This window comes from Oncorhynchus masou, chromosome 33, assembly GCF_036934945.1.
Source record: "Oncorhynchus masou masou isolate Uvic2021 chromosome 33, UVic_Omas_1.1, whole genome shotgun sequence".
Taxonomy (NCBI): Eukaryota; Metazoa; Chordata; class Actinopteri; order Salmoniformes; family Salmonidae; genus Oncorhynchus; species Oncorhynchus masou.
This window is the reverse complement of record NC_088244.1, coordinates 29786171-30074528: the sequence shown is the minus strand read 5'-3', so window position 1 is coordinate 30074528 and position 288358 is coordinate 29786171. Positions and strand designations below refer to the sequence as shown.

Sequence of the window (288358 nt, the reverse complement as noted above, 5' to 3'; positions counted from 1 at the left end):
ATAAAAGTCAACAAGGTGCACCAGGCACACAGTTAGTGTCATGCCCTTACCTTAGTTATCTGACAAGGGTGGGTTGTGTAGTTTTTGTATTGTCTAGGTTTTTTTTGTATGTTTATGGGGTTAACCTAGTCTAGGTGTTTTTATGTCTGGTTGCCTAGATTGGTTCTCTATCAGAGGCAGCTGTTTATCGTTGTCTCTGATTGGGGACCATATTTAGGTAGCCATAATCCTTGGATAGTTTGTGGGTTGTTATTCTATGTTTAGTTGCCTGTTTGCACTAGTCATAAAGCTTCACTGTTAGTTTTTGTATAGTTTTGTTCAGTGTTCATACTTTTCATTAAAAAAGTTATGTACGCTTATAACGCTGCGCCTTGGTCTCATCATTATGAGGACCGTGACAGTTAGAGAACATTTAAAACTCTACAGAGCAATAACAGTGAACTCAACATAGCAGGACATTTAAATGTACCCTTGTACAAACAATTGTTTTTATTGAACCATATTATTATCATAATTACTGTAACATGAATAGTCTCATACATGGAGACTGTTCATAGTTCTCGATTTCATTTTACTTTCACCATTCTGTGCAATTCAAAGATTATTTTCGATTTTTGAACCCATCATCAATCAATAAAATGTATCAGCCGATGTCAGAAAGTGCTAATCAGAAACCCAGCCTAAAATCATAAACAGCAAGAAATGCAGATGTAGAAGCACGGTGGTTCGGAAATACTCCCTGGAAAGGCAGGAACCAAGGAAGAAACCTAGAGAGGAACCAGGCTCTGACGGGTGGCCAGTATTCTTCTGGCTGTGCCGGGTTGAGATTATAACAGTACATGGCCAAGGTGTTCAAACATTCATAGTTGACCAGCAGGGTCAAATAATAATAATCACAGTGGTTGCAAAGGGTGCAGCAGGTCAGAAGTGAATGTCTTTTTTTTACCCTTTTTTTTACCCTGGGGTCCTGTGTGGCTCAGTCGGTAGAGCATGGCGCTTGCAACGCCAAGCGTCGTGGGTTCGATTCCCGCTGGGACCACCCATATGTAAAAGTAGTGGCCCCAGCCGACTTGTAAGTCGCTTTGGACAAAAGCGTCTGCTAAATGGGATATATTATTATTATTATTATTACCCCTTTTTCTCCCCAATTTCGTGGTATCCAATTGTAGCTATTGTATCCAATAGTAGCTACTATCTTGTCTCATCGCTACAACTCCCGTACGGGCTCGGGAGAGACGAAGGTTGAAAGCTACTATCTTGTCACCATTACACAAACCAACCAGCCGCACTGCTTCTTAACACAGCGCACATCCAACCCGGAAGCCAGCCGCACCAATGTGCCGGAGGAAACACCGTGTACCTGGCAAACTTGGATAGCGCTCACTGCACCCGTCCCGCCACAGGAGTCGCTGGTGGGCGATGAGACAAGGACATCCCTACCGACCAAGCCCTCCCTAACCCGGACGACACTAGGCCAATTGTGCGTCGCCCCACGGACCTCCCGGTCGCGGCCGGTTACGACAGAGCCTGGGCGCGAATCCAGAGTCTCTGATGGCACAGCTGGCACTGCAGTACACCCGGGAGGCCAGAAGTGAATGTCAGTTGGATTTTCATTCAGAGTTAGAGCATTCAGAGTTAGAGACAGCAGGTGCGGTAGAGAGAGAGTCGATAACAGCAGATCCGTGACAAGGTAGCACGTCCGGTGAACTGGTCAGAGTTCCATAGCCGCAGGCAGAACAGTTGAAACTGGAGCAGCAGCACGACCAGGTGGACTGGGGACAGCAAGGAGTCATCAGGCCAGGTAGTCCTGAGGCATGGTCCCACTATTTATATATAAATATATATACAGTATATATAAACTCAGCAAAAAAATAAATGTCCCCTCATTGTCAACTGCATTTATTTTAACGTGTAAATATTTGTATGGACAAAGGATTCAACAACTGAGACATAAACTGAACAAGTTCCACAGAAATAAATGTAATAATGTGTCTCTGAACAAAGGGGGGGGGGGGTCAACATCAAAACTAACAGTCACCAGCTGCATTAAGTACTGCAGTGCATCTCCTTCTCATGGACTGCACCAGATTTGCCAGTTCTTGCTGTGAGATGTTACCCCACTCTTCCACCAAGGCACCTGCAAGTTCCCGGACATTTCTGGGGGAATGGCCCTAGCCCTCACCCCCGATCCAACAGGTCCCAGACGTGCTCAATGGGATTGAGATCCGGGCTCTTTGCTGGCCATGGCAGAACACTGACATTCCTGTCATTCCCGCACAGAACGAGCAGTATGGCTGGTGGCATTGTCATGCTGGAGGGTCATGTCAGGATGAGCCTGCAGGAAGGGTACCACATGAGGGAGGAGGATGTCTTCCCTGTAACGCACAGTGTTGAGATTGCCTGCAATGTCAACAAGCTCAGTCTGATGATGCTGTGACACACCGCCCCAGACCATGACGGACCCTCCACCTCCAAATCGATCCCGCTCCAGAGTATAGGCCTCTTTGTAATGCTCATTCCTTTGACAATAAATGCGAATCCGACCATCACCCCTGGTGAGACAAAGCCGCAACTCGTCAGTGGAGAGCACTTTTTTGCCAGTCCTGTCTGGTCCAGCAGCGGTGGGTTTGTGCCCATAGGTGACGTTGTTGCCGGTGATGTCTGGTGAGGAGCTGCCTTACAACAGCCCTACAAGCCCTCTGTCCAGCCTCTCTCAGCCTATTGCGGACAGTCTGAGCACTGATGGAGGGATTGTGCGTTCCTGGTGTAGCTTGGGCAGTTCTTGTTGCCATCCTGTACCTGTCCCACAGGTATGATGTTCGGATGTACCGATCCTGTGCAGGTGTTGTTACACGTGGTCTGCCACTGCGAGGACGATCAGCTGTCCATCCTGTCTCCCTGTAGCGCTGTCTTAGGCACCTCACAGTATGGACGTTGCAATATATTGCCCTGGCCCTAAGGCACGTTCACACAGATAAGTAGGGACCCTGAGAATCTTTCTTTTGCTGTTTTTCAGAGTCAGTAGAAAGGCCTCTTTAGTGTCCTAAGTTTTCCTAACTGTGACCTTAATTGCCTACCGTCTTTAACAACCGTTCCACAGGTGCGTGTTCATTAATTGTTTATGGTCATAGAACAAGTATGGGAAACAGTGTTTAAACCCTTTACAATGAAGATCTGTGAAGTTATTTGGATTTTTACGAATTATCTTTGAAAGACAGGGTCCTGAAAAAGGGACGTTTCTTTTTTTGCTGAGTTGATATATATATACACTACCTTTCAAAGGTTTTGGGTCACTTAGAAATGTCCTTGTTTTTGAAAGAAATTCAATTTTTTGTCCAGTAAATTGATCAGAAATACAGTGTAGACATTGTTAATGTTGTAAATGACTATTGTAGCTGGAAACGGCTGATTTTTAATGGAATATCTACACAGGCGTACAGAGGCCCATTATCAGCAACCATCACTCCTGTGTTTCTATGACACTTTGTGTTAGGTAATCCAAGTTTATAATTTTAAAAGGCTAATTGATCCTTAGAAAACCATTTTGCAATTATGTTAGCACAGCTGAAAACTGTTGTCCTGATTAAATAAGCAATAAAACTGACCTTCTTTAGACTAGTTGAGTATCTGGAGCATCAGCATTTGTGGGTTCGATTACAGGCACAAAATGGCCAGAAACAAAATCTTTAGTCTGAAACTCGTCACTCTATTCTTGTTCTGAGAAATGAAGGCTATTCCATGTGAGAAACTGCCAAGAAACTGAAGATCTCGTACAACGCTGTGCACTACTCCCTTCACAAAACAGCGTAAACTTGCTGATCACACAACACGTTAGAGACATGCAAAGCAGTGCACCAAAAGATGAAGTGTGGGAATGGATGGCTGGCAGGGTGCAAACTCAATCAAAAAGGTCTGTGGAAATACAACCTGAGATGTGTAGCGCCAAATGCGCTTTTACCCTACTTGGTGACACCTATCCACTCTTTGGGAGATATTGGTGTGGACAAGATAGTTTATTGTTTTGTGGGCAAATGGTGGAATCCTGCTGTGCGAAAAGAGGCTGAGACTGTCGTGGCGAATTGCAACATTTGCATGGAAAACAACACCAAGGGACGAGTTAAAGTACAGCCATGACGAGCGCCTGCCCCACCGTTACCCTTCAGACATCTACAGCTTGACGACATCACGCTGCCCAAATATAAAGGACAAGAAGATGTGCTGGTTGTTGTTGATCATTTCTCACGATGGGTTAAAGCCTACCCTACTAAGAAACGAACAGCTCAACATGGGGGGCCAAAATGGGAAGGTCCTTATCGGAAGGTCCTTATCAAGTTTTGCTCTTAACAAGGTCAGAACTGAATGTCCAGGAAAAAGCACGATGGATACATGTCACTCATTGCAAAGTTGTCCATTTTCATGACAAATCGGAGGCTGGAGAATAAAGAACTGACTGATTAGCAGTCAGGGGCCAATCTCGGGTGAAGAAACATAGTAAGATGATCAGAACCTGATAAGCTTCTATGTTGTACACCGCAGTCATCATATTAGGGATATCTAGGTGAAATGTCCAACTTTTTCCTGAAAATCCAGACATGCTTGCTTCGGGAAATCTATGTGAAATGTCAATTTCTCTTGAAACCAGGACATGTTACTTTTAATTTTTGTTTCCTTAGTTACAGGTTATGAGATTCTATCATCTGAAGTTGCAGCAATATCCATTGACCCAAGGACTGTACATGAAACGATACAAGATCACCAGTGATGTGTTCATTAGAGAAATCCTTATCAACCAGTGGAAAGGAGGAATAATTTCTCACTACCGGCAGACTGTCAGAACATAATTTCTAATAGTTATCTATGTGGGACTGATACCGGTGTGGAAGAGCTGGTCACTTTTAAAGGACTCTGTGAATGATTACCTTGTCAATAAGCTTGAATATTATTGTCTTGCAGATACATTTTTGTGAGTTTCCTCCTAATACAAGATGTGCTAGGAATCGTAACATCATCATCACACCTGTTAGCACTTATTTCCTATAACTTGAAATCTATTTCTTATTGCAACAGCAAGTTAAATATGTCCTTTGTGTTTCAGTCCGGGACTCATAGCTACATGTGACAAGTTCTCATTGGTTCAAATTGTCTATACATTGAGCCTGAAATTGGATACTTGTTATCTGGCCATTGGCCCAATTTTATTGCCAGGAATTCGAATTGGTCAACCAAAGGCTAGGGTTGGGGGTATAAAACTGCATCCTGTCTCTTTGTTCTGTGGGAAGAATCACTGAAGACAGTGAAAAATGACCATCTACTTCCCAGCATAACAACTATGACCTATTTCTCTCCCCCTGATTTGCTTTGAGGTCTGTGTTATTGAAGAATAACATCAACTGTTAACAACATGTATTGATCACATATTTACTAACGCTGCAGAAATCTGCTCTACAGCAGTGTCCACATCCATCGGATGTAGTCATCATAATATAGTAGCCATATGTAGGAAAACCAAAGTTCCAAAGGCTGGGCCTAATATAATGTGTAAGAAATCATACACAAGGTATTGTAGTGATTCCTATGTTGAAGATGTAAAGAGTACTTATTGGTCTGTTGTGTGTAATGAGGAGGTCCAGTTACTAACAAGGATGCACCCATTAAGAAAATGACTGTCAAAACTGTTAAATAGCTCTGGATTGATTAAGAATGTGAAACATAATGAATGGTAAATAAGTCTGGCTGCACAACTGATTGTGAAACATATTGCAAATGGAGAAATCTTGTGACTAAACAAAAAGTAGAAAAACTGTACTATGAAACAAATATACATTATATAAAGAATGAGAGTAAAAAGCTTTGGAGCACCTTAAATTAAATTAAATGTTGGGCAAAAAGGTCAACTCTGCTCCAACCTTCATTCAATCCGATGGCTCATTCATCACAAAACTCACTGATATTGCCAACTACTTTAATGATTTTTTTAATTGGCAAGATTAGCAAACTTATGCTTGACGTGCCAACAACAAACTCTGAACCTACACGACCATTCATAACTGACCACATTAGGAAAGACAAGCATTGTCATTAAGAATTCCGTAAAGGGAGTGTGGAAGAGGTGAAAAAAGTATCGTTGTCTATCAACAAGCCAGCTGGGTCTGACAACTTGCATGGAAAATTACTGAGGATATTAGCAGACTATATTGCCATCTTTTCAATCTATACCTACAGGAAGGTGTGTGCTCTCAGGCCTGGAGGGAAGCAAAAGTAAATCCGCTACCCAAGAATAGCAAAGCACCCTTTACTGGCTCAAACAGCCAACTAATCAAACTGCTACAAACCCTTAGTAAACTTTGGGGTAAAATCATGTTTGATCAGATACAATGCTAAATTAACAACTGGTTTTCAACATTCAACACTTACACAAATGGCTGATGATTGGTTGAAGGAAATTGACTATAAGAAGCTTGTGGGAGCTGTTTTGTTAGTCTTCAGCGCAGCTTTTGACATTATCGATCATAGTCTGCTGCTGGAAAAACGTATGTGCTATGGCTTTACATCCACTGCTATATCTGCTATAAGCCTATGTGTCTTTGTATGCCGATGACTTGACATTATACCCGTCAGCTACCACAGCAAGTGAAATCACTGCAACACTTAACAAAGAGCTGCTGTTAGTTTTAGAATGGGTGCAGGTAATAAGCTAATACTAAACATTTCAAAAATGAAAAGCATTGGGACAAACCATTCACTTAACCCTACACCTCAACCAAATATTATAAGGAATAATGTGGAAATTTAGCAAGATGAGGAGACTAAAGTGCTTCGTATAACCCTGGATTGTAAAACTGTCATGGTCAAAATATATTGATGCAATATGCTGAGGTCAGTTTGTAATAATGCGCTGTTCTGCTTTCTTGACATTTCTATCAACAACAGTCCTACAGGCCCTAGTTTTGTCACACCTGGACTACTGCCCAGGCATATGGTCAAGTGACACAAAGAGGGACATAGGCAAATTACAGTTGGCCCAGGACAAAGCAGCACGGCTGGCCCTTAAATGTACACGTCAATCTCTCCTGGCTCAAAGTAGAGGAGAGACTGATTGCATCACTACTGGTCACTACTGGTCTTTTGACATGTTGAAAGCACTGAGATGTCTGTTCAAACAACTAGCACACAGCTAGCACACCAATGCGTACCACACAAGACATGCCACCAGGGGTCTCTTCACTGTCAGCAAGTCCAGAACAGACTCCGTGAAAAGCACAGTACTACACAGAGCCATGATAACAGTGGTTCTTCCTTTCAAGGTTTTGACCTTATGCCTCGACCGTTTTTGGTAGATGGCGGCAGATTCTGGTAAATTGCGTCATTCTGGCAACAATGGCTGACACCAAAATAATGTGCCATAGAATTCTACAGCACCCCGCAAGCTGTGCTGCAGTACGCCACAACTTTTAAAGGAAGAACCACTGTACATGAAACTCTATTTCACATCAAGTAACACATGCAAGCAGTAAAATCAGATTTAAAAAACAGATGGAACAACGTGGACTGTGAGTACACACACACACATACACATGCTAGCACACACACTCTACACACAAGTACACTGTGGTATTGTTGTATGGTGATATTGTACATTTGGATACGTAGTGGTGTAGTAATGTTATTTTATGTACTGTTTAATTTGTTTTTTTTGTTTTTTTTTGTGTGATATGCCAACAGCTAAATGGGGATCCCTATTAAAATAAACAAATATCAAAAGAATGTTGATGCCTTGTAATTTTTATGTTCATCATTGCGCAAATTGTTTCGACAACTTAGACCCTGCTCTATTGCTCTGATGGGATCATTTGTGGGCAGATGGAGGAAACAAATTATCTATGTGAAATTGTTTGTTTAATGAATCATTCTGTGATTATCAAACTTGAAATATAAAAAATAAGCAAAATGACTCATCATTGAGGGATTACTGTCCTAACAATTGTGGAAATAATGAAAGGTGAACATCAAATACATAGGGAAACTACTGCCAGTCAAGGCCAGGGAATTAGGAGAGTAATGGCCACACCGTGTAGAAAATAGCTAGCTGAGGATTTTGGGGGAATACTAGCAATGTATTTAAAGCAGTTCTTTAAAGTGGGTGATTGTGGAAAGACAGAGTTTAAGAGCGGGTTAAACACCTGATTCTAAACATATTATAAACACAGCCAATTAACTGTACACAGTTAATTTTTTTCATGTCTACCGTTTAGTTTAAGACTTTCATTGGTAGAAAATGTTTGAGTGAAACAAATTAACGAAACAAATAAACTTTTTCTCTGACCAAATGCATGCTGTTTTTCTTTGCGGTGACATCACACATCAATATTGCACAGCATTTGCGTGTGAAGACCAAGCAACCTATAAATCCTAGGATGTATTTTATGGTGAGCATGGTGGAGGAAGTCAGTAGATGACGCAACACAATGTGGCAGAATTCCAGGGACCATCACCATTTAGGTGGCATTTGCAGAGTGATATGCCAAGCACTGAATTAATGGGTCTTGCACCTTCAGCAGATTGTGACCAGGTTTATTAATGTGGAAATGTGAAGGGTTTGCATTAAAAAAAGAATGTGAAAAAAGTTTGTCAAACAACATATATAGACGTCATTAAATAAATGGAGCTAATCAGAAACCCTAAAAGCAAATGAGCTGTAAAAAAGACGTAATATTACTGCTAATATTCATCAGAGACAGGTAAATGACGGCGAGCCTAGAGATTTTAATGCATGTTAATGCAGCGGTGTCTGTAAGGGTCCACTCCGGTCCAGGCTGGAATACAGAGTTATTAACACTTTGATATATTCACTTAATTAGGTTTTAAGTTGTGTTGTAGAATGACCTCTGTGGCTAAAGGAATAATGTCATCATGGATAAAGATTTTTCAAGACAACGAGTAATACAATTATTTAATTGTACATGTACATTACAGACTTTGTTAGTGCACACATTCATACAGATGGTTTATATGTGTTTGTGTTTGATACATATTTCCAATTTCAATTTTCATGGCAACAAAAATATTTAGCAATTCAATATAGTTTTTCACTGGCAGCCCTAAACATCAGTATACCAGCGTTATTAAAACTTCTAATGCTTTTGTGGGTACCCTGATTTGTTATGGGAGGAGTGTCCAGCAACCTTATGCTTCACACTCTGTTTGAACCTTGTAAAACAGTGTGATATCATCTTATCTCCTCTGGCCCAACAAAGGTTATCTCTAATGGAGTACTGTGTAGTCTGACGTTATTACCAGCAAGGTCCACTGTGTGGAGTAGGAACACCAGCAGTTAATTTTGCATCAGGACAAATCAGATACTTTACACACAGCAGGGAAAGGGTGGTTGGTGTCAGAGGACACTGGTGGGAGGAGCTATAGGAGGACGGGCTCATTGTAACGGCTGGAATGGAATCAACGGAAAGGTATCAAAACATCAAACATATGGAAACCACATGTTTGACTCCATTCTGTTTATTCCATTCCAGCCATTACTATGAGCTCTTCCTCCTATAGCTCTCCCCACAAGCCTCCTGGTGTGGAGTTTACTGCAAGTAAAGGGATGTGATGATAAGATGAGGCTCCAGATTTTGATGCCAAAGGTAGGGGCGGAGAAAGGGGAAGGAGATGGAGATGGAGAAGGGGAAGAGGAAGGAGATGGGGATGGAGAAGACATAGGGGAAGAGTAAGGAGATGGGGATGGGAAGACGACGGGGAAGAGGAAGGAGATGGGGATGGGAAGACGACGGGGAAGAGTAAGGAGATGGGGATGGGAAGACGACGGGGAAGAGGAAGGAGATGGGGATGGGAAGACGATGGGGAAGAGGAAGGAGATGGGGATGGGAAGACGACGGGGAAGAGGAAGGAGATGGGTATGGAGAAGACAGAGGGGAAGAGGAAGGAGATGGGGATGGGAAGACGATGGGGAAGAGGAAGGAGATGGGGATGGAGAAGACAGAGGGGAGGAGGAAGGAGATGGGGATGGGAAGACGATGGGGAAGAGGAAGGAGATGGGGATGGGAAGACGACGGGGAAGAGGAAGGAGATGGGGATGGGAAGACATAGGGGAAGAGGAAGGAGATGGGGATGGGAAGACGACGGGGAAGAGGAAGGAGATGGGGATGGGAGGACGATGGGGAAGAGGAAGGAGATGGGGATGGAGAAGACAGAGGGGAAGAGGAAGGAGATGGGGATGGAGAAGACAGAGGGGAAGCGGCAGGAGATGGGGATGGAGAAGACAGAGGGGAAGAGGAAGGAGATGGGGATGGGAAGACGACGGGGAAGAGGAAGGAGATGGGGACGGAGAAGACGACGGGGGAGAGGAAGGAGATGGTATGGGAAGACAATGGGGGAGAGGAAGGAGATGGGGATGGGAAGACAACGGGGAAGAGGAAGGAGATGGGGATGGAGAAGACGACGGGGGAGAGGAAGGAGATGGGGATGGGAAGACGATGGGGGAGAGGAAGGAGATGGGGATGGGAAGACGACGGGGAAGAGGAAGGAGATGGGGATGGGAAGACGACGGGGAAGAGGAAGGAGATGGGGATGGGAAGACAATGGGGGAGAGGAAGGAGATGGGGATGGGAAGACAACGGGGAAGAGGAAGGAGATGGGGATGGAGAAGACGGAGGGGAAGAGGAAGGAGATGGGGATGGAGAAGACGACGGGGGAGAGGATGGGGATGGGAAGACAACGGGGAAGAGGAAGGAGATGGGGATGAAGAAGACGGAGGGGAAGAGGAAGGAGCTGGGGATAGGAAGACAACGGGGAAGAGGAAAGAGATGGGGATGGAGAAGACGATGGGGAAGAGGAAGGAGATGGGGATGGGAAGACGACGGGGGAGAGGAAGGAGATGGGGATGGGAAGACAACGGGGAAGAGGAAGGAGATGGGGATGGAGAAGACGACGGGGAAGAGGAAGGAGATGGGGATGGAGAAGACGGAGGGGAAGAGGAAGGAGAAGAGGGGAAACGTAAGAGGAATGGGAAGATGAAGGTTAAGGGGAAGTGGAAGGGGATAGGGGAGGGGAAGAGGAGCACACTTATGCAATTACAAAGCAATGAATAAATGACCAAGTACATATTAATGTTGTTATTACAGTCTCACCAAGCATGTATAGGATAAGCCCCATGTGTTACCAGATGTATGTTTACATTCCTCAACATGTATTACATGGACTTCGATAATTAGATCATTTGTATGGCAATAATCATTCATACTGGACCTCCATTAAAAATGAATATCATGTATAAATGTGATGTGTGATTGTATACGTCTAAGGATATGTGTTGGACATTATCAACATGATTATGTGCATAGCCAAGCAGGCTGCTCCACTCCCAACGCCTCAGCAGGTAAATCTGCACCATCAACGAGCAGATGGTTTATGCTTGGTAGGAAAAAATGGCATGAAATAAATATACAACATTTTTATCTGAGCCGTTGTAATGTCATTGAGGAGAAGGCCAGGGAGGCTGCATTGTTGGGCTTGGCCAGAAGAATGAAAAGCCCCCTTATTCATCCTGTCTTATTGCGCCGTGCAGCAGCTGGGTCACAACAGGCTCGCTTAATAAGGGCTATGATATACCTCCGCAAGTTTATTGACAGGGTCTTGGATGCTTGCTCCATGAGGGAGACCGTTACTCAGTGGAAAAGAAGTCTTGGTCTAACACCAAAAGACAAATTCACTGCATCTTATTAAAGGGATATAGGGAGGACCGAACCTTAAATATTATATTGAAATACAAATTAAATTCACATGATTCTCCTGTTGTCACTGATGAGGAAAAACAGTATACTCTTATGTTAGAGAACATTCCCTAATTTTCCCACCATCAAAACCTGTTTGAAAATGTGTCTTATTTGCTCTATGTCATACCTGAAGATAATACCTACTTCAAAACTAATATGTATAATATATGTGATTTAGCAGACGCTTTTATGCAAAGCAAAGTTATGGTAAATTAAAAAAATTGTATGGGTGGTCCCAGGAATCGTTCCCACAATCCTGGCGTCGCAAGTGCCATGCTTTAATTGGACCACGAAAAGTATCCACTAAACAGCTTGCTTCAGTCTTTATCCTTGACTGGGTCTTTAGCCCTGTGGGTTAAGCAAGTGGCTGCATCTCTTGCTGCATTTTCTTTAGCCCCAGGTGGAGCTCCTCTTGTGTGTTGTCATTCACTGTGTTTGATGTTGTAAAGGCAACGTGTGGTGGAGAACGTCTACCTTTTCATCTCGCCCGGAGGCTGTGGGACAGAATATCCACCACGCAATGCCCCCGACGGAAGAGCCGTGCTGCACAGTTAGATATCTAGTCTCCCTCTCTGGTTCAGGGTGATCACAGCTAGCCTCCCAGAATTGCTAAGTGCCTCCCACAATCCACAACAAAGTGCACAATAAACTGATTTCCAGAATATTATTTCACTTTCAACAGAATCAAAGATAATGCTGTACTTCAAAGGCCAAGTCAGATGTACAGTGCATTTGGAAAGTATTCAGACCCCTTCCCTTTTTCCACATTTTTAATGTTAAAGCCTTATTCTAAAATGGATTGAAAAAACATTCCCTCATAAATCTACACACAATACCCCATAATGACAAAGCAGAAACGGGTTTTTAGAAATTATTATAAAGGTATTTCATTTTTTTAAATACATTTGCAAGCATTTCTCTTTGTTATTATGGGGTATTGTGTGTAGATAGATGTTTTAAATTGTATTTAATACATGAATACATTTTTTTAAAGGCTGTAACCTAACAAAATGTGGAAAAAGTGAAGGGGTCTGAATACTTTCTGAATACACTAAGTGCCATTGTTGAGGGACTTCCTGTTGCTTACATTTGTTGTCAAACATGCATTCATACTGATTGGGTATACTGGAACAAATACAACATTTGTTTGAAAATATGTATAGTTGATTGCATCTCACTGCTTTCAGGATATACAAAACACCTTGCAGCACATAGTAGTATCCAGCTTTTGATAGCTGACTAAGTACAAAATATGCACTGTTCTGTTGGTTCATCTGACTAATTCCTCCAACCATGGAAGTTGATTACTACAACTTTTAGAGCTATGATGAGCTCACAATGCTGGTCTGCAAAGAGACACCATTCACACAAATGTTATGTGAGTAGTATATAATAATACCTAATAATTGATACCTGATACCAAATTCAAAACGGCTCTTACTGTTTTGCAAAATTGTAATTACAGTGTGTGGTGATCTGTTGCTCTGTTGTGTTTAACTGTACCTGCCCATTGAGCATCTGTCCTGTTCGATGAGTATCAGCGTCTTTTCTCTCTCTCTCTCTCTCTCTTAAAAACTCAGTTCTAGAAGACCCCTGTGATCTCGGGACTCAGCGCCAGTCCAAATAAGCCATAAATCTCTGCAACCCTGCCTCATAAATCGCCCGGCTCTTCAAGGCTGTCAGCTTTGAGACTGCTTTTACAATCCGTTCCATTTCATTTAGCTCTTGCTAGAGGCACTTTAATCGTATCCTGTCCCTGTCGGCTAGCTGTGATTCATTTACTCTCATCATCCCCTGAGTCAGTGGCGTTAGTCTAGAGATGTTTGGGATAGAGGCTGTGGGGCATCTGATAATGTGGACATCAGATTTTTAGATACTTTCCTTTTCTTTTCAGTAATAATTCTGTTTTGTTGTGCATAGAAGTATTGTGTTGATGACTGAACAGCTGGCCTACTCCTTCTGCAATAATTGTTCAATTCATTGATGTTTCTGGTAATGCTTATAATAAAATAGTGGAAGGCCTAGTGTCAATCTGTGCCGCGGAAGGTCTGCACTATAGCACAATTGAAATTTAAAGGCAATATTCCCATGTTCGCGGAGACTGCATTCACGGTAAACGCTGCATATATCAGCTCAATCAGAAATGATCTTTCAATTTCATTTACTCTATAACACAGATCTTCCGCACTCTGAATTGAATCCAGCTCTAAATTCCTCCATGGAGTTTGCTTTCTAGGGTATCCCAGAAACTGGATTATGGATTTTGATTGAATGGGACCCTGTGTCTCAATATACTCAATATATTATTTTACTATGGGCTCGATTCAATGCGTATTTCCAAAGTTAAGTGCTATAGCGCGATTACATTTAAAGGCAATGTTCCCGCGTTCGTGGAGACTGCATTCACGGTAAACACTTCATATGTCGGCTCAATCGGAAATGACCTTTCAATTTCAAGCGCGCTATAGAGCTGAACTTTGGCAATACGGATAGAATCAAGCCCTATGTCTAAACATACTGAAGTTCCCCCACACCAACACGCCCAAGTATAAAGGATTCTGGGTTGGTAATTGCTCTTTTTTGGGGAGTTGGCTGTTATTACTGCTGTGTCTTTCTGAGAGATACGACAGTACCATCAACTGCTTATTGACAGCTTGTCTCCTGCAGTTTAGGAAGCATCAGAAGATTATAATTTCTCCATCTTTCCTTTAACTCCTGCTGCTAAAGATTGCCTGAAGACAGGCTTAATATTTACAGATGACTTTGGTAAACAGGGAGATAATTATTTTAGAGGCCTTCCTGTCAGTCAAATCATGTCTCCCAGAAATTCAAACAAAAGAATGGATCATTCTGAAAGCACTGACGCTATGGAGCCACCCCCTAGTGATAAATGTCACATTTTGGTGATCTTTTTTTGGTAATGCTTGTGATAGAATAATTGAATGGCAAATTCCTTCCTGGAGGTTGCTGAGATGTGTGCTAATGTTTAGGGAGTTTTAAGTAGTAATTAATCCAATCTATCATGGTGAAAGGCAGCCTGCCATTACAGATTCCATGGGGGAATGTGACAAGATTAAAAGAAACAAAGCTGGAAAAAAACAACATAGGCTGTACATGAAGACATGTAAACATGCAAAATTAACATTCGCCATTAAATTGCCACCTGGTAGATGAAATATCTGAGGGTTTAATGGCTTCGATTAAATGTCTGTCAGACACTCCACAAATACTGTATGTACTATACTAACAAATCTACAACAAAGATGTATATTCAAAAAAGGAACCTCTAATAGTAGAGCAATTTGACAGAAAAGAAGCAATCAGAAAATGCTGAATTCCATTGATGGACAGTGCACATTTAAAACAGTGCCTGTAGCTCGCCAGTGAGGACAGGAAATAGATTTCCTTCCTCCTCTTCATCTGAATTACTCACCTGTCTGTGAAGGGATCAGAGCAAACCTGAGAGGTAATTGTCGATGAGTACACATCTGGCAGACAAGACAGGCTTAGATATTGCACATTAAGAACTCCTCCATGTAATACAGGACAGTCTAATGGGCTGTGCACATCATCCTACTTGGCAGCTCACAGTAGTGCAGGAAGACAGGGTGGCAGCATTTTTAGTGGTCCATATTAAACAATGCCATAATCCAGTCATTTCTTCCTGTTGGTATTTCCACCGGCCTGTCCCTAGGGAGATATTGGGGGTATCCCCTTCAGAGCACATCAAGTGACTGGGATTCCCTTTAGATACATTAAAAATCAACCATGACCACCCATAATCGCAGAAACCTCAAACACACCGCAGTGACCAAAGCCAATACCACCATGATATTATAGCACCTTTCTCCCACTGACAAGTTGCATAACAGCAGATTTTTTCTGGTTCTTTCATTATAACAGACCATGCAGGTCACCTGAGTAGTAATCAGTTCCAGTGTTTTACGAGCCCTGCATGTCACTCTCCGCTCCATGCTGAGTGTTGGATGGCAAAGGTGTAACGATCTTCTTCATCTGATGAGGAGTATGAAAGATCGGACCAAAATGCAGCGTGGTAAGTGTCCATTTTAATGACATATAACTGAACACTGAATACAAAATAACCAAAGTGAAACAATGAAAATCGAAACAGTTCTGTATGGTGAAACACAGACACAGAAAACAACTACCCACAAACCATAGTGGGAAAACAGACTGCCTAAGTATCGTTCTCAATCAGAGACAACGATTTACAGCTGCCTCTGATTGGGAACCATACCAGGCCAAACATAGAACTATAACACATAGAACAAAAACATAGAATGCCCACCCCAACTCACGCCCTGACCAAACTAAAATAGAGACCTAAGAAAGGAACTAAGGTCAGGACGTGACAAAAGGTGCCATAACAAAACTTATCTCCAGCAAATTCAGATTACATTCAGTTACATTTGCGTTCCCTCTATATTTCTTCCTAAAGCTACGAAAAAACTAAAGCTACTTCTTTATTAATGGGAAAGAAATGTTTATGTAATTACCACACACATTACTAAGTGATCAGTTAAGTGCTCAAACAAATTAGAATACCACATATTAAGGGTTGTTTTGGCGGTGTCGGACGTGGAACTGTGTCAGAGCTGTCAAATCAACAAGCGGCTCCCGGAACATTGCCATTGGCTGCACGGAGTCACATCAGCAAAAGCCCCATGCAGCCTTGTTTACACATTTGAACACTGGAATGTGAGATGTAATCTACACCTCGATTAGGCTGTTAGAAATCCTCATCATTTAATTTCATGATTTTCAATTTGAGTGTCATTACTTCTATATAGCCTAAACTTTCCCATTCTGAACGTCGTGTCAATGATCACATTAGCCATCGCTAACCAATTTGATAGCTCTAACACATTTACACCTCCGACACAGCCAAAACACCAGCTATGTGGGTGTCGGCTATTGCAGGTTAACGCTTGATCTGATTGAATCTAGGCCTAAATGCATTTTAAGTGCTTTACAGGATATCTTTATTAGTTGAGATTATGATTATACAGTGCATTCGGAAAGTATTCAGACCCCTTGACTTTTTCACATTTTGTTACATTACAGCCTTCTTCTAAAAATGATTCAAATGTTTTTTTCCCCCTCATCAATCTACACACAATACCCCATAACTAAACAAAACAGGTTTTTGCTAATTTATAAAATATAAAAAACAGAAATATAATTTACATACAGTAACTATTCAGACCCTTTACTTAGTACTTTGTTGAAGCACATTTGGCAGCAATTACAGCCTCAAGTCTTCTTGGGTATGATGGTACAAGCTTAGCACACCTGTATTTGGGGAGTTTCTCCCATTCTTCTCTGCAGATCCTCTCCAGCTCTGTCAGGTTGGATGGGGAGCGTTGCTGCACAGCTATTTTCAGGTCTCTCCAGAGATGTTGGATTGGGTTCAAGTCCGGGCTCTGGCTTGGCCACTTAAGGACATTCAGAGACTTGTCCTGAAGCCACTCCTGCATTGTCTTGGCTGTGTGCTTAGGGTCGTTGTCCTGTTAGAAGGTGAACCTTCGCCCCAGTCTTAGGTCCTGAGCAGGTTTTCATCAAGGAACTCTCTGTACTTTGCGCTACTCATCTTTCCCTCGATCCTGACTAGTCTCCCAGTCCCTGCTGCTGAAAAACATCCACGCAGCACAATCTTAGTTTCATCAGACCAGGGAATCTTGTTTCTCATGGTTTGAGCGTCTTTAGGTGCCTTTTTTGGCAAACTCCAATCGGACTGTCATGTGCCTTTTACTGAGGAGTAGCTTCCGTCTAGCCAATCTACCATAAAGGCCTGATTGGTGGAGTGCTGCAGAGATGGTTGTCCTTCTGGAAGGTTCTCCCATCTCCACAGAGGAACTCTAGAGCTCTGTCAGAGTGACCCTTGTGTTCTTGGTCATCTCCCTGACCAAGGCCCTTCTCCCCTGATTGCTCTGGGAAGAGTCGTGGAGGTTCCAAACCTCTTCCATTTAAGAATGATTGAAGCCACTGTGTTCTTGGGGACCTTCAATGCTGCAGACATTTTTTGGCACCCTTCCCCAGATATGTGCCTCGACACAATCCTGTCTCGGAGCTCGAGGGACAATTCCTTCAACTTCACGGTTTGATTGTTGCTCTGACATGCACTGTTAACTGTGGGACCTTATGTAGACAGGTGTGTGTCTTTAAAAATCATGTCCTATCAATTGAATTTACCACAGGTGGACTCCTATCAAGTTGTAGAAACAACTCAAGGATGATCAATGGAAAAAGAATGCACCTGAACTTAATGAGGCTCATAGCAACGAGTCTGAATACTTATATAAATAAGGTATTTCTGTGTTTTATTTTTTAATACATGTGCAAAAATGTTTTTAAAAAACTGTTTTGGCTTTGTCATTATGGGGTATTGTGTGAAGATTGCTGAGTATTTTTTTTATTTAATCCATTTTAGAATAAGTAACTTGAAAAAAGTGGAAAAAGCCAAGGGGTCAGAATACTTTCCGAAGGCACTGTATGTGGAAATGGAACCACTGGCCTATTGTGTCTATTGCAGTTGGTGTGGTGCATTGTAGACAACCAAATTAAAGGTTTTTGTAGCGGGCACCTTTTATGTGGTATTCCATTACCTTTAATTCAATTCATCCTGTTTTGCAATGATGAAGAGAAAGAAGAACTGGATGTCAGAAGGTGAATTCACCAATTTGTAAGTCGCTCTGGATAAGAGCGTCTGCTAAATGACTTAAATGTAAATGTAAATGTAAAGAAGCCCCAGAATCTGGCTACCATTGGACCGTTGCAAGATTAACCTTTTACTGCAGTGGGCTAAATCAGGGTCACAGAGTGATTATTGGTAGTCTTAAGTAAATCTATTTGAAACAAAAGTCTACACCTCACACAGATGGTTATGTGCTTAGAAAAAGAAGATGTATTCAATTTTGAATACATCTGTATTCAATTTTGAGTTTGAATCCCAATATTATACTTTATATACATACATTACAGCAGAAGACTGAAATAAAACAAAGCTGTTTGACATACAAGTCGGAAGTTTACATACACCTTAGCCAAATACATTTAACCTCAGTTTTTCACTATTCCTGACATTTAATCCCAGTAAATAGTCCCTGTCTTTGGTCATTTAGGATCACCACTCTATTTTAAGAATGTGAAATGTCAGAATAATAGTAGAGCGAATGATTTATTTCAGCTTTTATTTCTTTCATCACATTCCCAGTGGGTCAGAAGTTTACATACACTCAATTAGTCCTTGGTAGCGTTGCCTTCAAATTGTTTAACTTGGGTCAAACATTTCGGGTAGCCTTCCAAACGCTTCCCACAGTAAGTTGGGTATATTTTGGCCCATTCCTCCTGACAGAGCTGGTGTAACTGAGTCAGCGTTGTAGGCCTCCGTGCTCGCACACATTGTTTCAGTTCTGCCCACAGATTTTCTATAGGATTGAGGTAAGGCTTTGTGATGGCCACTCCAATACCTTGACTTTGTTGTCCTTAAGCCATTTTGCCACAACTTTGAAAGTATGCTTGGGGTCATTGTCTAATTGGAAGACCAATTTGCGACCAAGCTTTAACTTCCTGGCTGATGTCTTGAAATGTTGCTTAAATATATCCACATAATTTTCCTTCCTCATGATGCCATCTATTTTGTGAAGTGCACCAGTCCCTCCTGCAGCAAAGCCCCTCCACAACATGATGCTGCCACCCCGTGCTTCACGGTTGGGATGGTGTTCTTCGGCTTGCGAGCCTCACCCTTTTCCTCGAAACATAACAATGGTCATTATGGCCAAACAGTTCTAATTTTGTTTCATCAGACCAGAGGACATTTCTTCAAAAGGTATGATCTTTGTGCCCATGTACAGTTGCAAACCGTAGTCTGGCTTGTTTATGGCGGTTTTGGAGCAGTGGCTTCTTCCTTGCTGAGAGGCCTTTCAGGTTATGTCGATATAGGACTCATTTTACTGTGGATATAGATACTTTTGTACCTGTTTCCTCCAGCATCTTCACAAGGTCCTTTGCTGTTGTTTTGGGATTGATTTGCACTTTTCACACCAAAGTATGTTCATCTCTAGGAGACAGAACGCGTCTCCTTCCTGAACGGTGTGATGGCTGCATGTTTCCATGGTGTTTATACTTGTGTACTATTGTTTGTACAGATGAACGTGGTACCTTCAGGCGTTTGGGAATTGCTCCCAAGGATGAACCAGACTTGTTGAGGTCTACAATTTTTATTCCGAGGTCTTCGCTGATTTCTTTTGCTTTTCCCATGATGTCAAGCAAAGAGGCACTGAGTTTGAACATAGGCCTACATCCACAGGTCCACAGGTACACCTCCAACTGACTCAAATTATGTCAATTATAATTTCAGAAGCTTCTAACGCTTGACATCATTTTCTGGAATTGTCCAAGCTGTTTAAAGGCACAGTCAACTTAGTATATGTAAACTTCTGACCCACTGGAATTGTGAAACAGTGAATTATATGTGAAATAATCTGTCTGTAAACAATTGTTGGAAAAATTACTTGCGTCATGCACAAAGTAGATGTCCTAACCAATTTGCCAAAACTATAGTTTGTTAAAAGAAATTAGTGGAGTGGTTGAAAATGAGTTTTAATGACTCCAACCTAAGTGTATGTAAACTTCCAACTTCAACTGTACACTACATGACCAAAAGTATGTATGTGGACACCTGCTAGTTAACATCTTATTTCAAAATCATGGCAGTATTTTTTTTAATACTCTAACAGCCTCCACTATTCTGGGAAGACTTTCCACTGCAGCAGGGAATTTCTTCCATTCAGCCACAAGAGCATTAGTGAGGTTGGGCACTGATGTTGGGAGATTAAGCCTGGCTCAGATTTGGCGTTCCAATTCATCCCTAAGGTGTTTGATGAGGTTGAGGGCAGGGCTATGTGCAGGCTAGTCAAGTTCTTCCACATCAATCTCGACAAACCATTTCTGTATGGACCTCGCTTTGTGCACAGGGACATTGTCATCCTGAAACAGGAAAGAGCCTTCCCCAAACAGTTGCCACAAAGTTGGAAGCACAGAATCATCTAGAATGTCATTGTATTCTGTAGCGTTACGATTTTCCTTCACTGGGACTAAGGGGCCTATCCCGATCCATGAAAAACAGCCCCAGACCATTATTCCTTCTCCACCAAACTTTACAGATGGCACTATGCATTCAGGCAAGTAGCGTTCTCCTGGTATCCGCCAAACCCAGATTCGTCCATCGGACGGTGAAGCGTGAATCATCACTCCAGAGAATGTGTTTCCGCTGTTCCAGTGTCCAATAGCGGTGAGCTTTACACCACTCCAACTAATGCTTGGCATTGCGCATGGTGATCTTAGGCATGTGTGCGGCTGCTCGGCTATGGAAACCCATTTCATGAAGCTCCGAAACTAACAGTTATTGTGCCGTTCTTGCTCCTAGACATTTTCACTTCACATTTACAGCACTTACAGTTGACTGGGACAATTCTAGTAAGGCAGAAATTTGATGAACTGACTCGTTAGAAAGGTAGCCATGTTGAAAGTCACTAAGCTCTTCAGCAAGGCCATTATACTGCCAATGTTTGTCTATGGAGATCGCATGGCTGTGTGCTCAATTTTATACACCTGTGGGCAACGGTTATGTCTGAAATAACAGAATCCACTAATGAGGACAAAGAGGGCGCTTTTGGTCGTTGGCTGCATGAAAGGGCTGCACTTGTTACAGATTAAATGTGGAATACTAAAGGTCTCATTCATTCATTCATTGCACTCCCACTTAGCTCTCTCACTAACACCCCATCCCCATATGCCATCACCAAGTTCATACAGGGGTTAGAAAATTGTGCCACCAAGGAGTCCGGTCAGTAATGAAAATGCTGGAATGGAGCTTTTTCTCCCTGTGCTCAAATTCCATCTATACAGACATGGTGCTTCAGAAGCTCAAGGGAACCCTCTTGGCTTCTTTTTTAAGGTCAGCCACAGAAAGTAACTCAGTCACTGGCACACAAACATAAACTTCTACCCCGATAAAGTAGGCACGATATACCCAGCTGCTCTCCGATAGGGTATTGTAAAAGGGTCCAGCATGTGAGTACATGTACTTTCCATGTCCCCTCAGTAACACCCGTTATGCGTAACATGGATCAGAGGCCTGGTACATATTGTACATGTCTAAACCCTGCTCTGTCCTTTTACCCTGCAGACATTTTCCATTTTTGCTGTCTGCCCTCCCCTGGCTGCCACTCAGAGTTCATGCTGTCGTTTGCACAATAACGTAGGTCAAGTGGAAAGCAAAGACTAGACACAGCGACAGGTGGGCTTCCACACCATTTACAGACAATATGATCTGACACATACCAAAGCATAGGTTCACCAAATCAGTCAGACTCAATCTGAAATACTGTATCTCAAGAAAGCATCTAAATGTGTTTACTCACACCTGAGCAATAGCCATAATAGTATATGTTGTACCCCACACATTTAGGGTACAGCGGAAGTTTTGAGATCCAACAGAAGCAAATGAAGACAGATCCCTAAAGCTGACAACAATAGATGCGCTGTAACACAGGCGATTCACATCAGTGTAAAACATGTCAGAGGAGGGGAAGGCCAATGCCTGTGTACTCAGTGTAGAGTGATCTAGATGGCTGATCTCAGCGGTTCTGCTTTGGCTGCAGTCAGATGCCAAATAGCAACTGGGGAATAATTTCCTGGTTGAACACATATTATTCTAATGAATATGTCAGCCAGGCTCACACAGGGCAGAGGGTATACAGGGAGGTAAAGCTTTTCAAGGCACAAGATATACATGCCCACTCTTTGACTGGAAGGAGAGCGAGTGCACAAGTTCAATAGGCTTTTTTTAGTTTCCTTTTATTTGTTTTCTTTTGTGTGTATTTAATGATGGCCTGTATAGGTCTGGAAAAAAACGGCAGTTATTGTCTCTTCTTTTTTTACTCTGCATGTTGCTCTGTCTATTCTCATGGATGTTTCCTCATTCAGAGGAAATTTTATAATTTTGTGCTGCAGGAGCTGTATCTACTAAGCTCTCTTCCAGGACAATGTGGACCAACCGTACTTCCAATGCAACAATTGTTTACTCACAGAGGCCTGTAGAGAAGAAGCAAACAGATTAAGGACTTGCCCAATCTATTGGGGAAAGCAGTACCTTCTCGTTCTCTACTCCGCAGGCTGGGAGCAATTCCGATGTGTTGAGAGTATCACCACCATGTTAACAGTCATGACTGAACGGCCAATGCCTCCCAGGGACCCCTCCCAGAAGAAGTCTCCCACTTCCCTGGAAAATGAAGCAGGACCGTCGCTTCTGATGGATTCAGTGGATGATACTGTCACCATTTTTGCTGCCCAAACATGGAAGCACGTCACCCACCGTGAAGTGGCCTGTGGCGAGTGGTGCTTCTTAAGAGGTGGGAAGCCCGCCTTAAATCCATTTGTGGAACAGCTTCGCCCTCCTGGCTTCGGAGGTTTTCAGCGCTATTGTCCCCTATCCTGACACCATCCCTGTCAGGATTTGGCCAGGGTTGTTCCGGGTCCTGACAGAAACACAGAGCCTTCTGTCAGGACCCGGTTTCAAACCTGGGTCTCCGGAGTGAGAAACAGTCACTTAACCAACTGAGCCACGAATAGTCAGCAGAACCCAGAAGATGAGGCAGACACAGCAGTACTTAAGACGGTGTATTTAATAAAGTAAAAAGGAGAAGTCCTTAAATACAAAAATGGCAAATCCAAAAGGTGGTAGGAATAGCACAAAAAAGCCTCAAGAGACACTCAGAAACAAAAACAGAATTCCACAAGAGCATCGACAGGAAAACACAGAACACTAGGGCTGGGTGCTAACATACAAACACAGAGCACAGAACTGAGGGAAACTAAGGGTTTAAATACAATCAGGGAAAAAAAGGTACAGGTGCAAATAATAATGGGGAACAAGGGAAAAAACATAAGGTCAAAAAGCACAATGGGGGCATCTAGTGACCAAAACCCGGAACAACCCTGGCCAAATCCTGACAATCCCAGGAGGATTCTGCCTTGGACCCGGATCACCAGACCTCAAAAGTGTGTCTGACGCATCGGCTCCTCCTCTGTTATCTCACCAGTCGTTATAATCGGCAGCTCTATGGTGAGAAACATCTTGGTTCCCGGGGCAAAAAACCTATCATGGTGCTTGTGTAACGGACATTTTATGCCCGAATACGGGGGCTGTCGCTGTTGTTATCCATATGGGATCTAATGTCATTAGGATGGCTTGCTCAGAACATCTGAAACTGGACTTTATAGAACTGATTGGAACTCTGATAAACGTCCAATTATTTCAGGCCCAGTGCCACCACTGAGTTGTAGCAGCGAAAGATTCATTAGGTCGCTGCCACTACTGTATCTCTGTTGGAGTTAATTTTGTGGATAACTTCGACAGCTTTTGGAAACAGAAGATGTTCTACAGACAGGATGGGTTCCATCCAAATCATCTTGGTGTCAGGACCCTTTCATTGCATTTTAAGTTTGCTCTCAGACATTGACTTATCAACACCCAAAGACCCGCTCAGGTAATTACAACCATAAGTTATCCCTATGCCAGTCTGCTGTTCACATGCAGACTGGGATGTTCCTGTTCCCAAGAAAGCTAAGGTAACTGAGCTAAACGACTATCGCCCCGTAGCACTCCCTTCCTTCATCATGAAGTGTTTTGGAGACGAGTCAAGGACCATATCACCTCCACCCTACCTGACACCCTAGACCCACTCCAATTTGCTTACCGCCCCAATAGGTCCAGAGACGACGCAATCGCAATCACACTACCCAAACCCATCTGGACAAGAGGAATACCTATGTAAGAATGCTGTTCATCGATTACAGCTCAGCATATAACACCATAGTACCCTCCAAACTCGCCATTAAGCTCAAGACCCTGGGTCTCGACCCCGCCCTGTGCAACTGGGTCCTGGACTTTCTGACGGGCCGCCCCCAGGTGGTGAAGGTAGAAAATCTCCACCCCGCTTATCCTCAACACTGGGGCCCCACAAGGGTGCGTTCTCAGCCTTCTCCTGTACTCCCTGTTCAACCATGACTGCGTGGCCATGCATGCCTCCAACTCAATCATCAAGTTTGCAGACGACACTACAGTGGTAGGCTTGATTACCAACAACGACGAGACGGCCTACAGGGAGGAGATGAGGGCCCTCAGAGTGTGGTGTCAGGAAAAATACCTCACGACAACCTCAACAAAACAAAGAAGATGATCGTGGACTTCAGGAAACAGCAGAGGGAGCACCCCCCTATCCACATCGACAGGGCAGTAGTGGAGAAGATGGAAAGTTTTAAGTTCCTCGGCGTACACATCACGGACAAACTGAAATGGTCCACCCGCACAGACAGTGTGGTGAAGAAGGCACAACAGCGCCTCTTCAACCTCAGGAGGCTGAAGAAATGTTGCTTGTCACCGAAAACACTCACAAACTTTTACAGATGCACCATTGAGAGCATCCTGTTTGGCTGTATCATCGATTTGGTACGGAAACTGCTCCTCCGTAAGGCTCTTCAGAGGGTAGTGAGGTCTGCACAACGCATCACCGGAGGCAAACTAGCTTCCCTCCAGGACACCTACACCACCCAATGTCACAGGAAGGCCAAAAAGATCACCAAGGACAACAACCACCCGAGCCACTGCCTGTTCACCCCGCTATCATCCAGAAGGCGAGATCAGTACAGGTGCATCAACGCTGGGACCGAGAGACTGAAAAACAGCTTCTATCTCAAGGCCATCAGACTGCTAAAGAGCCATCACTAACATTGAGTGGCTGCTGCCAACACACTGATTCAAATCTCTAGCCACTTTAATAATGAAAAATTGGATGTAATAACTGTATCACCAGTCACTTTAAACAATGCCACTTTATATCATGTTTACATTCCCTACATTACTCATCTCATATGTATATACTGTACTCTATACCATCTACTGCATCTTGCCTATGCCGTTCGGGCATCACTCATCCATATATTTATATGTACATATTCTTATTCATTCCTTTACACTTGTGTGTATAAGGTAGTTGTTGTGAAATTGTTAAATTACTTGTTAGATATTACTGCAGTCAGAACTAGAAGCACAAGCATTTCGCTACACTCGCATTAACATCTGCTAACCATGTGTATGTGACCAATAAAATGTAATTTTATTTGCATTATCATCATACTGCAGGCCCGCAACAAGTGACCATGATTGCCTCTAGTTTAAATCCACATCATTGCTCGATGCGATGGCTCAATGGTATAGTTAAGTTAATACAGGCAATGAGTGGAGAACAGGAGGGCTTCTTAAAGAAAAACTAACAGGTCTGTGAGAGCCGGAATTCTTACTGGTTGGTAGATGATCAAATACTTATGTCATGCAATAAAATGCAAATTAATTACTTAAAAATCATACAATGTGATTTTCTGGATTTTTGTTTTAGATTCCGTCTCTCACAGTTGAAGTGTACATATGATAAAAAATACAGACCTCTACATGCTTTGTAAGTAGGAAAACCTGCAAAATCGGTATTTTATCAAAAACTTGTTCTCCCGACTGTAATTCCTTCTCGCATCTACACTCTCTCTTCCTCTTACCTTTTCACTTCGCTTGTGGACTTCAGTGAACAATACAACAGCTGCCTGTGACCAGATGAAAAAAACTTTCCATGCTAAACTTTCATACCATAACAGCTAACCGCTACACACAGCCTATATCATTTTCACCATATTAACATCTTAGTAAACATAACTATTAGAACTAGCATGTTGGTAAACCCGCTACAATCATGCAGTACAGTGTACAGCAAGAAGTTTAGCAGTTACACTGTCGGGCCCCGGGGCAATAAATTAATACAACCAAAAGTTTACCTAGACTTGGAAGAGTTCCAGTGTTGGATAGCCAGCTAGCTAACATAGCATCCCTCTCTGTTTGAACTGGGTGTTTGAGTAGGCTAAACTAGCTAGCTGCATTTTCTAGCTGAGTAAGTGAAAGTGAAAGTAAAAATAAATATACTTCAAAATATAGCTAGCTCTGTCTCTCTCGCTCTCTCTCTCTCGCTTCTAATTAATTTTGGAAGATATTACTTTGTTCAAAACTGTTCAACTATTGTTTTCTCTCTATTTGAGTCAACTACTCACCACTGTCTCACCACTGTCACACCCTGCCTGACCCTGAGCCTGCCTGCCGTCCTGTACCTTGGCCTCTACTCTGGATTATTGACCACTGCCTGCCTTGACCAGTCGTTTACCTGCCCCTGTTGTTACAATAAACATTGTTACTTCACACAGTCTGCACTTGGGTCTTACCTTGATTCCTGATAGTATGAACTGGCCATGACTGACCCAGCAGACTTGGACCACCTCCGCAACGACATCTACTCCTAAGGAGCCACCATTGGTAGGCACAAGGAGTTGCTTCACGGTCTAATGGAAGGGTTCCAGGCCATGGACGAACGTCACGACCTAGCCTTGGACGCATTGCGGGAACAATTCCGTGGGTTGCCTACTAGGCACCCTACCATGACGGTAACCTCCCAGCCCCTCTTTAAACCGGCTGGTAGCAGCGCTGTCACCCCGGTTTCCCGGGAACCCCACTTACCTCCCCCAGAGCGCTACGATGGAGATTCTAGAACCTGCCGGGGCTTTCTCTCCCAGTGCTCCCTCATTTTCGAGCTGCAGCCTTCTTCGTTCCCCTTGGACTGCTCGAAGATAGCGTACATTATTACGCTGATGTCCGGGAGGGCACTCGCCTGGGCCATGGCTGTATGGGAGCAACAATCCGCGGTCTGCCTCAGTCTGGAGGTACTTGTGGCAGAGGTGAGAAAAGTTTGAGGCTCCGGTGTCCAGGAGAAAGGCTGCCTTCCAGTTCTCTGCTGCCAATGACTGGAACGAATTGCAAAAATCACTGAAGCTGGAGACTCATATCTCCCTCACTAACTTTAAGCACCAGCTGTCAGAGCAGCTCACAGATCTCTGCACCTGTACATAGCCCATCTGTTATTAGCCCATCCAATTACCTCATCCCCATACTGTTATTTTATTTTTTTATTTTTTTTGCTACTTTGCACCCCAGTATCTCTACTTGCACATTCATCTTCTGCACATCTATCACTCCAGTATCTAATTGCTAAATTGTCATTATTTCACCACTATGGCCTATTTATTGCCTTACCTCCCTAATCTTTCTTCATTTGCACACACTTTTTTATAGACTTTGCTATTGTGTTATTGACTGAACGTTTGTTTATCCCATGTTTAACTCTGTGTTTGTGTTGCACTGCTTTGCTTAATCTTGGCCAGGTCGCAGTTGGAAATGATAACTTGTTCTCATCTAGCCTACCTGGTTAAATAAAGGTGAAATAAAATAAGGCCCTTACATATACAGTGGGGCAAAAAAGTATTTAGTCAGCCACCAATTGTGCAAGTTCTCCCACTTAAAAATATGAGAGAGGCCTGTAATTTTCATCATAGGTATTATTTCCCTGTTTAACTCTTTTGCAGATAATCATGTGGCGTACAAAAAATTAAGGGTGAAAGAACGATGTAATCCTTTGTTTTTACGAAATTACAGGCTAGACAGACTGATTCTGATTGTCAGTCCAGATATTTGAGAAACAGATGTCTATCCCTGGTTAAAAAAGCTAAATTAACATATTTCTTGAATTGTGCATCGAAGAGTGGTGGTAATCCAACATACCTCTGGAGAGCCTTCTGATGTATACCTCTTTCAGACTTATGGAATGTGGCTCCTTGAAAGCGCCTTGGCTATGGCATGTTGGTTTGTTTGAAAGGGTACACTACGGGTTTTTAAATTCCGCCACGAAACCTTCTCTGAAAGCGCCCCTGAACGGACATTTAACTTGTCTGTAAAGGAATGCCACAGGATACCAATCAGCAACGTTTATTGCGCTGCTCTAACGTCTTAACAGCACTATCAACAAGGCAGGGCCTACAGGCTCTAGTTTTGTCACACTTTGACTACTGTTCAGTCGTGTGTTCAGGTGCCACAAGAGGGACTTGGGAAAATTGCTATTGGCTCAGAACAGGGCAGCACAGCTGGCCCTTGGATGTACAGAGAGAGCAAACATTAATAATATGCATGTCAATCTCTCCTGGCTCAAGGTAGAGGAGAAATTGACTTCATCACTACTTGTATTTGTGAGAGGTATTGACATGTTGAAAACACAGAGCTGTCTGTTTAAACGACTAGCACACAGCTCAGACACCCATGCATACCCCACAAGACAAGCCACCAGAGGTCTCTTCACCGTCCCCAAGTCCAGAACAGACTATGGGAGGTGCACAGTACTACATAGAGCCATTACTACTTGGAACTCTATTCCACATCAGCTGATGCAAGAAGTAGAATCAGATTTTAAAAATAGATAAACATACACCTTATGCGGGGACTGGGAAGCAACAGAAACATAGGCACAGACATGCGTTACACACCAATGATAACATACCCACTATGATAACATACCCACTATAAACACACTTACACATGTATTCTGTGTCGTAGATATGTGGTAGTGGATTAAGGGCCTGAGGGCACACACTTAGTGTGTTGTGAATTCTGTAATGAATGTATTGTAATGTTTTTATAATTGTATAACTGCCTTAATTTTGCAGGACCCCAGGAATAGTAGCTGTTGCCTTGGCAGCAGATAAATACAAATACAAGTACCGAACATTCTATGTCAGAGCCTAATTCCACTGTCTGAAAAAGGAACAGAAGCTTCTGATGCATCACTTTTTTTAATTGTCTGAAAGGTTATCAATTGCAAGGTTATCAAATGTGATCAATTATTCTTGCAAGTGGTTTGAAAAGGATCTTTCAGACAGGACTGACAGTGTTAAGTCTAGTTTCTTGAACATTGCAAAAGGTGTACCACAGGGGTCTGTATTGAGACCTGTTCTCTTTACTATTTTTATAAAAAATATTGGTCTATCTGTTAAAGCTTGTAATATTCATCTGTACGCTGATGACACTGTTATGTACACCATTGCCCCAATTGTTAACCAGGTTATGTTAGAGCTGCAATCTGACCTTACTACTGTACAGAACGCTTTGCTTGGTTTAAAATGTGTACTTAATGCGGGCAAGACTAAATTCATGTTGTTCTCTAGTTCTCTCCAGAATGTTTCAGATGGACTACATATTTATTCATTGGATGGTTCTCACATCGATCGGGTTGCCGCATACAAATATCTGGGCATTTGGATTGACAAAGAATTCATGTTTCAAAAACATACGGATGAGCTAGTTAAAAAGCTAATATTTAAAGTGGGCTTTTTTTATAGATAGATCTTGCTTCTCCCTAAATAGCAGAAGCAGATTGTACAGTCAGCTTTCGTGACAGTTCTTGATTATGGTGACACCATTTACCAGATTGCTGCAACCATTACTCTTAAACCTTTGGATGCCGTCTACCATAGCGCCATTTGGTTTATCACTGCTGACAGTTTTTATACTCACCACTGCAACTTGTATCAAAAGGTTGGCTGCTCCTCGTTAAAGTCCTGTAGATCAATTCATTACTCCCTTTTTGTTACAAAGTCTTACCACGCTTCCAACTTATCTAACCTCGTTACTAACGTATAGAAGAATGAGCTACCAAACCCGCTGCAGGATTGGTTAACACTTGAGGTCCCTCTGATCTCGACCAATTTAGGTAAACCCTCCTTTAGTTTTAGTGGCCCCCATTGTTGGAATAACCTACAAAATTCCTTGCATCTTGATTCCCTGGTGCTGCTAGGGCAGTTTAGTATTCTAGTGTTGAATTAATTCATTGAGGAGTGCAGTTGTTTCCATTGATTGTAGTGGTTTATTTGTTGAAATTGTGGTGTTGAGGTTGTGACTTGTGGTTATTTTTATTCTTGTGTTTAATTATAATGTAAATTGTTCTTCCTGTTGTGACAAAATATTTGTGCTGTGTGGGTAAAATCAATGGAGATGCCAAGCCAGAAACAAAAGCCATATTTACATTTACATTTACATTTAAGTCATTTAGCAGACGCTCTTATCCAGAGCGACTTACAAATTGGTGAATTCACCTTCTGACATCCAGTGGAACAGCCACTTTACAATAGTGCATCTAAATCATTAAGGGGGGGTGGTGAGAAGGATTACTTATCCTATCCTAGGTATTCCTTGAAGAGGTGGGGTTTCAGGTGTCTCCGGAAGGTGGTGATTGACTCCGCTGTCCTGGCCGTCGTGAGGGAGTTTGTTCCACCATTGGGGGGCCAGAGCAGCGAACAGTTTTGACTGGGCTGAGCGGGAACTGTACTTCCTCAATGGTAGGGAGGCGAGCAGGCCAGAGGTGGATGAACGCAGTGCCCTTGCTTGGGTGTAGGGCCTGATCAGAGCCTGGAGGTACTGCGGTGCCGTTCCCCTCACAGCTCCGTAGGCAAGCACCATGGTCTTGTAGCGGATGCGAGCTTCAACTGGAAGCCAGTGGAGAGAGCGGAGGAGCGGGGTGACGTGAGAGAACTTGGGAAGGTTGAACACCAGACGGGCTGCGGCGTTCTGGATGAGTTGTAGGGGTTTAATGGCACAGTCAGGGAGCCCAGCCAACAGCGAGTTGCAGTAATCCAGACGGGAGATGACAAGTGCCTGGATTAGGACCTGCGCCGCTTCCTGTGTGAGGCAGGGTCGTACTCTGCGGATGTTGTAGAGCATGAACCTACAGGAACGGGCCAACGCCATGATGTTGGTTGAGAACGACAGGGTGTTGTCCAGGATCACGCCAAGGTTCTTAGCGCTCTGGGAGGAGGACACAATGGAGTTGTCAACCGTGATGGCGAGATCATGGAACGGGCAGTCCTTCCCCGGGAGGAAGAGCAGCTCCGTCTTGCCGAGGTTCAGCTTGAGGTGGTGATCCGTCATCCACACTGATATGTCTGCCAGACATGCAGAGATGCGATTCGCCACCTGGTCATCAGAAGGGGGAAAGGAGAAGATTAATTGTGTGTCGTCTGCATAGCAATGATAGGAGAGACCATGTGAGGTTATGACAGAGCCAAGTGACTTGGTGTATAGCGAGAATAGGAGAGGGCCTAGAACAGAGCCCTGGGGGACACCAGTGGTGAGAGCGCGTGGCGAGGAGACAGATTCTCGCCACGCCACCTGGTAGGAGCGACCTGTCAGGTAGGACGCAATCCAAGCGTGGGCCGCGCCGGAGATGCCCAACTCGGAGAGGGTGGAGAGGAGGATCTGATGGTTCACAGTATCGAAGGCAGCCGATAGGTCTAGAAGGATGAGAGCAGAGGAGAGAGAGTTAGCTTTAGCAGTGCGGAGCGCCTCCGTGATGCAGAGAAGAGCAGTCTCAGTTGAATGACTAGTCTTGAAACCTGACTGATTTGGATCAAGAAGGTCATTCTGAGAGAGATAGCGGGAGAGCTGGCCAAGGACGGCACGTTCAAGAGTTTTGGAGAGAAAAGAAAGAAGGGATACTGGTCTGTAGTTGTTGACATCGGAGGGATCGAGTGTAGGTTTTTTCAGAAGGGGTGCAACTCTCGCTCTCTTGAAGACGGAAGGGACGTAGCCAGCGGTCAGGGATGAGTTGATGAGCGAGGTGAGGTAAGGGAGAAGGTCCCCGGAAATGGTCTGGAGAAGAGAGGAGGGGATAGGGTCGAGCGGGCAGGTTGTTGGGCGGCCGGCCGTCACAAGAAGCGAGATTTCATCTGGAGAGAGAGGGGAGAAAGAGGTCAGAGCACAGGGTAGGGCAGTGTGAGCAGAACCAGCGGTGTCGTTTGACTTAGCAAACGAGGATCGGATGTCGTCGACCTTCTTTTCAAAATGGTTGACGAAGTCATCTGCAGAGAGGGAGGAGGGGGGGAGGGGGAGGAGGATTCAGGAGGGAGGAGAAGGTGGCAAAGAGCTTCCTAGGGTTAGAGGCAGATGCTTGGAATTTAGAGTGGTAGAAAGTGGCTTTAGCAGCAGAGACAGAGGAGGAAAATGTAGAGAGGAGGGAGTGAAAGGATGCCAGGTCCGCAGGGAGGCGGTTTTCCTCCATTTCCGCTCGGCTGCCCGGAGCTCTGTTCTGTGAGCTCGCAATGAGTCATCGAGCCACGGAGCGGGATGGGAGGACCGAGCCGGCCTGGAGGATAGGGGACATAGAGAGTCAAAGGATGCAGAAAGGGAAGAGAGGAGGGTTGAGGAGGCAGAATCAGGAGAAAGGTTGGAGAAGGTATGAGCAGAGGGAAGAGATGATAGGATGGAAGAGGAAAGAGTAGCGGGGGAGAGAGAGCGAAGGTTGGGACGGCGCGATACCATCCGAGTAGGGGCAGTGTGGGAAGTGTTGGATGAGAGCGAGAGGGAAAAGGATACAAGGTAGTGGTCGGAGACTTGGAGGGGAGTTGCAGTGAGGTTAGTGGAAGAACAGCATCTAGTAAAGATGAGGTCGAGCGTATTGCCTGCCTTGTGAGTAGGGGGAAGGTGAGAGGGTGAGGTCAAAAGAGGAGAGGAGTGGAAAGAAGGAGGCAGAGAGGAATGAGTCAAAGGTAGACGTGGGGAGGTTAAAGTCGCCCAGGACTGTGAGAGGTGAGCCGTCCTCAGGAAAGGAGCTTATCAAGGCATCAAGCTCATTGATGAACTCTCCGAGGGAACCTGGAGGGCGATAAATGATAAGGATGTTAAGCTTGAAAGGGCTGGTAACTGTGACAGCATGGAATTCAAAGGAGGCGATAGATAGATGGGTAAGGGGAGAGAGAGAGAATGACCACTTGGGAGAGATGAGGATCCCGGTGCCACCACCCCGCTGACCAGAAGCTCTCGGGGTGTGCGAGAACACGTGGGCGGACGAAGAGAGAGCAGTAGGAGTAGCAGTGTTATCTGTGGTGATCCATGTTTCCGTCAGTGCCAGGAAGTCGAGGGACTGGAGGGAGGCATAGGCTGAGATGAACTCTGCCTTGTTGGCCGCAGATCGGCAGTTCCAGAGGCTACCGGAGACCAGGAACTCCACGTGGGTCGTGCGCGCTGGGACCACCAGATTAGGGTGGCCGCGGCCACGCGGTGTGGAGCGTTTGTATGGTCTGTGCAGAGAGGAGAGAACAGGGATAGATAGACACATAGTTAACAGGGTACAGAAGAGGCTACGCTAATGCAAAGGAGATTGGAATGACAAGTGGACTACACGTCTCGAATGTTCAGAAAGTTAAGCTTACGTAGCAAGAATCTTATTGACTAAAATGATTGAAATGATACAGTACTGCTGGAGTAGGCTAGCTGGTAGTGGCTGCGATGTTGACACTACACTAATCAAGTCGTTCCGTCGAGTGTAATAGTTTCTACAGTGCTGCTATTCGGGGGCTAGCTGGCTAGCTAGCAGGTTAATTGTGTTACGTTACTTTAAAAGAACGACAATAGCTGGCTAGCTAACCTAGAAAATCGCTCTAGGCTACACAATTGTCTTAGATGCGAAGACGGCTATGTAGCTAGCTAGCTACGATCAAACAAAACAAACCGTTGTACTGTAATAGTTACTACAGTGCTGCTATTCGGGGGCTAGCTGGCTAGCTACGTTAAAAGAACGACAATAGCTGGCCAGCTAACCTAGAAAATCGCTCTAGGCTACACAATTGTCTTAGAACAAAGACGGCTGTGTAGCTAGCTAGCTACGATCAAACAAAACAAACCGTTGTACTGTAATAGTTACTACAGTGCTGCTATTCGGGGGCTAGCTGGCTAGCTACGTTAGAAGAACGACAATAGCTGGCCAGCTAACCTAGAAAATCGCTCTAGACTACACAATTGTCTTAGATACAAAGACGGCTATGTAGCTGGCTAGCTACGATCAAACAAATCAAACCGTTGTACTGTAATGAAGTGAAATGAAAATGTGATACTACCTGTGGAGCGACGCGGAATGTTGACCGGGTAGTTGGAGTTCAATTCGGTAGAGGTTGGCTAGCTGTTGGCTAGCTAGCTAGCAGCATTTCCTACGTTAAGGACGACAAATAGCTGGCTAGCTAACCTCGGTAAATTAAGATAATCACTCTAAGTCTACACACTCTAAACTGCACAATTATCTTGGATACGAAGACAGCGAAGACAACTATGTAGCTAGCTGACACTACGCTAATCGAGTCGTTCAGTTGAGTGTAATAGTTTCTACAGTGCTAGTGGACAGTGGATGTTAGCTAGCTGCTTAGCTAGCTGCTGGGCAGATACGTTAGGACGACGAAATACGATAATTATGCAATTGTCGTTGATACAAAGACGGCTATGTAGCTGGCTAAGAAGAAATTGCTAAGATTAGACAAATCAAACCGTTGTACTATAACGAAATGTAATGAAAAGTTATACTACCTGCGGACCGAAGTGTAGATGCGACCGCTCGCTCCAACCATATTACAACATGTGTGCTCTGATTATCGAGCTGTTTGCTCTATAACCTGTTAGTTCATCCTGTATGCCTTACAACTGTGATGTATGCCTAAGGCCGAGACAATAAGAAGACACAGAATAAATTCAACCACACCTTTGTTTCATCACAAAACCAGAGAGCAACAAATCACCTATGCTTAGTCTAAAACAGTGACAACTAAAAGATACCAAAAACAATTTAGTCCAATCAACGTAAGCTAAATATGATGTCGCTGTCCATGGTTCTGCTTTGTGTGTGTGTGTGTGTGTGTGTGTGTGTGTGTGTGTGTGTGTGTACAAGTATAAAAAACATGTTGACCCACCTTACTTGTAGAGAAAAACCAATGCCGTCCTCCTCTTTCAAGTTGCCTAAACGGTCTACGACTCTGTCATACAGTACACACTTTTATTTAGTGTTGTCCTAGGCTACCTGGCTAAAATGTTTGCTTGCTAGTCTAACTTCCTTTCATGACCAGCCTTAGCGAGTTAACCTTCTATGTCTAGATACATATTGAACTTCCATCCTCTCTGGCCAGGGGCACAACAATGTATGGATTAATGGTTGGATCAGAATCGCCATTATAATCATTGGCCAGTATGGAAAATTAAGTAAAACCACAAGTCCAAATCCCTATCTCCATCCATAGCTAATTTAGGAAAGGGACAACAAGATGCGACAATTCAAGTTGTTTCTATTGATGACATTTCTCTGTGATAGGAGTGAAGCCAAATCCAAAATGGATTCGGCCCACCCAGTGTAGCTGATTGGCTATTATTTTATACTTTATTTTTATCAAGGAAGGCCACATGCTCGCTGGCTTCCCTTCCATTCAATACTATGGGCGGCAACAATGTCATACTCTTTATGACCAGACCGCATCAGACAGACGGCCTGCTCGTAAAGAGACAGAGGGGCGCTGTTTCACTAGCTCGGATGCTTTCTCCGGTGAGATACATTCAGCCTCTTACGAATTGAAGGAAAATAATGAAAACACAGAGTGACGAAAGATAAATTACTCAGGGCACAACTGGGACTGAGACCCTTCTCTCAACTGGGCTATCCCTGAATAAATAAAAGTTAATAAAAAAGCTGTCACATATTGGCATTGTATAGCTGTTTCCAAATACAAACACTGCATAACCAAACCAAGTCAAATCAAATGGATTGTTTTCCTTTTCCGCCATACAGATTTTTTGTTCCACACTGATCTTTTCATTTGTTTGAAATGAAACAGGCCAATTTTTGCTGATGAAATTTCAGGCCCTACCTGGGTCCCGGTGGTAAGTAAATTATTGCCCATAAAGACAAATGGCGAGCCATGGCAGCAGATGTTGAGCAGAGGAACAGAAAAGGTTTATTGGCTGTTTATTGGAGAGAGAGAGTGAGAGAGACAGAGAGAGAAAGAGAGAGAGAGAATGAAAGCAAGAAAGAGAAGGTGAAAGTAAGAGAGAAAGAAAAAGGATAATGAAAGAAGGTGAGAGAGAGCAGAACAGTTTGGGGGGGGGACTTATGGAAGGCGCCTCATTTAAGCTTCATTTAGAAGCAGTAGTTCAATTCAATAGCAGATCCCCCCCCCCCCCAGTCTCCCACAAATTGCTTCATACCACTGTTTAAGACTGCCACACCATAAAGCCATCAATGGGGGGAATCCATCGATTCTGAAGCAGCACTTCACGCCAGAAAATAAATTGCATTTAATGCTATGCTGTTAAGACAAAATAGTTTAACTCCAGAAGAGGGGGGAATGGTGATGGCCACAGAGTATAAGGACAGCAACTGGTACAGTAGAGACATAAACAAAAGATGCAAGGAATTTCATGTTCGCCAAGGTGACTTGTTTGAGATAATTGGAGAAGTGATCAGCAAACAAATTGCAATTACTGATAGCAAGTCTATCAACCAAGTGCTAGCCCAGTGGGTGGATAGTACTAAAAACCTTTTTTTCCAGTTAGGATGTGCTTGTGGTGCTCATACAGAATGACTATATGCATTATGGCGGCTCTAACCTTAGAGATAGACATAGATTGAAATGCTGAACAATTCCACTGCAAACAGGCTCATTTTGGTGTTGGGTATTCATCCACCTCTCCTCTCTTCTGCTGCCATCTGAACTGACTTCCACAAAAAAACATTTGTATTACTTGTATTACATTTGTATTACTCATACATTTTTTGGGACATTCACAGTGAATGTACGATTGAAATCAAGCCCATCTCAATAGCTGAGAACAGAACAGAAACAGACAAACACACAGCTCTCAAGATAGGGACCTATAGTAGAGAGATGGGTATGATTTAAGACCTCCAAAGTGGGAATTCCGGCCATGGAAGTACATTTTTCGTCCAACTATAAAGGATGGATGTGTCTGTGAAGGAGGTCCTATTGGTTTTTGGTGTTATGGTATTCATGGTCCACAAAATGTACTATACACCAGAATCTACCGGCCATACAATCTGCTGAACCCACTTTTTCTCTGGCCTGTTTGTCAGCAGAATTATTTCAGTACTGGGTAGTCTTTTCTTTTTTATTTCTATCAGCAAAATTCTTGTTCAACCTCCTTTTATTACCTCTCTGTCCAACCAACACCAGCCAATACCCTCTCGGTTATCAAAACACACCAGACACACCTAATCAAATCCCCATATATCTATTACTAGAATTCCATGGTTTTGTAATCAGAGCAAAAACCATAAGAATAGTGGATTTCTTCATTTTCATTGGCCACCTCTCAACCTCTGACCTATGGTATTGACCAGGAGCTGAAACCATGAGGTTTCCCTGCTGTGGCTACACCTATGCAGACACCTTCAAGATGAAGGAGCGACCAGCACCTTCTTGCAGTGATCCTAGAGCTCAGAGCAGCCTCATTAATATAGATAGGGTTTTTATAGGAATGGCTGTTGGGCTAAATTATTCAGAGCGTTCAGAGAGACATATGGGCCGTCTCCTCCAGTAGCACAGCCAAGTGAACACATAAATAGTACGCCGAGGTGGCTGGGGCAGAGAGAGAGGGACAGACAGAGGGACAGGAATAGGGATAGGGACAGGGACAGGGTGTTTATTTATTTATTTTTAATTTACCTTTATTTAACTAGGCAAGTCAGTTAAGAACAAATTCTTATTTTCAATGACGGCCTAGGAACAGTGGGTTAACTGCCTTGTTCAAGCTCGAGGATTCGATCTTGCAACCTTCCAGTTACTAGTCAACACTAGGCTACCTGCCAAGTAGAGAAGCTCCTGCCTGTGCGTGAAGAGTGATAACATGGAGTCTGGACAGCCAACATCACTGCAGTAAGGGCATCACTGAGCTAACAGTTACCACCTCGCTCCCGACTCCGAAACACACACGTACACATGCATGCACACACTAATGTTTTACTCAAACTCCTTTACTTTCCTATATTATGTACCTAAACATTTCATCATTTTCTGATTGGGTTTTCTTGTATAATATTTAAGTCTCCAATGATAATGTCAATGGGGAGTTCTGTATGGAAACGCAACCATAACAAAGTTTGAAGCTATCCACACTGAGAGTTAGTTAGTAAAAGTTCCTTTTTAGACACATCAGATGATCATTGAAATGTTTGATGTAATTTCAACCCTGAAAGACAGTGTAGGGGCTCTTGATTTCCTTTCTGAACAGCTCATACTGTTCTGTATGCTACTCTTCTTTCTAAAGAGGGGACCTGGAGCTTAGGCCAGGGAATATATATCTCTCATATAGCTACTGTATCAGCTCTCATTATGCTGCTTTGTGGTTTGTTAAGTTTATTTGAGGTCCAGAAATGGCTGTTACATAATGAATTTCTGCCTGGGTGATTTAAATTGCTTGTAGTAGGGATGTGCCCGCTTGAATTTCAATCATTGAATTCCGGTTCAGTGGAAATGTTCCTGTCTCTGAATAGTTGATGGACTGCATTCATAACTACAGGGCATGTAAGACATAATCAAGACTGTGTGAAAGGTATCCAATATTATATGTCTCATTATACACCAGTGGACAGAGAAGGAACATTAAAGTCATCATTTTTAGATGACACTATACTAAATATATTCGTCACCATATAATTGTTTAAAACACACTGTTTTTCAATGAATGTCTACCGTAGCCTCATCAGCACTCTTTAGGGTAGCACCATGGTGTAGCCAGAGGACAACTAACTACTGTCCTCTTCTGCGTACATCGACTTCAATACAAAGCCTAGGAGGCTCATGGTTCTCACCCCCTTCCATAGACTTAAACAGTAATTATGAAAACTTTCATAGGACGTCCTCCAACCTATCACAGCTCTTGCAACATGAACTGACATGTTGTCCACCCAATCAAAGGATCAGAGAATGAATCTAGTAGTGAAAGCCTATGCTACAGCTAGTTAACATTGCAGTGCATAAAATCTGAGCTGTGTTGGAATACTCATACCAACCACACTATTTGTGACATAAATTGAGTATATAGTATGCTTATTGGTCATAGTATGGATATAGTTAGTATGCCCAGATGTCATTCTACATTCTCCAAAATACAAATTATACAAATAGTGGACACTATTTCCATGCTTTTAGGGCCTATAAAGCAATTCTTCAGAAAATGGACATGGCTTCACAAAATGGGCGTGGCTTCACATCCTTTTTTAAGAAAATGGTGGAAAATATGAAGCTGAAGTCCTACGAGAGCAGATACAAATTCATTGCTTTAATTAAATTTAGACAAATGTAAAGAAAATGTTGAGCAATGTAATAAAGTAATGGCTTTTCAAGTAAGTTAACTTACACGTTATGTTGGCTGACAATTTGTTAGCTATGCTATCCTTACGAACCACATAGCATATCATTACAGCAGTATGTACCGGTATGTTAGTTAGCATATAGTTAATAGCTAGCGTTAGGTAGCTATCTAACTAACTACCCAACGTTTATTGACTTGATTATTCCTGTCATTCTTAGCTTAGCTAAATGGTTTAGTCGTTGTGCGTTCTCAATGGATATTCGGGAGCTTTCGTAAATTCACTCTGGCTACTGTAGCTACTCCGTTTTTAGGGAACTCTAGTCTGAGTGTACCAGAGCGCAGAATAACTGATGAATTTACGAACACTCAACACCCATTGAACATGGTCGGTGTCAGTAAACATTGGCAAAAACGTGTAATTAAATTGTTGCCAGCAGAACAGTTAGTCATCAACGCTCTGGATAACATGAAAACTGCCTAACCAGCTCTTGCTAGGGTGAGTAAAATGGTCAGAGTGAGTTGTTCACTCATTTGTGTCTGGAAGTAGCTAGCAAGCTAGCCAACGTTAGCCAGTTATCTTGGCTGCTTGACTGCCGCAGTGAGGCCAGAACTCTTACCAGAGCGTCCAGTGTGCGCTCTGAACGTCAGAGAGCGAAATGCTTTGAATTTACTGGCACTCCAGATAAAATTTAAGAACACACCTGAAGTCATAAAAAGTCTAACTAGTAATTTGTTATGCTAACAAGCTAGCAAGAGGTTGCATAGCAACAGCATCAACTTCCGGTAGACAGGCAAAGCTCTAGTACGCTCATATGAAAGGATACCGTTTGATTACAGTATACTAAAATGAACTAATAGTATATTGTATGTAGTATAAACGCATTAAATATGTAGTATACAATATGTTAGTGTGGGTATTCGAAAACAGCTGGGGTGAGTAGTTGACTCAAAGAGAGAGAAAGACAATCGTTGAAGCAAGAGCTAGCTATATTTCATAGTATACAGTGGGGCAAAAAAGTATTTAGTCAGCCACCAATTGTGCAAGTTCTCCCACTTAAAAAGATGAGAGAGGCCTGTAATTTTCATCATAGGTACACTTCAACTATGACAGACAAAATGAGAAAAAAAATCCTGAAAATCACATTGTAGGATTTTTAATGAATTTATTTGCAAATTATGGTGGAAAATAAGTATTTGGTCAATAACAAAAGTTTATCTCAATACTTTGTTATATACCCTTTGTTGGCAATGACAGAGGTCAAACGTTTTCTGTAAGTCTTCACAAGGTTTTCACACATTGTTGCTGGTATTTTGGCCCATTCCTCCATACAGATCTCTGCTAGAGCAGTGATGTTTTGGGGCTGTTGCTGGGCAACACAGACTTTCAACTCCCTCCAAAGATTTTCTATGGGGTTGAGATCTGGAGACTGGCTAGGCCACTCCAGGACATTGGAATGGTTCTTACGAAGCCACTCCTTCGTATCCCGGGCGGTGTGTTTGGGATCATTGTCATGCTGAAAGACCCAGCCAATGCCCTTGCTGATGGAAGGAGGTTTTTACTCAAAATCTCATGATACATGTCCCCATTCATTCTTTCCTTTACACGGATCAGTCATCCTGGTCCCTTTGCAGAAAAACAGCCCCAAAGCATGATGTTTCCAACCCCATGCTTCACAGTAGGTATGGTGTTCTTTGGATGCAACTCAGCAATCTTTGTCCTCCAAACACGGCGAGTTGAGTTTTTACCAAAAAGTTATATTTTGGTTTCATCTGACCATATGACATTCTCCCAATCTTCTTCTGGATCATCCAAATGCTCTCTAGCAAACTTCAGACGGGCCTGGACATGTACTGGCTTAAGCAGGGGGACACGTCTGGCACTGCAGGATTTGAGTCTCTGGCGGCGTAGTGTGTTACTGATGGTAGGCTTTGTTACTTTGGTCCCAGCTCTCTCAGGTCATTCACTAGGTCCCCCCGTGTGGTTCTAGGATTTTTGCTCACCGTTCTTGTGATTATTTTGACCCCACGGGATCTTGCGTGGAGCCCCAGATCGAGGGAGATTATCAGTGGTCTTGTATGTCTTCCATTTCCTAATAATTTCTCCCACAGTTGATTTCTTCAAACCAAGCTGCCTACCTATTGCAGATTCAGTCTTCCCAGCCTGGTGCAGGTCTACAATTTCGTTTCTGGTGTCCTTTGACAGCTCTTTGGTCTTAGCCATAGTGGAGTTTGGAGTGTGACTGTTTGAGGTTGTGGACAGGTGTATTTTATACTGTTAACAAGTTCAAACAGGTGCCATTAATACAGGTAACGAGTGGAGGACAGAGGAGCCTCTTAAAGAAGAAGTTACAGGTCTGTGAGAGCCAGAAATCTTGCTTGTTTGTAGGTGACCAAATACTTCCACCATAATTTGCAAATAAATTCATTAAAAACCCACAATGTGATTTTCTGAATTTTTCCCCCCTCATTTTTTCTGTCATAGTTGAAGTGTACCTATGATGAAAATTACAGGCCTCTCTCATCTTTTTAAGTGGGAGAACTTGCACAATTGGTGGCTGACGAAATACTTTTTTGCCCCACTGTATATATTTTTTAAACTTTCACTTTCACTTACTTAGCTAGTTTAGCCTACTCAAACACCCGGTTCAAACAGAGAGGGATGCTATGTTAGCTAGCTGGCTATCCAACACTGGAACCCTTCCAAGTGAATGTAAGCTTTTGTTTTTATTACCGGGGCCTGCCTGTGTAACTGCTAAACTGCTTGCTGTACACTGTACTGCCTGATTGTAGCGGGTTTACTAACGCGCTAGTTCTAGTAGCAATGTTGACTAAGGCGTTAATATGGTGAAAACGATTTAGGCTGTGTGTAGCGGTTAGCTGAAAGTTTGACTTGGAAAAGTTTTTTCGCCTGGTCACAGGCAGCTATTGTTCACTGAAGTCCACAAGCGAAGGGAAAAGGTGAGGGGAAGAGAGAGTGTAGATTTGAGAAGGAATTATATATACAATGGGCAAAATGATCATGTGGTTTATATGTGGCTGCTAGTTCTGTTGTTGTGTTAGATCAGGAGTGTATTCATTCAGCCGCTTCTGTTGAAAAACATTTCTTAAACAGAAGCAAACGTAACAAAATGGGGATGTAACTTTTACTGTTGAAAAGCGATATCCCAATTATAAATACAATAAAGTTCACACACTAAATGGTCAAATAATATGTTAAGCATAATAATATAATATGTTTTTTAGACACTGCAAATTTCAAGGAGTAGGGCATCGAAAAGTTGGTCTGACGTGTTTCTTTGATGTCATCGCCACTCCCCATGATTGAGGAACAGCAATAGAGAACAAAAGAGGAAAGGACCACTTATCTGGACCAACTATTAAGATGTTCCTTTTGTTAAGTAAATCAGGTGTTAAATGAGGTGTAAAGGAGACTGGAGTGCCACTCTAATTATGTTTATTTCAATTTGGAATAAAATTTGTTAAGAAATTGAATATCATCGGCGTCAACTTTCCTGACAAAAATGGGATGTGTCATCATTGGCTTCCTAGTTATTTCAAATTCCTTTATAAATGTAATCATGTTTCATCAACATGGCTAGTTGGTTAAATTAGCTATTTGAATAAAAAAATGTTGACAACTCAGTCCAATATCAAACTAAATGGAATGTTAATTTGACTTTTGAGTCTTTTCAGGGTGGGGTGACTTTACTGGACTTAAAACGATTCAAGTTGTGCTGGCAGAGAACAAAGACTAAATAACTCTATGACTGACAGCACCAGACATGTAATCCCACTTTGAGTTCCATAAAGTCTCAGTCCTCATCGCCAGAATTTCTTTCTGTTACCTTTCTATAAGGGAAAACTAAAAAAGAGAAACACACTTATCAGGAGATATGTTAATGAACACTTTTTTTGTTCTGTGTGTAATAAGAAAGAGGATTATCCTGAAATGATTTAAGTCTGTGATTGCTCCAATACGCGCTTTGTTATGGGCCAGGGCCACACAGGAAGGTTGACTGTCCCTGCAGCTAGGATGTAGTTAGAATTAATTGTTTTGCCCAAAGTGGATTTGTCTGTTTCTGTATTTATAACTTTCTCTAGTTTTGTGTTTCCTACTTATGTTGCCAGAGGTCATTTAATGTATCTAAAACGGTTTCACATTGTACAATGCTTTAAAACAGTGGTGTTAAGTTTCACATATCTTAGTACTTTGTACTTACAAAAAAAGGTGTACCTGCACTATGTTTAGCATACCCTGCAGTACACAGGGACAAAGAATAGATTACATTCATAATAAAAATCTGTCTGTCCTTTCATTTCTAAATGCAGCACCTTTCATGTTTTTATGGTCTACATACCCAGTGTCTTACATATCTTGAAATGTTCCAGACACAGTAAAGCTAGTAGCAGAATGTCTCTATCACTTTATTATTCTCCTCCTTTGTACATGCAGGCTGTTCTCCAGACACCAGGTGAACTGAATCCTGTAAAGTCATGTCCACCTGGAGGTCAAAGGTCATCCGTGACTATAGGGAAGTCAACGAACACCTCTTAGGACCAATCCTGTTTCAGGAACATCATTAGCCTCTCAAGGTTACTTCCCCCGCTTTTATTCCTTTGAACCGTCATGGTGACATAGGTATCCTTTCAATGTTATTCATAAATATGATGATATTGTGAGCACTTTCTACGGCAGAGGCATAGTTGATACTGTAAACTATTGATAACATATGCGTTTCACATTTCTCAGACAGCACCATACTGTAAAACGTCTGTTTGTGAATGAACTTGTATGCCTCGTCATCTCATGCAGACCAAATGGGTCAATCTCTCTTGAATTGTCAACTATGAAGTGCATGTAAAGTCACTTGTCCAGCGTACTGCGTTTTATGTAAAGAGAAAGGTAGAAAAGGAGGGAAATGGTTTGATTCATTGAGTTTATAATCCTATTGACAAAATACAGTGAGTGTACAAAACAATAAGAACTACATCCTAATATTGAGTTGCACCCCCTTTCACGGTCAGAACAGCCTCAATTCATCAAGGTATGGACTCTACAAGGTGTCGAAAGCGTTCCGCAGGGATGCTGGCCCATATTGACTGCATGTACTTTGGGTGGTGGACCATTCTTGATACACATGGGAAACTGTAGAGCGTGAAAAACCTAGAAGTGTTACAGTTCATGACACACTCAAACCGATGTGCCTGGCACCGACTACCATACCCCGTTCAAAGGCACTTAAATCTTGTTTTACCCATTCACCCTCTGAATGGCACACATACAAGCCATGTCTCAATTGTATCAAGGCTTAAAAATCCTTCTTTAACCTGTCTCCACCCTTCATCTACACTGATTGAAATGACATCAATAAGGGCTCATAGCTTTCACCTGGATTCACCTGCTCAGTCTTTTTTATTTTTTCATTTCAACCTCTATTTAACCAGGTTCACCAGCTGAGAACAAGTTCTCATTTACAACTGCGACCTAGCCAAGATAAAGCAAAGCAGTGCAACAAAAAACAACACAGAGTTACACATGGAATAAACAAAAGTACAGTCAACAACAATAGAAAAATATATAAACAGTGTGTGCAAATGGAGTAAGGAGGTAAGGCAATAAATAGGCCATAGAAGCGAAGTAATTACAAACGAACTATGTCATGGAAAGAGCAGGTGTTCCTAATGTTTTGTAAACTCAGTGCACATGGTACCATCGCTATCTACATGAATATCATACAAAGTGGGAGAATAGCCCGCCACAATTTTCAGCCAGTATGTTTATACTGTACATAGGTCTAATTCTGTTATTATTGCTCACTGTGTAGAGCTTTGCCATTCTCCCTTGTTTACCAGATTATACGCACATCTACAGCCCATGATAGTTGCTTGGTAGCAAGGGCGACAGAAGTTGCACAGCACAGAGGGAGACATACCTGGACAGGATAAGGATTAAATGGACAGGAAACACACAAAGCTGTAGAGATAAGAGAAATACCCGATCCTATCAGTTCAACACACACAACCTCCCTGTCACTTTGGTTACACATTCCTTCAAGTTCCAGAACACAAAATGGCCACCACAGTAATTCAATATAATGTGTTCATGAAACAATTACTGGGTTATTGAAATGGGTGTGTTGGCCATAACATGAATAAGAACTCCAAGACAAGCTGCCCATTGCATTCAGCCAAGCTATACAACTTATCAGGTGCTCTATTGTCTCCATTCAAGCTGAGAAATGATAGATATTCAATGTTTTTCACCATATCACTCTAGGAAAGGCAGAATATGTGAGGTTTTGTCGACCGGATATAAGTCCCACAGAAGTAAACTAATAGCGACAGGAAGCTGAAGTAAACGAAATATCTGAAATATCTGTGATGAGTAGTGGTCTACTGTGGGTGCATTGGAGCAGACCTCGGATGACTATAGTTTTAACTATGCTTATGTGGAAATAACCATTTTTAACTCAGAACAATGTTAAACTTTGTGGAAATAGTTACTTTGAATAGTTAAAAAAATATATATACTTTTTATAACTATTTAAATAAAGATCTCAGAAAGTGAGTACTTTCAAAACTATTTGAATACAGATTTCAGAAAGTACTTACTTTCTCAGGAAGTGACTACTTGTAACGGCTTTCTTGGTGTGAAGGAGAGTCGGACCAAAATGTGGCGTGGCTATTGAGATTCACGTTTTAATAAAACAACTAAAACACAAACACTACAAAACAAGAAACGTAACACGAAAACCGAAACAGCCTATACTGGTGCAAAGTAACACAGAGACAGAAACAAGGACAATCACCCACGACACACTCAAAGAATATGGCTGCCTAAATATGGTTCCCAATAAGAGACAACGATAAACACCTGCCTCTGATTGAGAACCACTTCAGACAGCCATAGACTTTGCTAGCAAACCCCACTAAGCCACAATCCCAATACCTATGAAAAACCCCAAGACAAAACTCACCACATACCAAAACCCATGTCACACCCTGGCCTGACCAAATAAATAAAGAAAACACAAAATACTAAGACCAGGGCATGACAGAACCCTCCCCCCCAAGGTGCGGACTCCCGGCCGCACACCAAAACCCATAGGGGAGGGTCCGGGTGGGCTTCTGTCCACGGTGGCGGCTCCAGCGCGGGACGTGGACCCCACTCCAACAAAGTCTTAGTCCATCTTAATCGCGTCCTTAGATAGGCGACCCTCGCCGCCGACCTTGGCCTAGTAGCCCTCACCAAGGACCCCACTGGACTGAGGGGCATCTCGGGACTGAGGGGCAGCTCGGGACTGAGGGGTAGCTCAGGACTGAGGGGTAGCTCGGGACTGAGGGGTAGCTCGGGACTGAGGGGTAGCTCGGGACTGAGGGGTAGCTCGGGACTGAGAGGAAGCTCAGCACTGAGAGGAAGCTCAGGCAGGTAGTTGGCTCTGGCAGATCCTGGCTGGCTGGCGGATCTGGAAGAGTCTGGCTGACTGGCGGATCCTGGCTGACTGGCGCGTCTGGAAGATCCTGGCTGACTGGCGGATCCTGGCAGATTGACGGCTCTGGCTGCTCCATGCTGACTGGCAACTCTGGCTGCTCCATGCTGACTGACGGCTCTGGCTGCTCCATGCTGACTGACGGCTCTGGCTGCTCCATGCTGACTGACGGCTCTGGCTGCTCCATGCTGACTGACGGCTCTGGCTGCTCCATGCTGACTGACGGCTCTGGCGGCTCCATGCAGACTGACGGCTCTGGCGGCTTCATGCAGACTGGCAGCTCTGGCGGCTTCATGCAGACTGACAGCTCTGGCAGCTCCTTGCAGACTGGCAGCTCCTTGCAGACTGGCAGCTCTGGCTGCTCCTTGCAGACTGGCAGCGCTGAACAGGCGGGAGACACCGGCAGCGCTGTAGAGGAGGAAGGCTCTGGCAGCGCTAAACAGGCGGGAGACTCCGGCAGCGCTGTAGAGGCGGAAGGCTTTGGCAGCGCTGAAGAGGAGGAAGGCTCTGGCAGCGCTAAACAGGCGGGAGACTCCGGCAGCGCTGGAGAGGAGGAAGGCTCTGGCATCGCTAAACAGGCGGGAGACTCCGGCAGCGCTGGGGAGGAGGAAGGCTCTGGCAGCGCTGGACAGGCGAAACGCACTGAAGGCCTGGTGCATGGTGCTGGCGGTACTGGGCCGAGAACACGCACAGGAAGCCTGGTGCGGGGAGGGCTGGTGTGTGGAGGTGGCACAGGATGGGCTGGACCGTGAAGGCGTACTGGAGATCTTTAGAGCAGGGCTGGCACGGGACATGCAAGGTTAGGGAGGTGCACAGGAGGCCTGGTGCGTGAGGCTGGCACAATCTTCACCAGCCGACTAACACGCACCTTAGGACGAGTATGGAGCGCTGACCCAGGTGCCATCAAATCCCCGACACGCTCCGTCGGGCGAATTCCATGCCTAAAGCACCAACACAGCAATTCCCTCATAACTCTCTCCTCCAATTTCCCCATTAACTCCTTCACAGTCTCTGCTTCGGTCACCTCCAACACCGGCTCTGGTTCTGGTCTCCTCCTTGGCTCCTCACGATAAACAGGGGGAGTTGGCTCAGGTCTGACTCCTGACTCTGCCACACTCTCCCTGCGCCCCCTCCCCAATAAATATTTGGGGCAGACTCTCGGGCTTCCTTCCACGACGCCGTGCTTGTTTCTCCAACTCCATTCTCCTGTAACCCTCTTCGCACTGCTCCAGCGAATCCCAGGTGGGCTCCGGCACTCTCCCTGGGTCGACCGCCCACCTGTCTATTTCCTCCCAAGTCGTATACTCCAGACTTCGTAGCTCCTGCTGCCGCTGCCTGTCACCATGCCGCTTGGTCCTGTTGTGGTGGGTTCTTCCGAAGAGGAGAGGCGAAAAGGATCAGAGGACCAATATGCGGCGTGGTAAGTGTCCATGGTTCTTTTTAATACGTAAAGGTACACATGAACAACTGACTACAAAAACAAGAAATGTGGAAAAAAAAACAGTCCTATCTGGTGCAGACACAGAGACAGGAACAATCACCCACAAACACACAGTGAAACCCAGGCTACCTAAGTATGATTCTCAATCAGAGACAACTAATGACACCTGCCTCTGATTGAGAACCATACTAGGCCGAAACATAGAAATACCCAAATCATAGAAAAACAAACAGACTGCCCACCCCAACTCATGCCCTGACCATACTAAATAAAGACAAAACAAAGGAAATAAAGGTCAGAACGTGACACTACTTTTCAGAAACTATTGGATTGGCTGCCTTCAACTTACGGTTGGGCTGTATCTTGAACTGCATGTTGAAGACACACCACATTACCAAAAGTAAGTGGGCACCTGCTCATCAAACATCTCATTCCAAAATCATGTGTATTAATATGGAGTTGGTGTCCCTTTTGTTGCTCCTCCACTCAGCCTCCACTCTTCTGGTAAGGCTTTCCACGAGATGTTGGAACATTGCTGAAGGGACTTGCTTCCATTCAGCCAAAAGAGCATTAGTGAGGTCGGGCACTGATGTTGGGTGATTAGGCCTGGCTCGCAGTCAGAGTTCCAATTCATCCCAAAGGTAATTGGTGGGGTTGAGGTCAGGGCTCTGTGCAGACCAGTCAAGTTCTTCCACACCGATCTCAACAAATAATTTCTGTATGGACCTCGCATTGCGCATTGGGACATTGTCATGCTGAAACAGGAAAGGGCCTTCCACAAACTACTGCCACAAAGTTGGAAGCACAGAATCATCTAGAATGTCATTGTATGCTGTAGCGTTAAGATTTCCCTTCACTGGAACTAGAGGGCCTAGCCTGAACCATGGAAAACAGTCCAAGACCATTATTCCTCCTCCACCAAACTTTACAGTTGGCACTATGCATTCGGTCAGGTAGTGTTCTCCTGGCATCCGCCAAATCCACATTTGTCCTTTGAACTGCCAGATGGTGAAGCTTGATTCATCATTCCAGAGAACACGTTACTGACGCTTGGCATTGCCCATGGTGATCTTAGGCTTTTGTGCGGCTGCTTGGCAATGGAAACCCATTTCATGAAGCTACCGACGAACAGTTCTTGTGCTGACGTTGATTCCAGAGACATTTTGGAATTCAGTAGTGAGTGTTGCAACTGAGGACAGTCGATTTTTTTCGCACCAGACACTTCGCGGCTGAACTGTTATTTGCTCCTAGACGTTGCCACTTCGCAATAACAGCACTTACAGTTGAGTCTGGCAGCTCTAGCAGGGCATAAATTAGATGATCTGACTTGTTGGAAAGGTGGTATGGATCTGCTATTTTCTTTACTTTAGAACCGGACCCCCAACAGAAGCTAGCCAACTAACTAGCTACCCAAACGACAAAATACATGCTGTCTGGTACATTTGAAAACGGGATTCATCTGTGAAGAGCACACTTCTCCAGCATGCCAGTGGCCATCGAAGGTGAGCAGATGAGCTTCCCTAAGACGGTTTCTGACAGTTTGTGCATAACTTCTTCAGTTGTGCAAACCCACAGTTTCATCAACTGTCAGGATGGTTGGTCTCAGACGATCCCACAGGTGAAGGAGCCAGATGTGGAGGTCCTGGGCTGGCGTGGTTACACGTTCTGCCAAATTCTCTAAAATGACATTGGAGGCGGCTTATGGTAGAAAAATTAACATTCAATTATCTGGCAACAGCACATTCCTGCTGTCTGCATGATAATCTGTGGCATTGTGTTGTGTGACAAAACTGCACATTTTAGAGTGGCCTTTTATTGTCCCCTGCACAAGGGGCACCTGTGTAATGATCCTGCTGTTTAATCACCTTCTTGATATGGCACACCTGTTAGGTGGATGGATTATCTTCGCAAAAGAGAAATGCTCACTAACAGGGATATTAACATATTTGTTCAGAGCGATAAGCTTTACGTGCGAATGGAAAATGTCTGGGATCTTATATTTCAGCTAATGAAACATGGGACCAAAACGTTACCTGTTGCGTTTATATTTTTGTTTGGTGTAAGATGAATAGGGACTGTTCCTAATTCCACTTAAGTAATAACTCCATTATCATACCATTATAAAGCAATTTCCAAAATCATATGTATCAACAATAGGATTGTAATAATTTGTAATAATCACAAAGTTACCACACATGTATAAGAACTTAATGTCAAGTGTGTGTGTGAGTGATGGCATGTGTGCTAAGGTGCAGAGAGTCAGTGCAGGTGGTCAGTCCAGTTCAAGTGTTCAGCAGTCTGATGGCTTGTAGATATAAACTGTCTATGAGCCTGTTGGCATCAGACCTCAGGCTCCATTACCATATGGGAGTGAACAGCTTGTGGCTGGGGTGTGTGGGGTCCTTGATGATGCTGCCGGCATTCCTCAGGCACTGTTTCCAGTAGATGTTGTTGGTGGGTGCACGGTCTCAGTGATGTAATGTACCTAAGACCCGCTGGAGGGTCGTGGACGGAGCAATTCCCATACCAGGCAGAGGTGCAACCGGTCAGGACGCTCTCGATTGTGCAGTGCTAGTATTTGGAGAGGACGTCTTACGGAGTAGAGAGCTGTTGCGCACTCTTGACAAGCATGGTGGTGTGATTATTTTTTAGATTATTCAAAGTAGCCACCCTTTGCCTTGATGACAGCTTTGCACACGCTTGGCATTCTCTCAACCAGCTTCATGAGGTAGTCACCTGGAATGCATTTCAATTGACAGGTGTGCCTTGTTAAATGTTAATTTGTGGAATTAATGTGTTTGAGCCAATCAGTCCTGTTGTGACAAGCTAAGGGTGGTATACAGAAGATAGCCATATTTGTTGAAAGAACAAGCAAAAACAGCTCAAATAAGAAACAGAAACGACAGTCCATCATTACGTTAAGACATGGTCAGTCAATCCGGGAAAATTTCAAGAACTTTGAAGGTTTCTTCAAGTGCAGTCGTAAAAACCATCAAGCGCTATGATGAAACTGGCTCTCACGAGGACTGCCTCTGGAAAGTAAGATACATAGTTACCGCTGCTGCAGAGAATAAGTTCATTAGAGTTAACTGCACCTCAGAAATTGCAGCCCAAATAAATGCTTCACAGAGTTCAAGTAACAGACACATCTCAACATCAACTGTTCAGAAGAGACTGTGTGAATCAGCCTTTTGTGGTCAAATTGCTGCAAAGAAACCACTACTAAAGGACACCAATAATAAGAAGAGACTTGCTTGGACAAAAAAACATGAGCAATGGACATTAGACCGTTAGAAAACTGTTCTTTGGTCTGATGAGTCCAAATTTGAGATTTTTGGTTCCAACCGCCGTGTCTTTGTGAAACGCAAAGTAGATGAGCGGATGTTGTCCGCATGTGCAGTTCCCACCGTGAAGCATGGAGGAGGAGGTGTGATGGTGTGGGGGGTGTTTTGCTGGTGACACTGTCTGTGATTAATTTAGAATTCAATGCACACTTAACTAGCATGGCTACCACAGCATTCTGCAGCGATACGCCATCCCATCTGGTTTGCCCTTAGTGGGACTATCATTTGTTTTTCAACAAGATAATGACCCAACACACCTCCAGGCTGTGTAAGGGCTATTTGACCAGGAAGGAGAGTGATGGTAGTGCTGCATCAGATGACCTGGCCTCCACAATCACCCAAACTCAAACCAATTGAGATGGTTTAGGATGAGTTGGAGTGAAGGAAAAGCAGCCAACAAGTGCTCAACATATGTGGGAACTCCTTCAAGATTGTTGGAAAATAATTCCAGGTGAAGCTGGTTGAAGGAATGCCAAGAGTGTGCAAAGCTGTCATCAAGGCAAAGGGTGGCTACTTTGAAGAATCTATCATCTAAAATATATTTTGATTTGTTTAACACTTTTTTGGTTACTACATGATTCCATATGTGTTATTTCATAGTTTTGATGTCTTCACTATTATTCTACAATGCAGAAAATAGTAAAAATAAAGAAAAACCCTTGAGTAGGTGTGTCCAATATTTTGACTGGTACTGTATATATGCCCAGCCTTTGATGGTATGAGACCTAAGACAATTGTCTCTAGTGTCTAACGGTAAGTCCGTCAGTGCCTGTAGCCCGTCTTTTCAGCTTAACTTGAAGGCCCCCTTTTCCTTCCTCTTCATTGTCACCGGTGTTGCCTTTGGTCAGCAGCATCAGGTTAGCCTGCTGTGCAGGGAGCAAATGTAGTATTCCAGATCTGGGAGACTGAGAGCTTCCAATTCATGATCCAGAGGTGTTTGATGGCCATGGGAAATTATTGCACAAACATTCTGAGCAAAAAAGTTAATTAACCTAAGAACAGTAAAAAATAGCAAAGTTGAGCATGAACATGCAAGACACATTCCCTCCTCAGCGCTGCTATCTCAACCATCTCTTACCAGGTTACCTTATGTCTCATTCCTTATGAAAATATATTTGTTAGTCATTTTGAAGCTGCAAAGGTTTTGTACTCTAATATTGAAGTGATTCCATGTACTTCTTGTATTTAATTCTAGGCTATAAGATTAATATCTGAAAGCCTTCCAAACCATGTGCTTTTGATCATATATTTTGATTATTTCAACTAGCGGTATTTTTTGGTTCTTCATCAAATGTTTGGCAGCGATTAAAACCTCTTTGGGGCAGGTTGGATGGTAGCGTCCCACCTGGTCAACATCCGGTGAAATTGCAGAGCGCGAAATTCAAAATACAAAACTAGTAATATTAAACTTTCATGAAAATACAAGTGTTATACACCATTCTTTAGCTTAGCATCTTGGTAATCAAACCGCTTTGTCCGATTTACAAAAGGCTTTATGGCGAAAGCATAGTATTTGATCGTCTGAGGACAGCGCCTCGCCCACTTCCTGCATTAACATACATTCATAACTTGTACAGGTGTCACAAAACTCAAAAATAGCGATAGAAAAAAACATCAACAAAAAAACAAGCATTAAACCATTTCTAAAGACTGTTGAGATCTAGTGGAAGCCATAGGAACTGCAATCTGGGTCCTAATTATTAGACTTTCCCATAGAAAAGCATTGAAAAGTCCAATGACCTCCAAAAAAAAAATCTTGGATGGATTATCCTCGGGGTTTCACCTGCCAAATCAGTTCTGTTATACCCACAGACAATATTCTAACAGTTTTAGAAACTTCAGAGTGTTGTCTATCCAATGTTACCAATTATATGCATATCCTAGCTTCAGTCATTCAAACTTCCGAATACTGCCCCCTACCCCGAAAAAGTTACATATTTTTTTGTTTTCAAAAATGTGCATACAGTATATTCAAATACTTCCAAATATGATTTGGTTTTCTGAGACCTGTATTTAAATATCAAAGAAAATAATTACCTTTTAAATTAAACTCTATATAAGCTATATTTATCTACCTCGAGTATTTGAAAAGTTGGTATTTTCAAATAAACTACAAAACACAACTATTTTCTGCCAACACTCTGCATTGGAGACATTCTCTTTTTGGGAAATATTTAATCAACGCAAAAGTTAATTTGATTTCCTTTATGCTTCTCACCGTCTTCCCTGGAGCCCCATGTGTTAGCTGCTCAAGTGTTATATACATTTATGACAGCACCACCAGATATGTTGGAGAATGCAGGCATTTTCTATTGGAGAATTTTGAAATTAGTGATTAACAACTGAGCTATTTTCATAGTAATTCCAATTCTTCTGATGTTTCATATATTTCTGTTTTTTCCCCCTCAGATATGGAGACCCACCAGAAGACCAATGATACAGTCTATTCATTGATCACTCTGAAGACACATTTAGAGGCTGAAACATATTTGCTATGGACAGGTGTTTTTGCCAGAGCTGCCTTTCATCGGCGCCATCACATAACCCTGACAGCTTTTATGGATGGAATTACGTCTTCCCACTTCTTGTTAGGCTGGGGAATCTACAGTATTGATCTGTAGCCGATCTGGTCTAAGATTAAGGGTTTAATTCAACACCCTTTGTTCTTATCCTTTATCTTTCAGTTCTCTGTATATGTGAAACATTGTGTTGTCACTCATGATGCGTGATGGTGTCTGATTTGTATTCATGTTGTACTATACAGTAGCAGTTGTACTGTGGTCAAAAGAGCACGACTAAGAATGCTTAGCATTCACCATGTAGCAAAGCCCCAGCACTGGCTTGGCCTTGAGGAGCTCTACAGTCTTTCAGTAAATACACCTCAATCCCTTCCACTTTTTCATTTTCTATCTCTGGCAGATGGTAACATCCATTCATCTTTCTAGCAATCCCCCTGACAACATTTCCCTTGGCAGACCACATGGCTTTTATGATTCAACAGTGGAAATGACGATGTGCAATATTATGAGCGTTGCCAGTATCAGTATGTTGCAAAGGCTCAGTTTTGGCCCTAGGCCATGCAAATGCCTGGATGGGATATGCTGTCTGATTTGAATGTGGAAATTCACCTTCACTTATCCCCCAAGTGGCATTTTAGACATGCAGTAGTTAGAATTCCCTATCTGTTCCTTTAATACCAACAAGGATTCACCATGTAAAAGAGATTCATTACTTTTTGTCATGTGAAAATGTATACAATATAGCTTCAGATATATTTTATGTCGATGTTAGATAGGTTTAGGTCTGCGCCTCGTGTTTCGATACATGACAAAACAACACAACAGATGAAAACTACAACATGTGTTTCTTACTGACAGATACAGCATGTGGTATACTGTATGTCATCACTCTCAGTTATAGAATAACACTTGCCTTAGCTGTTCTTTGACACTGAAGAGTGAGCACTGTCAGTGTCAATGTCTCCAGGCTATTATTTTCCTTAGCTTTTATGTAAAAAAATAAATATTTTTTTTAATCGCCTTACATTTTGTGATCTGCATATGTAAACTACTATTTATGGATTGGAACAGGATACAGTTCAGCTGAACAAGACTGGGTAGCTGAACTCTCTTACACTTAGTGCAAATTTATCTTGGTCTCACAAGTAAGTATCAAGAATAATTAGGCAATGAAAACAATGGTATGAAATAACAGAGCTGGTGCAATGGATCTTGTTATTCTCCTGCCATTTTTACTAACATCATTAATCACCATCCCCGCTCGCAAGATCCTTCACTTCAGAATTTTCCACTTAGACTTGTTTTTCTGTAACAATTCATTTTTTTTGTGTGGGGTAATGGGGGTTGTGGGAAAGTAGAGATCCTTCTCTCCACTCAAAGAACACTTTTGGAATTTGAATCAATTTTCAGGGATCTACAGTATGTCACATTTGACCAAGTTGTCTATAATAGAAGTGACATCCCTTTAAACTGAAAAAAAAACAAGGCTGGGGTTTTAATGGCGGACTGTGTTGGGCTACAGTAGGAGGTTAGCATTCCTGAACGCTGCAGGGGTGGTGCTAGTGCAAGCTTGTTGCCCCCTCGCCTGTGTATTGTCTTCACTACAGTACTGTACAGTATGTCCTGCAGATAGAGAATACTAATGATGATTGGTTCCATCTGGCTCAAGTAAAAAGCTCTCCCCACATCTCCAGGGCTCTATATCTCTATCTCTTGGACTCCAAGAGTACTATGATTTCCCCAGCGATAAGGTTATCAATAACATGTCATATTCTGACCTTAACAATAAAAAAAGCAACAGTTTAGTTTTTTTGCAAAACAGTATTTTATTAGAAATATCTTGTATAAAAATTGACATGCTCTACACATTTTCATGTTTTCTATAGATAATTCATAAATATCCAGGCACTGTATTTTTTCTGTTTTGTTTTTGTTCTTTTTTAATAGGTCAGTACATAAAGCAGACATGATCAATCCATTTTTAATAACGTACATTAACTTGCCATTCAGCACTTACACACTCTATTTTGCAACACGGACATAGTGTTGGAAAAAATGAGATGAATTGGAGGCTTAAAGCAGTAAATCATCATATTCACAAACACAAAACAATCAGACAACACTATCTTTAAACAATGAAAAATACAAACATTTTATTTTGCTGCAACATCTGGGATCTTTGTTGAAGCAGAGAGCTGAGAATCATAAATTAACAGAGGGGGTTGTCCTCTCTCCAATCTTATTTATTTTATTTTTTTACAGTAGTTTTCGTTCTGGAGCTTATTGGATCATTTCTCCAATGGCTATTCACATCATGATATGAATGGCTGTGACACAGCATCTTGCCAATCTATTTCTTACTATATTAAGTGACTGGCTTTGATACTAGAACATTAACGCCGAGTACATTTCCAGAAATGGAATGATGAAATTAGACTAAAAACACAGTATGACTAACAACATTGGATCCAGGACACAATACAGAAGGAGATGAGAGCTGTTGTTTGTTGTTATTTCTACGCAGTGGTTTCCTCTGTTGACCTGGCAGGGGTAGGCTTACTCTTAAAGCTAATGAGTAACATGAAAGCAACAAGCGCTTTTACTGAAATCACAGGTGCCTGGAAAATGATTCAATAACATAACGAAGGATGGTGAACACTGCTGATGTTCCAAAGAGTGTGTTTTGTACCATTACCTAACATGCCAACAAGTGCCTATATGTTATGTTGGACATTTCTGGTACAGATTCCAAATTCTTCACATGTTGAGATGGAACTTCAGAAATTCTAATGGAACAAGGCCATGAAATGATAATGATCTTCTTACATGTAAAGATGCCAGGTTGGATGCAGTGAAGCATTGCCCTTCAGCTGTCTATTTAAAAAAAAAAAAATTTAACCTTTATTTTACTAGGCAAGTCAGTTAAGAACAAATTCTTATTTTCAATGATGGCCTAGGAACAGTGGGTTAACTGCCTGTTCAGGGGCAGAACGACAGATTTTGTACCTTGTCAGCTCGGGGATTTGAACTTGCAACCTTTCGGTTACTAGTCCAATGCTCTAACCACTAGGCTACACTGCCGCTCTAACCACTAGGCTACACTGCCTATGGGCTGTAGTGTCGAGGCTTTATTTCACAGAGAAATAGGATGTGGAGTACATACAATGCTTTTACTTGTTAGCTAATTCTTATGGCTGTTTCTCATATTTTTTCTCTTCCGTTCATCTGCAACAAAGTATCACATGTGTAATAGTCCACAATGATAACGCCACTCGGACTGCTGAACCGCAATCCTCTCACATGTTGCATTCCATAGATTTTGACAACACAGCACGGTACATATTATGCTCCCACAGGCATGCTCTAGGACTGCACACAAGGACCATAAAGATGGTGTCAGATATGGTATAGCCATCATCTGGGAAAACCCACTGATATATTTATGTACTGTCCACGATGGTAAGGAATCATTTACTGGATCCATGCTGTAACAATGAATATTCCGATGTTGGAAAGTTGCATATTTGTTTTCTCTGTTTCACTACTATGACCTTCATTAAAATGATGACAACATAACGTAAATGCTACAGAGCCTGAGGGTTAATATTCTGTTTTTTGGGGGCTTGAATGCAGACAAACCCACAGCAATAACATGCTTTTTCATCTGCTTATAAATACTTCTTTTGACAGATTTGTCTTATTGACAAATTAGATGTTGTGTTCAGCCTTTCACCCTCATTGGAAAGGACAGAGAAGAAGGGGAAGCAAATAATTGCACATTACCACTGGTAGAGAGAGATACAACACCGCTGCACACAGAGAGAAAACTCAATTCACTACAGAACAGGGTGTTTGTCAGGGAGTTAGCCAGGGAGTTCATCAGCTTCAGACAAAACACCAGAAGAGAAAAGCTGTTCTATAAACTCCAGAAGGAAAACACTGACTTAATTTGGAAATGTGACTGTTTGATGTCTCTGTGACATGTCACAAAGGGGATGGGGAGACATCACTGTCATATCTGCCTGAAACCTGCACCTCCCCGCCCCACTAGGAGCCTCCCCACTGCTTTTGTTTGGCATTTAATATCCTTGCATTGACTGGTCCTCTTGAAAATAGTGACATCCGTTCAATAAGTTGAATGATTATTCTCCTTTCTCCCCATGTCCCACTGCTTTTGCATCTTGGTGCTCCAGTTCTGGTGTTCGTTCATTCCACACGCAGGTCGTAGCTTCTGAACCGGGTCTCCACTGTCTGTTTCTTAGATGGCATGGTTACTGTAGCTGATGTATGTCTGCTTGGAGGCCAATGCTGTGAATAGGGTCATGAGAGAGGAAGAGAAAGAAAAGAGAGAAAGGAAAAGATGTGGATGAAGATGTTGGCAATTCATTAAAGGCTAATTTCACCATCTGTGAGGGGCTCATCTTCCAGTCCATTAAGGTGATTGCTTGCACAGGTTCTATTTATGCATGACTTTATCAGACCCAAGTGTCACCAGGGAGTACAGGTGGAACCAACAGTGAAATAGGGTAATTGATATGAATAGCAAGCAGTGAGTAAAATGTTCATGTTTTGTGGTTAGTATTAAAATTAAAATAATGATTTCACTTCCTGAGAAATGTGTTGCCAACTGTAAATTGCACATAAATGCAGATTTCCTTGATCTGATGCAAAGTCATCAGAGCAGGGTACAGATGTGACTGCGGCTAGTAACACAACTAATATTGGATTCCTTATCAGGATGCTGTTGTAACATGTCTCCACATGGATATATATATAGTCCTGGAATTGACTATAAAATACAAATTGTAACCATTAATTGCAACTTCACCTATAAGTGAAGACTATTTCATGGTAAAGTACCCTTTGCAGCTATTAGTTAGTTTAACAAACAGTATACAGTAGTATGTCATGTAATAGTACTCATTCAAATGCAAGGCTCCGTAATTCCATGCAGATCTCTCTGCACCAATGAAAGCATGCAACGGCACCATGTCAGTAGACATAACACCATTGAAGAAAAGCATAGAGCTTTCGGATTGGCTTTGGTGTCACAGCCATGAACAGACAATCCAGGGGAGACGGCTTTAGGGCATAACAGCCATCAGTGGACTGAGAGACCAGTGCTGGCAGTGTCCTAACATGCTGTGACCCAACATTACCATATGTCTCTACCTGCCATACACACACACACACATTTATGTATGTGTGTACGTATGGTGTGTCCTCTCTAAATATCACCGTCATCAGCTTGCTCGTTCTGCAGTGTAATCGCCACACAAATCTGACAATCTTGTCCACAACAGCATTCACTGATTGGGTGAGTCAGAGCGGATAAATCTGAGCGCCGACTGCTGACAGCTTGGGTGGTTGGAGGGCAACGGTACTGGAGGGAAGGGATGTATAGTGGGGGGGGGGGGGGCATACCCTCCATTCCACCCAGAACCTCTCCCAGAGCAGCACTGATAAATGAGCCTTATTTAAATATTTATGCGCTCCGAGGCCAAGATAAAAAATAGATGGTCCAGAAAGAATTGGAGCTGGCAGATCCATCTGTCTTTGCCCTCCTACCCCTCTTATTGTTGTTTTACAGCAATTACAGAACATTCCTCAGTTTGTCAACATGGGAAACAAATTACAGGGGACGCGCGGCTATCACTTGTCCCCCCGCATTCAGCCCAGAGTGGTGTCATCTCCCCGCATCGGCTGCCATCAGGCTGTTACCACGCTCTCAGGCCATTTGCAGTACAACACGCCAACATTGTCTACCGACATCAACGTCTGTGTGTCAAGGGTGTGTATGTGAGCATGAGAACTGTCTGACACAATCGAAGGTGCTATAGCTGTGGGTGAGTTTTAGTGCAAACATAGCTTAGGCAGGCATAGGATCCAACTGAACATTAGCACAAAGTAAATGGGGTAAAACGTGGTCAGTGATAGAAGCAAGTTGATAGAGGCTCTCCATCCGTTACCTGTGTGTCTAAAGTCTCTCACAGGGATCCCCTCCCTCATCACAGTCTGACACACAAGCACAAAGAGCAGCTGTTATTAGGCCAGAGGGGTCATAGTATAGGTGTCAAACTGTGAAGTTAGGGAAGCATCTCTCATGGGGGCTAAAATCATTTTTTCCATTTCCATTGTCTCCTTGTAGCATTCTCTGTGACAATCCCCATATTGAAAGTTTACATAAACACAAACATGACACATGGCCACATCTCCTGCTTCCTACACATTCAGAGAAAGTGCAACTGGATATTTCAAATAGCACTATAATCAAGAATTCCAAACATGTTCACAACATTGTCTTTGGTTCTCCAAAGGTGATTGGAATATTTACTGATGATGCATTAGATACAGGGAAACATCATTCTGCATGGATGAATGAGTGTGACTATCCATAAATCTAATTATTTCCCCATGATTTGCAATACATGTTTTTACAATTATGGCATTTGCTCATTCCGCCCACGGCAGCTGTGTTACTGTCGGATGGAGCTGAAGTGCTGGAGCAATAATCCTGACTGCTATTGCACCAATGAAATGGCTGGAGGCTGGAGAGCTAATACACCTGGCCAGCTCTACAGTATGATGCCTGAATATGAAGCCTTTCCTATCGATCCACATCACCCCGTTCTGCTCTTTATGTCCTGCTTGCAGACAGTACCACGTTTTAGAGCATCAGCCAACGCTTAATGCCACACGGGTTGGCAGGGGAAAAATGCCCTTCCAATTCCCTGCATCCTGAAAATAACACCAGCTAATTTCCCAAAGCTGTTGAGGTGTAAAATAACAATGAAATCAATTAAGTTTACATAAAAGCGAGGATTGTTTTTCATTTTTATAGCCCAATAATTTCCCCTCGAAATTGCTCAATGACTTTAAGGCATAAACTCAAGGACAGAGTGCTGTAATAACTAAACATGTGTCCTTATTTCTTCTCTCCTCCCTGATCTCTATTCCCCTCATGCTCCATCCCTAACCCAAGGCCCTTGGTGCTAACCTTGTGTCTCCAGGCTTTCACACAGCTCAGACTTGGCCTCTCCATTGGGCCGGAGGCCGCCCTTAGTGGGGAACTTGTTGGACATGGTGGCCGCGGTGACCACAGCCTTGAGGCTGCGCTTGCGCTTGGGCACGTTCTGCTCCGGGTGGAAGAGGACCACGTAGACCTTGGGCATGTAGAGCATCCCCAGAGACACAGAGGCACTCAGGCTCACGGAAATGGTCAGAGTCGTGGTCTGGATGTACATCTGTGGAGGGAGATGGAAAAGAAAAAGAGAAACATTGTTTTAAGGTAAGACAGAAATGATCCAGTTTCAGGGATTAACACGAGGGTAGCCTACTCAAGATATAGTTCCCCACGACAGCATTGACCTTTGGCTTTGTGAGAGTACATTCTAGTACTAGTTATACATTGTTTATGCAAGACTACAACAAAAACAACTCTACTTAGACATGTACGAGTGCACTTAAGTATCCTAGTAGAAATTCCAGTAATATCAAATCCCCACCATCAGATGTGATAACACACATGGAGTGGACACATGCAAACTGTTCTGTTTTCAAGTGCTCTTTGCATGATTCATCAACTCCTGTTTGTGTTTTTATTGGTGTGTTTATTTGTTTGTTTATGATATGTGACTAATGGAGGAGGCCTCGCAATGAATGACTGTACTACAGATGTCTTGCCCTCGGTCCCGGGCTGCTGTAGAGGGGTTTGATTCGACTCAGTGTAAAGACAGCTGTGACTCACAGCTGTGCACAGAAACATGGCTACATGCAAGGATCAAGGAGAGCCATCTTGAGAACATCAATACAATGCCTAAGAGTGTGCCTGAGAGTGATTTTTTTCATATAAATTATATAATATTCTCAATGGAATTAAATGATCATATAGGTCAGATTTTTTATTTATTTTTATTTATTTCGTCTTTATTTAACCAGGTAGGCAAGTTGAGAACAAGTTCTCATTTACAATTGCGACCTGGCCAAGATAAAGCAAAGCAGTTCGACACATATAACAACACAGAGTTACACATGGAATAAAACAAACATACAGTCAATAATACAGTAGAAACAAGTCTATATACGATGTGAGTAAATGAGGTGAGATAAGGGAGGGAAAGGCAAAAAAAGGCCATGGTGGCAAAGTAAATACAATATAGCAAGTAAAACACTGGAATGGTAGATTTGCAGTGGACGAATGTGCAAAGTAGAAATAAAAATAATGGGGTGCAAAGGAGCAAAATAAATAAAATAAAATAAATACAGTAGGGAAAGAGGTAGTTGTTTGGGCTAAATTATAGATGCGCTATGTACAGGTGCAGTAATCTGTGAGTTGCTCTGCCAGCTGGTGCTTAAAGCTAGTGAGGGAGATGAGTTTCCAGTTTCAGATATTTTTGCAGTTCGTTCCAGTCATTGGCAGCAGAGAACTGGAAGGAGAGGTGGCCAAAGAAAGAATTGGTTTTAGGGGTGACCAGAGAGATATACCTGCTGGAGCGTGTGCTACAGGTGGGTGATGCTATGGTGACCAGCGAGCTGAGATAAGGGGGGACTTTACCTAGCAGGGTCTTGTAGATGACCTGGAGCCAGTGGGTTTGGCGACAAGTATGAAGCGAGGGCCAGCCAACGAGAGCGTACAGGTCACAATGGTGGGTAGTATATGGGGCTTTGGTGACAAAACGGATGGCACTGTAATAGACTGCATCCAATTTGTTGAGTAGGGTATTGGAGGCTATTTTCTAAATGACATCGCCGAAGTTGAGGATTGGTAGGATGGCCAGTTTTACAAGGGTATGTTTGGCAGCATGAGTGAAGGATGCATTGTTGCGAAACAGGAAGCAAATTCTAGATTTAACTTTGGATTGGAGATGTTTGATGTGGGTCTGGAAGGAGAGTTTACAGTCTAACCAGACACCTAGGTATTTGCAGTTGTCCACGTATTCTAAGTCAGAGCCGTCCTGAGTAGTGATGTTGGACAGGCGGGCAGGTGCAGGCAGCGATCGGAGCATGCATTTAGTTTTACTTGCATTTAAGAGCAATTGGAGGCCACGGAAGGAGAGTTGTATGGCATTGAAGCTTGCCTGGAGGGTTGTTAACACAGTGTCCAAAGAAGGGCCAGAAGTATACAGAATTGTGTCGTATGCGTAGAGGTGGATCAGAGACTCACCAGCAGCAAGAGAGACATCATTGATGTATAGAGAGAAGAGAGTCGGTCCAAGAATTGAACCCTGTGGCATCCCGATAGAGACTGCCAGAGGTCCGGACAACAGACCCTCCGATTTGACACACTGAACTCGATCAGAGAAGTAGTTGGTGAACCAGGCGAGGCAATCATTTGAGAAACCAAGGCTGTCGAGTCTGCCGATGAGGATGTGGTGATTGACAGAGTCGAAAGCCTTGGCCAGATCAATGAATACGGCTGCACAGTAATGTTTCTTATCGATGGTGGTTAAGATATCGTTTAGAACCTTTAGCGTGGTTGAGATGCACCCATGACCAGCTCTGAAACCAGATTGAGATTCAGTGTTTCCTATCTTCAGTGCAGTGGGCAGCTGGGAGGAGGTGTTCTTATTCTCCATGGACTTTACAGTGTCCCAGAACTTTTTTGAGTTAGTGTTGCAGGAAGCAAATTTCTGCTTGAAAAGGCTAGCCTTGGCTTTTCTAACTGCCTGTGTATATTGGTTTCTAGCTTCCCTGAAAAGCTGCATATCACGGGGGATGTTCAATGCTAATGCAGAACGCCAAAGGACGCTTTTGTGTCGGTTAAGGGCAGTCAGGTCTGGGGAGAACCAAGGGCTATATCAGTTCCTGGTTCTAAATTTCTTGAATGGGGCATGCTTATTTAAGATGGTTAGGAAGGCATTTAAAAAAAACAGGCATACTCTACTGACGGGATGAGATCAATATCCTTCCAGGATACCCCGGTCAGGTCGATTAGAAAGGCCTGTTTGCTGAAGTGTTTCAGGGAGTGTTTGACAGTGATGAGTGGAGGTCGTTTGACCGCTGACCCATTACGGATGCAGGCAATGAGGCAGTGATCACAGAGATCTTGGTTTAAGACCGCAGAGGTGTATTTAGAGGGCAAGTTGGTTAGGATGATATCTATGAGGGTGCCCGTGTTTACGGCTTTGGGGAGGTACCTGGTAGGTTCATTGATAATCTTTGTGAGATTGAGGGCATCAAGCTTAGATTGTATGGCTGGGGTGTTAAGCATGTTCCAGTTTAGGTCGCCTAGCAGCACGAGCTCTGAAGATAGATGGGGGGCAATCAGTTCACATATGTTGTCCAGAGCACAGCTGGGGGCAGAGGGTGGTCAATAGCAGGCGGCAATGGTGAGCGACTTGTTTTTAGAGAGGCGGATTATTAAAAGTAGAAGTTCGAATTGTTTGGGTACAGACCTGGATAGTAGGACAGAACTCTGCTGGCTATCTTTGCAGTAGATTGCAACATGCATGAAACCAAGGCTATTACGGTTACAGAAGTCATCAAAAGAGAGCGCCTGGGGAATAGGTGTGGAGCTAGGCACTGCAGGGCCTGGATTCAACTCTACATCACCAGAGGAAAAGAGAAGGAGGGTACGGCTAAAAGCAATGAGAATTGGTCGTCTAGAACGTCTGGAACAGAGAGTAAAAGGAGGTTTCTGGGGGCGATGAAATAGTTTCAAGGTATAATGTACAGACAAAGGTATGGTAGGATGTGAATACAGTGGAGGTAAACCTAGGTATTGAGTGATGATGAGAGAGATATTGTCTCTAGAAACATCATTGAAACTAGGAGATGTCATCGCATGTGTGGGTGGTGGAACTAATAGGTTGGATAAGGTATAGTGAGCAGGACTATAGGCTCTACAGTGAAATAAGCCAATAAACACTAACCAGAACAGCAATGGACAAGGCATATTGACATTAAGGAGAGGCATGCTTAGTAGAGTAATCAAAAGGGTCCAGTGAGTAGTGAGGTTGGTTGGGGTCACGGCATTTCAGACAACTCGCCGGGCCATCGGTAGCAAGCTAGCATAGGATGGAGGTCTGTTTTTGGCCACCTCGTGCGTTTCCGTCGGTAGGATTAGTGGGGTTCCGTGTGGTAGAGGGGATGAATCCAATTCGCAAAAAAATAGATATAGTTATAGAGGCCCAAGAAAAAAAAAGAAAAAAATTGTCTGATAGATCTATTCAGATAGCAGCCGATAAGACAGCTAACAATAAACGGACCGCAGAAGGGCGTTCAGGTAATGTCGCTACGGAGGAGCCAGCTGGATAACTCCCTCGGGCAGATAACGTCGGTAGTCCAGTTGTCAAGGCCCGGTGGGGCTCCGCGTTGGCAGTAAAACGGGTCCGGATAGGTGATTGTAGCCCAGGAGTGGCTGATGGAACTCTTCAGCTGGCTAGCTCCGGAATAATTGATGTTTGCTCTGGGTTCAACGTAAGCCGATAGTCACATGGATAGAAACTAGCTAGCTGCGAGATCCAGGTGTAAATGTCCAGAGCTTGTGGTTGAAATCCGGGGACATGAAGAGAAAATAGGTCCGGTAATATCCGGTCCGAGTCACGCCGTAGAAAACTGGCAAAAGATTTTTGACCTAAAGGATAGCTGATGACCACAAATCGTGGTTAGCTGAATACTAACGAATTAGCCAGTAAAGAAGCTAACTAGCTTCTGGCTAGCTTCTGGCTAGCTTCTGGCTAGCTTCTGGCTAGCTTCTATGGAGGATTTCAGATTTGAGGTAAATAATACTTTTTTTAAATATAAATTGGTGAGGTGTGTTTGAGGAGAGTGTTTTGAAGTTGGGTTTATGGAAAATAAAATGTTTTATATATATATATATATATATATATATATATATATATATATATATATAAAGGTATGCAAAGAAAGTTAGATCATATAGGTCATCTGGTTGCATTGTTAGACTGTACGGCTGATTCAGTATGGTAGTAGAAATCAACATCATCAATAAAAAAGCACTGTGTCCGTAAAAAATAAAGATGATAATATGTTGAAGATTGTGATCAGATAAATGTACTCTCTGTGGTGAACATATATCACGGCTATCCTTTTACAAAACAAAAAGTATTTTTTCAGTTAACAACTCTTTATTTGGAACATAATTCCATCTCCCTTTGGGATAGGGTTGCTGAGCTATTCCGAGACTGATGAAAGAAGTGAGAAGGGTGTAAATTGGAAACACAGCTCCCAGCCACCTCCCTAACATATTTGCCTGAGGTGGAGACTGACATTACATTTGCAGACATCATGAGTGACTGAGCAGTATGGCAACAGGGAATAACCCGACAGGTCCTCTGTCATGAGAATGTCAACAGCTATAACTAATCTAACAATAGTTATAGTGGTGCTTTGGCACCTCTAACTTCAGTCAGCCAATAATATAAATTTAAAGAGGTTGTGCTGCCTGCCATATGTCCCAAAGACTCAACAAAATAAAATAATGTATTACTGAATCATAACATGTTCTGTATGCAGTATATGAAGCCCCTAAAGAAATGTTGGTTGAGAAGAAAGGATGCCTGAACAAAGTAAGAGCGATAGGGGGACTGAGGGGGAGTATGTAATCTCCTGAGAAGATTACACACGTCCCTGAGTGAGCCCGGCACAATATTGCTGCCTCTCCGGAGTACAGGGTGGAGTACCTCTGTGAGGGGGGCCAGGACCCCTGTCCCCGTCCATCGGCCTCATCCAGATAGATTCGCCTTGACAAACTGATACGATCGCCAATGTGCCTCATGCCACAGCAGGAAAACGGTGCTCGATAGACAGACTCCAGCATGCAAAGCCATTATTTCTGTTCTAGGAGCAGAAAAACCTTTCTCTCCGAAGTGATTAGGCATCAAATCTGTGCTCCCTCCAGCCAGCTGCTATTTCAGCCACTGCCTTTCATTCCAGAGTTTGAGGTGCTAAAGGTAACTACATTCACATCGTAGTATAGGTTTAAATTACCAAAATATGAGCACCCTATTATCCTTAAGAAATACCTTTGAAACAAAAGCCTTATCGTTTAAGATGATCAAATGATGCATATTTGTATGGAATTGCCAGACCTGGTTGGAGTTGGGGCTGCAGCACTTGGATTGCAGGGTTGGATCAATCAAACATAATGGACTGTCTCCAGCCGTGCCTCGTGTTAACTGCCTGCACCTGACTGCAGCTACAGTACCATCCAAATGGTCCTATCCCTGGCCCAGTGCATGCTGGCGCCTTTGTCAGTGGAAGGCAGACATTGCCAGGGACCGTTAAGTGAGATGGGGGCAGCCTCATGAAACAGGTCCTCGGTTCGAGCAGCCATGATTACACTCCTGCACATCCACAGTCCTACCTCTAACTTCTCTGCATTATCCCACGTGCCAGAAATGTATCTGGGTTCCTAATATCACGCAGCGTCTCCAAACAGATGAAAACATCAGAACATTAATGTATTAATAAGATTAGCTGCATCCAGGAATGGTTATTTCTGCATTATTTTAGTTCTGTATTCCCATTGGCTGAGGTTTGTTAATTGCAGCAAAAATGCTCGAGATGTTAGTCATTACTTATTGTCGTTTGCAATGGTTGGAAGCCAGCATAAGCTTCCTTTGAAGTAAGACCAGATAAGAGATATATTTAAGGCTGTTTTGTGCTTTAAATGAGCATGTGTCATCTGCTTCCACAGTACAGTACAGAACATACTGTATTACACCTCTTTCCATTTTTGCTGCAGTGCTTCCCTATTTATAAAACTTTGAAGAAACCATTGGATAGACCTTAAAGATGTTTTTATTAATTTATTTAAAGAATACATTATGCAAACCTTATATTTGCTCTTTAAGCTTTATGTCATGTGTATGGCCATAGCAATGTAAACCCATGCTCTCCATTGTCTCTACATAGAAGTTAAACATCCCAGATTGGCAGAGCATGGCATATCGTCATGCATGATTAGCACTGTCCTGACAACCCTGCCAATCAGCTGCATTGTCCTCCTTATCAAACACAGAGGAGAGATTGGTGCTGTGCCACCCTCCTTTCAACCAGGAGACAATGACACAATTAACAGAGCCCTATCGCTACCTGCCAGTCTACTGCTGCCACCCACAATCTCCTAGGCTGACTCTACTCCTGCTGCCAGTCAAGCAGGAGCAGGGGCGAACTGGTCATCTAGCATTTTGTGCAAATGCCAGATGGGCTGGTCCATTTTTAGCCCAGTGGACCTGTCCAATCTTTTTTTTTTGCCCAAAATGTTAATGGGTTGGTGTGGGAGCCTCAAGGGGAAAAAACAAAGGGCTGGTATGGGGGCCTCAAGGGAAAAAAGGACCGGTGTGGGGGCCTCAAGGGGAAAAAAAGACCGGTGTGGGGGCCTATGGTGTGGGGGCCTCGAGGGGGAAAAAAATTAACAAGAGCCTTCTTATGTAACAAGACTCCTTCCATTTGATTGCAAGGTGATTCAATTAGAGCTTATTGTTCACATGATTCAGAACTTATCTTTATAACAAAAACATCCACAGCAGGGGATCCAAAAGATATTTGCTATTTTTTTCTGTAGTTTTTACTCTTGAGTTCCCGGAGAGTTTGGCACTTCATATCCTCAAAAGATTGCCTTAAAATGTTAAAGTGAAGCAATGTATCCCTAATGTACATTGTACACACTAACCACAACTAATAAAAGGCAGGCTAGCATTTTTCCTAGTTAAATAACAAATAAAAATAAATAAAAATGTGCATCTCGTTCTGGAGGCAGCTCTGCTGAGTGGTCACTAGCTGGCACAGCCACAAAATCATAAAATCTGATTTTAAACCTAACTCTAACCACACTGCTTAACCTAATGCCTAACCCTAACTTTAAATTAAGACCAAAAATAAAAAGAATACAGCAAATTTGGACTTTGCGGATGGCCTATCTAGCGGATATCCCTCAGTTCTGCTTCCAGGGCAATATTCATGACAATAAATGTCAACCTGCCAATATAATACAAACATGCTGCCAGTGCTAACTTCTGTGGGTGTACAAGATTGCAGGTCTCACTCTGATGAATCACATGTCTTATGCTCAGCCAAACTGTCCCCCCGGGGTGTATATGTTAACATGATTGTATGCTTTTCTTTGAAAATAACAGCAATTACCATGCAGCTCTCACCATCGTAAAGATGGCCACGGTTTGCTTTGTATTACCAAATGACCTTCCTAAACAGCTTACCTCAGTAATTGGACTATTACTGTAGGGACATTCAATGGCTGCTTTGTTTCCTACAGCGATAGTCCTCAATAGAGACAGTACATTTATGATACCCAACAGAGACCGAATAAAAAATATGAGCTTGCGCACACCAAGAGAAAATGATTGTATGTACAGTCGTGGACAAAAGTTTTGGAAATGACAAATATTAATTTTCACAAAGTCTGCCGCCTCAGTTTGTAAGATCACAATTTGCATATACTCCAAGATGTTATAAAGAGTGATCAGATGAATTGCAATTAACTGCAAAGTCCCTCTTTGCCATGTAAATTAACTGAATCCCCCAAAAACATTTCCACTGCATTTCAGCCCTGCCACAAAAAGAATGATTCTCTCATTAACACAGGTGTGAGTGTTAATGAGAACAAGGCTGGAGATCACTCTGTCATGCTGATTGAGTTCGAATAACAGACTGGAAGCTTCAAAAGGAGGGTGGTGCTTAGAATCATTGTTCTTCCTCTATCAACCATGATCACCTGCAAGGAAACACGTGCCATCATCATTGTTTTGCACAAAAAGGGCTTCACAGGCATGGATATTGCTGCCAGTAAGATTGCACCTAAATCAACCATTTATTGGATCATCAAGTACTTCAAGGAGAGCGGTTCAATTGTTGTGAAGAAGGCTTCAGGGCGCCCAGGAAAGTCCAGAAAGTGCCAGGACCATCTCCTAAAGTTGATTCATCTGTGGGATAGGGGCACCACCAGTGCAGAGCTTGCTCAGGGATGGCAGCAGGCAGGTGTGAGTGCATCTGCACGCACAGTGAGGCAAAGACTTTTGGAGGATGGCCTGGTGTCAAGAAGGGCAGCAAAGAAGCCACTTCTCTCCAGGAAAAACATCAGGGACAGACTGATATTCTGCAAAAGGTACAGGGATTGGACTGCTGAGGACTAGGGTAAAGTCATTTTCTCTGATGAATCCCCTTTCCGATTGTTTGGGGCATCCGGAAAAAAGCTTGTCCGGAGAAGACAAGGTGAACGCTACCATCAGTCCTGTGTCATGCCAACAGTAAAGCATCCTGAGACCATTCATGTATGGGGTTGCTTCTCAGCCAAGGGAGTGGGCTCACTCACAATTTTGCCTAAGAGCACAGGCATGAATAAAGAATGGTACCAACACATCCTCCGAGAGCAACTTCTCCCAACCATCCAGGAACAGTTTGGTGACGAACAATGCCTTTTCCAGCATGATGGAGCACCTTACCATAAGGCAAAAGTGATAACTAAGTGGCACGGGGAACAAAACATCGACATTTTGAGTCTATGGCCAGGAAACTCCCCAGACCTTAATCCAATTGAGAACTTGTGGTCAATCCTCAAGAGGCGGTTGGACAAACAACACCCCACAAATTCTGACAAACTCCAAGCATTGTTTATGCAAGAATGGGCTGCCATCTGTCAGGATGTGGCCCAGAAGTTAATTGACAGCATACCAGGGCAGATGGCAGAGGTCTTGAAAAAGAAGGGTCAACACTGCAAATATTGACTCTTTGCATCAACTTCATGTAATTATCAATAAAAGCCTTTGACACTTATGAAATGCTTGTAATTATACTTCAGTATTCCATAGTAACATCTGACAAAAATATCTAAAGACACTGAAGCAGCAAACTTTGCAAAAATTAACATTTGTGTAATTCTCAAAACTTTTGGCCACGACTGTAGAGGTGCTGACTAACGGCGAATAAACTATAAACTATTTTAAAAAAATACATAGGCACAGGGATCCCAAACGTTGGTGATTTACCCAATAAATGACTGGGAGTTTATATATAGAGTGGGCGACTCTTTATTTTTAGAACCCAATGGAGAGCGAAATTAAATTGTACACATTATGCATAATATCAAAACCTATGAATGTGTATTATTTTTCGAGACACGGGGGTTGTAGACCAGTTTTGCTCTGTTCTAGGAGGATCACATGCTTTTTCGCCCTTTCTGTGATTAGCTTCAATGGCATTTGCTCTTGGACAGATTTCATAAATCCTCGGCATACACGAGTGAATTTAATGTGCTTGTCATCGTGGTGCTCGCTACTTACTTACAAACTAGTTTTACAAGCTAGTTCAATCGGCCAACATTGGAAAATTCCTCAAAACAGGATAGTATAAGTAATGGCTGTCAAGGATAACTAAATAATTTCATAAATTATTGTTTTAAACAATTTTGCTATCATAATATAAGTCAAGTTCATCAACAAAACATTTAAAATTGGATGATTATGAATGAATAGGTAATGCATTTAAAAGCATCATAACCAAGAGTAAAATTGTTAAAGTAAACATTCACCTTTTCTGTTGAGTGTGAAGTCCCAAAGAAGATGGGTATGAAAGCTAGCCAGACGATACAGGTGGTGTACATGGTGAAGCCGATGGGCTTGGCCTCATTGAAGGTCTCTGGCACCCCCCGGGTCTTGATGGCATACACTGTACAGGTGACCATGAGCAGCATGCTGAAGCCAAGCAGGCAGATCAGTGAAAGGTCTGAGATGTCACATTTGAGCACGCCACGGGACATGTCCGGGTTGGACGTGCGCTGGTCCTCATAGTCGATGATAGCCTGAGATGGGTCCACACCGAACCAGATGCACACCCCCAGGAGCTGCACTGAGATCAGGCTGAAGGTGATAACCAGCTGGGAGGCTGGGGAGATGAACCTGGGGGCGCTCACTGACATCTTGCCCTGCTCAAAGATGCGATAGATACGGTTGGTCTTGGTGAGCAGCGCTGCATAGCTAATACTCATTCCCAGACCTAGGAAGATCCGTCGGAGGGAACAGATTCCAACGTCAGGCGCTGAGATCATGAGGAAAGTGGTGGCGTAGCACAGGAAGATGCCCGTCAACAGCACATAGCTGAGTTCGCGCCCTGACGCCTTCACAATGGGGGTGTCATTGTAGCGGATGAAGGTGCCCACCACAAACATGGTGGCCATGATGCCCAGCACAGCGATGAGGACGGGGATGACGGCCCAGGGGGAGCTCCACTCCAGCTTGATGATCGGGATGGCCTCACAGGCGGTGTGGTTCTCGTTGGGCCGCAGGTCAAAGCGGCACATCTTACAGCTGTAGGTGTCGGCCTGGTACTGGTAGCCATCACAGCGCTCACAGTGCCAACAGCAGGGGACACCCTTCACTGTTTTCTTCCTCTCCCCAGGATGACAGGGCTGACTGCAGATAGACTGGGGTACCTGCCATGTTCCACCAGGCCACAGCATCTCCTTAGTCTGGTGGAGAGAAGGGGAAGGAGTGGAGGAGTTATCTCTCTGTCTGTGACTGTTAGTGTAATTTATGAAAGCATATTTTCCTTGAATATGCCTAATGAAATTTGATTAAACTTAGATTAACATTTGCACTTATCGAAAAATTATATCACGTAAATAATACAGTCATTAACCCTTTAACTGGCACCCCAAAAATATTTATTAAAAATATAAATAATTGTTTGCAAGACTTAAACCAGCCGGTTGAGCTACCCAATTAGAGTAAACACATTTTGCATTGGAATTTGCATCGACTTTTTAAATCATCTAAAAAATTATACATGAATTTACATTGCTTCATTTACTTAAAATGGAAGATAGGCCTAGTTAAATGAGAACTGATATCAAATATTAATAAAATATGATACATTTGTTTGTCAAATGCATGTAAATGAATGCATTTACAGTTTATATGCTTAGATTACCAGTAGATTTACATGTCCTGAATAATATTGTGAAACATATTGAAGATAAGAGCCAGAGAGGGAATACTGATATGGATTTGAAAGGATTTTTGTATTTGCACAGATAAAAAATTCCCATAACAATATTTCTCCATTGTCCATTATCACTAGCTTTGCCTTAATAGCATTCCTTTAATGGGTAACTCAGCCGCCTGGTAGAGCATATTTTTCAAGATTTACTAAAATTGTAAAACAACAACATATTAGTAATTATATAATTCTGAAATGATGCAGTTTTAGGGGTCAACAACATTTTAAAACGTTGTCATTTCCCATTTGATGCACAATTGGTAAAACATTTTTGGGGGTAATGAGGTTTGGTTTTGCTCACGTTCACTTCCTGGTTTTCAACAGTCTTTGAATACGTGTTTAAAAATATGTGGGAATCTGATAATGGCATACTAAATTACAGTGGTTGAGATGATAAAATATGCCAAACAAAAATCATATGTTTATTTTCATTTAAAATTGATTGCCAAAATGATCTCATACAAAAACTGAAAAATTGCTTGTTTTTTTATTGGTCTCGTTTTCCCATATAAACAAAAAAAATACTTATTTTCACAATTGGGTGTGAAATGTCTGTCCTTGGCCAAATGCCCAGCCAACACTTCCTGTCCCTTCAAAATAAGGGAAAGGGAAAAGGGGATACTTAGTCAGTTGTACAACTGAATGCATTCAACTGAAATGTGTTTTCCGCATTTAACCCAACCCCTCTGAATCAGAGAGGTGGGGCTGCCTTAATTGACATATACGTCATCGGCGCCCAGGGAACAGTGGGTTAACTACCTTGCACAGGGGCAGAACGACAGAATAGTTCACCCTTCTAACTGAATTATATTCATCTGCTATCTATAATGGAACAACATTTTTAACACAACATGTATGTAAAGTGTTGGTCCCATGTTTCATGAGCTGAAATAAAAGATGTCAGAAATTTTCCATGCCCACAAAAAGCTTATTTTTCTCAATTTTTTGCACAGATTTGTTTACATCCCTGTTGGTGAGCATTTCTCCTTTGCCAACATAATACATCCACATGGCAGGTGTGGCATATCGATAAGCTGATTAAACAGCATGACCATTACACAGGTGCACATTGTGCTGGGGACAATAAAAGGCCACCCTAAAATGTGCAGTTTTGTCACACAGCACAATGCCACAGATGTCTCAAGATTTGAGGAAGCATGCAATTGGCATGCTGATTGCAGGAATGTCGACCAGAGCTGCTGCCAGAGAATTTAATGTTAATTTCTCTACCATAAGCCGCTCCAACGTTGATTTATAGAATTTGGCAGTATGTCCAAATAGACTAAAAACCACATGTAACCACACCAGCCCAGGACCTCCACATCCGGCTTTATCACCTGCGGAATCGTCTGAGACCAGCCATACAGACAGCTAATGAAACTGAGGAGTATTTCTGTCTCTAATAAATCCCTTTTGTAGGGACAAAACTCATCCTGATTGGCTTGGCCTGGCTCCCCAGTGGGTGGGCCTGGCTCCCAAGTGGGTGGGCCTATGCCCTCCTAGACCCATCCATGGCTGCGTCCCTGCCCAGTCATATGAAATCCATAGATCAGGGCCTGATTAATTAATTTCAATTGACTGATTTCCTTATATGAACTGTAACTCAGTAAAATCTTGAAATTGTTGCATGTTGTGTTTATATTTTTGTTCGGTATATTAAGAAATCTATTACGGCATCTATTAATTGCAAGATAAATTGATATTTCTCCATTTCTATTTTAGATTTAAGATTATAAGATAGTCACAAAAATGATAGTATTTATTGACCCATTAATGACTAGCTGAAGAGCTGTCACTTCAGAATGGGGGGTGCTGTAGCTCTGCTGGTGTTGCTGTTCTGTCAGTCGAGGGCATGAGCTCAGGAAAGGAGGAGAGTGGAGGGGTCAGAGAATGACATCATTCAACAGAGTGACAATGACGAGGTAGAGAGCAGGGTGAGCAATTCAGATTAAGAGACAAAGGCCTGAGGAAACAGAGACGACCCACAACTGACTGGCAAGGCCACCACACACACACCTGCAGTAGACTCCTCTCCCCCGCTCCCTTCCCCTCCCTGCCATGTACCTAATCATACTTATACATGAATTATATATACCCATTGATTCTTAAAGAATACAACTTATAAATGCCTTATGAGCTTAGTTCAACTGTCATACCCCATCAGAACCTCAACTAAAAGCCTGTTTTACACCAATGTTTGTAAAGAATGTAAATGTAAACAAACACTCAAAACATGGTTAAAACTATAAGGGTCAGTCCTTGCATCCATACCTCTGTCTATGAATTTGAGAGTGATAACATTTCTACAGGCCCATACCTAAGCTTTTTACAAAAAATAATCAAGTTAGCTACAGATCTTAATTTGATACTGTTTGCTAAAGCAGGAAACCAACAGGAAATCCACCTCAAGTTGTTAATTCAGGACAGTTATCCTGCAACAGGATATTTAAATTAAGATCCTACATCTGTACTGCAAGTGTGTGTGTGGTGGCCTGACCAGCCTTTGGCTCTTAATCTGAATCGCTCACCCCGTTCTCTACCTCGTCATTGTCACTCTGTTGAATGATGTCATTCTCTGACCCCTCCACTCTCCTCCTTTCCTGAGCTCATGCCCTCGACAGACAGAACAGCAACACCAGCAGAGCTACAGCACCCCCCATTCTGAAGTGACAGCTCTTCAGCTAGTCATTAATGGGTCAATATGTAGTCTACTATGTTCAGATTACCAATGGTTAACTAGGGATCTAGGATATATCAGTAAGCTAACCATTTACATTAACAGCAGTTCATTAATACAACGATACTTTTTGTTACTATTTTATCATCTTAAAACTAAAATAGAAATGGAGAAATATCACAATCTTGGTATTAATATATGAATTAATAGCTATTAATATATAACTTAATAGATATTTAATTGAATATAATTAATATAATTAATTTAGGGTAAACTCCTATTTTGAAAGGACAAGGAAGTGTTGGCTGTGCATTAGGCCAATGACTGGCATTCAGGAATACAATTGGCCAAAATGTAGATGACCCACTCGGTTGAGCTGCCTGTTAAAGTTAACACAAATCACATAGTGTGGCCGCAACCATCTTGTTTATGTTGTTGCATATTATAAAGGAATATTACATATGCATGAGGGCACAATTCAATTAACTTTTAGTGGATTAGAATAAATCCAAACACAAGGGGGTGGGATGAAAGACATCTGTTTTTAAGGACCATTTAAAAAAAACACCATCTAACAAGACGACTACACCAATATGGAGTTGGTCCCCCCTTTGCTGCTATAACAGCCTCCACTTTTCTGGGAAGGATTTCCACTAGATGTTGGAACATTGCTGCCGGGGATTTGCTTCCATTCAGCCACAAGTGCATTAGTGAGGTTGTGCATTGATGTTGGGTGATTTGGCCTGGCTCACAGTCAGTGTTCCAATTCATCCCAAAGGTAATTGATGGGGTTGAGGTCAGAGCTCTGTGCAGGCCAGTCAAGTTCTTCCACAACGATCTCAACAAACCATTTCTGCAAAGAATCGTCTAGAATGTCATTGTATACAGCAAAGTTAAGGTTTCACTTCACTGGCACTAAGGGGCCTTGCCCAAACCATGAAAAATAGTTCCAAACCATTATTCCTCCACCACTAAACGTTACAGTTGGCACTATGCATTGGGGCAGGTAGCGTTCTCTCCTGGCATCCACCAAGATTCATCCGTCGGACTGCCAGATGGTGAAGTTTGATTCATCACTCAAGAAAACATGTTTCCACTGCTCCAGAGTCCAATGGTGGCAAGCTTTACACCACACCAGCCGATGCTTAGCATTGTGCATGGTGATCTTAGGCTTGTGTGCAGCTGCTCAGCCATGGAATCCCATTTCATGAAGCTCCCAACAAACGGTTTTTGTGCTGACGTTGCCTCCAGAAGGAGTTTGGAACTCGGTAGAGAGTGTAGCAACCGAGGACAGATGATTGTTAAGCGATTCAGCAATCGGCGGTCCCATTCTGTGAGCTTGTGTGGCCTACCACTTCGAGGCTGAGCCGTTGTTGCCCCTAGATGTTTCCACTTTACTATAACAGCACTTACAGTTGACCGGGGCAGCTCTAGCAGGGCAGAAATTTGACAAACCGACTTGTTGGAAAGGTGGTATCCTATGACGGTGCCAGGTTGAAAGTCACTGAGCTCTTAAGAAATGCCATTCTACTGCCAATGTTGGCTATGGAGGTTGCATGGCCGTGTGATCGATTTTACACCCCTGTTAGCAACGGGTGTGGCTGAAATAGCAGAATCCACTCATTTGAAGGGGTGTCCACATACTTTTGCATATAGTGTAACTCAGCAGGAAACTACATATTGTATCGGTCCTCTTCTCAGCCACATAAGCCTTGCTTAAAAGGCACTTTCCACCTAATTAGGTAGAACAAGCAAATGTTGTAATATGGTAAGGCTTACATAATGACCTTGTCCTTTTGCCATTATTTTGTTTATTATCATATGTTTTGGATGCCTGCAGGTTACCTGGCCTGGTTCAGAATCTGAATCAGCTAAGTAAACAGTCTCTGAATGGCAACATGGTTGTTAGCATGTTGCACAACAGCTAGGGGGGGGGGGATCTATGAAAATGATAAAACTGGATTGGGTGTGCAACAGTAACCCCACAGCCGGCCCCTGATATCTACTGCCCTATTGTGATATAGATAAATCCCAGGTCCTGAATGACTTTGATGGTAAAGCAACCCAACTCAAGGCAAGGTGCATGGACTGCTATGGATACAGTCATGAATAATGCATTCATTCCATGGTTTAATAAGACATGTTTTTAGCCAGTGCATATTTTTTCACCTAAAAATATGATGTACTGTATAAACCTTCACAGACTCTATTTCTAACTGCATATGTTATTTACTTGGATTCACATGACTGAATGTATCAATGCAATAAACAAGTGGAAGTCACAATGAGAGAAATGGTTATACTTCTAAATGGAGCTGGTCTGCCCAGTGGCCGATGATCTTGTATTCTGTGGTGTTGTGTTTCATCTGGTACTGATAGATCTCATAGCGACCAGGGGCATCTCCGTTCACATTGAAGATCACTGGAGTGCCCGCAATTCCTGCAGAAAAAAAAATCCACATTCTTTGTACACAATATGAAACTATAACAACCTTGGTATGAACATCCACATGTACAGTATAGTTACTAAACATTTCATCAGAATCACTGGAGGGTAGAGGGTCATTTCATTATCTGAAATGATGTAATAAAGTATTTGTTAATTCATAAAAGCTGTAGTACGAAAATATTTTCTTGGTCTTTTTTTCCATCATACGCTATATGTGAATAGCGTTACATGAGGTCTAAGCTGTTGGGGTATGGGTTCTCCACCATACTGTTATAAATGAGGGGAGTAAAATGGATGCTGACAGCCATGTGGGACTTCTCCCCTGGGTGTCGGACCACAGCTCATGTCTGTGCCCAATCGCATATCATTTCACTATCTTTTATTCTGCCTGTTGTTTTGTTACACATTGCCCCCAAAGTCCCCTCAGAGCGTTGTCTAATGACAGCATGCCCCCCCCCCCACACCTCTTCCTCTCTGTGTGTTCCTGCCTGGTCCTGGACCTGAGCAGGCTCACAAACCCCTCACTGTGTCAAATGAGGGATGTGGGGATCCTGTGATTTTCTGTTGGGAGCCGAGTAGAGCACCACAGCCAGCTGCCCCATAGAGAATGTGGCTGTGGATAGATGCGGATAAAGAGAGAAGGCCTAGAGAGGATCTCTTTCTTTCTCTTTCATTCTCCCTCTCCTCCCCACATCACATCCCTTTAAAATATGGTTGCAGCTCACTTTGGTGGCACTTGACATCACACACTTCAAAGCAATACACATAGGTGTGCTTGCAAGTCAGGTCTCAGATCTCAGCTGTGAAGGTTAGTGGATAAGAAAGCTTAGATTTTAAAAGGAGATTCGAAATACAAGATGGTTCATTTTAGTGCTGACTTCCTGTTTAAATGTAATATGGGCCTAGGATTGATAGTGGATGTTTTTTGTGTGCTTCAGAACATCATATAAATATCCCTTATGGGGAACATCAGTCAAACATTTTCTCTGTAGCTAAGCATATTATCTCATCTATAGGGAATGAGTTCTCATAGAAGAGTTGGTCATCCCCCTTTCAGAGATACCCGCACATTGAACACATCCAGTTTATAATCATGTTTCATGATCGCCAAGAATGTGACCTGTACATTCGCTGTGATCCACCTCACTATCTACTTAAGTCAAAAGGTATCCATCTCTCTATAGCTAAAGAGAATAGCTTCTAAGGGGCAATGTCCACAAGTGAAAAGGTGTCACCCATGAAGAGCAGATCAAAAGGCCAATATTCTCAGTATGCAAACTTAAGTTGTTATATGTGGTGAGTTATGAGAATGCCTTGCTGCCTCCACTGTACACATTTTTCATGAAAAGAAAACTACTCTAATTGTATTCATATACAAGTCACTTTCATTTCGTTTTGATGAAGTACTGTGTGAGTCATTGAAAATATATGAATTAGAAAGGTTTATCTAGTGCCAGTAAAAATTGGCAACCTTGAGATAGACTGGCATTGGCACACTTTACCTCTTCAAGAGGCTTCCATGGGCAAGACTACCAAAACTTTTAGGGAGTCAAGTTTCTATATAATTTTATTGCTCTACTGTAGTTTTGTCAAAGTCTTCTCTTATTGAATGTGTGAAAACTGGCATCAAATGATCAAATGGTTGAATTCTGAGGCAATAGTCTATAGCAGGGGTACTCAGCTCTTACCCTATGAGGTCCAGAGCATGCTGTTTTTTTGTTCGACCTGATAATTAATTGCACACACCTGGTGTCCCAGGTCTAAATCTGTCCCTGTTCAGAGGTGAACAATGAAGAAATGCAGTGGCAATGGCTTCGAGGTACAGAGTTGAGTTTGAGGGGTCTATAGGGTCTACAGCCTTGTAAAATACTGTCCAGTCAGCTGAAACACGTTTTGTTTTAAACACTGTTCATTCTTAAGAACCAATGATGTTAACCCTACTATTGACTGACTCTTTGAAAGTAATTAGAAGTATAACAAGTCTGTTAACTACAACTATGTAATATTAGAATAATTTGAGTTGCCTACATTATGTAAATATGACATACATTGTACTGAATAATAAGGTTAGATGTAAAAATAGTATCCATAAATACATCTCATGATGATGGTTGAGTGTCTTGTGGATTTGTTTTTATATACTCTACATACTGGTACTGTATGTGATATACATATTCAAGGTTTTTCAAGGGGTTATTCTTCCATGAGTCTGACTCTGAACATTAAAAAAAGTAATTTCAGAACAGCTGCTGAAAACCCGTAAGGTAAGGGCTGTACTGTATGCACAGTGGTTTACCCTAAGGTCTCAAGTGACCTGCATTCAAACCACAAATCCATAATCATATCTGGGGTTCAATCACAGAGAAAAACACACTTAAAGTAAATCGAGCACATGTAGAACAACAAACAAACACATATATATATAACAGTGGCTGAGGGGGGGTGTTTTGTGGAGTTGTTACATATATATATGATTATACTGTATCTGTAACAACCCCCTCCCCCCCAAGTAAAGGTCATTGTTGTGGTGTTTCCCGGTGAATGACGAAATACAATGAATATTTACATAATCTACACAAGGTATTAACAAAATGAACAGACTCTCAAAATACAGGTTTGAATCTAAATCAAAAACCTAAGCCTCAATCAGGCCTACCTTGCCAAACCAAAAATAGCAAGTTGGGATATACCAGGCAATGGGCAGCCTCCCCACACAGCTCACATACCAGAGCTAGAAGATAATTCCCCAGTTCACAGGTTGAAGAAACAGGTACTGCATCTTTATACCTGCGGCCCTATGGACCATACCATTAACCATGGAGCACTTTACCCAAATACGACATATTAAATCATGTAACAGACAGCTTCATCATACCCACATGTACATTTTCCATTTAAATAAACATCTAAAACATTCCTGCTTATCCTCAAAGCGGAAATACTTTCCATTAATGAATACACATTTAACAGCATAAGTTCTGCAGGCCAGCAGGAGGCAAAAAATATTACTTATGGAGCCGTGCACCCGCCCATTACACACAGACATGAGACAAGAGATGTAGTTCCCGAAATACGCAGACTTCAGACACAGGACACGTTACAGTAAGGAAATAAACAAACATATTTCTCGTCAGTGTAGCAAGTGTTCATGTGTACCTGAACATCGCATCCAGCTTGGAGGATTGCAAAAATTGTCAATTTCTGCATTTAAATAGGAAACTGAAATGCGTCACAATGCAACTCAACCAAACATTTCCCTGACACATAACTAATCGTGCCTTGCGCACAGTAAGTACCCATGATACTGGCAAAAGAACAACAGTATATACCTTTAGAATACATGAATGACTAGATATATGGGGAAATATGAACACACTAAACCATTTCTAAGGGGAATTAAATAACGCACTCTCATGACGAGAGCTACTGAGTCAGCTTCGTCAGAGGAAGTCCTTTTCTATAGGGAGTGCTACTGCTAGGTTGGAAAAGGTGGTAGGGGTAGGCTGGATGTCAAAAGAGGAGTAAAGGGAGATTCATTTAGAGTCTATTGACGAACCTGGCTTGACGAAGGCTGCCCTGTTCTCTTATATTTTGCAGATAAACAAGTCCCTTCAAAGGTAAATTAGGTAGATAAAGTTAAGTCAGTGAGACTGATTGATTTAAATGAGACTGCGTGATTCATATTTTGTGACTACTGATGCGCCCTCTCCTTCAGTGTTGAACTAAGCATGTAACTGTGTTGACAGTCATTGATCTACGAGTCATTTGGCAGGCTGAACAACCCCAGCGAAGATCAGTAGCCTACTCACTGTGCCCAGCAACACGAGGTAGGCGGCCTGTTTCTGCTCTCAGTCGCATGTCAGAATTAGACAATCATCCATGTTTCTCAAATTTGCCCCAAAGATCAAATTTGAATGTGTATAAGGTGAAGTTTAGGCATTAGCTCCACATTTTTAAGGTTAGAGTTAAGTTCAGGCATGAACTTTGAATTCTTAAAGGGATACCTTGGGATTTTGGCAAAGAAGCCCTTTATCTACTTCCCTAGAGTCAGATGAACTTGTGGATACCATTTGCATGACTCTGTGTTCAGTATGGAGGAAGTTAGGGGTCGTTTCCCCGAAGTACCCCTGATAAAGAAATGTGCCCGCACTACAGACGGCTATATCGTTCCGCTAAAACTGTGCAAATCTGTCATCAAGGCAAAGGGTGGATATTTTGAAAACTCTCAAATATAAAATATGTTTTGATTTGTTTAACACTTTTTCAGTTACTACCATATGTGTTACTTCATAAATGTGATGTCTTCATTATTATTCTACAATGTAGAAAATTGTAAAAAATAAAGAAAAACCCTTGAATGAGTAGGTGTGTATAAACATTTGACTGGTACAGTAGATACAGTGCATTCAGAAAATATTCAGACCCCTTGACTTTGGTACGTTACAGCCTTATTCTGAAATGGATTACATTAATTTATATTCTTCATCAATTTACACACAATACCCCATAATAAGACATTTTTGCAAATATATTAAAAATAAAAAACTTAAATACCTTAGTTACATAAGTATTCAGACCCTTTTCTAAGAGATTCGAAATTGAGCTCAGGTGCATCCTGTTTCCATTGATCATCCTTAAGATGTTTCTGCAAATTGATTAGAATCCACCTGTGGTAAATTAATTTGATTGGACATGATTTGGAAACACACCTGTCTATATAAGGTCCCACATGTGACAGTGCATGTCAGAGCAAAAACCAAGCCATGAGGACAAAGGAATTGTCTGTAGAGCTCCGAGACAGGATTGTGTCGAGGCACAGATCTGGGGAAGGATACCAAAAAATTTCTGCAGCATTGAAAGTCCCCTAGAACACAGTGGTCTCCATCATTCTTAAATGGAAGAAGCTTGGAACCACCAAGAATCTTTCTAGAGCTGGCCGTCCGGCCAAACTGAGCAATCGGGTGAGAAGGGCCTGATGATGGTCACTTTGACAGAGCTCCAGAGTTCCGCTGTGGAGATAGGAGAACATTCCAGAAGGACAACCATCTCTGCAGCACTCCACCAATCAGGCCTTTATGGTAGAGTGGTCAGAAGGAAGCCACTGCTCAGTAAAAGGCGCATAACAGTCTGCTTGGAGTTTGCCAAAAGGCACCTAAAGGACTCTCAGACCATGAGAAACAAGATTCTCTGGTCTGATGAATCCAAGACTGTACACTTTGGCCTAAATGCCAGGTGTCACATCTGGAGGAAACCTGGCACTATCCCTACGGGGAAGCATGGTGGTGGCAGCATCATGCTGTAGGAATCTTTTTCAGCAGCAAGGACTGGGAGACTAGTCAGGATCGTGGGAAAGATTAACCGAGCAAAGTAAAGAGACTTCCTTGATGAAAACCTGCTCCCGAACACTCAGGACCTCAGACTAGGGAGAAAGGTTCACCTTCCAACAGGACAACGACCCTAAGCACACAACCAAGACAACGCAGGAGTGGCTTCAGGACAAGTCTCTGAATGTCCTTGAGTGGCCTAGCCAGAGCCCGGACTTGAACCCGATCGAACATCTCTGAAGAGACCTGAAAATAGCTGCGCAACGACGCTCCCCATCTAACCTGACAGAGCTTGTGAGCATCTGCAGAGAAGAATTGGAGAAACCGCCCAAATACAGATGTGCCAAGCATGTAGCATCATACCCAAGAATACTCCAGGCTGTAATCGCTGCCAAAGGTGCTTCAACAAAGTACATGGAGTAAATGGTCTGAATACTGATGTAAATGTGATATTTCAGTTGTTGTATATTTTTTTTAAACTTGCTAACATTTCTAAAAACCTGTTTTGCTTTGTCATTATGGGGTATTGTGTGTGAATTGATGAGGAAAAAAAGTGATTTTCATTTTTTTTTAATAAGGCTGGAACGTAACAAAATGTGGAAAAAGTCAAGGGGTGTGAATACTTTCCGAATGCACTGTACGTATTGAACCATCTTGTAAGGGAATAATGCACATCCCTAGTTGGTATGCCTACTCATTATGCACTCTATCTTTGTCTCTTTTTGTGCAGAACATTATAAGCAGTGCATCAGAGCCCTATGATAAGCCAGCTCTCCCATTATGCAGTTCAGCTTTTCTATTCTGCCCCTACAGCTCTCCCTTCCATTCTTCAACTGGATTGTGCCTTCCTCTAGGATCACACCACACCTCCATCCAAACAGGGCATTCATTACCATATAATTAGCTCTAAGAGAGGGTCTGAGTAGTCTGTGGGTGTCAGGATGCCCGTGTTGCATTAAGCCTGATTGCCTGAACTGTGTCACTCTGACATTCTGCTCACATATAATTAGCAGCACCTTATTAGAACAGATGAAAGTGACATCAGACAGAGACCATACTCTAAAGTAGCCTAGCAGTCCAATGAGTCACAGTCACACGGTTGGTTATTAGGCAATCTGAGTTTGTCCTTCCTTGAAATTTCAACACGGATGAAGACTGGAGTTGCGGTTGTCACTTTGAGGTTTATAAAATGAGTATGACAGTGTTGGCGCCATTTTCTTTCAGAAAATGCAGCAATAATTAGCATTGCAACTTTTACAATTGACCTTTAATGGATCTACAAACTAATACTAACCAAGCTTTACATAGTTGTGTCTGACTGTAATCAAATGTCCACTTTCTCTTTTTTACCTTACACCACAACTGTAAGGTCTTTTTCTTTAAACATGTTCCATTAAAGCAGCCCACTTGTATGTTTTCCCCACGTTTACTGCAGTATACTACAGTGTAGTGTACCCCCACTTCAAATGCTTCTCTGGCAACAGAGGTTCCATAAAAATGCAGATGGGTACTCTGAACTGAGTAACAGTAAGCTTGTAATAATCGGTTTGTACACAAGCACTGCAGTCTGCTTTTGCTTTCATGTTTTCTTAACTGATTATTTAGGGAAGGCATTTTTCATGCTGCTCTCTGGTAGACTGGGGTATTTCAGTTGGCTGTAGAACCACGTTGTTTCTTTCATTACAGTTTGTTTTCAAAATAATTACACTCGTAAGACACGTCATTCAAGGAAATGTGGTGGGAAGAACAAAGCTGGCGTTTCAAAGTCTGTTTCAATTGATAAAGCGGCTTTACAAATGTATAGTGTAAGGCTTTGTCTTACAGACAAGAGATGTAGGAAATGCTGATGCCTTTGCTAATGTGTTAATTTGTATAGTGTTTGTTTGTGTTTCTGCATCCTTGCATATGTTCACGGGTGTTTGCTATTTGCATTACAAAGACAAACCTGTAAAGTTGACGTTGCGAATGAACTTGAGCAACATGGTTCCATTGATGGTTTCCATTTTAGAGCAGAGGCCCACTTTCCCTGGACAGAGCTCCTTATGCATGTTGTGTAACGCGTGAGCCATGGCGTAAACTGCATCAACCACAAACTGGACCTTCCCCTCCTGCTCATAAGACGAGTCCTTCCCGATCCGCTCGTGGTCTAAAGGGACACCAAAATAAAAGCCACTGTTAAATTCAATCATTATACAGTAGCATAACCCTCATGTAATAATATCTAGTTGAAAGACAATAAACACACTTCTGTATTACAGTGAATATATCCCGTTGTCTGGTGTAATTATAGTTCCCTTAGACTAAAAATATACATGTCTAACAAAAAAATTTAGGCTAGGCTCCTTTGATATAGATTGAAAACATGACTGACCAACAGGTCTTGTTCATCTGCTATGTTCTACTATTCATCAGAGGTTTGTTAGTCAAGGCAAGAGTATGTGTTGGAGGAGTGGAGGATGACTGGAAGACAGAGCAAGACAGGCTTAATCATTCTTTAGTATTAATGCAATGAGTTAGGACAGGTGTATATTAATCATAGCCGAGGTTGTTTCAATGCTTTGGAAATGTATTAATCACCAAGTAAGGTTTCAATTAACATCCTGGTCCTGCAATTAGCTGCTGCCTTGTCAGTGCGTTGGCATGGAGAGAGTGACAGTGGGACACTCCACTGGCCTTTAATCAGCTGGTCTTAGCTATTATTACAGCAGGAAAAAGAGAAGGAAAAATCATAACCACCAGCCAAGGTGGGGACATTGGGTCTGACTGCTCTATATAAGTGAGTTGTGATTCCGTACAGAGGCATGACTAGAGTCTAGACTATATTATCAGTACGCTAGACCAGAGGTTTTAGCCATTGAGAGGAGTCTGATTAGAAATATATTGGATGGAAAATGGTGAAAAATGCACAACATTTTTCTTGAAACTTCCAACATAGAAATGCTATCAAAAATAATTTACTGAAACTTGTTACAAATGATGGAGTCATCCATGATTCACCAAATTATATTTTGAAAGAGGAAGCAAAATATTTAAGCATTTGTTTTCTTTTCAGTCTCCTCCATTTCCACTGTATAACTGTAAGGATTTTTTCCTAATAATAATAATACATGTAAAATTAACACAATTACAGAAAGACCTGTGTGAACGTCAACTTACAGAAGATGAACCTTTTGAGGCAAATAAATATTTTCAGTCTGGAAAAAAACAGGGCTTGATGGTATACCAGTAGAGGTATATCAGACCTTTTTTGATATACTCAAAGATCCATTATTAGCATGTTTTAATTACTCCTAAAAAATGATACTTTTAGGTACTCAACAAGAAGGTCTGATTTCATTACTTCTAAAACAGGACCCAGGTGGTAAGTATAAAGATCCAATCAATAAAAAAAACTGGGGGCCTCTTACACTTCAATGTTGTGATGCGAAAATCCTGGTGAAACACAGGCCTGGTCCTCATCGCAGATTTTGAAAAGATGTTTGATAAAGTACGACTAGAATATATACATAAATGTCTGGGTTACTTTAATTTTGGTGAATCTCTTATACAATGGGTTAAAGTTATGTACAGGAACCCCAGATGTAAAATAGATGTAAAATAGTAAATAATGATTACTTCTCAGAGCTTTTATGAGGAGTAAAACAAGGCTGTCCGTTGTCTCTATCGATTTATTACGGCCATTGAAATGCTAGCTATTAAAATTAGATCGAACAAGAACATCAAGGGGTTCGAAAACCAGGGAATAAAAACAATGTGTCAATGTATGCCGATGTCGCAAGTTTTTTCTTAAGTCCGCAATCTGATTCCCTGCACAGTCTCATTGAAGATCTTGATCACTTTTCTTGCCTCACTGGACTAAAACCTAATTATGACTAGTGTGTCATGTTATGTATTGGATTGCTAAAAGACAGTGTTTACACTAGTTTACCAATAAAATAGGTGGATGGTGAAGTAGACATACATGGTGTTCACATCTCAAAAAATATAAATGAATTTACCAGAATCAATTTCAATAGAAAGTTAGCAAAAATAGATACGATTCTGCAACCATCGAGAGGTAAATCACAATGATTAACTTCTGCGTCCTATCAGTTTACTTACTTAATAATGGCACTGCCTACTCCAAACAACTCATTTTTTAAATCACATGAGCAAACAAAATGTCATTTTATTTGGAATGCTAAGCCAGACAAAATGAATGAGTGAATATGAGTTTATATGGGAGGGGGGGGGGGCTAAAATGATTCAATATTAAAGCCTTAAACATCTCAATAAAAGCTTCACTCATACATAAATTATACTTAAACCCAAAATGGTTCTCCAGTAGATTATTAAGAAAGGCTCATCCTTTGGTCAAAAATGGCCCTTTTTGCCTTTATATAGATTACAACTTCTCATTTCCAACTAATTGAAAATTACATTTTGTTTAAAGTATCGCCTTTCTTAAACAAGCTATGCAAAGCTGTTTACAATTTCAGTTTTATTCTCCAGAAAATATAGAACAAATATTAATACAAATGTTATGGTCAAACTCAAATATACTGATAAATAAAAAATTTAAAAAGTTATTTGTATTATATTTATTAATGACATTATGAATATGAATATAAACAGTGGAGTTATGTCACATGTGAAGCTATCGAAAATATATGGGAATATCTGCTCAATCCAAAGTTATAACCAACAGATTGCAGCAATGCCACAAAAGTGGAGGAGAGTGGAAAAGGGAGAAGTCAGGGAACTTGTTTGCCTGCCATATATTAAAGATACAATTGGATGAAAGGAATTGGCATAAATAGACAAATATACCAGTTTCATTTGAGGACAAAAATATAGACAGCTGCGCCATACAGGTTGCAAAATAAACGGGAAGAGATTTTCGATGAAACATGAAACATGGTGTTACGAACTGGTACAAAAAAACACTTGATTCTAAACTTCAAGTTTTTAAATTAACATGAATATACAACATTTTTGCCACCAACAGAATGCTATACAGTGGCAAGAAAAAGTATGTGAACCCTTTGGAATTACGTGGTTTTCTGCATAAACTGGTAATCAAATGTGATCTGATCTTTATCTAAGTCACAACAATAGACAAACATAGTGTGCTTAAACTAATAACACAGAAATTATTGTATTTTTCTTTTCTGTATTGAACACATCATTTAAACATTCACAGTGTAGGTTGGAAAAAGTATGTGAACCCCTGGGCTAATGACTTCTCCAAAAGCTAATTGGAGTCAGGAGTCAGCTAACCTGGAGTCCAATCAATGAGACGAGATTGGAGATGTTGGTTAGAGCTGCCTTGCCCTATAAAAAACTCACAAAATGTGAGATTGCTATTCACAAGAAGCATTGCCTGATGTGAACCATGCCTCAAACAAAAGAGATCTCAGAAGACCTACGATTAAGAATTGTTCACTTGCATAAAGATGGGAAGGGTTACATAAATATCTCTAAAAGCCTTGATGTTCATCAGTCCATGGTAAGGCAAACTGTCTATAAATGGAGAAATTTCAGCACTGTTGCTACTTTACCTAGGAGTGGCCATCCTGCAAAGATGACTGCAAGAGCACAGCACATAATGCTCAATGAGCTTAAGAAGAATCCTAGAGTGTCATCTAAAGATTTACAAAAATCTCTGGAACACGCTAACATCTCTGTTGATGAGTCTACGATACGTAAAACACTAAACAAGAATAGTGTTCATGGGAGGACACCATGGAAGAAGCCGCTGCTGTCCAAAAAAAGCATTGCTGCAAGTCTAAAGTTTGCAAAAGTGCACCTGGATGTTCCACAGCGCAACTGACAAAATAATCTGTGGACAGATGAAACTACAGTTGAGTTGTTTGGAAGGAAAAAGGCACAGCACAGCACACCAACATCAAAACCTCATCCCAACTGTAAAGTATGGTGGAGGGAGCATCATGGTTTGGGGCTGCTTTGCTGCCTCAGGGCCTGGACAGCTTGCTATCATCGACAGAAAAATGAATTTCCAAGTTTATCAAAACATTTTGCAGGAGAATGTTAGACTATCTGTCCACGAATTGAAGCTCAACAGAAGTTGGGTGATGCAACAGGACAACGACACAAAACACAGAAGTAAATCAACAACAGAATGGCTTCAACAGAAGAAAATACAACTTCTGGAGTGGCCCAGTCAGAGTCTTCCGGAGTGGCCCAGTCACTGACCTCCACCCGATGGAGATGCTGTGGCATGACCTCAAGAGAGCAGTTCACACCAGATATCCAAAGAATATTGCTGAACTGAAATAGTGTTGTAAAGAGGAATGGTCGAAAAAATCCTCCTGACCGTTTTGCAGGTCTGATCCGCAACTACAGAAAACGTTTGGGTCAGGTTATTGCTGCCAAAAGGAGTGTCAACCAGTTATTTAATCCAAGGGATCACATACGTTTTCCACCCTGCACTGCGAATGTTTACACGGTGTGTTCAATAAAGACATGAATACATATCATGTTTGTGTGTTAGTTTAAGCAGACTGTGTTTGTTTATTGTTGTGACCAAGATGAAGTTCAGATCAAATTTTATGACCAATTCATGCAGAAATCCAGGTATTTCCAAAGGGTTCACATACTTTTTCTTGCCACTGTATATGGGGCATACAACAATCTCAGCTCTGTATATTTTGCTGCGAAGAGACAGAATCACTAGATCATATATTCTGGTATTGCCCCTACGTAGGCTTGTTTCTGGTCACAGGTTCAGGATTTTTTTAAATGTTTTAAATCACAACATTCACCTAAAATAGCAGGGTTGGGAAAATTGGAAAGGCACAGTCAGTCAACAAATAACACTCGAAAGAAAGGTTTTTATCTTTAGCTCACAATCTGTGGATACTATTTGATTACAAAATGTACAGTTGAAGTCAGAGGTTTACATACACCTTAGCCAAATACATTTAAATTCAGTTTTTCCCAATTCCTGACATTTAATCCTAGTAAAAATTCCCTGTTTTTAGGTCAGTTAGGATCACCACTTAATTTTAAGAATGTGAAATGTCAGAATAATAGTAGAGAGAATATATTTCAGCTTGTATTTCTTTCATCACATTCCCAGTGGGTCAGACGTTTACATACACTCAATTAGTATTTGGTAGCATTGCCTTTAAATTGCCTAACTTGGGTCAAACTTTTCAGGTAGCCTTCCATAAGCTTCCCACAATAAGTTGGGTGAATTTTGGCCCATTCATCCTGACAGAGCTGGTGTAACTGAGTCAGGTGTGTAGGCCTCCATGCTCGCACACACTTTCAGTTCTGCCCACAAATTTTCTATAGGATTGAGGTCAGGGTGATGGCCACTCCAATACCTTATCTTTGCTGTCCTTATGCCATTTTGCCACAACTTTGGAAGTATGCTTGTGGTCATTGTCCATTTGGAAGACCCATTTGCGACCAAGCTTTAACATCCTGACTGATGTCTTGAGATGTTGCTTCAATATATCCACATACTTTTCCTTCCTCATGAAGCCATCTATTTTGTGAAGTGCACCAGTCCAACCTGCATCAAAGCACCCTGACAACATGATGCTGCCACCCCCATGCTTCACGGTTGGGATGGGGTTCTTCGGTATGCAAGACTCCCCCTTTTTCCTCCAAATATAACGATGGTGATTATGGCCAAACAGTTCTATTTTTGTTTCATCAGACCAGAGGACATTTCTCCAAAAAGTACAATTTGTGTCCCCATGTGCTGTTGCAAACCGTAGTCAGTTTTTTTATGACGGTTTTGGAGCAGTGGCTTCTTCCTTGCTGAGAGGCCTTACAGGGTATGTCGATATAGGACTCGTTTTACTGTGGATATAGATACTTCTGTACCAGTTTCCTCCAGCATTTTCACAAGGTCCTTTGCTGCTGTTCTGGGATTGATTTGCACTTTTCACATCAAAGTACGTTCATCTCTAGGAGACAGAACGTGTCTCCTTCCTGAGCGGTATGACGGCTGCGTGGTCCCATGGTGTTTATACTTGCGTACTATTGTTTGTACAGATGAACGTGGTACCTTCAGGCATTTAGAAATTGCTCCCAGACTTGTGGATGTCTACATTTTTTTCTGAGGTCTTGGCTGATTTCTTTTAATTTTCCCATGATGTCATGCAAAGAAGCACAGAGTTTGAAGATAGGCATTGAAATACATCCACAGGTACACCTGCAATTTACTCAAATTATGTCAATTAGCTTATCAGAAACTTCTAAAACCATGACATAATGTTCTGTAGTTTTCCAAGCTGTTTAAAGGCACAGTCAACTTAGTGTACGTAAACTTCTGACCCACTGGAATTGTGATACAGTGAATTATAAGTTAAATAATCTGTCTGTAAACAATTGTTGGAAAAATGACTTGTGTCATGCACAAAGTAGATGTCCTAACCGACTTGTCAAAACAATAGTTTGTTAAAAAGACATTTGTGGAGTGGTTGAAAAACAAGTTTTAATGACTCCAACATAAGTGTATGTAAACTTCTGACTTCAACTGTATGTAAAACATCACAGCACAATTGAAAAAATATATGGCACATGGAATCCAAACGAGGGTGGTCTATGGTGATAGGTGGGATGGGCTGAGTGGCGGGATGAAAGAGCTTATGTTTGGTGTATTATTGCTATGTGATTGCTTTATTTAAAAGTACCATGTATGCAAAATGTATATGCAAACATGTACAGTTCTAGTAAAAAGTTGACAACTACTCATTCAAGAATTTCTTTCTTTATATTATTTTCTACATTGTAGAATAGAAGTGAAGACATCAAAACTATGAAATAACACATGGAATCATGTACAGTGGGGGAAAAAAGGTATTTCGTCAGCCACCAATTGTGCAAGTTCTCCCACTTAAAAAGATGAGAGAGGCCTGTAATTTTCATCATAGGTACACTTCAACTAAGACAGACAAAATGAGAAGAAAACAATCCAGAAAATCACATTGCAGGATTTATTAATGAATTTATTTGCAAATTATGGTGGAAAATAAGTATTTGGTCACCTAAAAACAAGCAAGATTTCTTTAAGAGGCTCCTCTGTCCTCCACTCATTACCTGTATTAATGGCACCTGTTTGAACCTGTTTGAACTTGTTATCAGTATAAAACACACCTGTCCACAACCTCAAACAGTCACACTCCAAACTCCACTATGGCCAAGAGCAAAGAGCTGTCAAAGGACACCAGAAACAAAGTTGTAGACCTGCACCAGGCTGGGAAGACTGAATCTGCAATAGGTAAGCAGCTTGGTTTGAAGAAATCAACTGTGGGAGCAATAATTAGGAAATTGAAGACATCCAAGACCACTGATAATCTCCCTCAATCTGGGGCTCCACGCAAGATCTCACCCCGTGGGGTCAAGCTGATCACAAGAACGGTGAGCAAAAATCCCAGAACCACACGGGGGGACCGAGTGAATGACCTGCAGAGAGCTGGGACCAAAGTAACAAAGCCTACCATCAGTAACACACTACACCGCCAGGGACTCAAATCCTGCAGTGCCAGACGTGTCCCCCTGCATAAGCCAGTATATGTCCAGGCCCGTCTGAAGTTTGCTAGAGAGCATTTGGATGATCCAGAAGAAGATTGGGAGAATGTCATATGGTCAGATGAAACCAAAATATAACATTTTGGTAAAAACTCAACTTGTCGTGTTTGGAGGACAAAGAATGCTGAGTTGCATCCAAAGAACACCATACCTACTGTGAAGCATGGGGGTGGAAACGTCATGCTTTGGGGCTGTTTTCTGCAAAGGGACCAGGACGACTGATCCGTGTAAAGGAAAGAATGAATGGGGCCATGTATCGTGAGATTTTGAGTGAAAACCTGTGTTTTGTCCATTGCTCGTGTTTCTTGGCCCAAGCAAGTCTTTTCTTATTGGTATTCTTTAGGAGTGGTTTCTTTGCATCAATTTGACAATGAAGGCCTGATTCTGTGATGTGGTAAGGTTGGTCCTGGTGCAGAAAAGAGACCAGACGAGGAATCAGTGGTTAAGGATAAACATAATACTTTACTGAGAAACAGTAGCTGCAGGATCACAGGACGCTTGAAAACCCAACAACCACTAAGTCTCAAACACTCACTCAGGAAACAACCACACATGGTAAACAATTCCAGCTTCAACAAAGGACCACAGAAAACACACCTCTTTCAACAGGGACAAAATCATGAAATAATAAGACACACCTGAGTCCAATAAAAGTCTCTAGGGCGGTCTGTGCCACCCTCTGGTGCCAGGAGGAACCAACGACAGATTCACACAGTCTCCTCTGAACAGTTGATGTTGAGATGTGTCTGTTACTTGAACTCTGTGAAGCATTTATTTGGGCTGCAATTTCAGAGGCTGGTAACTCTAATGAACATGTCCTCTGCAGCAGGGGTAACTCTGGGTCTTCCTTTCCTGTGGCGGTCCTCATGAGAGCCTGTCTCATCATAGCGCTTGATGGTTTTTGCAACTGCACTTGAAAAAACGTTCAAAGTTCTTGAAATGTTCCGCATTGACTGACCTTCATGTCTTAAAGTAATGACGGACTGTTGTTTCGCTTTGCTTATTTGAGCTGTTATTGCCATAATATGGACTTGGTCTTTTACCAAATAGGGCTATCTTCTGTATACCAACCCTACCTTGTCACAATACAACTTATTGGCTCAAACGCATTACAAAAATTAACAAGGCACACCTGTTAATTGAAATGCATTCCAGACAACCTCAAAGCTGGTTGAGAGAATAAAAAATAAAAAAAAATGAATTTTGTGAAACCTAATGATAGAAACTAAGGAAGGACATAAGCTTATAACTGTTCACTCGGGTCTGGTAAAATAGTCAACAACAAAAAAAATCTCCTTTTGTTGATGTAGCCATCACTAGCCTTACATTAATGATTGGCCCAGCGTCATCCGGTTTATGGTTTGGCGGGGGTAGGCCATCATTGTAAATAAGAATTTGTTCTTATTTAACTGACTTGCCTAGTTAAATAAAATAAAATACATTTAAAAAATGAACAGATAGTTACTCTTTTTGGCCTACTGCTAAAACAGAACATGTCTACAAAGGCAAGGACATCAGTGGATCAGAAGTCACATTCAGACTAACACCACTAAACAGGAGCCACATCTGGCTCTTGTATCTGTAATTATTATTTCAATATTAAAAAGTGTTTTTACCTGCCTGGGGATCGAATTATGCCATCTATAAGACATGCTGAACACATTTTAACAGGATTGAAACCATTATCAGAGGGATGCAATGAGTTGAGTCATACAGCTAATATGAATACTGTCACAGCACACATTTTAATAAATGTCAGTGAAGATCATTAAAAGTAGCATTCTTGCCCCGTAAAATCATTAGCGGAGAACCAGAGTTTGGAGGAACTAGCGAGGGGAGTAGGATATGGGCAACGTGTAAAGGCACTGACAGCTGATCCTTAAGGTACTGTAACAGATCCCATCTGCCACTCTTTTATCCTGCATGATCAATTTCTCATCATGCGATTCAAGTAAAATCAACAGGATCTATGTCCTCTGAGACAGTACAAACACTCCTAGTCAATTTAAGGATTTTGTCAGAGATTCTCATTGCTTGATGTTTATTGCTCGTGGAATTAAATGAGTAGACTGGATAACCTCTCTGAATCATGCTTGAGATAAAGTGGAAGATTGGGGGAGTAAATATACAGTACTATTTTTCACAGACTTTCTACTCACATGTACCCATGGCCATGCCTCTGTAAGTATGTGAAAGTACATGTATTGTACATTCATACTGTCATATTCAGACTATATCAAATCCCTCCTTGCCAGTGATACAGGGGGAGGCAACATTTGAAATAATCAGTCTAGTTCTCTCATGTCCATTTGGAAAGTGGACTCTGTGCCAGAAGCAGGACGTCATCCCTGATGAATGGGAGGGACCCTGTCACATATTACTCTTGCATTCGGTAAGTAAGGACTCTACTGCCCAGTGTTGACGGCTGTAATAAAAATCAACAGCCAGTGCCATCTAGGGGAAGGCATCTCTGCCCACTACTCCCCTTTTCCTCTCCCTTCAGACCCATGCTCCAGTTCCAGCTCCAGGTCTAACTCTCTCCTCTCACTTGGTCTCGTATTGCCTAACCCACTGGTTCCCCAAATGTAAACAAGACAGAATGTATAATAGGATGAAGGAAAACAGGATGGAGTAATTGATAAAGTTGCTCAGTGTTTTGTTTTCTCTATGCCTCTTGAAAGGTCTACATGGCCATTTCTTATCTAAACAGAAGTGCTTAATGTTAACAAATGCTGGCTGTGAACAGATATCATTTTTTATTTTTTATTCTCGCTGCTGCTATATGCAGTCTGAATCTGTATTTGCCCAGGCTTGGAGAAGCAATTTAACATCTCTGACAAGACTTTGAATGCTTGAATAAAACATGTCCAGCTATGGTCCTGTACTTGTTTGCCACTGGTATACCAATCATAAGAGAACACACACGCATACACACAAACCCACACATAACTACCTCGGTTGTGGTAAATATTTCCGCATTAATGGGACGAATAACTTTAAATCCCAGGATGAGGAGGCTCTGATCACTGAACAGGGTTTTGCTGCTCATCTGCGGCAATAAATGATATTCCCCAAAGGTTTTGCATATTAAGTCCTTTATTTGTTTTTCCTTCGCCGAAGAGAGAGCTCACATAACACTCAAAATGGATTGCAGATGAGTTGAGTATCATAGAAGTTTTGGACTGCTAGCATCATATCCACTGCCGACAATGGTCCTATACCAGCTTGTCCAGAGTGGTTGTGGGTGCCTGCTAGCTGCTGCTCAAAATTAAACAATATATTTTTCACTGATCATGAAGTCACATCTATTATGTATTTTCTTGTATCAAACAAAGCATTATGTACAGCTTTACAATAATTTCACCTGGATTAATACAACGTTGATACTCTCTTGGCTGCATATAAAATACAGCACTTCAAAGAAATTAACAATGTGTGCTAGATTGGGAAGGTTTGAACAGGTTTAGACAATCTGCTCTCCTCGTAGTGGACTGACATTTATTGGATGATAAAGGAAGAAAAGAAGAAGGCAGTGACTGAATACTAGGTTTGACATGCTGCCTGGCAGACTGGAGACTGCCTGCTCTGAAATCTTTGTGTCTTTGTATTGTTAATCCAGGGACAGCATCAACGTGGGCCTTGACAGTTTGAAAGAAAAAGAGGAGTCAGAAGAGGCCAGGTGATGTGTTCTGTCTGAGCATACAGATGTAGGATCTTAATTTGAGCCAGTTTGCTACAGCAAGAAAATATTCCTGCAGAAACAGGAAATGTGATTTAATATATGGATTATAATTAATGGACTTTTTCGGTTGGTGGAAATTACAAACTTCAGAAGCATTTTAAAATATTTTAAAAGTTTTAAATTGCATTCAGGAGTTCTACTGCAACTGGTTGATGAAATTAAGATTCTACATTTGTACACACATAATTCCACTGAATGAAGCCTGATGTATTTTGATACATGATTCATTTTCTCTGAGACAGGCTATAAATATATAGGGGTTCCTAATGTTTTGTACACTCGGTGTGTATGTATATATATATATATAGACACTCCAGATACTCAACTAGTCTAAAGACATTTTATTGCTTTTTTCATCAGTACCACAGTTTTCAGCTGTGCTAAAATAATTGCAAAAGGGTTTTCTAATGATCAATTAGCCTTTTAAAATGCTAAACTTGGATTAGCTAACAAAATGTGCCATTGTAACATAGGAGTGATGGTTGCCGATAATGGGCCTCTGTACACCTATGTAGATATTCCATAAAAAATCTGCCGTTTTCTGCTACAATTGTCATTTACAACATTAACAATGTCTACACTGTATTTCTGATCAATTTGATGTTATTTTAATGGACAAAAAATTAGTTTTTCTTTAAAAAACAAGAACATTTCTCAGTGACCCCAAACTTTTGAACAGTAGTATATATATATATATATATATATATATATATATATATATATATATATATATATATATATATATACACAGCAAAATAAATAAACACAGCAAAATAAATAAACACAGCAAATATACAGTGCCTTGCGAAAGTATTCGGCCCCCTTGAACTTTGCGACCTTTTGCCACATTTCAGGCTTCAAACATAAAGATATAAAACTGTATTTTTTTGTGAAGAATCAACAACAATTGGGACACAATCATGAAGTGGAATGACATTTATTGGATATTTCAAACTTTTTTAACAAATCAAAAACTGAAAAATTGGGCGTGCAAAATTATTCAGCCCCTTTACTTTCAGTGCAGCAAACTCTCTCCAGAAGTTCAGTGAGGATCTCTGAATGATCCAATGGTGACCTAAATGACTAACGATGATAAATACAATCCACCTGTGTGTAATCAAGTCTCCGTATAAATGCACCTGCACTGTGATAGTCTCAGAGGTCCGTTAAAAGCGCAGAGAGCATCATAAAGAACAAGGAACACACCAGGCAGGTCCGAGATACTGTTGTGAAGAAGTTTAAAGCCGGATTTGGATACAAAAAGATTTCCCAAGCTTTAAACATCCCAAGGAGCACTGTGCAAGCGATAATATTGAAATGGAAGGAGTATCAGACCACTGCAAATCTACCAAGAACTGGCCGTCCCTCTAAACTTTCAGCTCATACAAGGAGAAGACTGATCAGAGATGCAGCCAAGAGGCCCATGATCACTCTGGATGAACTGCAGAGATCTACAGCTGAGGTTGGAGACTCTGTCCATAGGACAACAATCAGTCATATATTGCACAAATCTGGCCTTTATGGAAGAGTGGCAAGAAGAAAGCCATTTCTTAAAGATATCCATAAAAAGTGTTGTTTAAAGTTTGCCACAAGCCACCTGGGAGACACACCAAACATGTGGAAGAAGGTGCTCTGGTCAGATGAAACCAAAATTGAACTTTTTGGCAACAATGCAAAACGTTATGTTTGGCGTAAAAGCAACACAGCTCATCACCCATCCCCACTGTCAAACATGGTAGTGGCAGCATCATGGTTTGGGCCTGCTTTTCTTCAGCAGGGACAGGGAAGATGGTTAAAATTGATGGGAAGATGGATGGAGCCAAATACAGGACCATTCTGGAAGAAAACCTGATGTTCCTTGTTCTTCATGATGCTCTCTGTGCTTTTAACGGACCTCTGAGACTATCACAGTGCAGGTGCATTTATACGGAGACTTGATTACACACAGGTGGATTGTATTTATCATCGTTAGTCATTTAGGTCACCATTGGATCATTCAGAGATCCTCACTGAACTTCTGGACAGAGTTTGCTGCACTGAAAGTAAAGGGGCTGAATAATTTTGCACGCCCAATTTTTCAGTTTTTGATTTGTTAAAAAAGTTTGAAATATCCAATAAATGTCGTTCCACTTCATGATTGTGTCCCACCCGTTGTTGATTCTTCACAAAAAAATACAGTTTTATATCTTTATGTTTGAAGCCTGAAATGTGGCAAAAGGTCGCAAAAGTTTGCAAAGTTCAATGGGGCCGAATACTTTCGCACGGCACTGTACCTGCTGGAGCGTGTGCTACAGGTGGGAGATGCTATGGTGACCAGCGAGCTGAGATAAGGGGGGACTTTACCTAGCAGGGTCTTGTAGATGACATGGAGCCAGTGGGTTTGGTGACCAGTATGAAGCGAGGGCCAGCCAACGAGAGCGTACATGTCACAATGGTGGGTAGTATATGGGGCTTTGGTGACAAAACAGATTGCACTGTGATAGACTGCATCCAATTTGTTGAGTAGGGTATTGGAGGCTATTTTGTAAATGACATCGCCAAAGTCGAGGATTGGTAGGATGGTCAGTTTTACAAGGGTATGTTTGGCAGCATGAGTGAAGGATGCTTTGTTGCGAAATAGGAAGCCAATTCTAGATTTAACTTTGGATTGGAGATGTTTGATGTGGGTCTGGAAGGAGAGTTTACAGTCTAACCAGACACCTAAGTATTTGTAGTTGTCCAGGTATTCTAAGTCAGAGCCGTCCAGAGTAGTGATGTTGGACAGGCGGGTAGGTGCAGGTAGCGATCGGTTGAAGAGCATGCATTTAGTTTTACTTGCATTTAAGAGCAATTGAAGGCCACGGAAGGAGAGTTGTAGGGCATTGAAGCTTGCCTGGAGGGTTGTTAACACAGTGTCCAAAGAAGGGCCAGAAGTATACAGAATGGTGTCGTCTGCGTAGAGGTGGATCAGAGACTCACCAGCAGCAAGAGCGACCTCATTGATGTATACTGTACTCTGGAGGGTGATTGATTTGGAAGTGCAGGGTCCGTCATGGTCTGGGGCGGTGTGTCACAGCATCATTGGACTGAGCCTGTTGTCATTGCAGGCAATCTCAACGCTATGCATTACAGGGAAAACATCCTCCCCCCTCATGTGGTACCCTTCCTGCAGGCTCATCCTGACATGACCCTCCAGCATGACAATGCCACCAGACATACTGCTCGTTCTGTGCGGGATTTTCTGCAAGACAGGAATGTCAGTGTTCTGCCATGGCCAGCAAAGAGCCCAGATCTCAATCCCATTGAACATGTCTGGGACCTGTTGGATCGGTGGGTGAGGGCTAGGGCCATTCCCCCCATAAATGTCCGGCAACTTGCAGGTGCCTTGGTGGAAGAGTGGGGTAACATCTCACGGCAAGAACTAGCAAATCTGGTGAGGTCCATGAGGAGATGCACTGTAGTACTTAAAATGCAGCTGGTGGCCACACCAGATACTGACTGTTGCTTTGGATCCCCCCTTCCCCTTTGTTCAGGGACACATTATTCCGTTTCTGTTAGTCACATGTCTGTGGAACTTGTTCAGTTTATGTCTCAGTTGTTGAATCTTGTTATGGTCATACAAATATTTACACATGTTAAGTTTGCTGAAAATAAACGCAGTTGACAGTGAGAGGACGTTTCTTTTTTTGCTGAGTTTATATATAGTTTACTACGTATGTAGTGCCAATACCCTTTCTTATCTAAATAAATACACTGGATTTATAATGTTTTGCACATTGAAATAATTCAGCAGCGAGAGAGAGGAGGGTCCTGACCCTATTGTTTACAATACAGTGGTAGCAAATGAAAAGCTTATCCAGCTATGAAGCATATTTTCTGTCTCAGACTGTTTCACTGGAGGTATTAATCCTGTTATGGGCTCTTGACAGTAAGATACTGTATGCAATGAATGTTTTTGAGGATTCCTCTGGTGTAACTTCTTAAAATGTATTGAGCTAATTGGAAGTCAAAGGCCATTTTAAATAAGCAGTGCTAGTTGGAAGTGTCTTTAGTAAAAAAAAAGGGTTAGGATGTATCCCTATGCCAAGTTTCAAAACACAACTATACAATTCTAATTAGACTGTTGACTGTCTTTGATAAATGCTGATTCCACTGAAGCGAAGGCAGAAACCTACTGTACTGATGTGTTCTCCCTGTAAACCCAACAGCTTATGGCCATTGCCTTCTGATGTGGTTTTATGCTGTATGTTTGTCAGTAATCATTGGTGGTATACTTTTTACCCCAAGAGAGAGTTTGTTTGTAATTGCTTCTTTAGACTCTAAATGACTGTTTTTTTGTCCCAGAAGGAGAACTATATTGTTGCGTGTTTAAACGCTGAAATGGTGTAAAGACGCAGCAGGCAATAAATCCAACCGTCAGAACCCCAAACCATTCACCCACCACATAATTTCATGGGGAATATTACATTTTCAAAAGTAGAGCTAAATCAAGTGTCTATGAGTGACATCAGTTGTGCATATGGCAGTCGGGAGTCACTCTGCTCTTTCCCCCCCAAGTAGGTTTGGAACCTTGCACTTGATTGAACATGAAAGGCTGAACATCAAGTGAACTGGTGCCACCATTGCACTGACTTTGATGTGGAAGGCTGTCATATAGCAGGGTGCTTCTTTCCAATATATCATTAAGAAGAATTGGCCTCATCTCCCTTAAGCTCAAAACAGACAGACTACAGTGCATGTCATCCTCGCTAAGAAATACATTTTCAGTCACGTTAGGAAACTGTTGCGAGCAATGTCGTGGGCTTGTTCAGTTATTATGCCATAGTGGTTACAAGTAGAATGACTGAACTGCTGACTCCACATTCAATCTTGAGGCCCTTTGTTATCAAGTCTGGTTTTTTCGTCTGAATTATTCAGACAAAAAATAAATAACTAGAAATAAATACTTGCACGTGTTGTGAATGAATTTATTTATTTCTCTCTGCCTGTTTTTTTTTAAAACTTTTGCAAGGCATCATTGCAGCAATATCAATTTAGCCAATGCACCAGAGCTACACTTCACTCTCGCCATTCAAACTTCCCCACCAGTTCATTGCCAACACTTGAGCCTATTTTTTAGCCATTCAGCAAGCAAGAGGATTGATTGATGCTTCTCTCCCCTAATAGGCCTAGACCAAAAAATTGCTCGAAATAATAATATGCTCGTTCAAAACTTAGAGAAAGGGGGAAGAGATAAGCCAGTGGAGAAATGAGCGGGGATGCGTAAATTGCGCAAAAAGGGAACAGTGAAGACAGAGAAGTGTAAGTTTTCAACCTGGTCTCATAGACTAGACATAACATAGTAAATGTAAATCCATGAATCACTAATTAGTATGATATGTTACGTTTGCTATGGTTACATAAGACCGATGGTTATTTAAGGCAAAAACAAAAGTAGAGTGGTTGGTCGGGTTGGATGGGTGAGCGCATAATGCAAACATCTAGCTACACAAAGAATGCAAGTTCAAATCTAATAATGGACAATTTTAGCATTATAGCTAAAAATTGGGCCACCATTGTTCCTGTTCCCAATAATGACTACCACCCCGTAGCACTCATTTCCGTCATCATGAAGTGCTTTGAGAGACTAGTCAAGGACCATATCACCTTCACCCTACCTGACACCCTAGACCCATTGCAATTTGCTTACCGCCCGAATAGGTCCACAGACAACGCAATCGCAATAACACTGCACACTGCCCTAACCCATCTGGACAAGAGAAATACCTATGTAAGAATGCTGTTCATCGACTACAGCTCAGCATTTAACACCATAGTACCCTCCAAACTTGTCATTAAGCTCGAGACCCTGGGTCTCGACCCCGCCCTATGCAACTGGGTCCTGGACTTCCTGCCCCCAGGTGGTGAGGGTAGGTAACAACATCTCCACCCCGCTGATCCTCAACACTGGGGCCCCACAAGGTTGCGTTCTCAGCCCTCCCCTGTACTCCCTGTTTACCCACGACTGCGTGGCCATGCACACCTCCAACTCAATCATAAAGTTTGCAGACGACATTACAGTTGTAGGCTTGATTACCAACAACGGCGAGACGGCCTACAAGGAGGAGGTGAGTGCCCTAGGAGTGTGGTGTCAGGAAAATAACCTCACACTGAATGTCAACAAAACAAAGGAGATGATCGTGGACTTCAGGAAACAGCAGAGGGAGCACCCCCTATCCACATAGACGGGACAGTAGTGGAGAGGGTGGAAAGATCCTCGGCGTACACATCACGGAAAAACTGAAATGGTCCACACAGCGCAACAGCGCAGCACCTCTTCAACCTCAGGAGGCTGAAGAAATTTGACTTGTCACCAAAAACACTCACAAACATTTACAGATGCACAATCGAGAGGATCCTGTCAGGCTGTATCACCGCCTGGTAAGGTAACTGCTCCGCCCACAACCGTAAGGCTCTCCAGAGGGTAGTGAGGTCTGCACAACAAATCACCGGGGGCAAACTACCTGCCCTCCAGGACACCTACACCACCCGATGTCACAGTAAGGCCAAAAAGATCATCAAGGACAACAACCACCCGAGCCACTACCTGTTCACCCCGCTATCATCCAGAAGGCGAGGTCAGTACAGGTGCATCAAAGCGGGGACCGAGAGACTGAAAAACAGCTTCTTTCTCAAGACCATCAGATTGTTAAACAGCCATCACCAACATTGAGTAGCTGCTGCCAACATTGGCGTAGTAAATGTATCACTATCCACTTTAAACAATGCCACTTTATATAATGTTTACATACCCTACATTACTCATCTCATATGTATATACTATACCATCTACTGCATCTTGACTATGCCGTTCGGCCATCAATCATTCATATATTTTTATGTACATATTCTTATTCATTCCTTTACACTTGTGTGTATAAGGTAGTTGTTGTGAAATTGTTAGTTTAGATGACTTGTTAGATATTACTGCATGGTTGGAACAAGAAGCACAAGCATTTCGCTACACTCGCATTAACATCTGCTAACCCGGTGTATGTGACAAATAAAAATTTGATTCGATTTTTAGACAACCCTAAAAGACAGACAAATAAATATCTGCCAGATTTTTACCCTTATCAATAAGTGGTTGCACAAATGTTTTTTTTTATTTAATCCATTTTAGAATAAGGCTGTAATGTAACAACATGTGGAAAAAGTCAAAGGGTCTGAATACTTTCCAAAGGCACTGTAGATTAAGCACTCAGTCAGAGTAAAATGTTGTGTCAACATAACCACCCATTGCTTCACTAAAATTGATAAACGGCTGATCATTAGGCAGGTGGCATGCATGTGGTTCTATTTTCTAATGGTTGTCAATTTAATCTTCATGCTTATCACAGCTGCCTCTATCTCCTCCTTAAAACTTTCCTTGTCAATTTATATGATAGGTTACATTGATTAAGCATAATCCTATAATGGAGACTAGATTTTGATATCCTAGAGAAAGGATTTGAAGCTGAGGCAAGGTTTATTATGTTGTTGGGAAAGTTAATGCTTATGTGTGTGAGTGAGATGCGTCTTTGATTGATGGGTCGTTTTAGGTGGGTGGGTGTGTGTGCATGTAAGTTGTAAGTAGCCTTGCACGAGCGAGCCGGATCCGACTCATGTTTCCGTAGCGTGATGCAGTCGCATCAGGTCCCATTTTTACAGTCTTTGGTATGACTCGGCCAGGGATTGAACTCACAACCTTCCAATCTCAGGGCGGACACTAACCACAAAGCCACTGAGTTGTCATGTTCACTATTTCTCTATGTCCATTCAGAAAGTGTCCTAAAATAGGCCTGTCTGGATTTCATCTCTTTAATCAGATAGAAAGAAAGCTGTAGGCAGTAAGCGTCACCGTCAGTATACTGTATGTGCGTATGGACACAGAAAACTCTCTCAATGCCTGTTTTTTTATCCTGAGGAAGGGTTTCTATTCAATCATATGGTGAATAATGATGAGTGAGAAAGTTAAAAACGCCCAAAAATCATACCCCCAAGACATTATAACCTCTCACCATTATAATAACAGGGGAGTTTAGCATTTATTTCAGGGTGGGGGTGTGATATTTGTGAGTCTGTAACTTTCTGACTCATCATTATTCCCGATTCATTCAGGACTATCCACAATCATGGTAGCATCCACATTCATGTAGATGTCACGATCGTCTAAGGTGGAAACAGCGGACCAAAGCGCAGCGTGGTGAGCGTACATACTTCTTTATTATAAGATGTCGCCAACAAAACAATAAACATCAAAACGAAAACGTGAAGCCAACGTAGTGCTCACAGGCAACTATACATGAACAACTACCCACAAATACAGGTGGGAAAAAGGCTACCCAAGTATGGTTCTCAAATAGAGACAACGATAGACAGCTGCCTCTGATTGAGAACCACACCCGGCCAAACACACAGAAATACAAATGATAGAAAAAGGGAGCATGCCCACCCAAATTACACCCTGACCAAACCAGAATAGAGACATATAAAGCTCTCTACGGTCAGGGTGTGACAGTAGAACTGTTTAGAAACATATTCTATTCTTATTTACAATAACATAAACTCCAAAATGTCATAACACATTATTTACCATTCATTTCTATTGGGCACAAAATCATCTGAAACACAACCACAACAAAGTAAATGCATCCATCAAATTGGTAGACTCACAAGCTTGATGTAGTCATTGCGTGCGATGAATATGGAGAAATACTGTCACGCCCTGACCTTAGAGATCCTTTTTATTTTCTATGTTTGGTTAGGTCAGCTGTCTATCGTTGTCTCTGATTGGGGATCACATATAAGATGTCATTTTGTTTTGGGGTTTTGTGGGATCTTGTTTTATATTTAGTTTCTGTACCTGACAGAACTGTGCGCTTTCGTTTTCACTTTTGTTATTTTGTTTGAGTGTTTTTTGAAAATAAAAATCATGAACACTTTCCATGCTGCGCTTTAGTCCACTCCTTTCGACGAGAGCTGTTACAGAAGATCCCACCACCAAGCAGCGTGGCCAGGAGGAGCAGGTATCCTGAGCCTGGGAGAAAAGGGAGTGGAGGACATCCTGGACCTGCGAGGATGTAATGGCAGGGGACAAGACCCTGCCATGGAAGCAGGCGGAGGTAGCGAGTAAGGAACGGCGACGATACGAGGAGTTAAGACAACGACGGAAGCCTGAGAGACCGCTCCCAAAATCTTTTTGGGGGGGGGGGCACACAGGGAGATTGGCGGAGTCAGGGTTTAGACCTGAGCCAACTCCCCGTGCTTACCCTTAACGGGGAGTGTGTGACCAGTCAGGCACCGTGTTATGCTGTGAAGTGCGCATTCACAGCCCGGTGCGCTCTGTTCCAGCTTCCCGCAGTTGCCGTGCGAGAGTGGGCATTTAGCCAGGACGGATTGTGCCGGCTCAGGGCTCCTGGTCTCCAGTGCGCCTCCACGGCTCAGTATATCCTGCGCCAGCTCTATGCACTATGCCTCCAGTGCACCTTCATAGCCCAGTGCTAGCTCTCCACACTCACCGAGCTAAAGTGGGTATCCAGCCAGGACGTGTTGTGGCAGCTCCATGTACCAGGCTTCCAATACGTCTCCTCAGTCCGGTGAGACCTGTTCCGGCTCCACATTTGAATCCTCCAGTGGAAATCCATGGCCCGGAGCCTCCAGTGACGATCCATGGCAAGAAGCCTCCAGTGACGATCCATGGCACGAAGCCTCCAGTGACGATCCATGGCACGGAGCCTCCAGTGATGATCCATGGCACGGAGCCTGCAGTGACGATCCATGGCACGGAGCCTCCAGTGACGATCCATGGTCCGGAGCCTGCAGCGATGATCCATGTTCCGGAGCCTCCAGCAACGGTTCCTGGTCCAGAGCCTGTACCTGACCGAACTGTGCGTTTTCGTTTTCACTTTTGTTATTTTGTTTGAGTGTTTTTTGAAAATAAAAATCATGAACACTTTCTACGCTGCGCTTTGGTCCACTCCCTTTGACGAGAGCCGTTACAAATACTTAACTTTTTACTACTAAGTGAATTTGTGAATACTTTTGCTCACCTAAAATGGGGGGACTATGAACAAAAGGTGCTGTAATTTCTAAACAGTTCACCCAATATGGATGGATATACCCTCAAATGAAAGCTGACAGCCTGCACTTTAACCTCATAGTCATTGTTTGATTTAAAATACAAAATGTTTGAAGTACACAGCCAAAAGAAGAATAAATGCTTCACTGTCCCAATAATTACAGAGGGCACTGTAGCAGTAGATGTAAAGCCATAACACATACTTTTTTCCAGCAGCAGATTATAATAAATCATGTCAAAAGCTGCACTGAGGTCTAACAAAACAGCTCCCACCAAATTCTTATTATACATTTATTTCAGCCAATCATCAGTCATTTGTGTAAGTGTGAAGTGATGAGTGACCTTCCCTATAAGCATGTTGAAATTCAGTTGTTAATTTGTTTACTGTGAAATAGCATTTTATCTGGTCAAATATAATTTTTCCCAAAAGTTTACTAAGGGTTGGTAGCAGCCTGATTGGTCAGCTGTTTGTGCCAGTAAAGGGTGCTTTGCTATTTTGGGTAGCGGAATGACTTTTGCATCCCTTCAGGCCCGAGGGCACACTTTCCTGTAAGCTTGGACCAAAGAGATGGCGAAGTGGCCATATAGTCCACTATCATCCTCAGTAATTTTCCATCCAAGTTGTCAGACCCTGCTGGCTTGTCATTGCTGGTAGACAGAAATTTACAGAAATTCACTTTACAAAATTCTAAATTACAATGCTTGTCTTTCATAATTTGGTCAGTTATGAATGGATGTGTAGGATCAGAGTTTGTTGTGCCTAAATCTGCTAATCTTGCCAATTAATAAAAGTATTAAAGTACAGTGGGGCAAAAAAAGTATTTAGTCAGCCACCAATTGTGCAAGTTCTCCCAATTAAAAAGATTAGAGAGGCCTGTAACTTTCATCATAGGTACACTTCAACTATGACAGACAAAATTTGAAAAAAAAAAATCCAGAAAAATCAGGAGTGGCTTCGTAAGAAGCATTTCAAGGTCCTGGAGTGGCCTAGCCAGTCTCCAGATCTCAACCCCATAGAAAATCTTTGGAGGGAGTTGAAAGTCCGTGTTGCCCAGCAACAGCCCCAAAACATCACTGCTCTAGAGGAGATCTGCATGGAGGAATGGGACAAAATACCAGCAACAGTGTGTGAAAACCTTGTGAAGACTTACAGAACACATTTGACCTCTGTCATTGCCAACAAAGGGTATATAACAAAGTATTGAGATAAACGTTTGTTATTGACCAAATAGTTATTTTCCACCATAATTTGCAAATAAATTCATCAAAAAATCCTACAATGTGATTTTGTATATTTTTTCTTCTCATTTTGTCTGTCATAGTTGAAGTGTACCTATGATGGAAATCACAGGCCTTCCTCATCTTTTTAAGTGGGATAACTTGCACAATTGGTGGCTGACTAAATACTTTTTTGCCCCACTGTAGTTGGCAATATCAGTGGGTTTTGTGATGAATGAGCCATCTGAATCAATGAAGGATGAAACCGAGATCGCCTTTTTGCCCAAAAAGTAATTCAAGGTGAGCCAAACTTTTCTTACTATCATTCCTTATATCATTTATCTTTGTTTCATTGTGCAGTTTCTTGTACTTTTCTTTTTGTCACATGATTTCTGAATTTACAGCACGTTTGACGATCAGCTGTGCAGCTAGACTAATTTGCCATTATTTTTGCCTCGTCTCTTTCAACCATAACATTTTTTCATTCTTCATCAATCCACAGGGATTTAACAGTTTTTACAGTCATTTTCTTAATCGATGCATGCTTATTAGTACCTTGAATAAGCAATTTCATAAATGCATCAAGTGTAGCATCTGGGTGGTCCTCATTACACACAACAGACCAGCAAGTATTCTTTACATCTTCAACATAGGATTCACTACAAAACCTTGTGTATGATCTCTTATACATTATATAGGCCTAGCCTTTCGAGCTTTAGTTTTCCTAGATATGGCTACTATATTATGATCACTAGAGCAGATTTCTGCATCATTTGTAAAGATGTGATCACTACATGAGGATGATTTAAATCCTGTGATATTTGTAACTATCCTGGTTGCAGGCACTGGTTACAGTTTGAAGCTTTTTCTTGAGTGGACAGCTTGATGAGAGCCAGTCAATATTTTTTTGTCACCCAGAAAATATTCCTCTCTGTTGATATCACATACGTTATCAAGCATTTCACACATATTCTTTCCAGATACTCACTGTAAGCACTTGGTGGTCTACAGCAACTTCCCACTAGTATATGCTTTAGATGACTCAGGTGAATAGCATTAGACATGCTTTAAGTTGTACAGGAATAAGACTGAATATAAAACAGCTACACCTCCACCATTGACATTTCTGTCTCTTCTGTAGAAGTTATAACAATATACTGCTCACACTGTTTTGCACATTATTGGCATTCTCTCAACCAGCTTCACCTGGATTGTTTTTCTAGCACACTGAGCACTTGTTGGCTGCTTTTCCTTCACTCTGCGGTCCAAATCATCCCAAACCATCTCACTTGGGTTGAGGTTGGGTGATTGTGGAGGCCGGGTCATTTGATGCAGCACTCATCACTCTCCTTGGTCAAATAGCCCTTACTGTACACCGCTTGAAGGTGTATTTTGTGTCATTGTCCTGTTGTAAAACAAATGATAGTCTCACTAAGCACAAACCAGATGGGATGGAGTAACGCTGCAGAATGCTGTGGTAGCCATGCTGGTTAAGTGTGCCTTCCAAATAAATCACAGAGTGTCACCAGCAAAGCACCCCCACACCATCACACCTCCTGCTCCATGCTTCACGGTGGGAACCACACATGCAGAGATCATCCGTTCACCTACTCTGCATCTCACAAAGACACAGCAGTTGGAACAAGAAATCTCAAATTTGGACTAATCAGACCAAAGGACAGATTTTCACCGGTCTAATGTCCATTGCTTGTGTTTCTTGGCCAAAGCAAGTCTCTTCCTATTTTGTGTGTCCTTCCTTCGACCAGGAAGGCCTGATTCACACAGTCTCCTCTGAACAGTTGATGTTGAGATGTGTCTGTTACTTAAACTCTGTGAATCATTTTTTGGGGTTGCAATCTGAAGTGCAGTTAACTGTAATTAACTTATCCTCTGTAGTAGAGGTAAATCTGGGTCTTCCTTTCCTGTGGCGGTCCTCATGAGAGCCAGTTTCATCATAGTGCTTGATGGTTTTTACCACTGCACTTGAAGTTCCATAATGACTGACCATCATGTCTTAAAGTAATGATGGGCTGTCATTTCTCTTTGCTTATTTGGGCTGTTTTTGCCATAATATGGACTTGGTCTTTTACCAAATAGTGCTATCTTCTGTATACCACCCCTACCTTGTCACAACGCAACTGATTGGCTCAAATGCACAATATTTAACAAGGCACACCTGTTAATTGCAATGCATTCCAATCGTGTACAAGTGACTCATGAAGCTGGTGAGAGAATGCCAAGAGTGTGCAAAGCCTTCATCAAGGCAAAGGGTGGCTATTTTGAAGATTCTTAAATACATTTTGTTTTATTTAACACTTTTTTGGTTACTACATGATTCCATACAGTACGTGTTATTTCATAGTTTGATGTCTTCACTATTATTCTACAAACTTGATTGGTACTGTATGTTAATGTTGCCTATTTGTTGTGCTTTTCTAGGTTGCTTGATTGTTTTCATTGATTTACTGGGAGGCTTATCAGAGGTAGACATGACAGTGATATTTTTAATCGAGCAGATAGTGCAGGGTGAATTGCTCACAGTGGGTTTCCTACTAGGGCAAACAGTCTCAATGCTAACAGTATAACTCAGGTTCATAGACACAATTGACAAATGTTGTAAGTCAAGGGACACAGAGACGCACCAAACGTTGCTCGATTATGGAAGGCAACCTTGACTTCAGGCGGCCTTTAAGTTTCAGCGAGAACATGGCCTCAGCCAGTCGTGCAGATAACTTTCCTCATCCTCCTTCTTCTGCCGGCCTTGATGACTCATGTTGATTGGGAAGGTGAGCAACAGAGTGAGTCAGTCATTCAGTCAGTCATGTTTGCTTGATTCCTCAGTGCACCCAGACAGGAAGCCTCACCTTAGACTGAAGTCAGCGACAAGCATCGCACCTGATGGAGCTGTAAATTCCCTAGTTGCGGAGCCCTGGGTGTTACAGGCACATTAATTACCGAAAAGGTTGTTTTTATCAAAGAAATGCCACAGGCTGATAAAGGTGACACACTAGCTGAATGAACAAACTGTGACAAAATTCTGTGCTCAAATTGGAGTAATGATAAATCTGTAAAATACAGCCATTCAAGGTTTTGAAGAATCAAAATGGAACAGCAAAGTCGTACTAAACACGTCACAGCACTGACTGGATCTCAACAGAGAATGGCTGCATTGAACATGTGTGCCAATGACACAATATTCTGCACAATAAATGCCAAGGGTCCATGATTTCACAGAGCAATCCAATATATGAGTACTCCCATTGACAGTTGAGCATGATTAATTATTGTCCATGCAGAGATAATCTTACGAAATCTCATGCCACACCACTGTGCAGATGTATTTGCTCACGGAGGAGAAGTTTGTTTGTCTCCAATTTGTGCCCCTTTTCACATACTGTATCAGGAGATCAGCCATAGCAGAGTATGTGTTAATTCCTTTAGGTTTGCATGTATTATGTTGACTCTGTGGTTATGTTCACTAGAAAGGACAGGATTGTGTAATGGACTCTATCTGGTCCTGTATCTGAGCTCAACTTACAATTCGGTCACATTATTTGAAACCTCGCAGAGAAAACAAACTTTGACCAATGTTGGATATAGTCAATGAATATACTCACAATGCTCCTGCAAATGCCAGACAGAGCAAAATTATACTTTTAATGGATCAGGACGTATATTTTGTCTGTCCTGTAATCCTGTAGAAGAGGAGGACATTTAATTTTTAAAGTTAAAACTACAATTGTGTTATTTATTGAAATGTTTACACGTACTGCTCTCATAGAAATAGCATTGGCACTAGGGTTGAATATTTTCCTGCTACTTTACAAATGTTCCATCCTGAGAACAATTTCTGTATTCGTAATTTTAAAGCATATAAGGCACATACAGTTGTAGTCGGAAGTTTACATACACCTTAGCCAAATACATTTAAACTCAGTTTTTCACAATTCCTGACATTTAATCTTAGTAAAAATTCACTTTCTTAGGTCAGTTAGGATCAACACTTTATTTTAAGAATGTGAAATGTCAGAATAATAGTAGAGAGAATGATTTATTTCAGCTTTTATTTCTTTCATCACATTCCCAGTGGGTCTGAAGTTCACAAACACTCAATTTGTATTTGGTAGCATTGCCTTTAAATTGTTTAACTTGAGTCAAACTTTTCTGGTCGCCTTCCACAAGCATCCCACAATATGTTGGGTGAATTTTGGCCCATTCCTCCTGACATCTGGTGTAACTGAGTCAGGTTTGTAGGCCTCCTTGCTTGCACACAATTCTTCAGTTCTGCCCACACATTTTCTATAGGATTGAGGTCAGGGCTTTGTGATGGCCACTCCAATACCTTGACCTTGTTGTCCTTAAGCCATTTTGCCCCAACTTTGGAAGTATGCTTGGGGTCATTGTCCATTTGGATGACCCATTTGCGACCACTTCCTGACTGCTGTCTTGAGATGTTGCTACAATATATCCACATAATTGTCCTTCCTCATGAAGCCATCTATTTTGTGAAGTGCACCAATCCCTCCTGCAGCAAAACACCCACACAACATGATGCTGCCAACCCCGTGCTTCACGGTCGGTATGGTGTTTTTAATTTAACTAGGCAAGTCAGTTAAGAACAAATACTTAACAAGGCCTAGGAACAGTGCCCCTTGTTCAGGGGCAGAACGAAAGATTTTTACCTTGTCAGCTCAGGGATTCGATCTGGCAACCTTTCGGTTACTGGCCCAACGTTCTAACCACTAGGCTACTTGCCGCTGTTCTTCGGCTTGCAAGCCTCCCCCTTTTTCCTCCAAACATAACAATGGTCATTATGGCCAAACAGTTATATTTGTTTCATCAGACCAGAGGACATTTCTCCAGAAAGTACAGTCTTTGTCCCCATGTGCAGTTGCAAACCGTAGTCTGGCTTTTTCATGGCGGTTTTGGAGCAGTGGCTTCTTCCTTGCTGAGCGGCCTTTCAGGTTATGTCGATATAGGACTCGTTTTACTGTGGATATAGATACTTTTGCACCTGTTTCCTCCAGCAGCTTCACAAGGTCCTTTGCTGTTGTTCTGGGATTGATTTGAACTTTTCGCACCAAAGTACATTCATCTCTTGTCTCCTTCCTAAGCGGTATAACGGCTGCGTGGTCCTATAGTGCTTATACTTGTGTACTATTGTTTGTACAGATGAATGTGGTACCTTCAGGTCTTTGGAAAATGCTCCCAAGGATGAACCAGACTTGGAGGTCTACAATTGTTTTTCTGAATTCTTGGCTTTCTTTTGATTTTTCCCATGATATCAAGCAAAGAGGCATTGAGTTTGATGGTTGGCCATGAAATACATCTACAGGTACAACCCTTAATTGACTAAAATGTTGTCAATTAGCCTATCAGAAGCTTCTAAAGCCGTGACATCATTTTTGGGAATATTCCAAGCTGTTTGAAGGCACACAGTCAACTGAGTGTATGTGAACTTCTGACCCACTGGAATTGTGATACAGTGAAATAATCTGTCTATAAACAATTTTTGGAAAGATTACTTGTCATGCACAAAGTAGATGTCCTAACCGACTTGTCAAAACAATAGTTTGTTAAAAAGACATTGAAAAACAAGAGGAATGGGCCAAAATCAACCCAACTTATTGTGGGAAGCTTTTGGAAGGCTTCCCAAAACATTTGACCCAAATTAGACTATTTAAAGGCAATGCTACCAAATACTAATTGAGTGTATGTAAACGTCTGACGCACTGGGAATGTGATGAAAGAAATAAAATCTGAAATAAATAATTCTCTACTATTATTCTGACATTTCACATTCTTAAAATAAAGTGGTAATCCTAACTGACCTAATTTTTACTCTGATTTAAATGTCACAATGTGAAAAACTGCGTTTAAATGTATTTGGCTAAGGTATGTAAACTTCTGACTTTAACTGTATACGTACATATTCTTATTCCATCCCTTTAGATTGGTGTATATCTGGTAGTTGTTGTGTAATTGTTAGATTACTGGTTAGATATTACTGTACTGGTGTTAATTAACATCTGCATTAACATCTTCTAACCATGTATATCTGCTGACCAATAACATTTGATTTATTTGATGTGTTATTTCATAGTGTTGATGTCTTCACTGTTATTCTACAATGTAGAAAATAGTATAAATAAAGAAAAATCCTTGAATGAGTTGGTGTGTCCAAAATGCTAACTGCTCCTGTATATACACTACCATTCAAAAGTTTGGGGTCACTTAGAAATGTCCTTGTTTTTTAAAGAAAAGCACATTTTTTTCTCCATTAAAATAACATCAAATTGATCAGAAATACAGTGTAGACATTGTTCATGTTGTAAATGACTATTGTAGCTGGAAACGGATATTGGTTATAGGAATATCTACATAGGCGTACAGAGGCCCATTATCAGCAACAATCACTCCTGTGTTCCAATGGCACATTGTGTTAGCTAATCCAAGTTTAGAATTTTAAAAGGCTAATTGATAATTAGATAACCATTTTGCAATTATGTTAGCACAGCTGAAAACTGTTGTCCTGATTAAAGAAAACTGGCCTTCAGACTCGTTGAGCATCAGCATTTATTTATCCTGGGAAAAGGGAGTGAGTTTGGGAGGTAAATCTAGGTAAATCTCGGTAGCCCAGTTCCCACTATTCCACCCTAATTGTCACTAAGAGCGTTCTCAAGTTGCTGTAGACCTCCTTATTTCTGACTGTAGGAGTCTTGGCAAGTAATTGCCTGTGATTTTTCAAATCAGCTTAATCATCAACGAGCAATTTCCTCTAAGATAGTTGAATGACTCCAGTCCAGCTAGTATAGGTTGATGGAGAGGCACTAGCTCTCGCTGGCCTATATCAATGTGTGGAATTAAAGTACTTAGTGGCTTGGCTTATGACCTGGCTGCCATCCACTATTGAATGGGTTTCGTCGCCATCTGGCCATGGACACATTGAGCAATAGAGGGACCTACAGGTTAAGGTGGTTGTCACCTACAATGTAAGTTAAGTACAAGCAAGGAGATTTGGACTGAGACCAGTAGTTGGATCTGAATTATATATCCAGACTCTGGGACCGAGGTCTTTCAGTCTGGAGCCACCATCCTAATAGATGAGAAAAGATACTAAAAAAGGTACTAAAACCCAGCAAGTACCGACAGCTGACATGTAAGTGGTTGATGTATGTGACTTAAAATAACCATTATTTTGTTTTGCTGTTCATTCCACATACAATCCACAATCCACAAACACAAAACCCTAAACTTCTGAGGGGGTACACTTGGGTATCAGTCCCCATAACCACCGGTCCCTGGGGTTTCTTATGAAATTAAATGTAGTGCTTTAGAGTCCCAGGTTCCTCAGTTAAATATTTACAGTAACATCAGCAGTTGGCCAATAGCAGCAGGTGATTTGTAAATGCACTGTATATACAAAAGTATATGGATACCTCTTCAAATTAGTGGATTCGGCTATTTCAGCCACACCCATTGCTGACAGGTGTATAAAGTCAGGCATACAACCATGCAATCTCCATATACAAACATTTGCAGTAGAATGGCCTTACTGAAGAGCTCAGTGACTTTCAATGTGGCACCATCATAAGATGCCTCCCTTCCAACAAGTCAGTTCGTAAAATGTCTTCCCTGATAGAGCTGCCCCGGTCAACTGTAAGTGCTATTATTGTGTAGTGGAAACATTTGGGAGCAATAACGGCTCAGCCCCGAAGTGGTAGGCCACACAAGCTCACAGAACGGGACCGCCGAGTGCTGAAGCCCCATAGCCCGTAAAAATCGTCTATCCTCAGTTGCAACACTCACTACGGAGATTCAAACTGCCTCTGGAAGCAACGTCAGCACGATAACGGTTTGTCGGGAGCTTCATGAAATGGGTTTCCATAGACGAGCAGCTGCACAAAAGCCTAAGATCACCATGCGCAATGCCAAGCATTGGCTGGAGTGGTGTAAAGATCGCTGCCATTGGACTCTGGAGCAGTGGAAACACGTTCTCTGGAGTGATGAATCAAGCTTCACCATCTGGCAGTTCAACGGACTAATCTGGGTTTGGTGGATCCCAGGAGAACTCTAACTGCCCCAATGCATAGTGCCAACTGTAAAGTTTGGTGGAGGAGCAATAATGGTTTGGGGCTGTCTTTTAATGTTTGGGCATAATTCCAGTGAAGGGAGATCTTAACGCTACAGCATACAATGACATTCTAGACGTTTCTGTGCTTACAACTCTGTGGCAACAGTTTGGGGATGACCCTTCATGTTTCAGCATGACAATGCCCCTGTGCACAAAGCGAGGCCCATGCAGAAATTGTTTGTCGAGATCGGTGTGGAAGAACTTGACTGGCTTGCACAGAGCCCTACCTTCAACCCCATTGAACACCTTTAGGATGAATTGGAAAGCCGACTGCAAGCCAGGCCTAATCGCCCAACATCAGTGCCCGACCTCACTAATGTTCTTGTGGATGAAAAGAAGCAAGTCCCCGCAGCAATGTTCCAACATCTAGTGAAAAGCCTTCCCAGAGGAGTGGAGGCTGTTATAGCAGCAATGGGGGGGACCAACTCCTTCTTAATGCCCATGATTTTGGAATGAGATGTCCGATGAGCAGGTGTCCACATACTTTGGGTCCTGTAGTGTATCTCTGTAGCAGAGACAGATCACAGGAGAATACTCCTCTCTCCCTCAAATTTGATTATTTGGCAAACTCTCATTTAGGATGTTAATTCAAATCATGTTGTATATGAGAGAAAATCAATAATTTTACAGAGGGCCAGACAATCATACCGTAAAACCACCCCTGAAATATAATATAGTGAATGGTATGGAGAGAGAGAAAAAGAAAGAGAAAGAGAGAAAAAGGAAATGAAAGAGAGAGAAAGAGAATAGATAGTGGTTGTGGAGGATCTGAGTAGAGTGGATATACTGTAACTCTTTCCTGTACGAAATTACAGTGCTCCTGGGGACACTCACTGCAGAAAAAAATAACTGCTGCAATTTAGCTCAAGAGCCGCCACCATGACAACTGATGAAAGAAACCAGTGTACACAAAGAGAATACTATCCTCTCTCTTGAAACTTAGGAGGCTAGTCTGTTTGACAGCATCTATAAGGCATTGGTATGTGCAGAGACCTTACAGTTAAGTCTTGGCTTAATTGACTAATGTTTTGCTAATACTAATGCACTGTCATTATTTTTGCATTCTCCTGGATTTCTTCAGGCCCCGTGTGACATTTTGGAGCCAAGATTGTAAATCTCATTCTTGCGTTGGATTATGAATAATAAAATATTGCATAATTGTCAAGCTCCTCAACATTTTGCTGAATGAGCTAAAATAAACAAAGAGTTCACATGTGTTCTATTCCTTTATACAATTTAGAAAACGAACCACCATTCATTTGATTTGTAAATTAGATCCTCACATGGCAATGCTGAATGTGGTATGTTGTGGTTCTAGGAGTATGCTATATACAGTAATGTCAGTTTTCACATAAATGGACCCGAGGATTTTCAGAAGCGTTGGGGCAACACACTGCTTTGGCACCAAAGGGTGTTATCAAAATTATGTTTTGCTTGGCTGATACCATGACAGGAGGACATTGGCTTGTACCGGGGGCCCCCAAGTTTACCAATGACTAATATACTGCACTTGAGGCTGCTCTATTATCAGCTAATGACATGGTTAAGGTTGACATTTACATTTTTGTCATTTAGCAGACACTCATATAAAATCAAATCAAATGTTATTGGTCACATACACATGGTTATCAGATGATATTGCGAGTGCAGTGAAATGCTTGTGCTTCTAGTTCCGACAGTGCAGCAATATCTAACATGTAATCTAACCATTTCACAACAACTACCTAATACACACAAATCTAAGTGAAGGAATGTAATAAGAATATATACATACATATATGGGTGAGCAATGACAGAGCGGCAGAGCGGCATAGACAAGATGCATCCACCGGGACTTCCAGGAGCAGTAGGGTTAAGTGCCTTGTTCAAGGGCACATTGACAGATTTTTCGCCTAGGGTCACGACTTCCGCTTCCGCCGACGACCTTCTAGCCACCGCCGATCCATTTTTTTATGTTCCATTTGTTTTGTCTTGTTTTCACACACACCTGGTTTCAATTCCCTAATTACATGTTGTATATTTTCCCTCTGTTCCCCCACATCCTTGTCGGGAATTGTTTATTGTAAGTACTTGTGCTATGTGTTACTGGTGCGCTACAGGTTTAGTACCCATGTGTTGGTTGTTTTGTATGCCGTTAGTTTTATATATTAAACTGCTCCGTTTTTTCACCAAGTTCTGCTCTCCCGCATTTGACTTCCCTGCCACCAGTTACGCACCCCTTACACCTAGTCGGCTTTGAGGATTCAAACCAGAAACCTTTCAGTTACTGGCCCAACACTCTTGACCTTGAGGCCAGTGGTTCCCAAACTGAGGGTCGAGTCCCACTTGTGGCTCGCGGCAGGGGTCAAAGTGGGTTGCGTGATGACATTGCAAAAAGGAAAATACATAGAAAAACGCTTTCAGCTAAAACCAAATAGAAAGTATGTAGAAAAGATAGTGGACCTACTGTATATATTGTTCAATAATAGCCTAAAATCGTTGAGAATTTACAATCAAAGCTAGACAATCAGGCCCGCATTGATTTTGATATAATGTTTAATCATAAGAACACAGCATTTAGCCATGTCAAAATGCATAGGATTGTAGAACATTTGCTTAAAAGCAAACTAAATAAATCTCGGCTCTATGGCAAAATGTCTAGAATTGCAGGAAATTGGCTATAAAACAGCAAGATTTTATTTTAGCTCCATGGCAGGATGTGTGGAATTGCAGATTAGCTTTGAAACTGCAACATTTTTGCTCTGCTACAAAGATATATATTTTTTTAACTTGTCTTTGGTCTTCATATTTTTTGTCACCACTCAACCCTTACGGTGGGGTTGAGACTCAAAAGACACCTTAATTCATGGGTCACAAAGCAAAACAGTTTGCCCTATGCTGCCTGCCGCCATTTCCATGGGAAAATATCGTAAGGGTGTTTTCTTGAGTGGGTGGCAGGATCATATTTACAGCTAATTTAGTGCATTAAGTTAATGTCTTTCATCAGGTTGTCAAGTGTAACACAAGCTCGACAGTACACCCCGCCTTATGCATTAAATAAAGTACATATGTTTCTCAGCCACTCTCTTCGGATCCCCTTTGATCACCAAGAACTGAACCTGTAAAAAAGTCGGCCGTGACAAATCTTCGTTTCTAATACACAGTCTTCGCTGCAAATAGTTCTCGGCCCCTGATGTATAGAGTTGTGACATCATGACGTCATGCAACTGTTGCGAGGAAACCCATCGGTTCCCAAAAGTATCGTAGCAAGCTGATGAAAGCAAAAGACTAACGCGTAGGAAGGAGTCAACTATCAAAGCTTCACAATCCAACCAATCCCAGAATCAGTCCTGTCTAGACTGACTAGAACCCTGCAGATTGTGTTGTCTGTACAGGGAAATGAAAGACAGTCAGGCTTGGAGTACCTACTGATTTGAATGACCTGGGAGCTTGTCTCCAATATACTGATTGGATTTGCTATTGATTGTGTTTTCAACTTGTGTAATAGCCCAGTTTTGGTGATTGCTATTGTACTGCAGTGCAGATTGAACTTGGCGACGTAGAGTAATGGGCACATTTAATCATGTTTAACGGAACAAGAGGATCCTACCATTTACATTGCATTTACCTAAAATGTACATCTCATACTACGGTAACCTACATCTCTGTAAATGCATAAGGCTGTTGGAGAAGGGTAATACGTTTACATTCAAGTACAAACAAATGCCAAGATCTGTAATAAAACCAATCTATTTTGTTGACATTGCACTTTCAAAACACATTCAACATTCCTCTAGTTACTTAAGTGCAATATAGTGAGAATTATTCTATTCTGCTTAATTGATAAAATTTGAATAACCAAAGTTCCTGGCAAAGTTCGGATCTTGCCACAGGAAGTATGTACACTATACACCTGCAACCTGGGCGTACATTTTGGGCTCCATGTTTCTCACCAAAATAACCATAGTATTTCAAATAGATGGAATGGCACATCAACCAAAACATGTTCAGAATACTAAAACTAACGATTGTATCTGTGAGGTCATAAACAGAATGTGTGTAGGAGTAGGCTATGGTAAACAAGGACATCCTATTCTTACTTGTGCACTTTTTGATGCCGGATCCTTTCTTCAGAGCGTGTCGACTGAGTTTGCACTGGAAGTTGTTTTCCCAGAACTCTGCAAACCAAATATTTCTTCTGTTGTTGTCCAAAGTTCTGCTGATGAAGTAGCGATCAAACCCTAGAGAGATCAATGAGAGGCACAGTTACATTTGAAATACTGCAGCGATGTGCATTGGATTTTCTGACGGTGACATGACTTTATCAACTCTTTTTTCCAACACAACCTCCGCATTGTACTTTCATCTCACTGGTGTTCTTATCCTGTTGTTGTTTACAGTGTGTGGCTGTTTAATATGGAAACATCACGCTGTATTAGACTACATTGTCATAGACAACAGAAAATAGATAGAAATGTAATCCTCACTTGACCAGTACTACCTGCCGTTGTGTGGCATTTAGAACAATGAGGAATAAAGGACATTATATAGTGTGTATAACATCAATACCTCGGATAGGCTGCCGTTTAGGTAGGATCGTGACAGCCCCTTCAGCCATCTCCTCCTGGTTCAGGATGGGGGAGATCTTAGACCCCCAGCTGTCTGACCCCACCCATATAAAATGTCCTGTCTGGTTAGCCTTCTTAGCTGCTTGAAGAATCCGCCTATAAGAAGGGAAAAGAGAGAACACAATACAATTCTTGCCCCTTATATTCATAATTCACCTATTCAAGGGCCTTGATGATTAGACCAGTACCAACAGTGTGTTGGTACTGGACATGAACAAAAGCCTAACTGCACACCCCGTGGGTCCCCAGAACCAGCACAACACACACACAACACACACAAGAACACCGTTGGAACACTACCACCCTCCCTGCCTGTGACAGAGGCCATCCTGTGGAGTTTTCATGGTGCAGGCTAACAAACACCCATCCCAGCCTGCCAGTGCTGCCACATTACTCCAAGGTTGGTCCCTCCCTGGTAATAGAGCTAATTAAGAAGCAACCATGATGAGCCAGCCGGCGTTCCCTGCTGTTCCACCAGGATCTGTATTAATTATTCATTCTGCTGCCACTAGGACCACAGTACTCATATCAAATTGCATTTGTCACCTGCGCAGAATACAACAGGTGCAGACTCTACTGTGAAATGCTTACTTACGAGCCCTTTCCCAACAATGCAGAGTTAATAAGACAAATTCGCAAAAAAATAAAAATAAATATGAGACTATATAGAAGGAGTACCAGTACAGAGTCAATGTGCAGAGGTACGAGGTAGTTGAGGTAATTGAGGTAATATGTACATGTAGGTAGGGGTAAAAGTGGCAATCAGGATATATTAGACGTAGTACTAGAAACACAGTCGCTACAACAGCCAGGTACAATAACAATACAGTGTTCCCCTGAGTCACCCTGCTATCCTTATTCCTCACCACTCAAAGAATGAAGAGACTGAGAGTAATGCATGTTTGAGTAATATTGACCTTTATCCTACCTCTCACTGAATAAACATGGTTATTCTGAGCCCCAACATTCCCATATGGCTGTACAGGAGACAATAATGTCCATAACAAAACCTACAGTACACTATGAAAATGTTGTCATATGCTCCTTTTTTGCCTCACTTGAGAATGGTTCTTTGTGCGGGTCCATTGCAACTTGTACCATCCAAAATAAGATAGAACATAATTCCTGGAGGTAAGGAGAAGGGAGGGAGCCTGTTTTGTCAATTGCAAACCCCCCTTAAGGTCGTTTACAGGACAATCTAGTTCATCACATAAACACCAGGTGTTCTCATCATGAAATCACTCAATTACTGAAGGTCTATGTTTAGGACAAAATGCATGATGGCATTAACATCCTTCTCCTGTGAATGAGGCCACTCTTGCTCAAGCATCTTAACATAGCCTGAGTGCTGAAAACTCTTAATTGTAGTTTTTTTTTATTAAGTGGCTGCACACTTACATTGACTGGTTTCAAGGGTAGAGCAGGCATACTGGGCTGAAATCCCCCTGGCTTTGTGTAATTACTGTATATCCACACTATTACCCATTATCAAGCTTGGATTAAGTCAATGAGCACTGGGACGTCTGCCCTGGTCATCCACCATCTACGGCTTCCTCAAATCACTGCCTATATCCTTTAAGAAGAATATATACCTGACTAATGCCGACTGCTCCTCCTCTATATGGTAATTATAGGTTAATGCTATGTATAACTCTTTCCCACAGATTTGTACTGTTGAGCAAAAACAATAGGACAGGGTAAAGAAAGGGAAAAGTTATTTAATGGTACCTTTGGTTACTGTAATATATTGCCTTTGGATACTTCTCACATTGGTTTATACTGTATGTGTTACTTGACTCAGCAACCCAATTTTATTTTAATCCTATTACCTCATAGAACCTCAAAATCCCTGCATTTGGTGTATTGCCTCTGAGGGCAGATGGATATTATACAATATGCATTCTACTCACCAAGCTCTTGGAATAAGTTAACATTATTTATTATATATGTGAGTACAAATTACATTTTAAAGTCATTGCTATATTCTTGAAATCAAATTGGCAATAAATTGTGTAGGGTTTTGGCTCTTGCTCTCTCTCTCTCTTCTTATGCACCTCTCAACAAAAGTCCTGTGTTCATATTTACATACCATAAGCCACTGCAGTGTTGTATTGTGAAATTATTATGATTCTATGTGTGTATCAAATGACAGACAGATGGCAAATGTTGCATTATGTCAATTTGGAGGACAAACCCATACATTAGGCTATATATGTACTGTATATTCTATGCTTGTGTTAGTACTAGGTCGTGTTGGAATGTGCTGTAGAACATAATGGTTAGCTGCAACACTTGCACCTACACACATCACCAACACATCACCAACTGCCCCCCCATGCCAACTGATCAAGATGCTCCTCAGTCATCCTAGAGGGAATTAAACAATATGCAGCAGATTGGAAATAGCTGTAATCTAGAAATATATACAACAGATGAGAAGAACATATTATGATCAGAATGCTACATATAGTTAGATTGTATGTATTTAATGTAAACTGGCACAGATCCATTACACTGTGGACACCAAATGAAAAGAAAGCTGTTATAGCTTACAGTAAAAAGCTAACTGAATTTGTGTTATGCTATCTGTGGAGGACAACATACACATTTACAGCCATTTACACCAATGGGTAAACATTATGAATGTTGTGTCATTAAACAGAAACTGAGATGGATTGAGTTACTTTGTTGCAATCATTTAGTTATTTTAATCTTTTTTTCATTCCTGTAACAGTCAACTGAACTTACCGAATGTCATCTTCGTTGGCAAAGAGAATGACAACCCGGGCGTTGGGGTTCTCTGACAGTCTACGGATTACCTTGTCAAACTCTCCAAGCTTAGGTTCCCGTGGTATCTTCACTGACTGAGAGATGCACACACCTCCTGCAAACAAAACCGAGGAAAAACATGTTAGAACAATTGTTTTTTGTTGTTGTTGTTTTTTAAGGGAAATGGGGATACCTAGTTAGTTGTACAGCTGAATGCATTGAGCTGAAATGTGTCTTCTGCATTTAACCCAACCCCTCTGAATCAGAGAGGTGCGGAGTGCTGCCTTAACAGACATCCGCGTCGTCGGCGCCCGGAGAACAGTGGGTTAACTGCCTTGCTCAGGGGCAGAACAACACATTTTTACCTTGTCAGCTCGGGGATGGGATCCAACAACCGTTCGGTTACTGGCCCAACGCTCCTACCCCCCTACCCCCCAGGCTACCTGCCACCCCTATTATATTGTTAGGAATTGAAAACTGGTCAAGGTGTGGAGAAATGCTGGATGCAAGAGATAAACTTCTATATTTAAGAGTTTTATGAAACAAAAATGTGCACAGGGAGACCAAAATGAGACTTCTGCAAGGTTAATAATAAACTGCCAGGGGGACCTAAATGCCTTCCTTATGTTTGTTGTTTCTTCCTTCCATGCATAATTCAAAAACATTAAATCAAGGCTGAAATCAGGGGGTTGAATAAACTATACATTTGACATCCATGGACGATTGTACAGCTAAGGGGACCAGATACCAATTACTAAGAATTGCTTTACGGTAAACTCTGACCTTAGAGACCAAATTCCAATAGGGAATAATCATCAAAATAGTGTTCTTAACAATAGACTGGGGAAAATAGACATGAACAAAAGCTGAACAGCTGATCTGTCTTGGGGCTCCCTCCAAACAGTTTAAAATCTGTACCTGGGGACATTTATTTAAATAGACATTTATCTTTCTAAAGAGTGTGCCATCTCTGATGCAGCTTGGAGCATTGGTATAGAACACCTGTCAGGAATCAGCAATAACTACATTGGTAAAACCAGCAAAGGGCATCTGCATTTAGATACAGTAAACCTCTATCTAAATTCAGGTTCTCCCCAAGCTAGTCTGGCATATCATTCTTAGAATCACCCTCTTTCTTATTTCTCCGTTTCAACTGAAAGTAGGCCAAAGCCAAGGAGAATTTGTTTCGCTCTCTCCTGAACCAACAACAATAATCCTAATCATGTCTTCGGGACATTTTATGGATGTCTGGATGCAAGATTAAAATTGTGCAGGTGTAATATTTCACAGCAGGAGGAATGCAAGGTATTAAAACATATTTTCATGCACCACAAGGGGAAGATCTAAGACACGAAAACCCATCCATTCAGTTTATAGGGCTGCCAATGAGACTGGGTAAATTGTGTAGCAATTCTGAGCGAACCTATACCCAAAATGAAATGGTGAGCACTGGATACATTTTGTGAATAGTTGCAATTTAGTTTTAAAAAATTAACCTTATTTTACCAGGCAGGTCAATTAAGAACACATTCTCTACATGTATTATTGTTTAACTTTTAGCATTGTTAGGCTTTTGTTTAGTTATAAAAGACACATGCCTTCCTTACTGGGAAAGCATCATTTAATTGATATGCAGCTCCAACTTCATACTTTCTGACACAGTAAGCATTATTTATATTGTGTACTGTATAAATCCAAATGCCTCAAGGAATTTCACTTACTCATAGAACTATTAAGTGGGCCTTCAGAAGCATTTAAAAACTGACTGTTGTCGCAAATAAATGAATAGTGATCTGATCAAAACTCCAAAACAGCCCACCCATACAGCACACATGTTATGGAAACCAGTGCTATTTCATCTAAATACAAATCAGTCAAACCCATGTAACCTAATTCCATACTGATCATTCCTAATCTGGCGTGTTAGACTAGATACATGTAACCGGTGTGAAATGGCTAGCTAGTTAGCTGTACATGCTAGTAGCGTTTCTATCAGTGACGTTACTCGCTCTGAGAACTTGAAGTAGTTAATTCCCTTGCTCTGCAAGAGCCTCAGCTTTTGTGGAGCAATAGGTAACTAAGCTTTGTGGGTGACTGTTGTTGTGTTCAGAGGGTCCCTGGATCCAGCCCAGGTTGAGGTGAGGAGATTGACGGAAGCAATACTGTTACACACACCCAATACACTTACAAGTCCCCAAAGAGAGCAGCAAACCTTGCCTTGCCTTGAGGCATTGGTATCCAGCAGCAGAAAGAAAGTGAGCGAGCTCCAGCATACGTCCATTGGATACCAAACAAGCCAAGGCTTTCTAATTCCCCGAGAAACATTTCAGGAGAATTGTTTTGTCGTCCTGCCAAAATGCCACAGCGTCTATGTGCATGCTAATGAACTCGCCTCTCTTGACTCATACAAAGCCGGCCCGCTGTATCATCAATGCAAGAATAATACCCTCTGGTTCAGTGAATGGCTGCCAGGGCCTCACAATGGATCAGAAAACAAAGCTGCGCCCCAGCTCTGACTAATAGGTTGGGAAAGTGAAGGTAAGAAAAAACCAAGTAGTGGGGGACAACAATGGCAGTGATGACAGGCTAGCTCATAGGTGCAAAGGGCCACTTCCAGTTGATGGCATGCACCAGTCCTTAGTCAATGGCATGCAATGGATGTTCTTTTACTCCCACATACTGTATAGTACAAGTAGTTGATTTTTCTTTGATTTTGCAGTATTGCTAAACCACTGCATTTGTATCACTATTTGTTTCCCTGGTGAATGTTCTAATCTTGCTGGTCATGCACGTGACAACAAATAGGCCTAGATGAAGCATCTGGCGCTGGCAGTACTCTGCCCATGCAGTCACTGGGCTGGATCATTTAGTTTTCTTCTCTGGAAAAATGGAGACTTATTCCTACTCATAATGTGGTTCATGTCTGTTTCTTGCATGGCCAGCCATCGTCATATTGACAGATCCACAATTCCACAATTCTTTCCTACACCATCCACATTAGATTGAAAGCCATTTGTGGGTTTACATCTACAGCATATTCTTACTTGAGACAGGAAATTAGGGAGTGTTTTATAGACTACCGACAATCACCATTCAGGGCCCCACTCTATGCAGTCTCCCATCCCACTTTCTTGTTGTCCATCTCCAAACCTACTCTGTTCCACCCTGTAAACTTTTTCCAACTAATTAAACCCAGTCTAAACTAATTCTCCTGGTAGGTTTGTCTATCCATCTTGCTGTCTCATTCTATATACATTACGTAGCCAGTAGACTCATGGGAAATTTTACTTCAGCAAGATCTAGAGGAATGCTATAGCACCTCTCCTTGTCATTACTGGAGACTCTATCCATCTTAAGAGTGTCTTTGCCTCACTGGTGTCTCAGTCCCAGGGTCCCTAACCATATGCTCTGTGGAGGAGATAGAGAGTTATCCCTTCTCTCCGCTCCCTCTTCACTTCACTGCTACTTTTCTGTGGCCTAGCCTCTAAGAGGGGAGCAAGGGGAGGGAGATAGAGAGATAGAAAGTGAAAGCAGTCGAGGTCCACTATAAAGATCTAATAGATCTGCAAAAAAATAAATGTAAGTCCTTTCTGCAACTTTCTGTATTTCACCAAAAAATGGTTGATCCGTTTATGGATGTAATGGAATTTAAACAAAGTTTGGAATTTACGCAGTCTGAGGTGGAGAAGCACCATTCAACACCATGTCTGAGGATTTTGCATTTTCCAAAAAACACTTGACAAGCGCTCTTCCAAAGGAGACTATCTCAAAAACCAATCTAGGTGCAATAACATTTTAATCGATGGAATTGAGGACGTAAAGACTGAGACTTTGCATGTCAAGGCAAGAAACCCCTGGAAGATCAACTCAAACAGGACCCGAATGTAACGTTGTGCGCTGAGAGTCGGGATGCAAGTTCAGGGAGTGAATAAATTTAATAAAGGAACGGAAATGAATACAAAACAAGAAACACAAACAACGCACAGACATGAAGCTGGAACAGAAATAACAATGCCTGGGGAAGGAACCAAAGGGAGTGACATATATAGGGAAGGTAATCAAGGAGGTGATGGAGTCCAGGTGAGAGTCATGAGGCGCTGGTGCGCGTGACGATGGTGACAGGTGTGTGGGATAATGAGCAGCCTGATGACCTAGAGGCCAGGGAGGGAGCACACATGACACCTAAACTCATCGAGATAGAGAGGGCGCATAGGAATGGAACTTTATTCCCCGATGGACGGCCCAGATCTATAAATGGTGAAACTGCTCAGGTTCAAAGACAAGGAGGATATTCTCAGAAGAGCCAAATGCCTGTAGGGAACCAAAATCTTCATCAATGAAGACTTCTCAAAAAAGGTATGCCTCAAAAGAAAGGAACTGTTGCCACGAATAATTGAACAATGAAAAAAAGGCAACATCTCATACCTGAAGTATGATTAGCTGTATGTTCCCCCCACCCCCTCTCTTGCCTATTGCAAGTGACTCTGCTATAGTCAACTGATTTGACACACACACAAACACATTCACACACATATTTATTCTACTTTGTTCATGTGTTTCACCTAACCTTATGACCAAAAACACACATCGCTCTAAATGTCTGTTCTAAATGTCTCTGATGTCTTCAGTGGTGTTATGTGGACTGTGTCAATGTGCATTCCATAAGAAGTGCACCCCTATTGATAAATCTTTTAAAACCAGATTCAAATGAACCCAAATGTAATGCTGTATTGGACATGTTAGGCTTGCAGTTCTATTTTTCTGTTCCACTCTGGATGGTTGTGACTGTGTATCTCAGTTGGGCACGATATCAACCCTGACAACATGGTCTTCAAGCCATTAGATATTAATAAAGAGAACTATAAATATAATGATTGTTTTAATCCAGATTCAAATGACCTCACTTGTGATTACTATAATGTTAAGCAATTTAACAACCTGTATATCAGTGTATCTAATTACAAGGTAAGCTTATTTTCTACCTTTTCATTTGAATGTTCGCATTCGTCATAAAAATCATCACCACCCTGTTCATTTTCTGTCTTCTCTCAATTGTCCATTGTTGCCCTGTCAGAAACATGTTTGACTGAAGAGACAAGCATGCTTTATGACATGACTCCTTATAATACTGTTCACCTCTGTAGAACATCCAGAGTGGGAGGAAGAGTATCCATTTTTGTTCATAAATGTTTTCAATTCTTTGTAATAGAGGACCTCGCACTTACATCTGTTAACATTGATGTTGAATCTCTTTTCATCGAAATTCCCTCCTGTTAATTTTTTGGTGGTAAAAAACTGGTAATTGGATGCATCTATCGGCCACTGAATTCTGACAGCTTCAAATCCAAGTTTGAAACTAGCAAAAATGTGTTTTCTATTGGGTGATTACAACATAAACGTATTTAAAAGTGAGGACCAGTCACTGACATGACTTTTGAATACTTTAAACTACAGCTATCTGTATCCCCTCATCTATAAGCCTACAAGACTGACCAGTTCATCAATATCTTTTACAAATTATTTGAATAATGTGGCTAATACAGGAATACTTTATACTGATATTTATTCTCCTTGGAACAGATGGAAATTATTAGTAGCATTACAAGTATATATATATATTTTAAAGTAATTGTGAGCGCTTTAGGATGTTGATTAATGATATTTAATGGGGACATTTTTATAATCAGGCCAATGTGGAGTCTGCTTACCAGACTTTTCTCACATCTTTCAATTCTGTATTTCACCACTGCTTTCCCTTAGTAAAATGGTGTAAGAGAGCAGCAGAAGGGTTCTGGAAACCTTGGTTAACAACCGGTTTCCTCAGTTAATAAAAACAAGTTGTATAAAAAGTGTATTCCTTAATTCCTCTCCTCTGAATTCTGCAAATTCCAAAAAGTATAAGAACACATTCACCTTATCCATTTTTTTTATTTGACTTTTTATTTATTTTACTAACAAATTCCAAGAATCCTTAAATAAAGTCAACTTGGAAAAACATCAATCAAAAGGCATCTACAGCTATTCTATCACGCCCTCTGTCACGCCCTGGCCATAGAGGCTTTTTATTCTCTATTTATTATCCCCTGGGTACTTATACCTGTGTTTTCTGTTGTCTGTTGCCAATTCGTCTAGTTTCTTCAAGTCTACCAGCGGATGTCCCTGACTCTGCTTTTTCCTCGCCCTCCTGATCTTTTCCTGAACCTGCCTGCCGTCCTTTACCTTTGCCTCAACTCTGGATTATCGACCCCTGCCTGCCTTAACCTGACGTTTGCCTGCCCCTGTTTCTGTAATAAACATTGTTACTTCAACACAGTCTGCATTTGGGTCTTCCCTGAAACATGATAGAAATTCCTTGGATTACATTAAGGGACATTTCCCTTCTCTGCTTCAGTTTGATCCCACCGATGTACTGTAATGGAGGTGATAGAGGTAATTGGTAACTTAAATATATCAGCAGTAGGTCATGATGAGACTGGTGCCTCTTTGGTGAAATCAGTGTCTTCCTTGATAACTGAGCCTCTAACGTACAGTCCCAGTCAAACGTTTGGACAAATCTACTTATTCAAGGGTTTTTCGATAGTTTAACTATTTTCTAAATTGTAGAATAATAGTGAAGATGTCAAAACTATGAAATAACACATATGGAATCATGTAGTAACCAAAAATCAAAATATATTTTACATTTGAGATTCTTCAAAGTAGCCAGCCTTTGCCTTGATGACACCTTTGCACACTCTTGGTATTCTCTCAACCAGCTGCACCTGAAATGCTTTTCCAACAGTCTTGAAGGAGTTTCCACATATGCTGAGCACTTGTTGGGTGCTTTTCCTTCACTCTTCTGTCCAACCCTTCCCAAACCATCTCAATTGGGTTGAGATTGGGTGATTGTGGAGGCCAGGTCATCTGATGCAGCACTCCATCACTCTCTTTCTTGGTCAAATAGCTCTTACACAGCATGGAGGTGTGTATAGGCTGCAGAAAAACAAATGATGGTCCCACCAAGCAAAAAGCAGATGGGATAGCATATAGCTGCAGAATGCTGTGGTAGCCATGCTGGTTAAGTGTGCCTGGAATTCTAAATAAATCACAGACCGTGTCACCAGCAAAGCACTCCCACACCTCCTTCTCTATGCTTCACAGTGGGAACCACACATGCAGAGATCATCTGTTCACCTACCCTGTGTCTCAGAAAGACACAGCGGTTGGAACCAAAAATCTCAAATTTGGACTCATCAGACCAAAGGACAGATTTCCACCGGTCTAATGTATGTTGCTCGTGTTTTCTTCAACCAAGCAAGTCTCTTCTTCTTATAGGTGTCCTTTAGTACTGGTTTCTTTGCACTAATTCGACCATGAAGGCCTGATTCATGCAGTCTCCTCTGAACAGTTGATATTGAGATGTGTCTGTTACCTGAACTCTGAGAAGCATTTATTTGGGCTGCAATTTATGAGGATGTTAACTCCAATGAACTTATCCTCTGCAGCAGAGGTAACTCTGGCTCTTCCTTTCCTGTGGCGGCCCTCATAAAGAGACAGTTTCATCATAGTGCTTGATGGTTTTTCCGACTGCACCTGAAGAAACTTTCAGAGTTCTTGAAATTTTCCAGATTGACTGACATTCATGTTTTAAAGTAACGATGGACTGTCATTTCTCTTTGCTTATTTCAGCTGTTCTTGCCATAATATGGACTTGGTCTTTCACCAAATAGGGCTATCTTCTGTATACCACCCGTACCTTGTCACAACACAACTGATTGGCTCAAACACATTAAGAAGGAAAGACACCTGTTAATTGAATTGCATTCCAGGTGACTACCTCATGAAGCTGGTTGAGAGAATGCCAAGAGTGTGCAAAGCTGTCAAAGGGTGTCTAGTTTGAAGAATATCAAATATAAAATAACACTTTTTTGGTTATTACATGATTCCATGTGTTATTTCATAGTTTTGATGTCTTCACTATTATTCTGCAATATAGAAAATAGTAAAAATAAAGAAAAACCCTGGAATTATTACGTGTGTCCAAACTTTTGACTGGTACTGTATATCTTCACCAAAGCTATGAAAACTGGTATTGTGCATAAAGATTAGAAAATGTCAAAATTATCCCCCTCTATAAAGATGGGCATCAAAGATATTTTACAAATTATCGCCCAATATCTGTACTACCATGTTTTTCTAAAATCCTTGGAAAAAATGGTGTATAAAAGAATGTTGAAACATTTAAATCAACACTATATTTTGTAAGCGTACATATATGGTTTTCGTAAAAATTACTCCACAGGCTCTTTTGCAACTTGTGGATAAAATATTTTCAGCCCTGAACAACAATGAATATGCTCTTGGCATATTTTTAGATTTATCCAAAGTGTTTTACACGGTTTATTTTAATTTTATTTAACCTTCAATCATGAAATACTACTTTATTTATAAATTGCATTATTGCAGTTTTCATGATTATCCATATAATTGCCTTGATAGTTATGTTTATGACAGAGAACAATTTGTTTATGCAAATATGGGTGCATCTACCAGGCCAAGATATGCCACAGGGTTTGATAATTGGACCTTTGGTATTCCTAATCTATATCAATGACCTTGCTGCTGTGTCTTTTACCATACTTCTTTGCTGATGATACCAATTAGATGTTATCACTAAATAATTTTGATTCACTAATTAATGAAGCCAACTCAGGCATGGCCAAATTTTATGAATGGTTCCAGATAAACAACTTATCTTTAAATGTACAAAAATCCAACTTCATTGTATTCACTATTAAGAATAAGAAATATTGCAGAAAATAAAAAGAGCTAACTCCCAATGCTCACGGCAAGGAGCGTGTTACTGGTCAGGCACCGTGTTATGCGGTAAAGCGCACGGTGTCACCAGTGCGCTTGCACAGCCTGGCGCACTCGGAGCCAACTCTCCGCAAGTGCCACGCTAGAGTGGGCATCCAGCCAGGGCAAATTGTGCCAGCTCAGCGCTCTTGGTCGCCGGTGCGCCTTTTCGGCCCAGGGTTTCCTGCGCCGGCTCTGCGCTCTGTGTCTCCGGTGCGCTGTGACAGCTCAGTGCGTCATGTGCCTGCGCTCCGCACGTGCCGGGCTAAAGTGGGCATTCAGCCACGAGGAGTGGTGCAAGTTCTAAGCACCAGATCTCCAGTGCTCCCCCACAGCCTGGTTCGACATGTGCCTGAGCTCTGGAGGTGTCGGGCTAAAGTGGGCATTCAGCCTGGAAGAGTGGTGCCAAGGATAAGCACCAGATCTCTAGTGTTCCTGCAACGACGGTCTCCAGTCCGGAGCCTCCAGCGACGGTCTCCAGTCCGGAGCCTCCAGCGACGGTCTCCAGTCCGGAGCCTCCAGCGACGGTCTCCAGTCCGGAGCCTCCAGCGACGGTCGCCAGTCCGACGCCTGCAGCGAGGGTCGCCAGTCCGACGCCTGCAGCGAGGGTCGCCAGTCCGAGGCCTGCAGCGAGGGTCGCCAGTCCGGGGCCTGCAGCGAGGGTCTCCAGTCCGGGGCCTGCAGCGAGGGTCGCCAGTCCGGGGCCTGCAGCGAGGGTCGCCAGTCCGGGGCCTGCAGCGAGGGTCGCCAGTCCGGGGCCTTCAGCGAGGGTCTCCAGTCCGGGGCCTGCAGCGAGGGTCTCCAGTCCGTGGCCTGCAGCGAGGGTCCCCAGTCCGGGGCCTGCAGCGAGGGTCTCCAGTCCGTGGCCTCCAGCGAGGGTCTCCAGTCCGGGGCCTCCAGCGAGGGTCTCCAGTCCGGGGCCTGCAGCGAGGGTCCCCAGTCCGGGGCCTGCAGCGAGGGTCCCCAGTCCGGGGCCTGCAGCGAGGGTCTCCAGTCCGGGGCCTGCAGCGAGGGTCCCCAGTCCGGGGCCTGCAACGAGGGTCCCCAGTCCGAGGCCTGCAGCGAGGGTCTCCAGTCCGGGGCCTGCAGCGAGGGTCCCCACACCAGAGGCGCCACCAAATTGGGGAGAGCCAGAGGTGGAGCGGGGTCTGAGTCCAGCACCAGAGCCGCCACAATGATAGATGCCCACCCGGACCCTCCCGTATAGTTTGCGGCCGGAGTCTGAACCTTTTTGGGGGGGGGGTACTGTCACGCCCTGACCGTAGAGATCTTTTTTATTCTCTGTTTGGTTGGTCAGGGTGTGACTTGGGTGGGCAGCTTGTTTTGACACCTTAATTTTGTGGGATGTTTTTGTACAGCTCTGTGTAGCCTACCGAATGTTACGTTCGTCATCCTTTTGTTGTTTTTAGGAGTTCATTTTTAATAAAGATAAAATATACGCCTACCACGCTGCACCTTGGTCCGATCATTTCGACGAGCGTAACAACTACTCAGTAATCTCCTCCATATAGCCTAACTCTCACACACTCACACCCACGTTTAAAAAAAACAAATATTTAGTTTGCGATAACTGATCAATTAATTCATACATTTATAATTAGTAGGTTTTGTTATGTTTTTATTTATTTTGTACTTAGGTATTGTTTTTGTGTGGTGTGGTTTTGATATAATTATGCCCTTGTGCTTCCAACCACGGCTGCACACCGTTTAAAAAAATGTGGGTCCTCTAATGGGTCTGTGGCACAAAACTCCGTAACGTATCACTGCCACAAAAAAAAATCACTGCTAGCATGCCTGCTTCATCAGCTATCATATTGCAATCATATTACAATGCATTACCAATCTCTGTACAATTGTAGGAATATAATATGTATTCATTGTTCTGCAGGTATTCTTATTATTTCCTCATTGCAGAGATGTTTGGAAGGGGGAGTTAAGTTTTGAACTGCGAAAACAAATCCAGCACAGACTGTTATGCCTTTTTATCGATCTAATTATGATCGTTCCCTCGTTATGCATCTGCTATTATAGTTATGCAAGGTAATAATCCAACGGTAATGACTACCTTCCAGGAACCTGCTTCTCCACAAAATGCATTTCTAGATTAATTTTAGCTGCAGGACAGGTTTTAATTAGGAAAATTCTCCTTCTTTCCCCTCTTCTATGATGAAATCCCCCACATTGCAGACCAATCATTTAGATTCACTGTCATATGGTATGAACATGTAGACTGAAAGACAGATAGATAGTCAAGCAATTAATAAAAACACAGTGAATGTTGCAACCACCCTAGCATGGAAATACTTTTCTTAATCTCTGAGGAGATTCATATAAATAATGATCTGTTGCTTAGAATAAATGCTTTGAATCTTGCCCTGAGAACTAGTATAAAAGATCGTTTTAATTTGAATCACATGGATGGTTCAGCTATTGAATGGGAAGAAGTAAATGACCACAATTTCACCTCAACAACTTGCCATTTGTTTTTATTTATCCATATGCCAAAGCCATTTCTCAGAAGTCCCCTATCATCCTCTTTAGAACTGAGAAATGTACAAAATCCAAAAGGACACCTATGTGTACAGTATGCCCTCCCCAGATAGTAAGGGAAGGTGTGCTTGTATTATAAGGAATGGCAGACACTAGAGGACTTGTCAGACAGTATAGGGTTTACTTAGTTTCCTCAGTGTGCATGCTAATATGAGGCTGCAGCTCTGGAATGAATCGTGGTAGAGGCGTGGGTTCACCGCCACTGTGGGAGAATGTAGTAGTTTGTGTTGTGCCCACAGGCCTGCTTGTCAAACACTTTTAGGGCCCATGGGGAGTCACACGAATATCCTGCCTTTCTTCTCTTACTCTGGTGCTGCTGATCATGTACTTCCTAGTTAATACTGCTCCAGTTACACAATAATATTTATGTTGATGCATGATGACATGGCTGACAACTTTGAGAATTTGCTCTTACAGTCACTGTGTGCTGTGTGCAGCTGTGTGTAGTGTGCAGTGTGTCTAACAAGGCAGATGTTTAATAAACACAGACAACGCAGACTGTACACTTGAAAGGGGGAAGGTACACTAGAGTCTATAAGAAGAGGGAGCAGGGAGGTATACTAACAGGAGAGGAGGGAGTAGCTAGGAGAACAGGGGGAATACAGAGAGAGCAGTGAGGCAGCACACACCTTCTAGGTACAAGAGAAAACAGAGGGGAGTATTAGAGCACTCTGTTATGCCTGGGATATTTACATTTGGAAACAGAGAGAAACGGGATTTGGAACTAGCGCAGGCAGACATGAAAAGCTATGAAGTGAAAATAGGTTATGTGCCTTAGCAGCCTCGTTGCTAGCTGAGTACATCAACACAGTAAACAAGTGCATACAACACATATACCAGTGGATGCTCCTCAGAGGAGGAAGGGGAGGACCATCCTCCACAGTGAATTTCATAAAATGTTTAATTGTAAGAAATTTAAAATGGTATCACTTTTAGATACAACTATACTAAATATAATCACATCACCAAATAACTGATTAAAACACACTATTTTACAAAGAAGGTCTACGGCACCCTCAACAGTACTCTGTAGGGTAGTACCATGCTGTAGCCGGACGACAGCTAGCTTCCGTCCTCCTCTGGGTACATTGACTTCAATGCAACACCTCGGAGGCTCATGGGTCTCACCCCTTCCATAGATTTACACAGTAATTATAACAACTTCCGGAGGACGTTCTCCAGCCTATCAGAGCTCTTGCAGCATGAACTGACATGTTGTCCACCCAATCAAAGGATCACAGAATACAGTGGGGAGAACAAGTATTTGATACACTGCCGATTTTGCAGGTTTTCCTACTTACAAAATCCAGAAAATCACATTGTATGATTAAGTAATTAATTTGCACTTTATTGCATGACATAAGTATTTGATCACCTACCAACCAGTAAGAATTCCAGCTCCCACAGACCTGTTAGTTTTTCTTTAAGAAGCCCTCCTGTTCTCCACTCATTACCTGTATTAATAACTGCACCTGTTTGAACTCGTTACCTGTATAAAAGACACCTGTCCACACACTCAATCAAACAGACTCCAACCTCTCCACAATGGCCAAGACCAGAGAGCTGTGTAAGGACATCTGGGATAAAATTGTAGACTTGCACAAGGCTGGGATGGGCTACAGGATAATAGGCAAGCAGCTTGGTGAGAAGGCAATAACTGTTGGCGCAATTATTAGAAAATGTAAGAAGTTCAAGATGACGGTCAATCACCCTTGGTCTGGGGCTCCATGCAAGATCTCACCTCGTGGGGCATCAATGATCATGAGGAAGGTGAGGGATCAGCCCAGAACTACACGGCAGGACCTGGTCAATGACCTGAAGAAAGCTGGGACCACAGTCTCAAAGAAAACCATTAGTAACACACTACGCTGTCATGGATTAAAATTCTGCAGCGCACGCAAGGTTCCCCTGCTCAAGCCAGTGCATGTCCAGGCCCGTCTGAAGTTTGCCAATGACCATCTGGATGATCCAGAGGAGGATTGGGAGAAGGTCATGTGGTCATGTGTGAGACAAAAATAGAGCTTTTTGGTCTAAACTCCACTCACCGTGTTTGGAGGAAGAAGAAGGATGAGTACAACCCCAAAGAACACCATCCCAACCGTAAAGCATTGAAGATGGGCTGTGGCTGGGTCTTCCAGCACGACAACGGCCTGAAACACACAGCCAGGGCAACTAAGGAGTGGCTCCATAAGAAGCATCTCAAGGTCCTGGAGTGACCTAGCCAGTCTCCAGACCTGAACCCAATAGAACATCTTTGGAGGGAGCTGAAAGTCCGTATTGCCCAGCGACAGACCCGAAACCTGAAAGATCTGGAGAAGGTCTGTACTGAGGAGTGGGCCAGAATCCCTGCTGCAGTGTGTGCAAACCTGGTCAAGAACTACAGAAAACGTATGATCTCTGCAATTGTAAACAAAGGTTTCTGTTCCAAATATTAAGTTCTGCTTTTCTGATGTATCAAATACTTAATTAATTAAATAAAATGCAAATTAATTACTAAAAATCATACAATGTGATTTTCTGCATTTTTGTTTTAGATTCCGTCTCGCACAGTTGAAGTGTACCTATGATAAAAATTACAGACCTCTACATGCTTTGTAAGTAGGAAAACCTGCAAAATCGGCAGTGTATCAAATACTTGTTCTCCCCACTGTATATCTAGTACTGAAAGCATATGTTACACCTAGTTAGCACTGCAGTGTCTAAAATGTGGTGAGTAGTGGACTCAAAGAGAGTGAAAGAAAATAGTTTAACAGTTTTGAACAAACTATTTTCTTTCAGAATGAAGGAGAAGCAAGAGAGAAATGGAGAGCAAATAGCTAGCAAATGCAGTTAGCTAGTTTAGCCTACTGAAACACCCTGCTCAGAAGGATGCTATGTTAGCTAGCTGGCTATGCCATTCCAACAAAACACTGGAACTCCTCCAAGTCAAGGAAAGCTTTTGGTAATACTAATTTATTGCCACCAGGGCTAACTGTACACTAACATTATTGCATGATTGTAGCGGGTTTACTAGCACGTTAATTCTATTAGCTATGTTGACTATAACGTTACTTTATCTATGGTGACAACGTTGTAGGCTGTGTGCAGCGGTTTGGCTTGGACATTGTTTTTCCGCCTGGTCACATATATCTGATCTGTTGTGCATTGCAGTCCACGAGCAAAGAGAAGAGATGAGAGGAGGAGAGCGGAGGACGAGAGAAAGAATACAACGTGGCTGCTATGAAAGTGAACAGTGTTTACGCGTGATCAGCTGTGTATTCATTTTGCCGATTCTGTTTAAAAACGTTTAACGGAAGCAAACGGATCAAAACGGAGATAAACGTACCTACATTTGTCCAATAGAAACTGTTGTACTAATGATTACACCCTATATCAACTAGATGCAGGCAAGAGTGTACAAGATGGTATTGAATGTCACTGTCTGTTCATGTGTCACCTCTCGACCTGTGTGCACCTACGTTGTAAACGTTCATTCATAGGATAGGTTGTAGCAACCACATGACGGGTATAGCGAAAATCATGTAGTAGCCTAAACCTGTTGCTGTTACATAGGTCGGCGCACAATTGGCCCAGCGTCGTCCGGGTTTGGCCGGTTTAGGCCGTCATTGTAAATAAGAATTTGTTCTTAACTGACTTGCCTTGTTAAATAAAGGTGAAATACATTTTTTTAAATACATTGAACTGGGTGAATGGAATATGAATGAGACACATCCAATAATCTGTAATAGAAATAAAGCCATGCTCATTAAAAAAACTTGTCCTCATCTTAAACAGCACTGACCGCCACTGTCATATACCTGTACATGTTTCCAACAGAGGCAGCTGTGACTTTGTTTGGACTTCAGGTCATTTGAAAATACAGACATGTTCTTATCTTCCTTCATGACCACGTGGGCAAAGGTATGTCACAGTAGGTTCAGTGTTGGACTGAGGATCCCATCCTATGAAGGACTGTTTTTAAGTCAATAAGTTGCACAACATATAACATCAATTATTTCCCCAATTGTATCTCCTGTGTGTGAATGACTTCCCAAATATACAGCCTTCATTTAAGTAATTACATCAAAATAAGCGCACTAAATTGCACACACAAAGGACAGGCATATTAATACCCATATTAATATCTGAATGTAAAACTATGCTTCTCCCTTTAGAAGGAAGCGGTAATCGACGATCTAATGTTTTGACATTGAATGCACCATTTACTGCAAAAGACCATATTTAGGTAGCCATTTCTTACCTTCCATGCCATATTAACAGGGGTGATGTGTTGTCCCTCTGGTTTGTATTCTTGCCTGAAGAGTTTGGTATTTTCATCAAGTGAACTCTTGAACCAAGCTCTTTCAAATGAAAGTGTTGCCCAAAGCTCCTAGAAGGTTCCATTGAAAGTGAAATGGAATGAAGGAGCTGAGTGCAAAAGTTCATTCAAATTTTGAACTAGGTAGTAACTAAGTAGTATATTCCCAAGCCCCCCTCATGCTTGGTACTAGCTGGCTATGAGACTGGGTACTGTTGTTGGCCAACTCAGACGGTAATGATGGTGCACAGACATGTGACTGTGGAATTGGATCAGATATAAAATAATATTAACACTACAAGAAAAACACAGAAAGAATAAGGAGAGGTTCAGAAAAACACAGAAATATCCTGGACGACAGAGAACTCGTCCTCTGCATGCAGTATAAAGCATCTACATGACCAGGAGGGGTCATTGAGAATGACTAAACATCCTTTGGTCAGGGGACGTGTTCCTGCTGGTGGTCTCTTAAGCCATGTCGCCAGACTGCTGGGCTGAGAAGCCTCTTTCGCTTGTCCCATCCACCAAATACAAACTTTAGGCACGACAACACCCTGACACCATGTGTGCATTTATATCATGATATTATCTCTGTCTGACTGAAATTAAATGAATACTGGTTCATTCTTGAGGATATTACCCTTTTTTTAAATTGCAAACCCAAATCTACCTGCCTGTAGCTCAGGACCTGAAGCAAGGATATGCATATTCCTGATACCATTTGAAAGGAAACAATTTGAAGTTTGTGGAAATGTGAAATTAAAGTAGGAGAATATAACACATTAGATCTGGTAAAAGATAATACAAACATCATCTTTGAAATGTAAGAGAAAGGCCATACTTTCAGATAGGAGTCTAGTTGTAATTTAGATTTGGACCTCCAGATGGTAGCAGTGTGTGTGCAACGTTTCAGACTGAATCAGTGAAGAATTACATTACTGCACAATATTTTGTATCAAGTCTGCCAGGACTTTGCCCAAATGTGCCGAATTGGTCAATTGATACATGTTCAAGTACATAACTATAAGGAACACACAACAATGCTATGGTAATAAAAAATGCAAGTTCACACACTCCCAGGAATGTCATAAATGATGTATCATTAGCTTACACACTAACTTTCACACATCTAGATGGCCGGACAGGGTGGGTGGGGAGCCAGAGACAGCCCCATGGTCAAACTGTAGACCCCAGTTCCTACATTTGAACATAATGTTTGATTTTATCAAACAAAACTATGCTGCATTTTATCTCTGGGACCCTCAGGATGACAAATCAGAGCAAGATTACTGAAGTACATGATTTACCTTCAGGAGGTGAATATATCAAACCAGTTGCCATGATAACATTTTTATTGTGCACTCCTCAAACAATAGCTTGGTATTGTTTCACTGTAATAGCTACTGTTAATTGACCACTTCAGATTGATTAACAATCATTTAACCTTAATAATGCCCATATAAGAAATGTCCCGGAAAGTTGGCTGTTGTATACAACGTCATTCTAGTCACATTAGCACACATTATCAACAACCGTCCCAGTTTAGGGACACCCAAAGAGGTTTTAAACCTCTTGAGGATAGGGGAGACGCTAGCATCTCAAGTGGCCAATTTCTAGGGGAAATGCAGAGTGCCAGATTCAAATAAAATGCTATAATATTCAAACTTTCATTAAATCACACATGTAAGATACTCAATTAAAGCTACTCTCGTTGTGAATCCAGCCAACATTTCAGATTTTAAAAATGCTTTTCGGCGAAAGCATATGAAGCTATTATCTGATAGCCTGCAGCCATCCTCACCAGCAGTAAACAATGGAGCTAGCGTAGCAGGCGCTACACAAAACGCTGAAATAAAATATAAAATATGCAATAAACATCACAATTGGTCCTTTTGTACGATTAATTCCGTCCATATATATCGAAAATGTCCATTTATAAAGCCCGTTTGATCCATAAAAAAACAGCTTAGAAAAATGCAACGTCACTACAAAATATTTCAAAAGTTGCCTATAAACTTTGCCAAAATATTTCAAACTACTTTTGTAATACAACGTTGGGTATTTTAAACGTTAATGCTAACCTGTTTAAAGGTCTTACATTGGCTATGGAGAGCGTGATCACACAGTCGTCCATAACAGCTGGTGCTCTAACGCATGGTTCAGTGTTGCTTGCCTCTAAGCGAGCATAGAAGGCATTGTGGTCAACTGGTAGGCTTGCATCACTGGGAAGCTCACGGCTGGGTTTCTCTTTGTAATCCATGATAGTTTTCAAGCCCTGCCACATCCGATGAGCGTCAGAGCCGGTATAGTAGGATTTGATCTCCGAGGGTGTTAAATAAGGTTTTCTGGACATAACGAAAGGTGTAATGCAGGGTCCAATTCTGGGTCCTGTACTTTTTACTGTTTGCATAAAAAATATTGCCTTGTCTGTAAAAAATAAATTGCCTGCACTTATATGCCGATGATACTGTTCTGTATGCCATTGCCCCTACGGTTAACCAGGCTCTATCTTCAGTCTGCCTTCTTTGTATTACAGAAAAACTTTGTTGACCTGAAATGATTATTGAATGCAGGTAAAATGAGTATATGTTGTCTCTAGAGTGCATCAAAATAATGGTGATGATTTAAACATACAGTATGAACTTTAGATTTTGTCCATATTGATCGTGTCCCTGCTTACAAATATCTGGGCGTCTGCATAAATAAAAAGCATATTGATGAGTTAGTTAAGCTCAGAATAAAAATGGGCTTTATCTATAAAAAAAAATAGGTCATGCCTTTCGCTAAATAGTAAAAAGCAGATTACTTAGTCAAAGTTCCTATCGGTCCTAGACTCTGGCAGCATCATCTATGTGAACGCTGCTGCCACTTCATCAAAGCCATTAGATGCATTAGATTCATCATAGCACTGCGCTTTATTACTGGCAAGAGTGGTAGCACTCATCACTGCATTCTCTCCCAGAAAGTTGGTTGGCCCTTTTAAATGTCACGTAGGTTGACAAAAACTCCCACTGTAGCTAACTAACATCATTACTAAACTTTAGATGTATGAGTACGACACCCAGTCTCAGGGATGGTTGACTCTAGAAATTCCTTTGGTCTCTACTGAGTTAACTAAAAGCTGATTTACCTTTCTTGCACAACCAAGATTGTGGAACAATCTTCAAAATGTTCTTAAATTGGATGTTTTGGTGCCTCTTGGGCAATTCAGAAAGCTGATTGAGGACCTTATTACTGTCACATCCACTCCTGCTTCCCCGCTTCGGCGCTCGACGTTACCAGTCTACTAACCACCGGTCCTGGCCGCTTTAAGCAGACCTGGCAACCATCAGTACGCCCACCTGCGTCTCATCATCAGTCACACCTGGACTCCATTATTCCCTTGATTACTTACCCTTTTTATAGCACTCTTTTGTTATCAGTCATTGGGTAGTATTGTTTGTCTCCATGTCAGACGCGTTGCTTGGTTTGTATTGCGCCATGTTCATTATTATTAAACTAACTGCATCTCGGTCTTGAAACCCTGTGTCTACGTTACAATTACTGATTAACGTGTTTATTTTTCATCACTGTTCTTCTTTCTGCTAGCATTTTGCATTTATATTTGATGTGTGTATTTTCTGTAACTTCTGAATTCCAGGGCTCATCTGTAAGAGACATTGGTCTCAGTATGACTCCCTGATAAAATAAAGGTAAAACATTTTTTTAGAGCCAATTAGCTAAGGGAAGTTTAAAACATGCTTTGTTCTGTAACTAAATAGAGACGATAAATGATGACAGTGTGATATTTGATCAACAAGATCTCCGCTCAGACAGCGGTGGTGGGCTAGAATTACTTTTGTGTATATTAAAGTAGCTATTGTTACAGAAACTAATACTGTAATACTCAGGGTTGGGTAGGTTACTTTCTAAGTGTAATATGTTAGTTACTAATTACCTGTCCAAAATAGTAATCGGTAATGTAACTTTTGTATCACCCAAACGCAGTAATGTAATCAGATTACTTTGTTACTTTTGGATTACTTTCCCCTGAAAGGGATAATCCACTCAAAAACTTCTGCTATTTATGTAATTAGTCCGCTAATGATACAGTCCCAAAATGTTTTGCATATCAGCAGTCAAGCTTTCAAGATATTGGACTTTCAAAAACCAAATTGTCACTGGCCACATCATCATGATGATACAAAATGCACGATGCATTTGCATCATGATGTGGCCAGTGACACTTTTTTGTGAGAGAGTAGTTAGTTGCAAGAGCATGAGTTTATATAAGTATGTACATCTCCTGTGTTAGTGTGTGGCTGTGTCTCATCACTGCCTGTGATATACATGGATGTCATCCTTCAAAGGAAACTGTTGTGAAATGAGACAAAGTGTGATTGTGATGAGGAGGAAGATGAATTCAACTAAAAAGGTTCAACTAAAAAAGGTTCAACCAATTCAACTAAAAAGGTCATTTAGTGCAGTGGGCATCGCTCAATCAAACATAAGCCTTTTCAGAGGTGGAATTGAAATGGACGCTCAGCAGTGACTTTTTATTGTTTGCATGAGTCGTGACCAATGCATTATGCATGGTATTTCCTATCATTAATCAAGCCAATTACCCCAAAAATCTGCTTATTATGGAAACATTTATAAAATGACAAATCAAAAGGCAAATAGAATCATTACCTGTAGAGGTAAAGAAATACAGATCTACAGAGAGCTGGAAAACATGTGAGAGAGAAGAAGGGACAATGGAATATGCTACGAAAGCAATTTTAAGTGTTCAGTTAAGTAAATTATTAAGAATAGAACTGCAATATCCACTCATTAAAATTGCAGTTGGAAATACAGGAATCCTTAATTAGATGACGAATCAGATGTTTCATTCATGAATGACCTTATCCCCTGCCTCACTACAATAGGCAGCCAAGAACACGTACTCCATCATGCCTTAAGCTTCAAATGCCTAATGTCTAGAAAAGGACCTGACTCTGTTCCATGTTGATGAGGAAAGTGCTGTCCTCAACCGATTTGTTATCAAAGGACGACAAGATGAAACAAAATCCCAGGGAATGGTTTCTCCATCTTGCTGTGTAGTCTTATGTAATGGCTCCTAATGTACTCTCTAGTGAGGCTCTCTCTCTATGTTGATAGTCGGCAAGATCCTGCTGGCAATAAGAGGACTTACGCTTGGATAAAAGGGGATATCGTTGCAACTGTGTGGAAACACATGTCATTTGTTGTTTTTTGCTTACAGGATTTATGACGTAAACCTAGATGTATTGCATATTGTGCAGAGGACATCTTATCCCTTTGCATTAGGCTGCAATCAATATGATCATTCAAATGATTGTACAAGGTGTTGGAAAAATGATGAAAAATGTGTTCATGTTGAATAATGAATCCGTTTAGTTGCATGATGTAAGAATTCGACACATCTAACTATTTTGTGGCTTGTGCTATGATAAAGCCTTGTACTATTTATTGTATGTTATTGGCCAGATACATTAAATTATGATTGGACAATAATTCCACAAACCACAGTAGCTAATATACAAAGTGTTTAAGCAAAACCATTAGCTGCCATAGTCAACAATTATCTAGTGAAGCATGTATGTAACAATATTGATGATATAAGTAATCGACCATGAAGAGCGTGCATGAGAACACAACTAGGTTGAGCTGTATACTGTTAGTTATAAGCTGGCCTTCTAGATGATGGATCAACTGTATGCAGTGGTGAGGGTGTGTTGACAGTTTCCAAAGCTTTCGAAAACAAAACTGCAACAGGGCCAGTAAGCCATCCATCAGTCACCTTGATTTCATCTGTAAGCAGTCTTTAATTCCCATGGGGAAATGGACCCAGACTCTCTATTTATCCCTGGCACATGGCAGTGAGTGACAGAACATGTTATTCTGCTCATATCAGTCTCCCCAGTAGGTCACCAAGAAAGTGCAGTCCCACCCTCTCTAAGTCCGAATCAGGGCTGGTAAGCAGTCAACTGACAATCCCACATACCATTATCACATGTGAAATGTAAAATTGCAAGTAACATCTGAATAACTTACTGTATGTGAAAAAAATGACTGCATTGTGATGATTACACAAATTAGTAAATACAGCATTTTCTAACCATACATGGAAATAAATCATAGCATTCAAACAGGTTTTTGTTTCCTCTGATACTTAACATCAAATATTCGATTCGAAACCTAATGTAATCTGGAAAGCACAAATCCATGTATCATTATGCCCATTTTGAGCCTCCTTGCATGTATGTCTGAGGCCTCTGCAAAGAACGACTTAACACAGGGGAATTTACGGACTGTGCTCTGTTCCCTGGACTTTAATACATTAAAAGGTACATGACAGCAGGGTCTAGGGCAAGCCTACATTTGAATTAAAAATGACTAAATTACATTTTCTTACTTGGGCTAAATGATTTATAAGTAGGAGAATAGCACAGTCCTGTAGGGTGATGAAATAACTCACCTGACAGCCCTGGGAGTCTCAGTTCACCCCCCTGGGAAAGCCCTCAGAGCACAGCTTTATTATAAAATGAAAAAACGGCTAAACCACTATGCCTTCGAGTGTAACAACATTTGCTGCTTCTGTTCGTAGGCCAATCCAGACATTAACACTTCTGCCCAGGAATGTAATAGGGTAACCAGCAGGCCTTGACGCCACTTGGCATGACTGTCTGGTCATTAGATCCCAGCTACTTTCAAAATGTGCTCCACGTTGCACTTGACAGGACTAGCACTTGACAGGTTGATGGGTAAAACATTCAGCAGAGACTCAGTGGCCTTAACCAACCTCATCTTTGCTTATGTTTGGTCTGCTCCTGTTGCAAATACAATGGAACAACGTTCTCCCAACTATATTTGGGTCAATATCAAATCAAATTGTATTTTTCACATGCGCAGAATACAACAGGTGTAGACCTTACAGTGAAATGCTTACTTAAAAGCCCTTAACCAACAAATAGGCTAGGCAATGCAAATAGTCTGGGTAGCCATTTGATTAGCTGTTCAGGAGTCTTATGGCTTGGGGGTAGAAGCTGTTTAGAAGCCTCTCTGAATTTTGGCCAAATTAAAAGCATTTTACTATTGATCTTGAACAGGTGATTTGATAGGAAATAACTAATGCTTTGTGCTACAGATGTCAAATCTTAATTTCATCACCCTGTTGCAGGAAACTTTCATGAAATGAAGGACGTTTTAAACATTAGAGTAGTGTATTTGAGGTTAAAAAAATAATTTCAGACCTGATTTTCTCTTCGGAAAAATGTAGCAACCCCTACAAAAATGTCTGTTAAATATATAATACACATAATAATTCACATTTCCTGTTGCTGCAGGATTATTTTCCAGCTGTAGCAAACTGGCTCAAATTAAGATCCTACATCTGTAGCTGTCATGATCTTCTTCTCTTCTAATTACTTCCTCAGTACCACAACCAGCGGTGTTTTCATTATGATGAATTCAAAACAGAGTGATTCTGGGCAAAGTCCACTGGTGACTGTGACTACTACCTGAATTTAACCCAGAATTAGCCTAAAAAAACCAGATATACAATTCCTGCCGGACCCTTAAGCCAGTCAGTGTCAGGTATGAGATGAGAGAAATCTGTAATGCAGTCAAGACCCTTCAGTCCCACTTATCTTCAACACAAGGAGCATTTGAAAATAGAATCAGTTGATAAACCCGGCATAAGTTGCAGGAATGCTCTACTATGTTTTTAATCAACATCTTTGAAGAAATATGCTGCCCCAAGATGCAATATTAACATTTTTGTAAGAAAAGCCATTCTACAATATTGCATCATGAACTGAGTTCTGACTTGAAGAGAGAGAAATAGCAATTTGACAATCTCTTACAATACATAAATGTGAAAATCCCTCAGGTCACAATGACCGGGAAGAACATTATACCTGTGTTTATGGTAAAAATGTTATATCAAATAGGATACTAAGTAAGAATGAAAATGTAAATAGTTCACTAATTACTAAAGTACGTGGAAGTGTGAAAGAGAGGAACAATTCAAACAAGAATACTTATTTGAGATGACTTTTAAAAGCCTTAAAATGTTTCCATTTACTACTATGACTAATAGACTAAACCACAACTTAAAACACTCTGCCAGCTACAATGATGGAGTACATGTCACGTCCTGACCTTAGAGATCCTTTTATACTCTATGTTGGTTAGGTCAGGGTGTGACTAGGGTGGGTACTCTAGTTTTTGCATTTCTATGTTCTATGGTTCCCAATCAGAGGCAGCTGTCTATCGTTGTCTCTGATTGGGGATCATATTTAGGCAGCCTTTTTCCACCTGTTTTGTGTGGGATCTTGTTTTGTTGCTGTTGAGCCCTACAAGGCTGTAATTTTGTTGGTTTTCGCTTTCTTGTTTTGTTGCTGGTCATCATTAATATGATTAACCTAACCCACGCTGCATCTTGGCCCGACCATTCTTACAACGACGAGGGTGACAGTACAGGTCAAAACTGATGACCTGGTTTACAAAAATAAACTTCTCCACCCGCAAGAAATGTACAGTATATGCTCTGGTCAAATATCATACGCATCTATTGAATAAAATAGTGCTTTCATATAAATATTCTGTACATCAAGGTTTAAAATACAAAAATAAAATGCACTTTACTTTTCCCCCCCGTACGAGCTCTGACCTTGCTGATAGCTACTTTATTGGGGAAAACTGCACACAATAACTGTGATATGTGGTTGTCCCACCTAGCTACACTGTATATACAAAACTATGTGGACACCCCTTCAAATTAGTGGATTCAGCTATTTCAGCCACACCCATTGCTGACAGTTGGATAAAATCGAGCACACAGCCATGCAATTTCCATAGTCAAACATTGGCAGTACAATGGCCTTACTGAAGAGCTCAGAGACTTTAAACGTAGCACCGTCATAGGATGCCACCTTTCCAACAAGTCAATTAGTCAAATTTCTGCCCTGCTAGAGATGTCCCAGTCAATGGCAAGTGCTGTTATTGTGAAGTGGAAACATCTATGAGCAACAATGGCTCAGACACGAAGTAGTAGACCACACAAACTCACAGAAAGGGACTGCTGAGTGCTGAAGCTCGTAACAGATAAAAATCGTCTGTCCTCAGTTGCAACACTCACTACCGAGTTCCAAACTGCCTCTGGAAGCAACGTCAGCACAAGAACTGTTCGTCAGGAGCTTCATGAAATGGGTTTCCATGGACGAACAGCTGCACACAAGCCTAAGGTCTCCATGCACAATGCCAAGCATCAGCTGGAGTGGTGTAAGGCTCGCCACCATTGGAGTCTGGAGCAGTGGAAACACATTCTCTGGAGTGATGAATCACGCTTCAATATCTGGCAGTCCGATGGACAAATCTGGGTTTGGCGGATGCCAGGGGAACGCTACCTGCCCCAATGCATAGTGCCAACTGTAAAGTTTGGTGGATGAGGAATAATGGTTTGAGGCTGTTTTTCATGGTTCAGACTAATCCCCTTAGTTCCAGTGAAGGGAAATCTTAACGCTACAGCATAGAAGGACATTCTAGACCATTATGTCCCTCGAACTTTGTGGCAACAGTTTGAGGAAGGCCCTTTCCTGCTTCAGCATGACAATGCCCAATGCACAGGTCGATACAGAAATGGTTTGTCGAGATCGGTGTGGAAGAACTTGGCTGGCCTGCACAGAGCCCTGACCTAAACCCCATCGAACAACTTTAGGATGAATTGGAATGCTGACTGCAAGCCAGGCCTAAACGCCCAACATCAGTGCTCAACCCCACTAATCCACTTGTGGCTGAATGGAAGCAAGTCCACACAGCAATGTTCCAACACCTCATGGAAAGCCTTCCCAGAAGAGTAGAGGATGTTATAGCAGCAAATGGGGCAACTCCATATTAATACCCATGATTTTGGAATAAGATGTTCGACGGTGTCACGTTCTAACCTTAGTTCTTTTATTATGTATTTGTTTTAGTTTGGTCAGGGTGTGAATTGGGTGGGTTGTCTATGTTCCTTTTTCTCTGTTTTGGGATTTCTGTGTTTGGCCTCGTATGGTTCTCAATCAGAGGCAGCTGTTTATCGTTGTCCCTGATTGAGAACCATATTTAGGTAGCCTGGTTTCACTTTTGAGTTGTGGGTGATTATTTTCCGTGTTAGTGTTTGTTACCACACGGGACCGTTTCGTTTGTTTCACTTTGTTATTTCTGTAGTGTTCAGTTTGTCTTATTAAAATGGACACTTACCACGCTGCAAATTGGCCCGACCTCTCTTACTCCTCATCAGAGAAAGACGACGAACGTTACAGACGGGCCGTTGTTCACATAGTTTTGGTCATGTAGCGTCTCTTAAGATGAATGCACAAACTGTAAGTCGCTCAAGATAAGATGGCTAAAATGTAAACGTAGTACTTCAGGGTGATGATACAACGGAAACAACTTTATTAAAATACTCTGACATTGTTTCGTGATTGGCCAATCGAAGCTCACTATAGTTTCCAGCCCCTACTGGATTGGCTATTGATACCTAGCACTACCTAGCTTGCTTGATACATTAGATTGCTAGCACCAACACGAGGGCAAAGCAATCCTGGCAATCCGAATTTAGGCATTAAAATGATCTCGGCCATTAGAGTTGACTAGCACATTTCCCAGAATCCTCTCTGCTTTACCTGGAGCCTCAAGGCACCGGAGGGCCTGTGTATGAATAATGCAAAGCAGGGAGAGGCTTGGTGCTGCATAGGAAAAGATGCCAGAAAGAGAAAGGGGTTAGCCCTGGCAGATTAAATTCTACTGATGTCTCTTTTAACACTCTGAAGCCCTGTTAAACTAGACTGTTCCCAAATCTGTCTGTGCTGTTGCCCATCCCTTCCTTAAAGAATACAATGTTGAGACCCTTCTTTCTTTTTGTGTTAAATCTACTGTTCCTACTGTAACTGTTAATCTAAACGAACTATACATTTACAGGCATTCATTAAGGACAGTAAAAGGGTGAAAAAGGGCAGTAATGCATACACATGCAATAATACGTTTACCAAATGATAATGTACAATGATTTGCTGGCTAATTAGTTAATTTCATGCTAATAATGACTTATTAACCATGTTATGATAGACATATCCTCAAAGTCTCAATTTGGAATAGTGTTTGAGAATTATTATTCCAAGCAGCTGGAAATTATCTTACCTTTTAAAACCACCCGCACTAAAAAGCACTTTGCACTACAAAATTAAGCAAACATTTCAGAGAATTTCAGAGAGAATGTAAAATTGGGTATGTGTGACAGACAGCTAAAATATTGAAAAGTCCTTTGCAGCAGAGGCTGCTGAGGGGAGAAAGGCTCATAATAATGTCTGGAACGGAGTGAACGGAATGGCATCAAACACATGGAAACCATATGTTTGATGTATTTGAAACCATTCCACCTATTCCGCTCCAGCAATTACCATGAGCCCGCCCTCCCCAATTAAGGTGCCACTAACCTCCTGTGGTCTTTTGGATATTTTGCTTAGTAACATCTCTGTGGAATAGAAAAAGGTTTTCTAAGTATAACTTTTCCTCTTGATATTCCTGTCACGCTAAAGGGACACTGCCATCAGAGCCAATATTTACATAATAAATCTACCTGCTATCCCGCTGCCCTTTCTGCCTCCACTGCCCTCCTCGTTGCGCCACCTGTCAATCAAAAGAAACGTTTCAGTTGGCCCTAGAACTCCAAATTACCTGCCTCCCACATTGATATGCAGCTGTAAAATGCTGCTCTATTGGACAATTACATTGGGCTGTTCACCACTAGATTCCACAGGTACTCTAAATGAGTTCTGAAATAATAATGTGGAGGATTCCACTTGTGGTAGAAAAGAGTCATTTTGTCATTAGTTTCATACATTATAGGTTGTATCACTGCTTCCAACCGTCTATAAGTGTACCCTGACACAGGGAAGGGAATAGCGGAATAGCTGATGCAGTGCAGTCACACACAATGTGAGAGGAATTTAAAGCCATGGGGGTTTGTTCTTGTTTTGGTTGTGTGATTATGGAACAATGAAACCAATCATCACTGTGTTGAGTAGGCATTGGTTGCACTGACACAATTCAGTCAGTATTATACATAAGTGTTATCTTATAGCGACCACACACTATTTACCTGGCATTCAAATGCATTATATGCATTTGAATAAAACACACCCACTATTACATCTGTTTGGTCTAAATCTCCACAGAAGAAAACACCTACTTTTCTTTGAGCAGGCCTTTAAATACATGGCTAATGCATTTGTGTGCATATTATAGCATACGTCATTTATTGTGTGTGGGAGGCATTTGGCACACTGTTCCTGCACAGCTGTTGAGGATGTTTGTCACCTCCGTGCCTACACATGGATTCAGAAAGGGTCAGGCTCAGCCAAAACCAATGCGCCAAGCCCCCTCTAGATGGACTAGACTCTAATATGTGAGGTCATAGAAATATGATATTGCCTTGGCACTGCTCATCAAAGACGTTGAACATCCTCAACACAGCTATTTTCAGAATAATGGAAATATTAAGCAAAGCGGTCAGTTACCGTTGTAGCCGACTAAACACAACTCCACGATTCATGATTGAGTTGAGCGGCGACTAGTGTAGGTAGACTGGAGCTCCGACGTCACATAAAATTATATCAGCACCCAAAGACTAGCCCGCAATTACATTGAAAAATGGTGTGTTTAACTGCAGGCTATACTTTGGGTGTGACGTTGGCGCTCCAGTCCTCCCACACTAGTTGCCGCTCAACTCCATCGTAAATCGTGGAACTTAGCTTAATTGGCTATTCCTGTTGCTGCACAGAGCCAAGGAGTCTCTAGTAAGACGTGAGAATAGAGCAGCTTTTCAACAATAACTGTCACTGTGGACAAAATGAATCCCCATACAGAGCAGAGAACAGATCAACACATTGAGGACAGCCTTGCTTTCTGAGGTCTCTAAGCTATAATTTCCTTACTGCAGTGCAAGCATATCACATTGAAAACTCTAGCTAACATGCGTTGCAATTGGACTCCAGCACAACTTTATCCATCAGGAATACTTGACCAGATGTACAGTATATAATGGGCAGTGAGAAGCAGCCATGGGAATGGCCATGTATGGAGTCTCTATTGAGTTTGTAGGTGCATCCAGGGATCATCACTCAACATGGTAATGAGAAGGTACTATCTGAACAGGGGGAGGTAGGTCATTAGAATAGATCTCCTTGACTCATGAACCATAATAAACATGTCCACCCATCAGAAGATGGTTAGAGATAAAGAGCCAAAGGAGCAAAGGACTATTTCAAGTGACAAAGATATAGTGGTCCTCTAAGGTTTAAGTTACAGCAAGGTGTTTAAAAGGCCAGGCACCACACCCTAATCATTTTTTAAATATCACAATCAACTTTTATTAATTGAATGTACCTGGTTGACTGGGAGGGTTATGGCCAGGAGGAGAGGTGCTGGGTCCCTGCTAGGGACATCCTGACCCAGGCCTCGCTGATTTCCAACGCCGGCACCCCGGTCAACCAGGTATGAGCCCAGGTACTGTCACACCCTGATCTGTTTCACCTCCCTTTGTGCTTGTCTCCACCCCCTCCAGGTGTCGCCCATCTTCCTCATTATCCCCAGTGTATTTATACCTCTGTTCTCTGTTTGTCTGTTGCCAGTACGTTTTGTTTGTCAAGCCTACCAACATTTCCCCCCTTGCTCCTGTCTGTTTCTAGTCTCTGTTTTCTAATTTTCCTGGTTTTGACCATTCTGCCTGCCCTGACCCTGCCTGCCGTTTCTGTACCTTGTCATACCACCCTGGATTATTGACCTCTGCCTGCTTTGACCCCGAGACTGCCTGCCGTTTTGTACCTTTGGACTCTGATCTGGATTACTGACCTCTGCCTGCCCTTGACCTACGTTTTGCCTGCCCCCTGTTCTAGTAATAATCATGTGTTACTTCGACATTGTCTGCATCTGGTTCTTCTTTGAAACGTGATAGTTTTGTTTGATAAAATCCATTTTTATATTCAAATGTACTACAGTTTGAACCCCTGCTGTCTCTGGAGAGGAAGAGGTGGTGGTCACTGCATTAACATTTAAATCCTTCACTCTCATCTCCCTCTCCCCATCTCTCATCTCTGTATATAACCAAAACGACATAATGCTGTCAGACTTTCTGCTCAAAAGCCTTTCTATATTGGCAAATTGAGATCTTGTTTTATTTACAGGCTCTTGCTTGTGAGACCTACTTTGTGTATCAGTAAGTGTCTTTGATAGTTTAACTTTGTCTTTCATTATTTTCTGAATCAAGAATATGCATATCCTTGCTTCAGGTCCTGAGCTACAAGCAGTTAAATTTGGGTATGTCATTTTAGGTGAAAATGTATAAAAAAAAGGGTCAGATCCTGACATTAATCAAAAGTATATGTAAAAATGTAATTTTAGCCTGTGGTTCCTGTCCTTAATAAGTATGTATTTTTAAGGTAATGATTCATGACTTGAAGCTTATATATTGTATCTTGCCACATTTAAGCTCACTTCCTTGATTTTGTATTGGGAAGCCTCTGTACTTTGGTGAGGCAGGTGTAATGCTAAAGGGTTTCAAGGAAAGAGATATGATTAGAGCTGAATCGTGGCCAAAAGCCATCACACACACACACACTCACTCATGCACACCTACATTTACATCTAGCAGAGGAGTCGTGAATAAATCCTGGAATTCCTTCATCCCAATGTGCTGATGATGAAATAAACTACCAGTTTGTAATGCTACCATACAAAGTTATCTGTAATGACAATGGAAGTGGTGGTAAGGGGTGTGGAAACTGTTAGGGACAATTCCATGATAACAGAAATAAGCTGAGACTCTGATTTTTCACTTTAAAATGTATACCAAACAAAAACCACTGATTTCACAGTTTAAGAAACCATAGGGCTCTATGCACAATGAGTACTTTTAACAATTTCCACTTAACTTTAAAAAAAAACATTTACTGGAAGAACTGTACAGATACATTTGATGATGGATTTTACCGTAATTCTGTTACCAAAAGTTGCATCTGCACAGTTTTTCCAGTATTATAATTTTTTAACTGTGTAAATTCTTTGAAAGTAGTCATTGCTTTCTGTTTGGCAAACATTTTAAAGTCTCTGCAAAATTCCGTTACTGTGGAATTGCCATTAGATAACCCCTTGAAACATGAAATCTGTTCCTCAAAATAAAACATACATCTGTACATTATGCATTTTTAACAACTGTTTTAACATGAAACACAGAGCCGAACTCTTGGTCATAAAATGGAAATTGCATGATTATAACATAATTGAGCATCATTACTCCCATAATGTGTAACCTGAAACCCCTGGTCTAACTGTTTAAAGCTGGGGAATCCCCAGACTCAGATAATTCTCTAAGCTGTCATAGTGAAGTAATTATAAGCCCAGGATGGTACTGACTTAGAATGAACTACCAGTCACCCTCATACCAATTTAGTCCTTATTCCTATGCATATACTGTTTCTGTGTCTGGTGAATTGGATATAATGTGGTGATAAGGCAACATGATCAGTGTAAAATAATGATATTATTCACATTTCTTTCAGAGACAGAGTGCTATCAACATCTCAGACTCCTTAAAAATCCCATTAAAGAAAGAGGGGGGGGGGGGGTGAGAGAGAGAGAGAGCGGTTGAGACATGGTGCTATGTGCTTGCAAATCCACCCTGCAGACCCCAACTACAGCACAGACTAATTTATACAATGAAGTGACATAGCATGCCAAGCAAAGGTTCCTGAAATGGCAATCTGCAAGAAGACTGCAGAGACCAAGTAAGAATGATGGCTATTATTTAAGGTGTCTCGGCGTATAAGAGGCCTTTGTCTCACATAAGGCCATGCAAACAATATGCTATTAATTATCTTACAGAGCCTGAGGGCAGTGGCTGGGATTCATTCTCACCTGCCATAGCGATGTTTAAAACAGTGACTTTGTTTACAAACTAATGTCCCCACACATTATTCCATTATGTATGTAGAAAACATGTGAAACATAGTGCTGCATAAAAATAATTACATATGTCCATAGAGAGAATGAGTCAATCATTTCCATAACTAATGCGTTTCACCACATAAATGTAGCCTATTCAGGAGTATTGAGCAGACTAGGTGTTTTTTTTGCCATCGGAGATGAGATGATGTCCTGAGGCTATGGGGAAAGACGAGCAGATAGCTCGTAGCTCCAGATCCAACAGATGTTAACATATGTGGACACAATATCATGAATTACATAAACTCTCCGTTATCGCTACTTTCCTGTGAGTTAACCTTTGAGCCGCATCCTTCCTGTTTTTCACATTTCATTTGTGGATGTTTGCTGTGTCGAAGTGTGAGTTTGTGTGTGCTTAAAAAAATGACCAACTGTCCTTTTGTTGATGAAACAGCCACAAGTGTATAGATCCATTCTATACAGCATGACCACTTTGAGATGAAGCTGTGTTTCAGGTGGTGAGATATTGGATTACTGTGGTGCTGTGGAAATCCATACGTACTATGAACCCTGACCGATATCCTGCAGTGTGTAATGGGAAACACTGTGATTGGGAACAGCAATGGCAAAACAACTTGCTCTTTGGTTTTCAGTTGAGCTGTATATAGTCCATAATGTGGCTCTCTAGACCATGACAGCTCTCTAGACCATGACATTGGCTTGTCCAGTCACAGTAAAACAGAACTTAACTATATTGTTGGTAAAAACAAGTCACTCTAATGGAACTATTACTGTACACTGAACTTTTTACATGTAAATTCCACCCACAACCACTGTATGTTAAATGTTAGTGACATGCAGTGCCTCTTTCAGTTGAAAAGAAAAATGTTAACTTGCTGCATCATACATTGCAGCACAGTCATAAAAAAGAGAAGCAGATTTCGTCTCAGGGTCAACAGCAGCAATCAGCTTATCTCTAACTAACGCTGAGTAAAGGAGCTGTCTAATCACCAATCACCAGACGACACGGATTTCAGAGGCCTCAGATCACCAAGAAGCTGATTTCCAACACCCCTCGGTCAACTAATTAGCACTCCAAATTCAATTACATACAGTAAACATATTGCTACAAGACACATTGGATTGGATTAATCAGTGTGGACGTTGGAGAAATCTGAGATGGCTAATAAACAGATGTATTTTTTTACAAACTGAGTGAGTGGCTACAATTAAAATAATTGTGTAGAAATCAATGATTGGAACCCGTTCAGGGAACAGAACCGAAAATAACAAAATTATTTGAGGGGCAGACCCCGAACCGGAAACGAAAGTGATCCATTATTTTAAAAGCATGGGAACTGGTTAAAAACATTATTTTAAAAGCATGTAAACTGGTTAAAAACATTATTTTAAAAGCATGGAAACTGGTTAAAAACATTATTTTAAAAGCATGGGAACTGGTTAAAAACATTATTTTACGTCCCGGGCATTTTTTTCCAGTCCCCCAAAAATCGCAACAAAGTGCCTATGCAAAGCCCTCACTTTGTCACTCAGAATATTATTCTAGTATCTGCCTGCCTGCTGGATATCTTTGCCAATATGTGTGTAGGCTACCTGCCCATCCCCTCTGAAGTATAGGTTACTGTAACCTACTAACAACGTTACAAGCATGATTCAGAAATTAGCGAGAGCTGTTTCAATGCTAGTTAAGAATATTATAATTATTACATTTCACATTGGATTTATTAATTACACTGAACAAAAATACAAATGCAACATGCAACCATTTCAAACATTTGACTGAGTTACAGATCATATAAGGAAATCAGTCAATTGAAATAAATTCATTAGGCACATTAGGCCCAATGATGTCGCTCTTGCAGCTGGTGATTCTCTGATCCACTTCTACGCAGACGACACCATTCTGTATACTTCTGGCTCTTCTTTGGACACTGCGTTAACAAACCTCCAGACGAGCTTCAATGCCATACAACACTCCTTCCGTGGTCTCCAACTGCTCTTAAATGCAAGTAAAACTAAATGCATGCTCTTCAACCGACCGCTGCCCGCACCCGCCCACCCGTCTAGCATCACTACACAGGACGGTTCTAACTTAGAATATGTGGACAACTACAAATACCTAGGTCTCTGGTTAGACTGTAAACTCTCCTTCCGGACTCACAATAAGCATCTCCAATCCAAAATTTGATCTAGAATTGGCTTCCTATTCTGCAACAAAGCATCCTTCACTCATGCTCCCAAACATACCCTCGTAAAACTAACTAACCTACCAATCCTTGACTTTGGCGATGTCATTTACAAAATAGCCTCCAACACTCTACTCAACAAATTGGATGCAGTCTATCACAGTGCCATTCGTTTTGTCACCAAAACCCCATATACTTCCCACCACTGCGACCTGTATGCTCTCGTTGGCCCTCGCTTCATATTCGTCACCTAACCCACTGGCTCCAAGTCACCTATAAAAGTATTTTCTAGGTAAAGCCCCACCTTATCACAGCTCACTGGTCACCATAGCAGCACCCACCCATTGCACGCACTCCAGCAGGTATATTTCACTGGTCATCCCCAAAGCCAACTCCTCCTTTGGCCGCCTTTCCTTCCAATTCTCTGCTGCCAATGACTGGAACGAATTGCAAAAATCACTGAAGCTGGGGACTCATATCTCCCTCACCAACTTTAAGAATCAGCTGTCAGGGCAATTTACCGATCATTGCACCTGTTAATCCCATGCATAACTCTGTGTTTGTGTCGCACTGCTTTGCCAGGTCGCAGTTGTAAATGAGAACTTGTTCTCAGCTGGCCTACCTGGTTAAATATATATATATTTTTAAATAATAAATTATGCATTTCACATGACTGGGAATACAGATATGCATATGTTGGTCCCAGATACTTTTAAAAAAGTAGGGGCGTGGATCATAAAACCAGTCAGTATCTGGTGTGACCACCATTTACCTCGAGACACATCTCCTTTGCATAGAGTTGATCAGGCTGTTGATTGTGGCCTGTAGAATGATGTCCCACTCCTCTTCAATGGCTGTGTGAAGTTGCTGGATATTGGCGGGAACTGGAACACACATCGATCCAGAGGATCCCAAACATGCTCAATTGGTTGTAACATGTCTGTTGAGGATGCAGGCCATGGAAATACTGGGGCCATGCATTATCATTCTGAAACATGAGGTGATGGCAGAGGATGAATTGAATGACAATGGGCCTCAGGATCTCGTCACGGTATCTCTGTACATTCCAATTGCCATCGATAAAATGCAATTGTGTTTGTTGTCCATAGCTTATGCCTGCCAATACCATAACCCCACTGCCACCATGGGGCACTTCTATTCACAAAGTTGACATCAGCAAATCACTTGCCCACACGAAGCCATACACGCTGTCTGCGTACAGTTGAAACTGAGATTCATCCATGAAGAGCACACTTCTCCAGCTTGCCAGTGGCCATTGAAGGTGAGCATTTGCCCACTGAAGATAGTTAAACACATTTTTTAGCTAGCTAGCTAACGTTTGCTCTGGTCCAGTGTTAAACTAAATCGGGAAGTTCAAAGACATAAAAGTTCCTCCATAGAAGTCGCTCTTACGTAGGTAGAATTCTGTGGGCCTAATTCAGACAATGTATGTCATAACAAGATGCCCAGTCGTTTCAAAGAAAGCTTCCTCCATCCTCTCTCACCCGCAAAATGTATGTTGCATCTGGCGCCCTACACTGTGACTGGCAGCACAGTGTTTTTCTTTTCTTTCATTATAATTAAACCATGCTTTTACGGCAAAAAACTATTTGCTCTTAATGACTTTCCTATACAGATTAAATCACGTTCCCACTCCATAGCAAGCTGATCTATGCACACTGATATGTGAAGTAATTTAATGTCGAGCTAAATGTAAAAGAAAATGTGACTTCAGAGGTTTAAAAAGGAATAGAAAGGAATTCTATAAACTGTTACTTTGTGTTTGTTGGAACCGGTTGAGAACTTTATTTGCTCGTCGGAACAGTGTGACGGAAAAAATAAAATAATGCTTCTGTTCAGAACGAAACAATTGGAAAATAATTTTGGTTCCAAGCCCTGGTAGAAATATATGAAACGTTAAGAATCTCATGTGAAAAGTGAATAATGGTAACATGCAGTACATTAAAAAAAAAGATTCATTTTTTGAGTGTTAAACGGGATTGTAATCATTAGGTTAAATGTAATTTAACTGTCATGAATCCCACCGAAGATGGTGCCTCTTCCTGTTTGGGCGGCGCTCGGCGTCGCCGGCCTACTAGCTGCCACCGGTCCCCTTTTCTGTTTCAGTTAGTTTTGTCTGATTAGTTTCACCTGTTTTTTGTTTGGGTTTTGTTTTGGGCTATTTAAACCCGGTAAGCCCGCCTGCTTTTGTGCAGGCTTGTTTTTCTGTTCATGGTGTGTGGATTATTGTGGATTCCTTTTTTCCGGAAAGTTTCGTCCTGTTTGTTGGACTTGGTATTTATGCGCTCTTGTGTTTGGCGTGACCGTTACTCTGTTCCTGGAATAAAGATCCACGTTTGAACTAACCCTGATCTCTGCGCCTGACTCCTCCACCCACTACTCCTAGAAGCCTTTACATTAACGTAGAAGGTGTAAAAGAAACGCTTGAAACAAGATCCCCTACATACTGGTCTTGACAAGAAGAAAAAATGTAATGAGAGGTTCTCTTCTGCATTGTTCAACCAATCCAGTAGAAGTGGAGGAGGAGTTAAGATGGAGTGTCACCTTGTTAACATCCTAAAGTGGAAGTTGTGTCACAGGCTCTCTTTCCATTTCCCAAGAAAACCGGAACATCTGGTTGTTGGGGACTCGGCAAAGGTTAAATTTAACAGATCCTAAGCAGTTTGAATTGCAGAGTACACTTATTATGCATTGTCCACATTGTGATGTGGGGTAGCGCCTCCTCTCTGTCTACCCTGTCAGGTGGGTTAGGCCGTGACGGGACAAAGTAAAGCCCGGCAGTATTGACTCTGTCTCTGTTTGGCTGATTAATAATGAGAGACCACATCCCTCCATCTCTGCTCCGGGCTGGCCACTCTAAGATGAAAGGAAACCTCTCTGGTGGCTTTCTGTCAACCAGCCAAACCACCTGTGGCTTTGATTTTCACTTACTACGCACGTTCATGCTTGCTGAAGCTTTCTGGGTCACTATCAAACTGCATCTATGTGAGTCCATGGAGTATGTTTATGCGAGTCCTAGGCTTAGGAGACCGTGAGTATGTAACACAAATACCTTCTGTATACTGCTGGTGCCCAGTATTACCTTTCTTCTTAGCCTGTTTTGTTCACATACAGTACTTAATTGCAGCCCATAAGGTAGTCAATATACTTCACATCAGCCTGTGGATCCCATGCATCCCAATCAGCTTTGAATCAGATAATAATGACGGTAAATAATTGAGCTTGGTGGATATTCTAATCACTTTTCAATTGCGGTCTCTCCTTCATTTACATTTTAGTAACTTAGCAGAAGCTCTTATCCAGATTGTCTTACAGGAGCAATTAGGGTTAAGTGCCTTGCTCAAGGGCATGTGGACAGATTTTTCACAGAGTCAGCTTGTGGATTCGAACAGGCAACCTTTTGGTTACTGGCCCAACGCTCTTAACCGCCAGAATACCTGCTGCCCTTCATCACACAACACACTGATTAAATTGTGTGGTTTGTTGCTGCCTCTGTTTTATTGTATTGTCAATGCTTCATTTAACCAACATACCATGTGACATAATATATCAATGTAATCAATAGGTGGCACCACAGGTCCCAAAGTGGTGTGGCGAGAAAATCAATTCTGGGGCCCGTAGTTTTTCCTGATCTGGTATCTAACCAGGTAAATCGTCGGACCTTATACGGTATGACGTGATTCATCGGTTGTAAAAAGGTTTAATATGGGCTATGATGGGGCCAGATTAGTAGTCTTGCCCTTTGTAGTAGTCCTGCCCTGTGCAACTGTAGGCCTATTGAAACATTAACTCACAGTCTATGTCAGCTGTAGTGTTTATTGATCAATTCCAGATGATCATTTTGGATTGAAAAAGTGTAGTTAGTCGAGTCAGCCCAAGTTTGAATATAAACTAAATTTATAAACCATTCACATTTTTTCACAAACAAATGGTCTATAAATACAGCACGTTACCACTTCCTTTATCCTGGCCAGAGTGTCCAATCAATACACATCTTTTGACTAATGGGTAAAATACTGTTTGGATAATCCTCTAAGAAAACCAATGGTCCAAACCTCATGTCTCTATCATTCAAAAGTTATCAGCGTTTTTAGCCTTGTAGGATGGGCAGAATTAGTGTGACTAAATCAATGGATGCCAGTGAAAAAAAGTGTCAGAAATCAGGAAAATTGCATCGCTTCAGCTAGGTTGGATTCTATGCAAGAATTAAGGCTACTGGCTAGTAGGTGGCAGAACGGAGTGCTGGGTTTTGGGTGTAGGGTTTGAGCATAGCCTGAAGGTAGGGAGGGGCAGTTCCTCTTGCTGCTCTGTAGGCAAGTACCATGTTCTTGTAATGGATGCAAGCTTTGACTGGAAACCAGTGGAGTTTGCGGAGGAGCAGGGTGACATGGGAGAACATGGAAAGGTTGAACACGTTCTGGATAAATCACAGGGGTGTGATGGCATGAGCGAAATTCCCAGCCAACAGTGAGTTTTGGTAGTCCAGACGGGAGATGACAAGTGCCTGCATAAGGACCTGCGCCGCTTCCTTTGTGAGGTAGGGTAGTACTCTACAGATGTTGCAGAGAATGAACCTGCAGGAGTGAGTCACTGCTTTGATGTTTGCAGAGAACGACAAGGTGTTGTTCAGGGTCACGGCAAGGTTCTTTGCTCTCTAGGAGGGGGACAACATGGAATTGTCAATGGTAATGGAGAGAGGTCTTTGAACGGGCAGGCCTTCCCCAGGAGGAAGAGCAGCTCGGTCTTGTCGAGGTCGAGGTGGTGGGCCAACATCCGAGTTGAGACGATGCAGCTGCTGTTGTTAGTAGCCTACAGTGATGTGCTATCACGCTTGCTAAATAAATACTGGTGGAAAGTGAAGAACGCACATTGTGCCCGAGCCTGTGCGACATGTGATTTCTGTGAATCTGATTGGTCAAGACACGGAAAAAGCATGTAGCAAGCACTCCGATGTGACGGACAGATAAATTGTGCTTGAGTTGACAAATCATGAGCCAAATCAGTCAAAAAAACAGCACTTAGCCCCTCTTTTTAACATTTAACTAAATCAAAAGTGGTATGGCGCTGCCAAACCTGAGTGAAAAGTGCTCTGACTTAGAATATGTGGATAACTACAAATACCTAAGTGTCTGGTTAGACTGTAAACTCTCCTTCCAGACTCACATTAAGCATCTCCAATCCAAAATTAAATCTGGAATCGGCTTTCTATTTCACAACAAAGCATCCTTCACTCATGCTGCCAAACATACCTTCATAAAACTCACCATCCTACCGATCCTCAACGATGTCATTTATAAAATAGCCTCCAACACTCTACTCAACAAATTGGATACAGTCTATCACAGTGCCATCCGTTTTGTCACCAAAGCCCCATATACTACACACCACTGCTACCTGTACGCTCTCATTGGCTGGCCCTCGCTTCACTCTCATCGCCAAACCCATTGGCTCCAGGTCATCTACAAGTCTCTGCTAGGTAAAGCCCCGCCTTATCTCAGCTCACTGGTCACCATAGCAGCACCCACTCGTAGCACGCACTCCAGCAGGTATATCTCACTGGTCACCCCCAAAGCCAATTCATCCTTTGGCCGCCTTTCCTTCCAGTTCTCTGCTGCCAATGACTGGAACGAACTGCAAAAATCACTGAAGCTGGAGACTCATATCTCCCTCACTAACTTTAAGCACCAGCTGTCAGAGCAGCTCACTGCACCTGTACATAGCCCATCTGTAAAATGCCCATCCAATTACCTCATCCCCATACTGTATTTATTTATTTATATTGCTCCTTTGCACCCCAGTATCTCTACTTGCACATTCATCTTCTGCACATCTACCATTCCAGTGTTTAATTGCTATATTTTAATTACTTTGCCACCATCGCCTATTTATTGCCTTAACTTCCTTATCTTACCTCATTTCCACTCACTGTACATACTTTTTTGTTTTAATTTTCTACTGTATTATTGACTGTATATTTGTTTATTCCATGTGTAACTCTGTGTTGTTGTATGTGTCGAACTGCTATGCTTTATCTTGGCAAGGTCGCAGTTGCAAATGAGAACTACTTCTAAACTAGCCTACCTGGTTAAATAAAGGTGAAATAAAACAATTAAATAAAAGTGCTGTGGCCAATGCCGCCTTGCCACACGTTTTCCGGCGGCCCTTGTGTAATCTGAGTACAATGAAAAATCCAGAGTATGCTGGCTTCAATATCAGTGTTGGAAAAATTATCCAACTGTCATACTTCAAATCAAATCAAATTGTATTTGTCACATGCGCGGAATACAACAGGTAGACCTTACTGTGAAATGATTACTTACAAGCCCTTAGCAACAATGCAGTTTTAAGAAAATACCTACAAAAAAGTAATAGATAAGAAAAACAGATAATAAAGAGCAGCAGTAAATAACAATATCGGGGATATATACAGGGTGAGCAGCTGATTAGCTGTTCAGGAGTCTTATGGCTTGGGGGTAGAAGCTGATTAGAAGCCTCTTGGACCTAGACATGGCACTCTGGTACCGCTTTCCGTGCGGTAGCAGAGAGAACAGTCTATGACTAGGGTGGCTGGAGTCTTTGGCAATTTTTAGGGCCTTCCTCTGACACCGCCTGGTGTAGAGGTCCTGGATGGCTGGAAGCTTGGCCTCGATGATGTACTGGGCAGTACGTACTACCCTCTGTAGCGCCATGCGGTCGGAGGCCGAGCAGTTGCCATACCAGGCAGTGATGCAACCCGTCAGGATGCGCTCGATGGTGCAGCTGTAAAAACCTTTTGAGGATCTGAGGACCCATGCCAAATCTTTTTAGTTTTCTGAGGGGGAATAGGCTTTGTCGTGCCCTCTTCACGACTGTCTTGGTGTGCTTGGATCATGTTAGTTTGTTGGTGATGTGGACGTCAAGGATCTTGAAGCTCTCAACCTGCTCCACTACAGCCCCGTTGATGAGAATGGGGGAGTGCTCGGTCCTCCTTTTACTGTGGTCCACAATCATCTCCTTAGTCTTATTCACTTTGAAGGGGAGGTTGTTGTCCTTGCACCACACGGTCAGGTCTCTGATCTCCTCCCAATAGCATGTCTCATTGTTGTCGGTGATCAGGCCTACCACTGTTGTGTCATCAGCAAACTTAATGATGGTGTTGGTGTTGTGCCTGGCTGTGCAGTCATGAGTGAACAGCGAGTACAGGTGGGGACTGAACTCGCACCCCTGAGGGGCCCTGTGTTGAGGATCAGCATGACGGATGTATTGTTACCTACCCTTACCACCTGGGGGCAGCTTGTCAAGAAGTCTAGGATCCAGTTGCAGTGGGAGGTGTTTAGTCCCAGGATCCTTAGCTTAGTGATGAGCTTTGAGAGCACTATGGTGTTGAATGCTGAGCTGTAGTCAATGAATAGCATTTTCACATAGGTGTTCCTTTTGTCCAGCTGGGAAAGGGCAGTGTAGAGTGCAATAGAGATTGCATCATCTTTGGATCTGTTGCTAAGGTATGTCAATTTGAGTAAAGATACCTGAATAGAAAATTACTCAAGTAAAAGTTTGATGCAGTAACATTCTAATTGAGTAAAAGTGTAAAATTATTTGGTTTAAAATATACTTAAGACTCAAAAGTAAAGGTATAAATCATTTCAAATTCCTTATATTAAGCCAAGCAAAAGGCACCATTTTCTTGTTTCTCTTAATTTATGGAAAGCTAGGGGCAGACATAATTTACAAACGAACCATGTGTATTTAGTGAGTGTTTAGTGAACCATGTGAGTGTGTGAAATTTACTATTTTCCTGTCCTGCTAAGCATTCAAAGTAGTACTTTTGAGAGTACTTTTGAGTGTCAAAGAAAATATATAGAGTAAAAACTATAATATTTTCTTAAGGAATGTAGTGAAGTAAAAGTAAAAGTGCCAGCTGTGCCAACAGAGACTCTGGGTTTGCGCCCAGGATTTGTCGTAACAGGCCGATGAGACAAGATAGTAGTAAACAGTAGTAAACAATTGGATACCACGAAATTGGGGAGAATAAGGGGTAAAAAAAATATATATATATATATATATATATATATATATATATATATATAATAATAATAATAATAATAATAAATATATATATATATATATATATATATATATAGTAAAGTACATGGTCCCAAAAAAACTACTTAAGTAGTACTTAAAATAATTTTTACTTAAGTACTTTACACCACTGTTCAATATAACATCCTACAAGGATCAGCGAAAATGGCTCTCAGTATCATTAAACTGCAGGGTGTAATGGTCTGGCGCATGGAGACTTGGAGTGCAGGGAGCTTTTTGAGTTGAGCGCTCACGAGGGAAAAAGTCAGCAGTACAGCACTAGGTGAGAGGAATGCTAATTGGACATGTCATGGTTTGGTGGGTATTCATAGATTGCTTTCTGTTGCCACGGAGAATAAGAAGCCAAGCAATAAGGGGGGTTCAGCAAGTTGGCTTGGCAGCTGCATGGTGTGTTTTTACCTCCTGGCAGAGGTGCTTGGAAAGATGCAGTACATAACCCTACAATATTGTCTGTCTATCTGCGAAAAGAAGTGGGTTTGGAGTTTGCTGCTTTAGTTGAACTGAGCTCAACCTACTGTACAATAAATTAGCTCCACCCTGGCTAATCTGGCAGCCTACACATGGAATTCCCTTTCTGGAGGCTCCCCATGGTGCAACCTAGAGGCTACAACCTATAAATTGCTGAGCCGGCTGAACTCTCCTCATATGAAGTTCTCCTCCACAGAGCTGAGCAGGGGAAGCTGGAGGGCTCTGCAGGGGCACTCCTCCGCTTCCTCCGCCACTGGTCTCTCTCTAGGACATACAGTATGATGGACAGCAGCTTGGAGCCTGCAGACGAGCGAGCCACAGTGGCACAGAGAGCGGTAGGCATGTCGGTAGTGATTACATTCAACCCCAGCGGGGGTCAGAGGTCAGGCTGAGCGTGTGCGGCTTGCTCCCTGCTCAGAGCTGACTGTATTCCCAACGCTGTTATACGCTCACGCCCACTGGTGCTCCGGGCAGTCATGCTCACTTCTACTTCTCAGTTCTCTCTTGTTTGTTCACTTTCTAGCTATCTTTCAATATTGATTCATTTTCCCTTCCTCAATACTTTTCCAATCGCATTGGACAAATTGTTTTTAGTTTAGCCAGAAAGCTGAAACTAAATGTGGCCAAGGTACCCATTTCAGGACAATGACACTCGTAAACTGACAGAGGGTGTAGGGTCAGCAGGTCGAGCATCATCAACACATGAATCGGAGTGATAATAATGACAAAAATACACACATGAATATACATACACACAGGTAATTTGTGCACATGGGGGGGTTGGGGGGGGGGGGGGGGCGTAAAGAAACAATGCTCCTCTATGGCAAATGTAAATAAATTCATTTCTGTTTTCTATTAAGATATGAATTCATCAACATGGATAATTCATTCAGAAGCACTGACCTGTTTCACTTCCAATATTTTAATTATTCATGCGCTTTACATTACAAATCAGTATCCACTTATTTTCAGATTATGCTGCCAAATGCCCATCAATAAGGGGCAGATTTGAGGCCAGGGAGACAGAGATGAATGGCCTAGAACTCTTTGCCAGCAAACAAAAAGAAACTATTAATCATTCCTTCCAATGTCCCAGGCATGGCTGTACTGCTGCAATGTGAGAACACTTCTCAACCTTCATAACCTCACTTTGAAAAAGATTCATACAACTTTCAATTCCATAAAAGAGAGAGACCTTTTGATCTCTAGCAGGTTCAAAATTTCTCAAGCTTTACTACCGCATGTTTAATTTATTCATGTTAGGCTATTTGATGCTATATGTTATTCTGTCAACTGTCAGATAAACCATTCTGTATTTGTTTGAGGTCAGCTGGGTTAATGCAAATGGAAAAATGTAATTATTTTATATGTATAGTATGATGTGTATGATGGATGATGATCGTCATAGTACAGCCAACAATATTATCTAATTGTCCCTCCCAGTTCTGACTGGATTCTATTCTTTGGGCACAATGGCCATTACTATTATATCTAAAAGGTGTTGTTTGATCTGTGGATGGAATGCTCAAATGGCCATTACTATTATGTCTAAAAGGTGTTGTTTGATCTGTGGATGGAATGCTCAAATGGCCATTACTATTATATCTAAAAGGTGTTGTTTGATCTGTGGATGGAATGCTCAAATGGCCATTACTATTATATCTAAAAGGTGTTGTTTGATCTGTGGATGGAATGCTCAAATGGCCATTCCTATTATATCTAAAAGGTGTTGTTTGATCTGTGGATGGAATGCTCAAATGGCCATTACTATTATATCTAAAAGGTGTTGTTTGATCTGTGGATGGAATGCTCAAATGGCCATTACTATTATATCTAAAAGGTGTTGTTTGATCTGTGGATGGAATGCTCAAATGGCCATTACTATTATATCTAAAAGGTGTTGTTTGATCTGTGGATGGAATGCTCAAATGGCTATTACTATTATATCTAAAAGGTGTTGTTTGATCTGTGGATGGAATGCTCAAATGGCCATTACTATTATATCTAAAAGTTGTTGTTTGATCTGTGGATGGAATGCTCCAATGGAACAGCTCTTTTATGACTGTATTTTCCTTTCATTTGAATTCTGAATGGTCACAACAAGATGAACTCCCCTGAAAAGTACCCGACCACTCTGCATCTAACGCTTCATAAGGAGATTCAGCTAAAATGGTATAATGCCATACCTGAAAAACTCTTAAGCAGATACAGGATGTGTGAAATAATACTGCAGAGATAAAAGCACTCAAAAGCTACAGGGTAATTTCCAATGAGTTCCCCTGCTTTGTTTGGTTCAGCTGCTTGAACATAGCATTTTATTTGAGGACTGACATCTGCATATCCACATAAAGGGTCAAGTGCCATTCAATCTCCATTAGTGTTTGCATTGCACAGAGATAGAATCCTTTAACAGCAAACAACCGATTCCGCTTTCAAGCCAGTAAATTAAAGTGCAACACTACTGTAGGCTTAACACACAAAAGCATGGCACCTATGTTAAGTGATTGGCCTCATTGCAATAGGGTAAATATAACTCAAATGCAACATGATAATGAATTTAACTAAATGTAGCTTTTCCAATGCCCATAAACATATGGATCCTGAAGGTTTGTGAGCCTAAACATCGGGAAGTTTCCATACCCAACCAATTTGTGATGCCATGTGATGCCATAATAGGTTCCTGATTGCAGGAGCCAATCAAAAATAATATTTCATGAAATAAGACCAAGCATGCATGTGGAACAGTGAGAAGAATGCTCAGGTGAGATGGAGATGACTCACCGTCTTCGCGGGACTTCTGTATGAAGGCGTCCACACCACTCTCTCCATAGTTGCCCTCCGATGCTACTGTGGAGACATAATTCCAGCGCATGGCTTTGACTATGTCCACCATTGCCTGTGCCTGGTAGGTGTCCGGAGGCACGACACGGGAGAAGAAGTCATAGCGCGTGTTATCGCTCAGCTCCGGAGCCGTGGAGGCATAACTCACCTGGGGGATCTGAGGAGAGAACAAGAGGACATGGTGTGAGCACATACTGTAGTTCCCCTTTATAGTATCGATATATATTGGAAGGAATGATGGAAGTTAGTACATCTCAAGTGTCTCTTATTGAAGACAAGTTGTAGGTAATTTCTAATTTACAAAGGTAATCACTGTAAAAGGCTTTGTGAGTATGCAGTCAGCTCTCAGTGCTTTCATATTGGTCCAGAGGACTCCTGACTTATAGAATGTAGAGGCTTGATTGGCTGTGTTAAAAGCTGACACCCTATTTGAGAGATAAGTGTTATTAAACTAGTGAAAGTAGTTTGTAAGGGGTCATTTCATATCAAGTACATTTTGTTCCTAAGGGGAAAGGTCTTTGGTGGGCTGATGGTAACATAATTGAGCAAAGTATATCAAACATTTATGAACTATCAGGATTGTTTCATTAACCAACCCTCTCATCTCTTGGATGCTGATCAATACTATCAAATGGTAAATGAAAAGCCAACCAGTTAACACAGATGCTATTCTTTTGTGCGTTAAGCACCGTGTTGCACTTTCATTTGACTAAGAGTTACTGGCTTGAAAGCGGAATCGGTTGTTTGCTGTTAAAGGATTCTATCTCTGTGTAATGCAAACACTAATGGAGATTGAATGGCACTTGACCCTTTATGTGGATATGCATATGTCATGGTGAGAGATAGTCCTCAAATAAAATGCTATGTTCAAGCCTACACCATGCTACACCATGGCCAAATTATGCAACATAGAGATACATTTTGGGTTCCACATGCATGCTTGGTCTATTTAATGAAATATTATGTTTTGGGTTTATACATTTTATATGGGAATAGTTTCAAATAGCATGTTCAATGACGAGGTATGATTTTCTGTTCATTCAGGTGACTGATGAGTAAATGAGACATCAGGACGGAGGTGAGAACCTGGATTTTACTCCATAGGGTAAACCTCAGAATAATGGTTACTGGAGTAATCACCTGTGGTATTACACTTCTGTACACTGAAATATTGACACCGAAGGAGAGTTGAATGGAAATATTGACACCTAAGGAGAGTTGAATGCTACGATTTCAAAAATGAACAAAAATGTCTGTCTGCTCACTCCCACATCTATGTGCACACGCTATGATGTCATATACAGTAGTCCTCTGCAAAAATAAGCACAGCATTTCTCAAGAGTGTCAAGACAACGCTGAGATTCAACCTTAAAGTTGAGATGTTGTAGACAAAGTGTTATTCCACTTCAAGCTGCCCTCAAGCCAATCAAGTAGCACCAAAGCTATAATAAGCTCATTTAAATTAGATTCTCACAGACTAGAAGTGATTCATTTTGGGGTGAAAGTGTTAACAGACAAGGGCCTTTGTTCCAGGGCCTGTGATAACACATTTTAAAGTAACTTGACAAGGCAGTCTTGTGTTTTCCCGGCATTCAGAAGAGCAACATTGTTTTTAGTTTTTTTGGTGGAGAGAACAAGAATATGGTAATAACATAAACTGTATAGTTTGTGATGTATATTTGTCTACAAGAATACAATTCAGAGTAAAATGTGCATCCTTGATAACATATTTTACAAACATATTCCCTTTATGTCTCCTTTGAAAGTATGTGCACTGTGGAGCACGTAGTCTCTCTAGACGAGTTGCCTTCCACAATGTACCAATGCTCCAGCTTATACGTCTGTAGAAGTCCTGCCGTCAGTCGGGACAGATGATGAGTCAGAAATGGGAGGTGCATCAAAGGTGCAGTATTCACTTGTTGCTCAAGCTTAACAGGACCACAATTCCCGCCTGCATTTTAAGTCCTGTCTACCCAATCTCATGAGTTGTCTGTCTGATTATTATTACATTTTTTATTGAAATGTCCCAGGGAATCGAAAAGGGGGTAGCTGCAGCCCAATATGGTGACCGTAGTATGGGCAAGTGGGTGTGTTGAAAGGAAAGTAGTGGGCATGTGGAAAGGAGTGGGTGTGTCAAGGGCTTGTGGAAAGGTGTGGGTGTGTAGAAAGGAAAATAGTGGGCATGTGGAAAAGAGAGGGTGTGTCAAAAAGGAAATAGTGGGTGTGTGGAAAGGAGTGGGTGTGTCAAAAATAAATAGTGGGCTTGTGGAAAGGAGTGGGTGTGTCAACCAAATTAGTGGGAGTGTGGAAAGGAGTATGTGTGTCAAGGAAATTAGTGGGCTTGTGGAGGAAAGTAGTGAGCGTGTGGAAAGGAGTGGGTGTGTCAAGGAAATTAGTGGGCTTGTGGAAAGGAGTGGGTGTGTCGAAAGCAAATTAGTGGGTGTGTGGAAAGGAGTGGGTGTGTCGAAAGCGCTCTGCTATAGGTGAGAGAGTTTGGAATTTTGAAGCCAGAGGATGACTCTGAGTCGTACGTCACTTTTCGTTTTATAGAGATAATTGTACATTTTCAGTTATAAAACTGACAAGTGTATTATTTTCAATTAAAAGTACTAATGATGGGTGTACTATTGCTTCACCCTGATATTGGCTACTAGGTGGACTTCCCATGCCGTTTCCGGGACAGATGTACTTGTCAAATGGGAGCTAAGGGCACGGTGTCCAAAACATACTGTAGTTGTTTAAGGAATACCTAAGGAATACCTAGGATAGGATAAGTAATCCTTCTCACCCCCCCCCCCCCCCCCCCCCCCCCCCCCCCCCCCCCCCCCCCCCTTAATGACTTAGATGCACTATTGTAAAGTGGCTGTTCCACTGGATGTCAGAAGGTGAATTCACCAATTTGTAAGTCGCTCTGGATAAGAGCGTCTGCTAAATGACTTAAATGTAAATGATGTTAAATGTTTAGTTTTCATGCAAGCATTTAAGCATATCCTATCACTTAGTCCCACAGTTATACAAAATATCACAAGCGAGTAGAAATGTTAACATTGTTTGTTAGAGTTTAAAGTTACATTGTCTCACCAAACTGTAGCCTACTCACCACAGTGGATTGTTTGTGGACTGATTTGGAGAGTGAGAGCTGGTGAAGCCACATGGTTGCGCACGTGGTCAGTTTTCCTAATACATTTATTCTATGTTACTTCTATGTTATAATATGTCCTGATATTGGGAAATGTGTTGGCCATTGATATGATGACATTTGATAAGTATTAATTGTGATGGGAATTCTAAATGTTACATTGATGAAGTACCTGTTTAGGTGGTTCTTCTAACCTTTTCAGGTTTCTCATTTCGGGAGAGTTTAGGAAGGAGTGACATGTTTCCTCTGGGCTCTCAACTGAGGGATTATTGATGATCTGTCTAAGTTATAGTTGCTCCGTCTAGTTTAAAGGTGCATTGCCTTAGAAGCCAGTCGAAGCTTCTGTATATTTACCATTTAGATTATTGTTTGTTGTTTTGAAAGTATATGTCTGTGTTCCTCAAAATCTTGTACATATTTTGGATCCATCTTCACTTTCTGCACCTATAAATAAATACCACCATTTTGCAATCGAATCCTGCGTACCTCTTGATGCTTCTCACCCCACTGACAAGACCCTGGGTCCACTATTTATCTCGTCAACCAGTCCTTTAATTCCTTTTTTTCAATGTATGTATTAAATAATAAGTCAAAAGGTTTCCATATTATTTGTGTTTGTGCCTGTGCCAAAAATCTACTGTCATAATAGATCTGGATTCACTCTGCTGAATGTACTGTTGTAGTGCCAGTGCGGAAGTCTTAAAGACTGCCTCAAGTGCTGAACACTTTTCCCACTTGATAAGTAATCTCTATTCCTGCTTGCTCAAGTAATTTCAGATTTATGATGGTCAGTGATCTTTCCGGAGCGTCTTCCCTGCACACTTTGGGATTTAACTGAGCAGATTTTATGACACTCAATAATGAGTTTCATGTTACAACATAAAATACAAAGACACCTCTTCTTATGCTGATGCACTTTTGATTGGCCCCAGGTCCCTGTAGGTTATAAATTACACTACTAGACAGTGAAAAGCTCTAGTGAGCAGTAATATTTGATATGTGTATATACAGTATATCATATAGTATCTACATCACATGCTACTCATAATAAGACAAAGCAATTAGCCTATTATAATGTTTATCGGACGCCATAAGATAAATAGCAATATTATTTTTAAACATTTTTAATTGAACCTTTATTTATCTAGGCAAGTCAGTTAAAACAATTTACTACTCAGTAGTGATGGGGGGGGGATCTATACAATTACACATTGCAATAGTATTTGGGAACCAAAAAAGTGTTAAACAAATCAAAATATGTTTGGATGTGATCCTGGTTATTTGAAGGAAGATCATGACTGCTGTATGACCCTGATACAGACATCTTAGATATGACTGACAGTTTAGTGAAATTGGCCTGATCTCTCTCCAAATGTTTTCTGTCACTAGGCTACAGCTACAGCCTCCAGGGTTATTGGCATATGCTGTCACCTTGAAGAATCACCAGGAAGAGACCGATGGATCTGGAGAGACAGATGTTGACTTAAGTAAGTTTTCAGAATGTTTTAACCTCTAAAAGTCTAAGCCTTTGAGGGGGTGACTATGGAATTGTTTTAAGAAGGTCATACCGTGGATAATTTAGCTATTTGATTTAGAATTGTCAGACTCCTGTAGGAATCCCGCCAAAATAAAACAATTATTTGAACACATATTGAATTTAGCCTTTACTATATATACTATATAAATGCATTGAATAACACATTCATAAATGGCAAAAGATACAGTAAAAAAAATAAGGAATACGGTTTTGAAGTGTTTTTCCTTTATCTAGGAGATAAAAGAAAGCTCAGGAAATATGTGTTTTTTGGACACACACTACATGGCCAAAAATATGTGGACACCTGCTCTTCTAACATCTCATTCCAAAATCATGGGCATTAATATGAAGTTGGTCCCCCGTTTGCTGCTATAACAGCCTGCACTCTTATGGGAAGGCAATCCACTAAATGTTGGAACATCACTGCGTGGACTTGCTTCCATTCAGCCATTAGAGCATTAGGCACTGATGTTGTGCGATTAGGCTTGACTCGCAGTCGGTGTTCCAATTCATCATAAAGGTGTTCGATGTGGTTGAGGTCAGGGCTCTGTGCAGGCCAGTCAAGTTGGAAAGGTAACATCTTATGACACCGCCACATTAAAAATCTTCAGTAAGGCCATTATACTGCCAATGCTTGTCTATGGAGATTGCATGGCTGTGTGCTCAATTTTATACACCTGTCAGAAACAGGTGTTGCTGAAATAGACTAATCCACTAATTTGAAGAGGTGTCCACATACTTTTGGCCATGTAGTGTATTTAACCCCTTTTTATTGGCACAAAAACTACCTCCATACATTTTTGAAAAGGTACCGGGTTACCTTCAGATGAGTCCCCTAACACTGGTGTGTGAGAATCTCATCTTTCCATAGAATTTGTAGCCAACACGGTTCAGACCAGAGTCTAAAATGTACTTTTTGATCCATCAGCCACTGTAGCAGGGAGATGAAAAGATCTACCAGCCACTCAGATCTTTTACCAGCCAAAATAATTTCTCACCATAATTACAGCAAAAAACTGATGACCATGATCTGTAATGTTTCTAAAACAAGAATGTATTAGTAAGAAGTAATGTGGTGTATTGCTCAATTTAATACAAATATTTGTTACCTGCGTCTTTTAACCAAAATATCAGATGAGAAAACATTTCAGCTACCCCTTTTAAGGGCGGGAGGTTACCCTAGTAATGGGGCCACTGGAGTCATGTCAGGTGGTATCTGTGTGTGTGTGTGAGATTTGGGATGTGACAAGTAGACAGCGTCTACAGAATTTCTTCGCTATCAGTTGAAGCTGCAGATTTAAACTAACATTGAAAAACAACGGAGCTTCTGAACAAAACATTGTAAATAGACAAGAAACACAAGGAAAGTATCACTTTGCTGACTTAAGTAAATTAGACCCACTTTTACGGCTGTGCCAGCGCCTCCAAAAATCAATCTACCAGCGCTTCACTCACAGTGAGCAAAGCTGTTGCTGTACGGATGTGGGATGTAGGATTCAGATTTATTTGTGTGATTAGCAGCTATGAAACAAAATAGCTACTTCAGCATTTTTCTGCTAGAAATCGCAATTCATATCCTCATACTTAACTTTGACTGTATTTTTATTCCCAAATGTGAACGTAATGCTCGCACTGTAGAGACCTGCAAATTGACCATCTGCCACTGTGGCTGGTGAAGCATTCTTACCCTCCAATACCAAAATCTACCTGCATCTGGCCGGTGGCAGGAGTTCATTTTATGCCCTGGTTCAGACAGAAGTACGCACATTGGCGGTGCCCGACTTAAGACGAGACCTGTGGGGCTTGTGGAGGTCAGAGCAAAACAGAGGACACCATCGTGTGAGTCTCATCTAATCCATAGTGGCCATATTAGATTGTAGGCCAAACCATTCAGACGCGACAGAAGTTTTAGTGAGAAGACCTATTTTTGGGAATGTCTCTTGGTCTGACAAACACCGCTGTAGCTTGGCCAACTTCCACCGCAGACGCAGAAGGCCGACATAGGCGGATGAAGATATTTCTACTGACGGGGATTGTTTTATGTTACTTAGATTGATGCATGTGTGTGACAATAGACTCCTAAGGATGTTTTAAGGCAGAATGGTTTGTATATGAATTTTGTGGTTATTAGGAATGCAAGTTTGCACAGTAGCAGTAAAATCTACTGATAGATGTATAAATCTGGTCATATTCTAAAATGTAAACAGAAGTCCCATCTTTGTATACTGAAGCTACAGTACCACTATGAGTTTGTTCACACTGAGCTGTAATAGCCATTGTTCAGAGTTCATTTTCCTGCATATAGCCTATACTGAATAATTTATTTGAAACAGAGTGAGGGGTGGTTACCTTGGGAGAGTGATATGTGTGAGCTATGACGCATGTTGGTGAGTTCAGCTCTGCGTAATATGTTCCGGAATGAACTAATGCATTTTGCAAGTCTGTAGATCAGAGGCTCCTCGGGGGCTAAAAAGCTGCAGCACAGGAGAAGTTAACCTGGACGAAACCTTACTCATACTGTACCTGCAACTACAGTACAGTATTCCACCAGCATGCGTCATTCTACTGCGGTCTGAAAGCAGTCTGCTGCAGAGCTATCCTCCTCCCCTCTCCCTCTCCTCTCCCTGCCTCACACTGTGGTTGGCTTTGATCTGTTCAGTTGCAGCTCCCATTGATCCTGAAACTAGTATGTTCACCCCCGCAGCCACTATTGGAGTACAAACCAGCTGTGCCCAGTGCCTGCAGCCCCTTACACCCACGTCAGTCCTCCTCTCTCCCCGTCCTCCACCACCTCCTCCTCCACCCGCGCTGATGTATCTGTTAAATTATGCAAATTAACAACATGCAGCACCTCGCAATTCAAGTGCCACATGCAAAGTAAGGCACTATTTAAGTATGGTAATGTCTCTTTACATAAAAAGTGTTTAAATAAGGGACATAATCTTACTCCTTAGAATGTTAGAGCAAAGATGTGTCACAACTCTACTTATGCGAGGAGAATACCATTAGCTCATCCATGTAGGTGGATGTCTTACAATGCACAGTGCATTGTGCTTGATGTGTAATGACTGATTATACAACACGAGATGAGTCAGTTGGGAATGGTCTATAGTCCTGTCACCTCAACTCCTTGGTCTATCCTGACAACAGGCCAAGTCTTCCTCGCTGCCTGAACAGGCTACTGTGTGTGTCTCTCTGGCCACTCTGTGTGTCTCATAATTGGAAAGCTCATGGGGACACTGAGGCTTCAGTCGTGTCTGTGGTCTCTGGCACATGTCCAAAGGGCTCCACAGGAACCGACAGAGGTCATCAGACTTAAACAGCTGGCTCTGACTGAGGGGGCACAGAAGGACAGGGTGGTGAAACTATCCTGCTGGACACAGATTCATGGAATCTGTCCTCACGCCAAACTTTGCTCCACTTTTGTCTACTTTGAGGTTAAGTGAAACTGTTTCCTGTCTCCTTTTGTAAGGAAAAAATATGTGTGCTGGCCTCATATTTTTGTTCTGGCTTTGAAGTCATGGGGAGGGTCTATGTTCTGCTCTGCCTCCTACCTGAACATCATTAAAGGGGCTGCTAAACTGTATTTGGAAGCTGCTAACAATGTCTTATTTTAGAGCACTTGAATATTCACTATTTCCCTTGCATTTAACTCATCAAAATCTTTCACCTACATCCAACAGAGCTTCTCTAAAGTTACAAAGGATGTGATTGCATTGTACTGCACTTGTATTTCACTAGGTTTGGGATTCTTGTTCTTGTCCTCATGTGCTTTTTTTTTACCTGTGGTTTTATGTTCCTTTGAAAGAAAGGAAAGAAATATATAACATACAGCAGTATATCAAAAACGACAATGGACTGTTCCTGTCACACATGGAGTGTTTGGTGTCCCACCCACGAGGCTCACTCAGGTTTTCATCCCAGGGGAGCTTGTCTAAAACACAGATAACAAATCAAACAGGATCCCTGCTGACATCCCGCTTCACTGTACTCTACCTGCAAGACTCGCTTCCATTGTTCCTCCATAAAATAACAGTTCTTAGCTCTTCAATTGTGGAGAAAATGGCTGAAAACTTTGACTAAAGGTGTATGGGATTATCCAAATCAAGTATTACCGAGACTATGAAACATAGAATTAAAGTTTTGGGATGCTTCTTAAATCTGGTAATAGCAAATGGACTCCCTAATAAGAGTTGGAGATGGACAATGACAATAAGCTAAATGCTTTTATTAGCTAAATATGAAAATAAATGTTGTTGTTTTTTTCAAGCAATGTATGTTGGTTCTGCCATGACAACTCTTATAGATATATATGCCAGATAATGTGGCTGTAGATATTTAGGGACTCTGTGTAATGTTTCATTTTTCACCTGAGGGATTTTTACTCCTGTAACAATTACTGAATTTCAGCATCCTGTCAAGAAGCAGGACAGGCTGAGCTTATCATGTTTTTTGTTTGTTAGATTTCTCTTTCTCTCTCCCTCTCTGGAGTACAGTGAAAGTATTGAAGCGTGATGTTCTCAGTAATAGAACACATACTGTATACTTCCACGTTTTGACTCAAGGAATTCAACTCCCCCAGCCAAGCTCCTCTATGACCCATGAGAGAAAATGAGTATAGACAAACTAGAGAAACCTTTGTTCAGATAGAATATTGTACAACATATACATATAGCCCAGAGAATGCCTTGTCCATTTAAAAGCAAAGGCACTGCTTGGTGTACCAATGTGGCTTGGAATTTCTATCAAGATCAAGGACAGATACCTGAAACCTATATTTTGGTTTTCATTTGGGGGATCCAGCATCCCCATCCACTTTCTCTAGTACTAAACCAGCAACGTTTTTTGCTCTCTAGAGCCAGGTGTTCCCTGACCCTAGGTTGAAAAACCCCAGGTGTTCCCTGACCCTAGGTTGAAGATAGCCAGGTGTTCCATGACCCTAGGTTGAAGATACCCAGCTTAGGACAAGTTAATAATTCCATGAGGAAGCGTTTTAAAATAAACAAAATTATTGTTACTAACTAGCATTGCTGGTGCCATTGTTTAGAATGGTTCCTCATTGCTGCAAAGCTTTATGGGATATTAGAATCCTCGTCTTAACTTTTGTTATCTTCGTTATCTTCAACCTAGCCCTAACCTAAACCTGATCTCGACACTGAAAACTGAACTTTCCCACAGACTTGTTATGAACGTGACCAGAATTGAGAAATGAACCCCCTTACCCCACCGCTCCCCTAAAACCCTTCCTCATCCCTCCCCATCCATTGTGGGAGAAATTACAGTGATGGAGGCTCAAGCAGATGGTTTTATGCAGTTTTAATGTTCAATTTGCTTGCTTTAAATAACTGTGGCTTTTAAAAAACTGCAATGAGTTCATTTGGCACAACATCAATGCTGAAGTAATAATGCTCATTTGAAACCTACAGAAATATTATACCGTACATCTGCACTGTGTGGCTGGCAAAGAAAAATCAAAAGCATTCGGGCTGGCACTGAAACTCTAATTTGCTTGGTGAATATTTTGAACAGTCTGTTTGTCTGACAGGCAATGAAATAAATAGAACAGGTTTATAACTTGGAGTGATTAATGTCTATTGGACATGGATGTCTGAGACTGGTGAAGTTAGCTACCAGTCTGCCAGTGTGGCTGTCTATCCAAGGAATTTTGCTTTGCTGCTGTCGCTATATATCCTTAATATGAGATGTAGTAAAACGACCATCTGAGTCTGATACCCAGGAAAGGCTATGTCTGTGGCTCTCTTTGTCGTGGTATAGAGGCACATAGGGATTCTGTCAGACGCCCCCATACACCCTATAGCACAACAACACGACAGTTCCACCTCATCCCTCAGGCTGTCAAACGCCCAGTAGGGGGCTGCAGTCGCCAATGTAATGGGCTAGATTCTTATTTGGCGGTAGGGGGCTTCACACCTGTCTGTCAGATTCAGTTATTGGCAAACCCTGTCACGGCAAGTCATTCTGCTCTCAGCCAGCTCTCAGAGGGGCCCTGCTGAGCTGAACACCACACGCTGCAGCCTCCTCAGTCCCCGGGCTCAGGCAATACATCAGGGTTCCCCAATTGGCGCCCGCACTGATTTACTTTCTTTTTGTGGGGGGGGGGGGGGGGCATTAAACACTGTAAAAACACCCTGGCAAATCAGCTCCAAGTGATTTTAATTTTGGAAATCTGTTCCAAAGTATTTCCACCCATAATAAAGAGATATATGTGATTGTATACGAAAGTAAGCAAGATTTGAAATTATTATGCTTTATTCAAATATGAAATCAGTTTGGGCTTCTTGTGGTCATTTTGCAGTCTACAAAATATTTGTAATTATGTTCCAGTCGCCTGAGCATCCGCTCAAGAAAATATCAACCCGTGGCTGAATCTAGTTGATGATCCCTGCTACAACATTCCCAATGATTGGAAGGCAGCTGCGGTCATCCCCCTCTTCAAAGGGGGGGGACACTCTTGACCCAAACTGCTACAGACCTATATCTATCCTACCCTGCCTTTCTAAGATCTTCAAAAGCCAAGTCAACAAACAGATTACCGACCATTTTGAATCCCACCACACCTTCTCTGCTATGCAATCTGGTTTCAGAGCTGGTCATGGGTGCACCTCAGCCACACTCAAGGTCCTAAATGATATCTTAACCGCCATTGATAAGAAACAATACTGCGCAGCCATATTCATTGACCTGGTCAAGGCTTTCGACTCTGTCAATCACCACATCCTCATTGGCAGACTCGATAGCCTTGGTTTCTCAAATGATTGCCTCGCCTGGTTCACCAACTACTTCTCTGGTAGAGTTCAGTGTGTCAAATCGGAGGACCTGTTGTGCGGGCCTCTGGCAGTCTCTATGGGGGTGCCACAGGGTTCAATTCTTGGGCCGACTCTCTTCACTGTATAAATCAATGATGTCGCTCTTGCTGGCGGTGATTATCTGATCCACCTCTACGCAGACGACACCATTCTGTATACTTCTGGCCCTTCTTTGGACACTGTGTTAACAACCCTCCAGATGAGCTTCAATGCCATACAACTCTCCTTCCGTGGCCTCCAACTGCTCTTTAATACAAGTAAAACTAAATGCATGCTCTTCAACCGATCGCTGCCTGCAATTGCCCGCCCGTCCAACATCACTACTCTGGATGGTTCTGACTTAGAATATGTGGCCAACTACAAATACCTAGGTGTCTGGTTAGACTGTAAACTCTCCTTCCAGACTCACATCAAACATCTCCAATCCAAAATTAAATCTAGAATTGGCTTCCTATTTCGCAACAAAGCATCCTTCACTCATGCTGCCAAACATACCCTCGTGAAACTCACCATCCTACCGATCCTCGACTTCAGCGATGTCATTTACAAAATAGCCTCCAATACCCTACTCAATAAATTGGATGCAGTCTATCACAGTGCCATCCGTTTTGTCACCAAAGTCCCATATACTACCCACCACTGCGACCTGTATGCTCTCGTTAGCTGGCCTTCGCTTCATACTCGTCGCCAAACCCACTGGCTCCAGGTCATCTACAAGACCCTGCTAGGTAAAGTCCCCCTTATCTCAGCTCGCTGGTCACCATAGCAGCACCCACCTGTAGCACGCGCTCCAGCAGGTATATCTCTCTGGTCACCCCCAAAACCAATTCTTCCTTTGGCCCCCTCTCCTTCCAGTTCTCTGCTGCCAATGACTGGAACGAACTACAAAAATATCTGAAACTGGAAACACATCTCCCTCACTAGCTTTAAGCACCAGCTGTTAGAGCCGCTCACAGATTACTGCACCTGTACATAGCCCATCTATAATTTAGCCCAAACTACTACCTCTTCCCCTATTGTATTTATTTATTTTGCTCCTTTGCACCCCATTATTTTTATTTCTACTTTGCACATTCTTCCACTGCAAATCTACCATTCCAGTGTTTTACTTGCTATAATGTATTTACTTTGCCACCATGGCCTTTTTTTGCCTTCACCTCCCTTATCTCACCTCCTTTGCTCACATTCTATATTGACTTATTTTTCTACTGTATTATTGACTGTATGTTTGTTTTACTCCATGTGTAACTCTGTGTTGGTGTATGTGTCAAACTGCTTTGCTTTATCTTGGCCAGGTTGCAATTGTAAATGAGAACTTGTTCTCAACTTGCCTACCTGGTTAAATAAAGGTTAAATAAAATAAATAAATAAATAAACATGCTAGAACCTTCAGATACCTTCGGACACGGAGCAGACGCCTCCATTAAAATAAGAATGCACCAAGGAGAGGTAGCTAGTTACTAGGTGGGATTCAAGGTCTCCCATCCCCTGGTGTTTGAATGACACATAGTGAGGATGCTTTTGAAAGGAAGGAGAAGAGGGTTGTTCTACAGTGGCAATGAAGTGTCAACAAATTTTTGCAATCCTCCAAGCAGCAATATCTTGGTCATAAAATGTGACGTTTGCTCTGTCTCAGGTTATTAGAGGAATGTTAATACAAATTTCTCCAGCCTGAACTACTGGCGTTGTCCATCCTGGTTATACTGCTAAATCACAGAAGGATTTTACTTCAACCAGTAGACTCTTTGGCTTGACCCTACACTGACTAAATGTCACAAACCAATTTCCCCAACTGAGACAGTAACTGCTATTAGTACTGTATAATCCTGTGAACTACTGGAACCAATCCACTAAGTCATATGAAAAACCACACCGGGATACTTCCATTGTGTTTACTTATAATGAATATGGTGAGTCTTGGGGAGAACAATGGGGCCTGGGGACCCAAAGGGGACAAGTCCCTGTAACTGGATCATTTGCAGCTCTTGGCTTTCAGTCTATAATTAATAGGTGTTCTGCTTGGAAAGTGAAGGACTTGAGAAAAGGTTTTACACTGCATACTATTAAAAGGGACACCTTGTGAACACTTCCCTTTCCACTTATGGAGTTGTGAAAATGTCAAACGCTCGGGTATACGGCTTCTATTTATTTTATACCTATCGCTGACGTTTATTGTGTACTTTCTCTAAAGCCCATTGCTGTGTAAACTGGGTGAGTTATGAGCTATACAATTTTTTATTAAATTTCTAAGAAAATAATATCTCTGACCAGGAAGTTCGCCAAATATTTTGCTAGCCTCCTGTTGCTAGCTGTATTCAGACCCCTCGACTTTTTCCACATTTTGTTATGTTACAGACTTATTCTAAAATGGATGAAATTGTTTTTTTCCCTCATCAATCTACAAACAGTACCCCATAATGGCAAATCAAAAAACAGGTTTTAATATTTTTTTGAAAATGTTTTACAAATAAACAACTGAAATATCACATTTACATAAGTATTCAGACCTTTTATTCAGTACTTTGTTGAAGCACCTATGGCAGCAATTACAGCCTCGAGTCTTCTTGGGTATGACGCTAGAAGCTTGGCACACCTGTATATGGGGAGTTTCTCCCATTCTTCTCTGCAGATCCCCTCAAGCGAGGTCAGGTTGGAGGGGAGCATCGCTGCACAGCTATTTTCAGGTCTTTCCAGAGATGTTGGTTCGGGTTCAAGTCCGGGCTCTGGCTGAGCCACTCATGAACATTCAGAGACTTGTCCCGAAGCTACTCCTGTGTTGTCTTGGCTGTGTGCTTAGGGACGTTGTCCAGTTGGAAGGGGAACCTTTTTACCCAGTCTGGAGGTCCTGAGCACTCTGGAGCAGGTTTTCATCAAGGATCTTGCTGTACTTTGCTCCATTCATCTTTGCCTCGATCCTGACTAGTCTCTTAGTCCCTGACACTGAAAAACATCCCCACAGCATGATGCTGCCGCCACCATACTTCACCCTAGGGATGGTGCCAGGTTTCCTCCAGACGTGACGCTCTGACATGAACTGTCAACTGTGGGACCTTATATAGACAGGTGTGTGCCTTTCTAAATCATGTCCAGTCAATTGAATTTATCGAAGGTGGACTCCAATCACGTTGTCAAGTTGTAGAAACATCTCAAGGATGATCAATGGAAACACGATTCACCTGAGATCAATTTCAGGTGTAATAGTCTGAATACTTATGTAAATAAGGTATTTCTGTTTTTATTTGTAATACATTTGCAAAAAAATTTAAAAACCTATACAAACTTCATCATTATAGGGTATTGTGTGTATATTGATGAGGAAAAACATGTATTTAATCTATTTTAGAGTAGGCTGTCAAAGAGTCTCAATACTTTCTGAATGCACTGTATACCCTGCCACATTGTATTCAAGGTGATATACAGTAATATATACAACGACACAATGGTTATATATTAGAGTATAAAATAAAGCAATTTTTGAGGCAGTCCTCTCAGGTACTGTTTGATGTTAGTCATCACACCACACTACACTCTAAGAAAAAAGGTTTTCAAAAGGGTTCTTCAGCTGTCCCGAATAGGAGAACCCGTTAAAATAACCCTTTTTGTTCCAGGTAGAACCATTTTGGGTTCCATGTAGAACCCTCTATGGAAAGGTTTCTACATGGAACCCAAAATAGTTGTCCCTGGAACCAAAAAGGGTTACACAATGGGTTCTCCTATGGGGACAGTCAAATGACAATATTTAGGCTCTAGAAAGCACCTTTCTTCTAAGAGTGTAGACTACCTCAACTATGTAACTCTTTTCCCACTTTAAGAGCCAATGAAATGTCAGTTAATCACTACTGTGCATTGCACCATTTAGGATCACCTGCATAAATATATCCCCATCAGTGGCGGTCAGTGCCATTTCAGATGAGGGAGGACAAAAAAAATATGAGTGTGACCTTATATCTATTACAGCATATTGGTTGGATGACTGTCATTCATATTTTATTCACCCAGTTAAATGTAACAGCGATAGGTTTAGGCTACTACATGATACCTGAATTTCCTCTATACCCACCATGAGGTTGCTACAACCTTGCCTATGAATGAAAATTTACAACGTATGTGCACACTGGTCGAGAGACAAATTTGATGTGACAGACAGTGACACATGGACAGACAGCGACATTCAATACTGCCTTGCACACTCTTGCCGATATCGGGTGTAATCATTGGTCCTACAGTTGCGTGTAAGTTTATCCCCGTTTTGTTCCGTTTGCTTTTGTTAAATAAATATTTTTCCACAGAATCGATAGAACGCTAACACCCCTGAACACCGTTTACAGTTTCATCGCAGCGGCGTTGTATTCCTTCTAGCGTTCTGCTCTGTTCACCTCTTCCCTTCGCTTGTGGACGTCAATGCAGAACACATAAGCTGTATGTGACAGGCAGAAAAAATAACTTTCCAAGCCAAACCACTACATTGTTGTCACCATATTAGCTAAAGTAACGTCATAGTCAGCATAGCTAATATAACTAACGCGTTAGTAAACCCGCTAAATCATGCAGTAACGTTACAGTGTATAGTCAGTAAGCAGTTACACCGGCAGGCCCTTTTGGCAATACATTTGTAAAACCAAAAGCTTACCTTGACTTGGAAGAGTTCCAGTGTTGTGTTGGATAGTCATTGCCAGCTAGCTAAGATAGCATCCCTCTGTTTGAGCAGGGTGTTTCAATAGGCTAAACTAGCTAGCTAACTGAAACTGGAAAAAAGGGACAAAATCTCTATTTTCCTCTTGCTTCTCCTTCATTTAGAAATAAATAAATTTGTTTAACTATTTTCTTTCTGAGTCAACTGCTCTCCACCTTTTTTGCAGTGCTAGCTAGCTGTAGCTTATTATTTCAGTACTAGATTCATTATCTGATCCTATGATTGGGTGGACAACATGTCAGTTCATGCAACAAGAGCTCTGATAGGCTGGGGGACGTTCTCCGGATGTTGTCATAATTACTGTGTAAATCTATTGAAGGGGGTGAGAACCATGAGCCTCCTAGGTTTTGTATTGTAGTCAATGTACTCAAGAGGACGGAAGCTAGCTGTCCTCCGGCTACACCATGGTACTACCCTACAGAGTGCTGTTGAGGCTACTGTAGACCTACTTTGCAAAATATTGTGTTTTAATCAATTATTTGGTGACGTGATTATATTTAATATAGTTTTATCCAAAAATGATAACTTTTTAAATGTTTAAAACATTTTTTTAAATGAAATTCCCTGTGGAGGAAGGTCCGCCCTTCCTCCTCTGAGGAGCCTCCACTGATCCACATACTATGCACTAAGTAGACAAGAGCACTCACGTTACAGTAATCACCACTAAACAAGTAATTCCTGAATAAGCTTATCTTCCAGCTTACTCCAGAATGAGGAAAAAACACAAGTATGGAAGATTATCAGGAATCAGGTAAGACCCAGATGCAGACCCTGTCAAAGTAACAATTAGAGCAACAGGGTCAAAGGTACAGGATGGCAGGCAGGCTCAGAGTCAGGTCAGGCAGAGGTCGGTAATCCAGAGATGGGGCAAAGTTACAGAACGGCAAGCATGATCAGGGTCAGGAGCAGGCAGAGTGGTCAGGCGGACGGGCTCAGGGTCAGGACAGGCAGGGGTCAAAAGCAGGAGGATGAGAAAAGAGAGATGGGGAAAAGCAGGAGCAGGAGACAAAGGGCTGTGAGACATGGGTTTAACTTGGGACACATGAAAGGTGGGGTGTATCCGAAGGGTATGGGGCAACAGAAGATGAACAGCAGAGTGACTAATAATTCTAGAGATGGGAACAGGCCAATAAACCGGGGGGAGAGCTTGTGGGATTCCACCCAGAGGGGCAGATATCGGGGTGGACAGCCATACCTTCTGCCCGAGACGATACCGAGGAGCCAGGGTCCGATGGCGATCTGCTTGTTGTCGATACCTGGAGGTGGTCTTGAGGAGGGCTGACCATGCTCTCCTACAGATACGACGACAGCGGCGGACAAATATCTGGCCAGAAGGTGTGCTGACCTCCTCTTCCTGCTCATACCCCAGGGAACACTCAAATGGTGATAGGCCCATGGCAGAGCAGGGAAGGGTGTTGTGGGCCTATTCCACCCAGACCAGCTGCTGGTTCCAGGTGGTGGGTTTGGCAGAGACCAGGCAGCGCAGGGTGGTCTTGAGGTCCTGGTTGGCTTGCTCTGACTGGCCGTTGGACTGGGGGTGGAACCCAGCGGACGACCCAATGAGGGTGCAGAGCGCTTTCCAGAAACGGGATGAGAACTGAGGGCTGCGGCCGGAGACAATGTCCATGGGAAGTCCATGGATCCGGAAGACGTGCTGAGCCGTCTCCTTGGCAGAGGGTAACTTGGGGAGTGGAATGAAGTGGGTGACCTTGGAAAAGCGATCAACCACGGTCAGAATGGCAGTGTTGCCATCAGATGGGGGAGACCCGTGACAAAGTCCAGGGAGATGTGGGCCCAGGGGCGATGAGGGATGGGCAGAGGTTGGACGAGGCCAGTCAGAGCTTGTCAAGGGGTCTTGTTCTGTGCACAGACCATGCAGGTAGTGACAAAGGCGGTGATGTCCGGAACCATGGTAGGCCACCAAAAGCATTGTCGCATGAAGGCCAGGGTCCGCCTGGAGCAGGCAAGGCAAGCCTGGAGGAATGGGCCTACTCCAGGGTCGCAGAGCCGACAGAGTCAGGCACAAACATCCGGATACCTGGGCCCCCCAGGGTTCGGCTGGGACCGCTGCATCACTCGGACCTGTTTCCCAATAACCCAGCTGAGTACCGTCGCCAGGCACTAGGTGGGAAGGATGGTCTCGGGCTCCGGGATGGTAGCCGTGGGGTTACATCATTGAGACGGGTATCCGGCTTGACGTTCTTGGACCCCGGCCGGTAGGAGAGGGTAAAGTTATACCGGGTAAACAGCAGGGCCCATCTTGCCTGCCTGGAGTTGAGGCTCTTGGCGGTGCGGAGATACTCCAGGTTTTTGTGGTCGGTCCACACTATAAACTGATGTTCCGCCCTTCGAGCCAGTGCCTCCATTCTTCCAATGCCATCTTCACCTCGAGATGCTCCTGATTCCCCACATTGTAATTCCTCTCTGTGGTGGTGAGGCGGTGGGAGAAGGTGGCGCAGGGATGCAGCTTAAGGTCCAGGGCAGAACATTGGGACAGAACAGCCCCCAATCCGACATCCGAAGCATTGGCCTCCACCAACAACTGACTGGAAAGGTCCCGGATGAACCAGGATTGGAGCCGGGGTGAAGCGTTATTTAAGGCCCCGGAACGTGAACGGAACCTTGGTAGAGGTGAGGGTAGACAGGGGGAGGCCAGGGTGCTGTAACCCCAGATAAAGTGATGATAAAAGTTGGTGAAACCCAGGAAGCGTTGCAGCTGCACCCTGGACGTAGGCTGAGGCCAATCCACCAACGCTTTTACATTCTCGGGATCCTTCTGGACACTCCCAGCAGAGATGATGTAGCCAAGAAAGGGAATGGTGGAGCGATGGAACTCTCACTTTTCTGCCTTAATGAGCAACTGGTTCTCCAGAAGGCGCTGGAGAACCTGCCGGACATGGAGCGCGTGTTCTTGGGGAGAACGGGAGAAGACGAGGATGTCATCAATGTAGACAAAGACGAACAGGTTCAGCATGTAATGGAGAATGTCATTCACCAGAGCCTGGAACACAGCAGGGGCGTTGGTGAGGCCAAAGGGCATGACCAGATATTCGTAGTGGCCGCTGGCCGTGTGAAAGGTGGTCTTACACTCATCCCCCTCTCATATCCCCAACAGGTGATAGGCGTTACGTAGATCCAGCTTTGTAGAACACAGTGACCCCCTGGAGTGGCTCGAAGGCTGAGTGGCCTCCTGGAGCAGCTCGAAGGAAATGAGTGGTAGCGGATAACAGCTCTTGACAGTGATGTTGTTGAGTCCCAAGTAGTCAATGCATGGTTGCAGGGTCTTGTCCTTCTTCTCCATGAAGAAGAACCTTGCGGAAGAGGAAGAGGGGCGAATAAATCCAGTAGTCCTCCATGGCCTTGGTTTCAGGTCCCAACAGCGAGTACGGACGCCCCACCTTGTGCTAGGGGGAAGGTCAATCCTACAGTCATAGGGGCAGTGCAGTGGAAGAAAAGTGGTCCAGCACTTGCTGAACACCTCCCGGAGATGCTGGTACTCCGCGAGGATGGCGGAGAGATCCGGAACCACTTCCGGGGACCCAGGAAGACATCCCGGGGCAGGTTGCACCGACTTCAGACAATGGGCGTGGCTCTTGCCCATGATGGCAGCCGTAGGCCAGTTGATGAGTGGGTTGTGTCGCTTGAGCCAGGAGAATCACAAAACCATGAAGATATGGGGGTACTTGATGAGTAGGAACAGAATGGTCTCGCTGTGATTCCCTGACACATGTAGGTTTATGGGAGTGGTGTTATGGGTGAACTGACCTATACAGCGCCCCTCCAGTGCTCTAACATCCATGGGAATGGAGAGCGGCTCAGTGGGGATGTTCAGCTCGGAATCCAGTGTGGTGCCCAAAAAGCTCTCATCGGCCCAGTCAATGAGGACCCGGAGAGATTTGAACTGGTTCCCCATGAAAAGGGGTGCGAGTAAGGGAAGCAGAAACGTTCTCCAGAAGACCCACCGAGTACTCACTCCCTGGTGAGCATGGCCCTTTACCGGACACAAGGAAACAAAATGACCAAAAGTCCCGCAATACAGACAGCTCCTTGTGCTGGTCCTGTGTTGCCATTCCACTGGTGACAGCCCAGCTCTGCCTAGTTACATGGGCTCGGGAAACAGTGCCTTGGGCTTCTTCGGTGACTCTCGAGGAAGGTTGGGAAACCTCGGGTGTCTTCAGCCACGGGACCGCTGGGGACTTCCGGGGTGGCTCGGAGGCGAGAGAGAATCCCTGGACGGGCGAGCGACATCCAATTCCCTCTCCATCCTTCGTTGCCACAATCGCCCATTGATGAAGATGGTCAAAGTGATGAGGGAGTCAAGATCCGTGGGTAACTCCCGAGCTGCTAGCTCATCCTTAACCTCCTCTGAGACGCCGTGCAGGAACATGTCGAACAATGCTTCCAATGAGGGCACACTAAGCTAAAAAGGCCCGACAGGTGCTCGGCTCTCCATGAAAGCATTCCGGGGGAGGTAACCGTGGCTTCTGGAAAGGTTGAGTGGCCGGTGGGGCGGCGCTGTTAACCACCGAGTTACTGGGGGCGGTGGGGTTACCACCGTGGCAGGCTGACGCCAAGACAACCCGCGGTATTGCTCCCACAGCATGTCCAACACCCGGTCATGGTGCTCAGCCAAAGTTTGGACCCCCTCCATCAACCCACGAAGCAATTCCTTGAGCGAGCTCCTTGCGAGGAGATTGTGTTGCGCAGCTGGTCCGGGTCTGCTTGGTCAGTCATGGCATGTTCTTACAATCAGGAATCAGGTAAGACCCAGATCCAGACCATGTCGAAGTAACAATGTTTATTAGAGCAACAGGGGCAAAGGTACAAGACGGCAGGCAGGCAGGCTCAGGGTCAGGTCAGGCAGAGGTCGGTAATCCAGAGGTGGGGCAAAGGTACAGGACGGCAGGAAGGCTCAGGGTCAGGACAGGCAGGGGTCAAAAACAGGAGGACGAGAAAAGAGACACGGGGAAAAGCAGGAGCTGATACAAAAATGCTGGTAGGCTTGAACAAAAAAGACAAACTGGCAACAGACAGACAGAGAACACAGGTATAAATACACATGGGATGATGGGGAAGATGCGCGATACCTGGAGGGGGGTGGAGACAATCACAAAGACAGGTGAAACAGATCAGGGTGTTACAGAAGACAGTCTATTTCTGTTCTGTAGCATCACAGCCCTCATCATAAGATAACTGGGTAACCTGAACCAAGTGGAATAAATACTATGACCAATAGCGATGACTTACAAGACTGATTCCCAAAATAATGTTTCATGTCTGAACAAATCAGCGCTTCCTCGTCCTTGTTCAGTGACTGACACATATGCTGCTCAACTTCAGGTGTGTGACAAGCAAGCGTGTTCACAGGATATGGGAGATGACAGACGATTGTAGCATATGTTGGTGAAGGGTCTTATTAATCAAGCATCCACTGACTTCTACTATATTTCATGAAAGTTAGTCTTGGGCCATGAATATGCATACTGTAGCTATGTGTGTGTATAAAGAGACTACAGGCCTGATTTATTGTCACAGATACTGAGCAGTCTTCATCTTAGACCAGCTCAGGTAGTATACACTCTTAGAAAAAAGGATTCCAAAAGTGTTCTTCGGCTGTCCCCATAGGAGAACCATTTTTGTTTCCAGGTAGAACTATTTTGGGTTCCATGTAGAACTCTGTTGGGTTCCATGTAGAACCCTTTACACAGAGGGTTCTACATGGAACCCAACGAGTTCTACCTGGAACCAAAAAGGGTGGGTTCTTGAAGGGTGAACCCTTTCAAAGGGTTCCCCTATGGGGACAACTGAAGAACCCTTTTAGGTTCTAGATAGCACCTTTTTTCTAAGTGGATACTGCTGTGTGCAATAGTCCTACTAGTATGCGGTAGTCCTACTGTTTTTTTGGTTAGATAACTGAACTCTAAGTCTTAGCTATGTGATTGTTCACTATTTAGAGGTGTAGCCCAGCCAGAATGCTGCCAATGCCAGTTGGTGACAACTGGAAGGACACATGGAGAAATTAACACATACAGTATGTACAGACTGATGCATACATGATGAATATGTATACATAGTAGCTGAAGTGTTTTTGACTCATAGGAAAAAGGGTGACGGGGATGAGAAACATCCACCATAACTACAACAAAAAGGGATGTGGACATCTGCCTTTCCCATCCACTTAAACACACACACACACGTGCACACACACATGCACACACACAAATGCATGCATACATACACGCACACATACACACAATGTGAGACAGTGACACTAAATTGGTGGAGTTTGCATGTATCACTGTGTCTTGTAGCGGAAAGAACAGACAGGCAATACAGGATAAGAATGTATTTCCTATTCTGGCTGAGTGGGCTGTTTCCATTTCATTTCCCACTCTTTGTAACAAATAGGGATATCATTTTTCATACTTTGCCATAACAAAATATGCAAATGCCGGGGATGAATTGAATGTATCAGGTCGCCTGGCACCTATTGTTTCTTCCATTTTATGAAAGCTGCTGGCTACATGGGGGTGTAATTCCATTTGTTAAAGAATGGCAGTCATTAATTTGTGTACTGTCAACTGTGATTAATTATCTTATTACAGGTTGAACTATAACTTGCGTTAAACATCCAAATGATCACAAATAAAGGTTGAGGCTTCTCTGAGATTTGAACAAAAATGTCATGTGTGATTAATGAATGACTGCAGAGACAATATTACACTTGTTTACAACAGAATGTGAAGGGAACCAATGGAAAATTGCAATTAGTGCTAAGAGACGACAATTTCAGCCTCCGGTTGTGTCGAATTGGACTTTCTGATTGATTCACTTTGTTTGAGATCATTCCTTGAATAATGGCGACTCGAGATAAATGCAGGCCCTATTCTCTGAAATCTACCACTGAATATCACTGAAGCGTTACAGATTGCGCGACAGAAATGTAAAGGTAATTTCCAATTGAGCCAACATATGCAGCATTTACTGTGATGTGCAGTCTCAGCTAACGCAATAACTTGGCTTTAAATTTCAATTACGCTGTAAGGCTGAACTTCCAAAATACGGATTGAATATAGCCCTTAATCCTTACCATAATCTGTTTTAGGTATCTGATATGGTTAACCATAGAAATGACACTTTCCTGTGTGTCATTTCAAACATATGATTACATCTGGCCTGTAATGAACTGCCTGGGAGGCCATGTACTTAAGAGAATAGAAATCTCTATTGTATTCAGCATCCCTTGCCATCGCCCCATTCTCTTTCTATTCCCCAGGCAACGGCCATTTTGTACTGCAATGGTTCAAAAAATCGCCACTGGGAGAATAGAATAAGCAGCATTCCTATTTTTCCTTTGAGATGTGAATGAGCTTAATGTTTCAGAGTGAGAACAGTCCTTCTTTTGTTCGGGCTCAACGCAAGAACAGCATTGGGAAACACTTAGAGCTTAGGTGCATCCTGTTTCCATTGATCATCCTTGAGATGTTTCTACAAATTGATTGGACTCCACCTGTAGTCAATTCAATTCATTGGACAGGATATGGAAAGGCACACACCTGTCTATATATGGTCCAACAGTTGACAGTGCATGTCAGAGCAAAATCCAAGCCATGAGGTCGAAGGAATGCCTGTAGAGCTCCAAGACCGGATTGTGTCGAGGCGCTGATCTGGGGAAGGCTACCCCAAAATGTCTTCTGCATTGAAGGTCTGCAATAACACAGTGGACTCCATCATTCTTAAATGGAAGAAGTTTGGAACCACCAAGACTCTTCCTAGAGCTGACCACCTGGCAAAACTGAACAATTAGGGGAGAAGGGCCTTGGTCAGGGAGGTGACCAAGAACCCAATGGTCACTCTGACAGAGCTCCAGAGTTCCTCTGCGGCGATGGGAGAACCTTCAAGAAGGACAACCATCTCTGCAGCACTCTACCAATCAGGCCTTTATGGTAGAGTGGCCAGATGGAAGCCACTCCTCTGTAAAAGGCACATGATAGCCCACTTGGAGTTTGCCAAAAGGCAAATAAAGTACTTTCAGACCATGAGAAACAAGATTCTCTAGTCTGATGAAACAATATTTAACTTTTTGGCCTGAATGCCAAGCGTCACGTCTGGAGGAAACCTGGCACCATCCTTAAGGTGAAGCGCGGTGGTGGCAGCATCATGCTGTGGGGATGTTTTTCAGTGGCAGGGACTGGGAGACTAGTCCGGATCGAGGGAAATATATATGGACCAAAGTACAGAGAGATCCTTGATGAAAACCTGCTCTAGACAGCTCAGGACCTTAGACTGGGGCAAAGGTTCACCTTCAAACAACTCTAAACACACAGCCAAGACAACGCAGGAGTGGCTTCGGGACAAGTCTCTGAATGTCCTTGTTTCATCAGACCAGAGGACTTGTACCTATGATGAAAATTACAGGCCTCTCTCATCTTTTTAAGTGGGAGAACTTGCACAATTGGTGGCTGACGAAATACCTTTTTCCCCCACTGTACATGATTCCATGTGTTATTTCATAGTTTTGATGTCTTCACTTCTATTCTACAATGTAGAAAATAATATAAAGAAAGAAATTCTTGAATGAGTAGTTGTCAACTTTTTACTAGAACTGTACATGTTTGCATATACATTTTGCATACATGGTACTTTTAAATAAAGCAATCACATAGCAATAATACACCAAACATAAGCTCTTTCATCCCGACACTCAGCCCATCCCACCTATCACCATAGACCACCCTCGTTTGGATTCCATGTGCCATATATTTTTTCAATTGTGTTGTGATGTTTTACATACAGTTGAAGTCAGAAGTTTACATACACTTATGTTGGAGTCATTAAAACTTGTTTTTCAACCACTCCACAAATGTCTTTTTAACAAACTATTGTTTTGACAAGTCGGTTAGGACATCTACATTGTGCATGACACAAGTCATTTTTCCAACAATTGTTTACAGACAGATTATTTAACTTATAATTCACTGTATCACAATTCCAGTGGGTCAGAAGTTTACATACACTAAGTTGACTGTGACTTTAAACAGCTTGGAAAACTCCATAACATTATGTCGTGGTTTTAGAAGTTTCTGATAAGCTAATTGACATAATTTGAGTAAATTGCAGGTGTATCTGTGGATGTATTTCAATGCCTATCTTCAAACTCCGTGCTTCTTTGCATGACATCATGGGAAAATTAAAAGAAATCAGCCAAGACCTCAGAAAAAATTGTAGACATCCACAAGTCAGGGAGCAATTTCTAAATGCCTGAAGGTACCACGTTCATCTGTACAAACAATAGTACGCAAGTATAAACACCATGGGACCACGCAGCCGTCATACCGCTCAGGAAGGAGACACGTTCTGTCTCCTAGAGATGAACGTACTTTGATGTGAAAAGTGCAAATCAATCCCAGAACAGCAGCAAAGGACCTTGTGAAAATGCTGGAGGAAACTGGTACAGAAGTATCTATATCCACAGTAAAACGAGTCCTATATCGACATACCCTGTAAGGCCTCTCAGCAAGGAAGAAGCCACTGCTCCAAAACCGTCATAAAAAAAACTGACTACGGTTTGCAACAGCACATGGGGACACAAATTGTACTTTTTGGAGAAATGTCCTCTGACGGCTATAGCAAATATGTTTCGTATTGTGTCAGACAACAACATTGACGAATACGCTGATTCGGTGTGCGAGTTCATTAGAACGTGCGTTGAAGATGTCGTTCCCATAGCAACAATTAAAACATTCCCAAACCAGAAACCGTGGATTGATGGCAGCATTCGCGTGAAACCACAGCTTTTAATCAAGGCAAGGTGACTGGAAACATGACCGAATACAAACAATGCAGCTATTCCCTCCGCAAGGCTATCAAACAAGCTAAGCGTCAGTATAGAGACAAAGTAGAATCTCAATTCAACGGCTCAGACACAAGAGGTATGTGGCAGGGTCTACAGTCAATCACGGACTACAAAAAGAAAACCAGCCCAGTCACGGACCAGGATGTCTTGCTCCCAGGCAGACTAAATAACTTTTTTGCCCGCTGTGAGGACAATACAGTGCCACTGACACGGCCTGCAACGAAAACATGCGGACTCTCCTTCACTGCAGCCGAGGTGAGTAAAACATTTAAACGTGTTAACCCTCGCAAGGCTGCAGGCCCAGACGGCATCCCCAGCCGCGCCCTCAGAGCATGCGCAGACCAGCTGGCTGGTGTGTTTACGGACATATTCAATCAATCCCTATACCAGTCTGCTGTTCCCACATGCTTCAAGAGGGCCACCACTGTTCCTGTTCCCAAGAAAGCTAAGGTAACTGAGCTAAGCGACTACCGCCCCGTAGCACTCACGTCCGTCATCATGAAGTGCTTTGAGAGACTAGTCAAGGACCATATCACCTCCACCCTACCTGACACCCTAGACCCACTCCAATTTGCTTACCACCCAAATAGGTCCACAGACGATGCAATCTCAACCACACTGCACATTGCCCTAACCCATCTGGACAAGAGGAATACCTATGTGAGAATGCTGTTCATCGACTACAGCTCGGCATTTAACACCATAGTACTCTCCAAGCTCGTCATCAAGCTCGAGACCCTGGGTCTCGACCCCGCCCTGTGCAACTGGGTACTGGACTTCCTGACGGGCCGCCCCCAGGTGCTGAGGGTAGGCAATGTGGGAGCAAATATAACACATAGACAAATGCATAAGATGTACAGAATAGCTGAACATTAAAACCAGACTACATGAAGAGAAGGACACATAGGTGACAGAATAGCTGGACACACCAATGCCAGAGGGATATACAAAGGAGGGGTCAGTCAAATGACTAACTGATGACCGATAGACATAGTTCGCATATTTTTAGGACGTAGAGACGCTAGAAACTGAGGAGACACATAGTCTGCTGATCTTAGATAATATACAAACAAAAGAATGCTTTTAGCTAAGTGCTGAGCCAAAACATAGGGTTGTAAAATAGAGGAATGTATAGTATTTTTAGTATAGGTGGACACGCTAGAATCTGAGGAGATACATAGTCTGCTGATCTTAGATAATACACAAACAAAAGAATGCTTTTAGCTAAATGCAGGAACAAAGCAAGGGTCTTGTCATCATTATAATCTGACGGAAAGCAGGTATGGGCGTTATTGAGCTGAACAAGCGGGATGCACGGATTGGAATGTAACTTAATTTGCATGTGGGATGGGCTCATATGCAATATGTGGATAAATACTGGAGCCGGGGCTCTGGAAAGTGGAGTGTGTTCCGCGGACCATCCCGGCTTGCTATACTCTTGTATTAAAAAGCCGAATTGACTTCACAAGTTCTGTAATGCGTTGTATTTGATCCGATTTTCCACGACAGCAACAACATCTCCACCCCGCTGATCCTCAACACTGGGGCCCCACAGGGGTGCGTTCTGAGCCCTCTCCTGTACTCCTGTTCACCCACGACTGCGTGGCCACGCACGCCTCCAACTCAATCATCAAGTTTGCGGACGACACAACAGTGGTAGGCTTGATTACCAACAACGACGAGACGGCCTACAGGGAGGAGGTGAGGGCCCTCGGAGAGTGGTGTCAGGAAAATAACCTCACACTCAACGTCAACAAAACTAAGGAGATGATTGTGGACTTCAGGAAACAGCAGAGGGAACACCCCTTTATCCACATCGATGGAACAGTAGTGGAGAGGGTAGTAAGTTTTAAGTTCCTCGGCATACACATCACAGACAAACTGAATTGGTCCACCCACACAGACAGCATTGTGAAGAAGGCGCAGCAGCGCCTCTTCAACCTCAGGAGGCTGAAGAAATTCGGCTTGTCACCAAAAGCACTCACAAACTTCTACAGCTAGCGAAGCTAACTAGCCAGCAAACGTGATCTAATTTGCTAGCCCACTATATCATGCCAAAGATTATCTCTTGCTAAATCGTCTAGCAGAATTGCTCTATTCAAAAATAAGTTTTAGGTTTTACATAATGCAAGCTAGCTAGCTAACGTTTCCTAGCCTTAGCTAGCTAACTACTTTGCTAGCTGAGCAGCAAAACTTCTGAATCCAAAAGTAAAACAAATATCATAGAGAATTTACCCTCTTTCAACTGTCAACATTTTTATCTTGTAAACAACATGTATTTGTGCTCAATCTCTTCTGTGTGGCCTTTGCACACATCCATCCTGATTCTTCATGATGCATTGTCACATTATGTCAGTGTAAACACAAAATTCTAGGTACGTTCCAAGTCGTGTTTATTTCAAGCACGTTGGGGAAATCGGGGAAATTTCTCAGAAACCAGCAAACCACACCAATAATATGGCTTGAGATCTTCAGATGAAGCCTTCATTCCTGGAATAAATAAATGTACCAATGCATCATCAGGGTTTCAAACGTGGGACAAGACACATCATGGGAGTTGACCATTGGTCTGAAAACCAGCCATTTCTTTTTGCATGATGATACATAAGGGTTCAATATTATACACATTTGTAAGTGCATTTATAAATGGTTAGTAGCTAGTAAATAGTGTCTCATTATGTGGCAAGCACTGATTGGCAATCACACTATCTGACCAATTTGTTATAACCCATTTACAAATGATTTAATAACTTAGTAACATAATTATGAGTTTGTTATAACCCATTTACAAATTATATAATAACCATCAGTAACGCAATTACAAACCCTTTATAAACCCTTTACAAATGGAACCTTATAGGAAAGTGTTACCCACTAGATCTTCACACCTCCCTAGCACAGATACAGCTTGATCTAACACCGAGGGCGACATTAGGATGTATTTGCATTGCATATCTTCAATTAAGTCGAGCAGTGAAAGCCAATTGTTCTCACCACCTTGAGAGGATGTCATGATTACAAATGGAAACCAGTGTTTTCATTAGTACAATGTATGAAAAAAAACAAATAATTTGATATGTCATTCCTTACCTCAAGTCAAGTCTCAGCCCACATCTAATACTACCATTTAACTCATACGTGTATGCAATGGATGCATCTTTAATACAAGCAAATGAGACTGATGCTATCATTACTGTGACAGTGTTACCCTAGTCATAACCTCTACAACAGGACTCTACTGTTGATGTTCAGCATGATATGTAGTAAGGCACCAGGGGGACTTGTATGAATGAAAAAACATCTTCTTCTTCTAGATTCACTGGACCCTCGGGCGAAATAAAAAAAGAGGGACATATTTATACCCAGTAGGATAACTAAAAACTATCCACATTTAAATTGCTTTGGTCTTTGGATCAGCAGTCCCTGTAGGGAGATGTATGCATACACTCAGGGAATTGTTTCGATTTAGGGAGTGATAAAATTGTATCTGCTCTGCAAAAGAATGTAGAATACCCAGATAGCTGCTCAGCTCTCCCCAGAACAGCAGAGATCCTGCCTTCGCTCACCAAACACAGAAGGATGTGTATAGTACTTCATACCAAGAAGGATGTGTATAGTATGTCATACCAAATGAGACACAGATGTATAGAATGTAGATGAAATAGTACTGTAGCAGAGAGGACAAGGCAGTATGTTGGCACTATGCCTGCACTGTGGTGCTTTCGGCCTCATGCAAGATTCATGTGGACTATGCATGCTCCACACAAGAGAAAGGTTGAAAGTACTTTAGGATTTTGAAGTTAGTACTGTTTCAAAGTATTGTTAATGGCCCAGTGCAGTCAAAAATGTATACAGTTGAAGTCGGAAGTTTACATACACCTTAGCCAAATACATTTAAACTAAGTTTTCACAATACCTGACATTCAATCCTAGTCAAAATTGAGGTCAGGGCTTTGTGATGGCCACTCCAATACCTTGACTTTGTTGTCCTTAAGCCATTTTGCCACAACTTTGGAAGTATGCTTGGGGTCATTGTCCATTTGGAAAACACATTTGCGTTTGTAACGAATGTGAAACGGCTAGCTTAGTTAGCGGTGCGCGCTAAATAGCGTTTCAATCGAGCGATGGGTAACGATGCTTCGTGGGTGACTGTTGTTGATGTGTGCAGAGGGTCCCTGGTTCGCACCCGGGTATGGGCGAGGGGACGGTCTAAAGTTATACTGTTACACGTCCAAGCTTTAACTTCCTGACTGATGTCTTGAGATGTTGCTTCAATATATCCACATAATTTTCCACCTCATGATGCCATCTATTTTGTGAAGTGCACCAGTCCCTCCTGCAGCAAAGCACCCCCACAACATGATGCTGCCACCCCTGTGCTTCACGGTTGGGATGGTGTTCTTTGGCTTGCAAGACTCCCCCTTTTTCTTCCTAACATAACGATGGTCATTATGACCAAACAGTTCTATTTTTGTTTCATCAGACCAGAGGACATTTCTCCAAAAAGTACGATCTTTGTGCCCATGTGCAGTTGCAAACCGTAGTCTGGCTTTTCTATGGCGGTTTTGGAGTAGTGTCTTCTTCCTTGCTGAGCGGCCTTTCAGGTTATGTCGACATAGGGCTCGTTTTACTGTGAATATAGATACTTTGGTACCCGTTTCCTCCAGCATCTTCACAAGGTCCTTTGCTATTGTTCTGGGATTGATTTGCACTTCTCACACCAAAGTACGTTCATCTCTAGGAGACAGAGCGCGTCTCCTTCCTCCTCCGTTTTGATGACTCCCACCTAAATGTATGTAAACTTCAGACTTCAACCAAATATACATTTCCACACTATAAAATTGTGAAAATATATGACATTGCCATTTTAGTGTAAGAGCTGTTTGAAAATACCTCCCCCTCTGCCTTGGAACTTTAACACGTCACTTCAAACAGTCTTACGCAGTATGACACTTTTCATTTACACTTACACAGTACATGAATTCACAGGGCTATATTAAACTCTAGTGTAAACTCTAAAACAATTGGAAGATTGTGTAAGTATTTCTTGCCATCAGGCGCTTCTGTGTCCCAATCGAGGTTTACGTCATGAGTACTTGGAAAATGTAATCAAAACATTGTACAGTTTAGTAATGCCATGTGAATCTATATGGCAATGGTAATGCATGTCCAAGATGTGCTATATGAAGTGTTTGAGTGCAGTTTCTCCTTAATAATAGCAACCTACAATAACTGCTCAGGAAAGAACACAGACTCTGCAGAAACGCTTGAGGCCATTTAACAATAGGGAGGCAGGCTATTATATATTATTTATGTGTTGTTTGACTGTGTTTAATCCGTCCCCAGATTGTATGCGAAGATTCCCATGTGCAGTACTACATAAAAGCATTTTTAAAAATTAGGGACAAAAAATAAGGACAGAGGTGCTCCTAAGTACTTTTAGGAATTTACATCTTCATCTTCAAGTCCCACTGCACATGACTAGAAATAAACGCCTTTGCAAGTGAACTTGAGGGCTACTCCCCCTCTGCATGCAAACGTCAGTAAAACTGCTGCACAGCAATACAGGGCAGCTATTATGAACAAAGCTGAAGCATGCAGACAAATTGTAGGTATGAGCAGCTTGTGATTGCAGCTTCTGAGGGAGCCCAACAGAGACTAAATGGCTGTTGTTGTGTGGTCGTCATGCGAAGATAACCACTGGATGGGTCTCTGTAATCCCTGAGAATACAGGATTCCACACTAATTGACATACTATAACGTTGCCCTTATGACATGCACTCAATACTGCTCTGACATTACTAGTAGGCTAATTACGACCCTGACCATGTAGGACAGAACATCCTCTAGGCTGTCATTTTGAAAATACACATATAACCTGCGAAAAGGTTAGATCGCACACTACCGATAAAAAAACAGTACATTCATTCAAATAGTAAATTAATAACATATTCAATGAAATAATGATTATGGTTGTGATGAATCATTCCCATAGTGGTTATGGACGTATTCTTCACCACTACTACCATATGCCAAGTGAGTCAACATTCTTTTCCCCCTTAACACCTTGTCAGTTGTGTGATTTCATGTCGGACAATCCGTCAAAGAAGGACGATAATGGGTCTCCTCAATGGAAGACCCTTGTGCTTTGATGAAGCAGATACAATTATAACCGTGTTTAATAATGCATCTTTGGTTAGAGTTAGGGGAGGAGATAGTAAACAGGAAAGATTAATAGATACTTAGATGAGTGGTAGCAATGTGGCTGTATAGGTGCAGTAATGTGGCTGAGAATCCTGGCTGATTTGCAGCACTATTCTAATGGAGGTTTAACATAAACAGCTCTGACCACCTGCCACAGTGTTAAAGGGATACGTAGCTATGTGACCGGACTCTATAATAACAGTCAGATCATCTATCCTATTGTGTACAAGACATGTGAATTAACGGCTGGTCTGACAAAGCTCTGGATTACTATGTTAGTCAACATGTCTGAATCATCACCAAGCTCTTAATAAATAAATAAAATATTCCCAGAAAATACAGTATGTGATGCTTGTTATTAACAAACTAACAACCAAACCATGATGGCATGCGATTGTAGGTTGGGAATGATGCATCGCCATTTATCAGTCGAGTCCATTAAAGCTGTGTTCAGTCCAGTGAAGACTGGATTTGTGTTGACAGAACGGCTGGCCATGCTGTGTTCGGCTGGATCTCTCAGCATAATGAATGGAGATGGGGTATTGATGAAAGATGCAATATGATGATCAGCACTGTATGGCCGAAGCAGTGAGAATTGAAATGTTAGAGACAGTGTGGAAGGTAAAATGTACTCTGTTGTTTGGATGGTTGGTTTCCTAACTTTTAGGGACAGAATCATGGTGCTGACTAATAACAAGGCAATCAACTTGAAGCCAACTCTTCTTGTGACAACCTTACCACAAAATCATAGAATAGGTAGACTGTTTGTCTCACTCACTCTGTGATACGGGGATGTAGTATCAACGCTGGTCCTAGTCTGATCAAGACCCATTTGAAACAGCCATAAAACTCTCAGCCATTCAAACATTGAGAAGGGAAGGGAATAGAAGCCATCAGAATGCAAATTGAGGAAGGAAATAAGCATGTCCTCCCCCTAATAAATCTGGAGTTATTGCTTATTAAGACATAAAGGAAGGCAATTTGCAGGTACCTCTCTCTGAGGCAACCACAAAGTTCTCACTGTTTGAGAAAAATCATTATCACGATCTACTCACAACCTGGCTGAGAAAACATTTTGCTATTGCAGAGGATTTTAATAAACCCATCCACAAATAAGAACATATTCACTGTTCATTCCACTCAAAGCAGCAAATACAGACACAGCCAGAGTTCCAATTTAGTGGACAGGCATCTGGCTGCACCTATAAAGACTTCACTAATTTGCTCACTCTGTTGAGAATGTGTTTATCATACTTGAGCACTGTGCAGTTTCCTGACAGTGTGAAGCCTAGAAGTGTTGCTGACATATTGCAGTCCATACTGTAGATGGTTGCCAAGAATCTAATGTACACACAATATATGCTTTATGTCATTGCTCAAACTAAAACACAATTCCTAATCAAAGCCTTCCAGTACATTTTTTTATATCAAAACCATAATGTTAACAAATATGACAGTATATTACAGTTATGTTCTTCATATCACTGAATTATTAGCTGTAACAGTACTGTCACATAGTATAATATGCTAGTTAGTAGAAGTTAAATACAGCACATGGAAAAAGAGAAGACCCAAAATTCAGGTAATTCATATGCTATATTTCAGTGTTTTATCAAATCTCCATTATGAATACATTTAGGTGTATCGACCTCTGAATGCTCGGCTATGAAAAGCCAACTGACATTTACTCCTGAGGTGCTGACCTGTTGCACCCTCTACAACCACTGTGATTATTATTTGACACTGCTGGTCATCTATGAACGTTTGGAAATCTTGAAGAACGATCTGGCCTTGATGGCCATGTAATCTTATAATCTCCACCCAGTACAGCTAGAAGAGGACTGGCCACCCCTCAGAGCCTGGTTCCTCGTTAGGTTTCTTCCTAGGTTCCAGCCTCTTTCTATGGAGTTTTTCTAGCCACCGTGCTTCTACATCTGCATTGTTTGCCGTTTGGGGGTTTAGGCTGGGTTTCTGTGTAAGCAGGTGCCACTTTGTCAGATCTACTGATGTTAAAAGGGTTTTATAAATACATTTGATTTCATTTGATTTGATTTATTGGACTGGCCTGATGTAAGAACCTGTTCCTGTCTTCTTTCTGCACTCTGCTCAGAACCTCTTTGGTAAAATAGTAAGGAGACACAAAAAGGTCATACATTTCCAAACAAAAGAGACAATGTTCCCTTTTTGCCATAATATTCGACATTATATGACATTTTCTGATGAATTCCATTAGTCATTGTAATTGCACTCAACTTTATAAGGTGCAAAACAAATGGGCATGAAGAATTGACAGACAGTTATTTGACTATACATATTTAGGGACATTGAGCACACAGTATATTTTGAATGAAATCAGACTTAGATCAAGGTCTAGAGAAAGTAATGCATTTTCAGACATATCATGTAAATAGGCACACTCATACTTGTATAATAACAAAATAGTGTTATTTTTTTCCATATGAGCCCCAAGAAAGGTTGAAGATGCTAACAATGATAACGCTGAGCAAGTTACATTCATACAGTATGAACCCCCCCTGGAGGTTCCCATTCACACAGAGCGTCGATCAATGGTGAATAGATCAATAATGACTGCTATCTCATGTACCCCATGTAGCTCCCAACAAAGAACCATTGACCAATGGATAGAGAAAGGGACAGAAATAGCTAAATACTGTAGTTATTTCGTAATGTTGTGGTGTTTTTTGTAATCTATTGCAATGTGTTTTTTATCAAATTGTATTTGATGATTGGTTTATTGTGCATCTGCCATTTTCATTTCCAAATAAATGATTATACTGTCCTCAGGGGATTCCTTTACATAGTATTTAAGCACTTTTACATCACCTCAAGTATTCTACTGTGTATACAACAGTAAGTAGCTAGGTTTCCATAACAGTTTTGACAAATTTTCATGTGAAATGCATTCTATTTGCAACCTATTGTAATGGCATTCTTCCTCCTCTTCTGAGGAGGAGTAGCGAGAAGGATTGGAGGACCAATGCGTAGCGTGGTAAGTGTCCATAACGTTTATTTTAAGACATAAACTGAACACTATGAAATACAAAACAATAAATGTGAACATGAACGAAACCGAAACAATACCGTGTGGCAACAAACACTCACACGGAAACAAACACCCACAACTCAAAAGTGAAACCCAGGCTACCTAAGTATGATTCTCAATCAGAGACAACTAACGACTCCTGCCTCTGATTGAGAACCATACATAGACTGCCCACCCCAACTCACGCCCTGACCATACTAAAACAAAGAATAAAATAACAGAACTATGGTCAGAACGTGACACTTCTACACAGACCTTGCACTCTACTGTATTCAGGAAATCAAGGAAACACATCTCAAACTGCCCAATTTCCAATATAACAGCTAATACGTATGTTTTACTACAGAAAAGCAGCGTTTTGTGGTCTTATCACTCTTAGACATATCATGCAAATCCCAGCGCATGATGTGTTGGTTTCCAGATGAACTATTCACACCTCCGGAGCATTTCATCTCAGGAAAACACCCTAGCTCAGCAGGAACCAGGCTGAAATGTGGCTGTAAATAAGAAAGGGATGGAGAAACAAGGAGGAGAGCGAACCACTCCCGGAGCATCCCCCTCTCTCCCTGGGAGGCAGTTCATTAGGCAGCCACTTCACAGCAAGCCCAGTACAGTGCCGTGATACTCTGAATGAGAAGGAAGATATAAGTTTAGAGAGGTCATGGGTCAGTGAGGCAGCTCTCAGATAAATGCTGAGACAATGGAAGTGAGTAAACAGCCACACACAAGACTACCACATGAGGTCAGAGAAGTCGCAGACTGACTGGATTACTTTTGTAGCTCAGTGCATGGCAAAACATCTGTACTATGCAGTGTTTTTAGAGCCCAATTTTCCTGACTGATGAACAACACAGTGTATGGAAGCTTCTGAATGACTTGGGCTGTGGTCCTCATTACGCAGACAGGTCAGTTTGGACTGATACAGGGGTGGGATCTGGCATGATTTGAACAGGAAAACATTGTCAGGTTGTGAGGACAAGTAGTAGCCCTGAGAAATTAGAGTTGTTAGGGTTCCTCTGTGAGATTCAGTGTGGCCAGAGAAATGGAGACTATAAGATGAGCAGAGTGCTAGTTTTGATATGGTTTTATTGCTGACCTAGAGGCAAATTAATTACCTCCCTAGAGAATTGGCCTGGTGTATGGGGAGGCTTATAAATAGAGCTATGGGATGATGAAGGGTGTGTGATAGCAGCGCACGCTTCTCATTGGTTTCAGACCGGCAAAAACTGATCCAACACATGATGGCAAGCACATATGCAGGTATGATTCTAATTACAATAAGATCTGGCTCAATAGTTACAGTGACTTCAGGTGAGTATAGACAGACAAATCAATACTACAGAAATACAGGATGGAGGATTTCAACAAAAGGAAATAGAGGCAAGGCTATGTATTGTAAGTTAATGGAAAAGTAAGTACCTTTGTGCCCTGTGAGCTCAACATGACTAAAGTGGCCCCTGAAGAAAGGTTATCTGTCTGTATTCAATCCTCTGTCTCTCAGCCACCTAAGAGCCTCCCCAGATATCTCAATGGCACCAGCCCATCTTTTCCTAATACTATTAACTGTGGATCGAATTAGTGTAGGCTATAGACTTCAGCTAACATTACAATTTCACCAAGTCGATATTGATTCTTTGAGTTGTGTCTTTGAGTTATTATCAATTACCAATGTGTTCCATATCCAAGGCAGTTAACAATGGAACTTGATGGGCTTTACAGTCGCACCATGAGACTGTCAAGTGACGCTGCTATAGCCTACTAACGAATTTAAATACATGCCTGAAACTGGCTTGAAGTCTAAATCAAGCCCGAGTCAAGCGGTGCTCTGCATCTCACTCACGGCAAACATCTCAGCGTGTTACTGGGATCAGCCTGCCCTCGTTCTCAGTAAATGGCATAATGGGGCGAGTTAGTGCAGAAGTCAGTGATTGATAGTACATATTAGTTGATGTTTATTCCACTTCTGGCTGTTTAGTGTGGATGATTATATTCTTCATTATTCTGTGATTTTGTTTGTAACTCTGTAATTGCATCATGAGCATGCAATCCATCGGAGTCTCCTTTGAGTTACTGTATATATTTTTTGAAGTAGACAATGTAATAGAATGGGGTCTGGGAGAGTTTGGTGGGAGGTGTGGGGGTTTGTATGCAGTGGATGGAACTGGGTTACCGTAGATACAGTGCATCTCAATAACTGAAGGGTTATTGACAGAAAACATATCATGATTGGACCAAAGGTACATTTAATCGACAAAACATGTCCTCTTGCTCTGTCTAATTCTTTGACTCTCTGCCACTGCTACCTGGAATTCACAATTGGCAGGAGAGTTGTGAATGAAATTACCCATTGCCATAAAACTCACCAGTTTGTTTCCATATTGATCATGAGAAACACCCATAGCCTCATACAGTACAGTATGTTATCCTTGTGTTTCAACTGATCAAAGCTAGCATGGAGCACTTGCAAGTGATTAAACCTGACCTTTTCTTAAAACCAAAATCAATGGCCTCAAAGTCACAGCCCTGCTGTATCGACATGATGCTAATTGAAATGTGCCGTCAATAGGAAGGATTCTCCTCTTGCACTGTTTCTTTAAGAACTCTCAGTTCTCGAACAAGGAAATGCAATTGAGGTTCTTTAGGTCTTGCATTGCTCTAAAGCAATGGACAGAGAGAAGATGAATGTCTAGACAAACAAAGGAGGGACCAGAAGGGAAGGGAAGGGTCTGTTAGAAGTGGCTATTGGTATGGCTGAAGAAAATGCTAAACAGACATATCCCCAGTGGAACTAGACTGTGTCAATAACAATCTATTATTCACAGCACTCTCTGGGAAAAGGGAAGTCAGTTGAAGTCAGGGAGGTTGTGTACTGCTTGAATATACAGCAGAGTAATGGGAAAACACAACAATAGAGTTAACACAACTAATTGCTGTTAATTGCAATGCATGTTTTCATATCAACAACACAATAAATTAGTGGAAGTAATTATAACTTGATGCACAGGTTTTGGTAACCCATTATTTATAAGTGTTTTACTGTAGAGGGATCTTCTATACAGCAGCGTCTTGAGTAATATGTTTGCAATCATCTCCACTAATAGCTGGTGGCGCAAAACTAGAGACATTGGAAAGTTCCAATAAGAGCACACAGTCAGAACTGCTTTACACTATTTTTGTGGAGTTATTAATTTGATATATTGTCATAGAGTGGCTACTGCAGCTGAGAGAATTTACTGGGGTAATGTTTCACAAAACTCTGCAGAAGCTGCAGTCGTAATAAAGAGCTACCTACAGTCCATCACCAGTTGATTACTTCAGGTTTCAGTGTGTATAGAATTATAAGGTTGTCAACCTCAGGAAACCTCTGAAATCAGTGCCAATAATCCTGCTGGTACTTTATTACACACTGATTTTCTAGAGTATTTCAGAACCGACCTTTATGTGAACCTCTACACATTTCCCTCTCTACATTCATTACAGTGCAACCACGCTCAAGCTAGCTAATACTCCCTCAGATATGGTAATTGACAATTGGTAAACATTATCTATCAACCAGCCGCACAGGGAAATTTCAACTTTAACAAATTTCCCTCTCCTAAGAATAATGTGGCATGGTATTTGGATGATAATGTGTATGCTAGAGGAAGTCGGTAAACATAGGGTGGTACATGTGCAGGCTGGGTTTTCGCAGACCCTGCCGATTTGTTTTGGAAAGAAACTAATACGTTTTTTTTTTACTTCTCCTCTTGCTGTTATAAATGCCATGTCCTCCAAATCCCTTTGAAGGATTGCAGCCAGACTCCGATTTGTCATTACCACAACGAAATCAGTGTAACATCAGGATGTGGCTGAGAGCTTGGGTTGTGAATGGAAAACAAATGACCAGTATAGGAGGAGGACTGGGGTTACAGAACATTGTCTTTGTCTAACAGCAACAGGCTGTTGCTGACGATTTCATCCCCCTTTTCCATCTTCGTGAGTCTTTGTCTGGTGTTAGCCAAATCCGGTTACTGTACATGAGTAGCAGTGTTGAGCGGCAGATCAGGAAAAAAGGGAAGTTCTGACAGAACATACTGACATCTGTAAACCACTATGGAGGTATGATACAGTAAGAAGCTTCAGGTGAAGTGGTGAGGATCTAATGAAAGTTCAGTAAAAGACAGCTGTAGGGTAGTTCATATTGTAGTCTTGCCCATATTGTAACTGCCAAGCTTGGACACAATAGTAAATGGATCAAGGTTCAGAGGCTGCAGCTTGGGCAATTCTTCTTTGAAAGCATGTGTGGAAGGTAAAAGTCAGGCATTTGGAAAAGCAGAGGACATAGCATCATGTGGAAGGGCATCATGTCATATGAAACATGTCTCCAAGGTAAAGACTAGTATTGAAGGTACAGTAGATAGACTAACAAGGAAATCACTGGAACACACAGTAACACAAGGCAGCTCAGCGTACATGCAGGCTGTGCCACACACATCTCTCTCACACGTCTCTCAGCTCTGTCCTCACACATTCACCATGCATACACATTTCAAGGGGAGTCACAGTCAGTGACGTAGTGATATTTTTTTTAGGTGAGGGAATGAGTTCATTTTTTTATGATGTCATAATTTTCTCAGTCAAAGTTTGTACCGACAGATGTAGGCAATTTAATTGGCTTTTATTTTAGAATATGCATGAAATAATTTCAACGTCTGCCTATGCCCACACAAATGTTATATTTTTAATACTCTCAAACACCAAGTTAGGCATAGGCTACCTGATTTCAAAATAGGTCATCATCATGGTCAATTGTGAATGATAATTCTTCATGTTTTACTGGTGAAACGTCCAAACTGCATCTCCATGCCAATCATTTGATTGATCTCAATCAGTTTCATGGGAATATGCATTTAGATCTGTTTGAATTACTGTTTCATGGGTGAATTAGAACAGATGGTGTTAACTATTAGCCTTTCTTGTATTTTGTTACAATCAAAGCATGTATCCTGCCTAGTGGTGCACTCTGTTGAGTTTAGCGCATTATATTTGGGGGGGGGGACTGTTCAGCTTCAGCTAACCATCCTAAAATCTCATTAGAAATGAGGAGGTATTTTGGTGTAACAGTAACGTTACAGCCCTACTATGCTGTGGCATTATATTCAGTATGTTATGTAACATGCTAATGAATCATTACGTTGTAGCGGTGAAGGCTCTGTGCAGGATTTCGCCACAATGTGATCATGCAAAACATTGATTCAGTTTGATCTAACTTTACTAAACAAGTATCATTGTGAGAAGTGATCAATTTCTATTTGTAATAATAATAATAATAAGTGATGTTTAGGACTTTTTACATAGGAAACAGATCTTGATAAAATGTCATTTTAAGCTATTGGAACTCCCTTCGTGGTGCTGGAAGGACAGCGCCAGGATCGAGTAATGATGTTAAAGAAGTTGAACCAACTTGTGGTGCTAAAGGAGAGCTGAAGCACTGTTGAAGGATAGCTCTGCCATTCGACCAGTTCAGAAACAACCAACAATAATTTGTAATATAGACTAATAGGCCTACGACTCGGTGTTATAATGTTTTGTAGGCTATAGCCTAATGTAAATACAAATTCATATACAGTGCATTCAGAAAGTATTCAGACCCCTTAGCTTTTCCACATTTTGTTACGTTACAGCCTTATTCTAAAATGGATTGAATTCTTTTTTTCACCTCATCAATCTACACATGATACCCCATAATGACAAAGTGAAAACAGGAAATGTATTAAAAACAAAAACAGAAATACCTTATTTCCATCCATCCTTTGCTATGCGACTAGAAATTGAGCTCAGGTGCATCCTGTTTCCATTGATCATCCTTGAGATGTTTCTACAACTTGACTGTGGTAAATTCAATTGATTGGACATGATTTGGAAAGGCACACATCTGTCTATATAACATACCACAGTTAACAGTGCACGTCAGAGCAAAAACCAAGCCATGAGGTCGAAGGAATTGTCCATAGACCTCCGAGACAGGATTGTGTCGAGACACAGATCTGGGGAAGGGTACCAAAACATTTCTGCAGCATTGAAGGTCCCCAAGAACACAGTGGCCTCCATCATTCTTAAATAGAAGAAGTTTGGAACCACCAAGACTCTCTTCCTAGAGCTGGCTGCCCGGCCAAGCTGAGCAATCGGGGGAGAAGAGTCTTAGCCACAGAGCTGACCAAGAACCATATGGTCACTGTTACGGATACAAGTATCCTGTGTGTGTATTTGTTTTCTTTCCTTCTGCCCTAGTCACAGGTGTCACTCATCAGTCGCCAATCAAAAGACACACCTGCTCCTTTCCCTTACCCAATCACATCCCCTTTCTTTTGGTTTCAAAGAATCCCAATCAGTTGTCTCTGCAGTGATCTCTCTTTTGTTTTTGCACCTACATGTCACATTTGTCCATTATTATGTGAGTATGTATTGTTATGGTGTATGACTGTTTGTTTGTTGGTGGGAAAATGGGATACCAAGACAAGTCGCCCATGGGCATACACTACCCCTAGGAAAACATTGTCTAAGAACCCCAGTTAGCACTGGTCAGACCAACCACTGCATTTTATTGGTTAGGTAGCTAGCGGTTATGGAAGCAAGTAAGACGAGCTTAGGGGTTTAGGGATATTTATTACTTTCCATGGGTCCAGCTAAGACCCCCCCCCCCCCCAACCGTGTGTTTAACAACTAAACCATAAGTGTTTGACAATAGATTTAGGTTGTCTGTTGTTGTTAGTTCTCTCGGTTCCTTTTCACTATTATGATTTGCATGAGATATGTTACAGGTCTCATTTCCATTCCCCCTAGACTGCAGGGCCAAAGGGGTTCGTAGCATCACTCTGACAGAGCTCCAGCATTCCTCTGTGGAGATTGTTAAAACTTCCAGAACCACAACCATCTCTGCAGCACTCCACCAATCAGAAAGCCACTCCTCAGTAAAAGGCAAATGCCAGCCCGCTTGGAGTTTGCCAAAAGGCACCTAAAGGACTCTCAGACCATGAGAAACAAGATTCTCTGGTCCAATGAAACCAAGATTGAACTCTTTGGCCTGAATTCCAAGCGCTAGCTCTGGAGTAAACTAGGCACTGCTCATCACCTGGCCAATACCATCTCTATTGTGAAGCATGGTGGTGGCAGCATCATGCTGTGGAGATATTTTAAGTGGGATGGACTGGAAGACAAGTCAGGATCGAGTGAAAGATAAATTGACCAAAGTAGAGAGATATCCTTGAATAAACCTGCTCCAGAGCACTCCGGACCTCAGACTGGGGCAAAGGTTCACCTTCCAACAGGACAACAACCCTAAGCACACAGCCAAGAAAGCGCAGGAGTGGCTTTGGGGCAAGTCTCTGAATGTGCTTGAGTAACCCAGCCAGAGCCCGGACTTGAATCCAATCGAACATCTCTGGAGAAACCTGAAAATAGCTGTGCAGCAAAGTTCCCCATCCAACCAGACAGAGCTTGAAAGCTTCTGCAGAGAAGAATGGGAGAAACTCCCCAAATACAGGTGTGCCAAGCTTGTAGTGTCCTACCCAAGAAGACTCAAGGCTGTAATCGCTGACAAACGTGCTTCGAAAAGTATTGAGTAAAGGGTCTGAATTCCTAAATGAAATGTGTTGTTTCAGTTTTTTATTTGTAATACATTTGCAAAAACAAAAACAAAAAAACTGTTTTTGCTTAGTCATTATGGGGTATTGTGTGTAGATTAATGAGGGGAAAAAACTATTGAATCTATTTTAGAATAAGGCTGTAATGTAATAAAATGTGGAAAAAAGTGAAGAGATCTGAATTATTGCTCTTATGCATAGATCTTGAGGAGATGTAATTTTAAGGTATTGAACGCAATTTGTGGTGCTGAAAGGACAGCGCCAGTATCGGGTAATGATGGTAAAGAAGTTGAACCAACTTGTGGCACTGAAAGGTAGTTGAAGGATAGCTTTGCCATTCGGTCATTTCAGGAACGAACAAAAATAAATTGCAATATAGTCTAATAGACTACGTGGTATAGCTATTTGTAAGCTATAACATAATGTAAATACAAATACATATACTGTAGCTTAATATCATTGCACTGTTTTGCGAGAAGAGATTTATTGTGAGTATGCATTTCATTTTATGTGTAGCTTACAAGCTGTATCATAAATACATTTTGATTTGGTTAGATTGAACACATGGTTACAATATACCCTTATTACAGAATAAAATAAAACAGATTAAAAATACTATCAAATCAACTGACTAAGTAGTGAACATAAATCATTACTACGTAGAATTCCAAGAAATTATTTTTTAATACAGCCATAAAATCTCGTTTTTGGTGTGGTGTATTCTTGCATCTCAAAAACTAGAACCAAATGCATTATAAATAACTCAAATTGGGCTTCAACAACTTCCAGAGAGGGTCAGGTTCCTTGGGCTTTGCGGCAGCCCCTCTGGTTTTGGCGTCCTCTGTAAAACAGTGTCACCATAACCACGTGGTAACATATCGTTCTGGGTTCCACTGCACCAGAGCGGTTCCGTGGAGTTTTATGAACATCAAGGCAGACACACTGTGAGTTTATATATTTTTTTAACGTTCTGATTGGCCACAGTGGTCAAGCCTCCGACTGACCTCCACAGTGAACACACAGCCTACTGTACAGTTCACCATTCTCACCACCACCAGAGAGAAGATGGGGAACTATGATGGTGGCTGATGGTGGCTGCAACTTTTGGTAATTGAATAGTTCAAAGAAAGGATATGAGTGGAGGTTATTTACAGGAAGAGAGTGACTAGAGGAAGTACAGAGTGAGGTGAAATACTGGTTGCTGCAGGTAATGAAGACCTGGAAGAGTGAAATGACCCTTGGCCTTTCCCTGACCCGTGAACCATCTGTCATCATCTGACCTCCACTTATTTTGCCAAAGAATTGATTATGAGAGTGAGGCCAACACTGCTGTATGACTGCCTCAGGGACTTTTCTGTATCTAAACCAGTCCAAATCCTTGTCACACCACCACCATAGAGCAAGGTTGAGAAGTAGCCTAATAGACCAGCTCAATTCTAAAAGCTTGCCATTTCAGCAATCTGAACAACACCATGGTGCCACTGACTCAGATTTATTGGTCTCTGCCACCGCACTTTGTTGATGTAGTTTATTAAGGTAATACAATTAAGTCATTGGTATCAGTTCTGAAAAAGGAATAGCAACATAACAATTTATATGATAATCTTCCTGCTTGAATATTGAAATGCTTCATTACTGTGTGTGTTGCTTATGCCAATAATTGCCTGCAGTTAAATGATTGAACATTCAAAAGTGCACATGGTCTTTTTCAGTCATGTGACCTTTGGAAGTGATCTATTCACTCTATTCTGCTGATTCATAGGTTTTCTACACAGATATATACAAAATAGACAAGTACTGTATTGAATCAATACAACAATTGGGAGCCATCCTCACTTCCACCACATTTCCTGAAAGGTTGAAAGGACAGTTGAGTTGGGTAACCATAACCATGTCTAATACCTCAGCAATGTAAACTTTATCTGCCCTTCTGCACTCCCTGTTTAATGCAATTTTCAGTCAGAATGATTCAAGAGACATATCAAAGCAGGGAAAATACAAGCAATATACTTGACCCCCCTATCTACCGCTCCAATAACTACTAATAGTGACCTTGGCCACCCTGGTGTTTGGGTTTATAGTGGGAGAGGAAATAGAGGAGAGAGAGGAGGAGAGAGGGAGGCCTGCCCTCTGTAAATGCACTACCAGATGATAATGCCTTGGTGACGGAGACCTCTTTGCGGCTACAAAGACCTACGAGTTGTTTGATTACATTTATGTTTGATCAAATGTAGTGCTCCCTCCAGCTAGCATGGAGAAAATGAGATTTTCCCCTCCAAACATTCCCCCCCAGGCCATCCATCAGGTGCCTGTATGGTGCAGTTTACCACTTCTACAATTTCACAGAGCCCATCAGGTTTTCTTAGCTTACCTTTAGCTTACCCTGTACACCCACTGCACTGAGAAACACAAGTCACCAGAGTCTAATCGTATTGAAATTCCACATAACATCTGCTAAAATATTGGAGAAAAATTCTACCATTTCACATTATACCAGGGGTCAGCAACAAGTGGTCCACGGGCCAAAACAAGGCCTCAAGTGATTTTTTTGGGGGGCCCCCCAAAGTTTTTAGTAAACCAAAAACAAAATCACCAGTAGTTTCATTCAGGAAATCTGTTTCCAAGTATTACCATGAATAAAAAAAGAGACGTGATCGTGTATCGATGTAATCATAATCTGAAATCATTGTTATTTACAAATACAATCTCTTTTTGGACTTAGTTGTGGTCAATTTGCAGTATTCAAAATTATTATAATTATGCTCCGCTCCGACAAAAATCATCCCCTGGCTGAATCTAGTTGCTTACCCCTGGATTATACGGTATGTATCAGTGGAGGTTGCTGATAGGAGGACGGCTCAAAGTAATGGAATGGTATCAAACATATGAAAACCATGTTTTTGATAGCATTCCATTAACTCCATTCCAGCCACTTTTATGAGCTGTTTTCCCCTCAGCAGCCTCTACTGGAATGTATTAAATCAAATCGAAGTTTATTGGTCACTACACAGATTTGCCGATGTTATTTTAGGTGCAGCGAAATGCTAGCTCCAACAGTGCAGTAATACTACCTAGCAATACAGAACAATACGCACATGTGCATATGGTTTTCTGAAATGTGTGCTGCTGATAGGTTACAGTAAGAAGGGCAGGCCTGTAGTGCATTTCATTGACAAAGTATCAAAGCTGAAATAGCAAGCTACACCTGACAAATTGCAGCAAATGCCACACAATACTCATTTGGCTGTCACCTGATGCTATGAGGAGCAACAGGATCTTAATTTGATCATTCTTTTGTTGCTGATAATGTTCTTGCAAAGCACGGTATTCAATGTTTAAAAATACTTCTGAAGTGTGTAATGTCCACTTTAAAATGTAAGAATTGATTTGCCAAAATTAAAACTGTATCAACTTCTACATTTAAAAAAATATTAACCGCTTTGACACACGGGTGTGAAAATTCTACAGTGGTCCACGCAATGTACGCTCAAAGCGGTGTGATTATGCCTATGCCCACCCAGGCCCACCCATGGCTGCGCCCATACATTAGGGCCAAATTAATTTATTTCAATTGACTTATTTCCTTATATGAACTGTAAATCAGTAAAATCGTTGAAATTGCTGCATGCTACATGTATATTTTTGTTCAGTATATACTTGAATACCTTAAAAAATATATATCATATATAGTATACAGTTGGTGTGGGAAGTTCACATACACCTTATCCAAATACATTTAAACTCAGTTGTTCACAATTCCTGACATTTAATCCTAGTAAAAATTCCCTGTCTTAGGTCAGTTAGGATCACCACTTTATGTGAAATGTCAGAATAACGGTAGAGAGAATGATTTATTTCAGCTTTTATTTCTTTCATCAGATTCCCAGTGGGTCAGAAGTTTACATACACTCGATTAGTTTTTGGTAGCTTGCCTTTAAATTGTTTACCTTGTGTCAAACATTTCGGGTAGACTTCCGCAAGCTTCCCACAATAAGTTGGGTGAATTGTGGCCCATTTGTGATGGCCACTCCAATACCTTGACTTTGTTGTCCTCAAACCGTTTTGCCACAACTTCGAAAATATGCTTGGGGTCATTGTCCATTTGGAAGACCCATTTGCAACCAAGCTTTAACTTCCTGACTGATGTCTTGAGATGTTGCTTCAATATATCCACATAATTTTCCAACCTCATGATGCCATCTTTTTATTTTACCTTTATTTTACTAGGCAAGTCAGTCATTTTTACTAGGCAAGTCAGTTAAGAACACATTCTTATTTTCAATGACGGCCTAGGAACAGTGGGTTAACTGCCTGTTCAGGGGCAGAACGACAGATTTTGTACCTTGTCAGCTCGGGGATTTGAACTTGCAACCTTTCGGTTACTAGTCCAATACTCTAACCACTAGGCTACACTGCCGCCCATCTATTTTGTGAAGTGCACCAGTCCCTCCTGCAGCAAAGCACCCCCACAACATGATGCTGCCACCCCGGTGCTTCACGGTTGGGATGGTGTTCTTTGGCTTGCAAGCCAGAGAACATTTCTCCAAAAAGTACGATCTTAAATAAATACACACACACACAAACACACACACACACACACACACACACACACACACATACATACATACATACATACATACATACATACATACATACATACATACATACATACATACATACATACATACATACATACATACATACATACATACATACATACATACATACATACATACATACATACATACATACATACATACATACATACAGAAACTATAATGATAACATAATAAGGCACTTACTTTGATAGGAACTCACACATGTCCAAAGTTATTATTAGCAGTGAACGCAATGCGGGTGCCAGCCTGAAAACGTGCCAGGTAGGAAAAAGTTTTTGCTTGGGCTGTCATAGAAGAGAGATGTTTTGTCAGTAATGCCTCAAACGTAAATTGTCCGCAACAGTGAAATGGCCTAGTGAAATGGCTGCAGGATTATCTTTATGCTGTAGCAAACTGGCTCAAATTAAGATCCTTCATCTGTAGAAACATGGCAAAGAGTGAAAAGGAGGGAAGAAAAATGTAAATGTTTCCCTCTGTCACTCTGTTTTCAGTGTTGTTTGTTTGGTTTCACTCATGGATTATGAGGGAAAGGGAGCAGAAAACAGACATTGTCTTTATGGCATGTGTGTATCTCAACACAGTCATCTGAGAGGAAGCTTGGTATCTCCATTTCCCCTCCCATCTGACTTCTCATGGCTGCTGCTCAGGATTTTATGAGGCCTAAAAAAAGAAGGTTATGTCACACCCCAAATCAAGAGAGAAATAAATGATATCTCACAAGGGAGCAAGTTCACAATGTAAAGTGGAGTGGGGCCTCTTTCGCTAGAATGACACATACCCAGGGCCCAATTACAGGCCCTTTTCTTTCCCTCCTACTCATCTGTCTCTCTGAACCCATAAAGCTAGATGATCCTGGTTGTCCTGACATGAAGGACATCACATAAAAAGCACATTAGTCTCAGGTTGTAGGCTTCTGCTCTGTCTACTACAGCCAGTGTGAGGTGTAATTCATATAATCACCAACAATGGAGTTTCAGTGCATTCAGACCCCTTGATTTTTTCCCACATTTTGTTATATTACAGCATTATTCTAAAACACATGTGGAAACATCTCAAGGATGATCAATGGAAACAGGATGCACCTGAGCTCAATTTTGAGTCTCGTAGTAAAGGGTCTGAATAAATAAAGTATTTCTGTTTTTTATATTTAATCAATTTGCAAAAAAATCAAGAAAACTGTTTTCGCTTTGTCATTATGGGGTATTGTGTGCATATTGATGAGGAAATATTTTTGGGGGTTAATTTTAGAATAAAGATGTAACTTAACAAAATGTGGAAAAAGTCTAGGTGTTGGAATACTTACCGAATGCACTGTAACTCCATTGTAGTGCATTTGATCATAGGAAATGCTTAAATTAATCTTTAAAATGACAATTTTTAAATATTTGCCTTTAATCCTGACTTTGATCTCCCACATGCATGAAAAGTCTTGATCAAAACAGAATCAGGGAACACCATTATCATTTTTTTTGTTGCAAACTCAAAGGTAAAAATATGAGACAGCTGAGACTACCGGGACAGTTGACATGTGGTGTATGTTATGAGGAAATTAGGTGAAAGTAAGCATCATCATGGAGCCTGAGGAATTAGCTATATAGGAGCATAAATAACCAGTCAATACACAAACCGCATATTATCACAATCACTCCATCGGGTTATTGTTACAGTAAGACACTCTTCTCCTGCAGCAGATCTGTCTGGGCTCATATATAGACACTTAGTATTTAGTGTCAACTCAACATGTTCTTATCTCTCCTGGGCTTGTGTCTATCCTGGGTTTGGAAGTGAAAATCGCTGAAGTTTTGTCTTTCAAATTCAGCAGATATTGTTTACTAAACTGTATTCCTATCATGGACTGTACCTATAAGACAGGTAAAGGTTATCTCTCCTGTAGGCATAATCTCAGCCATGTTGATGACACACGAGCTACTGGTCTTCTGTTAATGATGAGTTCAGTTCTACCCTGCCAGAAAGTCAGTCAGGGCGTCTGCCCTCAGTGACACTTTGGATCCTTTGATCATCTTGTCTCAGTGGAAGGCTGAAGGTAGGTCATTGGATCCCTGCTAGAGGTGTTCCAAGCTCCCAGAAGCTCCCATCTTGTCATATTAAGTCCCCCCGGATCCATGGGACAGTCGGGAAATTAGACTAGCTTTTCGTCTGACTGGGTAGAAACCTCCATGCATGTTTGGTTGGGTACAACATCAGCCCTGGGTCATAGGGAATGTCAGCAGCACTTGGCATCAATGATGATGAGGGATCACATGCTATACAACAGTATAGACTTTTTCTGGCACCAACACCAAGTTTCTTATAATCACTATTATGATGATGGTTCCAACGATTTTCCAGTTGTTATATGGCTTTGATATTCAATCATTTCATATCTGAGATTCATTTGTTACTTAACAAAACTTGAATATTTTATTAGCCTAGTATCTCATTTATTGATAAAAGCAGTCAAATGCATATAATAAAGCTTGCCAGTAACAAAGCTGGCTAAAAGAATTGTGTCAAACAAAAGAGTGATTTCCAGGTAAACAACCAGTATCTGAACCTGCCCGAGGGAGACCATTTATTGACACTCATCTGCTTCAACATCCGCATTTGTCATATTAATCTCATTCCAGTGACTCTGCCCTTGTCTGTGCTCTGTTATTTCTCAGCGGGAGTGATGTGTGGAATGGGCACACATTACACAGAGTGGGGGGGCATGGCATCTGGGTAAACAAATGACTCAAAATTAAGAGATCCATCAACACAACAGGGGCTGGCAAATACCAAGCCGTCAGACCCTAAGTGAAAGCCATTAGTCTGCCACGATCACGTCACTGCATGGAGCTACTTTATATCACACACAGCCAGGCAGGCCCAACCTGCTGGAGTGGACTGGATTTACTGTAGGTGCTATTAATAACAGCTACGGTGGCATTGGAGAAGTAGTGCAAAGATACAGCCACTGAGGTTGGGGGTTAAGAGGCACTAACTCAATGGCTCAGAGAGAAAACACTTTGACAAAGCTCCTGTATGCTGGACAAGCTGGTCTGACTACAGGAGCAGAGCACAACACAACAACAAGTCATCTGAAATAATGGCTAGTATTACCCACAGTCATTTATGTCTGAGTTGATGGATGGGAAAGATAGTCAGATAAGTTCATGTGAAAATTATGTATTGATTGGTTAGTAGATATACATCACTGTGCCTATTCATTTTTCTCTGCAACAAGAACATTTTATTGAAGTTTCATCAAACACTTTGTCCATGAGAGAATAATGGATGGTTGACAAAGTGAGCTGCCATCATGTCAGTCACATTTAAGGCAACAGACTGAGATTGACGGCTGAATGATAAACAGATATGGTATATCTGTTAGGTCTGGGACAATACCGGTATTGCAATATTCTTTCAATGGCAAAAATGACATCTATTTGGTCCTTTATTAACCTGCTCAAAGTAAAATATTGTGTGCTATGGCTTGGAAAATAAATAAATAAATACATGTGACTTTGGATGACAACATGATTATGTTTGTTTTCAACATTAGGGTTATTTTCCTAAAGAAGTTTGTGCGTTGTTTCCTTGCCAGGACACTATAACAAGTATTGTTATACAGGTATCGGCCCGGCCCTATGTCTGTACAGAGAAACACTACAGTATCTTGTCTAGATGAGTGTAATGCAATCAGATCAAGCTGTTTGACAGAAAGCAGAACTGTGATGTCACCTGCTTCTCCTTCCAAGTGCTCAAGGAAAGAATCTCCCATTTATTGGTCCCATAGGGATTTCCGAAATCGGATCATTTCAAGCATGCTCCCAGTATGCCTTGGGTTGCTGAATCACTCTGCATGTTTATGCATTGGACAGCAAACTCCATGGTCCACATGATAATTGTGCTTGGTTCCACAGGAAATATATATAGTGTAACCTGCAGAAATGGAATTGGAAAGAGGGAAAAGGAAAAAAAGTTGGCTAATTCGCATGAGCTCCACCTTGAGCTTTAAGCCCTGTCCAGCTTAACTGGTAATTAACATGTCCATATGTCAACTGCATGTTGTGATTCCTCTGAGCCCATCATAGCCACCAAAGAGGACATATAAACAATTGATTGTCATTACCCAGCATGCCTCATGACTGTGTGCCTAGAATGTCTCCAGGACTTTGCTATCATTGGGTACGCAGTTCAGTCTTAAGATACTCCTCTTCCCCCATCCTATTTTTTCTAACATTGCTTAATTGAACGATGTTATCTATATTTGTCTTGTCTGCTGTTCTTGTGCAGTAGTGTTACAGCTGAACAACTTGTTTGGTAAAAGTAGGGCACCTCTACTCATTAGACAGAGGGGTGCCAGAAGAACTGCAGATGGATTTCTACACTTTATAGTCTTTCTATTTCCCTTTCTTATCAAACAAACACAGACACATATTATTTAGTCTCTCTCGGCTCTCCAAATCCTCTCACGTACCCAGCAGTTTTAGCTGCACCAGTTTCACTTTATTGTTTCACCCACAGCCATTGGAGGATGAGAAAATGGCAGGGTAGCCAACATAAAAAACAGATGTAAGTGTCAATTTCTCTGTCTGACCAGGGGCATTAAGGGCCTGACATGTTGGTAGCAAATAAATAAATGATGCTGTTAGAAATGTAAACCCTCATAGATATCCCAATTACTGTAGAAAAACAAACATGGGCGACCAGAGTTATAATTTCTGTAGACGTGATTTCATTAAATATTGGTACTAATTTCATCAGTAAACTTCAGGTCTGCCCAAAGTAAGCACAAAGGTCTTTGGGAGCAGTTCTAAGACTTAACAAAACTTGATAAATGATTAACTAAGGCAGAGAAAGAGAAAACCAAGAGTAGAAAAGAGAGACAAAGAGAGGGGTGACAAATATGAAAATGAGAGTGTGGGAAAGGGATGTAGCCTAGAAGAGACATGGGCAATACTGTATAATGGTCAGTATAGTAGGCCAGGAGGGCTAGATTTGCCCTAGGGTTTCCCTTCCACCTTCAAATGGTTCTTCCTTGGCCCCTTAACGTGAAACAGTAGTGAGCTACGGGCTACTGGAACAGTCATCTCTCCACTGCAGCACAGACACAACAGCCCTTACAGCTGTTTCGCGTGGGAGTGATAACTCACACACCACCCAGGGGGAGAGAGGGGCTGAATGGTAGATCTAAGCGACACAGTGTCAAACACCTCCCAGATGGGCTGGCAGAGAGCCTGCAATCTTGATTTGATCCCACTGCTCTGAACATTTAGCAGGTTTTCAAAAACTGACATTAGCCTGTCTGAGAGGTCCCAGCAGCTTGGTTACGCGAGTTAGCTGTGAATCTGTCGCTGGGGAGAAGTACAGTGCCTTGCGAAAGTATTCGGCCCCCTTGAACTTTGCGACCTTTTGCCACATTTCAGGCTTCAAACATAAAAATATAAAACTGTATTTTTTTGTGAAGAATCAACAACAAGTGGGACACAATCATGAAGTGGAACGACATTTATTGGATATTTCAAACTTTTTTAACAAATCAAAAACTGAAAAATTGGGCGTGCAAAATTATTCAGCCCCCTTAAGTTAATACTTTGTAGCGCCACCTTTTGCTGCGATTACAGCTGTAAGTCGCTTGGGGTATGTCTCTATCAGTTTTGCACATCGAGAGACTGAAATTTTTTCCACTTCATGATTGTGTCCCACTTGTTGTTGATTCTTCACAAAAAATACAGTTTTATATCTTTATGTTTGAAGCCTGAAATGTGGCAAAAGGTCGCAAAGTTCAAGGGGGCCGAATACTTTCGCAAGGCACTGTATGTCCTGGAGCCCCATCTGGGAGGTGGGATGATGGTTGAGGTTTAGGACTCAGCTCCTGTAGTGATTTAAATTCCTGTAGCATGCTAAGTCAAAGCCTCCCCTGAGTAGCAGTCACCGTTATCTCAACTTTTGTAATACCCCAGTGACTAACTTAAAATGTATCTTCTCTTTTCGGATATTATAAATGCTCGTATACAGCAAATTCTTAGATAGTAAAATCCCATGAGGTAGATAAACTGAAAGGTGTGCATTTATTTCCTTTTGCTATCTGATCGATGTAGCTATTTTAAGAAAATATGAAGAATCTTGAGCTGTTCGGGGGCAATATTGCAATTGGGGAAGTGATACACCATCCCTACATGACACTGTATCTCCTGAAGATAAATTTGAAATATATAATAAGTAGTCCTTAATAGTGCATTCAAGGTTTCGAAAAACAACAAAATGACTGAAGGCAACTATCAATAGATAACAAGTGTCTTTACAGAACTCATTCTGCTTGGGTGTCAACTCTACATTTTCTTTCCCATACAACCAAAGGGCAAGGGGCTAAGAGGAGATGCAGTCTCATTCCTCCATTCCTCAACTCTCATAGACACATGTCCCTCATTTTGCTTCACCACTCTCTAAGCTTGTTGAGTTCTATTTGAGACACACAAGCATCCTCTCATGGTCAATAATGAAATGGATTTCAGCCTGGACAAGGAATATTTGGGGAATAAAGACACAGAGATTAAACACATGTCCAAGTGTCACGCCCTGGCCATAGAGAGGTTTTTATTCTCTATTTTGGTTAGGCCAGGGCGTGACTAGGGTGGGCCTTCTATGTTCATTTTCTATGTTTTGGATTTCTTTGTTGTTTGGCCGGTGTGGTTCTCAATCAGAGGCAGCTGTCTATCGTTGTCTCTGATTGAGAACCATAGTTCGGTAGCCTTGTCCCACATGAGTTTTGTGGGTAGTTGTTTTCTGTCTGCACCAGACAGAACTGTTTCGGTTGTTGTTGTTTTGTTAATCAGTGTTCAGTTAATAAAAGGATGAAGGCGTACCACGCTGCACCTTGGTCCTCACCTTCTTCCACCAACAGCCGTTACACCAAGACTTGTAGAGGAGAATTTCCATGTTGGACTCATGTTAAGGCTTGAAATCATTCTTGCTCACATTCAGCTGGCAGAGGTGGGTTTCTATCTAGACATTTGAGATTCTCCCTCCATCATCCTAGTCTGAATGGCATACAGATACTCCCTGCATGCTGTGGGTAAACTGCCCAATAATATCTTATTAATTGATTTAGTTGAGGAGATTTACCGTCCACTCTGCTGGTAAATGGCGCACAGGGGAGGCAAGAAAGACAAACCTTAGGCTGCTGGCATTTCTGCTGAAGGAGAGAGAATATTAATCCTTCCCTCCCAGGAATGCATGACTACGCATTTATTCGGAATCATAACTCAGTGCTGCTTACATTGTTAAACAAGGCCCTGCTCTCATCAGCCATGCTAAAGGTAATATTAGCTTGTGGAAATGTGCTGATTATCGGTATAGGAACAAGTATTCATTGTGTTCTGATTAATAGAACCTTATATTTTCATAACTTATCTGCCAACAGGGATTGCATTCAAGATTCATAAGCCTTCGTCCATCATGACACAGTATAGAACCTGGGGCTGTTCTGTGGGCGTACACTGTATGGGTGATGTTCAATCATGTTCACTGGAAATGTTTTGAAAGTCAACACCACTGATTAGTCATCACATATTGATCATTCATTTTCTGTAGCTACTGGCTACTGGCTTAACTCCCCCAGGCTGGAGGAACTGTTGACAAGGCTGACTCAACTGGAAAGATCAATGAAGAAATCAGTGAACATCTCAGGTGTCTCAGAGATCAAGGCATCCCCTGTTGGTCAGTCTGGATTTTCTGTTTCGCAGATTAACAAGTTACGTGACAGAGCGATTCAACACTGATTTGCACAGCATTTTAGTTTATAATACCTCCACTCCTGTGACTGCCGGCTCTTACTCTAGAATTGAATGTCTCATCTTTGGTTTTCTGAGGTGTTTGGATGGTGCTGAGATGTGCTATATGCCGGTGGGACAAATTATACTCTAATTCCCCTGCCCAGCAGAACTATCCACATACTGTATGAAATAATGGGTTCACTATATCAGAGCCTGCCCAAGCCAGCAGCAGGTGACCTAAAATTAATCTAAACAGAGAATACCACGGGAGATGTTGACAGTAGAGTAAGCCACTTAATATAATGTTTACATTCCCTACATTACTCCTCTCATATGTATATACTGTACTGTCATCTACTGCATCTTGCCATCTTTATGTAATACATGTATCACTAGCCACTTTAAACTATGCCACTTTTATGTTTACATACCCTACATTACTCATCTCATATGTATATACTGTACTCGATACCATCTACTGCATCTTGCCTATGCCGTTCTGTACCATCACTCATTCATATCTTTATGTACATATTCTTTATCCCTTTACACTTGTGTGTGTATAAGGTAGTTGTTGTGGAATTGTTAGGTTAGATTACTCATTGGTTATTACTGCATTGTCGGAACTAGAAGCACAAGCATTTCGCTATACTTGCATTAACATCTGCTAACCATGTGTATGTGACAAATGAAATTTGATTTGAGCTACATGGTGTTTGAGCTAGAGAAAGTCTCTTATTCCTAACTGACTCTATGCCAACATCTTGGTCTCACCAGTCACTTCTGATGCTCTGATATGTGTATGAGTTTATAACACAGTTTCAGGAGTAGAGTTTTACGTTTCAGATGACACATCTAATCCACAGCAGGAACTTCCATATATGGGCATTGTCTTTTGTGTTGGTACGCAGCCTTACACGGAACCCAAACCGGCTGTGCGTATGCGCCATCATGCACTATCGTGCATAAATGTATTTTGTCCCCCTACACCAAACGCAATCACGACGCGCAGGTTAAAATATCAAAACAAACTCTGAACCTATGACATTCATTTGGGGACCGGTCGAAAGCATTAAACATGTATGGCTAGTTAGCTTGCACTTGCTAGCTAATTTGTCCTATTTAGCTAGCTTGCTGTTGCTAGCTAATTTGTCCTATTTAGCTAGCTTGCTGTTGCTAGCTAATTTGTCCTATTTAGCTAGCTTGCTGTTGCTAGCTAATTCGTCCTGGGATATAAACATTGAGTTATTTTACCTGAAAAGCACAAGGTCCTCTACTCCGATAATTAATCCACACATAAAATGGCCAACCGAATCGTTTCTAGTCATCTCTCCTCCCAGGCTTTTTCGTCTTTGAATTTATATGGTGATCGCATCTAAACTTTCATAGTATTACTACGACGACCGGCAAAACAGTTCATCTTTCAATCACCCACGTGGGTATAACCAATGAGGAGATGGCACGTGGGTACCTGCTTCTATAAATCAATGAGGAGATGGGAGAGGCAGGACTTTCAGCACGATCTGCTTCAGAAATAGGAGTTCTATTTTAGCCCTTGGCATCACAGACGCTCGTTGGCGAGCGTGAGCAGTGTGAGTGCAATAATTGAATTACATGGATTTCTAAATTCATTTGGAATGCTCGCGCATGCAACGTGTCCGGTCTGGTCAGCATGTTAGAGCAGGAACTCCATATATGTGTACCGACATTCATATTGGAACCCGCCAATGAGCAGGAACTCCATATACGGTCCCAGACACCCATATTGGAACGCAGCCTATTAGTAAGAAAATCATTATTTGGACATAGAGCCGTGACTATGCCAATTTGCTCACCTGCCTCCAATCTTCTTTAGCCACAAGCCTTCCTTAACCATTTAAACATATATCTTCACGCCTTTGTACATCTGCCTAACAAACAGTCTGTAATGCATGTCCGTGCTGATCCATTGACCCATCACCACCCTGTCCTCTTCACCATCGAGTCACCCTACAAGTGTCCTGCAAAATGGCGGGCCAGCTGGTTCACAGCTGGGGGCTGGCCCCGCCAGCAGGGAGGCCAGCACAATATCAGTTTATGGCTGGGGGTTGGCCCTGCCAGCAGGCTCAGCACAACCACAGTTCATGACCGGGGGCTGACCCTGCCGGGAGGCCAGCTTCCAGCCCCGATCCACGACTGGAGGCTGGTTCCCTGATAACCATCCACGCCAAAATCCTCAAACCTAACTCTGCCAAATACTACCCCTTCCGACATGTTCATCAGATGGCGAGAAGCCGAACTCGTGAACCACACCACAACCCTCACATTATGCTCTGGGCAATTCATCTTCACTCTCCTCGGTCTTCCATCTGTTTAGATACTACAGTCTTGTGAGGAATCAGGATGGAAAGAGAGAAAGTCATCCATCCTATAGCTAGTATTTTCATCTGTCTCCTATTCCACGCTGTACTTAAAGTATGGCACTGGATCATAAATGCTTGCCTGTCTCGTCAATGTCCTTCTGAGCCATCAATCATGGTCCACTCATGTCTATTCAGATTTGTCACAACCTGTTCTTCAGTCTTATAGACAACTTAATTTCACTGATATAAAGCTACTATAACATCCTCTCTGTGATCCTCTGTCGGCCATTCGTCCCCAATAATGGAGCCATAACCACCAAGAGATTGCACATTATCACTGTGGTTAAGAATATAGGAACTACAGTCATATTAAGCGTATAGGACCTAGAGATGTACATCAAATAAAGAGAGGACTGATTATTTCCCTATTCAATACTCTAACATTTTATAATGCATTATGATGTGGATATAATGCATAAGGATTGTCATGAGCATATATGACCTCCTTATAAGGTGTTATGTTGTATGATGTAGTACACACCCCACATCACCTTACCGTATCGTGCCCTGTAAAAGCTACTCTTCATGGTGCTGTTTCTAAGCCTGATGAATCATAGCTGATGTACAGTACCAGTCAAAAGTTTGGACACTCCTACTCATTGAAGGGTTTTTCTTTATTTTTTTTACTATTTTCTACATTGTAGAATAATAGTGAAGACACAAACTATGAAATAAGATGTAGTAACCACAAAAGTGTTTTTGGTTACTACAATATATTTTAGATGAGAGATTATTCAAAGTAGCAACCCTTTGCCTTGATGACGGCTTTGCACATTCTTGGCATTCTCTCAACCAGCTTCATGAGGTAGTCACCTGGAATGCATTTCAATTAACAGTCGTGCCTTGTTAAAAGTTCATATGGAATTTCTTTCCTTCTTAATGCATTTAAGCCAATCAGTTGTGTTGTGACAATGTAGGGGTGGTATACAGAAGATAGCCCTATTTGGTAAAAGACCAAGTCCATTTTATTGAAAAAACAGCTGAAATAAGCAAAGAGAAACAACAGTCCATCATTACTTTAAGACATGAATGTCAGTCAATCCAGAAAATGTCAAGAACTTTGAAAGTTTATTCAAGTGCAGTTGCAAAAACCATCAAGCTCTATGATGAAACTGGCTCTCATGAGGACCGCCACAGGAAAGGAAGATCCAGAGTTACCTCTGCTGCAGAGGATGAGATCATTAGAGTTACCAGTCTCAGAAATTGCAGCCAAAATAAACGCTTCACAGAGTTCAAGTAACAGACACATCTCAATATCAACTGAATCAGGCCTTCATCAAATTAAATCAAATTGTATTTGTCACATGCACTGAATACAACAGGTGTGGACCTTACAGTGAAATGCTTACTTTAAAGCCCTCAACCAATGATGCAGTTTTAAGAAAAATAAGTGTTAAGAAAGTATTTACTCAAATAAACTGAACTGAAAAATAAAAAAATAATCAAAGAGCTACAAAAAAAATAACAGTAGCGAGGCTACGTACAGAGTCAATGTGTGGGGGCACAGGTTAGTTGAGGCAATTGAGGTAATATGTACATGTACAGTAGGTAGAGGCAAAGGTAAAGTGACTATGCATAGACCCCTCCTGTCTCAGCCTCCAGTATGTATGCTGTAATAGTTTGTGTCGGGGGCCAGGGTCAGTCTGTTATATCTGGAGTATTTATCCTGTCTTATCTGGTGACCTGTGTGAATTTAAGAATGCTCCCTCTAATTCTCTCTCTCTTTCTCTTTCTCTTTCTCTTCTCTCGGAGGACCTGAACCCTAGGACCATGCCGCAGGACTACCTGGCCTGATGACTCCTTGCTGTCCCCAGTCCACCTGGTAGTGCTGCTGCTCTAGTTTCAACTGTTCTGCCTGCAGCTATGGAACCCTGACCTGTTCACCGGACGTGCTACCTTGTCCCGGACCTGCTGTTTTTGACTCTCTCTACCGCACCTGCTATCTCTAACTCTGAATGATTGGCTATGAAAAACCAACTGAAAATGTACTCCTGGGGTGCTGACCTGTTGCACCCTCTACAACCACTGTGACTTTTATTATTTGACCCTGCTGGTCATCTGTGAACATTTGAACATCTTGGCCATATACTGTTATCTCTACCTGGCACAGCCAGAAGAGAACTGTCTACGCCTCAAAGCCTGGTTCCTCTCCTGGTATCTTCCTACGTTCCAGCCTTTCTAGGGTTTTTCCTAGCCACCGTGCTTCTAAATCTGCATTGCTTGCTGTTTGGGATTTTAGGCTGGGTTTCTGTATAGCACTTTGTGACATCGGCTGATGTTATAAGCGCTTTATAAATAAATGTGATTGATTGATTAATAAACAGACAGTAGTTGCAGCGTAAATTGGGTGCAGGGTGGGAGGGGACAATACAAATAGTCCGGGTAGCCATTTGATTAGCTGTTCAGGAGTCTAATGGATTGGGGGTAGAAGAAGTTAAGCCTTTTGGACCTAAACTTGGCACTCCTGTACCGCTTGCCATGCGGTAGCAGAGAGAACAGTCTATGGCTAGGGTGTCTGGAGTCTTGGGCAATTTTTATGGCCTTCCTCTAACACCATCTGGTATAGAGGTCCTAGTAGGCAGGAAGCCGTACACACTACCCTCTGTAGTGCCTTGCGGTCGGAGGCCGAGCAGTTGCCATACCTGGTGGTGATGCAACCAGTCAGGATTCCTTCGATGGTGCAGCTGTAGAACTTTTTGAGGATCTGAAGACGCATGCCAAATCTTTTCAGTCTCCTGAGGGGGAATAGCCCTTGTCATGCCCTCTTCATGACTGTCTTGGTGTGTTTGCACCATGATAGTTCATTGGTCCTCCTTTTCCTGTAGTCCACAATTATATCTTTGTCTTAATCACATTGAAGGAGAGGTTGTCATCCTGGCACCACACTGCCAGGTTTCTGACCTCCTCCCAATAGGCTGTTCTCATCGTTGTTGGTGATCAGGCCTACCACTGTTGTGTCAACGGCATACTTAATGATGCTGTTGGAGTCGTGATTGGCCATGCAGTCATGGGTGAACAGCGAGTACAGGAGGGGACTAAGCACGCACCCCTGAGGGGCCCCCGTGTTGAGGATCAGCATGGAGATTGTGTTGTTACCTACCCTTACCACCTGGGGGCGGCCCGTCAGGAAGTCCAGAATCCAGTTGCAGAAGGAGGTGTCTATTCCCAGGGTCCTTAGCTTAGTGATGCGCTTTGAGGGAAATATAGTGTTGAATGCTGAGCTGTAGTCAACAAATAGCATTCTCACATAGGTGTTCCTTTTGTCCATGTGGGAAAAGACAGTGTGGAGTGCAATAGAGATTGCATTATCTGTGGATCTGTTGGGGCGATATGCAAATTGGAGTGGGTCTAGGGTTTCGGGGATAATGGCGTTGATGTGAGCCATGACCAGCCTTTCAAAGCACTTCATGGCTACAGACGTGAGTGCTATGGGTCGGTTGTCATTTAGGAAGGTTACCTTGGTGTTCTTGGGCTCAGGGACTATGGTGGTCTGCTTGAAACATGTTGGTATTACAAACTTGTTCAAGGACAGGTTGAAAATGTCGGTGAAGAAACTTGCAAGTTGGTCAGCGCATGCTCGGAGTACAAGTCCTGGTAATCTGTCTGGCCATGCGGCCTTGTGAATGTTGACCTGTTTAAAGGTCTTACTCACATCACCTATGGAGAGAGTGATCACACAGTCTTCCGCAACAGCTGGTGCTCTCATGTATGCTTCAGTGTTGCTGCCAGTGACTGATGTGGTGTACTCCTCAATTCCAACGGAAGGATCCTGGAACATATTCCAGTTTGTGCTAGCTTAACATTTGCTTCATCTGACCACTTCCATATTGACTGAGTCACTGGTACGTCCTGCATTAGTTTTAGCTTGTAAACAGGAATCAGGAGGATAGAGTTATGGTAAGATTGACCAAATGGCGGGTGAGGGAGAGCTTTGTATGAGTCTCTGTGTGTGGTGTAAAGGTGGTCTAGAGTTTTTTTTTACTCTGGTTGCACATGTAATATGCTGGTCGAAATTAGGTCAAATGGATTTAAGTTTCCTTGCATTAAAGTCCCCGGCCACTAGGAGCGTCGCCTCTGGATGAGCATTTTGTTGTTTACTTATGGCCTTATACATCTCATTGAGTGCGGTTTTAGTGCCATCATAGGTTTGTGGTGGCAAATAGACAACTGCGAAAAATATAGATGAAAACGTTCTTGATAAATAATGTGGTCTACAGCTTATAATGAGATACTCTACCTCAGGCGAGCAAAACCTAGAGACTTCCTTAATATTAGATTTTGTGCACCAGCTGTTATTTATAAATAGATACAAACCGCCACCCCTCGTCTTACTGGAGGCAGCCGTTCTGTCTTGCTGATGCACCGAAAACCCAGTCAGCTGTATGTTATCCATGTCAGCCATGACTCGGTGAAACATAAGATATTATCATTTTTATGTCCCGCTGGTAGGATAATCTTGATCAGACCTAATCCATTTTATTATCCAATGATTGCACATTGACTAATGAGGACTGATGGTAGAGGCGGATTACACACTCGCCTATGTCCCCGATATCTCAGTCTCCTCTTTATGCGATTGACAGGGATTTGGGCCTTGTTGGGCATCTAAAGTAAATTCTTCACATCCGACTCGTTAAAGAAAAAATCTTCGTCAAGTACGATGTGAGTAATTGCTGTTGTCATATCATCTCCTGCTCCTCCCCTCCCGTGTACGATGTCACCGGAATACTAGCCACAGGTCCTGGGATTCATCATTACGCACACCTGGCACTCATCATTAGGTGCACCTGTTAATCATTATGATTCACACCTGGACTTCATTACCTTCATAATTTCCTCCCCTTTATATGTCACTCTCTTATGTCCACTCAGCAGTTGGTGTTATTCTTGTGTACCGGCGTGTAGCCACATTTATTTGTCTCGTTCCTGGTTTTGTTGTTCTATTGAAAGTTTCACCTGCATCCCAACTCACAGCTCCATTATTACAGAATACCAACTCAAACTATGGAAGCAGCAGGAAAATCGGATATCTCTCAGACGGTCGACGAACAAGGGTACCTTCTACGTCAACACCAATGACCAGCTGGCTCAACTGGGGACGGCCAAGGAAGAGGTTCTCTGCAGTCTGCAGCATCTCGAACACCCACAAGAGATGTTGGAGAGGATGATACTCGAGAGCCAGTCTACCCAGCGAGCCAGCACAACGGCCCATTCAGCAACCCGCTCAGGTCAGCAATACTGGTCTGTCCCTCACTGAGAAATATTACGGAACACCATCCAAATGTCGTGGCTTCCTCCTTCAGTGCTCCCTCTATTTTTCACACCAGTTGGGAGACCCCTCCACCGAGAGGTTTAAGGTTGCCATGGTTATTACTCCGCTGACCGGGTGGGCATTGGAATGGGCTACGGTCATCTGGGAGAGAGGAGAGGAGAGCTTCTCGTGTGGTGTTCATGGCTCTATTTAAATGCATTTTTGATCATCCCGCAGTGCTCAGATAGGGAGGTGAGCTACAGCAGGGGAATCAGATGGCTACTGAGTATGCGCTCACCTTCCGGACAGTAGCAGCTTCTGGTGGATGGAATCAGCCGGTGCTTCGCACACTATTTAGAAGAGATCTGCATGAGGAGGTACAGACGAAACTGGCCTGTCTTGACGACAACCTCACCCTGGACGCACTCATTACTATGGCCATCTGTCTGGATAACCTTCCCTCAGAGCGTCGGCATTCTCATCGCTTCTCTACCTCCTTCGGCTAGCACTCGGGATCAGAACCTGAACCCATGGTGGTAGGGGTCACACGCCTTTTGGCGGCAGAACGACGCAGACAGATACAGCTGGGGCTATGTCTGTATTGTGGGCAAGGGGTGCACAAGCTCCAGCGGTGTCCGGTACTTCAGAATACGAGATCCACTAGAGCAGAGGGACAGTCACGTGATGTTCCATCTCCTGGACCAGGAGTGAGTATTCCAGATTCAACTCTTCCTGCTAGACTTTTTATGGTGTCCTTCACTCTGGCTGACTGTCCCTCATGTACAGTGTCTACAGCTTTAGTGGATTTCGGCGCCACTGCAAACTTTATGGATCAGACCCTTGCCTCCTCCCTCAACATTACCATCTACCCGCTCTCCTCTCCTTTTCCGGTTCAAGGTCTCAACTGTCGGCCATTAGGATCTGGAACCATCACACACATCACTCACCCTCACAGTGGAGTCCAATCATCAGGGGAACATCCCCTTCTTCATCACCAGTGCACTAGTTCACAAAATCATCCTTGGCCTCCCTTGGCTCCAACGACATGACTCTACCATCTCATGGTCGAGGATGAGAATCACAGACTCGTCATCTGAATACCGGAGGACCTGCTTCCCTGTCCCCTGTGGTTCCATGTCGGTTGAGAGTCCTGTGGTTGCCCTTCAACCCAATATCCCAGAGGAATACCAGGACCTAAGGGAGGTATTCTCCAAGACCCGCACTACCTGTCTCCCTCCTCATCACCCCTTTGACTGTGCCATCGACCTGTTTTCCGGTGCTACACCTCCACGCAGACGCATCAACCCTCTGTTCTTGGCTGAGACCCATGCCATGGAGGATTACATTCAAGCAGGCGCTCCGACAGGGATTCATCTGCACATCCACGTCTCCTGCATCGGCTGGTTTCTTCTTCGTGGCCAAAAAGAAGGGAGGATTACGCCCATGTATCAATTACCGAGTACTCAATGACATCAACACGAAGTATCGGTACCCTGTCATGTTGGTGCCATCGAGCAGCTCTGAGAGGCCCAGTTCTTCACCATTCTGGACATGCGGAGTGCTTACAATCTCATCCACATCCGGGAGGGAAGACAGCATTCAGCATGATGGCTGGCCACTATGAGTACATGGTAAAGGCCTTTGGCTTAGCCAATGCTCCGTCAGTGTTCCAGGCATTCGTCAACAAGGTGTTCAGGGACATGTTCGGTTGTCAGGTGATTGTATACGTCGATGACATCCTGATCTTTTAGACCAACCTGGTCCCACGTTCGAGCAGTCCTGGAACTCCTCTTGGCCAATCACCTGTTCGTCAAGGTGAAGTGCCAATTCCATTAGAGGGCTGTATCATTCTTGGGTTACCAAATCAGCCTGCAGGGAGTAAATATGGAGGACAAGAAGATGGATGCTTTAAGGTCTTGGCCAGTCCCAACCACCATCAAGGGGTTACAATGTTTTTGGGGGTTTGTCAACATCTACCACCACTTCATCAGGAACTTCAGCGGGTCTTGTAGGTTGGTGTGGTCTCCAGCAGCTGATGGGGCCTTTCGTCTCCTCAAGGGACATTTAACATTTGCCCCTTTGCTAAAACACCCAGATCCCACGCTACCTTTTGTGGTTGAGGTAGACGCATCTGAGGTGGGCCTGGGGGCAGTTTTGTCACAAAGACAGGGTAACCCATTGAAATTGCATCCTTGTTTTTTTTTCTCCAAGAAACTGTCCTTCGCAGAGAGGAATTATGACGTTGGTGATCGGGAGCTCCCGGTGGTGAAGTTGGCATTAGAGGAGTGGAGACATTAGACAACCATTAGTCGTCCTCACCGACCATCGGAACCTAGAGTACATATGGACAGCGAGGAGACTGAATCCACGCCTAGCCAGGTGGGCACTTTTCTTTACCGGGTCTGACCTATCGCTCAGGTTCTAAGAACATCAAGCGGCACTTTCCTGTATCTACGATTTTGGAGAGGTTCCTGTCCAGAGGGCACCCATAATTCCATCCTTCCGAGTCGTAGGTCCAGTGGTTTGGGACGTAGATGTGGACATCCGCCAGGCTCTAGAGAGGGAACCCGGAATTGTCCTCCTAAGAGTATCTACATTCCCACAGGGGTAAGTGATCAGCTGCTGGACTCCCAACGTTGTGTTGGCCGACTCCAGTATCCGGTGGACTGGGAGGGGTATGGCCCAGAGGAGCGGTGTTGGGGTCCAGAATGTCCTCTGTGATTTCCACCTTCGCTGCCCGGACTGACCCGCTCCTCGGGGTCGTCCCTCTGGTCAGTGTCGTCCTGCGGCTGGAGCTGCGCGTCAGAGGGGGATACTGTCACATCTTCTCCTGCTCCTCCCCTCCGGCGTACGACGTTGCCGAATACTAACCACCGGTCCTGGGATTCATCTTCACGCACACCAGGCACTCATCATTACACGCACCTGTTAATCATTATGATTCACAGCTGGACTTCATTATCTTCATAATTTCCTCCCCTTTATATGTCACTCTCTTATGTTCAGTTGGTATTATTCTTGTGTACCAGCATGTAGCCACATGAAATTGTATTGTTCCTGGTTTTATTAAACGTTGCACCTGCTTCCCGCCTCACAGCTCCATTATTACAGCTGTCCTGATATCCAGAAGCTCTTTTCGGTCATAAGAGACTGTGGCCCAAACAATATTTCCAAAATAAGTTACAAATAATGCGAAAACACACACAATAGCCCAATTGGTTAAGACCTTGTAAAATGACAATCATCTCCTCTGGCGCCATTGGAACTGCTGCAAAGAAACCACTACTAAAGGACACCAATAATAAGAAGAGACTTGCTTGGGCCAAGAAACACTAGCAATGGAAATTAGACAGGTGGAAATCTGTCCTTTGGTCTGATGAATCCAAATTGATTTTTGGTTCCAACCGCTGTGTCTTTGTGACGTAGAGTAGGTGAACAGATCTCCATCTCCTCTTCATGAGCTCCGTTCCGACCATGGAGGAGGTGTGTGAAGATGCTTTGTTGGTGACACTCAGTGATTTATTAAAAATTCAATGCACACTTAACCAGCATGGCGACCACAGCATTCTGCAGCATTCCAGGAGAAGCTGGTTGAGAGAATGCAAGAGTGTGCAAAGCTGTCATCAAGGCAAAAGGTGGCTACTTTGAAGAATTTAAAATATATTTTGGTTTGTTTAACATTTTTCTTTGTTTACTACATGAATCCATATGTTATTTCATAGTTCCAATGTCTTCACTATTATTCTACAATGTAGAAAATAGTACAAATAAAGAAAAACCCTTGAATCAGTAGGTGTCCAAACTTTTGACTGGTACTGTATATTCACAAACTCAATACTGAAATAAAAATTAGACTATTTGCTTGAAACATAATTTAAAATGTCTTATTGAGAGATCATGTTAATAGAATGGAATTCTGTAATTGAACATTTATATTACGCTTCAATAATGTAGAACACATTGTGGTGAAAAAGGTGTTTCGTCATCTTCAGTCGACAAATGTTGCACTGTCATTGTCCTTTTCATCTTTGTAGGGTGAGGGAGGGTAAATAGCTCATTAGTTCCCAACAGTTACTTATTCCTGCCACTATAATAGCACTCATGGTTCTCAACTTCCCATACACCCCAGCCAGACCCACAACAAAGCACTCCAACCCTGCCTCTGAAGCAAGCGGCAGTGACTGACAGACAGAAGCTGATTGGGTTATCTAAAGCTTTAGACACAGAATAAATTAGAAAAATTCCCTCTGTGTCTCAGTAATGAGCATGAGGGCGTTACGATAACAGTGTTTATACTAGCAGCACTGAAAGGACCCTGGCATCTCTGCTTACTCATCAACACAGAAGTCGTGGCCGTATAGGAATGAATGAAAGAGAATGAGAGCCAGAGCTAGCAGGTTTCAACAGTTAATGGTGCACACTCACTGTAGCATATTGCTGTAGGCATTTGTTACAGACATGGGCTTCATGCTCCTCCAAAATCTGAGGGGGCACAAACTAAGTCATGATGGCTGGGGGGTTGGAGAATTTTGGATTTGGCTTCACACCAATCACAACAAAAGCCAAACATCATTGACACAAAAATTGAATTGTTGCATCTGGTTGTGTAGCCTAGTGCTTAGAGCATTGGGCCAGTAACTGAAATGTTGCTGGATCGAATCCCCGAACTAATCAGGGGCAGAATCTGTCGGGAGCCAAAGATGTGGATGTCGATTAAGGCAGCCCCCCGCACCTTTCTGATTCAGAGGGGTTGGGTTAAATGCGGAAGACACATTTCAGTTGAAGGCATTCAATTGTACAACCCCCTTTCCCTTCGGTTGTTGTCCCTTTCCTAAATCAGCCATGGATGGAGATAGGGATTTGGGCTTGTGTTTTACTTAATTCTCCATACTGGTATAGCCGCATGAAGTAGGGGTGCTGAAGGTGCTGCAGCACCCCCTGAAAAATCTGAATGTTTTGTTGTTTTTCCCACAAAAGTAGTGCACTGTACCTTTACTAGTCCTGTATTAGTGTACAGATATAATTGTCTGTGGCGAGGGCAACATCGCAGCACCCCCACCCCAAACATCTTCCTGTGGATATGCATACTGGCCAATGATTTTAACGGCGATTCTGATCCAACCATAAATTCATACATTGTGCACCAGGCCTGAGGGGATGGAAGTTCAAAATGTAACTAGATGTACAGTAGTAGGATTATGTTAACTAGCTGGCTCATTGTTGCCCATGAAAAGAAGTTAGGCTAGCGAGCAAGCATTTTAGCCAGGACAACAAAAACTAAAAGTGTGGAGCCTACACTATGACAGAGTTATAGACCATGAAAGATGGCAATGGGATTTCTCTACAAATAGAGTGAGTCAACATATTCCAATCAAATCAAATTTTATTGGTCGCATGCGCATATTTAGCAGATGTTATTGAGGTTGTAGCGAAATTATTGTGTTCCTAGCTCCAACAGTGCAGTAGTATCTAACAATTCACAACAATACACACCAATCTAAAAGTACAAGAATGGAATTAAGAAATATATAATATTTGATAATCGGGTGTTTTTTCTAATTGAACACACAAACACACAGAAATCAGTACCATGGACAGCCACATCATATTTAGCTTACGTTGATTGGACGAAATTGTTTTTGGTATCTTGTATCAGACTAAGCATAGGTGATTTTGTTATCTGGAAATGGTGCTGGAATAGTGGAGGCAGCTCCTGTTTTCTTTGCGACTTGCGGGAACTCTCCGTGATTATAAATCAATAGTTGTTTAATAGTCTGAAAATGTAGGAAAAATTAACTTGATTGACCATGCTGTAGGTCATGTAACTGTTTGTTACATGCTATATGCTTTGTGGACAGATGTTGCTCCCTGGTTTTGTGATGAAACAAAGGTGTGGTTGAATTTATTCTGGCACTTTATCTTCTTACTGTCTCGGCCTTTGCCTATCTATCATCGTGGCAAGGCATATGAAGAACAGGTCATAGAGCAAACAACACAATTATCACAACACATAGGTTGTAATATAGATTTTTTCCTGGCTTGGCTTCCTCAATGATTTTACTCACGCACCACTACAGGAAAGGTCACGTGCCCCTATAGCTCTAGGCTCTTGATTGCTCTCACATCCGTTTAACCTGACAGATGATCATATAATGACTCCCATCACTTAAGGAAAGAACATCGCCACCCTGACTACTCCCTTCCTTCAGCACGCGCTGAGGAGAAGCAGCTAGGAGAGGAACACGGTATAACCTCCTCCCAGTGCATGAAAATCCAGTCTCCTCCTCCTTCTCCCATCTCTACATCCAGGTAGGTCAATATTGATGAGGGGAAGCATCCTGTTTTTATCTCGCTGTGGTGCTTTGCGTCACATGAAATGTACAGGAGGATAGGGATTGGGAGAACTGCCTGATGAGGATCAGTGTTGGAATTCCAACTAGGTAATTAATAGTTAGAGGAATCTTCAGTAATTTTAGTAATTAACAGGCAATCTATGTTCATTTTGGTCATTTACACTGAAATAAAATACAAAGGCAACATGTAAAGTGTTGGTCCCATGTTTTATGAGCTAAAATAAACAATCCCAGAAATGTTCCATATGCACAAAAAGCTAATTTATCTCAAATGATTTGCACAAATTAGATGACATCCCTGTTAGTGAGAATTTCTCCTATGCCAAGATAATCCATCCACCTGACAGGTGTGGCATATCAAGAAGCTGATTGAACATCATTATCATTACATAGGTGCACCTTGTGCTGGGGACAATAAAAGGCCACTCATAGGTGCAGTTTTGTTGCGCAACACAATGTCACAGATGTCTCAAGTTTTGAGAGAGCGTGCAATTGGCATGCTGACTGCAGGAATGTCCACCAGAGCTGTTGCCAGATAATTTCATATTCATTTCTCTACCATAAACTGCCTCCCTCCTACGTCATTTTAGAGAATTTGGCAGTACGTCCAACCAGCCTCACAACCGCAGACCATGTGCAACCATGTGTAACCACTTATTCTGATTGGCTGGACCTTGCTCCCCAGTGGGTGGGCCTTGCTCCCAAGTGGGAAGGCCTATGCCCACCCAGGCCCACCCATGGCTGTGCCCATACATTAAGGCCAAATGAATTTATTTCAATTGACTTATTTCCTTATATGAACTGTAAATCAGTAAAATCGTTGAAATTGCTGCATGCTACATGTATATATTTGTTCAGTATATACTTGAATACCTTAAAAAATATATATCATATATAGTATATAGTTGGTGTGGGAAGTTCACATACACCTTAGCCAAATACATTTAAACTCAGTTGTTCACAATTCCTTACATTTAATCCTTGTAAAAAAAAGTCCCTGTCATAGGTCAGTTAGGATCACCACTTTATTTTAAGAATGTGAAATGTCAGAATAATAGTAGAAAGAATGATTTATTTCAGCTTTTATTTCTTTCATCACATTCCCAGTGGGTCAGAAGTTTACATATGCTCAATTAGTATTTCGTAGCATTGTCTTTAAATTGCTTAACTTGGGTCAAACGTTTTGGGTAGCCTTCCACAAGCTTCCCACAATAAGTTGGGTGAATTTTGGCCCATTTGTGATGGCCACTCCAATACCTTGACTTTGTTGTCCTTAAGCCATTTTGCCACAATTTCGGAAGTATGCTTGGGATCATTGTCCATTTGTAAGACCCATTTGCGACCAATATATCCACATCATTTTCTTTCCTCACAATGCCATCTATTTTGTGAAGTGCACCAGTCCCTTCTGCAGCAAAGCACCCCCACAACATGAAGCTGCCACCACCGTGCTTCACGGTTGGGATGGTGTTCTTCGGCTTGCAAGCCTCCCCTTTTTTCCTCCAAACATAACGATGGTCATTATGTGCAGTTGCAAACCGTAGTCATTTTTATATAGCAGCTTTGGAGCAGTGGCTTCTTCCTTGCAAAACGGCCTCTCATGTTACGTTGTTATAGGGCTCGTTTTACTGTGGATATAGATAATGTTGTACCGGTTTCCTCCAGCATCTTCACAAGGTCCTTTGCTGTTGTTCTGGGATTGATTTGCACTTTTCGCACCGAAGTATGTTCATCTTAAGGAGACAGAACTTGTCTCCTTCCTGAGCGGTATGATTGCAGCGTGGTCCCATGGTGTTTACACTTGCATATTATTGTTTATACAGATGAACATGGTACCTTCAGGCGTTTGAAAATTGTTCCCAACGTTGAACCAGACTTGTGGAGGTCTACTTTTTTCTGAGGTCTTGGCTGATTTCTTTTGATTTTCCCATGATGTCGAGCAAAGACGCACTGAGTTTGAAGGTAGGCCTTGAAATGCATCCACAGGTACAGCTCCAATTGACTCAAATGATGTCAGAAGCTTCTAAAGCCATGGCATAATTTTCTGGAATTTTCCAAGCTGTTTAATTAAAGGCACAGTCAATTTAGTGTATGTAAACTTCTGACCCACTGAAGTTGTGATACAGTGAATTATAAGTGAAATAATCTGTCTGTAAACAATTGTTGGAAAAATGACTTGTGTCATGCACAAAGTAGATGTTCTAACCGACTTGCCAAAACTATGGTTTTTTAACAAGAAATTTATGGACTGGTTGAAAAACGATTTTTAATAACTCCAACCTAAGTGTATGTAAACTTCCGACTTCAACTGTTTGCATCATGTGAATAGGCCACACAGAGCACTAGAGATAATTACAGACACCTGTGATAATCTGTAGTACCCAGAAAGGCCAGTAGATGTCATCTGATAATCTAATAAAAAACTTGAAAGTTAAGAAAGTTCTGGTATTTTACTGAAAGTTTCCGGTAATATACCCTCCCTTTTCAACCCTAATTACAATTACAACACTATACTTTTCTTACTGAATACTCCCAGAATATGGAATCATGACACCCTTCTGGAATGCAAAAGGTATCACCTTCAGTTTGTATTTTATTTGTAAATGTTCCATGGTGTCCTTGCCAGCAGAGCAAATGCTAACCTTCCTATTCCCCAAACCACACACCAAAACAAATCCTTATAGGCTGGTCTGCCTTCTACTGCACCTATAACACCAAGCGTTTTCACATCATTAGTGTACACCACTGCACACTGTGCCCGCACTGGACCATCGTGCCGATGGGCATATCAGTGGCAGTGTGACAATCTTCCTTCCTTGGAAAAACACAGGCATCACACAGGCACAAAGAAAGAGAAAGACAGACCCTGAAATATGCAGCTCTTTCTCAAGCATGCTATCACGGGCACCAGCGCTCTAATCCATTACCCCAGACGCCTACACTATAGGGGATCTGTGGGAGACTGATAAACACAAACAGAAACAAAGCCTTAAGATTCAGCCCACATTTATGTATTCCCTTGCATTTTCTGGAGGAGGTTTAGGCAGAGAAAGAGGGTAGATGTACATAGGATACAACCTATTCATCTTATTGTTCAGTGGCATCAGAGCTTAAAGAAAGACGACAGAGTACATGACCCTAAGAATATTTATTTTAATATTTCAACAATGCTTGGAGATTGCAAGGTGGATCTACTTGAGTGTTCCTCCTCTCTCCATCAGTGTTGCTGCTACTCCAGTGAACTGAATAACTCTTCTTCTCTCTCTCTTTCTATTGATCTCTCTATCGCTCTCTCTCTCTCTTTCTCCCTCTCACGCTCTCCCTCCAGTGACACAACTCCCCCAGAGTTCCCCTCCAGCACAAACAATTTGGAGCCTACTCACTCGCCCAAGCAACTAATTATACCAACGCTTTATAATTGGTCAAGAGCCATTACAGATAGCTCATGAAAAGTGGAAGTTGATAATGAATATACCACTGAGGAGGGTCTGGAAATGAGGGACAAAAGGTATTGAGCTAACATGAGAGGAATAAAAACAAATCATATTCAGTTTGCTTCAGCTCTGATTATTTAACACCAGTCTCATCTATGGAATGAATAAAAAAAGGTGCTAGACAGAGAACCTTTTTTGGAGAATGGTATGAAAGGTGAAAATGTAGTCAACGTATGAGGCTGAGAAGGTCCTAAAATCGACACCATACACCAGGTGTAACTTTGTGTCATCTATTAACCAAATGATGATGATAATCTATCATCTATGAATATGTTACGCCTCATCTGCAGTGCAACAGACCTCAAGTGAGCATGCTGGATGAATCTCTCAAACATGAATTCAGGCGATGTCATATGACAAAAAATATGATTATTTTCAATGTCTTCAAGTTAGGAGGCATTTTTAATGCCTTTAATTTTATCGGTACAATATCAAGTTCAGATTGATGTGTTGGCATTACATTAATACACAGTAAGGATTTATTTTACGTATTTAACGGTTTTCGTTGGTGGATGGAGAGGAGGACCAAAATGCAGCGTGGTAAGTGTTCGTCATGTTTAATATATATCCCATTTAGCAGACGCTTTTGTCCAAAGCGACTTACAAGTCGGCTGGGGCCACTACTTTTACATATGGGTGGCCCCAGCGGGAATCGAACCCACGACGCTTGGCGTTGCAAGCGCCATGCTCTACCGACTGAGCCACACAGCAAGGGTTGCCTTCCAGACAGACATCAGATATTGTAAAATAAAATTGTTTCACGGAAACAAGGCACACTCGGGATACGTTATCAGAGTCGGTACAGACACCCGGTTTCTTCACGCATCGCGCCGACAGAAACAAGCATCTCTCTGGTAAGAAGAAGGGCGGGGGTGTATGCCTTATGATTAACGAGGCGTGGTGTGATCATAACAACATACAGGAACTCAAGTCCTTTGGTTCACCTGACAAAGAATTCCTTACAATCAAATGCCAACTGCATTATCTACCGAGAGAATTCTCTTCGATTTTAATCACAGCCGTGCATATCCCGCCCCAAGCAGACACCTTGACGGCCCTGAAAGAACTTCATTGGTGTCACTCCCTGACCGTAGATTGCTTTGTATGTTTCTATTTTTGATTGGTCAGGGTGTGATTTGGGTGGGCATTCTATGTTTGTTTGTCTAGGTTTTTGTATTTCTATTTCTATGTATTTCTATGTATTTTTGTATTTCTATCAGGGACAGCTGTCTATCGTTGTCTCTGATTGGGAATCATACTTAGGTAGCCTGATTTTCCACTTTTAGTTGTGGGTAGTTGTATTTCTGTTTAGTGTTTGTTTCACCTTGCAGGACTGTTTCAGGTTTTCCTTTTGTTATTTTTGTATTCAGTGTTCAGTTCCTTATAATAAAGATGAACACGTATCCCGCTGCATTTTGGTCTGACGATTCCTCTTCTTCCGATGAAAGCCGTTACAATTGGACTCTATGTAAACTGGAAACCACATATCCTGAGGCTGCATTTATTGTAGCTGGGGATTTTAACAAAGTTAATCTGAAAACAAGGCTCCCTAAATTTTATCAGCATATCGAATGCGCAACCCGTGCTGGCAAAATTCTGGATCATTGCTACTCTAACTTCCACAACACATACAAAACCCCCCCTCGCCCTCCTCTCTGCAAATCTGACCATTTTGTTGCTCCCAGCCTATAGACAGAAACTAAAACAGGAAACGTCCATGAACAGGTCAATACAACGCTGGTCTGACCAATTGGATTCCACGCTTCAAGATTGCTTCGATCACATGGACTGGGATATGTTTCGGATACCCTCAGACAACAACATTGATGTATATGCTGATTCGGTGAGCGAGTTTATTAGCATCGGTGATGTTGTACCCACGGTGACTATTAAAACCTTCCCCAACCAGAAACTGTGGATTAATGGCAGCATTCGCGCAAAACTGAAAGCGCGAACCACTGCTTTTAATCATGGCAAGGTGACTGGAAACATGACTGAATACAAACAATGTAGCTATTCCCTCCGCAAGGCAATCATACAAGCTAAGCGTCAGTATAGAGACAAAGTAGAGTTGCAATTCAACAGCTCAGACACAAGACGTAAGTGGCAGGGTCTACAGTCAATCAGGGATTACTAAAAAAGAAATCCAGCCCCGTCGCGGACACCGACATCTTGCTCCCAGACAAACTAAACAACTTATTTGCTCGCTTTGAGGACAATACAGTGCCACTGACACGGCCCGCTACCAAAACCTGCAGGCTCTCCTTCACCGCAGCCAATGTGAGTAAAACATTTAAACGTGTTAACCCTTGCAAGGCTGCCGACCCAGACGGCATCCCTAGCCGTGCCCTCAGAGCATGGTGCAGACCAGCTCGCTGGTGTGTTTACGGACATATTCAATCAATCCTTATCCCAGTCTGCTGTTCCCACATGCTTCAAGAGGGCCACCATTGTTCCTGTTCCCAAGAAAGCTAGGGTAACTGAGCTAAATGACTATCGTCCCGTAGAACTCACTTCCATCATCATGAAATGCTTTGAGAGACTAGTCAAGGATCATATCACCTCCACCCTACCTGACACCCTAGACCCACTCCAATTTGCTTACTGCTCCAATAGGTCCACAGACGATGCAATCGCAATAACACTGCACACTGCCCTAACCCATCTGGACAAGAGGAATACCTATGTAAGCATGCTGTTCAGCGATTACAGCTCAGCATTTAACACCATAGTACTCTCCAAACTCGTCAACGACGAGGCGGCCTACAGGGAGGAGGTGAGGGCCCTAGGAGTGTGGTGTCAGGAAAGTAACCTCGCACTCAATGTCAACAAAACATAGGAGATGATCGTGGACTTCAGGAAACAGCAGAGGGAGCACCCCCTATCCACATCGACGGGACATGGGGCATGGACTCTACAACGTGTCGAAAGCATTCCACAGGGGTGCTGGCCCATGTTGACTCCATGTTGACTACGCCCACAGTTGTGTCAAGTTGGCTGGATGTCTTTTGGGTGGTGGATCATTCTTGATATACACGGGAAACTGTTGAGCGTGAAAAATCCAGCAACTTTGCAGTTCTTGACACAACCCGGTGCGTTTGGAACCTACTACTATACCCGTTCAAAGCCACTTAAATCTTTTGTCTGGCCAATTCACCCTCTGAATGGCAGAAAAAAAGAAGAAAAAAATCCTTCTTTAAACCTGTCTCCTCCCCTTCATCTACACTGATTGAAGTAGATGTAACAAGTGACATCAATAAGGGATCATAGCTTTCACCTGGATTCATCCGGGCAGTCTATGTCATGGAAAGAGCAGGTGTTCTTAATGATTTGTACACTCCGTTTACATTACCCTTTCACTAATGAACATCTTATATACCACATAAGCCATTTAAAATGCAACTGGTCTGTAAAATGGGTTACACAGGAAGCACGTTAAGTAACTCAAGGAGGCTCAAGTATGTCCTCATTATTATAGTGATATATGGAATATTTTCAGTCTACTGAACCTGGGTCTTTGTCTCTCCCTACTTGCCTTTGAATATTAAATGAAAAGCCAGACAATTCATAATGCAGGTTTACAGTTGAATTTACTGATATGACCTGTAACATTGATCGCTAATTTGATGTTTCACCCAGGAACCTTTTCATCTGAAGCCAACTATACTGACCAAAAATATAAATGCAACATGGAACTATTTAACAAATTGTACTGAGTTACAATTCATAGAAGGAAATCAGTCAATTAAAAGAAATTCAATAGACCCTAATAAATGGATTTCACATGATTAGGCAGGGGTGCAGCCATGGGAGGGCATAGGCCCACCCCCTTGGGAGCCAGATCCACCCACCAGAGAGCCAGGCCCAGCCAATCATAATGTGTTTTTCTCCACAAACTGACTTTATTACAGAGAGAAATACTCAGCAAGCCAGATGTGGTTCTGGGCTGGCCTGGTTACACACGGTCTACGGTTGTGAGGCTGGTTGGATGCTTTGCCAAATTCTCAAAAACGACGTTGGAGGCACTTTATGGTAGAGAAATTAACATTCAGTTCTCTTGCAACAGCTATGTTAGACATTCCTGCAGTCTGCATGCCAATTGTGTCTTGAGACATCTGCGGCATTGTGTTGTATGACAAACTGCACATTTTAGAGTGGCCTTTTATTGTACCCAGCACAAGGTGCACCTGTGTAATGATCATGCATTTTAATCAGCTTCTTGATATGCCACACCTGACAGGTGGATGGATTATCTTGGCAAAGGAGAAATGCTCACTAACAGGGATGTAAACAAATTTGTGCACAAAATTTGAGAGAAAGAAGCTTTTTGGAACATTTCTGGGATCATTTCTGGCTCATGAAAAATGGGACCAACACTTTAGGTGTTTATATTTTTGTTCACTGTATGTACAATATGGCCGGTGCACATGAGGAATGCACAGCAACATTAAATAATTCAATGCAATCTGCAGCCTGGGCCATTCATTCACCCTCTGTGCTTTAACTAAGACGATTTATTAAAAGAAAGAAAACCAGTCATTTTCTTTTGATGATGTCATTAGGTAGAACTTTTTAAGACGATGGTATTGTGCTGGAGAAAATGAAAGGGCATTGGTGAAATTGCCCTTTAATTGCAATTGGAAATAAGATAAGAGGCATGTTATGATTACGAAAGAATAAAAATAAAAATGTTGTTTCAGTAAAAGGTCTCTTAATTGCTTTTTAATAGATAATTAAATAATGGTAATCAGTCACCCTGAAGTATTTAAAGGGAATCCAAGATGGATTTCAATCTCATGATATCATGGAGATAGCTTTCAACTACCAGCAGACGCGTCATCCTAGATTTAAATTTGAATAAAAGTTAGACATCCTAATGCCAATGAGATAACAAAAGTTAGAAGCACACAGATGAAAAGCATCTGTCAGAGGCTTTTAAAGGGCTAGGTAGCAGTATCCTGAATTTCTGCCTGACTAACGTGTCCAAAGGAAACTGCCTTTAACTTCGGCCCAGAAGCTAGGATATGCATATTAATAGTAGAATTAGATAGAAAACACTTTGAAGTTCATAAAACTGTTAAAATAATGTCTGTATGTATAACAAAATGTATATATGGCAGGCAAAAACCAAAGGAAAATCCATCAAGAATTTAATTTGTTGGGTGTTTACAGTCCTTTCCAATGCAAGTCTATGGGTCTATATACAGTGCCTTGCGAAAGTATTCGGTCCCCTTGAACTTTGCAACTATTTGCCACATTTCAGGCTTCAAACATAAAGATATAAAACTGTATTTTTTTGTGAAGAATCAACAACAAGTGGGACACAATCATGAAGTGGAACGACATTTATTGGATATTTCAAACTTTTTTAACAAATCAAAAACTGAAAAATTGGGCGTGCAAAATTATTCAGCCCCTTTAAGTTAATACTTTGTAGCACCACCTTTTGCTGCGATTACAGCTGTAAGTCGCTTGGGGTATGTCTCTATCAGTTTTGCACATCGAGAGACTGACATTTTTTCCCATTCCTCCTTGCAAACAGCTCGAGCTCAGTGAGGTTGGATGGAGAGCATTTGTGAACAACAGTTTTCAGTTCTTTCCACAGATTCTCGATTGGATTCAGGTCTGGACTTTGACTTGGCCAACACCTGGATATGTTTATTTTTGAACCATTCCATTGTAGATTTTGTTTGGTGTGTCTCCCAGGTGGCTTGTGGCAAACTTTGAACAACACTTTTTATGGATATCTTTAAGAAATGGCTTTCTTCTTGCCACTCTTCCATAAAGGCCAGATTTGTGCAATATACGACTGATTGTTGTCCTATGGACAGAGTCTCCCAACTCAGCTGTAGATCTCTACAGTTCATCCAGAGTGATCATGGGCCTCTTGGCTGCATCTCTGATCAGACTTCTCCTTGTATGAGCTGAAAGTTTAGAGGGACGGCCAGGTCTTGGTAGATTTGCAGTGGTCTGATACTCCTTCCATTTCAATATTATCGCTTGCACAGTGCTCCTTGGGATGTTTAAAGCTTGGGAAATCTTTTTGTATCCAAATCCGGCTTTAAACTTCTTCACAACAGTATCTCGGACCTGCCTGGTGTGTTCCTTGTTCTTCATGATGCTCTCTGTTTATATAGTTACTTTCTGTTCCTTTTTAAACCTCTGAAATATATGTTTTTTTATACTTTTTTTACATTCAGCTCAACATTAAATTAGTTCATCAATTAGTGTGGATAGAGCAGCTTGCTGTGGAGTGGGTAAGCGATTTAGTCTATATAGCAGATTGTATTTTGCCGTAACAGCATGGTTTAATCATAATGAAAGACAAACACACACTGCTGCCAGTCACAGTTTAGGGCGCCAGACGCAACTGAAATTTTGAGGGCGAGGAGAGAACGAGAGAGGATGGAGAAAGCTTGCCTTGAAGCGCTGGGCATCTTGTTATGACATGCTTTACCTGAATTAAGCCCACATACTGACACCCATGGAGGAATGGCTTCTTTGAAGGAACGTTGAATGTCTTTGCACATCCAACGTTGGTTTAACGTTGGACCAGAGCAAACGTTATCTAGCTAGCTAGCTATAGCTAACAAGCTTGTTTGGGTAGAGCAGGACTAGAATTAAAAACACGTCTTACCTTTGTGTAGTTAATAAATCCAATGTGAAACGTGATAACTGTAATATCCTTCTTTGGGACAGGGGGCGGTATTTTGACATCCGGATTAAAAGTGTGCCCAAAGTAAACTGCATGTTACTCAGGCCCAGAAGCTAGGATATGCATATAATTGGTAGATGTGGATAGAAAACACTCTACAGTTTCTAAAACTGTTAAAATAATGTCTGTGAGTATAACAGAACTGAAATGGCAGGTGAAACGCCAAGGACAAACCACCCCCCTGAAAAAATATTCATCCTACCACTGATTTTAATGGCTGGCACTTTATAATAGGGCGAAATCGTGCCCGATTGCAGTTCCAAGGGCTTCCACTAGATGTCAACAGTCTTTAGAAAGAGTTTCAGGCTGGTTTTTGGAATAATGAGCCAGAAATTATAGTTTTTCTAGGTGGCTCCCATTTTGGCTGTAGTGTTTCCAAGCGTGTGAATGAGAGCTCGTTCTTTGGTATTTTTCTCCGGGAAAGACAATAGTGAGTCTCCATCTTAAATTTTATCGTTTATTTGCGTATTATGGTACCTAAGGTTTGATTATACACGTTTATTGACTTGTTTGGATAAGTTTATTGGTATCGTTTGGGATTAATTTTGTATGCATTTTGAAGGAGGGAAACCCAGTAGATTATTGACTGAAGCGCGCCAGATAAACAGAGTTTTTACGGATATAAAGAAGGACTTTATCGAACAAAAGCACCATTTGTAATGTAACTGGGACCTTTGGTAGTGCCAACAGAAGAAGGTCTTCAAAGGTAAGGCATATATTATATGGCCATTTCTGACTTTTGTGTCGCAACTCCCTGGTTGAAAGATTATTTGTTATGCATTTGTGTGCTGGGTGCTGTCCTCAGATAATCGCATGGTTTGCTTTCGCCATAAAGCCTTTTTGAAATCTGACACAGCGTTTGAGTTAACAACAAGTTAAGCTTTATTTTGATGTATTGCACTTGTGATTTCATGAAAGTTTAATATTTATAGTAATTTAATTTAAATTTGGCGCTCTGCAATTTCACCGGAAGTTGTCGAAATGCTAGCGTCCCACTGATCCGCAAGAAGTTAACTAGCATTTTAAAAGTAATTCCATTCTTCCCTAATTAAACATCTCTACCAAATTTCTGCATTATGCCTGTACCGTCATCAGTAGGCTACAGACACCTACAGTATGCTTCAGAGGGGAGGGACAGGTAGCCTACACACACACACACACACACACACACACACACACACACACACACACACACACACACACACACACACACACACACACACACACACACACACACACCCACTGGCAAAGATCTCCATCTGGAAGGCAGACCATGGAATAAATCCATGTTCATGTGCTAGTCGGAACTAGGAACCTCGAGTTTCTTAGTTCAGACTAGCACGTGATTGTGGCATAAGTTTCTGAGTGACAAAGTGAGGGCTTTCCATAGGCACTTTGTTGGGATTTGTGTGGGCCTGCAAAAAAATGCCCGGAACATTAAATAATGTTATTAACCGGTTCCCATGCTTTAAAATAACAGTTCTGTTCCAGAACAGTATACATAACTTTGGTTTTCTGTTCGGGTTCTGTTCCTCAAATCATTGTGTTATTTGGGTTTTCAGTTCTGTTCCCTGAATTGGTTCCAACCCTTGCTTTTAATCCTACCCTGTGATGTCACGGAGAAGCATTTTAGACCCCCTCTCAGTCCCCAGAAACACTGCACTCCCCTGGTCCACCTTCATGACCTTAACCTCATAAATACCTGACTCCCTCAGCTAGTTATAATCTCAACTACACTAGTTTCAGTATGTACTCCCTATCATGAATGATCATACAGGAGTTTTTAAAAACCACGCTGCAAGCTTTATGAACAGGATGAGGTGACCTGACGAGGACAATGCATTCTATATAAAGCACAGGCTGCAGAGCCAGACCTAGAATAAAAAAGCAAGTAAAAGGGGAAAGATGAGTGGATATCATCAGTGCTGTCACATGAAAAGGCCTACACCCCTACCTGGTCCAACTCCAACCTACACTGCAGATCTGTCTCTCACTGGAGCTCATCGAAAGAAAGAAAAAGGCATGCTGAAGTCCCCAATAGTTGACTTAAATGTTTAATTCCCCCTATGTTTTTCAGCTAATGTTGCAGAAAAGAGAAGCAAGGTGGTGAAAGGAGCAGCAGCACATCGCCGTGTATGCCAGTTAAGGGGCAACAGAGGGGGGGATGTGTGCGCCCGCAATCTCTCTCCCTCTCTTCCGTGCACAGCTAACATCTCTAATGTCTCAAACCCATGCAGGGAGATTGACTCTGTGTTTTGTGTCTAGCCTTTCTCTTTCCCTTCGCCTCTTGACGCTGATGTACACAGGCAGCTCACTTCTCAATGTCTCGGCAAACCAGACCTTTTCACCTGAGCAGATCTTTGAGGTTTGAAATCCATTTCGAAGAAAGTGCAATTGAATGGTGCAATCTGTATCTGCAGAATGAAAGTTACTGGTGTATCTGTTTATTAGAGGAGCTGATGGTCATCTCCTTCTGGCTGTGCATCTGTAAGAACTCAAACATGAAAGTAATCTGACAGTTAAAAAAAAATGTAAAGTTGTCTAAAGACAACAATGCATCAGCTATAGGCCTACTTCCATTATGAAGCTATGAGAAAATCCCACTTGTAATAGTATTTCGCCATCTCCGTGCTTCTACACCTGCATTGCTTGCTGTTTGGGGTTTTAGGCTGGGTTTCTGTACAGCACTTTGAGATATCAGCTGATGTACGAAAGGCTATATAAATAAATTTGATTTCATTTGATCTCCTCTCTGACTTTCTTTTTTTGCAAAGATCTGTAAGGCTCAAAGAGGCCACAATATATTCAACCTATAAACTGTAGACAACATGGCATGTTTTCTAGAGGTTCTGCCTGAACATGAACATTATATGGAGGTCAAGAGTCTCACCAAATATTCTCAATCTCACTGCAACATTTGATTGATTCCACCTCCTCACGGAATTCAGGCAAAAAAATATAATTAGAACACTGCATGTTCCAGAACCATGTTGTGTTCCTCCATCAAGCCGCAGATGGTGATGGACATGCAAGTAAAACACATATTATGGCCATTACTAGGCCCCCTACAGGACCATATCAAACACATATCCCTAAGAGCACTGACACATGTCACATAGCATTACTAACCAATGCTATTATGGTCAGAGAAGTGAGAGGTAGTCATTGCCATTGCTCAGTCAAATTAGGCTTGGCAGAACACTGTTTTTGCATCAATCATATTTGTTATTAATGGTGACGGTCTGGAAAACATGAAGACACTATATGGTTGGATTTAAAATTTCATTGAAGACATTTTTGTGGTTTAGAACATATGGGTTATTACACTGTTTCTGAGCTTAGTGTAGCCTATATTTACAGTTCAAGTAGTACAGATTCAATTAAAATTCATTTTTACATTTGGTATGTAAGCATCACGGTTGACTTTATGACTTTAAACAGAAAGTCTGTCTCCTTCAGACTAAAATCAATTCACAATAACTCAATGTTTACCAAATAAAGCCCAGTTGATAGCTTCATTAAGCTCTTTCGGGGCCAGTCTAAGATGACCTTGCCGTAGACCTGCTGAGTTTTCATATTCCCCTTTTACTTTTCCCATAGACTTATGAAGCTGGACTCGATCTTGGTCTGATATTAATTTTCTTAGGCTTTGAGATGAAAATCGATGGAGGTGTCTGAGGACTCTGACAAGAATGGAGCATTCTGTTTCACACATTTGTTTTTGCCCCAGCAGCAAGCCCCATTGAAGGCATCAGTGTCAAGATCTGATGCTTCTATTTAGACTCAGTAATTGACTAACTGAGAGAAGAGTACACAGACAGGTAATGTATTCAGTGAGTTAATGCCTCTGCCCCTTACACTGCCACGGCACACACTATAATTGCTTTTAGAGGTGCCCAAGACCAGACTGATGGCCTCAAACAGGAGACGAGTGAGTGGCTGTTAAGATCTGTCTTGTTAAAGGGATGCAGTTTGCCCCAAGAGGGCACGGACATTGGAGGTAAAGAATGGCCAATCCTGTTGATAAACACAGGTTATCGGCCAGGGTGGTAATCGGCCAGCTGCAATTATTATATATATATTTTTTTAAGCAATTTCCTATGGTCCTTCAAGATCAACTGTTTTACAGTTTTATATGCAATGAGTGTGGTATGCTTTATTTATTTTTTACTTTTGGAAAGCAATAGCACTCCCGGCGTGCACTTCTGGTAATGCCATATACCCCAATATGGTACAGGAATGTTATGAAAATCTGGATACTGCCCAACCCACTTATTGTTTGACCGAATTCAATCCAATTATTGTACAATGCCTTCAGAAAGTATTTATACCCTCTGACTTAATCCACATGTTGTTGTATGACAGCCCAAATTCAAAATTGATCACCTTAAAAACAAATTCACCTACCAACACACCATACCACATAATGACAAAGTGAAAACATGTTTTGAGAAATTTTTGCAAATGTATTACAAGTGAAATAAAGGAATATCCAATTTACATAATTATTCATAACACTGAGTCAATACATGTTAGAATCACCTTTGGCAGTGATTACAGCTGTGATTTCAAGGTAAGAGCTTGTTGTCTTGGTAAGCAACTCCAAAGTATATTTGGCCTTGTGTTTGAGGTTATTGTCCAGCTGAAAGATGAATTTGTCTCCCAGTGTCTGTTGGAAATTAGACTGAACCAGGGTTTCCTCTAGGATGCTTAGGTCTGAAACATATCACATAAGTATTCAGTATTCATTTACATAAGTATTCAGACACTTTCCTCAGCACTTTATTAAAGCCCCTTGGGCAGTGATTACAGCCTCGAGTCTTATTGGGTATGACGCTACAAGCTTGGCACACCTGTATTTGGGGAATTTCTCCCATTCTTCTCTGCAGATAACCTCAAGCACTGTCAGGCTGGATGGTGAGCATCGCTGCACAGCTATTTTCAGGTCTCTCCAAGTCCGGGCGCTGGCTTGGCCACTCAAGGACATTCAGAGAATTGTCCCGAAGCCACTCCTGCCTTTTCTTGGCTGTGTACGTAGGGTTGTTGTCCTGTTGAAAGGTGAACTTTTGCCCCAGTCTGAGGTTCTGTGCACTCTGGAGCAGGTTTTCATCAAGGATCTCTCTGTACTTTGCTCCGTTCATCTTTCCCTCGATCCTGACTAGTCTCCCAGTCCCTGCCGCTGATAAATATCCCCACAGCATGATGCTGCCACCACCGCGCTTCACCGTAGGGATGGTGCAAGGTTTCCACCAGATGTGACGCTAGGCATGTACCTTTTACTGAGGAGTGGCTTCCGTCTGGCCACTCTACCTTAAAGAACTGCTTGGTGGAGCGCTGCAGAGATGGTTGTCCTTCTGGAAGGTTCTCCCATCTACACAGAGGAACTCTGGAGGTCTGTCAGAGTGACATATCGGCCCGGGCGGCCAGCTCTAGGAAGAGTCTTGTGGTACCAAACTTCTTCAATTTAGGAATGATGAAGGCCACTGTTTTCTTGGGAATCTTCAATGCCGCATACACCTTTTGTTACCCTTCCCCAGATCCTTGCCTGAACACAATCCTGTCTCGGAGCTCTACGGACTATTACTTTGACCTCATGGCTTGATTTTTGCTCTGACATGCACTGTCAGTTGTGGGACCTTATATAGACAGGTGTGTGCCTTTTCTAAATCATGTCCAATCAATTGAATTTACCATGGGGGAACTCAAATTCTGAGTCTCATAGCAAAATATCAGAATTCTTATGTAAATAAGATATTTCTGTTTTTTATTTGTAATATAAATAAACCTTGTTTTCACTTTGTCATTATAGGGTATTGTGTGTATATTGACAGTGAAGAGGCGACTCCGAGAAGCTGGCCTTCTAGGCGGAGTTGCAAAGAAAAAGCCATATCTTAGACTGGCCAATAAAAATAAAATATTAAGATGGGCAAAATAACACAGACACTGGACAGAGGAACTATGCCTCGAAGGCCACCATCCTGGAGTCGCCTCTTCGCTGTTGACGTTGAAACTGGTGTTTTGCAAGTAGAATTTATGAAGCTGCCAGTTGAGGACTTGTGAGGCGTCTGTTTCTCAAACTAGACACTCTAATGTACTTGTCCTCTTGCTCAGTTGTACACCGGGGCCTCCCACTCCTCTTTCTATTTTGGTTAGGGCCAGTTTGCGTGGTTCTGTGAAGGGAGTAGGACACAGCGTTGTACGAGATCTTCAGTTTCTTGGCAATTTCTCGCATGGAATAGCCTTAATTTCTCAGAACAAGAATAGACTGAGTTTCAGAAGAAAGTTCTTTGTTTCTGGCCATTTTGAGCCTGTAATCGAACCCACAAATGCTGATGCTCCAGATACTCAACTAGTCTAAAGAAGGCCAGTTTTCTTGCTTCTTTAATCAGCACAAAAGTTTTAAACTGTGCTAACAGAATTACAAAAGGGTTTTCTAATGATCAATTAGCCTTTTAAAATGATAAACTTGGATTAGCTAGCACAACGTTCCATTGGAACAGAGGAGTGATGGTTGCTGATAATGGGCCTCTGTATATTCCAGAAAAAAATCTGCTGGTTCCAGCTACAATAGTCATTTACAACATTAACAATGTCTACACTGTATTTCTGATCAATTTGATGTTATTTTAATGGACAAAAAACTTGCTTTTCTTTCAAAAACAAGGACATTTCTAAGTGACAGTAGTGGAGGTATTACAGACTGGGTCAGGGATAGCTTGAAAATGTCAGTGAAGACACTTGCCAGCTGGTCAGTGCATGCTCTGAGTACACACCCTGGTAATTTGTCCGGCCCTGCGGCCTTATGAATGTTAACCTGTTTAAAGGTCTTACTCACGTCGACTACTGAGACCGTGATTACACAGTTGTCTGGAACAGCTGGTGCTCTCATGCAATGGTTCAGTGTTGCCTGCCTCGAAGCGAGCATAAAAGGCATTTAGCTAGTCTGTACGCTCACGTCACTGGGCAGCTCGGGGCTAGGTTTCCCTTTGTAATCAGAGATAGTTTGCTAGCTCAGCTACATCTGTGTGGCTCAGTCGGTAGAGCATGGCGCTTGCAACGCCAAGCGTCGTGGGTTCGATTCCCGCTGGGACCACCCATATGTAAAAGTAGTGGCCCCAGCCGACTTGTAAGTCGCTTTGGACAAAAGCGTCTGCTAAATGGGATATATTATTATTATTATTATTATTATTATTTATCAAAGCCAGTGTAGTAAGATTCAATCTTAGACCTGAATTTACCTTTTGACTGTTGGATCGACGAAGGTCAAAGTGTGATTTCTTATAAGCATCTGGATTAGCTAAAGCTCTGGTATTTAGATCAGTGCAGATGTTGCCTGTAATCCATAGCTTCAGGTTTCGATATCTACATATGGTCATTGTGGGGATGACATTGTCTATGCACTTATTAATGAAGCCGGTGACTGATGTGGTAAATTCCTCATTGCCATCGGATTATTATTTTTTTTTTCACCTTTATTTAACTAGTTAGGCTAGTTGAGAACAAGTTCTCATTTCCAACTGCGACATGGCCAAGATAAAGCATAGCAGTTCGACACATACAACAAAACAGTCAGTAATACAGTAGAAAAAAATAAAACAAAAAGTCCATATACAGTGAGTGCAAATGAGGTAAGATAAGGGAGGTAAGGCAATAAATAGGTCATGGTGGCGAAGTAAATTACAACATAGCAATTAAACACTAGAATGGTAGATGTGAAGAAGATGAATGTGCAAGTAGAGATACTGGGGTGCAAAGGAGCAAGATAAATAAATAAATACAATATGGGGATGAGGCACAGTGCCTTGCGAAAGTATTCGGCCGCCTTGAACTTTGCGACCTTTTGCCACATTTCAGGCTTCAAACATAAAGATATAAAACTGTATTTGTTTGTGAAGAATCAACAACAAGTGGGACACAATCATGAAGTGGAATGACATTTATTGGATATTTCAAACTTTTTTAACAAATCAAAAACTGAAAAATTGGGCGTGCAAAATTATTCAGCCCCCTTAAGTTAATACTTTGTAGCGCCACCTTTTGCTGCGATTACAGCTGTAAGTCGCTTGGGGTATGTCTCTATCAGTTTTGCACATCGAGAGACTGAAATTTTTTCCCATTCCTCCTTGCAAAACAGCTCGAGCTCAGTGAGGTTGGATGGAGAGCATTTGTGAACAGCAGTTTTCAGTTCTTTCCACAGATTCTCGATTGGATTCAGGTCTGGACTTTGACTTGGCCATTCTAACACCTGGATATGTTTATTTTTGAACCATTCCATTGTAGATTTTGCTTTCTGTTTTGGATCATTGTCTTGTTGGAAGACAAATCTCCGTCCCAGTCTCAGGTCTTTTGCAGACTCCATCAGGTTTTCTTCCAGAATGGTCCTGTATTTGGCTCCATCCATCTTCCCATCAATTTTAACCATCTTCCCTGTCCCTGCTGAAGAAAAGCAGGCCCAAACCATGATGCTGCCACCACCATGTTTGACAGTGGGGATAGGGTGTGTTCAGGGTGATGAGCTGTGTTGCTTTTACGCCAAACATAACGTTTTGCATTGTTGCCAAAAAGTTCAATTTTGGTTTCATCTGACCAGAGCACCTTCTTCCACATGTTTGGTGTGTCTCCCAGGTAGCTTGTGGCAAACTTTAAACAACACTTTTTATGGATATCTTTAAGAAATGGCTTTCTTCTTGCCACTCTTCCATAAAGGCCAGATTTGTGCAATATACGACTGATTGTTGTCCTATGGACAGAGTCTCCCACCTCAGCTGTAGATCTCTGCAGTTCATCCAAAGTGATCATGGGCCTCTTGGCTGCATCTATGATCAGTCTTCTCCTTGTATGAGCTGAAAGTTTAGAGGGACGGCCAGGTCTTGGTAGATTTGCAGTGGTCTGATACTCCTTCCATTTCAATATTATCACTTGCACAGTGCTCCTTGGGATGTTTAAAGCTTGGGAAATCTTTTTGTATCCAAATCCGGCTTTAAACTTCTTCACAACAGTATCTCGGACCTGCCTGGTGTGTTCCTTGTTCTTCATGATGCTCTCTGCGCTTTTAACGGACCTTTGAGACTATCACAGTGCAGGTGCATTTATACGGAGACTTGATTACACACAGGTGGATTGTATTTATCATCATTAGTCATTTAGGTCAACATTGGATCATTCAGAGATCCTCACTGAACTTCTGGAGAGAGTTTGCTGCACTGAAAGTAAAGGGGCTGAATAATTTTGCACGCCCAATTTTTCAGTTTTTGATTTGTTAAAAAAGTTTGAAATATCCAATAAATGTTGTTCCACTTCATGATTGTGTCCCACTTGTTGTTGATTCTTCACAAAAAAATACAGTTTTATATCTTTATGTTTGAAACCTGAAATGTGGCAAAAGGTCGCAAAGTTCAAGGGGGCCGAATACTTTTGCAAGGCACTGTAGTTGGATGGGCTGTTTACAGATTGGCTATGTACAGATGCAGTGATCTGTGAGCTGCTCTGACAGCTGGTGCTTAAAGCTAGTGAGGGAGATATGAGTCTCCAGCTTCAGTGATTATTGCAGTTCGTTCCAATCATTGGCAGCAGAGAACTGGAATGAAAGGCGACCAAAGGAGGAATTGGCTTTGGGGGTGACCAGTCAGATATACCTGCTGGAGCGTGTGCTACGAGCGGGTGCTACTATGGTGACCAGTGAGATGAGATAAGGTGGGGCTTTACCTAGCTTAGACTTGTAGATGACCTGGAGCCAGTGGGTTTGGCTACGAATATGATGCGAGGGCCAGCCAACGAGAGCATACAGGTCACAGTGGTGGGTAGTATATGGGCTTTGGTGACAAAACGGATGGCACTGTGATAGACTGCATCCAATTTGTTGAGTAGAGTGTTGGAGGCTATTTTATAAATGACATCATTGAGGATCGGTAGGATGGTCAGTTTTACGAGGGTATGTTTGGCAGCATGAGTGAAGGATGCTTTGTTGTGAAATAGGAATCCGATTCTAGATTTAATTTTGGATTGGAGATGCTTAATGTGAGTCTGGAAGGAAAGTTTACAGTCTAACCAGACACCTAGGTATTTGTAGTTGTCCACGTATTCTAAGTCAGAACCGTTCAGAGTAGTGATGCTGGACTCGCGGGCAGGTGCGGGCAGTGATCGGTTGAAGCATGCATTTAGTTTTACTTGCATTTAAGAGCAGTTGAAACTCGTCTGGAGGTTAGTTAACACAGTGTACAAAGAAGGGCCAGAAGTATACAGAATGGTGTTTGTTGTCTGCATAGAGGTGGTTCAGAGAATCACCAGCAGCAAGAGCGACATCATTGATGTATACAGAGAAGAGATTCGGCCCGAGAATTGAACCCAGTGGCACCCTCATAGAGACTGCCAGAGGTCCGGACAACCGGTCCTCCGATTTGACACACTGAACTCTATCAAAGAAGTAGTTGGTGAACCAATCATTTGAGAAACCAAGGCTGTTGAGTCTGCCAATAAGAATGTGGTGATTGACAGAGTCGAAAGCCTTGGCCAGGTCGATGAATACGGCTGCACAATAATGTCTCTTATTGATGGCGGTTATGATATCATTTATGACCTTGAGCGTGGCTGAGGTGCACCCATGACCAGCTTTGAAACCAGATTGCATAGCGGAGAAGGTGTGGTGGGATTCTAAATGGTCGGTAATCTGTTTGTTAACTTGGCTTTCGAAGACCTTAGAAAGGCAGGGTAGAACATATATATAGGTCTGTAGCAGTTTTGGTCTAGAGTGTCTCCCCCTTTGAAGAGGGTGATGACCGTGGCAGCTTTCCAATCTATGAGAATCTCAGACAATAGTTTTAGAAAGAGGGTCCAGATTGTCTAGCCCAGCTGCTTTGTAGGAGTCCAGATTTTGCCGTTCTTTCAGAACTTCAGCTATCTGGATTTGGGTGAAGGAGAAATGGGGGAGGTTTGGGCAAGTTGCAGGGCTGTTGGCCGGGGTAGGGTTAGCCAGGTGGAAAGCCTGGCCAGCCGTAGAAAAATGCTTTTTGAAATTCTCAATTATGGTGGATTTATCGGTGGTGACAGTGTTTCCTAGGCTCAGTACAGTGGGCAGCTGGGAGGAGGTGCTCTTATTCTCCATGGACATTACAGTGTACCAAAACTTTTTGGAGTTTGTGCTACAGGATGCAAATTTCTGCTTGAAAAAGCTAGCCTTAGCTTTCCTAACTGCCTGTGTATATTGGTTCCTACCTTCCCTGAAAAGTTGCATATCACGGGGCTATTTGATGCTAATGCAGAACGCCACATGATGTTTTTGTGCTGATCAAGAGCAGTCAGGTCTGAAGAGAGCCAAGGGCTATATCTGTTCCTGGTTCTACATTTATTGAAAGTTGCAATAAGATGGTGAGGAAGAAACTTTTAAAGAACGACCAGGCATCCTCTACTAACAGGATGAGGTCAATATCCTTCCAGGATACCCGGGCCAGGTCAATTAGAAAGGCCTGTTCGCTGAAGTGTTTTAGGGAGCGTTTGACAGTGATGAGGGGATCTTGGTTGAAAACAGCGGAGGTGTATTTGGAGGGCAAGTTGGTTAGGATGATATCTATGAGTGTGCCCGTGTTTACGGATTTGGGGTTGTACCTGGTGGGTTCATTAATAATTTGTGTGTGATTGAGGGAATCAGGCTTAGATTGTAGGATGGCCGGGGTGTTAAATATGTCCCAGTTTAGGTCACCTAGCAGCACGTGCTCTGAAGAAAGATGGGGGGCAATCAGTTCACATATTGTGTCCAGGGCACAGCTGGGGGCAGAGGGTGGTCTATAACAGGCGGCAACTGTGAGAGACTTGTTTCTGGAAAGGTGGATTTTTAAAAGTAGAAGCTCGAATTGTTTGGGTACAGACCTGCATAGCCTGCAGAGTTCTGTCTTACTATCTCTGCAGTAGATTGCATCACTGCCCCCTTTGGTAGTTCTGTCTTGTCGAAAAATGTTATAGTTAGGGATGGAAATTTCAGGGTTTTTGATGGTCTCCCTGAGCCAGGATTCAGACACGGCTAGGACATCCAGATTGGCATAGTGTGCTAGGGCAGTGAATAAAACAAACTTGGGGAGGAGGCTTCTAATGTTAACATGCATGAAACCAAGGCTTTTACGGTCCCAGAAGTCAACAAATGGGGAATGGGAGTGGAGCTAGGCACTGCAGGGCCTAGATTAACCTCCACATCACCAGAGGAACAGAGGAGGAGTAGGATAAGGGTACGGCTAAAGGCTAAAGGAACTGATCACCTAGTACATTCAGAACAGAGTAAAAGGAGCAGATTTCTGGGCACAGTAGAGTAGATTAAAGGCATAATGTACAGACAAAGGTATGGTAGGATGTGAATACAGTGGGGGTAAACCTGTGCATTGAGTGACTATGAAAGAGATAGTCTTTAGAAATATATTTTAAACCAGGTGATGTCATCGCATGTGTGGTAGGTGGAATCAAAGTGTTAGATAAGGAATATTGAGCAGGGCTAGAGGCTCTACAGTGAAATAAGGCAATAATTACGAACCAAAATAGCAATGGAGAAGGCATATTGATGTTAGCAAGAGGCATGCGTAGCTGTGTGAATCATAGGAGTCCAGTGAGTGGCTTCAGGCAGTTAGCGGGCCGGGGATAGCAAGCTAGCATAGCAGAAAAGGCCTTGGAGGGACGTCGCGACGGACGAAAGTCTGTTGTGGCACCCTCGTGCTATTACGTCGGCAGATGGATCAGCAGGGCTCCATGTGGTACACCAGGGCAATTGGCAAAATAGGTATGGTGGCCAAAGAAATTGTCCGATGGGCCTCTTAAGCTAACAGTCCGATATGCTCTGGACAGCAAGCAGGCCGCGGCTAACAGGCTAACGGATTGGCATTCAGGAGGACAACACGGCGGCGGAGCCAGTTGAGAAAACCCATCAGGCAGATCACGTCGGTGGTCCAGTCATGATGGGGTGGGGCAGGTTGGCAAAATAGGTATTGTAGCCCAGGGAGTGGCTGATGGACCTCTACTGGCTAGCCGGGAGATGGGCATAGCAGATGGGCCTGGCAAGGCTAGACCTAGGCTAATTGGTTCTTGCTTCAAGACAGGGACGTTTGTCAGGAGTGGTCACTCGGATAGCAGCTAGCTAGCAGAAATGATCCAGGCGAAGAAAAAGAGAAAAAGGTTCAGAGCTTACGGAAGGGATTCGGAGATATGGAGAAAAATTAGTCAAATTTGCTCTGGTTTGAGTCACGCTGTGCAGACTGGTAAAAGTTGCCCGTGCTAGCGTTAGCTGATGACCGCTAGCAGTGACGAGCTGACTACTAGCTAGTAGCTATTTAGCTGGCTAGCTTCTGTTGGGGTTCCGGTTCAGAAGACGGATCAGCAGGGCTCCGTGTGGTAAACCAGGCCAATTGGCAAACTAGGTATAGTGGCCAAATAATAATTTAATAATTAATTTAATAATTAATTTGTCTTAAGCTAACAGTCCGAAGTGTTCTAGAAAGCTAGCGGGCTGCGGTTAGCTAGTAGCCAGTTAGCCAGCTAGCTTTTGATGAGAGTTCTGGTTCTTAAGTATAGGAGAGTATATTCAGTCCGTGGATGGAAAGTGATATTAAAATATATATTTTAAAAAACAAGGAAAAACAATGTTTACAAGGGACAGGAAGGGACAAGACAAAACATACATCCGACTTCTACGCCATCTTGGAAGTTTACTCAAACATATTACCGGAACATATTCTAGTTTTTGCTAGCGAAACAGTTCTTTGTCTTCGTATCAGCTTCATAGGAGCACTTCCATATTGAGAGCATCGTTGGTAGTTCCTGTTTGAGTAATTCCATTTAAGCAGGAAACAGGAGGATAGAGTTATGGTCCGATTTGCCAAATGGAGGGCGTGGGACAGTAAAGGTGATCTTGAGTTATTTCGCCACTAGTTGGTAGAAATGAGTTAAGATGGATTTTAGCGTCACTGCATTAAAATCACTGACCACTAGGAGAGCCACCTCTGGATGAGTTTTTTTCTGTTTGCTTATGGCCCTATACAGCTTGTTGAGCGCGGTCTTAGTGCAAACATCGGTTTTTGGTGGTAAATAGACAGCTACGAAAAATATAGATGAATACTCTCTTGGTAAATAGTATGGTCTACAGCTTATCTAACTCAGGTGAGCAGAAACTTAAGACTTCCTTAATATTAAGGAATGGGCACCAGCTGTGGTTAAGAATGAGACACACCTCGAATGGAGCTCGTCCATTTTGTTCTCCAGTGATTGTACATTTGCTAATAGAACGGACAGTAGAGACGGTTCATGTACTGTACTCGCCAACTTAGTTTCTCCATGGTGCCGACACATCAGCCTCTCTTACACTGCCTTCAGCTTTTCCAAGTTTCCAGGATTAGGGCCTGGTCTGGGGTGAGAATAGATACCTATCCAGTTGTACAACTGAAATGTGTCTTCCACATTTAACTGAACTCCTCTGAATGAGAGAGGTGTGGGGGCTGCCTTAATCAACATCCAAATGTCTTCAGGGAACAGTGGGTTATTTATGCCTTTCTCAGGGGCAGAATGACAGATTTCTACCTTGTCAGCTCGGGGATTCGATCCAGAAACCTTTCGGTTACTAGCCCAACACTCTAACCACTAGGCTACCTGCCTCCCCACTTATGTCCCGTTGACTCGGTTGAAGTAGAAATCTTCATTCAAATCGAGGTCAGTGATTGCTGTTCTCATGTCCAGAACGTATTTTCAGCCACAGGAAACGATTGTGGAAACGTTATGTACAAGAAAAAGTTAAGATCAATGCAAAAAAAAACACAAAATAGTAGAATTGAGAAGTATTTCTGTAATAAAGCCCTAATGTGTAGGAAAACTCATTCTGATGGGCTCTGGCTCCCCAGTGGGCTCTGGCTCCCCAGTGAAATCCATAGATTGGGGGATAATGAATTTATTTAAATTGACATATTTCCTTATATGAACTGTAACTCAGAAAAACCTTAGACATTTTTGCATGTTGCATTTATATTTTTGTACAGTATACATCCTTCAAGCATTCACTAGCAGTGCTCCTAAGCTCCATAATATGTTTAAAATGAGTTAGCATAAGGTTGCATGAAATGCCACATGAGCAAGTGTTATGGGTGAAAGATTTCTCTATTTGCCTCCAACCATTTTTCAACAGTAACCTAATGGCCAGTTTAACACTTGAAAAGAGCCAGAAGGGCAACAGTACAGCGTCCCACTTTGCAAACATCACTGAAGGCTTAAGCACTCTTCAATCTGGTTTTAAAGTGCAATTTAAAAAGGATCATAACAACGCCTCTGATGTTTGCCCTGTGACTCTGATCTCTGCTGTATGTTACTGCATTCATGTCAGATAATCCGTTTCTAAATGATCCACATACACTGCATAATGAAGACAGCAATTTCTCGGTGAGAGTCACATTAAATAAACACACATTGCTACTTCAATTCAAATCAGAATTGTTTCACCAGATGTTCAAACATCGCTTGCGAGCATCTGATTGGTCATTTTCAGTGACCTCCTCAAATGGCATCCTCTACTTCGATAATGCTATTAGATGCACCGATTCGCTCTGTTTGTTGTCGCTTGGTTTTGTTTAATAACGTTCTGCAAATACAATTGACCTTTACCTACAAGTACAATCCATTATTGGAAACTTGCTTTCATTTAAGTAACAATAACTTACCATTTTGTAAGCTACGTCTTTCAGAAATATATCGTGTATTTTCATTTTAAATTGACTCGCTTGGTTATTTCCACAGAAACTCACACTGACATTCAGATAATAATGTGTCTGATCAGAGGGTTTCCTCCCATCCTCAAGTTGTTCCTAGAACTCATCTCATCCAAATAAGTCAAGTGGCACTCGTTTCTTGTTTATTTCTAGAAACACAAAATATGAGCAAGTTTAAAGCAGTGGCATAGTAGCAATTGATCTCTCATTAATAAAACTTAATTTAAGGGTTGTTGAGTGTAAATGTCATACTTTGCGCAAGCTTTTTAAGAAGACTGTTTGACTTTGGAAATTATTCGATTAAAAGTACATTGCTTCTTTGGGGGTGTCTGATCTTTTCTTTCTGCAATGTCAAGCACTGAACTTACAGCCAAGCTCTAGCCGAGGTCAATGAGAACATTTGGCTTGATCTGATGTGCTCTAGACTCTGCCAATTAAAATACATACTGTAGGAGTAAATCTGGGGTCAAACAGAAGACAAGAGGTTGCCATCTAAAGAACACCTGGAAACTGCCTGATTTACACAAACCTGAAAAGATTCAACTGACCCTTGCTTGGCATTGCAATTATATCTCATCAGTAGCTGTGTTTAGGACAGATGCCAATGACACTGGGCTGTGCTTTCATGGCTCTGAGCCTGTAGAGCATGCCTTGGTCTATAGAGAGGAGAGGAGAGGAGAGGAGAGATGAGGAGAGGAGAAGAGAGCTGGAGTGAAAGAGACCTTCAGGTCAACATGTAAGCCTGGCATATTAAATCACTAAAATCAGGGCTGAGGAGATGCAGTGTCCTTGAGGATGACTATAGGACTCCTGGGCTGACATATCCAGCCATCCAGCTGGCCACACTGCACTCACTTCACCTACCTCTATAGGCCTGGAGCAGAGGATCAGTAAGCAGAGAAAAGAGGGGTTCAGTGTAGTAGATCTGGAGGGGAAAGTAAAGGTGTGATCGATCGCCTCAAACGTAAAACGATCTGTTTATTATAGCAGGCTATCTCTGAGGGGACAGAGCTGCCCTGCATTTAACTCCATTATGATTGAGGTAGTTGTGGCATTGATGTACAGACAGTTCCCACACGGCAGAGAGTCCATCTGTACATAACCATTTCTACTAATGCACATACAGAATGCTTTCAACACTGTCTCTGGATGTACCTGGAGACCCTTTATTCACAATTACCCATCTCATAGGATGCATCTGAATAGGGTTCTGGTCAAAACTGTTGCACTATATGTGGAATAGGTTGCCATTTCAGACCCAGCCATAAAGTCCAGACAGAACTGTCAGATCAGATTGAACTATTACTGTATGTGAGTCAATTAGAAGTACAGGGAATACAGTAGTCCTGACTAAGATAAACCACCACAGAACATGCCACACCGCCGCAGGGTCAACACTGAAGAGACACAAAACAGGTTTTCTTAGGAACAAGATTTCACACATGACCTAGCAGCCTCCAAGAAATGTTTAGCATCTTTTCAGGCCCAGTCAGGTAGGAAACGCTTGACCACAAACCCTCTAGCTGGGCAAGTGCTGTGGTCTGCTTCAATAACTACACTGCTCAAAAAATAAAGGGAACACTAAAATAACACATCCTAGATCTGAATGAATTAAATATTCTTATTAAATACTTTTTTCTTTACATAGTTGAATGTGCTGACAACCAAATCACACAAAAATTATCAATGGAAATCAAATGTATCAACCCATGGAGGTCTGGAATTGGAGTCACACTCAATATCAAAGTGGAAAACCACACTACAGGCTGATCCAACTTTGATGTAATGTCCTTAAAACAAGTCAAAATGAGGCTCAGTAGTGTGTGGCCTCCACGTGCCTGTATGACCTCCCTACAACGCCTGGGCATGCTCCTGATGAGGTAGCGGATGGTCTCCTGAGGGATCTCCTCCCAGACCTGGACTAAAGCATCCGCCAACTCCTGGACAGTCTGTGGTGCAACGTGGCGTTGGTGGATGGAGCGAGACATGATGTCCCAGATGTGCTCAATTGGATTCAGGTCTGGGGAACGGGCGGGCCAGTCCATAGCATCAATGCCTTCCTCTTGCAGGAACTGCTGACACACTCCAGCCACATGAGGTCTAGCATTGTCTTGCAGTAGGAGGAACCCAGGGCTAACCACATCAGCTTATTGTCTCACAAGGGGTCTGAGGATCTCATCTCGGTACCTAATGGCAGTCAGACAACCTCTGGCGAGCACATGGAGGGCTGTGCGGCTCCCCAAAGAAATGCCACCCCACACCATGACTGACCCACCGCCAAACCACAGGAGGATGTTGCAGGCAGCAGAACGTTCTCCACGGCGTCTCCAGACTGTCACATGTGCTCAGTGTGAACCTGCTTTCACCTGTGAAGATCACAGGGCGCCAGTGGCGAATTTGCCAATCTTGGTGTTCTCTGGCAAATGCCAAACGTCCTGCACGGTGTTGGGCTGTAAGCACAACCCCCACATGTGGACGTCGGACCCTCATACCACCCTCATGGAGTCTGTTTCTGACCATTTGAGCAGACACATGCACATTTGTGGCCTGCTGGAGGTCATTTTGCAGGGCTCTGGTAGTGCTCCTCCTTGCACAAAGGTGGAGGTAGCGGTCCTGATGCTGGGTTGTTGCCCTCCTATGGCCTCCTCCATGTCTCTTGATGTACTGGCCTGTCTCCTGGTAGCGCCTCCATGCTCTGGACACTACGCTGACAGACACAGCAAACCTTCTTGCCACAGCTCGCATTGATGTGTCATCCTGGGTGATCTGCACTACCTGAGCCACTTGTGTGGGTTGTAGACTCCGTCTCATGCTACCACTAGAGTGAAAGCACCGCCAGCATTCAAAAGTGACCAAAACATCAGCCAGGAAGCATAGGAACTGAGAAGTGGTCTGTGGTCCCCACCTGCAGAACCACTCCTTTATTGGGGGTGTCTTGCTAAATGCCTATAATTTCCACCTGTTGTCTATTCCATTTGCACAACAGCATGTGAAATGTATTGTCAATCAGTGTTGCTTCCTAAGTGGACAGTTTGATTTAACAGAAGTGTGATTGACTTGGAGTTACATTGTGTTGTTTAAGTGTTCCCTTTATTTTTTTGAGCAGTGTACATACAACCAAAACTCATTTATATACGCAGTTATTTCCTAGCTGTTAATGCTTTCTGTTGCAGTGTTTACCATAAGCTTCCATACTGAACTGGTGCTCTTGCAAGAATGGATCCTTGACCAACACAGTGAACATGATGGCATCCTAGGCAGGGACATTGATAATACAATCTGATTTTTTCCCAGACTTCCCAACAATTGTCTGCAACAGCAGTACTATGTTAGTACATTTATCTTAATTTAAATGTCAGCACCTCAAACTTGTGTGAAATCAATACCAATATGGACCAACTTTCCTTCCATTGTGTAACTTCAAATATTGCCTTTCAACAGCGGGAAAAAGACGAGGGTAGAATTCCAGGAAACAGAGTATGTTGTCACAACAGTTCCCTGCCTCAGGTTAAATACCTGAACAGGAGTGCAATCTAAGAGGTGTGTTGTGTTTGTACGGGAGGGGGTCTTCACAGCTTGCTTGACTGTTTAATGATTTTACGGAACAAATAATAAAACTGGCTGAGGTGTACAACATAAACCCTGTGTTCCGTGTAGGGATTTATTATAGACTTAGTCTATTTTACTGACTGAGGGAGGTCTGGAAAGAGATAATTAACCAGTAAATGAGAATTGATCCTTCTCTGTCTATCTGCTAATGTTTGTGTGTACAAAAGTTTTAACGGGTGGGTGTCTTATTGTTTATACCCTTTTATTTGTTCTGTCCTGACATTGTTCTCTAGTCTGATGTAATATCAGAAAGAGGTCATTACATCAAAACCATTGGCCATTTCATACTGTTACTATATTATGTATCTCGTCATTTTGTTTCAACATTTCTGAAACTATATTCAACAATTAAAGCAAATTAAGTGCTGCTGAAGGTCACTAATGCAATAAATACATATTCACACTTCTGAATGAATATGTTTGGTCCTACTTGTCTAACGTTCAAATGGTCATTTGTAATGGAGCATCGTGACTGCCTCAGAGAAGAGAGAGTGAATTTCTCTGTGTGATGGAGGGTAGATGACTCATCGAAGCTAGCTACCATGATGTCTGACGTGCACGTTGACTGGATGATGTCCAACCTTCTTACCGTAGCTCTCTGTCACTGCTTCAGGCCAGGTAGAGGATATGGCATGGCACAGAAAACATAGAAAACATAGTCAAGTTGTGTTGATCTGAGATTTTCTATCATTAAGCTAACATTGCAGTGCATTTACATTTCTTAGTGGTAATGCTTTTATGGTCATCATTCAGGCAATGTTCAATAGTGTGCAGGGATAAAAACAGAGTATATCCATTTGTCACAACATATTTGCTGTTATATACCATCACTCCGACATCCCACTTGTCACTTCTCCATCAAATTTCACTATTCACAGAATCAATAACTGTCATGCCTCCATCAATCACATTAATTCAAATATATTTCACCTACTAACAACTGTGTAGTTTGTCTCTCTTGTGACCACTCATCCATCTTTACAACTACAAATCTACATACATTGCATACATCTTCAGACAGTAGGTCACAGAATGTTATTTGGTTGATGGGTAGATTTTCCAGGGGAGACATGGATTTGCTGCTTGGGTTCTATTTTGGAGATGTGGTTGTTTAAAGATGAATATCGGGAACGCATAGGCTTAGTGTTAGATTTCGAGACAGGGGGAGTGCTGGAGTTGCATCTATGAGACAAGTTCACAGGACATAAGATGACATCAATGGTTTTGAGGACTTACAATTGCAAGTAAGCATATGGACAGTTTGTAAATGTAGGCCAAAATCAAAAGACTTACTGACAATTTACAGTGTCACAAATCCAAGGACTGAGCTTCAAGGAGTTCTGAAGAAGTGATGTACAGTAATTGGAGAAAATGCCAACATTAAATTAGCAGCATGATTGTAACACTGGATTTTCTCCAAAACAATCCCCTCTTTTCACAGGGGGAAGGGTAAGAGGATACTTGATAAACACACAGTGTTGAACATTATTCATGTTGTATGGCTATTGTGTTAGAGAAAAATGATTTATGCTATCATGCCTTGAGAATAGACAATGTCAAATGACTATGAAGAGGGTCAGAACATTGGAGCTGTTTTCACAGGTGTAGCTTGGCTTGTGTTCCTACCAAAGCACTATACATGTGTATCTCCTCTGCTGTTAAGATCAGTGCAGATGGTGTTAGTCTCCACAGAGTTCTCTCAGGAAGTGAACATTTTTTTACCATCCATTTTAAAAACAAACTCAACATCCTCCCCTCCCCACCACGCAACATTCACTCTGCAGACCTGCAAACTTACAGTAATTAAATGCCACAAATTAATTTGAGTGAAACCAAGCGTCTCCACACAGCGAGCAGTGCACATGTGGAGACCACCGCACCGTGCCCCTTCACTACTATGGATGGTGATTAGCAGCTGGTGTTCCAGCTTCCTGTGATGGGATTCGCACACAGAATCGGCAAACCTAAGAAAAAAGAGAGCAAAACTAAGAGGCAAGGGACATGTTTCTGGGCACACTTCCCTCTTGGATGTACTGAGACTTGACCTCTGGACCCAGGGTCGGCTAAGCGACTTGAGTCTGAACTAGTCCTGTAATAAAGGAGTGGCTCCGCTATGGCCGGAGCTCTATATGGAAGGGAATGACCACAATGAACGGTTAGAAAAACAGCTGCAAGAATCAGGTCTTCCCAACTGTAAAAGTCTGGTTGAGTGACACTGCACAACCACTGGCCTGTAAACCTGCAGGAAACAATTTCCTGCAAGTATTTTGAGACGCTCGTTTGCTTTTCTTCCCTTGTTGGCTTTGCCTGCATGGGATTTTAAAAGTCAAGTAGAGAATTCACTCCTTGGATTTATTGGGTATGGATGGGTGGGTAAAGGGCTGAAATGGCTGGCTTGAATGACCTGATTTCATGTGGCTACACCAATTTACACTTAGTGCAGAATAGGAGTCCACTTTGAGAGAAACAATTATTCTTAATTACCACAGAGCTACGATGCTGAGGATCCATGAAGGTGACAGGACACACCTTGGCAGGCCTGTCTCAAGAGTGATAAAGAGAGCTACTGGCTACTGAGGTAGCTACTGAGAGCTACTAGCTTTTGTGTAGTTGTGCTTCAGCTCACACGGTTGCCATCTTCCTTCAGTCTAGTTTTGCCAAATACTCAGCTACTTTCTTGCCAAATTAATTCTCAAAGGTATCCCATTGAAAATAATTCTGGTTCCCCACATTCCATACAGCACAGACATTCTACAGATTCCTGTAAATGTCTGCCCAGCATCCTGCAAACAGAGCAGAGGCATCCTTTTATCACATTTTCCAAATTGATTTATTTTTGTGTAAGGTTTTTACATAATGGTTCCTGCGTTAATCCAGAGAGAACGCTGTCTCAACATGTTGAGATGCTGAGAGGAGGAAGGTACAGTGTCTGAGGGTCTACAATCTCTGTCTCTAATAGGGGAAGAGACAGGGGCTGCAAAGTCTCTCTGCCTCACAGACAGCACAACAGACAGCTAGTTAACCCTCCTTTTACAACTAACTACAGGCTCCCCCGTCTTCTCCTCTAAGCTCCTCTCACCTCCCTCCCCTCTACTCTCTGAAGACATTTTCCCTGCTCCTTAGAAGGCAGAGGTACTGGCATGTGTGTAGGCTGTTTGTACCTTAGCAGACTGTACACCTTGGTGGAGGTGGCCGAAGCGCCCCTATTCTTCTTTGAGAACATATGGTTATGTCTCAGCAACTCAACAGTGGCACTTGATCCCACCTTCATGCCCATGTGACAGCTACAGTGCTGATACAGTAGCCTACACAAGACTGAGTTAAGAGCGGACATGCACAGGGCCAGAGACGACATCTCCAAGACATGATCACAAACCTGGATGCCTTATTAAAACCAGCCTTGTCGTTAGTGGGTAATCAATTGCAGTCGCTACAGTGTCATAACCAGCCCTCTGCAAATTAGCCTGGGCGCTAGGACACTTTGCTCCTGCTTATGTTGCAGTAAAATGCTCAACTGATGAGAACATCACAGAGCATGAGCAGGCAGGGCCAACCATGGAGGGAGGGAGCTTTCAAACCCTAACCGGATCCCCAGGCGGACATTACGTAAACTGGGAATCAAATATTCATACAGCACAATAGGGACGGGAGCCTACTGCTCCAGAGTGCTGAGTAAACACTTTACCCAGCCTCAGCTGCTCTAAGACTGGGAGAGGGAAGTGGGGGGAAAAGAATGAAGCATTCTGATAACAATAGCAAGCATGCAGTGTGTTATGGCCACTACCCTTAGGCATGGCAAGGAACAGTAAGAAGAAGGGCTGGGACCCAAACTGCTTGTTCAAATCAAACAAAATATGGATGAGGCAGATCCCCTGACCTCGGCACAGGAAACAGTTGACTCACCAAGAGTTTACTGGGTATAGCTTATGTGCGGCTGGGAACAGTCCTATCCTCAGCTAGTCTGCCAGGGCTGAGAAGATGGCCTACTTTCTGCTTTTAAAATAAAGAAAAAGGTGCAACAGTTATGTGTAAAACACCTGAAATTGTCCATGTTGAGGTAAAAATGGTCAGTAAAATCTACCCGACCCTGTTATGACATTGAAAAGGGAGTGTGTAGCCTACAGACCGTCATTATCTAGAGCTCACCTAGAGCCCCGTTTCCATTGGCACGTTGAAGCCATTGCTGGCCTTGGTGGGTTAGCTCAAATTGCATTCCTACTGAGGGTCTCTCGGGTGGCACAGTGGTCTAGGGTTTGCGCCCAGGCTCTGTCGCAGACGGCCGCGACCGGGAGGTCCATGGGGCGACGCACAATTGGCCTAGCGTCGTCCGGGTTAGGGAGGGTTGGTAGGCCAGTAGGGATATCCTTGTCTCATCGCGCACTAGCGACTCCTGTGGCGGGCCGGGGGCAGTGCACACTAACCAGGTCTCCAGGTGCACTGTGTTTCCTCCGACACATTGGTGCGGCTGGCTTCCGGGTTGGATGTGCGCTGTGTTAAGAAGCAGTGCGGCTTGGTTGGGTTAACAATTGGATACCATGAAATTGGGGAGAAAAGGTGGTCAAATAAAAATTATAAATCAATAAAAAATTGCATTCCTACTCCATCCAGAAATTATGTCATGTTGCTAGGTAGCCAATATGTGACTGCAGTTGACTTTGTTAATGTTGCTAGCTAGCTAGCAAGATGTTGAAGAACTGTAATCATCACCATGCTGTAACTAATGTTACTACCACCATTACCAGCTAGAGACAGCTAGCAACATTTAGCTTGCTGACGTTAGCTAGCTAGCTAAACAGTTAGCATTGTCGCTAGCATAACAGGCTAGCTAGCTTAATTCCTACCTTGATTCTTGACATGGCATTGGCTATTACCTAGCTAACCATATGATGTAGCTAACTTTCAATATGACCTGGACGGATAAAATTCCCGCTAGCTCACGTTCAACTCTGAAACAGCTAACCGAGGGTTGACTGTTTTAATAAACGTTTATTGTGTAGTGCAAAAATGAATGCAGGATCTAGCTATGGTGAAAATGTGTGTCATGTCTGACAACTGCAGTACTGCTTGTCCATGTGCTAGCTATTAGCAACAAGCTCTGATGGGCTAGCTAAACATTGTGTCAGCATCCAGCAGTGATCAGCTTGGTGATTGCATAGTAACAGTGTCAGCAGCCCACATTCTAATCGAGCTAACACCAGTTGTGAAACTGGGCTGCGCCACCCCCGGTTTCCTTTGACCCAGCTAGAATTTGAGAATTCCATTCGCGCCAGCTTTAATTTGACCCTAATTTGGCACAAATTTTAATTGCCAGTGGAAACGGGGCTCTAGTGACCTGCACTTAGTTGGTGTACCACTTGGCCATAAGCCCTTCATCACTGTAACTGAATTAGAAACGAGAGCAATCTGAAACCAGTGCAATCTGAAACCAGTGCAATCTGAAACCAGTGCAATCTGAAACCAGTACAATCTGAAATCAGTGCAATCTGAAATCAGTGCAATCTTCTCCACGCATCTTTCTGAAGACTGCCTCCCACTTTGATCAAATCTCTTACCGCCCTCATCCAATCATCTGAAGAACACACACTCATTCCTCAACAGCGAGGATGAGAGACAAGAACACAGATTGTGCAGATGAAAGATACAGTATCAAGTCAAATTCTTGAAATAATTTGAACCAAGAGGAGTATGTATCTGCTGCAATACCACCCTCATTCACTAATGAAGGGGAGCCATTATATCGAGCTAATGATGGTGATGTGATCCAGGTCGGAGGCAGGCTGAGGTAGTCCAGCATGGTGTGAGCACAGCACTGGTTACTATATCCTTACCCCAAACACAGAGTGCTACTGTCAGCTACTGCAGTAGAGTGTCTCCCGATTATCCTTGTTGACTTTTAAGTTCTGGGGACATTTCCCAGCTTCTCAATTTGATATTAAAATGATATTTGCGCAGAGCTCAAAAGGGTACTTATCAGAGCACATAGCCTTGGAAATCACAACAAGGTGCATAGCTGTTTTCTGCCTTTTATTCAGTATAATTGCAGTACAAATACAGAACAGGCAGCTTTTTGTGCAGGGGGCGATTACAGTACATGCTCGCCACTGAGGTGACCTGAGAAGCTAAGAACACTGATTACACACAGTTTAAATCCAACCAGCTTATGCTTTGCATGCCCCCAAGCATTATCTGTTACTGTCACTGTCTGGCACTGGGAACACAATACAGAGAATACAGATCGCTGTGCTGATATTGTATTATGGGAATTATGTTATTCAAACAAGCCTCAAGCATCCAAACCTTCCTTCCGATGTTCCAAATGTTCTATGAGCTTCATAATATTGTAGCTACATTATAACACAGCCCAACTGTTTTCCCATTGTTCTGCCTGGCATCTTCATCATTCCTATGACAGCTTTGTGTTGGCATTATGAAAGGGCCTGTCGTCTTGTGTTTACTTTTGTTTTCACACTGGCACATTATGTTTGGATCCTGAGAGCAAACATAATACTGTTGAGGCTCGTTTTAGATCTTTAATAAGTGTTGAATGAGCTCAAATGGTTACATGCATGACTTGCCCTATTTAATTAGAGGCAAAACACCACTAAGGACTTCCCAAATGAATGTCATTATGGGGAGAGGCTGAGGACTAATGATGAGCCTCAACTGTCAGAACAGTGAAAAATATGTCTGGTTCTCATGGGACTTTTATAGAACATACAAACCACAAAGACCACATCCAACTGAGGCAAACGCAGATGGCCAACATACATAGAACATACATAGAAGACTGTTGGTTTGATAAGAAGAAATATTTTGGAATATGATTTTTAATTGGTTTAATGAGGGGATTAAACCCTGGGGTGAAAATAGATTACATTGTTTTCCCAGTGCAGGACCTCCTATGGGACATGCGCTTGCCTAATCATAGAATTACATATATAATCACTATTAATTCAATAGGATCTCTGTGGGCCTAGTCGTAAAGATCTGTCATTTAACTTTTACAATGTATTGCCTTTTATTGTGACATAAACTCAACCAGTCATGATGTTTTCATCAGTTTGACAAACAATCACTTCAGAAGGCTCCTTTACTAGGCTACCCGCGCACATCCATCCACTCACAACACATTTCCAGCCTCCAAACAGTGGTGAATGGAAAGAGAAATCTGTTACACAAAACACCAGAAATTGTAAGGACATTTGGCGATTGTCATTAGGCCAGAATGTATGTGTCTACTGCTGTCCTTGGTTTCGGCCAATCATCTCTGCCTTGGCAAAATTTCTGTGTTATCATCTGACCACATTGCATTTTAGAACATTTTAGATCATTCGTTTTCAAGTCCTTTCGTTCATTTATCATGCCTCTGACATGCAGTAATGATTAATAATGGTGTAATAACCCCCCAGATATTTTGGCTCATGTTTTACCGGTACGGCGTACCCCCACTATTTATTTAGCAGGGACTCTGTACCGGGACCGTTCTGCCTTACTTTCATCCCCTTGTGAACCTAATTCCTCACATGAATGAGTTGATGCCCATACAAGAGCGACATGGTGCATTTTCACAGACACAGAGCATTCCTGAAATGTGAGATATTGAATATGTCTCTAGCTACACTATGTAATATCACCTTAGAGCAAAGACATGGAGTAAAAGCCTATAGAAAATGTGGGGAGTGTTTATATCACATCAACATTTCCATAATGTTGGAAAATGACAGAATAGATCTTTATTCTTTCATGAAAAAAATGTAAACCACTTTTAACCGGTAAAAGCAACCTAGCCTTTTGATAATCATACATGATTCAGGCAATAGCATCAGCTACAGATTTCTGTCACATTGCAGCCTCGCTTGCATTCTCACTTGCAGAGCGTGCTGCCTGCCAGCCTACAAACGACTGTTGAGAGAGTCTACTTTCATAGCCACCACCATGATTCACAGCCATTAACCAATAAGTGTAAGGCACTTACCCTGAAGAGGCGCAGGATGTTGGCCACCATGATTGACACGGAGCTGGCGGAGGCCCCGATGACGCCCACCACCCTCTCAGGCTTGGTGATGATGGGCGGCCCGCCACTCAGGCATTTGATGTCCGTCCCGTCCTTCTCGATGAGCGCCTGGACAAAAGTGAGCGACTGCTCCAGGGCGTGGGTGTCCCGTGAACAGGTGTCCAGGATCCTGGCCCCCAGAGTGATGTTGGGCAGCAGCTCGTGGTCGTTGTTGATGCGGTCCAAGGCGAACAGCATGGCCTCCAGTCTGTGGATCCCCTTTTCCTTCTTCAGTTCCCCACAGGCTTTCCCATTGTTGCCTCTGGCGTGTACAGGAAAGAGCCCACCCAGTGAGATATCCCCATCAATACGGATGGAGTTGAGGTGTGTGTGGCCAGGTGTTTTTGGCTTGGCCCCCAGGACTACCAGGATACAGCAGGTCAGGAGCAGGACCTGACAGGGCCCAGCCGGACCACCTCTGTGGCAGTCAGTCTGCCCCCTTTTCATGCAGCCTCCCAGAAGAGTCATGATAGAAGGCTAAGTTAAACCCGCAACCAACTAAAATGAGTCCCTTTTAAAAAAATACCACAAACAAATGTCCTAAAGGTTAGCAGCAATATCCCTCAGAGCACAGATCTCTCTTCAGAAGTCTCTTCTCATGTCTCTCAGCTTTGACACTATCTCAGTAATACTAATTAGCTTTCTCTCTCTCTTTCTCCACTTCCTTGTGGGGTAATCTCTCTCCCTGCAGTTGGGGTATGGAGATGGTGTGGAGTTACTAAACAGTTTTGACTGAGGTGGGAGTGAGTCCGTGGAGAGCCATCTCAAGGGGCATTAGAGAGAACAAAGGTGGGAGATAAGCCTTCTTTTCTCCACTCCTCCAGAGCCAGTCAGGGGCGTTTAGCTTCTCTCTGGCTCACCCCCCTGGAGCAGGCAGAAAGTCCTCAGTCAGCCCGAGTAGACCTGCAGGTACTGAAACATGGCCTCCCTCCTCGAGCTCAGAAAGACAGCAGACTTCTGAAAGATAAAAGGAGAAAGGGATGAGATTCTGAGAAAAAGAGGGGAGAAAGGGAGAGCTCTGTTAAAAAAAGAATGAGAGGTGAAATGGGGTTTCATTGGTCTGATCAATAATAGATCTCTCAGTGAGGGGGTTTGCTGCATATTAGTTTCCCACATGGTTCTTATAACAATTCTATCTCAATTGTCGTTAGCTCCCACGCACTGCTTTTCAATTCCTATAAAACATGAAAGACATTTTTCACTAACTCTCTGCTGTGATGAAGCAGATAATAAGCAGAGTCATGCTTCTTCAATGCTTTTGCATTTGTTAAACATATCTGGGCATAAACAACATTGGAGGGTCACGGTTACTATCAAATAATCTAGATAATCAAACAGAAAAATCACCAAGTCTACTACTGCAGTCGTGTAAATGTTATTTTTTTCTTCATTTCACACCCTTGCTTCACTTGCTATTAGAGCACTGTCATGAATTATTCTCATAAGGCCTGGAGTATAACTGACTCAGAGCCTAAGCGGCACAAGTTCATAGGCTGCTTCGTAGCCACGTCCCGCTTTCTTCATGTGGAAAGCAGAATCTCTCCAGGGTGTTTTACCAAAGGCTTATAAAATATCCTGCTTCAAATAGAGAGCACAGGATGTTCATAATCAAAGTAGGAATACCACTTAACTGATGAAGACATTTGCTTGGACCCCACATTCCCCTCGCTCAATTCTCCTCTCGAAACCCATCACCTCAGCTGCATGGCTTCTGTCTCTATTTGAACATATTGGTGTGTGTGTGTGTGTGTGTGTGTGTGTGTGTGTGTGTGTGTGTGTGTGTGTGTGTGTGTGTGTGTGTGTGTGTGTGTGTGTGTGTGTGTGTGTGTGTGTGTGTGTGTGTGTGTGTGTGTGTGTGTGTGTGTGTCGGTATTTGTGTGTGTGTCGGTATCTGTGTCTGTGTGTGTGTGTCCATGTCTATGTTTGTCTGTGTGTCTTCTCTGTCTGTCTGTGTCGGTGTTTATGTGTGTGTATGTTTGAATGTGTGTCTGTGTGTCTGTGTCTGTCTATGTTTGTCTGTGTGTGTGTTTCGTCCCCCCACAGCAGGCTCTCCTCTTCCACTGTGCCAGACTAATAAAGTGGTGGATGTATGCCCAGTGGGAAAGACCTGCAGCTGAGTCTGTGTTTCTTCTCTCCCCCTCTGTCTGTGTTTGTGTATCTCTTTCTCTTTACCTCTCATTCTCTCTACCCCCTCTCTCTTCCTTTCTTTCATTGGCTGTCCCATGCATAGACAATCAGTCCAACAGCAACTACATTGGCAACAATCATACAGCTGTCAGCCATGCCTGGCTTGTCCTGTGATGGAGGCTAGGAAGGGCACCTGGCAGGAAACAGGTCAACGTAAAAGGAGATACATGCTGCTCCTTAACCCCAACAATGTGTTGTAGGGTCACGTTGTTGTGGCTTTGATGTCCCTGATTAGATTAGGAAGTAGGAGGAAGACAGAGGTCAAAAAAGGGAATAGATGCTTTTCTGCAGAACCCTTTCAACCTACAACAGGATTTACAATATACTGTATCAGGCTGCCTTAGTATGCTGTCATGCCTTGTGAATTATAGACAGCAAATCAAATGATAAAAATGCCCCGCTCCAGTAACTGTACAGTAAAAAGATACAGAGAGAGGCCTAGCTGCTTTGTGCTGGCTTCTCCTGTCCTGCTGGAATCCAAAGGGAGATATTATAGATCAGTCTCCTATAACACAGCATCCATAATGGATGAAGGCTTCCCAGGCTTCCCAGGCTCAGCTGAAGCACAACATCTAGTTCTGGAGAGAGGGGTGAGAGGGGGAAGAAATGAAGCAGATGCAGCTCAGGGTCCATGGAGGATTAGGGCTGGCTTGGCAGAGCACAAGGGAGATACTCACTGACTCCCTCCCTCCTCAAATGAGGCTGGGAAGAAACCAATGTCTTCAATAAATAAGGAAAATGGTTTACAATGCTGTGGAGATGGCCTAGCTTGAAGAGGACCTGTTAAAAAATAGTAAAGCCTTTTGTCCGACTGTGAATAGTTAGCATGTTGCTAGCTAATCCATCTCAGGAAGATGTTTAAGCTACTCCATACCTACTCCATTCATAGACGCTAACTAACTTCAGCGCGTATTGATGAAGGTACACCATATATACAAAGTATGTGAACACCCCTTCAAATTAGTGGATTTGGATATTTCAGCCACACCAGTTGCTGACAGGTGTATAAAATCGAGGACACATCTCCACAGACAAACATTGGCAGTAGAATGGCCTTACTGAAGAGCTCAGTGACACCGTCATAGTGACAACGTGACACCGTCATAGGATGCCACCTTTCCAACAAGTCAGTTTGTCAAATTTCTGCCCTGCTAGAGCTGCCCCGGTCAACTGTATGTGTTGTTATTGTGAAGTGGAAACATCTAGAAACAACGGCTTAGCCACAAAGTGGTAGGCCACACAAGCTCACAGAACGGGACCGCCGAGTGCTGAAGCCCGTAGCCAGGAAACACCATCTGTCTCCGGACGCAACACCCGCTACTAGGTTCCAAACTGCCTCTGAAAGCAACGTCAGCACAAGAACTGTTAGTCGGGAGCTTGATGGAACAGGTTTCCATGGCCGAGCAGCCACACACAAGCCTAAGATCACCATGTGCAATGCCAAGCGTTGGCTGGAGTGGTGTAAAGCTCGCTGCCATTGGACTCTGGACCAGGGGAGATGCGTTCTCTGGAGTGATGAATTACGCTTCACCATCTGGCAGTCCGACAGGCAAATCTGGGTTTGGCGGATGCCAGGAGAACGCTACTTGCCCCAATGCATAGTGCCAACTGTAAAGTTTGGGGGATGAGGAATAATGGTCTGGGTCTTGTTTTCATTGTTCGGTCTAGGTCCCTTAGTTCCAATGAAGAGAAAGCTTAACACTGCAGGATATAATGACATTCTAGACGATTCTGTGCTTCCAACTTTGTGGCAATAGTTTCGGGAAGGCCTTTTCCTGTTTCAGCATGACAATGCCCCTACGCACAAAGCGAGGTCCATATAGAAATGGTTTGTTGAGAACGGTGTGGAAGAACTTGACTGGCCTGCACATAGCCCTGACCTCAACCCCATTGAACACCTTTGGGATGAATTGGAATGCTGACTGCGAGCCAGGATTAATCGCACAACATAAGTGCCCAACCTCACTAATGATTTTGTGGCTGAATGGAAGCAAGACCCCGCAGCAATGTTCCAACATCGAGTGGAAAGCCTTCCCAGACGAGTGGAAGCTGTTATAGCAGCAAAGGGGGAACCAGCTCCATATTAATGCCCATGATTTTGGAATGAGATGTTTGACGAGCAGGTATCCACATACTTTTGGTCATGTAGTGTATCTTCTTCCCAGGGGGACTTTTGTTTAGAGGCCTGATGCTTGCTGTAAACATGAATACGCATCACTTGCGGCACGGTTTTGGAAATATCTTTCATATCAGCATTGAACCATTTTCAAAAAAGAATCGGTTCAATTACTACACACCCTTATAAGGTTAGGCTTCCCACACGGCCACATTTCCACGTTACAGCATTTGTTTATGGAAAACAGGTGAAAGACAGAGTCAACTACCTGAGCTAATTAGCTACTTGTGTCTCAGAACACCTGCATGTAAACGGAAGATGGGCGCTACAAACTTGTCACTGAAAAATACTTTTGGATGCAAAGAAAAGGGTTCAAACAGTCTACAGTATGTGCATATTTTCATTTCTGAAATTATTTTGATTCGATATGAAAGTAGAGGGCTTTTTGTTTCTAGAACCATACCGCAATTGAGAATCGATTCCCGCTTAGATGGAGTGTATGACTGTTTTGGCTGCCAGAACCAATTAGCCTCTGAACAGAACATGTAAGGTCCTTGGACTATAAGGAGTAATATTTAGGCTCCTTTAGTCCAATATTGGGCCAGGTAGACCACGTCAGTGCCAACAGAGTTATATTGGCAGGAATGCCGGCTTAGGCCTAGTCCTTTTTATTACTCGACCCTTTCAGGGATTTGTTTGTTTTGTAAGTCTTTTTTTTAACCTTTTTCAGTAACCTCAATTTTGTGTCACCTAATAAATTAAGCTACACCTGATTTTACCCCTTTAACTTTGCCTCCTTTTGCGTCATACCCTCATGGCTGTAAGACCTGTGACTGCTTTCACAAATCTGTACCCAGAAGGTAATGATCTTCCTGAGTGGCCTGTACTCTATGTGTTACTTCAGCTGCAAACAGAATTACAACATTATGTGGGTGGCCTGAAAATAATCTCTCTATCCAGGATAATCCGCTCTTTTGATAATTCTCTATGAGATCATAATCTAAGCATAATAATTCAACCTGGACTCAGAGGTAGAAGTAACATAGTAAATATAAATCCTGGACACTCCAATTAATATGAAATGCTACGTTTTGTATGGCATGTATTAATTTGTGGATGTCCATCATCCATTTCATATGATATGTTACGAATTGCAATTTGTACAATATGTTACGAATTTGCAAAACATATGATACGTTACGAATTCCAATTTGTTGTGGCTAACACTAATATTAATTAGGTGGCTAAAGTTAGCTAGGCTAGTGGTTAGGGGTTAAGGTTAGGGTTAGGAGTTAGGTTAAAGTGTTACGGTTAGGGAAGAGTTAGCTAACATGCTAAGTAGTTTCAAAGTAGCTAAAAAGTTATAAGTAGTTGCTAATTAGCTAAAATGCTAAAGTTGTCCATGATGAAATTCAAACATGCAACCTTGGGGTTGCTAGACGGTCACGTTAAACTTCTACCCACCACCCCGACCAACCACCCTACTTTAGTTTTTGTCTTTAGTAACCTTCTGTCTTATGTTACGTTTGGTATGGTTACACATCATAATAATTTGAGTGTGCTGGATTTACGTTTACTATGTTACGTCAAGTATATGAGAACAGGCTGGATAATTTGAAAAGCTGCTGGCCAGTTATCTGCATGAGTCTCATTTCCAAATCTACTTCCCCCCAGGTTGTTAAGATTACAAAGCTAATACAGCAACAAGGAAGGTAATTACAGCATAGTGACCAAACAGAGCAGACAAATAAATTGCTTCAGCGCTGGACAATTCTCCAGTGAAATGACATGAAATGACAAGAAACCAGATCAGAATAACAAGCCCTGGCACTTTGGAGCAAGGCGGGAAAAAGTACCATATATCGTATCTCCCATTCCCAGGAAATAAATCAGTTTGAATATTACTCATGTTGCCTGAGTTTGTTCTCACCCTCTCCCCTCTGTCTTTCTTTCTCTCTTTCTCTCTCCGTCCCCTCAGTCCAGCCCCAGCCCCCCTCTGTCTCTCACTCTCTCTCACCATGCCCTCTTAGCCAATGAAGTTGTGTTCCTGGGCCATGACTTTTGCTGTCAGAGTCGGAGACTGCACGCACGGTGGCATCTACACCAGATGTTCTAGACACAGGACCCAGATGGGAAGAGCAGATCAAGATCATCTGTCTGTCTGTTGAAGAGGAGTAAGAGGTATAGAGGGCAATTGCTGACCTCATAGCAACTCGGCAAGTATCAAAAAAAACATCTCCTCATTACAACTCCAGTTTCTCAGCATCCACTTTCATCAGGTGTCACTGACAAACATTTGACTTCACTTGACATCCCTACAGTGTATGAACAACAAGAAAATAGTCTGAGAGTGTGCATGTGTGTGTGTAGGTGTGTTTAGGAATGTGTAGAATCCAGGATGCACAGGAAGACCGGTTGGTGGTCATTGAAGCTTCAAGTTGCTCGGCACATCACTGACAACCTGAAAGTATTCATCCACGCAGACAGTGTGCTGAAGAATGCACAACAGCGCCTCTTCCACCTCAGGAGGCGGAAGAAATTAGTTTGGCCCCTTACAAACCTACAGCACCATTGAGAGTATCTTGTCCGGCTGTGTCACAGCCTGGTACAGCAACTGCACCGGGCTCTCCAAAGGATCACCGCCTGGAATGGCAACGCATCACCGGGGCACACTGCCTGCCCTCCAGGACCTCTACAGCACCCGGTGTCACAGGAAGGCCAAGAAGATCGTCAAGGACCTCAGCCATCCGGACCACGGCCTGTTCACCCCACTACCATCTAGAAGGCAGAGACAGTATAGGTGCATCAAAGCTGGGACAGAGAGACTGAATAACAGCTTATATTCCCAGGCCATCTGTTATTAAATAGTCAGCACTAGCCGGCCTCCGCCCAGTACTCTGCCCTGAACTTTAGTCACTGTTACTAGTTGGCTTCCACCCGGTACTCAACCCTACACCTTAGAGACTGCTGCCATATGTACATTGATCACTGGTTACTTCAATAATGTTTAAATACCGTTTTACCCTCTTCATATTATGTATATACTGTATTCTAGTCCAGGCTCATCCTATATCTACTTCTGTACACCTTTTCTGTTCATATACTGTCCATGAGGTCTATACACACCATCATATACATACATACAGTATATATTTATATTCTGGACATTGCTTGTTCTAATGTTTCTATATTTCTTAATTCCTTTCTTTTAAATTTTGGGATATGTGTGTTTTGTATTGTAAGGTACTACACTGCACTGTTGGAGCTAGGAACATAAGCATTTCGTACACCCGCGATAACATCCACCTACACCCATCATCCACCTACACCCTCCATGTTATGAACTACTTTGTATCAACTGTATGTTCCATTATGGGCCATCATAATACCTGGCCGGTGTATATTGAATACATCAGCTGCAAACAAATGGCCCCTGGACCAATATGTCTGTCTGGATGGAATAGGTAGCCAGAGTGGGGGGCTCAACTCAATTCAATTTCAGAACACAGAGCTGAAGCCTGGTAATGCCGTGCACTGTGCTAATATGGCCCTCAGAGTGCGGCTGGGCAGCCATGCGTCTGACAGTGATATCCTAATCCGACAGGAGACTGCTGTTTGGCCGTTATGCTTCATCAGCACTCATACTTAGGCCCCAAATGGGCAATAGGATCACAGTGGGGAGCAGAAATTAATTATTGTGTTTCAGAAGACGCTTTTCTGTCTCACTCATAGAACATGTGACTGGTGCATGATTCTCCTCGGTGTCAATATACAAGAGCCAAATGTATCCTTGCCTTGAAGACACAAGTGTCTGCCTTCTTATATCAGGAAGGGCTCATACCAATCACTTGTTGACATATAAACAAATATACACGCACATACATCCACAGGTACACATACAACAACCTGTGTCTATCTCTATCCAAGCTCAAAGAGGTCTTATAGGTTCTATATCCATCAGACAGACACTGGAGGTATCCACATCCAGGGAAGTCTGTCAGCTACTTTAAAGGTAATAAAACTGAGCCAGTGAGAACAACCACCACTGGGATCAACCACCACCGTGACTGACTGTCACTTGAGTGGGAAAGAGAGAAAGTATTTCCTCACTGTCTGAGATTGGTAGCAGTGTTAGTAGTTGATGTTATTCTTCAAGAACACAGACCCAAAGCAAATCAGGGGGAGAAAAATATATTTATTCAAAGAGAACAAATCATAGTTGTTATGCTGGAAAGTAGATGGTAGATGGTCATTCTTCCCTGTCCTCAATGGTTTCTCTTCTGAACAAAGAGACAGGATGTAGTTTATAACCCAACCCTATAACAATTATCCCATTTCAGGCTCAATGTATAGACATTTCAGACAAATAAGAACTTGTCACGTGTAGCTATGAGTCCCGGACTGAAATTCCTCCCGTGTCCCTGACCCATTAATATTCAGTTCCCCATTACAGAAAAACAACTATTTCAATTGATCACGAATTCCCTCTTGACCTTTAGTCTGCTGCGTTGTGTATTTATCTTCAAATATTATTACAGCAGTGACAGATCCTAAATACTGACAGACTCTGTCAAAAGAGTTTCAAATCAGCATGTGGTCACTTGTTTAAGACGGGTGCAAGGAAACACTGTATATTTAAGGGATGTTTTTTTTAACTGCAGCATCAATAGATTTACAGTTGAAGTCGGAAGTTTACATACACTTAGGTTGGAGTCTTTAAAACTTGTTTTCCAACCACTCTACAAATTTCTTGTTAACAAACTATAGTTTTGGCAAGTCGGTTAGGACACCTACTTTGTGCATGACACAAGTCATTTTGCCATCAATTGTTTACAGACAGAGTATTTCACTTATAACACACTGTATCACATTTCCAGTGGGTCATACGTTTACATACACTAAGTTGACTGTGCCTTTACTGTTATGAACTTGAGTGAAGACCCAAAAGCGGTTTTAACAGAAAACAGAGTTCTTTAATGAAAATACAGGAATGGCATAAATCCTCTTCCAACGTTGTCAGCGGAACAAAAGAACGTTAGTATAGTGCAGGATGCTCCTGCCAGGCAGACTCCGACAGGACAGGACAAGGTGGAAGCAAACGAGACGACAGCTTGCTTCTGGCATCAAAAAACACAAACAAGAATCAGACACTGAAAGTAGCAGGAACAGAGAAAGAAATAGAGACCTAATCAGAGGGGGAAGAGAGAACAGGTGTGAAAGAGTGAATGAGCTAGTTAGAGGAGATGTAGAACAGCTGAAGAATGAGAGACAGAGAAGGTAACCTAAAAAGACCAGCAGAGAGAGAGAATGAAGAGAAAGGACAGGAACAGACATAACAAGACATGACAGTACCCCCCCACTCACCGAGCGCCTCCTGGCGCACTCGAGGAGGAAACCTGGCGGCAACGGAGGAAATCATCGATCAGCGAACGGTCCAGCACGTCCCGAGAGGGAACCCAACTCCTCTCCTCAGGACCGTACCCCTCCCAATCCACTAGGTACTGATGACCACGGCCCCGAGGGCGCATGTCCAAAATCTTACGAACCCTGTAGATGGGTGCGCCCTCGACAAGGATGGGGGGGGAGGGACGAGCGGGGGCGCGAAGAACGGGCTTAACACAGGAGACATGGAAGACCGGGTGAACGCGACGAAGATAGCGGGAGAAGAAGTCGCACTGCGACAGGATTAATGACCTGGGAAATACGGAACGGACCAATGAACCGCGGGGCCAACTTGCGAGAAGCTGTCTTAAGGGGAAGGTTCTGAGTGGAGAGCCATACTCTCTGACCGCAACAATATCTAGGACTCTTGGTCCTACGCTATTAGCGGCCCTCACAGTCTGCGCCCTATTACGGCAAAGTGCCGACCTGACCCCCTTCCAGGTGCGCTCGCAACGCTGGACAAAAGCCTGAGCGGAGGGGACGCAGGACTCGGCGAGCTGAGATGAGAACAGCGGAGGCTGGTACCCGAGGCTACACTGAAAAGGGGATAGACCGGTAGCAGACGAGGGAAGCGAGTTGTGGGCGTACTCTGCCCAGGGGAGCTGTTCTGACCAAGACGCAGGGTTACGAAAAGAAAGACTGCGTAAAATGCGACCAACAGTCTGATTGGCCCGTTCGGCTTGACCGTTAGACTGGGGATGAAAGCCGGACGAGAGACTGACGGAAGCCCCAATCAAACGGCAAAACTCCCTCCAAAATTGAGACGTGAACTGCGGGCCTCTGTCGGAAACGACGTCAGACGGAAGGCCATGAATTCGGAAAACATTCTCGATAATGATCTGAGCCGTCTCCTTAGCAGAAGGGAGCTTATCGAGAGGAATGAAATGAGCCGCCTTAGAGAATCTATCGACAACCGTAAGAATAACTGTCTTCCCCGCTGATGAAGGCAGTCCGGTGATAAAATCTAAAGCGATGTGAGACCACGGTCGAGAGGGAATGGGAAGCGGTCTGAGACGGCCGGCAGGAGGAGAGTTCCCAGATTTAGTCTGCGCGCAGACCGAACAAGCGGCGACAAATCGACGCGCGTCACGTTCCCGAGTGGGCCACCAGAAACGCTGGCGAATGGAAGCGAGCGTACCCCGAACGCCGGGGTGGCCGGCTAACTTGGCAGAGTGGGCCCACTGAAGAACGGCCGGACGAGTAGGAACGGGAACGAACAGAAGGTTCCTAGGACAAGCTCGCGGCGACGGAGTGTGAGCGAGTGCTTGCTTTACCTGCCTCTCAATTCCCCAGACAGTCAACCCGACAACACGCCCCTCAGGGAGAATCCCCTCGGGGTCGGTGGAGACCTCAGAAGAACTGAAGAGACGAGATAAAGCATCAGGCTTGGTGTTTTTGAGCCCGGACGATAAGAAATAACAAACTCGAAACGAGCGAAAAACAGAGCCCAACGAGCCTGACGCGCATTAAGTCGTTTGGCTGAACGGATGTACTCAAGGTTCCTATGGTCAGTCCAAACGACAAAAGGAACGGTCGCCCCCTCCAACCACTGTCGCCATTCGCCTAGGGCTAAGCGGATGGCGAGCAGTTCGCGATTACCAACATCATAGTTACGTTCTGACGGCGATAAGCGATGAGAGAAAAACGCGCAAGGATGGACCTTGCCGTCAGAGAGAGAGCGCTGAGAAAGAATGGCTCCCACGCCCACCTCTGACGCGTCAACCTCAACAACAAACTGTCTAGAGATGTCAGGTGTAACAAGAATAGGTGCGGATGTAAAACGATTCTTAAGAAGATCAAAAGCTCCCTGGGCGGAAACGGACCACTTAAAGCACGTCTTAACAGAAGTAAGGGCTGTGAGAGGAGCTGCCACCTGACCGAAATTACGGATGAAACGACGGTAGAAATTAGCGAAGCCCAGAAAGCGCTGCAGCTCGACGCGTGACTTAGGAACGGGCCAATCAATGACAGCCTGGACCTTAGCGGGATCCATCTTAATGCCCTCAGCGGAAATAACGGAACCGAGAAAAGGGACAGAGGCGGCATGAAAAGTGCACTTCTCAGCCTTCACATAAAGACAGTTCTCCAAAAGGCGCTGGAGGACGCGGGCCGCACGTGCTGAACATGAATCGAGAGAGACGGTGAAAAAATCAGGATATCGTCCA

General features: G+C 42.4%; 1 protein-coding gene across 1 annotated transcript; it reads right to left on the bottom strand.

Moving 5' to 3' along the window:
* Positions 1-58885: 58885 nt before the first annotated feature.
* LOC135528220 (metabotropic glutamate receptor 4-like) lies at positions 58886-276916 on the bottom strand. The gene is made up of 10 exons (XM_064957153.1): positions 276371-276916; positions 169469-169685; positions 124223-124358; positions 121416-121570; positions 120947-121087; positions 86092-86292; positions 78677-78813; positions 72231-73166; positions 61719-61965; positions 58886-59029 (listed from the first exon to the last, which is right to left on the bottom strand). Exons 1-10 carry the CDS (start codon positions 276914-276916, stop codon positions 58980-58982), a joined length of 2766 nt encoding a protein of 921 aa, XP_064813225.1. The 3' UTR covers positions 58886-58979.
* Between the last annotated feature and the right edge of the window lie 11442 nt (positions 276917-288358).

What these genes read in the sequence shown, in the direction of transcription:
- LOC135528220 (XM_064957153.1), bottom strand. Translation starts at nt 276,916, where the DNA reads ATGACTCTTCTGGGAGGCTGCATGAAAAGGGGGCAGACTGACTGCCAC. An exon ending in ACAGAAGTCCCGCGAAGACG is followed by an intron (nt 124,359 to 169,468) that starts GTGAGTCATCTC and finishes TTTTGTTTGCAG; the next exon opens with GAGGTGTGTGCATCTCTCAG. An exon ending in CAGACCAGCTCCATTTAGAA is followed by an intron (nt 73,167 to 78,676) that starts GTATAACCATTT and finishes TCTCTCCACCAG; the next exon opens with ACTAAGGAGATGCTGTGGCC.